The sequence below is a fragment of the Neoarius graeffei genome, chromosome 2, assembly GCF_027579695.1.
Source record: "Neoarius graeffei isolate fNeoGra1 chromosome 2, fNeoGra1.pri, whole genome shotgun sequence".
NCBI classification, from domain to species: domain Eukaryota; kingdom Metazoa; phylum Chordata; class Actinopteri; order Siluriformes; family Ariidae; genus Neoarius; species Neoarius graeffei.
Window position 1 is genome coordinate 100,515,865 of NC_083570.1, and position 288,358 is coordinate 100,804,222.

At 41.9% G+C, this 288,358-nt stretch overlaps 2 protein-coding genes across 2 annotated transcripts in view; both read right to left on the bottom strand.

Annotated features, from left to right (window-relative positions):
* Positions 1 to 45,963: 45,963 nt before the first annotated feature.
* Positions 45,964 to 211,083, bottom strand: gabrb2a (gamma-aminobutyric acid type A receptor subunit beta2a). The gene is made up of 10 exons (XM_060915286.1): positions 210,908 to 211,083; positions 210,688 to 210,776; positions 209,981 to 210,048; positions 151,825 to 152,045; positions 110,638 to 110,720; positions 88,677 to 88,814; positions 88,239 to 88,391; positions 56,933 to 57,177; positions 56,298 to 56,438; positions 45,964 to 46,424 (listed from the first exon to the last, which is right to left on the bottom strand). The coding sequence occupies exons 1-10, from the start codon at positions 211,063 to 211,065 to the stop codon at positions 46,092 to 46,094; spliced, it is 1,629 nt and encodes a 542-aa protein (XP_060771269.1). The 5' UTR covers positions 211,066 to 211,083; the 3' UTR covers positions 45,964 to 46,091.
* A 26,424-nt stretch (positions 211,084 to 237,507) lies between these two features.
* The window catches only part of gabra6a (gamma-aminobutyric acid type A receptor subunit alpha6a), a 59,517-nt gene continuing 8,666 nt past the window's right edge, over positions 237,508 to 288,358 (bottom strand). Inside the window, exons 7-10 of the mRNA XM_060903995.1 lie at positions 279,258 to 279,410; positions 264,623 to 264,870; positions 247,805 to 248,046; positions 237,508 to 237,583 (exon numbers count right to left, since the gene is read on the bottom strand). Of these exons, the coding sequence (XP_060759978.1) occupies positions 237,508 to 237,583; positions 247,805 to 248,046; positions 264,623 to 264,870; positions 279,258 to 279,410 (719 nt within the window). The remainder of the gene's footprint in view (positions 237,584 to 247,804; positions 248,047 to 264,622; positions 264,871 to 279,257; positions 279,411 to 288,358) is intronic.

Genomic DNA, 288,358 nt, shown 5'->3' on the forward strand with positions numbered 1-288,358 from the left:
TATGTCCGCTGATGATGTCACGAACACTACTGGAGTAATCATTTCAAACTAGGAAGTGGACTTGTGTGTAGTGATAGCCATGTCTGTTTATATATATATATATATATATATATATATATATATATATATATATATATATATATATATATACTCACCGTTCACTTTAATAGGAACTTGTTCTTGCTTCTAAGATCCCTGTTCTTGGCTGGCAGGAGTGGAACCCAATGTGCTCTTCTGCTGTTGCATGCTAAAGATGCTTTTCTGCTCAACACGATTGTAAAGAGTGATTATATGAGTTACAATATCCTTCATGGCAAAAAGCTCAAACCAATTTGGCCATTTTCCTCTGACCTCTCTTTTCTACAAGGCATATGTTTCCACCACCCACAGAACTGTCCGTCATTCACTCGATGTTTTTTTTGTTTTTCGCACCATTCTGTGTAAACTCTAGAGACTGTTGTGTGTGAAAACCCCAGGAGATCAGCAGGTTCTGAAATACTCAAACCAGTCCACCTGGCTCAAACCAACACCCACAGTGCCCCAGTGAAAGAAAGTCACACTTTGAGATCACAATTTTTCCCATTCTGGTGTTTGAACATTGTGAACATTAACTGAAGCTCTTGATTAACATAAATGTACATGCTGATAAAGGTGGGGTCAGTGGTCTCTGTGGTGGACTCCATAACCTTGTCTTCACTCTAGTAAGCAACAGGCGACTGTTAATTTTCTATGAACATGTGTGACACAGAGCTATCATTTCAGTGGCAAGTGACTTCAGAATTGAGACTGTCACAATTCTCTGATACAGTAACATGGTTGGGGAAGCTGTGGCCTAATGGTTAGAGAAGCAGCTTTGGGACCAAAAGGTCAGTGGTTTGATTCCCTGGACCATCAGGAATAGCAGAAGTGTCCTTGAGCAAGACACCTGCTCCTCAGGCTGCTTTGGGTATGTTGTACATCATTCTGAATAAGAGCAAAATTAATTGCATTAATGTAATGATAGATCCAAATGATTATCGTAGATCAACAGTATCAATTGCTACACAAGAGCCAAAGGGATACAAGTGGCTTGTCATTTGCTAGTGTGAATGTAGGATGAAAAAATTGAAGTGGTTCACCAACATCTAGCCAATCAGGACAAAGAGACTTATTACATGCATGTTGTAGAAATTTGGACGGGTGGGTGGAGCACAGAAGGACGGCAGGCCAGAACTGAGTTAAAAAAAAAACTTTTTATTGGCACTTTTCAGTGATTTTTACACTCTCCCAGCCACACATGCATGCACACACACAGGTCGTCTGGTTGGGGAGAGAGCTCTCTTCCTCTGCTCTCTCTCTCCTTATATAGGGCGCGGTCACTGGGGAAGACACACAAACACATGTTAACTGACATCAGGTGTAGTGATTCTGCCACTTACCTTCCCTGACCCCGCCCTCTGGTCACAGACCGACACTTGACCATGCTGGCATTGCTCCGTCCACTGGACCGGATCTGGTGCCCCCTTTTTAGTGAGATCAGTCAGCGGGCTGGTGACATCCAAATAATTAGGTATGAACCTACGATAGTAGCCAGCCAGCCCCAGGAACTGTCTCACCCCCTTTTTGATCTTGGGCCTCGGGCAGGCCGCAATCGCTGCTGTCTTGTTGATTTGGGGATGCACCTGCCCATTGCCCAAGTGGAAGCCCAGATACCGTACTTCCACCCGCCCAATCGCACACTTCTTTGGGTTGACCGTGAGACCCGCTCGCCTCAGTGACCCAAGGACGGCCCTCAGGTGTTGTAGATGCCGTGGCCAGTCATTACTATAGATTATAATATCGTCTAAGTATGCGGCCGCATAGGTGGCATAGGGGTGGAGGACCCTGTTCATAAGCCGCTGGAACGTAGCGGGCGCCCCAAACAGCCCAAAAGGAAGTGTGACAAATTGGTGTAAGCCAAACGGTGTGGAAAAGGCTGTTTTTTCCCAGGATAGTGGAGTCAAGGGGATCTGCCAATATCCCTTTGTTAAATCCAGTTTCAAATAAAAGTGAGCCGTGCCTAGTCGATTCAGCAACTCGTCAATATGAGGCATTGGGTACGCATCGAATTTAGACACCGCGTTGACTTTTCTATAGTCCACACAGAACTGGACAGACCCGTCGGCCTTGGGAACCAAGACCACCGGGCTGCTCCAGTCACTGTGGGACTCCTCGACGATGCCCATTTCGAGCATGGCCTCGAGTTCTTCCTGAACCACTTTTTTCTTGTGTTCGGGTAGCCTGTAAGGGCGGCTGCGCACTACCACCCCCGGGGGCGTCTCAATGTGGTGTTCTATGAGGCGGGTGCAGCCGGGCAGGGGCGATAACACGTCCAAAAATTCTGTCTGCAACTGGGCAACTTCTGTGAGTTGGGTCGGGAAGAGGTGGTCTCCACAGGGGACCAGAGAGGTAAGCGATGTCAATGTCCCTTTTTGAACCTCTGGCCCCAGCTCCGCCTTCTCCAGAACCAATGACACCAATGCCACGGGGACCTCCTCGTTGCAGAGTTTAAACAGATTGAGGTGGTAAATCTGTAGCGCCCCACCCCTGTCCGTTCGCCTCACCTCATAGTCAACGTCCCAACTCGCCGTGTGACCTCAAAGGGTCCTTGCCACTTGGTGACCAATTTGGAGCTCGATGTGGGCAACAGTACGAGTACTTTATCTCCCGGTGCAAACTCCTGAAGGCGCGTACCCCTGTCGTACAGGCGGGTTTGCCGTTCTTGGGCCTGCCGCAAATTCTCCTGGGTTAAGTGTGTGTGTGTGTGTGTGTGTGTGTGTGTGTGTAGTTTTGCGCGCAGGTCAATAACATATTGGATTTCATTTTTGCTCGGTGAAGGTCCTTCTCCCAATTTTCCTGCAGTACATCTAGGATGCCGCGTGGCTTACGCCCATATAATAATTAGAACGGGGAGAACCCCATGGAGGCTTGTGGGACCTCTCGCACTGCAAATAACAGCAGTTCGAGCCATTTATCCCAATTGTGTGCGTCCTCACAAACAAACTTTTTAATTATATTCTTGAGTGTGCGATTGAACCGTTTGACTAAACCGTCCATTTGTGGGTGATAAACGCTGGTGCGGATCGGCTTAATTCCCAATAACCCATACAGTTCGCTAAGTGTGCGTGACATAAACGAGGTGCCTTGATCAGTCAGAATCTCTTTGGGGATTCCGACTCGGGAGATGACGCGGAAGAGCACTTCCACAATACTGCGTGCTGAGATATTGCGAAGAGGCACTGCTTCCGGGTATCATGTTGCATAGTCCACCAGAACTAAAATAAAGCGATACCCTCATGTTGACTGATCTAATGGCCCGACGAGATCCATCCCAATTCTTTTGAACGGGGTCTCGATTAATGGTAGAGGGCGCAAAGGCGCTTTTGGAATGGCCGCTGGATTTACTAACTGGCATTCGTGGCACGCCGTACACCACCTATGGACATCGCCGCGAATCCCTGGCCAATAGAACCAGGCCATTATTCGGACTAGTGTCTTATCCTGCCCCAAGTGTCCAGCCATGGGATTAAAGTGAGCCGCCTGGAATACCAATTCCCGGCGGCTCTTTGGAATCAAAAGTTGTGTAATCGGCTCCTTAGTAATTGCGTCACTTGGTATAACCTATCCCTCATAATGGAGAAATGGGGAAGGACAGGGTGGCATTTGGCTGGAGCGTTTGACCATCGATTACTCTCACTTGGTCAAACGCATACCGCAGAGTCTCGTCCCGTGACTACTCTAATGGGAAATCCATGAGGGATTCCCCAAGAGAAGGAGGAGGAGCCTGCGGCTCCTCGCTCTGAGGCGGTGATGACGTAGACGGCTCTGTGACAGCTGCTCCCGCCAATGCCACACCAGGACCTCCCCCTGCTGAACTACGGCAGGACCCACTTTTCACTAAATGAATCATTAATTCCCAAAATCCCGGCCAATCAGTCCCCAAAATTAGCGAGTGGGTAAGGCAAGGATTAACCGATTCCTTTACACTAAATTTTTCCCCTCGAAAAAGAATGTGGCCTGACACTAAAGGGTAGTTGTGAACATCCCTGTGCACACACACACACAACACCTTCACCAATTGTGCTCCCCCCAATGCCTCGTCTTGCACCAGGCTTTGGTGGATTGAGGTCTGATTACAGCCAGAGTCCACCAGAGCCTGATACTTATCCCCTTGGACACTCACTGGTATGCGATACGCTCCGGCCCGATCAAGGGCGGTTCCTGGCGTGTCGGGGATCCGGACCACCGCGCCCACCTCCATTGCCGACCACTGCTGCTGGAGGTGGCCTGGCTCCCCGCAGCGCCAGCAAACCGGCCCAGGCTTTCTCTCTGCACTGGCACTCTGGGGCTCACTCACCTGGGTGGGAAGAGACAGACACGAAAGTGAGAAACAAGAGGGCACTGCGGGTGCTGTGGGCCGGCTGGGGTGGAGCCGGCCCCGCCTCCACGGTGGGGGAACGGGGCGAGGATGAGACACAGAAGGGGAGAGGGAGAGAGAGAGAGAGAGAGAGAGAGGAGGGGGAGAAGAGGAGATCTGCTGTCCTGCCGTCGGAACAGCCGCCAAATGGTCCTCTGCCAGCTCGATGGCCTGATCCAGCAATGCCAGGCGATGGCACTGGACCCACTCCGCGGTCCCTTCAGGTAGTTGGGTGATGAACTGTTCCAGTACCACCAGATCGACGATTCCCTCGGCGTCGCGGTTGTCAGCCCTCAGCCACCGCTGGCAGGCATCCCAGAGTTGCTGGCCAAACGTGAATGGCCGGCTGACCTCCTCCAGGCGCAGAGTGCGGAAGCGCTGTCGATGCTGTTCTGGGGTGCACCCCACTCACTGGAGGACGGCCTGGCAGAGGTCTGCGTAGACCAGCCGGCTGTCGGCGGGGAGCTGTAGTGTGGCAAGCTGCGCCTCACCCGTTAGCAGGGGGAGGAGGCGCACCGTGCGCTGTTCCACCGGCAAGCCTGAGGCCTCTGCCGCTTGTTCAAAGAGTGCAAGCAAGGTCTCGGGGTCGTCGTGCAGGCCGATCTTTGTTAGGGTGAGGTGGGGCGGGCCCGCGGCGGTGGAGTTGGTGGACCCCACCAACGCGAGGAGGTGCCGGAACGCCTGATGATCTTCCTGCTGCGCCAGCACCAGGGCCTCGAACCTTTGCTCCTGCTCCTTCCAGAGGGCGACTAGCGCCTGGTGCTGGCTTTGCTGGGCCGTGGCGAGGTCGTGGACCAGGTCCGCGAAGGGGGAGGACTCCATGGGGCTGTTCTTCTCCGTGCTCCGTCTCCCGGATTTCAGCACCACTGTAGAAATTCACACACACACAGGTCGTCTGGTTGGGGAGAGAGCTCTCTTCCTCTGCTCTCTCTCTCCTTATATAGGGCGAGGTCACTGGGGAAGACACACAAACACACGTTAACTGACATCAGGTGTAGTGATTCTGCCACTTACCTTCCCTGACTCCGCCCTCTGGTCACAGACCAACGCTTGACCACGCCCCCGCTACCACACATGTATTTTGTGGGTTTAGTTAAAATTAACACCAAAATCACTGATATTCCTTTCCAACTAACAGGAAATGCATTCCATTCTTGTTTGCAGACCAAATGTTTGGTTCGGAACCTGGACAGTTTCCAGCTGGAACCAAAATATCACAGGTTTTTCCAGTGGGAACTGTAATGACATCACTGGGCATGTCATTAGTTTGGAGAGGAAGCAGAATGCAGCAATGGAGAATGCAATGGAAAAGGATACATCTTCAGAAAGGGTGGCACGGTGATGTAGTGGTTAGTACTGTCGCCTCACAGCAAGAAGGTTCTAAGTTTGAGCCCAGTGGCTGATGGGTGGCCTTTCTCTGTGGAGTTTGCAGGTTCTCCCCCTGTCTGCATGGGTTGCCTTGGGTGCTCTGGTAAAGGTTAGGTTAATTGGTGGCTCTAAATTGACCGTAGGTGTGAATGTGAGTGTGAATGGTTGTTTGTTTCTGTGTGTCAGCCCTGCAATGATCTGGTGACTTGTCCAGGGTGTACCCTGCCTCTCACCCATAGTCAGCTGGGATAGGCTCCAGCTTGCCCGCAACCCTGTACAGGATAAGCGGTTACGGATAATGAATGGATGGATGGATGGATGGATGGATGGATGGATGGATGGATGGACGGACATCTTCAGAAAAAAATGGACCAAAACCAAATATCTGCAATAACAGAACAAAACTTGGAGGTAAGCAATGTGCATCGCCATCTTGCTACTGCTGTTTACAGCAATTGTGAATTGCGCAACAGCCTCAATTCATGGTGCATCCTTGATTACAATTGTTCTGTTCAAAACTAGTTGAAACGTGGACCGGTTTGCTACCTGGCACCAAGGTTCAAACAATCCTGAATGGAACCGGTTCAAGAACCCGCTCCCTGTTGGTCGAAAAGGGTTATGAGCATATCTTTAAATAAAGTGAGCTGGTCCCCAACTTCATAGCCACATAATACACAATCAAGTGAGTCTTTCATTTCTGCAGTGACATTAGTGAGCAGAAATCAGATTTTTACTCGGTCATGCTTCAAACACTGTACATCTGTGAATTGTAGTGTGATGGTGGATGACTTGATCTTCCTCATACATTTGATTTTGTGTGTGTGTGTGTGTGTGTGTGTGTGTGTGTGTGTGTGTGTGTGTGTGTGTGTGTGTGTGTGTGTGAAGTATCACACCCAGGGATGAGGGAAATGCTTTGAAGTGTTTGTGAGTCTCGTGATCTGCATGAGCTCCTTGTGGCTGTTGGTTAACGGTTTTAACTTTCTAAAACTTGAAACTTTCTTTTGAAATGGAAATCCTTTTGTAGGGTTCTCCATAAAATCTTTAGAGAAACAAACTGAAGAACCCTTCAGGTGCTTGATGGAGCTTTGTTGTTGCAGATGGACTGACATCCAATCCAGGATGGAGTCCAACATCATGCCCAGTGTTCCTGAGATAGATTCGTGATAAAGCAGTTACTGAAAGTAATCATTGTTTCCCAGATGTGCACCAATCCCATACTGTATATTGATATTGAAAGATTTGGATGGTATTGGGTTGCATTGGACATGTTTTTCAATATGAGCTACTAATCTATTTAATACCACAGTGCTGTTGAATATTCAATCCTGATAAGTCAGAAGGTGTTGGGTAATTTTCTTTAGTATAAATGCATGGGTGATTATCGGAAATTGTGTGCATTGATTGGTTGAGAAATCCAGACTATTTCTCGATAATCACCTTGAGCGAATCAGGAAAATGGCGATCAATTGCATTGTTACTGTAAGTGAGGAAGAATGACAAATTATGAAAGAAAATGCTGTTCCTAAAAGTCCTAAAAATGCTACGAAGTTTGGTCTAAAACTATTCAAAGGTATGGTGGAATTGTGATTTATTTTATCTAGTTCAAAACAATGGATTTTATATGACTCAGCGTAGATAAGTGACACAAGTCTGCATCGCACTGTTATTATATTCACATGCCACCTCAAAAGTTTGAAATAAATTATTTTACTTTTTTTAATCAATCACCTGTGTATTTATACTAAAACAATTATCCTCCTCAAGCTCAGTGAATATCAGTGATTATTATATATACAGGCCACTTTTTCCACAGAATAAAAACATGTATTCTATTCCCTTCTAGTGGGCTTATTGATGGCATGCAATATTGTTATCATGTCGCTTAACCTCCATGTATTACGCCACTCTCCCCAATGGAGAATGAGCATGCAATATTGTTATAATATTGCATGTTGTCAAGACAACACGACGTCACATGCAAAGATCCAATGACAAAACTTTTCTGTTGCGCATGCGCACAATCATTTCTTTGTCCATCAGGAAAGAGAGAAGATCCAGTGCTCGGTTTAAGCACTAAATAAATAAACTGAAACTAAAGACATGCTGAACACCCAAAAGGCTACCAAAATTTCATTATATATTCTTCACGCATATTTACAAGAGAAAAAACATACCAACGGACATAAAAAAAAATGGAAAAGAGACACGTCGGCAATGTAAAACTTCTGTGCAAGTGAGCGACTCGGACAAACATGACCACGAGGTTTGCTTCATTAAAAGCCAAAGATTTAAAGAGACAGATGCACTGAACATCCAAAAGGCTACCAAAACTTCACTGGATATTCTTCATGCATTTAATCTTCTGCATTATTTGCAAATCAAAGCTTGTTCGCTTGGATTTAAGCACAAAGTAGGGAAATAAAATGCATTAAATACTATTATTATACATACAGGACACTTTTTCGATGGAATAAAAACATTTATTTTTTTCGTGGTCCAAATCCTGTGCTCTGATTGGCTGGCGAGCGGGTCCGTATCCTATGGTATGGACCCCAGTTACGGACCCCGGTTACGGACCTCTGGCGACTCACTCGTTCACAACAACAAACATAGTAGCATTTTTTGTCAACATTTATCTTTTTTTATAAGATTATCAAAAATCTTATACATTTTTGCCAGCATTTCTCAGGAAAATAGCATTAATTTTACAGCATGGATAGCGATAACGACAGTGTTCACAGCGAAAGCGAGTTTTACTACCCTGAGGAAGAAGAAATAAAATAAAACATTTCAGGAGAAAGCTAGAAACCTGTAACTGTTGCTAACGCCGAGTAAAAACATGGCTGAATCCTGAATGACTCAGTTTTGTATAAATAGGGGACTACATAGGCGGCAAAATGTAGTTTTTTTCCTGCCATGGAAGTGCACTTGTATACCGAGGAGAAAGCAATTTGCATTACAGTCGTGAATGAGGATTCAAAATGGAAGCTTGGCTCGGTTTTCCCTTTTGGGCACTCTCGTTTTCTGTTAGAATTTGGTAAAGGAAAAAAAAAATATATTATTTACCAGCTTAAGGTCGGTCCATATGGTGAAATACCGTGACCTTGGCCTTGAATACTGACCTCGGCCCAGTATTTTCAAGACCTCAGTCACAGTATTTCATGATACGGACCTCCCAGCTGGTAAATAACTATTATGTATTCTATTCCCTTCTAGTGGGTTTCATTCATTTGGTTTGATACCATGCAATATTGTTAGCATATCGCTTATCCTATGTGTATTACGTCACTCTACCCAATGGAGAATGAGTGTTGAATATGGCTTACGATATTGCATGGTTGTCAAGACAACATGACATCACATGTCAGAGACCTAAACCTTCCATGTTAGCGAGTGACTGTGACAATTTGTAAACAAACATGGTCGCCAGGTTTGCTTCATTAAATACGGAAGATTTTGAGAGAATTTTGATAAAGACGTGTTGAACACCTGAAAGGAATGGGTATAATAATAATAATAATAATAATAATAATAATAATAATAATATTGTCTGGATTTTTTTCGTGGTATATCAGATATATTCCATTCAGCTAGCGTGATATTGAACGTGTCAAAGATGAGTAGCTGAATGGAATATATCTGATATACCATGAAAAAAACCAGCCAATATTATTTAATTATTTGTTTCAGCTCAAGTATGTAGCACAGGTATGTATTTGTGCGATATTATTTTGAACATAAGAGGATGAAGTAATTTGAAACATCATAATTTGAAATTTATAGGTGCTGTATAACTACACGTAAAATTTGACATTTACATTTTGTATTGTTATGGGAAAATTACAAAGTACTTCTTCATGGAAATGATGTCATGGTCCCAGTTGGTGTCAAAAAAATATTTTGAGTCTTTGTCGGCCTAGACAAGACCGAGTAAAATTTCACCTGAGTATATGAAAAGACAGAGTTCACTGATTGGTGATCTCAAGACTGATCTCAAGTACCACAACATTACCTGATAGAGTTGTCTCTGGTTCTTTGTGAAACAGGCTCATTTCTCAGCTTCAGGTGTGAGTCTTACACCTTCTGCTTCACTCAGCGTCCATCACACCAAGCTCACAGGGATGCCTGTCTTCCTCTCCATTTTCTTTTCAACAACACTTGATATTGTCATTTTTGAACCTTCAAGCTCTTAGATTATGGTGACTTTGGTTCTGTAAAGCAATGGGGTGGTGTGTTTGTGTGTGTTTGCGTGTGTGGGGGGAGCTGAATGCAATTTTCACTGCACATTATTGAAATGTTTTGGGTTTTTTTGCTCCAATTTAAATGCAGCTCTCCAAAGCCCTTTAAAAAAATCCAATTAACATTTTAACACCTATGTGCTTTCTCAGCCATCAGAGACAGAAAATGGCTCCTTAGACTTGCCGCACTTCACCTCAGTGAGATGCCACTGTTGATTTCACGTGCAGAAATTGCAAAACAGCTTTTCCAAAACAAAGCAGCAATGGTTGTACAATCCCGATTCCAAAAATGTTGGGACACTGTGTAAAACATAAATAAAAACAGAATGCAATGATTTGCAAATCATTTTCGATATATTCAATTGAATACAATACAAAGACAAGATATTTAATGCTCAAGCTGATAAACTTTATTGCTTTTTAGAAATGTACACTCATACTGAATTTGATGTCTGCAACACGTTCCAAAAAAAATTGTGACGGGGCATGTTTACCACCATGTTACATCATGTTTACTTTTAACAACACTCTTTTGGGAACTGTGGACACTAATTGTTGAAGTTTTGAATGTGAAAGTCTTTCCTATTTTTGCTTGATATACAACCTCAGTTGCTCAACAGTACGGGGTCTCAGTTGTCATATTTTGTGCTTCAAAACATCTCATATTTTCAATGGGAGGTTGGCAGTCCAGTTTAGCACCTGCACTCTTTTACACGCTACACTGTTTTAACTTGTGCGAAACGTGGCTTGGTGTGTCTTCTTTCTGGATTAAGAAAGAACATCCATGAATACGACATCATCTGGATGGCAGCATTTTTGCTCCAAAACCTGCATGTGTCTTTCAGTATTGAAGATGCCTTCACAGATGTGCAAGTTACCCATGCCATGGGCACTTACACACCCCCATACCATCACTGATACTGCCTTTTGAACTTTGTGCTGGGAACAATCTGGAATTGGTTTTCCTCTTTAGCCCAGAGGAAACAACGTCCAAGATTTCAAACAATTGAAAATGTAGAGTCTTTAGAAAACAGCACATTTTTCCAGTTTGCCCTGTCCAGGTTCAGACCCAGAGAATCTAGCAGAGTTTCTGTATGTTGGAGATATATGGCTTTGAATGGTAGATGCAGAGATGAAATGTGTTTACTGACAATGATTTTTCAAAGTGTTCCCGAGCCCGTGTAGTAATATCCTTTATACAATCATGTCGGTTTTTAATGCAGTGCCACCTGAGGGATCAAACATCATGGGTGTTCATTGTTGATTTTTGGCCTTGTCCTTTATGTGCTGAGATTTCTCTGGATTCTCTGAATGATTGTCAGTGGTGTAATATTGTAAGTGTCAATGGTGAAATCCCTAAATTTCTTGAAATTGTACATTGAGAAACATTGTTCTTAAATTGTTGGACTATTTTCCTATGCAGTTTTTCACTAAGTGGTGAACCTCGCCGCAGCCTTGCTTGCAAACAACTGTCTTTCCAATTACCAATTAACCTGTTTACCTGTAGAATGTTACAAACAGGTGGTTTTTGAGTATTCCATGACTTTCTCAGTCTTTTGTTGTCCCGTCCCAACTTTTTTGGAATGGGTTGCAGGCATCAAATTCAGAATACGCATTTATTTACTGATACAGCCCACAGTTGTGCCATTGTGGGCTGTATCAGTGGTGGACAGGAGGCCGAGTATAGGAGTGTGGTGGACAATTTTGCGGAGTGGTAAAGACTAAACCACCTGCAATGCAACAATGCAAAGACTAAGGAGTTGGTGGTGGACTTTAGGAAGCAAAGGACCAGTCTGAGCCCAGTCAACATTGAGGGAATGGAGGTGGACAGTGTGGGGGAATACAGGTACCTGGACGTCCACATAGACATTAGACTGAACTGGACAAAACACACAGATGCCTTATACAAGAAAGGTCAGAGCCACCTGTATTTCCTCAGGAGACTCAGGTCTTTCAATGTCTGCAGAACCATGCTGTAGATATTTTATCACTCTGTGGTGGCCAGTGTCATTTTCTATGCTGTGGGACAGCAGACTGAAGGCAGCTGATGCCAACAGACTCAACAAGCTCATCAGGAAAGCTGGGTCTGTCCTGGGAGTGGAACTGGAGTCATTGGTGGAGATGTCAGAGAGGAGGATGCTGAGGAAACTTCTCAGTATTATGGACAATAGCTCCCACCCTATGCATGTCACAGTGGAGTCACATCAGAGCACCTTCAGTGGGAGACTGAGGCCACCGAGGAGCAACGGAGAACACCACAGGAGATCTTTCCTACCAGTGGCCATCAAACTGTGTAACTTCTCCCCCTTCTGCAAGATGGACAGTTGAACATCCATCTATCCATTATCTGCAGCCACTTATCCTGTGCAGGGTCATGGGCAATCCATCCATCCATCCATCCATCCATCCATCCATCCATCCATCCATTATCTGTAACCGCTTATCCTGTGCAGGGTCCCAACTGACTATGGGCGAGAGGCTGGGTACACCCTGGACAAGTCGCCAGATCATCACAGGGCTGACACATAGAGACACACAACCATTCACACCTATGGTCAATTTAGAGCCACCAATTAACCTAACCTGCATGTCTTTGGACTGTGGGGGAAACTGGAGCACCCGGAGGAAACCCACGCAGACATGGGGAGAACCTGCAAACTCCACACAGAAAGACCCCCGTCGGCCACTGGGCTTGAACCCAGAACTTTCTTGCTGTGAGGAGACAGTGCTAACCACTACACCACCATGCTACTGACAGTTGAACAATCAAGACAATAATACCAAAATCATGTGCAAAATACTGAGTTATCATGTGCATTATTGTTTTTCCCAACATCATGTGCAATATTTACCCTCACCACATGGAATATTACTTTTCATTCCATTCCATTATCGTGTGCATTTTAATTTATTTATTTATTTTTAGGTTAATCTCTTACATAACTTACTTTATTTCTTCTGTTAGAATGCTAACCCTCTAGGCACTGGTTTTTGCATTTTCTATTTCCATCTTAGTTTTCAGTTTAGTCCCTTATGTAACCCTACAGTATTTCTATTGTTATTCTATTGTTGCTCTATTAGGTACTGTTTTTTTAGGTTTTATTTTTCTTGTACAGTTTTTATTTTATGTACAGTTCATTTTGTACTCTAACTTGTACTGTATTGTTATGGAGCAATTTCTGGCACAAGAATTTCCTTCAGGATTAATAAAGTTTTATCTTATCTTACAAACTAACAATTTGTCAGTTTGAACATTAAATATCTTGTCGTTGTATTGCATTCAATTGAATATGGGTCAAAAAGGATTTGCAAATCATTGTATTCTGTTTTGGCGGTATGGTGGTGTAGTGGTTAGCACTGTCACCTCACAGCAAGAAGGTCCTGGGTTTGAGCCCAGCGACTGATGAGGACCTTTCTGTGTGGAGTTTGCATGCTCTCCCTGTGTCTGCGTGGGTTTCCTCCAGGTGCTTTGGTTTCCCCCACAGTCCAAAGACATGCAGGTTAGGCTAATTGGTGGCTCTAAATTGACTGTAGGTGTGAATGTGAGTGTGAATGGTTGTGTGTCTCTATTTGTCAGCCCTGTGATGACCTGGTGACTTGTCCAGGGTGTACCCTGCCTCTCGCCCATAGTCAGCTGGGATAGGCTCCAGCTTGCTTGCAACCCTGTACAGGATAAGCGGCTACAGATGGATGTATTCTGTTTTTATTAACATTTTACCTAGCGTCCCATCCTTTTTGGAATCAGGGTTGGATAATTTTAGAAACAGGTTCTACATGGTACCAGGAAATCTACTGTATACTGCAGCAAAGAAAAAAACAGTGTGTGCGTTTTTTTGGAGGGGAGAGAGGAAGAAATTTATCTTTTTTCCACATGCCTTTCATGTTTTGACCCTTCTGGCCTACAGGGCCATTCTTTCAGTGTGGAGGAACATTCATGCCTTTCTGCCTTTATGTCCCCTGTGGCTGACTGGAGAACTCGCTTTTTTTTCCCCTCAACAGAAGCGGATGTGTTGCCTTTTCATCCATTCTATATTCCCTGGGTTTTTATCAGTATTCTCCAAAACTCAGCCAGCCATAAAACCAAGATAACAAAAAATCCTTTATAGGCAGCAGAATACACACTCTCTCTGACTCATACTCACCTCTGCTACATAATATTATAATTCCCTTTTCAAACCTGAAATGGACAACAAATATGCAGCACAAGATATTGCTTCAAAAATTTCCAAAAGGTTAATAAAGTGTCAGGAAAAAGTGCCATATTTTATATGATACTTGGATCACATTATGTGCATGTGAGATAATGACCTGTAGGCATTTACATTTTGTTATTTGGCAGACACTTACCAAAACCAGGGAGCGTAATAGCAATCATCAGCTCAGAATGGCCCCATCATGACCTCTTCAGTTTCTATCTGCAATATTGCTTTTCACCAAGTTTAATACATACCTAAATTGGACCACATATCCAATAACCAAGTCAATATTCTCACAGATAAAAATAAAACACCCAAAGGCCAAGTTCCCGTTTTCTTTCTGTCACAATGCTGATACACAAAGGTAAAAATACTGAAGTAATTTTACTTCAGTATAATTAAGTATAATTTCATGTGGTTTATTCATCATTATAGTATAATTTAAAAATTCTTCATTGAGTAATTATATTTCCAGTGAGTAACCAGTATGTACTTTTTGCTCCTTACATTTCATTTCGGTATGTTGTTACAAATCTTAAAGGTGATCTATTATGCTCCTTTTCTGCAAGTTGGCACAGTTCCCTGAGGTCTTAATGAGATGTCTGTGACATGTTTTGGTCTAAACACCACAAGGATAAAACACCACAGCTCCCTTCTCCCCCTGTCTAGTCAAGTCAAGTCAAGTCAAGTTTATTTTTATAGCACGCTTAACAATAGACACTGTCGCAAAGCAGCTTTACAGAATTTTAGTGACTTTAAACATGAGCTAATTTTATCCCTAGTCTATCCCTAGTCTATCCCCAATGAGCACCTGTGGCGACAGTGGCAATGAAAAACTCCCTCAGATGACATGAGGAAGAAACCTCGAGAGGAACTAGACTCAAAAGGGAACCCATCCTCATTTGGGTGATAACAAATAGTGTGATTATAACATTTTAACAGTCTAAACTGTTAAACTGACCCCTGTCTAAACAGCCCCGTTCAAAATAGCTGATTTGAGGAGCGGCCTGTTCCTTTAAATGATAATGAGACAATGTTCACCCCAACCCCTCTTCTGCCAGAGGTAGCTGTAGCAATTCCTGATGTGGGTGGAGCACAGAAGCACAGCAGGCGAGAGTTGATGTTAGCCAACCAACTTTATTTTGCTTTTCAGCTTTCTTTCTTTCTTTCTTTCTTTCTTTCTTTCTTTCTTTCTTACTCACTCACTCACTCACTCACTCACTCACTCACTCACACATGCTTTGTGGTCGGGGAGAGAGCTCCTTTTCTCTGCTCTCTCCTTTTATGTTCCATCCCTATAACAAACGCACACACACACACACACACACACACACACACACACACACACATATTATTGACAGCAGGTGGAATGACTTAGCCACTTACCTTCCCCGACCCCACCCTCCATTCACAGACTGCTGCTTGGCCATGCCCCCGCTGCCACATACCCCCACCGCCCGACTCAGGCTGGGGAGCCGTCCGTCCTGAAGCTGACTCCCCTCCAACGGGACAGGAAGTCCGCCACCACCATCTGTGCCCCCGGCCTGTGAATCGTCTCTAACTGAAATGGCTGGAGGGCAAGATACCAATGGGTGATCCGCGCATTGGCATCCTTCATGCGGTGGAACCATTGGCGGGGCACATGGTCCGAACAGAGAGTGAAAGGGTGCCCCAGCAGGTAGTATCGAAGGGTGAGGACCGCCCACTTGATGGCAAGACACTGCTTCTTGATTGTGCTGTACCTACTTTCACACACCGAGAGTTTCCGGCTGATGTACAGCACAGGGCGTTCCTTGCCCTCCACCTCCTGGGACAAAACAGCCCCCAGCCCTCTGTCCGATGCATCAGTCTGAAAAATAAAGGGGAGGGAGAAGTCAGGGGAGTGTAAAAGTGGCCCCCCACACAGTGCAGCTTTTACCTCAGAGAAGGCCTGTTGGCACTGCTCCGTCCACTGGACCGGATCTGGAGCCCCCTTTTTAGTGAGATCGGTTAGCGGGCTGGTGACTTCCGAATAATTAGGTATAAACCTATGATAATAACCAGCCAGCCCCAAGAACCGTCTCACCTCCTTTTTGGTCTTGGGCCTTGGGCAAGCCGCAATCGCTGCAGTCTTGTTAATTTGGGGACGTGCCTGCCCATGGCCCAAGGGGAACCCCAGATACCATACTTCCACCCACACAATCGCACACTTTTTTGGGTTAGCTGTGAGGCCCGCCTGCCTCAGTGACTTTAGAACGGCCCTCAGCTGTTCCAGGTGCCACGGCCAATTATAATTATAATGTCGTCTAGATAGACGGCCGCGTAGGCAGCGTGAGGGTGGAGGACCCTGTCCATAAGCCACTGGAACGTAGCGGGTGCCCCAAATAACCCAAAAGGGAGTGTGACAAATTGGTGTAATCCAAACAGTGTGGAAAAGGCCATTTTTTCTTGGGATAGAGGAGTCAAGGGGATCTGCCAATATCCCTTTGTTAGAACCAGTGTTGAATAAAAGCGAGCAGCGCCTAACCGATCAAGCAACTCATCAATGCGAGGTATTGGGGATGCGTCAAATTTAGACACTGCGTTGACCTTTCTATAGTCCACACAGAACCGAACCGAACCGACCCGTCGGTCTTGGGAACCAGGACCACAGGGCTGCTCCAGTCACTGTGGGACTCCTCGATTATGCCCATTTTGAGCATGGCCTTGAGTTTGTCCCGAACCACCTTTTTTTGTGTTTGGGTAAGCGGTAAGGGCGGCTACGGACTACCACCCCTGGGGCGTTTCGATGTGGTGTTCTATGAGGTGGGTACAACCAGGAAGGGGCGAGAACACTTCGGAAAATTCCTACTGCAACTTGGCTACCTCCGTGAGTTGGGCCGGTGAGAGGTGGTCTCCACAAGGGACCAGAGTGGTCCAAGATGTTATCTTTTTTACCTCTGGCCCCAGCTCCGCCTTCTCTGGGACTACCGATGCCAATGCCACAGGGACCCCCTCATTCCAGCATTTTAAAAGGTTGAGGTGGTAGATTTGCAGTGTCCCGTCCCATCTGTTCGCGTCACCTCATAGTCAACATCCCCGACTCGCCGTATGACCTCAAAGGGCCCTTGCCACTTGGCGACTAGTTTAGAACTCGATGTGGGCAATAATACGAGCACTTTATCTCCCAGCATGAACTCCCTAAGGCGCGTGCCCCTGTCATACAGCTGGCTTTGACGTTCTTGTGCCTGCCGCAAATTCTCCTGGGTTAGGTGCGTGAGGATGTGGAGTTTTACGTGCAGGTCAAGAACGTACTGAATTTCATTTTTACTTGGTGAAGGTCCCTCCTCCCAATTTTCCCGTAGCATGTCCAGAATGCCCTGCGGCTTATGCCCATATAATAATTCAAAGGGAGAAAACCGGGCGGCACGGTGGTGTAGTGGTTAGCGCTGTCGCCTCACAGCAAGAAGGTCCTGGGTTCGAGCCCTGGGGCCGGCAAGGGCCTTTCTGTGAGGAGTTTGCATGTTCTCCCCGTGTCCGCGTGGGTTTCCTCCGGGTGCTCCGGTTTCCCCCACAGTCCAAAAACATGCAGGTTAGGTTAACTGGTGACTCTAAATTGACCGTAGGTGTGAATGTGAGTGTGAATGGTTGTCTGTGTCTATGTGTCAGCCCTGTGATGACCTGGCGACTTGTCCAGGGTGTACCCCGCCTTTCGCCCGTAGTCAGCTGGGATAGGCTCCAGCTTGCCTGCGACCCTGTAGAAGGATAAAGCGGCTAGAGATAATGAGATGAGATGAGATGAGGGAGAAAACCCTGTGGAGGCTTGCGGGACCTCTTGTACTGCGAACAACAGGGGCTCGAGCCACTTATACCAATTATGCGCATCTTCAGTTACGAATTTGCGGATTATGGTTTTGAGTGTTTGGTTAAATCATTCTACTAAGCCATCTGTTTGTGGTTGATAGACACTGGTGCAGATAGACTTAATCCCCAGTAACCCATTGTAGGTACCATCCGTCTAAGAACTACAACAGCCCGTCTCTTTAAGAAACTACATTTCCCATCACCAGCTTCCGCGTTGACCTGCGTCACGCGGGGGCGGGATCACCAATGTCACATCCTCCATGAAGGCATAAGAAACCCGGAAATCCACCATACTTTCTCTTTCCGTCTGGAGCAGCCGCCTGGACACAAGGAGGAATCGCTTGCTCCGCCGAGCAAACCCAAGAACAGACATCTTTCTTGCAAGATCCCCGATTCAGCGTGATTTCTTTGTTTACCCCTGGCCACGGTAAAAATCCAAAATCGCGCGCTCTAACTCAGATGAGTTACAACCGGTTTTTATTTCTATAAAAACGTACAAACTGCAGCCCAAGCAGTTAATTTAAAATTAGAAGCGGCCAGATCCTTCTAATTTTAATTCTCTGTGCACATTGTCTGATCAGAGACTTTCTTCCCACGAGCTACGAAGCGTCGGACCAAGAATTCTCTGCTTTCCACAGACGTGCTCCACGAGCTCCTGTGAAACTCAGCCTCTCCAAGAATTCTCTGCTTTCTACAAAAAGGGCGAGATACTGAAGCAAGACTTGGCATTTGGGCACAAAAACCTAGTCTTAGGAATTAGCTTTGATTGAAGTAGTGTGAATTTAAACTCAGGAACGGTTTAATTGTTTACACTGTAGACACGCAGCGTGTTGAATTGATGATTGTATCATTTTGTTTTAATCTCTCAATTGTTTAATAGATAGGCTGTGCATGCTTCTCTTTATTCCTTACTAACATCTTCAATTTCCTTATTACACATCTTGACCCCATCAAAATTTCAGTGGATTTAGTACTATTATAAGCTAGTGAAATTAGCCTACGGCTAATTCTTTTGTCCCATTAGCATCCAAAGCTAAGTGTATTGTCTCAAGGGAACACGTGGCGGCCCTCCTCCACACTCACATACACACCTTTTGTCTTAACTCCATGAGGTAGGATCCTTGGGCCTTAGCTAGCCACATACGGCTAATTCTTTTGTCTAATTAGCAACCAAAGCTAGCTCACCAGGCCTCACACACACAAACACACCTTAGCTAGCATCCCTTTGTCTTAGCTAGCGACACAAGGCTAATCTATGTCTCCACACGTGGCCACAGGCCTCACAAACACATCTTAGCTAAACACACCGCTAATTCTTTTCTTTCATTAGCATCCAGGGCTAATTGTATTATCTCAAGGGACCACGAGGTCATCATCCTCCCCCCACAAACACACATGGAGTTAGCTACCAGAGCTAATTCTTTTGTGTAGGCCACACACACAAGGCCTCTCTCTCACACACACACACACACACACACACACACACACACACACACACAACACGCTCATCAAGTATATATCGTATTTGTATATATTTCAACTGCCATTATTCATTTTATCTTTGTTATAATAAATTCATTTATTATTGAAACTGTGTGTTTATTTGTGTTCCAATATCTTTGAAGTACCCAATCTCAAAGAATTCAAAGGTGCATATGAGTTATGTAATATGGTAAGTGATCATAATAATTTGGAATATACCATAATTTAGCTGTTTGATAATTTATTATTAAGCACCAAAATTAATGGTATTAATTAATGAGACTGATCCAATGAGACTGATTCCATGAGTGATTTATTGATAATATGAGACTGATTTAATGACAATAATTAATGAGACTGATTCAATTAGACTGATTCAATTTAATATTAACCTTCAGATTTAATGAGATTGATCACTCAATTACCAATTGCACCTACATGTTGAATTGGTGCCCCATGTGAGGAGATTGGTGTTGACTTCTTGAATATTGTTGCATCAACAGATAAACTATCAGTTTGATTAAGCAACTGCTAAGGTATATCCCCAGGTGTGTTAAACGGTTAACAGTAACGTGATAACCATATCACAAATACTAATAACCTATTCATAACTTAGGATAAGAGATAGAATTTTCAAGCAAAACAAACTTTATCAACTGATTAATTAATTACATAGTTAATATTAATTAATAAAAATTAATTAATAAATTAACTCATTGATTAATTGATCATCCAATATCCAACCTAAGCAAAATGGCATCCCCTCGTGTCTCAGAAACTGAAGACAACGTTCAAGACGTGTCTCTCTTTGACGTCATCGCAGACCTCATTCACTGCTCTGCCTCCGAAAGAGCAAACATTAGGGACATGAGTAAGCGTGAATGCCAAATTAACATAGATAACTCAATAAAACATATGAGAGATCCAAAGAGAACAACTATTAGTGTCCAAGAGGCACTAGGTAAGCTGTTCCTGTTACACTTCCGAGAAACTGATTTAGAAATCAGACACCTCCGCGGAGAGGTTAAAAGGCTGACCACCAGCAACGCCGAGCTGACAGCCGATGTTAATGATTTACATAGGGAGTGTGAGCTTCTGAAAGACTCCCTTGATGATTGCGCTGAAAGGCTAGATAAAGCCAAAAAGGTTGCTAAAAGGGCTGCCAAGGAGCAGACCCCCCAAGAAGGGCGCGAGGGGCGTGAAAGACCCCCAACAATGTGCTGAAGCTCAGAGCGGGAAGCGGCGTCCGAACCGGACACCGTGGATTACCTGGTCGAGAACCAGACATCCCGCCAAACTCCATCAACTCGCTACTCGACTCCTTCGTCGTTTAGCCAAGGTGGAGCCATCCGGCGCTCATCCGGAGCCCAGGCCCGTAGCACACCCAGGTCAGTGCGCTACAGTTTCCCTGATCCATCCTCAGATGAATCAGACCATGCATCTCGTGCAAAACGGGAGCGATACCAGAGTAGCTCAGATAGTGAGTACTCAGGAGAGCAAAGGAGGTCGCACAAGGACGTGCACAAAGCCCTCCGCATACGGCAAATTGACCTACTTGCCCAAGATGTCGAGCGATTCGATCCCAACAATAAAAGAACTAATGTAAATGATTATTTACAAGAAATTGACCGATGCCTGATGGACCTACCGAAAGCCACAATGCGAGAGAAACTTAAGCTAATCTGGAAGACCTCCAGTAGCAGTGTTCGTGCCTTTTTAGAGACTCTACCCCCAAACGTTCGTGATAGTTACTCGAAACTTCGCAATTACATGAGGGAAGAATATGCGCCATACATGGATGAAACCTCCGCGACATTGTGTGCCATACAAATCAAACAAAAACGGTCTGAGGCACCTCGTGAATATTATAGACGGCTACGTACTGCCTATTTCCAGGGTAGTAGCGCACCAGGCTTGGAAGAAGATAGAGGCTTTAAATCTCTCTTCTTACATAACCTCCACCCAAGTGTGCAGACTCGAGTCACACTGACGTGTCGATGAGGTTGCTACTCGATGAGGGAAATTAGGCAACTAGCCCAAATGACCTGGGAGACCATTGTCAAAACCGCAAACGGAAATGATGATGACCCCAGAGTCCTTAGTTTCCAGGGTGAGGACAAGCCCCCACTAACCTTAGAAGGAGGTGAAGCTCCAAAAGGGGGACCCACCTGGAGAAACTACAGTCCAAACCGCCCCTTGCAGAGCCATCACCAGGGTGAGTGGGAGAATCAGCAAGGTAAGGCCAGGAGAAACCGATGGCAAGGCCATAGTGACCATGGCAACCGTTCGTCAGATGAGAATGGTCAGAAGGAACAAAACAGTTGGCAGCAAGATCGTCATCCCCGCTCTGGCCGGAAATGGCAGGAGCGCTCTGACCGTAGCTCTCCACGTAGGGGTAGAGGTGACCGAGACAGTGACTCAGACCAACCTGGTGAGTTCCGCTCAGAGCTGGACTCTTTGAAAGCCCAGTTGGCTGAGATTAAAGAACTGTTACAACAGAGGTCAGACCCCTCAACAGATAAGATAAAAGAGCCCAAGAAAAATGACAAAAGCTACCCGCTGGCATGACTAGGCCAGGAACCGCGAGTAGATCTCGTGAAAGGGGGAGGAAACCCCTGTGAAACAGCAAGCGATGGTCAGGATGTAGGGCCCCCCCTGGTGGTGAAGGCAAACCCACAAAACGCACCTCTAATGCAGTTCTTTGGCGATCTAGTTAGAAGGGGCAATGCTAAGCGCATTTACACCCCCGTGGTGGTCGAGGGTACAATCACCCTCCACGCCCTTCTAGATACTGGATCAGAGATCACGCTCATGTGTGCTAAAGTCTTCGCCACCATCTCTCAGACACGGCTCTCACAGGGTGACCATATCCCAACCAAACCCTGCAACATAAACTTAGTCAGCTTCACACAAATCACGACCCCGCCATCGTTGAACCCCACAAAACATGCACAAACCCGTTGCGACGAGATTAACGCGAACACCGACCAACCAAGTGCCACGCGAGACCAAATTTCCAATGAACTTCAGTTCATGTCTTTGCACACAGAGTCTGGTGTCGAAACACCCGACATCGCAATTCCCCCTAGTGGCCATAATTCTTTGAAAAACCTCCTTCTATCCATCAACTCGTCTAAAGGCACCCATTTCCCTGCTGGTGTAATGGCTGCACTGTGGAACATGTTAGGCGTTGAGGCAAAACCCCATATCGTGCACCACCCTCAATCCTCTGGTCAGGTTGAACGAACCATTCAGATCATTGTGAGTATGCTGCGAAAGTATGTCACCCACCATGGTAAAGATTGGGATGTGAAACTTCCCCTGGTGCTAAGGGCCATTAGGTCCACCCCTCATCGCACCACTGGAGTCACACCCTCTGAGATGATGACTGGGCGAGAGATGGTTCTCCCCCTGCATCTCCTGTACAGACCAGAGGACATGAGCATCGTAATTGCATACACCGCACATCAATATGTCGCCGACCTACAACACCACCTACAGTCAACCTTTACATGTGTTCAAAAGAATCTCGATTCGAGCGTAAAAGGACAAAAGGCCTACTACGCCCGAATCTCAAAGTTCCTACCACCCTGGTCGAGACCTTTCGATCGTGGGAAAACTGTCCCCCGTCGCATATTGCAGTAGGACATCCAGGCCTAATCAAACTCCATGGCAATCAAATCAAGCCTTTTGAACAGTCCTCACTCGCAAAAGGGGGTGGACGATAGTTAGGCCCATCCTGTCCACCTAGCTTGTACACCTCACTCACCCATAAGCGTACACCAACATTCCCAGTCACATTTTCACATCAAATACATAACAACACTACACGCCAAGCTGGATAAGATGGTCTGCATCCCTGACAGCTTTAGCCACAGTAGCGCACGCTTTCTCGCCAGACCACCCGCTGCTATTACTTCTCCAGAAGATTAGGTTTACCAACCCAAACACTAATACTTCTTTCCTTCCTTCATTTCTTCTCTTTTCTTGTTTTTTTATGCGTAGGAAATGAAGTATATATGTTTCATGTTTAATGTTTAATTTTTTTTTTAGATGTGACTTTGACCTAGTTAGATAGTGATTATATGCCCAAAATGCCTATAACCTGATTATATGCCCAAAATGCCTCTGCCTCCAACTGTCTTACTGGGACTCATGAGTTTACACAGTTTTCACAGGACACCATGGACTGTGCAGAACAAGGCTACCTCAAGGACTATGGACACAAAGGACTGTACGGTACTGTGCTCTCAGTGCTACGACTCCATCATACCCCTGAGACCAAAAGGGGGATTGTAGGTACCGTCCGTCTAAGAACTACAACAGCCCGTCTCTTTAAGAAACTACATTTCCCATCACCAGCTTCCGCGTTGACCTGCGTCACGTGGGGGCGGGATCACCAACGTCACATCCTCCATGAAGGCATAAGAAACCCAGAAATCCGCCATACTTTCTCTTTCCGTCTGGAGCAGCCGCCTGGACACAAGGAGGAATCGCTCGCTCCGCTGAGCAAACCCAAGAACAGACGTCTTTCTTGCAAGATCCCCGATTCAGCACGATTTCTTTGTTTACCCCTGGCCACGATAAAAATCCAAAATCGCGCGATCTAACTCAGATGAGTTACAACCGGTTTTTATTTCTATTATCAAGTACGTACAAACTGCAGCCCAACCAGTTAATTTAAAATTAGAAGCGGCCGGATCCTTCTAATTTTAATTCTCTGTGAACATTGTCTGATCAGAGACTTTCTTCCCACGAGCTACAAAGCGTCGGACCAAGAATTCTCTGCTTTCCACAGACGTGCTCCACGAGCTCCTGTGAAACTCAGCCTCTCCAAGAATTCTCTGCTTTCTACAAAAAGGGCGAGATACTGAAGTAAGACTTGGCATTTGGGCACAAAAACCTAGTCTTAGGAATTAGCTTTGATTGAAGTAGTGTGAATTTAAACTCAGGAACGGTTTAATTGTTTACACTGTAGACACGCAGCGTGTTGAATTGATGATTGTATCATTTTGTTTTAATCTCTCAATTGTTTAATAGATAGGCTGTGCATGCTTCTCTTTATTCCTTACTAACATCTTCAATTTCCTTATTACACATCTTGACCCCATCAAAATTTCAGTGGATTTAGTACTATTATAAGCTAGTGAAATTAGCCTACGGCTAATTCTTTTGTGCCATTAGCATCCAAAGCTAAGTGTATTGTCTCAAGGGAACACATGGCGGCCCTCCTCCACACTCACATACACACCTTTTGTCTTAACTCCACAAGGTAGGATCCTTGGGCCTTAGCTAGCCACATACGGCTAATTCTTTTGTCTAATTAGCAACCAAAGCTAGCTCACCAGGCCTCACACACACAAACACACCTTAGCTAGCATCCCTTTGTCTTAGCTAGCGACACAAGGCTAATCTGTGTCTCCACACATGGCCACAGGCCTCACAAACACACCTTAGCTAAACACATGGCTAATTCTTTTGTTTCATTAGCATCCAGGGCTAATTGTATTATCTCAAGGGACCACGAGGTCGTCATCCTCCCCCCACAAACACACGTGGAGTTAGCTACCAGAGCTAATTCTTTTGTGTAGGCCACACACACAAGGCCTCTCTCTCTCTCTCACACACACACACACACACACACACACACACTCATCAAGTATATATCATATTTGTGTATATTTCAACTGCCGTTATTCATTTTATCTTTGTTATAATAAATTCATTTATTATTGAAACTGTGTGTTTATTGGTGTTCCAATATCTTTGAAGTACCCAACCTCAAAGAATTCAAAGGTGCATATGAGTTATGTAATATGGTAAGTGATTGTAACAGTTTGTATGGGTGGGTGGAGCCCAGAGGACGGCAGGACAGAGATCAGGTTCGGCAACAGGGTTTTATTGCCACACTTTTCAGTGAATAACTCTTAGACTAAACCGACACACACACACAACCGGCGTCTGGTTCGGGGATGAGCTCCTCTGCTTTCGCTCTCCCTCCTTAAGTAGGGTGCGGTCACGAGGAAGACACACACAAACACAGGTTAATTGACATCAGGTGTAGTGATTCTGCCACTTACCTTCCCTGACTCTGCCCTCCTGTCACAGACTGGCGCTTGACCACGCCCCCGCTGCCACATACCCCCACCGCCCGACTCAGGCCGGGCGGCCGTCCGGCCTGCAGCCAACTCCCCCCCCCTTGACAGGAGAGGAAGTCCGCCATGACGATCTGTGCTCCCGGCCTGTGGACCACCTTGAAATTAAAGGGTTGGAGCACCAGATACCAACGGGTGATCCGCGCATTGGCATCCTTCATGCGGTGGAGCCACTGGAGGGGCGCGTGGTCCGAACAGAGGGTGAAAGGGCGTCCTAGCAGGTAGTAACGGAGGGCGAGGACCGCCCACTTGATTGCCAGGCACTCTTTTTTGATAGTGCTGTAGCGCCCCTCCTGCACCGACAGCTTCCTACTGATGTATAGGACTGGGCGGTCCTCCCCCTCCACCTCCTGGGACAAAACAGCCCCCAGCCCTCTGTCCAATGCATCCGTCTGTAACATAAAGGGGAGAGAAAAGTCAGGGGAGTGTAAAAGTGGCCCCCCACACAGTGCGGCCTTTACCTCAGAAAAAGCCTGCTGGCATTGCTCCGTCCACTGGACCGGATCTGGTGCCCCCTTTTTAGTGAGATCAGTCAGCGGGCTGGTGATGTCCGAATAATTAGGTATAAACCTACGATAATAGCCAGCCAGCCCCAGGAACTGTCTCACCCCCTTTTTGGTCTTGGGCCTCGGGCAGGCTGCAATTGTTGCGGCCTTGTTAATTTGGGGACGCACCTGCCCGTTGCCCAAGTGGAAGCCCAGATACCGTACTTCCACCCGCCCAATCGCACACTTCTTCAGGTTGGCTGTGAGACCCGCTTGCCTCAGCAACCTAAGGACGGCCCTCAGATGTTTGAGATGCCTTGGCCAGTCATTACTATAGACGATAATGTCGTCGATGTAGGAGGCCGCATAGGTGGCGTGGGGGCAGAGGACCCTGTCCATCAGCCGCTGAAACGTAGCGGGCGCCCCAAACAGCCCAAACGGAAGTGTGATGAATTGGTGTAAACCAAACAGTGTGGAAAAGGCCGTTTTTCTCGGGATAGTGGAGTCAAGGGGATCTGCCAATATCCCTTCGTTAAGTCCAGTGTCGAATAAAAGCGAGCAGTGCCTAGTCGATCGAGCAACTCATCAATACAAGGCATTGGGTACGCGTCGAATTTAGACACCGCATTGAATTTTCTATAGTCCACACAGAACCAGACCGACCCGTCGGCCTTGGGTACCAAGACCACCGGGCTGCTCCAGTCACTGTGGGACTCCTCGACGATGCCCATTTCGAGCATGGCCTCAAGTTCCTCTCGAACCACCTTTTTTTTGTGTTCGGGTAGCCTGTAAGGGCGGCTACACACTACCACCCCCAGGGGCGTCTCAATGTGGTGCTCTATGAGGTTGGTGCAGCCGGGCAGGGGCGAGAACACGTCCGAAAACTCGGTCTGCAACTGGGCAACCTCTGCGAGTTGGGTCGGGGAGAGGTGGTCTCCACAGGGGACCGGAGAGATATGCGATGTCAATGTGCCTTTTTGAACCTCCGGCCCCAGCTCCGCCTTCTCCGGAACCACCGACACCAACGCTACGGGGACCTCCTCGTTCCAGAGTTTGAGTAGGTTTAGGTGGTAAATCTGTAGCGCCCCACCCCTGTCCATTCGCCTCACCTCATAGTCGACGTCCCCGACTCGCCATGTGACCTCAAAGGGTCCTTGCCACTTGGTGACTAATTTAGAGCTCGATGTGGGCAACAGTACGAGTATTTTATCTCCCGGTGCAAACTCTTTAAGGCGCGTACCCTTGTCGTACAGGCAGGCTTGCCGTTCTTGGGCCTGCCGCAAATTCTCCTGGGTTAGGTGCGTGAGGGTGTGGAGTTTTGCGCGCAAGTCAATAACGTATTGAATTTCGTTTTTACTGGGTGAAGGTCCCTCCTCCCAATTTTCTCAGAGCACATCTAGAATGCCGCGCGGCTTACGCCCATATAATAATTCAAATGGGGAGAACCCCATGGAGGCTTGGGGGACTTTCGCACTGCAAATAACAAGGGTTTGAGCCATTTATCCCAGTTACGTGCGTCCTCACTTACGAATTTTTTAATTATGTTCTTGAGGATGCGATTAAACGGTTCAACTAAAACATCCGTTTGTGGGTGATACACGCTGGTGCAGATCGGCTTAATACCTAATAACCCATACAGTTTGTTCAGTGTTCGTGACATAAATGAGGTGCCTTGATCAGTCAGAATCTCTTTCGGGATTCCAACTCGGGAGATGACGCGGAAGAGTGCCTCCGCAATACTGCATGCTGAGATATTCCGAAGAGGCACGGCTTCCGGGTATCGCGTTGCATAGTCCACCAGAACTAATATAAAGCAGTACCCTCGTGCTGACCGATCTAATGGCCCGACGAGATCCATCCCAATTCTTTCGAACGAGGTCTCGATTAACGGTAGAGGGCGCAAAGGCGCTTTTGGAATGGCCGCAGGATTTACTAACTGGCATTCGTGGCACGCCATACACCACCTACGGACATCGCCGCGAATCCCCGGCCAATAGAATCGGGCCATTATTCGGGCTAGTGTCTTATCCTGCCCTAGGTGTCCAGCCATGGGATTAAAGTGAGCCGCCTGGAATACCAATTCCCGGTGGCTCTTCGGAATTAAAAGCTGCATGACTCGCTCTTTAGTTTGAGTGTCCTGCGTCACTCGGTATAATCTATCCTTTAAAATCGCGAAGTAGGGGAAGGACGGGGTGGCGTTCAGCTGGAGCGTTTGACCATCGATTACTCTCACTTGGTCAAACGCATGCCGCAGAGTTTCGTCTCGCGACTGCTCTAATGGGAAATCCGCAAGGGATTCCCCAACAGAGAGAGGAGGGGCCGGCGGCTCCTCACTCTGACGCGGAGATGACGTAGACGGCTCTGCGACAGCTGATCCCGCCAAAGCAACACCGGGACCTCCCCCTATTGAATGGCAGGACCCACTCTTCACTAAGTGTGTCATTAAATCCCGAAATCCCGGCCAATCAGTCCCCAAAATTATAGAGTGGGTAAGGCGAGGATTAACCGCCACCTTCACTATAAATTTTTCCCCTCGGAAAAAAATGTGGACCAACACCAAAGGGTAGCTGTGAACGTCCCCGTGCACACACAACACCTTCACCCCCTGTGCTCCCCCCAATGCCTCATTTTGCACCAGGCTTTGGTGGATTGAGGTCTGATTACAACCAGAATCCACTAACGCCTGATATGTATCCCCTTGTATACTCACCGGTATGCGATACGCTCCGGCTCGATCGAGGGCGGCTCCTGGTGCATTGGGGATCCGAACCACCACGCCCACCTCCATTACCGTGCACTGTTGTTGGAGGTGGCCCAGCTCCCCACAGCGCCAGCAAACCGGCCCAGGCTTCCTCTCCGCACTGGTGTTCTGGGGCTCACTCACCTGAGGGGGGGGAGAGACAGACACAGAAGGGAGAAACGGGAGGGCACCGCGGGTGCGGCGGGCCGGCACCAGTGGCGCCGACCCCTGCCTCCGCGGTGGGGGAATGGGGCGAGGGCGAGACACAGGAGGAGAGGGAGAGAGAAGAGGAGAGGAGAGAAGAGGCTGTCTGCTGTCCTGCCGCTGGGACAGCCACCATATGGTCCTCCGCCAGCTCGATTGCCTGATCCAGCGATGCCGGGTGGTGGCACTGGACCCACTCCGCGGTTCCTGCTGGCAAGCGTGCAACGAATTGCTCCAGTACCACCTGGTCGATGATCCCCTCGGTGTCGTGGTTGTCGGCCCTCAACCACTGCCAGCAGGCATCCCGGAGTTGCTGGACAAACGCGAACGGCCGTCCGACTACCTCCAAGCGCAAAGCACGGAAGCACTAACGCTGCTGCTCAGGATTGCGCCCCACACGCTGGAGGACGGCCCGGCGGAGGTCCTTGTAGGCCAGCCGGCGGTCGGCGGGGAGCTGTAGTGCGGCCAGCTGCACCTCTCCCGTTAGCAGGGGGAGAAGGCGCGCTGCACGCTGCTCCATCGGCCACCCCGAGGTCTCCGCGACTTGCTCGAAGAGCATGATGAATCCCTCGGGGTCGTCCTGCGGGCCCATCTTGGTTAGGGTGAGGGGGGACGGGCCCGCAGTGGGAGCGCTGGTGGACCCCGCCAACGCGAGGAGGTGCCGGAATGCCTGACGATCTTCTTGCTGGGCCAGCACCAGGGCCTCGAACCGCTGTTCCTGCTCCTTTCGGAGGGTGACTAGCGCCTGGTGCTGGCTTTGCTGGGCCGTGGCGAGGCCATGGACCAGTTCGGCAAATGGGGAGGACTCCATGGGGCTGTTCGGCTGCTGCGCTCCAGATCCCTGGTTTCAGCACCACTGTAACAGTTTGTATGGGTGGGTGGAGCACAGAGGACGGCAGGACAGAGATCAGGTTCAGCAACAGGGTTTTTATTGCCACACTTTTCAGTGAATAACTCTTAGACTAAACCGACACACACACACACACAACCGGCGTCTGGTTCGGGGATGAGCTCCTCTGCTTTCGCTCTCCCTCCTTAAGTAGGGCGCGGTCACTGGGAAGACACACACAAACACAGGTTAATTGACATCAGGTGTAGTGATTCTGCCACTTACCTTCCCTGACTCCACCCTCCTGTCACAGACCGGCGCTTGACCACGCCCCCGCTGCCACAGTGATCATAATAATTTGGAATATACCATAATTTAGCTATTTGATAATTTATTATTAAGCATCAAAATTAATGGTATTAATTAATGAGACTGATCCAATGAGACTGATTCCATGAGTGATTTAATGATAATATGAGACTGATTTAATGACAATAATTAATGAGACTGATTCAATGAGACTGATTCAATTTAATTATTAACCTTCAGATTTAATGAGATTGATCACTCAATTACCAATTGCACCTACACCATACAGCTCGCACAGTGTGCGTGACATAAACGAAGTGCCTTGGCCTGTCAGGATTTCTTTCGGAATCCAGACCTGGGAGATAAAGCGGAAGAGCGCTTCTGCAATACTGCATGCTGAGATATTGCGGAGAGGCACTGCTTCTAGATATCGCATTGCATAGTCCACTAGAACTAAAATAAAGCGGTATCCCCATGCTGATCGATCTAATGGCCTGACGAGATCCATCCCAATTCGCTCAAACGGGGTCTCGATTAGAGGAAGAGGGCGCAATGTCACTTTTGAAGTGGCCGTGGGATTTACTAATTGGCAATCACGGCATGCTGCACACCACCGACAGACATCCCTACGAATCCCTGGCCAATAGAACCGGGCCATTATTCAGGCTAGTGTTTTGTCTTGCCCCAAGTGTCCAGCCATGGGATTAAAGTGAGCCGCATGTAATACGAGTTCCCTACGGCTCTTTGGGATTAACAACTGGGTTACTCGTTCCTTAGTTTGAGTGTCCTACGTCACTTGGTACAATCTATGTTTAATAATGGCAAAATAGGGGAAGGTTGGTGCCGCGCTTGGCTGAAGAGTTTGACCATCGATTACTCTCACTTGGTCAAACGCATGCTTCAGAGTCTTGTCTCGCGACTGCTCTAACAAGAAATCCCCAAGGGAATCCCTGAGAGAGGGAGGAGGAGTGGGCTGCTCCCCACTCTGACGCAGTGTTGACGTAGACGGCTCTGTGACAGCTTCTCCCGCCAATGCCACACCGGGATCTTCCCATGACCTACTAGGGCAGGACCCACTATGTGTTAAATATTCCATTAGTTTTTTAAATCCCGGCCAATCAGTACCCAAAATTAATGAGTGGGTAAGACGGGGACTAACCGCCGCATTTTTCTATGTATTTGGCCCCAGAATAGAATATGGACAGACACTAGAGGGTAATGGTGAACATCCCCATGCACACACAACACTTTCACCACTTGTGCTCTCCCCAATGCCTCACCTTGCACCAGGCATTGGTGAATTGAGGTCTGATTACAACCGGAATCCACCAAAGTGTGATATGTATCCCCTTGAATACTCACCGGTATGCGATGTGCTCCGGCCCAATCCGGGGCAGTTTCTGGCGCATCGGGGATCCAGATTACAGCACCCACCTCCCTTGCGGAGCTCTGACTTTGGAGATGCTCCGACTCCCCGCCGCGCCAGCACACCGGCCCAAGCTTTCCCTCTGCACTGGTGTTATGGGTGTCACTCACCTGAGGGGGAGACAACACAAACACAGAAGAGGGAGATGGGAGGACACCATGGGTGCGACGGACCGGCTGGGGAGGAGCCAGCCACCACCTCCTTGGCAGGGGAATGGGGTGGAGAGGGGGACAAGTGACAGGAGAGAGAGAAGAGAAGCGAGGGGAGACACCTCGTCTGCCTGCCATCGGAGCCGCCTCCAGATGGTCCTCCACCAGCTCGATGGCTCATTCCAGCGATGCCGGGCGGGGACACTGGACCCATTCTGCCGTTCCTTCCGGAAGTCAAGAGATAAACTGCTCCAGTGCCACCAGATCGATGATCTCATCGGCGTCATGGTCTCCCGCCCTCAGCCACTGCTGGCAGGCGTCCCGGAGTTGCTGGCCGAACGCAAACGGCCGGCCAACCTCCTCCAGTGCCAGCGTCCGGACAATGTTGCTCCGGGGAGCGGCCGAGACGCTGCAGAATGGCTTTCCTTAGGTCAGCATAGACCAGTCGGCTGTCAGCAGGGAGCTGCTGCGCTGCGAGCTGCGCTTTGGCAGTCAGGAGCGGGAGGAGGCACGCTGCGCGCTGCTCCTGCGGCCACCCCCACACCTCGTCTGCTTGCTCGAAGAGAGCGAGGAACGCTTCTGGATCATCCTGCGGTCCCATCTTCGTGAGGGTGGCGGCAGCGGTGGCCAACAGCCTCGGAACACCTGGCGATCTTCCTGCTGGGCCAGCATCAAGGCTTTGAAGCATTGCTGCTGCTCCTTCCGGAGGGTGAGCAGCGCATGATGCTGGTTCTGCTGGGCAGTAGCGAGGGCAAGGATGAGCTCTTCGAATGGGGAGGACTCTATGGGGTGGTTCCTTTCTGTGCTTCCGGGTTTCGGCACCACCGTAGCAATTCCTGATGTGGGTGGAGCACAGAAGCACGGCAGGCAAGAGTTGATGTTAGCCAACCCACTTTATTTAGCTTTTCAGATTTCACTCACTCACTCACTCACTCACTCACTCACTCACTCACGCATTGTGGTTGGGGAGAGAGCTCCTTTTCTCTGCTCTCTCTCTCCTTTTATGCTCCATCCCTGTAACAAACACACACACATTATTGACAGCAGGTGGAATGACTTAGCCACTTACCTTCCCTGACCCCGCCCTCCATTCACAGACTGCTGCTTGGCCACACTCCCACTGCCACAGTAACATGTTCCTCATGAATATTCTTCACAGTTCTCAAGCCATGAGTGGAGATACTCAGGTGAAGAGGTGGGATCATTCTAATGATCTCTCCTTGTGACATAGAAAGTGGAGTCGAATCTTAACAGCTTGTTGAAGCACATGTTTTCTGAAATAGGCAGAACAAAAGAAACTGACTGGGCGTATTATTTCAGAGTTTGTAGGTTGGTAAGTACTCCAGATACCCAAATGTATGTGCACAAGCACTGAAAAAGTAAGTTTTTCATAATATGTCCTCTTTAAATTTAATTGAAATTTAGTCAATTTCATGTCTGTGCATTTTATCTTCATTTATTAGCTATATTTAAAACATAAAATCAATATCCATACCAATAAAAATGGTATGGATAGATACCATGTCCAGACATCTTCAAAGACTGTCTATTAGTTTCAACACTACAAATCACACCACATGGAATCATTCCACTTTTTCTTTGAATTCGTTTTTAATATTGAGATATTTTGCCTGAGGGTTACCAGGTCTGTATGGTACCAGTTGGACCTTTGCACACATTAATAATCTGTTTTGTGAGACAGATACGCTGTACAAAGGTTTCTTAGAGTTCAAGTTATAGTCTATGTACTGTACATACAGTATGTACACATACATATGGTCCCCATCATAAATTAATGATGGGGGACCCTTTCAGCCTTCATATGGCACTCTGCAGCTCTGGTTCTCCACTTGGTCTCACACAGGTGGCTCTTAGAACATAGCTGGGATTGCCAGGCTGGGCGGTCTAGGGTAGTCTGGTGGTCCATGGTGGGTAAAGGTTTCCACTTCAAGGGGTTGCCAGCCCCAGGCAGTGGGCAAGCTGGCTGTTCTCTTCCGTGCTTGCATTCCTCAATGAGTAGATTATGGAGTGGAAACACAAAGTAACACATATCACCACATCTTGTTCAAGGAGGCTGATTGTTGAAGGGCCAGTGGGTTGACCCAAGCAGGGACTGGCCCTGATTTTTTTTTTCGGGGTTTACTCCCCTAGATTTGCCACGTTCTGCAAAACCAGGGGTGCCAATGTGGAGGCACAGTGGATGGTCTTCACCATGTGAGAGGCTAGATGATGGGCCATGATGTTGGGTTGGCCAATTTTGCACTTCACACAATGCTGGATATGGGGAGACCAGTCTGGGACACCTAGATAATAATGACCAACCAGAAAAGTACTCCTCCTCCAGTGATCCTTGTACTGTACATATGTGGGCTATGGATGTAATTAAAATGAGCTAGTATACATTTTACTTCAAATATGCTTCAACTAGTATGGGTGGCAGAGTGGTACAGTGGGTAGCATTACAGCCTCACAGCTCCAGCATCCCTGATTCAATCAGGAACTTGGGTGACTGTCTTTTTTTTTAATTAGCTTTGCCAGATGACTTATTATATAAGAAAACAATGTAAGGAAGGATAACCATAAGAGGCTTGGTAGGCCAATTACTGTAATATAACTAAGAAAAATTATAAAATCAGTAGCAGCAGGTTAAATGCAGTGTAAGGCTATGCAAAGTATTGCACTTGAGGCAAATAGTCTTAGAGGTTCTAGGGTTTTCAGGGTCATAAATAGCTTGCAATGATCTAAAATAGTAATGTAACATAACAGCTTTAAATGAGCTCAAGTTAACCCAAGTAAGGTTCAGTTCATCAGATGGAGTGTTCCGGATTCTAGTGGTTCTCACAGTAAATGAACGCTGGTAATTAGAGGACTTACTCTTAGGTGTTACATACTTAATGACATTTGAGTTACTGGTAGACCTGGTTTGTCTCGCAGGACAATAGATGCAAGGAGTGGAAGACTGATTTACCGTTACCAGGCCATTAACTAATTTAAAGGGGGAAAAAACATATCTAAAAACTTGTACCAGTAACAAATTGGTAATAAATTAAGGAACTGTAACCTAGAAGAGTAGCTGACATTGCACTGAAACAGCAGGTTAAGATGATATTTAGTTGTGCACCTTTGTGTTCTTTCTAGTTGAGTAATAAACTCTATGGTCTATGGAGACCAAATCTGACTTGCATATACTAAAATGAGAGCGCACCAAAGCAATGTAAATCACTTTCCTTACAATGATACTTTGAATGCATTGCCTATTGTGCCTAATGTAGTCTAGAAGCTTATTAGCATGAGCAGTATGATCTAATACTTGTTTTGTCCACGTAAGGTCTGAGGAAATCCAGACACCTAGGTCCCTCTCACATTTAGTTGGCTTTAGTTTGGTGGTGTTCAACTTATATGTGGCAATCATTGGCTTGGTCTTTCGCATGATGGACCGCAAGTGACACTTGTTTTCGTTGAAGAGGAGACCAGAAGCTGTAGACCACAACTCTAGATTGGACAAGTCCTCTTGGAGTAAGTCAGTGTCAGAATCTGATCTGGTTTCCTTGAATATCTTGGTGTCGTCTGCGAATATTAATTCTTTCTTGACTTTATGATATCCAGGAGGTCGTTCACATACAGTAGAAACAACGCAGGACCAAGGATTGAGCCTTGTGGTATGCCAGAGGTGACAGGTAATGTGTCAGAAGTAGCACTGAGAACAGTGACTCGTTGTTGTCAACCCATTAGGTATGCTCTAAACCACTGAAGAAATTGCCCTTCGATCCCATACTCCCATAACTTTTGCATGAGAACCTCATGGCTGACCTTATCAAACGCTTTGCTCATGTCTAGATAGAGGGTATCTACTTGGCCACCACCATCAAGAACAGAACCAATATAATCCAATATAATTGGGTTACTGTCTGTGTAGACTTTTGCCTGGTTTCAGAGTTTCCATGTGGGTTTTCACAGGTCAATTGCTGACTGTAAATTGCCCCAAGGTGTAAATATGTATGTTTACAAGTCCTCTTGGAGTAAGTCCGTGTCAGAATCTGATCTGGTTTCCTTGAATATCTTGGTGTCGTCTGCGAATATTAATTCTTTCTTGACTTTATGATATCCAGGAGGTCGTTCACATACAACAGAAACAACACAGAACCAAGGATCGAGCCCTGTGGCACGCCAGAGATGACAGGTAATGTGTCAGAGGTAGCACTGAGGACAGTGACTCATTGTTGTCAACCCATCAGGTATGTCTAGACCACTGAATAAGTCACCCTCCGATCCCGTACGCCCATAACTTTTGCATGAGAACCTATGCATATTACATAGTTCCCTGTAATACAAGTAATTTCCTTGTCACTTGACTAGGAACACCTGTACACCTGGACATTCATGCAATTATTCAATCAGCCAATCATGTGGTTGATGTGCAATGCGTAACATCATGCAGATGCAGGTCAAGCACTTCAGTTAATGTTCACATCAAACATCAGAATGAGAAAAAAAAATGTGACATTCACCGTGGCATAGTTGTTGATGCCAGATGAGCTGGTTTGAGTATTTCAGAAACTGCTGATCTTCAACATTTGTTGTGTACAACACTCTTTAGAGTTTACACAGAATGGTGTGAAAAACAAAACACATCCAGTGAGAGGTAGTTCTGTTAGCAGAAATGACTTGTTGGTAAGAGAAGTCAATGGCCAGGTTGGTTCAGAAGTGACAGGAAGGCTATGGTAACTCAAATAATGATTCTTTACAACTGCGGTGAGCAGAAAAGCATCTCAGAATGCAGAATACATCAAATATTAATGTGGATTCACTACAACAGCAAAAGATCACATTACAGTGGGCACAGGGTCACCATAACTGGACAGCGAGAGAATTAAACAAACAAAAACCCCTTGCCTTAACTGTTTAGTTTCACTGAGACTGTTGTGTGTGAAAACCCCAGGAGATCAGCAGTTTCTGAAATATTTAAACCAACCCGTCTGGCACCAACACCCATGCCACAGTGAAAGTCACTGAGATCACAGTTTTGCTCCATTTTGATGTTTGATCTGAACATAGCCTGACAGTCTTGAGTAGGATCTGCTTGAGTTTACACATTGTGCTACTGGTACATGTGTTCCTATTAAAGTGGCTGATGAGTGTACAATACCAGTCAAAAGTTTGTACACCCCTACTCATTCATAGGTTTTTCTGTATTTTGACTATTTTCAACATTGTAGAACAATACTGAAGACTAACATATATGGAATTATATGTTGCTGGCGGGGGCCTTTCTGTGTGGAATTTGGATGTTCTCCCCGTGTCAGTGTGGGTTTCCTCTGGGTACTCTGGTTTCCCCCACAGTTCAAAGACATGCAGTTAGGTTAATGTGGGGCGGCCTTGGGCTGAAGTGCCCTTGAGCAAGGTACTTAACCCCTGACTGCTCCCCAGGTGCTGTAGTGTGGCTGCCCACTACTCTGGGTGTGTGTTCACTGCTTCAGATGGGTTAAATGCAGAGGATGAATCTCACTGTGCTTGAAGTGTGCATGTGACAAATAAAGGTTTCTTCTTCTTCATATTTTAGATTCTTCAAAGTAGCCAGCGTTTACCTTGATGACACTTTGCACACTATCGGGATTATCTTAACCAGCTTCATGAGGGAGTCACCTGGAACTCTTTTCAATTAACAGGTGCCCCGTCAAAAGTTAATTAGTGGGCAAGTTTCTTGCCTTCTTAGTGCGTTTGAGATCAAACAGTTACAAACAGCAAATAATAAAAATACAGTAAATAGCCCTATTCAACACCACAACTGTAGTAATCCATATTTTTCTATCCACATTCACTGGATATGAGGAATCACATGCTCTGATTAGCTACTCTACTACTAGGCTATCAGCTCATATACCATGAGTAGAGAAAAACAAAATGGCGGACCGTGTTGCTGAACCAATTGAGGACGAAAGAAAAACTCTACTCGAAAACAAAACCCCGAAAAATACAAAAAAAGAGCAACAAAACATGGAATAAAAGTATTTGTTGGTAAGAACATATCTTTTTTTATTTTTCAAGAATTATTATCGCATTTTTCACAAATTGCTCCTGTCATTCCGCTGGTTTGTTTACATTCTAAGCAGAAATGAGTTTGTTGGACGTTTTGTATAAAGTCTTTATTTATCAAATTTGCAAAAAATAAAAATGAAAATGCTCTGTTTCTCAAAATCCAATGAATGTGGATAGAATAAAACTCGGTGCTACATGCCTCATCAGCTATCAGCTCATGTACGACTTGATTTCATGGAATAACTTAATTATGTGGTAAACAAAATAATGTTACGAAAACAAAAATATGTTTCATCTTTTAGATTCTTCAAAGTATCCAGTGTTTACCTTGATGATGCTTTGCACACTATTGGCATTATCTTAACCAGCTTCATGAGGTAGTCAGCTGGAATGCTTTTTAATTAAAAGCTATGCCTCGTCAAAAGTTAATTAGTGGACTAATTTCTTGCCTTCTTAATGTGTTTGAGATCAAACAGTAAATAGTAAATAATAAAAATACAGTAAATAGCTCTATTCAACACCACAACTGACTTAATCCATATTATGTCAAGAACTGCTCAAGTAAGTAAAGAGAAAGGACATCCATCATTACTTTAAGACATGAAGTGGCTTTTAATTAATAAAAATAAAGAAAAAACATTGAATTAGAAAACATCTGGTCCTGTGTATATATAATAATACAAGATTATTTTTTTGAAGATTATCCAGGGTTTTGAAGGATCAGATTTGGAGTTTGGAATTTTACTAGCTAGTTTGGTCATATAGACCTGGCAACTCTGGTCCAAACACTAATACTGTTGAAAGTCTACTATCACAGGAGTATCCAGGGATCTAACTTTGGCTAAGAATCACAGAAATTTTACACTTTACTGGACTGCATATTCAGAAATGTGTCATGTGGTCTATGAACCACTTCTCTTTGTATTCATGCACAATGTAAACAAACCACACAAAAACAATATGGCGGACATTCCCTCAATTCGAGCAACATTTTACAACCCTGATTCCAAAAAAGTTGGGACAAAGTACAAATTGTACATAAAAACGGAATGCAAAAATTTACAAATCTCAAAAAACTGATAGTGTATTCACAATAGAAAATAGACAACATATCAGATGTTGAAAGTGAGACCTTTTGAAATTTCATGCCAAATATTGGCTCATTTGAAATTTCATGACAGCAACACATCTCAAAAAAGTTGGGACAGGGGCAATAAGAGGCTGGAAAAGTTAAAGGTACAAAAAAGGAACAGCTGGAGGACCAAATTGCAACTCATTAGGTCAACTGGCAATAGGTCATTAACATGACTGGGTATAAAAAGAGCATCTTGGAGTGGCAGCAGCTCTCAGAAGTAAAGATGGGAAGAGGATCACCAATCCTCCTAATTCTGTGCCGACAAATAGTGGAGCAATATCAGAAAGGAGTTCGACAGTGTAAAACTGCAAAGAGTTTGAACATATCATCATCTACAGTGCATAATATCATCAAAAGATTCAGAGAATCTGGAAGAATCTCTGTGCATAAGGGTCAAGGCCGGAAAACCATACTGGGTGCCCGTGATCTTTGGGCACTTAGACGGCACTGCGTCACAATCAGGCATGCTTCTGTATTGGAAATCACAAATTGGGCACAGGAATATTTCCAGAAAACATTATCTGTGAACACAATTCACCGTGCCATCCGCCGTTGCCAGCTAAAACTCTATAGTTCAAAGAAGAAGCCGTATCTAAACATGATCCAGAAGCGCAGACGTCTTCTCTGGGCCAAGGCTCATTTAAAATGGACTGTGGCAAAGTGGAAAACTGTTCTGTGGTCAGACGAATCAAAATTTGAAGTTCTTTATGGAAATCAGGGACGCCGTGTCATTTGGACTAAAGAGGAGAAGGACGACCCAAGTTGTTATCAGCGCTCAGTTCAGAAGCCTGCATCTCTGATGGTATGGGGTTGCATTAGTGCATGTGGCATGGGCAGCTTACACATCTGGAAAGACACCATCAATGCTGAAAGGTATATCCAGGTTCTAGAGCAACATATGCTCCCATCCAGACAACGTCTCTTTCAGGGAAGTCCTTGCATTTTCCAACATGACAATACCAAACCACATACTGCATCAATTACAGCATCATGGCTGCGTAGAAGAAGGGTCCGGGTACTGAACTGGCCAGCCTGCAGTCCAGATCTTTCACCCATAGAAAACATTTGGCGCATCATAAAACGGAAGATACAACAAAAAAGACCTAAGACAGTTGAGCAACTAGAATCCTACATTAGACAAGAATGGGTTAACATTCCTATCCCTAAACTTGAGCAACTTGTCTCCTCAGTCCCCAGACATTTACAGACTGTTGTAAAGAGAAAAGGGGATGTCTCACAGTGGTAAACATGGCCTTGTCCCAACTTTTTTGAGATGTGTTGTTGTCATGAAATTTAAAATCACCTAATTTTTCTCTTTAAATGATACATTTTCTCAGTTTAAACATTTGATATGTCATCTATGTTCTATTCTGAATAAAATATGGAATTTTGAAACTTCCACATCATTGCATTCCGTTTTTATTTACAATTTGTACTTTGTCCCAACTTTTTTGGAATCGGGGTTGTACTTGATAAATCACAAGTTAATTAACTTAATGGTATACCCAATAATAGATAAGTTTTACAATCTGCACAATATCCAGATGAGAACCAGCAAACCAACTTCCTTTAAGGATGGACACTTTGTGATGACAGGAGTGACAGTGCCACACTAGCCTGTCCTTTGTGGTAACTTTTATCTTTGAATAAATGCAAACTTCCTGCACCCCACTTACCACAAACATCACCACAAAAGTCCCCCAGTAATCCTCTGTCCCTTAACTATCAGTGTAGTCCTTCCTGAGTAGGACAAATTTGGAAAATATCATCATAAATCAAGGGAGGCTCATGGCTGGCGTGGATTTAAGGGGGGGCACCAGGTGTGCCCACCCCCTTAAATCCACGCCAGCCATGAGCCTCCCTTGATATAAACAAAATAAATAATGTGGGATTGAGCTGAAGAGTTTATGGTATAAATTTATATTTTATCATAGGTCCTAGCTGAGGTTTTTTTGTTTGTGACACGAATGCAGTGAAAAGCAAGCTGGGTGAGTCCTGTTGGAATTTAACAGGGCGCAGGAACTTTGTGCATCGATATAATAACACTGTATTCCCGGACTGCACTGTAGACTACATGTAAAGGGTGTGCACCATCCTTTTATGTTTATGGTATCGTTAACATGCATGTTCACAAGCCAAAATGATAAGATGCGGCAGCAGGCTTACTGCACACACACACTCGTGTTGGCTGTCCGGCTACTGCTCATATTCATTAATAGGGTATCCCTGTACTCACTATACCTGGTGTATGTACATGGGACACGTGCCGTTTTGGGGGTGAGCTTCACTTTGATTTTTACAATAGGTCTGTGAGAGATGTTGATTTTTGCAACGGCTCTGAAGAAAACTTGCTTGAAATCCCCTGACTCTTAGGAACTAAGACTTATTATCGGACTTGTTCACATGCAATCATTGTATAGTTATCTCAGTCTATTAGACTCAGGAGTTCAGATTGCACTTACTGACTTTGTATTATAGACATGCAGCTCTTGTAGTCTCTGTTTATATTTATCTCCGTATTAAGCTCTGTCTTAAGTGGCCACTTACAGGTCCCCTGGGTATATTCACTGTCTTATATGTACATTGAATGTCCTGAGCAGGAGCTCAGATTGCAGTTGCTAAAACAGTAATAATTTATTGATGTAAAGTGTTTTGTGGTCAGTGTACGACACTGTAGTGTGTCATATGGTAGTGCATTATATGACAATGCAACTTTCATAAATATTATCATATACCAGTTGTAATTATGTTCTACGCATATACCTGCAACTCTGACAATATGATTTTCAGTCAAGAATAAAATGGTTTTGAAAGTTCCTACTTTTAAAACATATTTTTCAGACAGTAATTTTCTTTAAGAGATTTCATTTACAACATGCTCTGACAGCTCAAAATGCATCTCTAGGTATTTAAAAACTTCAAAGCTTCCTGGGGCATCTTAGGGCTGAGCCCCCCCCCCCCCCCCCCATTTTCCTGGATCCGCCCCTGCATGGGCTACCATTACAGAAATGACAGGTGCCCTACACACAGGGAATACGTGTACACATCCCATATGTCACAACATACGGGGTCATGTTTGGGTTAGCAAAAGTAGTTCGGTAAAATTAGGTCAATATTTCAATCATGATTTTCTTCAGTAATATCTATGTTATTGAAGTGATCGTTTCATTTTTGGTTATCACTTAGTAATAACCTACTTTTGGACGTTCTTTCAGATTTTGTACCTAACTTGTTTGAATAGTTTCTTCATCCTTCGCTATATATAGCACAGCTCCAGCATTACAGTAAAGTGTAAAATTTCCTGAATCACTCTTCTAGAAAGAAATGTGTCTTTTACCTCTGGAGAAAAAATGTAATCCATTTACCTGCCATTAAATCTATGGAAGCATTTTGAAGCAAGTGAACTGTACATTTAGCTGCTTGCTAACTACTAAATAGCTAATGACAGCTACAGTGGATATAAAAAGTGTACACACCCCATTAAAATGATAGGTTTTTCTGATGTAAAAAAATGAGACCACGATAAATAATTTCAAAACTTTTCCCCACCTTTAATGTGACCTATAACCTGTACAATTCAATTGAAAAAACAAACAAATCTGTTAGGGGGAAAAACAAAAAATAAAAAACGTACAATAAGCTGGTTGCATAAGCGTGCACACCCTTAAACTAATACTTTGTTGAAGCACCTTTTGATTTAATTATAGCATTCAGTCTTTTTGGGTTCACACCTGCCATCAATTAAAATGACTCTGATTCACCCCAAATAAAGTTCAGACATTTACTCAGTTGCATCCTCCAGCAAAAGCCAGGGTTCACAGAGAGCTTACAAAGCAGCAAAGGGAGCTCATTGTTGAAAGGTATCAGTCAGGAGAAGGGGACAAAAACATTTCCACAGCATTAGATATACCATGGAACACAGTGAAGACAGTCATCAAGAAGTGGAGAAAATATGGGACGACAGTGACATTACCGAGAACTGGACGTCCCTCCAAAATTGATAAAAAGACCAGACGAAAGCTGGTCAGGGAGGCTGCCGAGAGGCCACAGCAACACTGAAGGAGCTGCAGGAATTTCTGGCAAGTACTGGTTGTGTACTACATGTGACAACAATCTCCCGTATTCTCCATATGTCTGGACTATGAGGTAGGGTCAAAGAAAAACATCCAGGCCTGGATAAATTTTGCAAAAAAAAAAAAAACATCAACTCTCCCAAAAGCATGTGGAAAAATGTGTTATGGTCTGATGAAACCAAGGTTGGACTGTTTGGCCACAATTCCAAAAGGTATGTTTGGCGCAAAAACAACACTGCGCATCACCAAAAGAACACCATACCCACGGTGAAGCCTGGTGGTGGCAGCATCATGTTTTGGGGTTGTTTTTCTTCAGCTGGATCAGGGGCTTTAGTCAAGGTGGAGGGAATTATGAACAGTTCTAAATACCAGTCAATTTTGGCCCAGAACCTTCAGGTGTCTGCTAGAAAGCTGAAGATGAAGAGGAATTTCATCTTTCAGGACAACAATGACACCAAAAAAGTTTTGGAACGGCCCAGCCAGAGCCCAGACCTAAATCCAATTGAAAATCTGTGGGGTGACCTGACCGATTTGGAGCACTTTTGCAAGGAAGAGTGGGCAAATATTGCCAAGTCTAGATGTGGCAGGCTGATAGACTCCGACCCAAAAAGACTGAACGCTGTAATTAAATCAAAAGGTGCTTCAACAAAGTATTAGTTTAAGGGTGTGCACACTTATGCAACCAGTTTATTGTACGGTTTTGTTTTTTATGTTTTCCCCCTAACAGATTTGTTTGTTTTTCGATTGAATTGTACAAGTTATAGGTCACATTAAAGGTGGGGAAAGTTTTGAAATTATTTATCGTGGCCTCATTTTTTTTTACATCAGAAAAACCTATCATTTTATCGGGGTGTGTACACTTTTTTTTATATCCACTGTAAGTTCATATCTCAACTATTATCTAGTGAGATACATAACTCTCTTCCTGCTCATAACACACTAATGATAGCTAGCTAACGTGATTAGAAGAGAGCTAGCAGCGTATTTTATATCATATAGTTTTGTTTTTGCTAAATTTGTTAGCTATAGAGGGAAGCTCCTGAGGTAGCGCTAGCTAACTCTCTCTCTCACTCCCTTTAGACTGCATTGCTAAATTTACAGGAGGATAATTAGCTTGTATATACTGTACCATCGAGGCAGGAACAATTTCATTGTAATTGCAAATATAGTTGCTTTTAACAGTCACAGAAATTTAGTGTTAAAATGTTATTTAAAACCCTGGCTTTTTTTTTCCATTAACAAAAGTGTTCAGTGTTGTTATTCTTCTGTTTTTCGTTCTTTTTTTTCCACCTAATCTCTCACTTGCTCACCATGCAGTCAAGTTATTTGTTACTATATTTAATCCTTAAATCGATTTACGTATAGATACTTCAGAGTTTTCACTTAACTATATTTTTGACCACAGAGTTCCACTTTTAATCGCCTTACATGTTGACTGAACACCCATACTTTTATTTCAGGATATTTAATTCTTTTCCTGTTTTTTTTCCCCCTCCACTCTAGCCATTACATCCTGCTTTCTTCCACACAGCCCCATTCAAAAGAGAAGCCCAATTCAGCTTTAATAATTTAATTTAGATACATATTGTTATTCTTGACAGTCATTACACAATATATATTTACATATCATTATGAAATATTGTTATAATGTACAGGATTTGATACAAAATCACCTTACAGATGCCTTGAATGATCTTTCCAGATACGTTCTTGTTCTGAAAAGCGGACTTCAAAACAACTTCGATCTGTCCATACCGCCCTTTATACATGTGCAGGCCTTGAGAAAGATTCAGTCTTTTTCCTTCCTTTAGATTATTATTATTATTTTTTTAATAATCAGCGTCCCAATAGAGATCTTTTATAATAAGAAAGCTAATACACCAAAATATACCTGCTTAAATAATGATTTGTAACATTAACACCTAATATTATAACTATGAATTATAAAACTCTTTTTAACATGATTTAATATCATCTATGTTATTTTTTTTAAACTTAAATCTATTGGTAACGTTAATGGGTTATAATTATATCTTTTATGGAACTCACCTTCTTGTTCATTATATCACGTCGGAGAGATGTCAGTCTGCCATATTGTCCCACTCACATGTGAGTAGAGAGAAGGAGTGTGTGATGTTTTTGATGACTTGGATCTGGAACAAAGCCAGATGAAAGTTTTTCGAATAAGAGGATGATGAGAATCTTCATTAAGTCCAGGCACGGGGTTCAAAACAAACCACACGACTGATGTTTGCTCAAATCTCATTTGATCGCCTTCGAAAGTTCAGAGTCCCCACCATAGGAGGGGCGAAGAAAGTCTTTTGGGTTGATAGGAAAAAAACCCATCCACATCTGCCCCGATAACAATGCCAAAGTTATGATGAAGTTACCTGGTGTGTGTTTACCCTGTTTTCCTTTAAAATCAAAAACTTTTTTTTTGAAAGAACAGAAGGATCTTTAACTATTGGAAATGAAAATGCATTGTGCTTCATCTCACAGCAAGAGATGCAGACGGAAAACAAACCCAAGCATGCTTTTAAAAGATGTCTAACAGTTTAACTATTGAGAAAAAAACAAACAAACAAACAAACAAACAAAAAAAAAACCAGGGCTTTGAAGGATGAGCCCTTGAAAGAAAAAAAAATCTCTAAAACTCTCCTGGATACACATCGCATTGGCTACAAAGTAAATCGATATAATCAGCAATAAATAAATAAATAAATAAATAAAAATCTTTAAAATATATTCAAACACAAGCATAAATATTTGTCCACAGAGTAAGTTACGAATGACAATATATGTGATCTGTTAAAACTCTGTAATTTTCAGTCTGGTTGTGTTCATGTATTTGTCTTTGTCAGTCATTATGGTGTTCTCAGAACAAAAAAAGAGCCAATCCTGACTCCTTTACCTCCATAAAATCTATTTTTCCCGAAACAAAAAGGACTCAGTGTTTTAAATATTTTATCTTTTGAATGTTTTTGTACTTTATCCTCTCCTGGGCCCTTCCTAATGGACGTAGTAGAGCCAGTAGACCACGTTAAAGAAAGAGAAGACGGTTGGAAAGACCATCCTGGACCACTTGTCGATGGAGTTGACGTCAGACAGGTCAGGGATGTTGACTTTGAGCTGTGAAGCGCGTCGGCGTAGACGGCTCTTCTTCTTCTCCAGAGCACCGGTGCCGTAGTTATGACGTGCCAGTGCTGCCCGTCGATATTGCAGCGTGGAGCTGTCGTACGCCAGCATGGCACCTCGTGGGTCGCCCAGACCACGGGAGAGATCACCAGGACCCATCTCGTTCTTCATCTCCACTGTGGTCAGCCGGATATCATCCGGATTCATCTGTAGAAAAGTATGACTTCCTGATTATACCTGTCTAAGGGAATGTTTTCCTGACCTTTTTTTATTTTATTTTTTTTAAGAACCTAAAAAAATCTAAAAATTACATGAGGCTATACTACGTGTTATGGAAATGTCATGATTAGCATGGAAGCAAAGCTCTTCAGAGGCAAACTGCAGGAACTACGTTATCACTGAAACAAACAACAACAAAAAATTAAATGAATGATATTTATGCCATTAGGGTTTGAATCTGGCGGTGTAGTGGTTAGCGCTGCCGCCTTACAGCAAGAAGGTCCGGGTTCGAGCCCCGTGGCCGGCGGGGGCCTTTCTGTGCAGAGTTTGCATGTTCTCCCCGTGTCCGCGTGGGTTTCCTCCGGGTGCTCCGGTTTCCCCCACAGTCCAAAGACATGCAGGTTAGGTTAACTGGTGACTCTAAATTGAGCGTAGGTGTGAATGTGAGTGTGAATGGTTGTCTGTGTCTATGTGTCAGCCTTGTGATGACCTGGTGACTTGTCCAGGGTGTACCCAGCCTTTTGCCCTGTAGTCAGCTGGGATAGGCTCCAGCTTGCCTGCGACCCTGTAGAACAGGATAAAGCGGCTAGAGATAATGAATGATCATGAGGGTTTGAATCTAAATTTCTATGCTTTATATTGACAATGCAAAATGCACTTTATGTTACTTTTTAGGGGCGGCACGGTGGTGTAGTGGTTAGCGCTGTCGCCTCACAGCAAGAAGGTCCGGGTTCGAGCCCTGTGGCCGACAAGGGCCTTTCTGTGCAGAGTTTGCATGTTCTCCCCGTGTCCGCATGGGTTTCCTCCGGGTGCTCCGGTTTCCCCCACAGTCTAAAGACATGCGGATTAGGTTAACTGGTGACTCTAAATTGAGCGTAGGTGTGAATGTGAGTGTGAATGGTTGTCTGTGTCTATGTATCAGCCCTGTGATGACCTGGCGACTTGTCCAGGGTGTATCCCGCCTTTCGCCTGTAGTCAGCTGGGATAGGCTCCAGCTTGCCTGCACTTTAAGGTTAGCTTTTAATTTCGTTGTACTTAGTAGAATGACAATAAATTCTGATTAATAAAGATAAAATAAAAGACACTGTGTATCAAGTATTACGTTGAATATTACGTGTAAGATTCTATTTCAGTTGAAGTACTATTATTTTAAAGTTACATTCTTATCTAGTTGTGTATTTTATGTACATAGCTCATGTTTATCTATCTATCTATCTATCTATCTATCTATCTATCTATCTATCTATCGGTATAGATAGATAGATAGATAGATAGATAGATAGATAGATAGATAGATAGATAGATAGATAGATAGATAGATAGATATTGATATACACACACATTTTTATTGCACTGTTTTTGTGACTGTTTATACATCCAGCCATCCATTATCTGTAACTGCTTATCTTGTGCATGGTCGTGGGCAAGCTGATACCTGTGAGAGTTTGACTCCTTACTCACATCTGTATTGCAGCGTGCCTCTCCAGATGCTAGTCAAGCCAACTCAAAGTCCCTTCCATGCCAGGACCTGGTCTTCCCAGGCAGTCTCCTGTCCCAGTACTAACCAGCTCTTTGAGGCGCATGGGTGCTGCGCCAATCTCTGTTTCCATAGCCCTTGGCCTCTTGCCTATACAGCATGGGGCTGGTCCTCTGGTACCTGCCAGAATTTGACTCCTTACTCACATCTGTATTGCAGCGTGCCTCTCCAGATGCTAGTATATACCATTTTTAATGATGGTCTTTGGTATGACCTGACCACAAGTAGAACTTGCAGTCTCTTGGTGGAGAAGTGGACATGCTAACCACTAGGCCTACTATTAATCCATCCATCCATCCATCCATCCATCCATTATCTGTAAATGTTTATCCTGTGCAGGCTCACAGGCAAGCTGGGGCCGATCCCAGCTGACTATGGGTGAGAGGCAGGGTACACCCTGGACAAGTTGCCACATCATTGCAGGGCTGACACATAGAGACAAACAACCATTCACACTCACATTCACACCTACGGTCAATTTAGAGCCACCAATTAGCCTAACCTGCATGTCTTTGGACTGTGGGGGAAACCAGAGGAAACCCACACAGACATGGGAAGGAGAACATGCAAACTCCACACAGAAAGGTCCCCGTTGGCTACTGGGGTTGAACCCAGAACCTTCTTGCTGTGACAATGCTGTGACAGTGCTGTGACAGTGCTAACCACTACACCACTGTGCCACCCATTGCTGTTTATTGGTGGAACATGTAAATTTCCCCACTGAGCGATGAATAAAGTTTATCTTATCCATCCATCAATCTGTAGCCGCTTTATCCTGTCCTACAGGGTCACAGGCAAGCTGGATCCTATCCCAGCTGACTATGGGCGAGAGGCGGGGTACACCCTGGACAAGTCGCCAGGTCATCGCAGGGCTGACCCATAGACACAGACAACCATTCACACTCACATTCACACCTATGGTTAATTTAGAGTGACCAGTTAACCTAACCTGCATGTCTTTGGACTGTGGGGGAAACCGGAGCACCCGGAGGAAACCCACACGGACACGGGGAGAACATGCAAACTCCGCACAGAAAGGCCCTCGCCGGCCACGGGGCTCGAACCCGGACCTTCTTGCTGTGAGGCGACAGCACTAACCACTACACCACCATGCCGCCGCTAAAGTTTCAACAATGCAAAATTATGAAATACAATTTCAGTGAGAGATTTCTTAATAAAGCATAAAAATTCTGATATTTGGATATTAAAATGCAAATCTTGCTGGCATAAATACCATTCCAGAGGTTTTACACCACATTTAGGGAGAATTTTATTAATTCATATGTTTAAAATCTACAGTGGTGCTTGAAAGTTTGTGAACCCTTTAGAATTGTCTATATTTCTGCATAAATATGACCTAAAACATCATCAGATTTTCACACAAGTCCTAAAAGTAGATAAAGAGAACCCAGTTAAACAAATGAGACAAAAATATTATACTTGGCCATTTATTTACTGAGGAAAATGATCCAATATTACATACAGTATCTGTGAGTGGCAAAAGTATGTGAACGTCTAGGGTTAGCAGTTAATTTGAAGGTGAAATTAGAGTCAGGTGTTTTCAATCAATGGGATGACAATCAGGTGTGAGTGGGCACCCTGTTTTATTTAAAGAACAGGGATCTATCAAAGTCTGATCTTCACAACACATGTTTGTGGAAGTGTATCATGGTATGAACAAAGGAGATTTCTGAGGACCTCAGAAAAAGCATTGTTGGTGCTCATCAGGCTGGAAAAGGTTACAAAACCATCTCTAAAGAGTTTGGACTCCACCAATCCACAGTCAGACAGACTGTGTACAAATGGAGGAAATTCAGACCATTGTTACCCTCCCCAGGAGTGGTCGACCAACAAAGATCACTCCAAGAGCAAGGCATGTAATAGTCAGTGAGGTCACAAAGGACTCCAGGGTAACTTCTAAGCAACTGAAGGCCTCTCTCACATTGGCTAATGTTAATGTTCATGAGTCCACCATCAGGAGAACACTGAATGACAATGGCATGCATGGCAGGGCTGCAAGGAGAAAGCCACTACTCTCCCAAAAAAATTGCTGCTCATCTGCAGTTTGCTAAAGATCACGTGGACAAGCCAGAAGGCTACTGGAAAAACGTTTTGTGGACGGATGAGACCAAAATAGAACATTTTGGTTTAAATGAGAAGCATTATGTTTGGAGAAAGGAAAACACTGCATTCCAGCATAAGAACCTTATCCCATCTGTGAAACACGGTGGTGGTAGTATCATGGTTTGGGCCTGTTTTGCTGCATCTGGGCCAGGACGGCTTGCCGTCATTGATGGAACAATGAATTCTGAATTATCCCAGTGAATTCTAAAGGAAAATGTCAGGACATCTGTCCATGAACTGAATCTCAAGAGAAGATGGGTCATGCAGCAAGACAATGACCCTAAGCACACAAGTTGTTCTACCAAAGAATGGTTAAAGAAGAAGAAAGTTAATGTTTTGGAATGGCCAAGTCAAAGTCCTGACCTTAATCCAATCGAAATGTTGTGGAAGGACCTAAAGCGAGCAGTTCATGTGAGGAAACCCACCAACATCCCAGAGTTGAAGCTGTTCTGTACGGAGGAATGGGCTAAAATTACTCCAAGCCGGTGTGCAGGACTGATCAACAGTTACCACAAACATTTAGTTGCAGTTATTGCTGCACAAGGGGGTCACACCAGATACTGAAAGCAAAGGTTCACATACTTTTGCCACTCACAGATATGTAATATTGGATCATTTTCCTCAATAAATAAATGACCAAGTATAATATTTTTGTCTCATTTGTTTAACTGGGTTCTCTTTATCTACTTTTAGGACTTGTGTGAAAATCTGATGATGGTTTAGGTCATATTTATGCAGAAATATAGAAAATTCTAAAGAGTTCACAAACTTTCAAGCACCACTGTATATTTTTGTCGAGCTGCTTTGCGACAACGTCTGTTAAACATGTTATACAAATACATTGATTTGATTTAAACCACATTTAAACCAGAGGAGGTTGAAATATGGTCACTTTATTAAAAATACAATTAAATGCCCAAAACTTTTGACTCACTCATTCTTCAGTTTTTACCCAAACTGTAGTTCCTGCACTTTGCCTTTATTATTATCCATACCATCCTGATCCCAGTGCTTAGATTATTAAACTCCTAATTGACTTAGAATTATGACAATAAAAAACACAATTACTACTTCTTTAATCAACAGCAAAATGTCATGTATAGCCGTTTCCGAATTTCAACCACGTTATGGTTAAAATTCTGTCTGCAAATCGAAATAATCAGGCAAACAAATGCAAAGAAAAAGGAGAAACTCATGAAGACAAAGGTCCAGAAGAGCGGTGAGGGAAAAGGCTGCTGAAATGAAGAGAGGAAGAGGCTGGAAAAAAACGAGGAGAAGATGAGATGGAGCTCCTCTAGGTGCTCCTGCTATTCTTCTGTTTCAGTCCGCTACCGAGGAGAAAAGCAACCGCACTGCTCCTCTCCTTTCCTAACGTAGGTGTTAGTCTTGCCATGAAGCTTTTAGTCTTTGTTGTGCACTGACTGCTGATTTAACCACCAAAATGACTAACCCAAAAACGCATCATCCTTTTCTTTTTTTTTAAACTCATTTTGTCATGGTGTCTTTGTCATGCTGATTTAAATGGCTTTGAGCTGCTAAAACTGTCACTGATGACTAATTTTTGGAACAAATGCACAATTTGTATAATTGTTATAAGATTCAAACAGATTTTCAAGATGGCAAGCCATAATTAAAAAAAATGAATAAATAAAAAATAAACCAGTCTGTACATCAATACAGGTCAGTCCAAGAAAAACAGATACGCTGGAGTTAAAAGTCTCAAACTATCATCAAAAGTGGCTTCGAAATGCAGGACTGAGGTATAAAAACCATGTGTTTGAACTAGTACCCTACTCCATATTCCCTACAACGCGCAAAGTGCATTAAGGTTACATTATCTGGACAATAAGCCAAATGAACAATGAAATTTGTAATATTTATATTTAAATTTTCTAAAATCTTTTTTTTTCTTGATTTGGTTGCTTTTAAAAATGTACATCGTGTTTTGAAACCGAACTGGGGTAGGTTTCCCGATAAATTTGCCCTTATAATTTTATTATTTATAATTTCGTATAAATATATATTTATATATATAAATAATATAATATATTATTTATAATATATAATATAATATTTATAATATTTTAATATTTATCTCATCTCATCATCTCTAGCCGCTTTATCCTTCTACAGGGTCGCAGGCGAGCTGGAGCCTATCCCAGCTGACTATGGGCGAAAGGCGGGGTACACCCTGGACAAGTCGCCAGGTCATCACAGGGCTGACACATAGACACAGACAACCATTCACACTCACATTCACATTCACACCTACGGTCAATTTAGAGTCACCAGTTAACCTAACCTGCATGTCTTTGGACTGTGGGGGAAACCGGAGCACCCGGAGGAAACCCATGCGGACACGGGGAGAACATGCAAACTCCACACAGAAAGGCCCTCGCCGGCCCCGGGGCTCGAACCCAGGACCTTCTTGCTGTGAGGCGACAGCGCTAACCACTACACCACCGTGCCGCCCATTTTAATATTTATAATATAGTATAATATTTTTGTCTCATTTGTTTAACTGGGTTCTCTTTATCTACTTTTAGGACTTGTGTGAAAATCTGATGATGTTTTAGGTCATATTTATGCAGAAATCTAGAAAATTCTAAAGGGTTCACAAACTTTCAAGCACCACTGTGTATAATGTGTGTGTGTGTCAGTCCACCAGATTTTCATACCAGATGCTCAGACTATGGATTTTGAGTTCTACCTGCTGCGTTACACTACTAAGACGCCATATGCAGGAAATACAAACCAAAGTGAAATTGGACCTAGGGAAATTGGACTGTAAATCTGACAGGAAATCATGTGCACGCAACCCAAAATGGTCCATTTTCCAGGCAGAAAGCCTTCAAAATGTCCATGATGTTTAAGCTAGGTCCAAAATGTATTTCTGGACCAGAATGACACTACACACTTTTACTCTGGATTTGCAAAACAGCTATCGGTAATTTAATCTGATGGCTCATTGATTGGTTGGCACCATGCCAAATTAATTTTTAGCACTGTGCCAATGATGTCAGAATATTAGTCGCGGTTCTAACATGGGACCAACTTTAACCTGTACAAAATGTTACCAACAAAGCTAGAACTGTTGTTGATACAAGAGAGTCAGTCATAAAATGTGTTTTTATTCTTTCTAAGCTCTGAACATGCAGTGTCGAAAACATGGAGAGCAGGACTCCGAATCAGTCAGTACATGGACAATGAATGGACGCTGTCGAGTGTTGATTCGTTTCTGATTCTGGACAGTAACTACACGGTAGTCATTTAAAACGAGTCCTTGTCTCAAGCCCTCTAGAACCAGCCTCAGTCTAACACTGTCATGGATGACGTTAAAAGTGGTAAATGTATCCTGTAGGAGCGCTATTGAGGTGATTATTCGTTGATAGTTACTGGATCAGCCAGTGAAAACGGTGCAAAAACATGGCACACTTTTCAACGCCATTTCTACACATTCTGTAAACGGATCATCTGGTACAAAAATCCCATGGCGTGATACAGTATATATACAGTTGTGGTCAGAAGTTTACATACAGTGACATGAAATGTCATCTTGGATATGAATGTCATGGCAATATTTGGGCTTTCAGTAATTTCTTTGAACTGTTCTTTTTCTGTGGCAGAATGTACAGCATACATCTTTAATAAAAAAGTTTTAATTTTCTTTGGGTTTTCTGAAATCAACACAGGGTCAAAATTATACATACAGGGTCAAAAATTAACATACACTCACTTAGATTATTAATTCAGAGGTGCTGAAACTTCTAAAATGTCTCTCATCTTGCCAAGGCTGAGGTCTCTTAACTTCCTGTTAGTGATTATGACTGACTACAGCTGGTAGCTTCTCTGTGCCTTCATAAAAAGGGTTTGTTACAGCACTCATTGGATTGACCAACACACAGTAAAATGGGAAAGTCCAAGGAGCTCAGTGCAGATCTGAGAAAGAGGAGCACAGATGTACACAGCTCCGGAATGTCTCTTGGAGCCATTTCTAAACAACTGCAAATTCCAAGATCAGTTCAAACAATTGTATGCAAGTTATTGTGAGGTGTAGTCACTTTTCCAAGCCACTTTGCTTCAAGAAAACCCAAACTGTCACCCTCAGCTGAAAGGAAATTGGTTTGGATGGTCAGGAACAACCTGGGAACCACCATGGCACAGCCCTGCCATGAACTGGAAGCTGATGGATCACTGTCTACTGTTCAGATCACCATGGACTAAGAGGCTGCTATCCAAGAAATAACCCCCTGCTCCAAAATTGACACCCTCAAGTTTAACTAAAGTTTGAAGCTGACCACACGGACAAAGAAAAAGCCTTCTGGATGATAGCTGTATGGTCACATGAGAGAAAGATTCAGTTGTTTGGCCACAATGACCACCATGTACAGAGGGACACTGTACCAGCTGGTGATGGTGGGGGTAGGCTCATCATGCATCAGAGTTGGTTGTGGAGGATAAAGCAGGCAAACATTAAGCTTAAAACAAGTCCTGACTTCAATCCTATTGAAAATATATGGACCGTGCTTATAAGTCGACTCCATGCCAAGAAAAAATAAATAAATTTAATTGAACTCTACCAATTCTACCATGAAAAGTTGTGAAATATCCAACCAGAATTCTGCCAGAAGCTTGTTCATCATAAACAAAAATGTTTGGTCAAGGTGAATCTTATGAAGAGACATTTTACCCAAATATTAGGTGTGCTGTATGTATATTTTTGACCATGTATGTTTAATTTTGACCCTGTGTTGATTTCAGAAAACCCAAAGAAAATTGAAACTTGTGCACCAAATTCTAGTGGTTTTTTTTTATTAAAGCTGTATGCTGTACATTCTGCCACAGAAAAAGAACAGTTCAAAGAAATGACTGAAAGCTCAAATATTGCCATGACATTCATATCAAAGATGACATTCATATCACTGTATGTAAACTTCTGACCACAACTGTATATACACACACTCACACACAATATTACAGGTGCATAAATTTGTATCATTTATGACACTAAATTCAATAATCACTCACCTAATGAGTTAAATTTTATTAAAAAGTGTTGATATTGATCTGACTTTATGATATCCATACATAATCCCATAACATATTGAAACATATTCAAAATGTTTTGCGTATACTTATTTAATATTTAACTCAATATATTTGCACTGAACAAGAAAAATAATTTACACCAGCAGCAGATTCAATACCAGTCTCCACTCATTGATTGTAAGAGTCCCTTGGAGGCGCATGCACATTCTGTATATTTGGCTGTGAGGAGACGCTCTTTGTTGTGAAAGAGTGATCCAGGTCCATCATAAATGAAAAGTGAACTAAAGTACGACTTTAGCTACGACACTGTTCGGGAAAACCACATTAGCTTAATGAAAGATCTTAAGAGGTAGTTAAAGATGCTCTTAGCCTTAAGAGGCTTTAGGGAAACCCAGCCCAGATTTCATATTCCATATATTGTATAATTTGTATGCAAGGCGTTAAAACAGAATTTCAATTTAAAAATAATCACATCAAATAAAAAAATATATATCTAATTCATATTTTGGTACCACGATGTTTTTTGTTTTGTATACAGTATATTAACCTTTTGTGGATTAACTATAGTGCTGTTTGGTCAAATGCACTTCGAGTTTTGAGAACGTTCAAACTGTTTCAAAAAATAAACCCAAGCAATCGATGAAATTGAAATGAAACGTAATATAGCATGACCTAAATCCAAACCCTAATGGCGCAAAATATCTTTCAATAGTTGAGAGATTTCCTGGGCACACTCCATTTTCTCCACCAAGATCAGTTTCCCTGCACCTGGAGATCATAACAGTCCGGAAATCTAATTACTTCACTATTTATTACTTTTCCAAAGAGAAATCCAAGACTTAAGCATTCCTTTAAATCAAACAGCAACAACAAAACAAAAAAAGTTTGTAGTGGGCGAATGGTAAAACTCATGCGTACTGGGAAAGAGCTTCAGGTGCAAACAGCAAATCAAATGGAATAAAAGGGAAGTGGAAGTGGTGGAAATGATGATCATCACTATTCTAAGCCAACCAAAATCGATGAATTAGAAAAAAACAAGTCAGGTGGTTGGAATATTGGTGTCATTATTCATTCTAATTGCGTATATATCGATGCAGATCCAGGTTCTTTCCTTCTTTATTTATTTTACTTTTGAGTCGAGAGGGCAGTACCTTAAGTCTCTGCTCGCCTAGTCCTAATGCAGCATCGTCGGCAAAGATTGGATCCCACATCGAGTCATACACGTCAATTTCCCTCTGTTTCATTCTGGCATACAGAGCATCGTCTCTCTGAACTACATTTCCCACCATCCACTGTAAGTACACAAAATCAGCACTGTTACTTCAGAAAATGGAAGTTTGTGACACTCAGAGAGAGAGAGAGAGAGAGAGAGACAAAGAGAGAAGGATTTTGGCACATCAAGCTCATTCAGCCCAATAAGATTATGAAGCGAGCAACTTGACGCCCTGCCAGCCGTCAGCTGAGAGATGACTTTTACCCTGTGAAACGGCAAGGTCACCGCTTATTGCTACTAAAACCTGAGCTCTACTCTGCCAGAAGGGGGGAAAAAAAAACATCTCTTGGTGGTATCCATTAGACGAGGTTGATCAGTAAGCCTATGCCACTGGAGGGGGAAAAAAGATGAATTTCCAGAGTTGGACCAAAACCTAAAGCCCACTGATCCTGAAAGGGGCACAGCCACAAGTCACAACACATAACCTTCAAAATAACAAACCAGCCCCTTCAGAGGAACAACAAAACCTTAACAATCCGCTTTTTCCTCTACAGGCATCCAAAGGCACGCTACCTTGTTTGGATCGGGTCGGAGCTTTTCATTGTTGGCGGTGGCTGCTTTCTCAGCTGCCTTCTTCTGCCTCTGGGGGCCTTGACCGAAGAAGATGTAGTTGACGAAGGCATACTCGAGCAGGGCCAAGAACACGAAAACGAAGCAGCCCATCAGGTACATGTCTATAGCTTTCACATAGGGGATCTTGGGAAGAGTCTCTCGCAGGTGGGTGTTAATGGTGGTCATGGTCAGCACCGTGGTGATACCTGCAAGTGTAACAGAACATAGAAACATCAATATGTTGTGTAAAGCAATGAATGATACCAATGGTGAACTGTTACGATTAGAGCTGGGATTTGAGCTCAGCCAAAACTTAGCCAGACTCCAAAAAAGCAACAGGGCAAAGAATTTTGCAAGGGATTAGCGGCAGGCTGCCAGGTCGCTCTGTTGTGTGTCATTGTTGATGTTGATTTTAAAAGTAGCTACGTAAATTACACAAGGAAATGAATACTTAAGTCTGAGTGAAAAATACTGTAGTGAGCATGTAGCGTGGAAGAAGAGTCTGGAGACAGAAGTCTTAGGCTACATCCACACGACAACGGCAACGAGATGTTATTTAAAAATATATCGCGTCCAAATGGGCAACAATCAGTAAAATATCAGGTCCATATGGCAACGCAACGCTTGCTGAAAACGATGCAATACACATGCCACACCTCTAGGGGCGCTGTAAGACGGTCCCTTCGGAGACACCAGAACAATAGAAGAAGTAAGGACGCATGCGCATAATGCGCGAGACTTCATATTAGCCACAAAGTCAGGAAAATCTGTTTGTAAAGTTACATTATAATGACCAAATACAATGAAAAGTATTTTTCCAGTCTCACCTGTGAAAGGTAATCCCATGTGATCTCGTTTGGACAGCAAACCTGTTGGTACAGTTAAACGCAGCTAATCTTTATTCTCCGCTTTGACCTCTCCAATATGGCGGCGAGGATGACGTATGATTCTACGCGGAAGGCGGCGTCTTTAATGGTCCGGAATAAATTGAATACTACACGTTGATGGATTAATTTGTTTCTCACCTGTGAAAGGTAATCCCATGTGATCCCGTTTGGACGGTAAACCTGTTGGTACAGTTAAAGGCAGCACATGAATCTTTATTCTCCGCTTTGACCTATCCAATATGGCGGCGAGGATGACGTATGATTCTACGTGGAAGGCGGCGTCTTTAATGGTCCGGAATAAACTGGATTAATTTGCTCCTCTACGCCCTTTTTGAGGAATGTATTGTCGGACTTAAATCAACATCTGAAGAGGTGAGATCGCTCCTTTTTTTCCCTATTTTTGCTGGCGGGATTGCACCATTACACAATAAATATTCACAGTGAAAATATTTTGTAAGCGCGTTTCATGAACCAAGTTATAGGATTTGTTGACAACTCGCATCACAATGAGAAGATCATTGGCACTACTGGTGTTAAGAATCAGACCATTTCATAAAGGAATATTTTGCTGTAGAGCTGCAGTGTTTGTACAATTGCATGTTTTTGCTTCACTATTACTGTCACTATTCTGCTTCTTGCATTACTACTGTGAACTAACACTGAACATAATAATAATAATAATAATAATAATATCCAAGCTCGTGTTTCACTCTCACTAGTGCTCTGTAAGGCTTTTTCCTGGTGATATTCGTTACACTTCTACCCGGCGTGAAGCACTCACAGTCATGTGGTTGTGACGTCATCGTAAACAAATCCGTTCTACTCATCCAGACGACTTCACAACGGCAGCGTTGCCAGATCTTTCCACTCTGGAACCCGTTCTCAAAAAGATTGCGTTTTGGGCACCCAAAACACCGGTGCCGTGTGGACGCCAGGCCTAAACGATAAGCAATTGTATCGGAGTCACCTGAATCCGTTGCCGTGTGGACAGGGCCTTAGTTTCTCGGTCGTTAGCCTGCGCTACTTGCTCTTGATAAATAGCACTGGCTTGACTGCTTTATTAGCATTCGCTAACACTACTGATGAACACTACGCCGGCTGGAAGGTGACTTCACTGCTGCGCTGACGGCGCTGACTCATGGTTAAGCTCATGCTGGCCTTCGAGAAGGCCTACAGTGATAAACTTTGGTCCCTCCCACTATAAATCAAAATCTGATTGGTTCATCAGTCAACTGTCACTTCCTACATAAACATAAACTGCCATGGCCTTCTGTCCTGGCAATGAAGTCCTAACCAATGAGTGAGCAGCTCTAAACTCTTCTCAGTCTAGAGACAACAAACAAAACAATCTCACTGGATAACTAATGTTTTCAGGACGGTAACCCTTTCATTTCTGAAGCAAATTTGATAGAAAACGAGGCCGAATTAGAATTAGAAGAGAATAATTATCATGAAATTATGAAAGAAATGAAACATTTGAAATGCTGATTTGTTTGGGCCTTCTCTGAAGACCTAAAAGGCCCTGACGGTTCCCCTCTGAATGATACACTATTTCCCTTATAGTCCAAAAGACACATTTAATGTCTTTATTTTAGTTTAATCAAGGATAAACTTGGGGCTATAAGCTTTGTTTAATTGTTAGCTCCATTAGCCTCGTCACTCCAGTTGAAAAAATGAAGACACTAAACTAAACATGTCTTGGCTGATTAACTCCATTTAGGGCAAGAAAAAAATGTGTGTAAATCAAGGATGGCTGTATAGCACTTCACGAAGATTAATTGTACAGCACGAGGCATGTACTGATAATAAAGAAGCAGATTGTAATGTTTAGAGGTCATTGCTGCCTGGTGAGGAGAATCACACTCAACATACTGTACTGACAAATCTTCCTCATCAGCTCACTCCACTCCCGATGGTGCTGAGCAGCTCTGCTCTGTCTGGGGCGGAGCTAATTCCTGAGCCAGAAAAATCAATCAAGAAACCATCCATATCTAAAGATACTGTAAACTCACCGGCCACTTTAATAGGAACTTGTTCTTGATTCTAAGATCCCTGGTCTTGGCTGCAGGAGTGGAACTCAATGCGGTCTTCTGTTTTTCTCTTGTATGCTGAGATACTTTTCTGCTCACCACGGTTGTAAAGAGTTGCTATATCCTTCTTGATAGCGTGAACCAATCTGGCCATTTTCCTCTGACCTCTCTTATCAACAAGACGTTTGTTTCCACCCACAGAACTGTCACTCACTCACTCAATGTTTTTTGTTTTTCGCACCATTCTGTCTGTGTAAACTCTAAAGACCGCTGTTTGTGTGTGAAAACCCCAGGAGATCAGCAGTTTCTGAAATACTCAAACCAGTCCATCTGGCTCAAACCAACACCCATGCCACAGTGAAAGAAAGTCACACTTTGAGATCACAATTTTTCCCGTTCTGATGTTTGAAGAAATGAACATTAATTAACTGAAGTTCTTGATTTGTATCTGCATTGTGCCACTGCCAAGGGATTGGCTGATTAGAGAACTGCATAAAACAGAAGGTGGATGGGTGGATGTTCCGAATAAAAAGCGTATATTCAAAATTTTGGATTTCTGCATGCCAAGAGACACGTGAGCAAGATAAATTCCAGCTTTACATAGTAGTAATGTACAGTATAAACACCAATATGGTATCCACTCACTCACTTTCAGTAACCACTGAATTCTCGTTTCTCGGCTCGCACTGAATCCAGAGCCTATCCCAGGAATTCTGGGATCAAACCCAAAACCCTGGAGTTGTGAGATGGCCACGTTATCAGCTGTCAGCATGATATTATGTAGTACACAAAAAAACAACAGCAGGATACACACCAAGGACAGGACTATGGCACAGTATAATACAGCAGTTCATAAAATCAGCGTAATTCAGCACTGTGCCAATATACTACATTTTCATATCACGATAATTACAGTATTACAAATTACTACATCTTGTTTTTGTCTTGTTGGAAAGCTTGTTAACCTGGAAATGAACCTCAGTACGCAGGAAATTTAGGACTCTCTTCAGTGTTATCAAATATTATAACTTCTTGCATGCTGTGCAATAACACTTGTTTATTGGCAATCGCTGGCAAGCTTTTCAGCTTAGATAAAAACAAACTCCCTCGCACAATTCCTGACTGGAACACAGCAATAGTGAAAGGCACCGCTTAGAACTGATTACCGGCCCTATAGCAAGCACTACAATACACCACTTTACACCACTATGCTGTTTACTGCTCGATTCTGATTGGTCAATTGATGTTGATTCATTTTCTGTAACAACAGCACTGACAGTAGTTCCATTTGTGAGCTTTATATGAACCTGCCAGAGGTGGACAGTAACGAAGTACATTTACTTGAGTTCTGTACTTAAGTACACTTTTTGAGTATCGGTACTTTGAGTATTATATTTTTTGGGAACTTGTGACTTTAACTTCACTACATTTGAAAGACAAACATCATACTTTTCACTCCACTACATTTCTGTCAAGGTCCTCGCTACTCGTGACTATGAAGGAGCTTTAAAAGTGGATGTTTTTTCTTTTCTAAAACATGATGGTTTTTTCACAGGTGACACTGAGACAGCCTGCCAGTAATCACGAGGGTCACGTCACGTTCATAGACTGTAAAATCAAGTTCAATGATTTCTCAGAAGCATTATTTGAACACGATCAGTTGATGGCAGAATGGAAGAAGGCGGTTATTCTGGCGAATGAATGCACTCATGGCCATACCTACGGTAGAACCCATGTTTCAGTTTTCTGAAAGGATTAAAGATTCGTTTCGTTTTAAATGTTTGCTTTGTTTGCTGAAAACAAACCACATCACGGCCTACAAAAACTCACCATCCAACCTGCGGAAGCATAATGAGGTATATAAACGTTTTATTCCAAGAGAAAGCTTGCAATGAAGTTGTCTGTGCTTTTAGAGCTAGCAATATCATTGCAATAGCTATGCAGTCTGGTTAGTCAAATAACTTTCTATGGATTTGCCCGCCAAGTTGCCGTAGCCTTGTCCACGACTAACGTTAACACATAGCTAGTTAACTTGGGCACTGTTAGTTAGCATGTAAAAACGGAGTTACGCTAACATGAATAACGTTAACTTATCTGAAGTCCTTTCAGAAATATGTTTCAGCATAATCTTGCCAAATAAACAATGTGGAAATCTTTCTTTTCTAGTAATGTTAGCTACTCAATATTATTTTGAGTTTGAAAAGAGTTTGCTAGCTTGTCAGGTGAAGCTTCACTGACTAGGTAGCTTAATGTTAAACCACCATGATGCACAGCATGCGTTCATTTTCTGAATTCACATTTCTGTCTTTGGTAAGGGCATTTGGTTTTATAAGCGTTGTGGCAATAATACAACAATAAATTAACAGAAAATGTACTTTTAATACTGAAGTATTTTTAAAAGCAAGTACTTCAGTACTTTAACTTAAGTAAATATTTGACTGGACAACTTTCACTTGTATCAGAGTAATATTTAACCAGTGGGATCTGTTCTTTGACTTACAACCCCGATTCCAAAAAAGTTGGGACAAAGTACAAATTGTAAATAAAAACAGAATGCAATAATTTACAAATCTCAAAAACTGATATTGTATTCACAATAGAACATAGACAACATATCAAATGTTGAAAGTGAGACATTTTGAAATTTCATGCCAAATACTGGCTCATTTGAAATTTCATGACAGCAACACATCTCAAAAAAGTTGGGACAGGGGCAATAAGAGGCTGGAAAAGTTAAAGGTACAAAAAAGGAACAGCTGGAGGACCAAATTGCAACTCATTAGGTCAACTGGCAACAGGTCATTAACATGACTGGGTATAAAAAGAGCATCTTGGAGTGGCAGCGGCTCTCAGAAGTAAAGATGGGAAGAGGATCACCAATCCCCCTAATTCTGCACCGACAAATAGTGGAGCAATATCAGAAAGGAGTTCGACAGTGTAAAATTGCAAAGAGTTTGAACATATCATCATCTACAGTGCATAATATCATCAAAAGATTCAGAGAATATGGAAGAATCTCTGTGCGTAAGGGTCAAGGCTGGAAAACCATATTGGGTGCCCGTGATCTTCGGGCCCTTAGACGGCACTGCATCACATACAGGCATGCTTCTGTATTGGAAATCACAAAATGGGCTCAGGAATATTTCCAGAGAACATTATCTGTGAACACAATTCACCGTGCCATCCGCCGTTGCCAGCTAAAACTCTATAGTTCAAAGAAGAAGCCGTATCTCAACATGATCCAGAAGCGCAGACGTCTTCTCTGGGCCAAGGCTTGTTTAAAATGGACTGTGGCAAAGTGGAAAACTGTTCTGTGGTCAGACGAATCAAAATTTGAAGTTCTTTATGGAAATCAGGGACGCCGTGTCATTCGGACTAAAGAGGAGAAGGACGACCCAAGTTGTTATCAGCGCTCAGTTCAGAAGCCTGCATCTCTGATGGTATGGGGTTGCATTAGTGCGTGTGGCATGGGCAGCTTACACATCTGGAAAGACACCATCAATGCTGAAAGGTATATCCAGGTTCTAGAGCAACATATGCTCCCATCCAGACGACGTCTCTTTCAGGGAAGACCTTGCATTTTCCAACATGACAATGCCAAACCACATACTGCATCAATTACAGCATCATGGCTGCGTAGAAGAAGGGTCCGGGTACTGAACTGGCCAGCCTGCAGTCCAGATCTTTCACCCATAGAAAACATTTGGCGCATCATAAAACGGAAGATACGACAAAAAAAGACCTAAGACAGTTGAGCAACTAGAATCCTACATGAGACAAGAATGGGTTAACATTCCTATCCCTAAACTTGAGCAACTTGTCTCCTCAGTCCCCAGACGTTTACAGACTGTTGTAAAGAGAAAAGGGGATGTCTCACAGTGGTAAACATGGCCTTGTCCCAACTTTTTTGAGATGTGTTGTCATGAAATTTAAAATCACCTAATTTTCCTCTTTAAATGATACATTTTCTCAGTTTAAACATTTGATATGTCATCTATGTTCTATTCTGAATAAAATATGGAATTCTGAAACTTCCACATCATTGCATTCCGTTTTTATTTACAATTTGTACTTTGTCCCAACTTTTTTGGAATCGGGGTTGTAAGTTGGGTACTTTGTCCATCTCTGGAACCTGCTTGTTCCGATACGTTATTTTTTTTCTGTAGTAGTAGGGCCCACAGTAATCGGTGAAGCTGTTATGGGCACTAGCTTATATTTTAATAGGCGAAGTTAAATAATTTTTTTTTTAAAGTAGCTTATATTTAACAGTTATTCCATGAAATCGAGTAGTAAATGAGCTGATAGCTGACGAGGCACATAGCTATAAGCTACAGTATGTACAATGAGATTGAGTGGAATAACTGTTTTATTCGATCCATATTCACTGGATTTTGAGAAACAGAGCATTTTTATTTTTTTCAAATTCAGTACATAAAAACTTTATACAACATGTCCGACTAAATAATTTCTGCTTAGAATGTAAACAAACTGGTGAAATGACAGGAGCAATTTGTGAAAAATGCAATAATAATAATAATTCTTGAAAAATAAAAAAAAAGATATGTTCTTACCATCAAATACTTTCATTCCATGTTTTGTTGCTTTTTTGTAATTTTTGGGGTCTTCTTTTTCTTCTTCTTTAGGGTTTTTTTAGGGGTTAGCAAACCAACTTAAAGGTGCATTACTGCCACCGACTGGGCTGGAGTGTGGAACAGGAGATATTGGGGGGAGAACTACATTGAACTACATTGATTTCTGTTATTCAACTACATTGATTTCTGTTATTCAACTACATTGATTTCTGTTTCTTTTAAATACTTGTTCATAATTTTTGAGGGGCGGCACGGTGGTGTAGTGGTTTGCGCTGTCGCCTCACAGCAAGAAGGTCCGGGTTCGAGCCCTGTGGCCGGCGAGGGCCTTTCTGTGCGGAGTTTGCATGTTCTCCCCGTGTCCGCGTGGGTTTCCTCCGGGTGCTCCGGTTTCCCCCACAGTCCAAAGACATGCAGGTTAGGTTAACTGGTGACTCTAAATTGAGCGTAGGTGTGAATGTGAGTGTGAATGGTTGTCTGTGTCTATGTGTCAGCCCTGTGATGACCTGGCGACTTGTCCAGGGTGTACCCCGCCTTTCGCCCGTAGTCAGCTGGGATAGGCTCCAGCTTGCCTGCGACCCTGTAGAACAGGATAAAGCGGCTACAGATAATGAAATGAATGAGATAATTTTTGAGGTTTTGTTTTCGAGTAGAGTTTTTATTTCGTCTTCGGTTGGTTCAGCAACACGCTCCGCCATTTTGTTTTTCTCTACACATGGTATATGAGCTGATATCCTAGTAGTACAGTAGCCAATCAGAGCGCACGACTGCTCATATCCACTGAATGTGGATAGAACAATAACTGAGACAAAGTCAAGGTTATTATTCACCGATATTCACTGAGCCTAAGGCAGATAACTGTTTTAGTATAAATAAACAGGTGATTATTTTTAAAAAATCCTATTTAAAAAAACATAAAAAAAATTATTTCAAGCTTCAAAAGCAGCATGCAAATGTAATGTGTCACTTATCTACGCCAAGTCACATAAAATACTTTGTTCTGAAATGGATAAAATAAATCACAATTCCACCTGACCTTTGAATAGTTTTAGACCAAACTTCGTAGCATCTTTAGTGCTTTTAGGAGCAGCATTTTCTTTCATCATTTGTAATTCTTCCTCACGAAGCGATTGGCCGCTATTTTGCCGAGTCGCTCGAGGTGATTATTGAGAAATAGTCCGAATTTCTCAACCAATCAGCGCGTGCGGTTTTCTATAATCGCCTGTGTATTTATACTAAAGGGATTTATATGGCGGACTCTCCACATAAACAGGTTAAAGAATGTATGTAATTGTTGATATGGTGAAGGTTTATGTGAGATGTTTATTTAGCATATTCGGAAGTCCTTTGTTATTTGTAACAGTCAGACATATAAGGCGTTCCTTTAAAGGCAGGGAAGGTAATTTAATTTAGAAGCATTTTTTGTTATATTTCTTGAAATTATCTTTACATCCTGACAGGAACAAATAAAATCAAATGATCTGACAATAAAAAGAAAAAAATCCACAGGGCTGTAAAAAGCCTGTCTCGTCATTTCATTTCGCCTGTGCACTCATTCATTGCACATGATCGGATAAGGCTAGGTAGACATTTTGTAGACGTATCGCTAAAGCTAGCGAGCTAGTTGACAGCTGTGAGTACGAACATTAGCTATGTTCAGTGTTTACATTCATTTTGATAATGTTAGACATTTTCTGACATGTGAATGAAACATGAGGGAGTTGATGTGACAAAGATGCCTCCCCTTTGGAGGAGTGGCTTTAGAGAGTGCTGAATGGAGGGGGTGGGGTTTTTCTTTTCTTTAAAATGGAGCTTTTTTCAATACAGGATGGAAAACTGCACTTTCTCTGTCACATGACAAGCTGTATGTTTTTTATCTTATAAACTTCAATAAAGATGAAGGAAAAGGACGCTGCCCATGGAATGACTGTTTATAGCTGCTATAATCAGAGTGATAGCAGGAACTCTCTTGTTTTGCAGACATTTCACAATCTTAAAAGTAACTGTAAATGGATAAAAAAGTAAAACGTGTCATTCTTTAACAAACAAAATAACTGCTGGTGATAAATTGCTGTGGTACAAAATGGTGAGGCGGTAATGTCGTTGTCATAATGTCTTGTTGTTGATTATTTTCTTGTAACAGCACACCCCCAAACTGCTTTATTCCTAAAATAATAAACCGAATAAATTAAAATATAATAGAAAACCAAACTCAGATCAGATAACAATATAGAACAGTAGCAGAGACACTACACTCTGTTCCCTTTGGACAACTCTTAACGTCATGTGTAGAACCCTACAACAAAGTGTTTTCCTATCAGGAAGGCTTCCAAATAGAAATGTTTATGGAAACGGAGAACCCTTAATTAATAAATGAACAATTAAAGACCCCTTGAAGAAACTTTATTTTGGATTTTTTTTAACATGCCATAATAATTTGCCATAAGATATTTATATCTACATTAATTTTTCTTCTCGTGCAGTGGGAAAAAAATGCACTGCGATGTGTTCCATATGTAGAAGAACTATCAAGGAGACGACGGGAACAACCTCGAACTTCAATCGTCATTTGGCAAGACTCCACCCGGAGAAGGAAGTGACATGCTGTGTTCATTGCTCTGTTGATAGCGGGGCTTGCTGAGCGATGAACTAGCTAGTGTTAACCCTTTCTCATGTTATTTGCCCTGTTGATAGTGGGCGGGGCTTGCTGAGCAATGAACAAGATTTTTATCTGTAGTCTATTAACTAAAATGGGGCAGTCGAGCAGTAACGTTAGTCCAACACAGTAGCAGAGATGCTTTCACATAAAGGCAGCAACAGCCACCATCAAATGGTGCGGTTGGAGTCTTATTCTCGGACTCAACTCGGATCAAGAGTGGACTCAACTTGAAATTTTCTTTAATGACTTGGACTTGAACACTGGGGACTCGAGACGAGATTTGGACTCGAGGTTTAGTAACCCGACTACAACACTGTTAGTAACTAGGGGCAGCATGGTGATGTCGTGATTAGCGCTGTTGCCACGCAACAAGAAGGTTCTGTGTTCAAGCCCAGTGGCCGGCGAGGGTCTTTCTGTGTGGAGTTTGCATGTTCTCCCCGTGTCTGCGTGGGTTTCCTCCAGGTGCTCCGGTTTCCCCCACAGTCCAAAGACATGCAGGTTAGGTTAACTGGTGACTCTAAATTGACCGTAGGTGTGAATGTGAGTGTGAATGGTTGTTTGTCTCTATGTGTCAGCCTTGTGATGATCTGGCGACTTGTCCAGGGTGTACCCCGCCTCTCGCCCATAGTCAGCTGGGATAGGCTCCAGCTTGCCCGCAACCCTGTACAGGATAAGCGGCTACAGATAATGGGTGGATATTTAGTAATGGTATAAGTGTGTAGTACAAACTCCAAATCATCAGTAACTATGTTCTTCTTAATATCTAGAACCTGTCACGCATTTACAATGTAGTTAAACTGTCATGTTATTTCGAAAACTCTCAATGCTTAAATTGTTCATTAGATCTTAGCCTCCTAAAATAGATCTACTTGGGACCATTTCTGATAGAAAAACACTCAGTTTTCACATTCTACATCGAACCTTCTCAGGTTTCTCCCAGAAGACAAAGAAAGAACTCTGATGGTGCTTTTGTCTCAGTTAGTGCCCTGTCACACTACGACGTTCTCACCAGCGTTCGAGTAACGTGTTGCGAAACGCAGAGGAACGTCGAGAACGTTAGAAAAAAGTTACAAGAAAGTTAGACGAGCGTCGGCAAACGTTGGGGAATGTCGAGGGACGTCGGCGAACGCTGAGGGTGAAAAATAGTTTTGGGTGTGCACAAAAATTCAGGACGTTCTATCAAAACGCTACTTACACGTTAGAGGAACGTTACACGAAAGTTTGCGGGCGTTACTCGAACGTTACTCGAAAGTCAGGACGTTCCCTGGACGCTAGGCGGACGCCGGCCCATCAGGGTCGAGTGTCCAGCGCGTGCCTAGCGCTTGGGTAACGCTTGCCTAACGCCTGTGTAACGTCCATCGAACGTCTGTCCAGCGTGTCGCCAACGTTTTTCAGCGTTCGTCAGCGTTCGCCGAGCGTTCTTAACGCTCATGTAACGCTCTTTCAACATCTTTCTAACGTCTGTCAGCATTCTGAATTTTTCCAGCGTCTGTGTAACGTCCATGTAGCATCCTTGTAACGCGCCTGTAACCTACTGGTAGCGTTCAGGAGCATTTGGCAGGCACTTGCCAGAAATATATTTAAAAGGGGCTTGCAGAGGCCACCGACAGTCCTGTTGGAACTTTCACAGAGTGAAGACTTCCAAACAATGACAGACCAAGAGAAACACCAGTATGCTGTTGCTGCTCTCATGCATCACAACAACCTCCTGCAGTTGGCATTGCACCAGGTTAAGATGTCCAAGGCAGAGGCAAAGAAGAAAAGGAAGAGGAGAGGGAGAAAGAGCTGGGTGAGACCCTGGATAGGAAGGCGACCACAGTTTGGTGTTTATGACAAGCTGATGGCTGAACTCCGAGCTGAAGACCAAGCCTCCTTCCACAACTTCCTGCGCATGCCAGCAGTGATGTTTGATGAGCTGAGACAGAGAGTTGGTCCCAGGATCACCAAGAAGGACACTCGCTTTAGACCGGCCCTCGACCCTGGTATGAAGCTGGCCCTGACTTTGCGACACCTTGCCTCTGGTGACAGCTATGCTTCACAGAAGTTTGCCTGGAGAGTACCTCACAACACACAGTCACTGGTGGTCAGAGAGGTTTGCCATGCCATACTGGACGAGTACCTGGATGAGATGCTGACCTGCCCCAGTACGCCAGAAGAGTGGAAGGAAGTTGCTGACAGATTCTATCAGAGGTGGAACTTCCCCCATGTCCTGGGAGCACTAGATGGCAAGCATGTGGCCATTAGGTGTCCTGCAGAGAGTGGCTCCTTGTATTACAACTACAAGGGGTTCTATTCCATCGTGTTGCTGGCCCTTGTGGATTCTGACTACAAGTTCCTGTGGGCAGATCTTGGAGGCCTGGGATCAGCATCTGATGCCCAGATCTACAACTCCAGTGAGCTGAAACATGGAGCTGAAGAAGACCTGCTTGGGTTTCCACAGCCTATACCTCTCCCACAAGACACTACAGATGTTCCATACTTCTTCATTGGAGATGACGCCTTTGCCCTGAGAGCCTACATGATGAAGCCCTACAGTCTCCGTGGTCTATCACAGGAGGAGCGCATTTTCAACTACAGACTGTCGAGAGCCAGGAGGGTCATGGAGAACGCCTTTGGGATCCTTGCCAACAGGTTCCAGGTGATTCTTGGCACTATGCAGCACAAGCCAGAGACTGTGAAGCTGATAGTGAAGACCTGCTTGGTCCTTCACAACTTGATGAGGGTCAGATATCCAACACTGCAGAACCAACAGCTGGACCAGCCAGAAGGTCCAGAAGAAGACTTTGTGCCTGGTGCCTGGAGAGATGGCTTCAATATGGAAGACACACAGGTTGTTGCAGGCCCCAACACTGCGACCAAAGAAGCCAAGAAGCAGAGGAACCTCATCAAGCACTGGGTCAACTCCTCAGCTGGGGCACTGGACTGGCAGGACAGGATGGTGTAGACCTGGACCCTAGTGTTGCAATGCAGAATGGACTTAATATAGACTATACTTTTTGGTAGAAACTGAAATATTGTATGTGTAACTTAATTACAATGACTTATTTGTCGATAACAGTAATAATAAAAGTAATTGTGTGTGTCATTTCGAAGTAATTATTTTTACTGATCGCCCTACTTTTTTAGCCAATCTGTTCTAGGCATGATCTCTTTTTCAATTATTTATTTTACTGAGTTCCCGGTCGACCCCTTTTCACGTAACCAAACGTATAAAACAGTATTAATAAATGTCATAGTTTTATTTTGTATTGTTTTATTCTTTTTCATTTTTTTAACTTTATTTTTTTTGGGGGTATTTTGTATTTTTTTATTATATTTTTTATTTTATTTTAGATTTTACTTTTTTTTTTATTTTAAAATAAAAAGTAAACTCAAAAATAAAATAAAAAATAACATAAAATAAAATAAAACAGATAAAATAAACGAAAAATATAAAATAAAACAGATAAAATAAACGAAAAATATAAAATAAAACATATACAATAAACGAAAAATATAAAATAAAACATATACAATAAACGAAAAATATAAAATAAAACAGATAAAATAAACGAAAAATATAAAATAAAACAGATAAAATAAACGAAAAATATAAAATAAAACATATACAATAAACGAAAAATATAAAATAAAACAGATAAAATAAACGAAAAATATAAAATAAAACATATACAATAAACGAAAAATATAAAATAAAAAATATATTTTACTTTTTATTTTATTTTTTATTTTATCTTTTATTTTATTTTATACTTTTTTTTTACTTATTTTATTTTTTATTTTTTTTTCCATTATTTTTTTGGGGGGGAAAATATTAAAAACAAGAAATTGAAAGTTTCACGCAAGAACCAGGCAAAGTTCAAACTATGTACAACATTTATTTACAGATTCCTAAACAAAAAGTTCTACGAGTCAGTCTCTGGGTCCACTGGTGGCTGTGGAGTGTTGAGCGTGTCAGTCAGAGAGGTAGCCGTGGACGGGGTGGCAACTGGACCTGGACTGTCCAGGGTGCTGAATAAGTCGCTGACACTGGCTGCTGTAGACACTCCGGTGGGGAACACGGTAACGTCCGTGGCGGCACAAGTGACAACCAGGGCTGGAGAGCTGCTGCCTTGGTTGCTCTGGTCCATGGTGTGTCTGGCAGAGCTGATGGCCGTAGAGACGGAGGCATGGGTGGTGGCTGGTGCTGTCAGCGTGTGGAAGACGGGAGAGTTCCTACTCTGTGGCTGGAAGAACCTCTGTGGCTGGTAGTAGGAGTGAGGCTGCTGGAAGGACGAGTGAGGCTGCTGGAAGGACGAGTGAGGCTGCTGGAAGGACGAGTGAGGCTGCTGGAAGGACGAGTGAGGCTGCTGGAAGGACGAGTGAGGCTGCTGGAAGGACGAGTGAGGCTGCTGCTGGTGGTATCTGGCCATCCACTCCCTGGTCTGTGACTGCCAAGGAGTGCCAGTGGGCGGGTTGTCATGCCACTGGCTAGGGTCCGGCTGAAACATGTCGCTCTGGGCTTGCCTGGTGGTTGTGATGCCAGGAGGGGGGGCCGACCGACATGTAGCTGAGAAGGTCGGCAGGTCCTCCTCTTCCTCTTCACTGTCTTCATCCATCAGCCGCGTGAGGATCATGTTGATACTGGCCCTGGCCTTCTTGAACTTCCGGCTCGACATTGTGAGAAGGCTGTCCCTCACGTAGTTCGCAAAGGTTGACTCAGGGGTCACTGCTGGAGGCTGGAACAAACCCCTGAGTATAGCCTCTGACTCCTTGACCTTCTCCTGCAGGGTAGCCAACACGTCATCCTCAGTGGTGGTATCCTCATCCTGTCCAGATCGTCCGGGCCTCTTGGAACTGCTGCTGCTGGAGGCTGCTGTGGCAGGTGTGGAAGATCTGGAAGGTATGGCAGCACACTCCGTGAGAGAAGGTCCAGATACCGGTAAATCCTCCTGGACAGTTGCTGCAGCTGAGGCTCTGCTGGGTAGGATGGGCTTGGCTGGCTCCGGTCTGTGTCGCACTACCTCCTGCAGGAACCTGAAGTTGTTGAGCACCCACTCGTCCCTCTCTGTTCTTCTTGGGGCACCGTCACCGCTCTTGTGTTTCAGGAGTCTGGTGTTCTTATCCCGCAGTGACCGGAACCAGCCCTTCAAGTGCTTCACCGTCTTCTGCATCTTCTCTGCCTGGGCCTCCCACAACTTCTCCTTGTTGGTGATCTTGTGGTAAGCCTGGAGCTTAGAGTCCCACAATGTCCGGTTCTCTTGTAACCACTCGACCATGATGGCCTCATCAGATTCAGAGAGGCTGTAATTTATCCTGTCACTCTTCTTCCTCTTGCCTCTGTCCTGTGAGGAGGCTGCTGACAAGCTTCTGGAGGAGGAGGAGGAGCAGCTAGACCCTGGAGACCCTGGAGAGGCTGGAGATGGCGACTGGGACCTGGAGGGGGTGACTGTTGCCCTCTTGTTCTTCGGCTGCTTCTGCTGCTGGCTGCCTGCTGGCTGGCTGTCAGCCTCGCTTTCAACAGGAGGGGGATGGACCTCTGCAGTGATGGAAACAACCTCCTGGCTGGGAGAGGATGCTGCTCGTCGGCCCCTGCTGCTGCCCCGACCTCTGCTGCTGGCCCTCTTGCTCTTGGGAGGCATACTTCTTTTCTTTTTCTTTCGTTCGTTCTTCTTCGTTTTGCGATGTTGACTGCGCGGTGGTTGAAATGGAAGTGATGCACTCTGGCCAAAAGCCCCCCCTTTTATACTGCGCGTCCAGCCGCAGGTTGGCGAAACGTCACAGGAACGTCACACAAACGCTCCACGCGTTACTCGAACGCTACAGGAACGCTAGGCAGACGCTGTGGAAACGTCGAGAACGTCAGCTAGATGCTGGACAAACGTCGAGAACGTTACCTGGACGCAAGGCAGACGCTACCCAAACGCTATGATAACGCTATCAAAGCGCTGTGGACGCTATGAGAACGCTAGGTTTTGCTGCTATTTTGGACCACAAACGTCGCCTGACACTGAGGGAACGTTGGCTGAGCGTTACCCAAGCGTTACAAGAACGTTACAACATCGTTGACCTAGAAACTTAATTTGAAGAACGTCGACGTTCCCCGGCGTTTCGCAAATTTTTAAAAACGCAACCAAACGTCGAACAAAACGCTATAGTGTGACAGGGCCCTTACCAGTGCTTGTGTAATCCTCCGGGAGATGGCTACAAGGTGGTAGAAATATGGCTGCTTTTAAAAAGCATTGCCATTGGCATTTTTTGGGGTCACTGCAGAGCTGTCAAAAAGTTGAAAATTGTTTTCAATAAACCTTTTCAGAAAATTTATGTCAAGTGGCGTTTTTACCTTCCAGCTAATCAGGCTATATGTTGGGGGGCAAGCAAGAAAAAATGAAAAACCAGGGGTAAAAATCATCTTGTTAGTGAGAGAATATAATTAACAGTTATTCCACAAAATTGAGTTGTACATGAGCTGACACCTGACGAGGCGCGTAGCACCGAGTCGGCTATAAGCCATGTATGACGAGATTGAGTGGAATAACTGTTTTATTCTATCCATATTCACTGAATTTTGAGAAACTGAGCATTTTTTTTTTTGCAAATTTGACAAATCAAAACTTTGTCCAAAATGTCTGACAAAATCATTTCCGCTTAGAATGTAAACAAACTGGCGAAATGACAGGAGCAATTTGTGAAAAATGCTATAATAATAATTCTTGAAAAATAAAAAAAAGATACGTTCTTACGATCAAATACTTTTATTCCATATTTTGTTGCTTTTTTGTATTTTTGAGGTTTTGTTTTCAAGTAGAGTTTTTATTTCATCCTCGGTTGGTTCAGCAACATGCTCCGCCATTTTTTTCTCTACTCACCACGGGCGATTGCTCTAAGACAACGAGGGAGGCTCAGCCTCCTCTAAAAATGACGAACATCATGTAGGATGAATTGCGCTAGGCTTATGTTATAGCCGACCTTATAACATTGCTATTTCAGATCCAGAATCATAGAAATATATGTGCTCAACCCAACTACAGTGCGAAATCATTCTGTTATAACTTTCCCCAGTTCGCCTAATGTGCGCGTGAGTTTTTCCCCCTCGTGACAGCGCGATGCAGCCCAGCCTTAGTGGACTTCAATGGCATTTGGGAGCTATGCGCTTTCAATATCAAAATGCAAGACGGTTATTGGACAAATACTGCGAAAACGCCCGCCCACCGGACTCCCAGCCTCAGTGGACTTCAATGGCATTTGGGAGCTATGCGCTTTTCAATATCAAAATGCAAGACGGTTATTGGACAAATACTGCGAAAATGCCCGCCCACGGACTCCAAGCCTCACAGTGGGAGGGACATGGCAAAGCTTTCCGCGAGGAGACTGGTGATTGGTGAAAGCGGCCGGATATTTTCTTTGATTGACAGCTCATTTCAAATATAGACAGGCAGCGGTGAATTTCAGTTCAGTCCCATGCGGATTCGCAAGTGCTGTGGTGTATTGTAAGAGATCAGCTTACATTTTGATTTCATTCATTACATACGGTTTCTACCAGCTTTTTTAGTTTGTATATATTTTCATTGTAAATAAAGTGTAAATATAGTGTTGTCAAGTTTGCTATCTTAGTTCCAGAAATTTCGTTTATTTGAGTGACTGAACTTGAACTTGAGGGGGCTAGTCAGCTAGCAAGAAAGCTGCGCACGGATGCCAAGCATTGCTGATTTAATTTTAGCGAAGCCATTTGCCAGTCTTCCTTTCGAGGAAAAAATTAAAATTAAAGAGCAGGGTAGACCAACGCCTCAAACTGACTTGGTGAAAAAGGTAGGGAATAATACTCGTTCCTTTCAGCTCTCCTGGTACGAGAAAGTGAATTGGCTAACAGCAAGTGACCCACATCAACAACAGTAAATAGGCTACTTTAGTAATATGTCATGGATGGACCAAAAATATAGAATCTATTTAAAATGTTTATGCTGAGTATATTATATTGGAATATATATTTTTCTGGATATGAATTAAACACAGCTACAATTTGGAAAACATTTTTAAACAAAAACACAGCCGAGAACATTTCACACTACAGACCTGGATTAAAAGTGAAGGGTTATCAAAATTGTCAATAAAACATCTCAGTCAAAATAAGTAAAATATAGGGAAAGTGTCATTGAATGAAATGTGTGGCACCCAGCTCTATGTTTGGCTCCCCAAGGTCAGTGCTTGTGCCTATTCCAGAACACTCTGCTGTTACTGCTGAGGTTCCTGACAAAGAGCTGCTTTCAATAATGATTAAACAACATGCCACATGCCACAATTTTAAAATATAAAATGTTAAAATATACCCCCCCAACACCACCATCATGTATATTGGACAGTAGTCTAATGGGCCAAAATAACCTGTTATTTCACAGTTTGTGACCCTGCCAACAATCAGCCAGATCAGAGGCAAGAGTATGGGCAAAACTGATGTGTTTTTTGTTTTTTTCTTTTAAAATCTGGAAATATCGTAACCGACCAGCCTCCCCTGTTTGAAAGACTACCAGCCGCTACTGCTACTCACAGTATATGAGCTGATATCCTAGTAGCAGAGTAGCCAATCAGAATGTGCAATTGCTCATATCCAGTGAATGTGGATAGAATAAGGAGGTTTATGACAAGGTGACTTGAAAATATTTCATTGCTGATGTTCGAATGTTCTAGTGTTTGTGTATTTTTGGAACATTCAGTCATCCGTAATGTACCGTTTTAAATGTGGCTGCATACATTCAAGTTGTAGCTCAATTCCTCTTCATTTTCAGCTTCCAAAGTCACAGTGAAAGCAAACAACCTCCTCAAAGCAGTCTTTATTTCAACGTATTTTAGACCATCACAATATAGTGAAAAGTGTCACTTCCTTAAGTAAAGAAATTTACTAGAAAGCAGCATAATTTCTTCACTATAACTCAAAACTTTACTGCTTCATATTTGGTTTTATTTATTTTCCCATCGTAACATTTCCGTCTTCCTGGAAAACTTTTTTTTTTATTTAAGACACAGTTATGCCAAAGCCCAAATGGTGTAATCCCTCTGCAGGCACACGTCTCTATTGTACTGGATTCAATCCCATTCTACAGTTATGAGAAACTTTAGAGAACAGAGGAGCTTCTTATTACAAGATATTAAATAACCTCACTCCAGGCAAACTTAATACTAAAATAACGTCACCATTTATCATCCTCAAAGCACCATAAGATGAATCCATAAATCAACTATGTGACAACACGGCTGTCTAATGGAAGACATGGAAATGCTCCCATGTGCAGCATTTCTAACTCCAGAGATGGTAAATGTACTGAAAATCTCTATTCACATAAAAGCGCTCGGATAAAGGATGGTATACAGGTTCAAATTCTTCAGGCAAGTTGCAGGAGAAAAGGAGCTGGTAAAGAATGTAGGAAAACATGAGCTAAGGTGAACTAATGATTGTTTGCTAGGTGTCGATGCAAACTTGTCAAAAGTCATGAAACAAAGTGGACTTCGCAGCAGATTGATTACACTGATACATATTAATTCTCTTCCTAACTTTAACATCTGGTAAAATTTGGTTAGCAATTTATGCAGATGTCCCTCTCTTCTTTAGCCTGGAGGATGTGGTGTCCATGATTTCTCAAAAGAATTTCTACTTTTGATTCATCAGACCTCGGGACAATTTTCCACTTCACCTCAGTCCATCGTAAAAGAGCTCGGGCCCAAAGAAGGTGATGGTGTTTCTGGATATTGTTTATATCTGGTTTTAACTTGCATTTGTGGATGCAGTAATGAACTGTTTTCACAGACGATGGTTTTCTGAAGTGTTCCTGAGCCCGTACAGTGATTTCCACTACAGACACGTGTCTGCTTTTAATGCAGTGTCGCCTGAGGGCCTGAAGATCACAGGCATCCAATGTCAGTTTTCAGCCTTGTCTCTCGCATACAGAGATTTCTCCAGATTCTCTGACTCTTTTAATGATATTATGGACCATAGATGATGTGATCCCCAAATTCTCTGCAATTTTACATTGAGGAACGTTATTCTTATATTGTTGCACTGTTTGCCCACGCAGTCTTTCACAGAGCGATAAACCCCTCCTCACCTTTACTTCTGAGAGACTCCGCCTCTCTGGGATGCTCTTTTTATACCAAATCATGTTACTGACCTGTTGCCAATTAATCAAATTAGGTTTGTTTGTTTTTTTAGCATGACACAACTTTCTCAGTCTTTTGTTGCCCCCGTCCCAACTTTTTTGTAACATGTTGCTGACATCAAATTCAAAATGAGCATATACACTACCGTTCAAAAGTTTGGGGTTACCCAGACAATTTTGTGTTTTCCATGAAAAGTCACACTTTTATTTACCACCATATGTTGTAAAATGAATAGAAAATATAGTCAAGACATTTTTCTGGCCATTTTGAGCATTTAATCGACCCCACAAATGTGATGCTCCAGAAAGTCAATCTGCTCAAAGGAAGGTCAGTTTTATAGCTTCTCTAAAGAGCTAAACTGTTTTCAGCTGTGCTAACATGATTGTACAAGGGTTTTCTAATCATCCATTAGCCTTCTGAGGCAATGAGCAAACACATTGTACCATTAGAACACTGGAGTGATAGTTGCTGGAAATGGGCCTCTATACGCCTATGGAGATATTGCACCAAAAACCAGACATTTGCAGCTAGAATAGTCATTTACCACATTAGCAATGTATAGAGTGTATTTCTGATTAGTTTAAAGTGATCTTCATTGAAAAGAACAGTGCTTTTCTTTCAAAAATAAGGAAATTTCAAAGTGACCCCAAACTTTTGAACGGTAGTGTATTTTTCAAAAAACAACAAAAATTTCTCAGTTTCAACATTTGATATGTTGTCTTTGTACTATTTTCAATGAAATATAGGGTTTCCATGGTTTGCAAATCTTCACGTTCTGTTTTTGTTTATGTTTTACAGAGCGTCCCAACTTTTTTGGAATTGGCGTTGAATGAAGAAGAAGAACTACAGCATCTTCCTCCAATACAAGTACAAAACTCAGCTCACTGCTCACAGTATACAACAGCAAGCAACACTCCAGGAAACTACTAGCTACATAAGTGAGAAAAATGAATATAATAGCTCTTACCTAGTACAGTATGGTGTTCTTGATAAGCATCAGTTCTTGACAATGAGAGATTCTGATGCAATGATGGCAATGAAATACTTTATTTACCACTGAAGTGAAACAAAACTTGCTATCCACTCCAACCCTTTTCGATCCAACATAATCATGGAGCTAGTTAATCTTTTTCAGCTAGCTATTATTAGAAAAAATAAGTGCACAAACTTACAGGCGGACGTGTTTCATAGCCACTGTGTGAACTGGGGAAACCTAAACTAGAAGGGTATTCGATAGAGTGCATACCTCCTCCAAGCCCTATATTATCAACATCAAAATCAAATCACTTGAACCTGGGATAATACTAGTACTATGCCTTGACTGACACCCCTTCTGGGGTATAGGCCTTTGACAAGGGATCTCCAGAGAACCCAGTCTTGAGCTTTTCCTTCCAAATGGGTCCAGTTTTACCCAAGTCGCTTGATATCCATTTGTAGGTCCCTTCGCCAGGTGTTCTTTGGCAAGCCACTTCTTCTCTTTCCTTGGGATTTCCATGTCAGGGCTTGTTTGGTGGTGCTTGTCACTGATTTTCATAAAGTGTGCCCAATCCAATGCCATCTTCTTCTTCCAATTTCATCTTCCACTGGTATTTGCTGTGTTTTCAACCACAGATCGTTGTTGCTGATCTTGTCCGGCCAGTGTACCTTGAGGATCCTTCTTCGGCAGTTGCTGATGAAGGTCTGTACTTTATTGATTATGCTCTTTGTCATCTCCAAGTTTCAGAACCATAAAGGAGTACTGATTTTACATTTGAGTTGAAAATCCATACTTTAGTTTGTTGTTGTAATACTCTCAAGCTCCAGATGTTTTTGAGCTGCAAAAAGGCTATCCTCACCTTACTGATCCTTGCTTTGACATCTGCATCTGTACCACTTTACTTGTTGATGTTACTCCCCAAATACGGTAAGTGAGGGACTCCACTTCTTCAAACCTGTTGCCATCTAGTTTGGCTGGTTCATCAACCAAGGATAATACTAGAGCGGTACATCAAATTTCGACCATGAGCTGGCCTCGTGGTTAGCATGTCTGCCTCTTGATTGGGAGATTGTGAGTTCTACTTGCAGTCGAGTCATACCAAAGACCATCGTTAAAATGATATCTACTGTCATCTGGCAAGGCACGCTGCAATACAGATGCAAGTAGGGAATCAAACTCTCGCAGATACCAGAGGATCAGTCCCCTACTTTAACATTAGCTATGCAATAGGCAAAAGGTCGAGGGCTATAGAAATGGAGATTGGCACCGCCCATGTGCCTCAAAAGACTGGTTAGTACTGGAATGGGAGACTGCCTGGGAAGACCAGGTCTTGATGCAGGAAGGACTTTGACTTGACACCAAATTTCATCAAAATCTGTTCACTACTTTTTGAGTTATGTTGGGAACAGACAAACAAACAAACAAGCCAACAAACGGAGGCAAAAACATAACCTCTTCCAACAAAATTGGCAGAGGTAATAAAAGGTTTTGATTGATTAATGCCAACTAGATTACACAATTTGGTATAAGTATCAGCAAATACCAAAACGATACTTGTTCTCACTGAAAAAAAAGGTGTCGATGCATGAATACAGCGAATAGATTTCTTTCTAAATGTAGTAAGTAAAAGTCAAAACCAAGCTTAAGTACAGTAACTATGTAATTGTATTGTACTTTGTTACATTCAACCTCTGTTGTGGTGAAAGTGTAAAGCATGTGTACGCACAATTAACTCGTTGAAGCACACATGCAATTATGGAATAAACCTTACACACACTTTTAGAGAAAGTTAGACCAAGAATGGAAGACGATGCAAAAGAGGAAAAAGGGCACCGACTGAGTGAAACAGCAATTCTTTATTTGCAATCACGTGACTTTTTGCCTCCTGGTTCACTTCCGGTTTTCAAGTGACGGGCAACAATCAAATTCTAAGCCAAGTATGCATCCGTCGTCATCTTATGGAAAACATTTGGCATCTGACTATGTTAACGGACTAGAATCAAAAGCAAAATCGAGATATCTCATCTCATCTCATTATCTCTAGCTGCTTTATCCTGTTCTACAGGGTCGCAGGCAAGCTGGAGCCTATCCCAGCTGACTACGGGCGAAAGGCGGGGTACACCCTGGACAAGTCGCCAGGTCATCACAGGGCTAATCGAGATATCAAGAAAAAATATACTTATGCGATGGATTGGACCCCTACAGCTTAAAAAAGATGGACTTTTCAAGCGATTTCAACAACTTTCCAAATATACAGTTTCCGGACATTTCCAATGATCTGGTCGTCCAAACATTGTTTTACACGAAGAATCAAATGAAAGCTTTGAAAAGTCTTGAAGCCTTTAACTTTTTTGTTTGTGGCTGGGTTCATGACATTGGAGTAAAACTTCTAAAGGACAATAATCGCCTTATTTTTGCGAGGGTAAGTAATGTAAGCCAAAGTGTAGCACAACATCCAAAACGTAAGAAAATTCATTTAACATTAGAAGTTTTGATTTTAGATACATAAATATATTGATGTACGTACCTTTAACAAAATGACTGCTGTGAACACGAGCATGTGGACTCTCGATTCCTTTCGAATACAGTGAAAGGCTTGCGAGCCATTTTTCACTATGTCTTTTTGAGATATTTTTCATTGTTTCACCCTTGTGCACGACTTCTTTTGGTATCCTATAAGACCTTTTGTCTTTTTCTCAATTTGATCAGTTTGAAAATCCAAATACAGAGCAACAGTCTGGCATATTTGGAGGCGAAACACAAGAAACTACTGCAAAGCGACTGTAAACAAATACGATGCCTGCCTGTCAGCTGGAAATCTGAATATATAATGAGGCGGATCACTACCAGAAGTGACGTCAACTGCAAACAAAGAATAGTTGAGGAAATAGAGAAAGAGGTACGATAGACTTCTAATACAGCTATTGGGTTTTACTATAAACAGTATAATAGAATAGAATAGAATGCCTTTATTGTCACTATACACATGTACAATGAGATTAAAGCATCTCCAATAACAGTGCAAACAGCGTGTAGAGAGAGAGAGGGAGAGAGAGGAAGGGGGGAGAAAAAAAGGGGGGTGTAAGGGGAGTAAGGTGCACAGTCTGAGGTGTATGTGTTTTACACATTATGGAGTGAGGTATTGCACATATAAAGTATTGCACAGAGACAGTCACATTATGAATTATTGCACGAGAGAGTCACATTATAAGATAAAATATTACACATTATGAAGTATTGCAAGGTACTGTAAGGTAAGGTGCACAGACTTGAGGTGTATGTGTTGTGTATAAGGTGCACAGTCCTGAGGTGTATGTGCTGTGTGTAAGGTGCACAGTCCTGAGGTGTATGTGTTGTGTGTAAGGTGCACAGTCCTGAGGTGTATGTGTTGTGTGTAAGGTGCACAGTCCTGAGGTGAATGTGTTGTGTTTCATATTATGGAGTGAGGTATTGCACATTATAAAAGTATTGCATAGAGAGTCACCTTATAAAGTACTGCACATTATAAATTAGTAAAATAGTAAAATAAATAGACTTTAAGTCAGAGCATATCCGAGTTCAGGGCGGTTATGGCTTTTGGAAAGAAGCTGTTTTTTAATCGAGTTGTCTTTGTCCTGATGCACCTGTAGCGCCTCCCTGAGGGCAACAGGTCGAACAGATCAAAGCCAGGGTGGGAGCTGTCCTTGATAATATTCTTAGCTCTGCTAAGGCAGCGGGAGGTGTAAATGTCCATCAGGGAGGGGAGAGGGCAGCCAATGATCTTCTGTGCCTTAACTACCCTCTGGAGCCTCTCCCTGTCTACAGCAGTGCAGCTGCCGTACCATACAGTAAAACACGGAGGTTGAACACATCTGTCACATGTGCAGGCTCTGTGCATTCTGGAGAAATGGTAAATCACTTCTTATCTCCAGAACGACCATTCAGTAATAATTTTGTCAGCATAATCAAAGGCAGAAGATCAGATCAGCGATGGATGTGCTCGAGTTGGAAAGCTCCTTTATTGAAGTCAGGTAATTTTTACACCCACACAAACCCAGGCGTCGTCTAATTTAGTTTGGGAAAGCTCAAGGCCAGAAGGCTTGATCACAAAGCATCTAGGGTTTCTACTGGAGGTTACTTCGTGCATCCAGTGCACATTAGACATATTGTACTGGACTTTTGGAGGTCTACTGGAATCCCTCAGGCCTTATGATTAGAAAGCTTTTCTCTTGCTTGGGGCAGATGATATCATATAATTGATCCACAAGCCCGCAAGCATGCTGTACACATCAGGAAATGTGCAATGGAACCATCAATAAAGTCAAAATATCCCAGTCAGAAATAGCAATGTGGAACGTAGTCATTCTCCAGATGCATTTCAGCTTAAAAGATTCTGTACAGATGCACAAGACGGTGTAGACAGATGACGTAAAACAACCAGCACAGGAGAATGACACCTAACTTGGTGTTTTACATGATGGATGAAAATGATTGTTTGTTTTTTTAAAAAAGCACGTAAAAAATAAAGCAAGAGAAATCAAAAATCAACATCCATTAGGATGCATTAAGGATTGCTTTATAATCACATCTGAGTTGAAATCAAATTGCATCATATCCCTGTAGACAGCGGCTTAGTCCAGGTCCACTTTGCCCGAGTTAGCCATCAAGGACAAACCTGACTTCACAGAGAAAATGGTGGCATGCACAATGAACCGTAAGCCATCACATTTCACTTTAGAAAATGTTTCGTGTTATAAGGAATTACCAACATTGCATTACATTAATGGCATTTAGCGGACACTTTTTTTCCAGAGCAACATTCAACACACCTAGAGCCACCTGGGAAGCAGTTAGGGGTTCGGAACCTTGCTCAAGGGCACTAAGCCATTCCTGCTGGGCCAGGGAATCAAGCCAGCGACCTTTTGGTCCCAAAGCTGCTTCTCTAACCATTAGGCCATGGCTTTCCCCAACATGATTTTCATTTGTAATTTAATCTGTCAGGTTTAAGTTTATCAATAAAAGACAGATTTCTCTCTCTCTCTCTCCCCCCTCCCACTTGTTAATGACAAAAGCGTTAGTAATTCTCTGTATTTTGTCAGTGACTTGCTGTTTAATGTGGACTGTTTTATTTGAACAAGGGCAGAACATTTCCTGCAATGCATGCATGTTTTCCCAAGGTGAAGTGCTGCGACACAGCATTAGCTAACGCCCCAATCAATTCAGTCAATCAATCAGAAAACTGCAGCAAATTATACCAGCTGAATGCAAGTTTGACCGAATGTCAGAGGTAAAGTCGGTGCTAGACCATAAGTTAGTATTAGAGTAGCTCGTTTTAAATAAAAACATATAAATGTACTTTTCTACTCTAACACTGTCCATTTTGAACATAATCACCATACAATTTTTATAGCCGACAAGGCACGGAGCACCGAGTCGGCTATAAACCATGTACGACATGATTGAGTGGAATAACTGTTTTATTCTATCCACATTCACTGGATTTTGAGAAACAGAGCATTTTTATTTTTTGCAAATTCGATAAATAAAAACTTAATACAAAGCGTTCGATAAAATAATTTCCGCTTAGAATGTAAATAAACCGACGAAATGACAGGAGCAATTTGTGAAAAATGCAATGATAATAATAATAATTCTTGAAAAATAAAAAAAGATACACTCTTCTGATCAAATACTTTTATTCCATATTTTGTTGCCTTTTTTGTATTTTGGGGGGTTTTGTTTTCGAGTAGAGTTTTTTATTTCATCCTTGGTTGGTTCAACAACATGCTCTGCCATTTTTTTTTCTCTACTCACGGTATATGAGCTGATACCCTAGTAGCAGAGTAGCCAATCAGAGCACGCGATTGCTCATATCCAGTGAATGTGGATAGAATAATAAACATTGCTCGGGTGTAGGTATACGTTTAAGTTCTAGCTAAAAGGGGCCGGCTCACCCTTCCCAGAATGCAGTTCATTGTTTTTGTTTTGAAAGCAAATGATGGCTACTTTCGAGTTCTCTGTGCAGCAAAACCTCCACAAAATCACTGTTAGGAATCCCTTTGAAACCTGTCTCAAAAATTTTCTTCATATATGTGTCATACATGGAAACTTTGAAAAAAACATGCCTTATTTTTTCTTTTTCTTTCCTTCACGGCCATGCGCATGTTCGGATCCATTACAACGGAATAACGAAACAAAAACAGAATGGATCGGTCAAAAGAATTTAAAATACAGATACTTGGACAACTTCAATTTCACATTACAGTTCAGGATTTATGGCTTAGGATGTCACTGGATTGTTTTTGGAATATAGAAAATGGCAACTTGCGACTTAATGGAGAGGATTCTGAGAAGGGTGAGCCAGCCCCTTTAAGGCTAGGTTAAATCTATGCTACTTGGTGCAACAGATAATTTCTTAGTAGTCTGTAAACTTGAACATAGTACGCATTTACTTCTATAGTAGGCTACAGCATATGGTCTGTGTTCACCTGGTGAGGGTGCTGAGGGTTCAGACACATTGTGACTTTCTAAGTCAACTGAATAAGTGTGTAACATTCTTTCTGCTCTCAGACCAATTTTCTGCATTCAGACCAATTTTCAGAATAAAAATTTCTTAGACTAAAATTCACTCTGGTTGTCCTACCAATGATGCTATTGAAGTTTGTAGACGCTTTGTGATGGAGATGAAATAGGTGGCTACAAGTTTGTTCAGAATGCTTGGTCTTGCAAATTTTATTTAAAGGGGCCACAAAGCAAATATACATGCCAACTGGTATCTTTGTGCTGGTATCTTTTTCTTTTGGCTGCTTCCATTAGGGGTCGCCACAGTGGATCTGTTCCGCATATTTGATTTGGCATAGGTTTTACACTGGGTGCTCTTCCTGACGCAACCCTCCCCAATCTATCCAGGCTTGGGACCAGCACTAAGTATGCACTGGCTTGTGCAACCCCAGTGGCTGGGTATTTAATCTGAATGTCTTTAAACTGTGGGAGGAAACCAGAACACCCCGAGGAAACCCACACCTTCATTCAAAATTCTTGGTCTTGCAAATTTTTTTAAAGGGGTCACAAAGCAAACAGACATGTGAACCAGTATCTTTGTGCTAACTGATTAGTTTTAAAGTCCTTCCCATACCATAGCCTGGTCTTCCCAGGCAGTCTCCCATCCCAGTACTAACCAGGCCATTAAGGCGCACTGGGCAACACCGATCTCCGTTTCCACAGACCTCGGCTTCTCTAGGTTACAGTGGGGGGCTAGTCCTCTGGGAACCATGAGAGTTTGACTCCCCACTCACATCTGTATTGCAGCGTGCCTTGCCAGACGGCAGTAGGTACCATTTTTATGATGGTCTTTGGTATGACCCAACCGCGAGTAGAACTCACAAGCTCCTGATCAAGAGGCGGACATGCTAACCTCTAGGCCAGCTCACAGTTGCTGACTGATTAGTTAACCTCATGAAATCATTTAAATGTGAAAGTAAGAAATTGATCAGTGAAGGCAAATAATGAACGATCATGATTACATATTTGGTAAGAAACTAAATTAATGACACAAACTAATTAAAAACCATTTGTGTGGTGTGACTTTTGTGCTAATGCTAAGTTTTCTCATATGTCAGAGTTGACTGTTTACTGCAGATTTCTTAGCTAGCTCAGGAGAACTACCCAGGCTGGACGTCAAGAATGTAGAGCGGTTCCCACCCCAAACAAGCATTCACACCTATGGGCAATTTAGAGTAGCCAGTTAACCTAAATGCCAGTCTCTGAAACTGTGGGGGAAACCAGAGCACCCAGAGGAAACCTACCCAGACACCGGGAGAACATGCAAACTTCAAACAGAAAGGCCCCCCATCAGCCACTGGACCCAGAACCTTCTTGCTGCGAGGCAACAGCACTAACCACTGCAACACCTATGCTAAGTGCTAAGTCAAATTTCAACATGCAGTTTACAGAACAACACCAAAGATGCACTGCCAATGGTCATGCCGCTGCTCGCTACCAAAATACACTGGCTCACGTAGAAAATGAAAGAATTCCAGTCGCTTTGGCGCTCTCGCTGCTTTTGCTCCGAATGCACTATGACTCTTGAAATTTGCAGTAAAATTGGAGCCCCTCACATGTATCACACTGGATCATTTCATCATTCAATCAATCTGATAAACTCTGCACAAAGATATCACCTGGATTATCCTGATGCTGCTCCAGTTCTATGGAGTCAGAGGATACTGTGTAAAGTCCTGTACTATCTTCTATGTGTATCATCACTCTTTTACTAAAACAAACATTTGAAGAGTTTGGCTCCAAAATGCGATAAACACCAAATTTGAAAATTTTAACTCCCGCCACCAAACCATCAGCAATTACCATATATTACTTGTACCATATTCAGTTTTCTCCAAAACACGATATCTGCCATTGATTTACATACAGCATTACGGCCTTTCATTCCAAAACGCAACAAGCGCCATCACTGATTTTTCTCAAAACCAGACATATCCATTTGGCCAATCAGAGGCCGCCACTGGCGTGAATTCTTCTAAGATGGCTGCGCCCATGAAGTAGGAAATCGCTTCAGCACTTCTCGCATTTATTGGACAATTTCACGCTAAATTATGAATAATTCCGATAAAATAATCTAAAAAAAAAATCTATAAAATAAAATAATCTGTCATGAAAGAACACAGTGAAATGCACTTTAAATGGTTGTTGCTAAAACCCTTGAAATGGAACGGGACGTGACATATTAACTCTCGGGCAGTGACCTCCCCGCGATACAGGACGGGACGGGATGGGACAGACCCATGACATACGGGACGGGACATACGGGACGGGATGGAACCTTGAAATACGGGACGGTACAGGACACCTACCTTATTGTCCATGATGGGATATAATTTATTAATTAATAAATAATTTGTTGAAAAATTATTGCGTTGACTTGTCATTTCTTCTTCTCAAGTCATAAGAAATAAATATTAACACATACACACTAATTTGTTTGTTATTTCTTTCTTTTCTTTTGATTATCCTTGTCAGCCCTGTGCTGACCTGGCGACTTGTCCAGGGTGTACCCTGCCTTTCGCCCGTAGACAGCTGGGATAGGCTCCAGCTCGCCTGCGACCCTGTAGAACAGGATAAACTGGCTACAGATAATGAGATGAGATGAGATGATTATTCTTAACTAACTAGAGTATGTTATCCAAACTATATCATAACAATGAAAACTATAGTATGTTATCCAAACTATACCATGACACGTGACAGGACAGCTAAGGTAAGATCCCCCAGGACGGGACAGGACAGATACGGTAAGATCCCCAAGGACGGGACGTGACAAGAGTTCAATGTCCGTGAGCGATAATATGTCCCGTCCCATGTCACGGGTTTTAGTAATCGCCATTTTAAATAGAAAAGGATATGTAGCATTTTTGGGGAAAATGCCATGGCGTGGATATGTAACGACTTGACAAAAAAACAATTACTTGGTTCAGTTAAAAGCTGTTAATTAGTTCTGGATTTCATTTTTGAAGTTTATTATCATTAAGGAGTTAGTCAATATATTTTAAAACAGGATACAATGGTTTTCCTTTTATCACTTCCCGTAATCAGAAAAAGTGATTTTTCTCGAAACAATGGAATTGGATATATAGCGTTTTGGAACCAAGCTCTTCATTTCTTTCACGGCTCTTGTTGCACTGCGCACACTTTATGTTGTGTATATGCTGCAGCATGCACTTGAAGATACAATATTTTATCCCACTGTATATGCCCCATCAGCCAAAAGCACTGAAAACGGTTAATTAGAGCAGAAATCTCTCAGGGACATAATGATGAGCTCAGCAGCCAACAAAAACCAATACTCAGGAACAATGTGGCCTAAAAGTAAATTTACACAATGTTTGCCTTTTTCTCAAAAAGAATCTGTTAACCAAGATAGGTCTGGAGCTACAGGCTACCAGGTTAGCATTATTGTATTTTTGTGCTAACCATTCCCTGTAGCCCAGAGAATGAAGTCCTACCTAGGGCTACACGGGCGGCAGAGGCATCATAGTTGATCCAGAAGGAGACCCAAGACAGAATGGTGATCAGGATGGATGGCATGTAGGTCTGCAGGATGAAGTAGCCAATGTTCCTCTTCAGCTTGAAGCTCAGCGATAGACGTGGGTACGCACCTAGTCAAGAGCAGCCGAGAGAAAGAGATTTCAAGTTCCAAATATGGGAAGCAAGATACAGTTAATGGCCTTTCAATGAACCATTATTCTGAAGACATTATTAAATAAGCTGCAGCCAAACATACAGGACATTTTTTAGAAATGTTCAACTGTCATTTGAATTCATTACCTTACCATGTAATAACAATTTTGAATCTTGTTCTTGATTGTCAGGTCAGTTATCACTCACAAGTCACACTTATTTACTCATCAGTCACCCACACGAGGGCTGGGGAAAACACGTACCTGTGGAAAACACTACGTTCTTCGAGATGAGCTTGTAGTCCACGATGGAGAACTGGGGCAGCTCAATGCGCTCCACTCCAGACACAGCTCCATCTCCTCCTCTCCAGTAAAACTCAATATCATCTGTGGTGTATCCATCTGCATGGGCAGAATGAGAGATATGTCAATCAGAAAATCAAGTTAGAGTCAATCAAGATGACTGGAATGCTGGGTGTAATGTTACACCACCCATCTGAGAAGCTTCATTGTGTACTTTTGGCACAGCTAATGAGGATTTATAGGAAATAAAAAACCCACAAAATGGTCTGGGATGTGGGTTGAGATGCTTTTGACTTTAGGTATTTTTACACCCCTACTCCTGCTGGCCTAGTGGTTTGCGTGTCCACCTCTTGATTGGGAGACTGCAAGTTCTACTCGCGGTCAGGTCATACCAAAGACCATCATAAAAATGGTACCTACTGCTGTCTGGCAAGGCACACTGCAATACAGATGCGAGTGGGGAGTCAAACTATCGTGGTTACCAGAGGACTAGCCCCCCTCTGTAATCCTAGCTGTATAGGTGAGGGCTATGGAGATTGGTGTCGCCTTAACAGCCTGGTTATACTGGGATGGGAGACTGCCTGGGAAGACCATGGCATGGGAAGGACTTTAGAATCCTACTGTAGTCTTTGTTTTCTGATACGCATACAGTACCTTGCATAAGTACTGACCCTCTTTTAACCTTTCTACATTTTGTAGTGTTACAACCTGTAACTGAAATGGACCTAACTGTGATTATATGTCATGAATCTATTCAAACTCACCCATAATATAAAGTGGGACCAACACGGTTTAGAAAATTATTATTTTATAATAAAATTATGAAGCACGGTCGTGGTAGCATCACGTGGAGAGTTAACTTTGGCTGGTGGTAGCATCATGCTGAGAGTTAACTTTGCTTCTCTGACTAATCCACTCCTTACTTACTTCTTACTCAGTCAGTGTCTTTTAGTGGACGGCCTCCTCTCGGCAGTCTAGTGAGTCTCACTTGTGCCATATTCTTTCCATTTTCTAATAATGGATTTAATAGCCTTCCACAAAATATTCAAAGCTTTGGATTTTTTAATAACCAAAGCCTGCCTGATACTTTTTCAGAGCTGTATCTTTCCTATACTTTTTGATAGCTTTTTTTGTCTTCATTATGCTTTTTTTTAGTTATGTCCTTTAATCCTTGACTTGCAAGTGATGACAAAGCAAAATAGAAACCCGGATGTCAGCCATGTTGGTGGAGATACAAATGCGGGATCAAGCAACATTTTATACAAAACAGTCACGCGTGCACGACTCTCTTTGTTTTTCCACTGCTTTAAGTGTTCTTTTAGCTATGCCATATCTTTGTGCTGTATATGGTTGTGGTCACAACAGTACTCGTGACCGTGGCACATTCCGAATTTTTAGAATTCCGTGATTCAGAAAGAGGGCGAGGAAACTCTGAGGCTTAGTACGGAGAGGAGACGAGCACGGCTGAACAACATCAGCAGGGCTGATCTAACAGAGACTAAAACCAAAACAGCTCATGTTTGCAGTAATCATTTTATCTCAGGTGAGATTCAAAAGCTTTCTCGATAATCTCATGGAAGAATTTTATTTCGTGCTGCTAGAATTTTGCTATAAAATGAGCGTTCTCTTCTCGTGGTTCACTCGGTTGCTGTTATAATTTTAACACGTGTATTACCATTTCGCTCCTAAGAGAGACAGCAAAATTATATGATAGAAATAATCCAGACTGGGCACCCACTCAGAAAATCGGCTATGTTTCGTCCAAGGTCAGACTTGATTCTTCGGCAGCCAAACCAGATACCGTAGAACACGATATCTGGGTACTCGATGGTTGGTAGAAGCGTCTTGTCTTCAAAAAAGTCTGACTTTTTTAAATAATATGGGTCAAAACCACACATATCTATTGTCTCTTTGTATAGAATCTTTGCTCGACTGTTGGAATACTGAGAAAATTCAGCGTTGTTTACAGACACACTTTCAGCGGCTGCCATCCTAGTTGCTTTGTATATCCACCATCATGGCGGACACTCATGACGTAGAACATTTTGATCACGTGGTTGCAAGTCATCTACACAGTGTTTCTCAACCACTGGGCCATGGCCCGTTAGTGGGTTGTGAAGCACCATCTAATGGGTCGCAATTTTTTTTCCCGAAGTCGAAGCTAATTTTTACTGGTAGTAGGGTACAATTGCTGGGCTGTATCTGACATCACATCCGCCTCATTAAGTTACAGTCACACTCCAAATCACAATGCTTTGCGATGGGTTATCGATGAAAATGAGGCATTTTGGTGGCGATGTATGGTGATATACATGTGAGCTAAAAGTTGTGGTCACACAGCAGGTGAACACTTGACTATCACGCCTTCGCGCACTTGAGTCTGGCACAGTTCGAGCGGCTGTGCTCGCTCACAGAGCACATTATGCGTGCGCTTGGGACCCAGTTATTATGGGAAACACTTGATACTGATTTGCGCACAATCAGCACGCACAGATACAGACACTGTTTTCACAGAGGCTTTGCGAAGTATTATCATTATCACTGTCATGTTTATAACTCTGTTTAAAGACTCTGCTTTATGATTCTGCTTTGCTTCATTTGTGTTTTGTTTTTATAAATATCACGCCTGCTAATAAACACTCTTCCTGCACTTAGAGTCATCTACCACCGTCTATCTTGGAGTGTCCTGATCCCCAGATCACACCCAGCCACATATAAAAAGTTGTATGCATCCATGACCTTCCAGGTTTTCATCCGTTTGTCTGTGTAGAATGATGTCTGCAGCACTAGGTAGTTTGAGATGTCGGGAACTCAACGGATGGATAATTTTCCAACTAGTAGGAAAAATCCTTCTTTGTTAGCATGTCAGGATCTAATCCCATTGAGTGGTTTCTATATCCACTTCTTGGTTTTAATAACTTGCTTGTTTGCTGAACACAAATATGGCGATAAGTTCTTGTGTTAATGGACCAGACTCCACTTTTGGATCATTAATCCCTTTTGACTGAGAATGCCCTGCATGCATGGTTTGATGTCGGCTTCTGGGACATCCATACAGTTTTAAATGCAATACCTACAATTAAAAACAGTTTGTTTTTATTGCATTTATTTAATTCCTGGGCTCCCATCTGGAACAGGGAGTGATGTTGCATCCCATTAATACACTTTACAATACTGCAGATTATTAGATTCTAATAGAATAGATGAGCTAAAATAATTGGGGATCTTTTTTAATGGGCCCCGACTTGTTACAAGTATGAATAGGTGGACCTCGACGCAGAAAAGGTTGAGAACCCCTGCACTAATAAATTCTGAGGCCTTCCAGGAACAGATGTATTTATATTGTGCTCATGTGACTTTAATTGCACACATGTTGACCCAATTCAACTAATTACCTTTGCAAATTGCACCAGAACTAATTTAGGGGTGAATACTTATGCAATCACTGTTTTTATTTTCAGTTTTTATTTGTAAATAAGGGGCGGCACGGTGGTGTAGTGGTTAGCGCTGTCGCCTCACAGCAAGAAGGTCCGGGTTCGATCCCCGTGGCCGGCGAGGGCCTTTCTGTGTGGAGTTTGCATGTTCTCCCCGTGTCCGTGTGGGTTTCCTCCGGGTGCTCCGGTTTCCCCCACAGTCCAAAGACATGCAGGTTAGGTTAACTGGTGACTCTAAATTGACCGTAGGTGTGAATGTGAGTGTGAATGGTTGTCTGTGTCTATGTGTCAGCCCTGTGATGACCTGGCGACTTGTCCAGGGTGTACCCCGCCTTTCGCCCGTAGTCAGCTGGGATAGGCTCCAGCTTGCCTGCGACCCTGTAGAACAGGATAAAGCGGCTAGAGATAATGAGATGAGATGAGATTTGTAAATAATTTTGCAGAATAGTGCAGATTTTCCCCCACTTTGATATTATTTTCTTTCCATTTTCTAATAATGGATTTAATGGCGCTCCACAAGATATTCAAACTTTGGCTATTATTTTAATAACCAAAGCTTGACTGGTGCTTTTTTCAGAGCTGGATGTTTTTTCTTTCTTTTTTTTTCAGCACTATACTGTATCTTTGAACTAATTTAGGGGTGAATACTTATGCAATCACAGTTTTTTTTTCTTCAGTTTTTATTTGTAAGTATCCATCCATTACCGCTTATCCTGTTCTACAGGGTCGCAAGCAAGCTGGAGCCTATCCCAGCTGACTACGGGCGAAAGGCGGGGTACACCCTGGACAAGTCGCCAGGTCATCACAGGGCTGACACATAGACACAGACAACCATTCACACTCACATTCACACCTACGGTCAATTTAGAGCCACCAATTAGTTTAACCTGCATGCCTTTGGACTGTGGGGGAAACCGGAGGAAACCCACGCAGACACGGGGAGAACATGCAAACTCCACACAGAAAGGTCATCGTCGTCCGCTAGGCTTGAACCCAGGACCTTCTTGCTGTGAGGCGACAGCGCTAACCACTACACCATCGTGCCCATATTATTTGTACGTAATTTTGCAAAAATAGTTCAGATTTACCCCTACTTCAATATTATGGGATATTTTGTAAAGTTATGACATCCAATCCCAATTAAGTCCATTTCAGTTCCAGGTTATAGAAGTACAAAATGTGGAAAATGTCAAGGGTGTGAATACTGTAATTACACAAGGCTGCTTTGTGATCACACACTATGCTAAATTAAAGTAGTTAGAATAAAGTCTAACACTGGCTATACAACACATAAATAACGAGAGAAGCAACGTGAATAGCTGTTGTGTAAACTCCAGCAGTTCCGTCCTACATGACAATGTGAGTGTCCCAATGTGATAAATATTAATAATAACACCAACATTTCAAGACAGGCTGTAATTAAATAGTGCGGGGACAGATTTTGTTTACAAAACCACGCACGCACAGGGTAGAGGGAGCGTTCTTGCGGAGTGTTTCTCTCGCAGCTATGCAGAGGATCCAGCTTCATCTGCGCCAGTGTGTAGCTGCTGCGACTCATAATGAGAACCGCTGCCCTATTTAGCATTATAAATAATTAAAGCTGTGCTTCTGAGCCTTCGTATTTAAGGGCATCATGTGGGTCGCACTTAGCAGGCAGGTACTGGCTTTCCAAAACTTTACAAAGATGAGCTTTTCTTAAGGCTATGAAGGGTTTATTCATACTGCTTAATGGAGATAGGGCTGTAAAAATGATAAGCGCAAAAGCACTTTGGCTGCATGACAATTTGCAGAGTGTACACATTGTGTACTCATATCATCGTCCTGTCTATGAAGGAAAGAGAGACAGACTAGAGGAAAGCTCAAGGCTGGTCATTCAGATCCTATTAAATCCATTATCTCCGTGCCAGCAAGTCTGGCTCTGTCAATCGACTGACTGATTTCTGTCAACAGACCATGTCAGTCCTCTCTCTCCTCCTGAGTGAGGAGCAAGCCTGAATAAGAGATGAAGAGAAGTGATCCATCACTTCAGTGGACTCTGAATCGTTCCAATTAAAAATGTATCAAGCGTCAAGTTTATCCAGGAAAATATCCAGGCACAGACTCATGCCTCATTTGGCTGCATGTGATAGAGTTACACAATGCAGCTCGGGCTCGGGATGGTACAGTCCAGCGTTGTGCATACAGACAGGCCACAAATGAGCACGGAAAGCAAAAAACATTTTTTAAAAAGATTGGTTTTGCTATACAGCATATAAATGTGTGAGAGAATTGGAGAGAAAGTGCTGAAGGAGGTTTCTTAGAGATAGTAATGAGGAGGCTAGGGAAAGAGAAAACAAACAGCAACAGCAGAGTAGAAGATAGAGAGAGAGAGAGAGAGAGAGAGAGAGTTTGGAGTGGACTGAGAAAATATGATAGCCTTGAACTTCAAGTTGTGAAAAAAAAACATGCTGAAGATTTTTGACTTACGTAATATCTCATTACATGTCATTATTTAAATTCAATATCTTCCACTAAGACCTTGATGGATTTTCCATCAAGTCTTAGGAGAACCTGAACCTTAAATACCTGACCGTTTGTAAATGACCTCCAAATCATTAGAAGTACCGACATGTCAGCTGAAATCCACTAAAGCAACATCTACTTCCTATTTGGAAAACAGCATCCAGAAGAAGAATTCTAAGCTAATATTCAATAAATTAGTCTGACGAGTTGATTGTAAGGTATTAAATGTTAAGCTGCAATAATGGGATATTAAGTCAAATAACAAGTTAATTAAGAAAATTTTATTATGAATATGTTTCTGTTGCTAACAAATAATGAGGCATTAGCTGTGTTTCCATTGAACTGCTTAATGCACAATTTGAAGCAGCAAGTTAAACAAGAGTGCTCTGAGAGCACAATATCCACCACTGGCACCTAGGCCATAACTCTGGTAAAATGCGACTGAATTGAATGAAATCGGAATATGCGTATTACAGACATATAACAAAGAATCCTGTCAAGTTTTGTGAAATTCCTCCAAAAATTGTGATAGGAGTTGATTTCAGAAGGTGAGTACCCTTTCCTGGGACGGACAGACATCGCTACAACATAATCCCCCTTTGGGCCTTTCGGCCAGCGGGGGATAAAAATAGCCTCAAGGAGGGTGTAACTCATACAGGACAAGATGCTCATAAAATCATAAATATGAAAGGTGGCGCCACCATCTTGACAACTTTAATGCACACCCCACTGGAGAACATTGTATGTGAGTTTGATCGAAATCCAATCAATCCTGTAGGAGGAGTAGCGATTTTTTAAAATTGTGGACAGATAACGGACGGACGACAGATGACGCGTGATCACATAGGCTTATCCGGTCTGGCCTGCGGCCGGATGAGCTAAAAACGAGTAATGGAAACATGAATTTCAGAAAACACTCAAATATCACAAAAAAAAAAATGTTTCTACACTCATGTGAGGTGGATTTTCAAATAATTCAATAAAGCAATCCATCCATCCATCATCTGTAGCCACTTATCCTGTGCAGGGTCGCGGGCAAGCTGGAGCCTATCCCAGCTGACTATGAGCGAGAGGCGGGGTACACCCTGAACAAGTTGCCAGATCATCACAGGGCTGACGCATAGAGACAAACAACCATTCACACCTACAGTCAATTTAAAGCTACCAATTAACCTAATCTACATGTCTTTGGACTGTGGGGGAAACCACAGCACCCAGAGGAAACCCACGCAGACGCACAGGGAGAACATACAAACTCCACACAGAAAGGCCCCCGTCAGCCACTGGGCTTGAACCCAGAACCTTCTTGCTGTGAAGCAACAGCGCTAATCACAACACCACCATGCCGCCCCTAGTTACTAACAGTGTTGTAGTCGGGTTACTAAACCTCGAGTCCAAATCTTGTCTCGAGTCCACAGTGTTCAAGTCCAAGTCATTAAAGAAAAGTTCTAGTCGAGTCCACTATTGATCCGAGTTGAGTCCGAGAACAAGACTCCAATCGCACCATTTGACGGTGGCTGTTGCTGACTTTATGTGAACCCGTCTCTGCTACTGTGTTGGACTAACGTTACTGCTCGACTGCCCCATTTTAGTTAATAGGCTCCAGATAAAAAGCTTGTTCATCGCTCAGCAAGCCCCACCCACTATCAACAGGGCAAATAACACGAGAGAGGGTTAACACTAGCTAGTTCATCGCTCAGCAAGCCCCGCTATCAACAGAGCAATGAACACAGCATGTCACTTCCTTCTCTGGGTGGAGTCTTGCCAAATGACGATTGAAGTTCGAGGTTGTTCCCGTCGTCTCCTTGAAAGTTCTTCTACATATGGAACACATCGCAGTGCATTTTTTCCCACTGCATGAGAAGAAAAATTAATGTAGATATAAATATCTTATGGCAAATTATTATGGCATGTTAAAAAAAATCCAAAATAAAGTTTCTTCAAGGGGTCTTTAATTGTTCATTTATTAATTAAGGGTCCTCCATTCCCAAAAAAACATTTCTATTTGGAAGCCTTCCTGATAGGAAAACACTTTGCTGTAGGGTTCTACACATGACGTTAAGAGTTGTCCAAAGGGAACAGAGTGTAGTGTCTCTGCTACTGTTCTATATTGTTATCTGATCTGAGCTTGGTTTTCTATTATATTTTAATTTATTCGGTTTAATATTTTAGGAATAAAGCAGTTTGGGGGTGTGCTGTTACAAGAAAATAATCAACAACAAGACGTTATGACGACGATATTACCGCCTCACCATTTTGTACCACAGCGATTTGTTATCACCAGCAGTTATTTTGTTTGTTAAAGAATGACACGTTTTACTTTTTTTATCCATTTACAGTTACTTTTAAGATTGTGAAATGTCTGCAAAACAAGAGAGTTCCTGCTATCACTCTGATTATAGCAGCTATAAACAGTCATTCCATGGGCAGCGTCCTTTTCCTTCATCTTTATTGAAGTTTATAAGATAAAAAACATACAGCTTGTCATGTGACAGAGAAAGTGCAAAGTTTTCCATCCTGTATTGAAAAAAGCTCCATTTTAAAGAAAAGAAAAATCCCACCCCCTCCATTCAGCACTCTCTCTAAAGCCACTCCTCCAAAAGGGGGGGGGGCATCTTTGTCACATCAACTCCCTCATGTTTCATTCATATGTAAGGAAATGTCTAACATTAACACCTACAGTTAATTTAAAGCCACCAATTAACCTAATCTATATGTCTTTGGACTGTGGGGGAAACTAGGGCTACATCCACACGACAACGGCAACGAGATGTTATTTAAAAATATATCGCGTCCAAATGGGCAACAATCAGTAAAATATCAGGTCCATATGGCAACGCAACGCTTGCTGAAAACGATGCAATACACATGCCACACCTCTAGGGGCGCTGTAAGACGGTCCCTTCGGAGACACCAGAACAATAGAAGAAGTAAGGATGCATATTAGCCACAAAGTCAGGAAAATCTGTTTGTAAAATTACATTATAATGACCAAATACAATGAAAAGTATTTTTCCAGTCTTACCTGTGAAAGGTAATCCCATGTGATCTCGTTTGGATGGCAAACCTGTTGGTACAGTTAAACGCAGCTAATCTTTTTATTCTCCGCTTTGACCTATCCAATATGGCGGCGAGGATGACCTATGATTCTACGCGGAAGGCGGCGTCTTTAATGGTCCGGAATAAATTGAATGCTAATTAAATAATGATTAATTTGCTCCTCTACGCCCTTTTTGAGGAATGTATTGTAGGACTTAAACCCACATCTGAAGAGGTGAGATCGCTCTTTTTTTCTCTATTTTTGCTGGCGGGATTGACTCTCTCTCTCTCTCTCACTTTGCACCATTACACAATAAATATTCACAGTGAAAATATTTTGTAAGTGCGTTTCATGAACCAAGTTATAGGATTTGTTGACAACTCGCATCGCAATGAGAAGCTCATTGGCACTACTGGTGTTAAGAATCAGACCATTTCATAAATGAATATTTTGCTGTAGAGCTGCAGTGTTTGTACAATTGCATGTTTTTGCTTCACTATTACTGTCACTATTCTGCTTCTTGCATTACTACTGTGAACTAACACTGAACATAATAATAATAATAATAATAATAATAATAATAATATCTAAGCTCGTGTTTCACTCTCACTAGTGCTCTGTAAGGCTTTTTCCTGGTGATATTCGTTACACTTCTACCCGGCGTGAAGCACTCACAGTCATGTGGTTGTGACGTCATCGTAAACAAATCCGTTTTACTCATCCAGACGACTTCACAACGGCAACGTTGCCAGATCTTTCCACTCTGGAACCCGTTCTCAAAAAGATTGCGTTTTGGGCACCCAAAACGCCGGTGCCGTGTGGACGCCAGGCCTAAACGATAAGCAATTGTATCGGAGTCACCTGAATCCGTTGCCGTGTGGACAGGGCCTAGAGCACCCAGAGGAAACCCACACAGACGCACAGGGAGAACATAAAGAAAGGCCCCCGTTGGCCACTGGGCCAGAACCCAGGACCTTCTTGCTGTGAGGTGACAGTGCTAACCACTACACCACCATGCCATCCTTCAAGGAACCAATATTTTGCAAAATTGAAATGGAAACATTTTTTTTGCACTTGAGTCACATGCATGACATGAAGAACAAATGGAAATGCTACCTTTCTGATAAAAGAACGCTCTATAAGAACTATCAGGAGAGGGGGAAACCCAGCTTTAATCACATAACATCCCTTCATGGAAACACAGACAATTCGTAATTGTGTTTTGTCGAAATTTTTAAAATACTGCTTCTCCATTAGGGGTCGCCACTGCGGATCTTTGCTGCGCATTTGATTTGGCATCGGTTTTACACCGGATGTCCTTCCTGATGCAAACCTCCCCAGTCTATTCAGGCTTGGGACCAGCACTAAGTATGCACTGGCTTGTACAACCCCAGTGGCTGGGTATTTTACCTAACCTGCATGTCTTTGGACTGTGGGGGAAAACGGAGTACCCAGAGAAAACCCACTGAGACACGGGGAGAACATGCAAACTCCACAGAGAAAGACCTCCGTCGGCTGTGAGGTTTGAACCCAGAACCTTCTTGCTGTGAAGCAACAGTGCTAACCACTGCACCATCATGGCACCCCCTTTAAAAATATTGTTTCTTTTGAGCAAAAAATTGTAATGGAACCCCGGCAATTAAGTTAAGATAAACTTTTTTTTTAACTGAAAGAGAACAATATGAGAGAATGGGGGAAGCCATGGCCTAGAGGATAGAGAAGTAGCTTTGGGGGGAAAAAAAAGGTCACTGGTTCAATTCGCTGGATCAGCAGGAATGGATGAAGTGCCCCTGAGCAAGGCACTTAACCCCTAATTGCTCCCTGGATGGGGTATGTCTGCTAAATGTCTGTAATGAAATGATATCAGAATGTTAATTCCTCTCTTTGACGGCTTTATAAGAAAGTTAGTTAGGATTTAAGATTACTAAAATGACATCCATCCATTATCTATACTGCTTATCTGTCAGGGTCATGGGGGAAGCTGGAGCTGATCCCAGCGGACTTTGGGTGAGAGGCAGGGTTCACCCTGGGCAGGTCACCAATCTATCACAGGGCTACACAGAGACAAACAACCATTCACACATCTGAACTGTGTGAGGAAACTCACACAGGCACCAGGAGAACAAGGAAATTCCACACAGGAAGGCCCCAGTCAGCTATGAGATTCAAACCCAGATCCTATTTGGTGTGAGGTGACAGTGATTACCTCTGCACCACTGTATCATCCAGAAAAAGAACATTACTGTAACATTCTAAGACAGTGATATTAGTTTGCTTCAAATTTTTAAAAGGTTGTTTTCACAACATTCCCAGACAGACTGAAACTAACATGGAAACTTTGTGGAAGTGTGTAAATGGGAATGTGATTTCTTCAAGTAGGATGTCTTGAATCAAATTATTTTTATTGTTCCTGATTCAACATTGGGCAGCATGGTAGTGTTCCTGGGCTCGAGTCCAGCGGTCAACGAGGGCCTTTCTGTGCGGAGTTTGCATGTTCTCCCCGTGTCCGCGTGGGTTTCCTCCGGGTGCTCCGGTTTCCCCTACAGTCCAAAGACATGCAGGTTAGGTTAACTGGTGGCTCTAAATTGACCGTAGGTGTGAATGTGAGTGTGAATGGTTGTCTGTGTCTATGTGTCAGCCCTGTGATGACCTGACGACTTGTCCAGGTTGTACCCCGCCTTTCGCCCATAGTCAGCTGGGATAGGCTCCAGCTTGCCTGCGACCCTGTACAAGATAAGTGGCTACAGATAATGGATGGATGATTCAACATTCCTTCATATCATGGGCTCTCGATCATTTTACAGTCAGGGACCCTTTTAACTGAATGAATGAATGAATGAATGTTGTTGTTGTCGGCGGCTGTCCATTGCTAGTGATTATGACTGCTTCATTAGGATGCGCAGAAACATAGATGGCCACAAGACCTGTACAAGAGCGACAGAGTCGTCCGCAGCGGTGGCATGAATGGCCTGGTTCAGCTGTTAAGGAATGTCTGGTCTCGTGAGCCCTTGTATATTCCCTTTGACGCTTGTCTTCATTTGCAGACACCTGAGCTTTTAACTATGCTTCGCCATGTTACCCTATCTGAGGCATCCCTTTCCCATGTCTGATCGATAACTCCGGCATTCTTCATGTTCCTCTTCAAAATGTCTTTGTACCTCAATTTCTGTCCTCCTTGTCTCCTCTTTTCTCAGCTCAGGTCTCCGTAGAAAACGGCCTTGAGTAGTCGCGTGTCAGGGTCCAACCCATGGACCCTTTTAGTAGAGATTAATTTTACAAACTTGTTTTAAAAATTAAGTACATTATTGAAATGTGTACAATAATATTATTGTGTCTGTAATTTTGCCTGTAATTGTGTGTATAATGTTCCATGTAATTTGAAAATTACAGACACCTTGGTTATGAGCAATTCCAGCGTTATGGACGTGACACTTGAACTCAAAATGGCAACAAATGACCCAGTGCATGTTTTATTGTCTCCCAGTATTTAAACAGGTGTTGCATATTTTAAGGCTGTACCATACTGGAGAAGTGATAGAACAAGAACAATTCCCATAGTACATCTAGGGCATGCCAGAAAATGCCAATAAAAGATGCGTTATGGATGTGACAGAAAAAGTATCACTTTTCTTGGGTGACTGTACATTTTTATCAAACTCTGTGAAATTGTAAACCTAATGTCGAAATGGAGATATCCATTTGATAGAGGGGTCCAAGGTGAATATTAAAAAAATCTTTGTTTAAAATATTTTGTATTTCATGCAGAGTTTCGGAAGGAAAAGTCAGCGTTATGGATGTGACGAAATTCCGTTATGGATGTGACGCGTCTGAAATAGACATGGCATATGTTTAGAAAATCAGCAATTTAACCACCATAACCCTTTGAAAAACTCTCTAAATATCAGCTAAAACTATCAAAGTTCTTAAATAATATTTAGGATGGCTATTGTTTTGCTGTTTTGTGGATTTTAGCATACATTTCTGTGGCTTGTGGCAATAATATAGAATTGTACATGATCAAAGTTGATTTTAGCTTGGGTTTTACATTATAAGAAAGAAAGACTGACATATTAAGGCGAAGGGAACAATTCTTGTGACAAATTGGTTCAACTTATTCACATCTGTAAAATACAGGCCTAGGTGATATCTCTGGGAGTGGTTTTGATGTATTACATGTTGCTTTATTCTTGCATGGTGAGGTTGACATTTACATGGAATTGCCCTTATGTTTCATGGACTTCTTGTGCTTTAAACAAGCCAGTGACCAAATTTCCTCCAGATGTACATCTTCCAGACAAATAAAAGTTTCACTTCAGTTTAGAAATGTAAGTCAACTGTAGCTTTCCTGATTAAAAAAGCCATATTTTGTCCAAATCCAAATCCAAGTAAACACTCTTTATAGTTTATTTTAGAGTCAAACCTGGAATGCTGCAGAAGCCAACGAAAAGGTTCGTTTAGCTTTTATTCAGGTAGAAAGCACTCAGAAATGAAGCCTAAGTAACAAATAGAGATGATTGCTATGTACATAATAATCCCACCAAAAAAGAACAGACTTTGGCTCATAGTTCCACGTTATGTTAAAGCTCAACTAGCATTAAAGCTTGCGTATTCATGTTCAGTAACTGCTTTATCCTGATCAGAGTTGTGTTGGTTCTAGAGTCTATTCAAGGAACTCTGAGTAGAAGCTGGGAAAACACACACTCACTCATGCACAGTAGCACTTTAGTGTAATCCATTGATTTTAGGAAGTAGGAGGATCTGGAGAATCCCCACACAAACATGAAGAAGGTGTGAAACTCCAGATACCCTGCAGCTGTGGGGCAGCACCAATGCTATCTACTGTGCTACCCACCTCGATAAACTTGATTAGCACAAATTAATATTAACCTCTACGAGGCACTGAAATATGATCTTCTTCACCCATCCAGTGCGTTCTGGGCAGAGGTGGGTAGTAACGTGCTACATTTACTCCGTTACATTTACTTGAGTAACTTTTTGGATGAATTGTGGGCGGCACGATGGTGTAGTGGTTAGCGCTGTCGCCTCACAGCAAGAAGGTCCGGGTTCGAGCCCTGTGGTCGGCGAGGGCCTTTCTGTGTGGAGTTTGCATGTTCTCCCCGTGTCCGCGTGGGTTTCCTCTGGGTGCTCCGGTTTCCCCCACAGTCCAAAGACATGCAGGTTAGGTTAACTGGTGACTCTAAATTGACCGTAGATGTGAGTGTGAATGGTTGTCTGTGTCTATGTGTCAGCCCTGTGCAATCCCCACCACCACCCAGCCAAGCTGGGCACTGGCAGCTAGTTAGCAACCTTTTTGCTTGTTACTTCCACTTGCTAACTCCTCTGCGAGATGGATCCAGTAAACAACTTTTTGGGAGATGAAAGGATTAACATCGTTGATCACATCTTACAGGATTATTTCCAGTCTTTTTCGTACGATTAGATATTATGTGTGATGTTCAGCTGCTGTTAAAGCTGAACAGTCACTTCATGGAGTGAACATGCACGCGCACACAGTGTTATGGTTTATGTGCAGACTGCCTTGAGCTTCTTGTTGTTATTGTTAATACACAGAACTATGGTACACACACACAGTTTGTGTGAAATATATATGAAATCTCTGCCTGTTATGACATCCTGATCAATAAACAAACTTACTCAGCAGTTACTCAGTACTTGAGTAGTTTTTTCACTTAGTACTTTTTATTCTTACTCAAGTAATTAATTGGACGACCACTTTTTACTTTTACTTGAGTAATATTATTCTAAAGTAACAATACTCTTACTTGCGTACAACTTTTGGCTACTCTACTCACCTCTGGTTCTGGGTTGGATCCCTTTCCTAGGGTTTCTTGGCTAAGCAAGTACAGCTGGCTAGCCATTCCTCCGCTGCACTGTTTTTGGTCATGGACAATTTAGAATAGTCAGTTAACCTCCAGGGGAAACCCATGCAGACACAGAGAGAACATGCAAACTCCACACAGAAAGGCCCCCGTCAGCCACTGGGCTCAAACCCAGAACCTTCTTGAGGCAACAGTGCTAACCACTACACCACTGTACCGCCCTAAAATACGATACATAGTTGTGTTTAAGTTACTGCACTTGTTGGTTTTGCACGGTGGTGTAGTGGTTAGCGCTGTCGCCTCACAGCAAGAAGGTTCTGGGTTCAAGCCCCGTGGCCGACGAGGGCCTTTCTGTGTGGAGTTTGCATGTTCTCCCCATGTCTGCATGGGTTTCCTCTGGGTGCTCCGGTTTACCCCACAGTCCAAAGACATGCTGGTTAGGCTAATTGGTGGCTCTAAATTGACTGTAGGTGTGAATGTGAGTGTGAATAGTTGCTTGTCTCTATGTGTCAGCCCTGTGTTGATCTGGTGACTTGTCCAGGGTGTACCCCGCCTCTCGCCCATAGTCAGATGGGATAGGCTCCAGCTTGCCTGTGACCCTGCACAGGATAAGCAGTTACGGATAATGGATGGATGGATATAATTCCGTTACCAAAGAACTACCCTACTGTACAATTCTTTGCAAATTAGAGGCCTAAACTAACATTAGTTACATGGAGGGGGGGTTGGGGCAAAAGGTACAGATGACCCTGGCTCAAGGCCCAGGGGGTAAAAGTCTATAATTAGATGCTTAAATGGAATCAATTATGGAGTGGGTGTGGATTAGGGGCCCAATTTGGAAAATTTTGTCCCCCATCCACAATTCCTAATGGCTAGTCTGCATACATGTAGTACAAACTTGTCATAACCACCAACCCTCTATTGAACTACAACTCCCAGAACTCACCAGCAGTAACCACACCTACTTACATACTTCAGCAGATATTCTATTCTTTCTTTCTTATCATTTGCCCCCATTTTACTCCCCAGTTTGGCCAGTGTCAGTGGTATTGCCATGGGAAAGAGAGTGTGACATCCCACCTACCCAAAGAGTCTTTGATGGATTCTGAACTCTGCAAATTTTGTTCAGCTTTTGACAAAACGATAGTTATTTATCCCATCCACATTCACTGAATATGAGCAATTGTGCGTGCTGATTGGCTACTGTATTACTAGGAGATCAGCTCATATACCATGAGTAGAGAAAAACAAAATGGTGGAGTGTGCTGCTGAACCAACCGAGGATGAAATACAATTTCTACTTGAAAACAAAATCCCAAAAATTGTTATCAAGTATTTAAAAGAAACAGAAATAGCTATAAGAATATAGTCCCCCTCTAGTATCTACTGTTCCACACTCCAGCCCAGTCGGTGGCAGTAATGCACCTTTAAGTTGGTTTGCCAACTGCCAAAAAACCCTATAGAAGAAGATGAAAACCCCCAAAAATACAAAAAAAGCAACAAAATATGGAAAGTATTTAATGGTAAGAATGCATCTTTTTTATTTTTCAACAATTATTATTATAGCATTTTTCACAAATTGGGGCGGCACGGTGGTGTAGTGGTTAGCGCTGTCGCCTCACAGCAAGAAGGTCCGGGTTCAAGCCCCGTGGCCGGTGAGGGCCTTTCTGTGTGGAGTTTGCATGTTCTCCCCGTGTCCGCGTGGGTTTCCTCCGGGTGCTCCGGTTTCCCCCACAGTCCAAAGACATGCAGGTTAGGTTAACTGGTGACTCTAAATTGACCGTAGGTGTGAATGTGAGTGTGGATGGTTGTCTGTGTCTATGTGTCAGCCCTGTGATGACCTGGCGACTTGTCCAGGGTGTACCCCGCCTTTCGCCCGTAGTCAGCTGGGATAGGCTCCAGCTTGCCTGCGACCCTGTAGAACAGGATAAAGCGGCTAGAGATAATGAGATGAGATGAGATGAGATTTTTCACAAATTGCTCCTGTCATTTCACCGGTTTGTTTACATTCTAAGCGGAAATTATTTTGTTGGATGTTTTGTATAAAGTTTTTATTTATCGAATTTGCAAAAAATAAAAATAATGCTCCGTTTCTCAAAATCCAGTGAATGCACACAGCTTGTTGGCTATCAGCTCATGTACGACTCAGTTTCGTGGAATAACTATTAAACATGTGACTGTATTTTCAAATCCCACACACTCATGCACGTTTGCAATATTCTCATTCTCATTATCTCTAGCCGCTTTATCCTTCTGCAGGGTCGCAGGCAAGCTGGAGCCTATCCCAGCTGACTACGGGCGAAAGGCGGGGTACACCCTGGACAAGTCGCCAGGTCATCACAGGGCTGACACATAGACACAGACAACCATTCACACTCACATTCACACCTACGGTCAATTTAGAGTCACCAGTTAACCTAACCTGCATGTCTTTGGACTGTGGGGGAAACCGGAGCACCCGGAGGAAACCCACGCGGACACGGGGAGAACATGCAAACTCCACACAGAAAGGCCCTCGCCGGCCCCAGGGCTCGAACCCAGGACCTTCTTGCTGTGAGGCGACAGCGCTAACCACTACACCACCGTGCCGCCCCGTTTGCAATATAAACTTATTAAATGTTGCAATATTGTCAGCAAACTAACATTCACTTAATGCTATCAACTGAAACGGAGCTCTTTCTGTCTGGAGACTGACTGGTGTGTCTGGAGGATGTCACTACATGATCCATGCAGGGGGTGTGGACAGGGTAGTGTCAGTGTTTCCCAATCAGTACCACATTTTCTGTAAATGGATTTACAGTCTTGTTTGATCCATTGCAAACTTCTATATTAATGACAGCACGCAAAGAATATAATGGCAATATCATACTGTGCTTTCTTAGTAAAAAAGAATTTCCTCATTCCTTCGAACTGAAGTCCTTGTGGACTTTTGTACCCAGAACATTGCATGCAGTGTACTTTGAAAGGTTTATTCTAAAAACTAATTACAGTCTATTTTTGTGTTTTTAAAGGTAGACTATATCTCTATTTCCAGGTGAAGAAAAGACCAGAGTGTGTCACCAGCAACAAGGAAAAGTACAAATGTAAAACAAGCCTTTATATACTTTGAAAACTTGACCAGTTTTCGCAACAATAACTTTATAGAAATGTGAACAAATATTGCACTGTTTTGGCATATTATGAAATCACACCATGTGAATAAAATACACTGCCCAGCCAAAAAAAGTCACCATTTGGATTTAAATAAGCAAATACATAAGAGCCTTTGATTGGATAATTACTGCAGTGATTAATGGGTTTTAACTGGCAACAATTCTTTTAACCTCAACTGATGCAGTGAGTAGTTTCTCATTTCTGAAACAACCATGTCAGAAGACGTATCCCACATGGTCATGGAAAATATGTTACTATGTTTCAGAAGGTCAACTTATTGGCCAGCATCAAGCAAAGAAAACAACTAATGCCCAGGTCAGATGGCAGGCTGCAACTAGTTTTCAATTACTTGCGCCTACCTATGATAACAAAATCGCAGGTAGACGCAAGACTGGTCTTGCGGCGACGCACAACGACGCAGATAATGGCAGTGTTGCAGAGGGTCTTTAGTAGAGGCAGGTTGACGCAAGTGGATAATGATCTGTTCGCATTTCAGCTGTGATTCACTTCTAATCGGTGCAAATAGCAGGTTGATGCATGTAGAGGCAGGCGGTTGTGCAACGCTTGAGTGACCAATCACAGGTTGAAGCAGGTAGTGGCAGCTAGACACAGGCTGACACTGGAAGACATGTCTTTAGAGATGGCTGTGATGCATCGCAGGTAGACGCAGACTGCACCTGCAAATAGTTTACAACAACCTGCAAGCAGTCTTATGACCTTACATTTTTTAAAGGTTTTCTGTGCACTGCATCAATCTGAGTCTAGCTGCGTCTGCTTCCGACTGGTTGTGTCCTGTCATAACAGCTTAAAAATTCTGCATCTTGCAATATGTCTGACCACAATGAAGGATTTGATGCAAAATGTCTGCGTCCACCTACAATCTGTCGCCACCCGACCGATCGCAGGTTGCAGCGTGCGCCTTTCTGCCGTCTGACCTGGGCATAAAGAGATTGCTAAAATGACTGGAATTTAGTTAAGATCTGTCCAAGGCATTATTAAAACCTGGAAGGATAACAGTGAACAGTCAACTTCATGGAAAAAATGTGGTTGGAGAAAGATCCTGACTGACTATGATCAGAGATAAATGCTTGGTGAAGTCGAATCATAAAAAAAAAATGACAGTAGAACTCACGGCTGTGTTTAATAGTGAAATTAAAAGCATTTCCACACTCACAATATGATGAGAACTCACAGGCTTGGGACTAAACAGCTGTGTGTCCAAAAGAAAACCACTTCTTATTGAGATTAATCAGGAGAAAAAGGCTTCAATTGGCTAGGGAGCATAAAGATTGGACTCTGGACCAATGGATAAAGGTCATATGATTTGATAAGTTCAGACTGACCCTATTCCTGAGTGATGGGCGTGTCAGGGTAAGAAGGGAAACACATGAAGTGATGAACCCATAATGCATAGTGGCCTCTGTACAAGCCTCTGGAGGCAGAGTTATGATCTGGGGTTGCTTCAGTTGGTCAAGCTGAGGCTTGGCAACGTTATGGGGCAATAAAATGAAGTCAGCTGACGACCTGAATGTACTGAATGACCAGGTTATCATCACATCAGTGAATTTGTTCTTCCCTGATGGCACCGGTATAAAATTAGGGCTCAGATTGTGAAAGAGTGGTTCAGGAGGCATCAGGAATCATTTTCACACATGGATTAACCACCACAGAGCCCAGACCTTAACCCCATTGAGAATCTTTGGGATGTGCTGGAGAAGACTTTAGGCAGTGGTTCGACGCTCCCATCATCAACACAAGATCTCGATGAAAAATTAATACAACTCTGGACTGAAATAAATGTTATAACATTGCACAAGTTTACCGAAACAATGCCACGGCGAATGCATGCTGTAATCAAAGCTAAAGGCGGTCCAACCAAATATTAGAGTGTGTGACTCTCAGGATGGGAGGAGTTTTATACTTTCTCTGTTTTGTCAATCACAGTGGCACTAGCCAGTCGTGGACGCCTGTGAGCTCGTGTATGTGGAAGAGGGCAGATAGAGCGTTCCTTTCAGACTGTTGCACTGCCCTGGGAAGCAGCATGAACAGCAGTTTGAAAAGATGCAAAACACATGGTAGCCTTCTCCATCATGGGTTTGGAGCTAATGTATGATGGGGAAACTGGATGGTGGGTGGGAATTGGAGAAAATCCAAAAAACCAACACATTAAATATAATAATAAGCTGATAAAAAAGTACAATGTATCATTTTTAGCTCATCTGTCCGTAAGCCAGGCTGCATGATCTTATGCGATCATGCACCATCCATCCATCATCCTCGCATACAATGTTCCCCAGGTGGGTGTGCATAAAAATTGTCAAGATGGTGGCGCCACCTGTCATATTTACGATTTTATGGGCGTCTTAAATTTTTGGGTGACTCGTCACATTAAACACTACTCTTCGTAAACTGCTGGGATGTTTTCACTGAAACTCACCCAGAAGACTCTAAAGACAGAAGTGTTGTTCACCAGGTGGTGCCACCTACTATGGATGAGGCTACACTGGGGTCATGTGCAATTTCACGAAAATCGCTACTCCTCCTACAGGATTGATCAAATTTTGATCAAACTCATATGGAATGTTCCTCAGGGTGGGTGTGCATAAAAGTTGTCAAGACGGTAGCGCCACCTGTCATATTTACGATTTTATGGGGTTTGAAACTTTTGGGTGACTCGTCACACCAAACACTACTGTTTGTAAACTGCTAGGATGTTTTCATTGAAACTCGCCCAGAAGACTCTAAAGACATAAGCAAGAATTGTTCACCAGGTGATGCCACCTGCCATGGATATGGTTACACAGGGGTCATATTCAATTTCACAAAAATCGCTACTGCTCCTACAGGATTGATCGGATTTCTCACACACAACAGTGGCTGCTATGAGCTACAGCCTCATTGAGGCTTTTTTTTCTTTTAAATAGTAATTGTGATGTGTGGTTTCAGGAAAATATTCCCATCCTGTCATTGATTATTTTCCTATAACAGCACACCCTGCCATGGTTTATTCCTTAGCTTTCTTATGTATAAATTTGTATAAGAATCGATTTAACTTCATCTCATCTCATCTCATCTCATCTCATCTCATCTCATCTCATCTCATTATCTCTAGCCACTTTATCCTGTTCTACAGGGTCGCAGGCAAGCTGGAGCCTATCCCAGCTGACTACAGGCGAAAGGCGGGGTACACCCTGGACAAGTCGCCAGGTCATCGCAGGGCTCGATTTAACTTTTCCGATTCAATTAAATTTTTCAAAGCAAGACAGAACTGACTGTGTTTACAGTGGTGGTGAGTTGCTTTCACGAAACATAAAATACAGTAATGTTATAAACTAATCCTCTCAAATCAGGCAGCATTATGGACTGGGCAAATCAAGTAGGAGCACGGATCAGGTAGTGACGGGAATTTACAAATGGCTTGGGAGAGGGAGGAGTCTGATGACATCAGATGGCAGTGACTGGTTAAAAGATCTGACAAGAAGCAAGAAAAGAGTGCAGTGCAATAGGACATGGGTTCGAGGACGCTGGGGTTTGTTCTGATTAATACTTCCCGGCATGTGGCTGATCAAATGGGCCACGTCACAGAGCATGTCACAAATGGACATCTGTTACTCCAGAGGGGGTGATAAAACACACGAGAGCATTTTTTCTATCATCCTATCACTCATGCCTTTCGGTTTTTAGTAGAACAATTCCTGACAGTAATCGTCAAACTCGAAAGACCTTCATCTTAATAAGCACAAATGCGTTGGGTTTTTATTAGTGCTGTAATGCTCTAATTTACTGCTGCTGTAAGACAGACCACCAGAAACAGCTCCTCATCGATGATGGGATGATTGTGAGAGGGAAGGAGGAGGCGTCAGAGGTCTGTGCTGAAGCTTGTGTGTGTGTGTGGTGTGGAGAGAGAGAAGGACAGAGGCAAGGAGACAGAAAAAGTGCCTGGTTTTACTCACAGCTCTCAATCTCCAGTGTGCAGTTCTGCTCATCCAGCGGGTAGCGTCTCAGGTCCATCATACACGCTGCCGTGGTGGTGATCCTGAATGCAGAGCACACACACACACACACACACACACACACACACACACACACACACACTATTACTGACACCTCTCAAGGACACCAGGGACAAGAGCATATCTGAAGTACCCCTCTTCTCACCTCCTCTGGTTTTCTCCTCCCACACACACACACACACACACACACACCCTTCCCCATACTCCTCTATGACCTGGAGTCACTGCTGAATTCACTTAAGCACAGGAAGAGTAGATGGGGTCGGACACATAGACCTTCGCTAATGCGTCGAGTCGATCGCCCCCGGCGACGGCTAAATAACTACAGGCCGGGAATTTGTCCTTAAAAGTGAAACGCGGTGACGTTAAAGGAAAGCGATGAAGTGTGTTGCAGTTTTATTGCTCAATATCCTCGTGCTGTGGGAGGCCCGCTCATCCGAAGCTCCACCATGTGCAGCATGTCAGGATTTCGGAAAACAGAGAATGAAATAAAACCTTCCTTTAACAGGAGCTGAAGCAGAACGGCTGTTCTTTTCAGCCCAAAATGCATTCTTGAACTCAGGAGGGGGTGAAATTTAAAATAAATAAATAAATAAATAAATAAATAAAATCGCATCACATCATGACATTTCTATGGCACGCTATACTGTATGTATCATCAGATACAGGTTTGAAAATAAACGAACGCAAAACTGAATTCAGTGACACGTTTATCAAATGATGCAGCACTGACAGTTATACGGATAAAATCCATAAATTCAACGTGAAGCTTCGTGCACGAGGCTCAGATCATCCGATACATTCAAATGATCATGTTGAAAAAGTCTAGGCACGCCTTGTTCTGCAGGACTGCAGTCTACCATCAGGCATTCAACAAGTCTCTCATCACCGTAGCAACAAGAGCAAAACAGTGGAACTTGAGAAGCATCCAACAGCAGCTTGTTATCATAGATTTAGATTTTTGTTTTTTTAATCCTTAAATGAAATTAAGCTGAGATGCTATCACACCTGACTTATGCTACAGGCTGCTATATTTATATCTTTAATATAAGAAAATGATGTTTGCCAAGGGGTGGCACGGTGGTGTAGTGGTTAGCACTGTCGCCTCACAGCAAGAAGGTCCTGGGTTCGAGCCCTGCAGCCGACGAGGGCCTTTCTGTGTGGAGTTTGCATGTTCTCCCTGTGTCCACGTGGGTTTCCTCCGGGTGCTCTGGTTTCCTCCACAGTCCAAAGGCATGCAGGTTAGGTTAACTGGTGGCTCTAATTTGACCATAGGTGTGAATGGTTGTTTGTCTCTATGTGTCAGCCCTGTGATGACCTGGCGACTTGTCCGGGGTGTACCCTGCCTCTCGCCCATAGTCAACTGGGATAGGCTCCAGTAGGACAGGATAAGCGGCTACAGATAATGGATAGATGGATGTTTGCCAAACTAGCCAGGAGCCATTAGCGAGATCCATGGATCAAAATATCAAAACTGCTTGGAATATCAATTTGGCAAGCTTAAACAATCATGGAATGAGTTCGCTGAGTGAGTACAGAAGTGTACTACACTACCGTTCAAAAGTTTGGGGTCACCCAGACAATTTTGTGTTTTCCATGAAAAGTCACACTTTTATTTCCCACCATAAGTTGTAAAATGAATAGAAAATCTAGTCAAGACATTTTTCTGGCCATTTTGAGCATTTAATCAACCCCACAAATGTGATGCTCCAGAAACTCAATCTGCTCAAAGGAAGGTCAGTTTTATAGCTTCTCTAAAGAGCTCAACTGTTTTCAGCTGTGCTAACATGATTGTACAAGGGTTTTCTAATCATCCATTAGCCTTCTGAGGCAATGAGCAAACACATTGTACCATTAGAACACTGGAGTGAGAGTTGCTGGAAATGGGCCTCTATACACCTATGGAGATATTGCACCAAAAACCAGACATTTGCAGCTAGAATAGTCATTTACCACATTAGAGCAATTCCAGCGTTATGGACGTGACACTTGAACTCAAAATGGCAACAAATGACCCAGTGCATGTTTTATTGTCTCCCAGTATTTAAACAGGTGTTGCATATTTTAAGGCTGTACCATACTGGAGAAGTGATAGAACAAGAACAATTCCCATAGTACATCTGGGGCATGCCAGAAAATGCCAATAAAAGATGCGTTATGGATGTGACAGAAAAAGTATCACTTTTCTTGGGTGACTGTACATTTTTATCAAACTCTGTGAAATTGTAAACTTAATGTCGAAATGGAGATATCCATTTGATAGAGGGGTCCAAGGTGAATATTAAAAAATCTTTGTTTAAAATATTTTGTATTTCATGCAGAGTTTCGGAAGGAAAAGTCAGCGTTATGGATGTGACGAAATTCCGTTATGGATGTGATGCGTCTGAAATAGACATGGCATATGTTTAGAAAATCAGCAATTTAACCACCATAACCCTTTGAAAAACTCTCTAAATATCAGCTAAAACTATCAAAGTTCTTAAATAATATTTAGGATGGCTATTGTTTTGCTGTTTTGTGGATTTTAGCATACATTTCTGTGGCTTGTGGCAATAATATAGAATTGTACATGATCAAAGTTATTCGTGTCATTAGCTAAAGTAGTGAAGGCGAAGGGAACAATTCTTGTGACAAATTGGTTCAATTTATTCACATCTGTAAAATACAGGCCGAGGTGAGATCTCTGGGAGTGGTTTTGATGTATTACATGTTGCTTTATTTTTGCATGGTGGGGTTGACATTTACATGGAATTGCCCATTAGCAATGTATAGAGTGGATTTCTGATTAGTTTAAAGTGATCTTCATTGAAAAGAACAGTGCTTTTCTTTCAAAATAAGGACATTTCAAAGTGACCCCAAACTTTTGAACGGTAGTGTATCTGGTCTCCATGATGACAAGGATTCTTTAGGTACAGGTATACTGAAAGTAATAATATTGTGGAGAAGCCATGGCCTAATGGTTAGAGAAGCAATTTTGAGACCAAAAAGTTGCCAGTTTGATTCCCTAGACCAGCAGGAATGGTTGACATGCCCTTGAGCAAGGCATCTAACCTCTAACTGCTCCCCAGGCTGTACGTCACTCTGGACAAGAGCGTCTGCTAAATGCCTGTAATGTAATAAAGTAATAGGCAGTTGAGAGTCAACAACAAACAGCCATCCAGCACACAGACTAGCAGCTTGTTTCGAGCTGTTTTAGGTGTACCTTTGTTCCAATGGGTTTACGACAGCAGGAGTGTTTCCTCTGTGTGAGATGAACATAATAGAGCTGCTATCATGTACCCTTTATCATTTACCATTCCCTTCTCAAACTCCACATAAAAGATGTGACACTTGCTTTGCATTGGAAAAAGGATTCTTTTCTTTGTGCGGGAAACAAGGCCACCGTGGTGCGCACACATTTCTGACGTACAGACAGTATCCGCTCCATAAGTCCTCCTTTCCCTCACCCAATCTTTGCATCTTTTTATCTTTTAGAAAATGCAGAAATAATTCTGTACTGTTTGCACTTTATTGGATTTTTAAAAAGACTTTGGTGGTGTAACCAAGGTTTACAGAATAATATACTGTACGATACCCTTAAAATAACATGAATAATAATAATACACTTCAAACATTGTTTAGTTTTTGATTGATATTTTATTGAGAACAATTGATACACTAATAAAGAACAGAAAATATACAAAAGATTATTCACTTAACAACAGAGGTGGACAAAGTACCCAACTTCATGACTGAAGTCAAAGTACAGATCCCACTGGTCAAATGTTACTCTGATACAAGTGAAAGTTGTCCAGTCAAATTTTTACTTAAGTTAAAGTACTGAAGTAAAAATATTTAAGTACACTGACAGTCAATGAAAATATCCAGGTGACATTTATGAAAATAATTTTATTCATAAGCTATGAAATCATGTACTAGAAGCTTACAGATCAATATACTGACATTTAACTCGAGATGAATAAACAAAAAAATCACAATTGTTGTGAGCTTTGATAATGTACAGTCCGAACAAAATGGATACCCTGTAGTTGGAAAGTTGCAGCTTCAGTACCGAGTATTGTCCCCACCAACAGCGATACAAGCCGTCAGTCTGCGACGCATACTGCGTATCAAACGGCGAATCCTGTCTTGTGGAATGGCCTGCCACTCCTCTTGAAGAGCCTGGATCAGTTGACCTCTGTTCATGGGACGAGGAACACGGTTCTGGATCTGAACACCAAGGTGATCCCATAAATGCTCAATGGGATTGAGATCAGGTGAATACGCAGGCCATGGCAGGGTTTGGACATTCAATCGACGCCCAACTTCTGAAAAACTTAGGCCGGCTTGCACCATGCCGAGGGCCCGCCATCTGTCATCTGGATTTAACCGTGGCATCTTGGACATAAGGAATACAAAAGTCGGCTTTTTCATGGCCTTAATAAAGGCTATCCAACCCATCCTTTCAACCGTGTACAAATTTTTGTTTTTCTCCAAAACAGCACTTTGAGCTGATTCCTAAAGACCACTCCCTGAAGACTATTGAAAAATGTTTGGATTGAGGAGAACTCATTACTGACTTCTGTGCACGCTATTCAATAGAAACATCTCAAAACAAACATTTCCCCAACTCCGTATTGCATAATATGTTGAATTATTGACCTGGACTTTTTCATTGACTGCCAGTATATTAAAAGTACATTTTCTGTTACTGCATTGTTGTATTATTGCAGGCCCGGCGCCGTGGGGGGGCGAAAGGGGGCATCGCCCCCTCGTGGCTACAGCCCTGCCCCCTCAACGAAGACTCAGATCACTTAATTGTTTTCTTAATTGTTATTGTGGGTGTATGTGTGAAATGCTGACACAGCCGCGCACACACAGACCTGTGATAAGGACAAGGGGAGGGATCGTGCGGGCGGGCGGGGGTTTTACATGTAGTCTACACTTACAAGTGCACTGTCTCTGCAATATGCAGTCAGTTTACGGGAGTAGTCTTTCCCCCACCAAATTAAACGAATTCAATCACAATATTGTGAATCCATTTTCTTTCTTTGTAGGCTAAGTTTATCTCCGTTTATGTTGGTGTATGTGTTCATATATGGTCCGCTTTGTGCGCAAATAGCGTAAGAATATGTGTCGTTGACGTCACCCCCCATGCAGCGGGGGTGAAAATTCATCACTTCAGAGTGTTTTGTCCCCTACACGCCTAAACTGGGATCGCAGATTAAGTGGTTAGCGTTGACTCGGTGCGAGTCAGGATTACTGGTGCAGCCGCGGGGTCTGGTTTTTTTTTTAAAATTATGATTTTGGCCGCCGAGCCAAGTACCTTAGACTTGCATTGACGTTTTGTTTTCATGCCGCGGAGCTATTTGTATGTATTTTAAATTTAAAGGACTTGCCTGTAGGTTTGTGTGTGTTGTTTTATGTTTGGCATCTTTCCGGTTGTAACGCGTGTCTGTGAGAAAATTGGAGGGGAGGGGCAACAGGTGGGCACGGGTGCTGATAAAGCGCAACAGCCCTGGTAATATGTCACATGGTTTTCCCGGACTAAAGCAACCTTCGGGCCGCGGTTTTGTGGTTGGCGCAGTTAATTGTTTGAAACACGTTGTCAGACCGCCATCACTACTACACACTCATTCATCTCATCTCATTATCTCTAGCCGCTTTATCCTTCTACAGGGTCGCAGGCAAGCTGGAGCCTATCCCAGCTGACTATGGGCGAAAGGCGGGGTACACCCTGGACAAGTCGCCAGGTCATCACAGGGCTGACACATAGACACAGACAACCATTCACACTCACATTCACACCTACGGTCAATTTAGAGTCACCAGTTAACCTAACCTGCATGTCTTTGGACTGTGGGGGAAACCGGAGCACCCGGAGGAAACCCACGCGGACACGGGGAGAACATGCAAACTCCGCACAGAAAGGCCCTCGCCAGCCCCGGGGCTTGAACCCAGGACCTTCTTGCTGTGAGGCGACAGCGCTAACCACTACACCACCGTGCCGCCCTACTACACACTATATGAAAAATATTTGCCCCCTTGCGATTTCTAATTGCCCCCTTAGTAAACTGTTCCTGGCGCCGGGCCTGTATTATTGACACAACGCTTATAACACCTCATGCCTCTGAAGCAACCAACTGGATTATTTTGTGAATTCACAAAATGAATGCATGTCGTGCATCATGGTGGTTTAACGTTAAGCTAGCTAGTCAGTGAAGCTCTAGCAAACTCTTTTCAAACTCAAAATCATATTGGGTATCTAATGTTACTAGAAAAGAAAGAATTCTACATCGTTTATTTGGCAAGATTATGCTAAAACACATTTCTGAAAGGACTTCAGAGAAGTTAATGTTATTCATGTTAGCGTAACTCCGTTTTTACATGCTAACTAACAGTGTCCAAGTTAACTAGCTATTTGTTAACGTTAGCCGTGGGCAAGGCTACGGCAACTTGGTGGGCAAATCACAGAACGTCCTTTGACTAACCAGACTGCATAGGTATTGCAACGTTATCGCTCGCTCTAAAAGCACAGACAACTTCATTGCAAGCTTTCTCTTGGAATAAAACGTTTACAGACCTCAATATGCTTCCATAGGTTGGACAGCGAGTTTTTGTAGGCTGTGATGTGGTTCATTTTAGGTAAACAAAGCAAACATTTAAAATGAAATGAATGTGCAGCAAAGCAAGAGAGCAGTCACCCCACCCAGCCTTGAACCCAGGTCTACAGGGTACCAAACCTGCACCTTGACCACAACACCAAAGTGCCAGGCTCAGTGGTATGGCAGTCAGATGTAGTGATGGGTACTCCGTCACACTGCCCTCCCCTTCAGGAGGGGGGTGCACCCATGCATTTCATACACGCAGGCGTCCCTCATGCATCCACCAGCCATACTTCTCCCATACCAGGGTGCTCCATACACTCATGCTTCACCCATCTCTGGGGTCTCTCACACAGGCGTCACCTATCCTGGGGGGTCCTTCACACACAGGGCACACCTCCAATGGCCTCACGGCAAGCCATCCCACTTCTGACACCATCTGTAGCGAAGCGAGAGAGCCATCACCCCACCCAGCCTTGAACCCAGGTCTACGGAGTGCCAAACCTGCACCCTGACCACAACACCAAAGATCCAGGTTCATTGGTATGGCAGTCAGAGCACATACTCAACTGTAGTGACGGGCACTCCATCACAGAATCTTTAATCCTTTCAGAAAACTGAAACATGGGTTCTAGGTATGGCCATGAGTGCGTGCATTCCCCAGAAGAACCGCCTCCTTCCATTCTGCCATCAACTGATTGTGTTCAAATAAAGCTGCTGAGAAATCACTGAACTTGATTTTATACAGTCTGTGGATGTGACATGACCCTAGTGATTACTGATCGGCTCTCAGTGTCACCTGCGAAAAAACCATCACGTTTTAGAAAAGAAAAGAAGAAACATCCACTTTTCAAAGCTGCTTCATAGTAACGAGTAACGAGGACCTTGATAGAAATGTAGTGGAGTGAAGAGTACGATATTTGCCTTTCAACTGTAGTGAAGTTAAAGTAATAAGTTTAAAAAAAATACTTAAGTAAAGTACAGATACTCAAAAAGTGTACTTATGTACAGAACTCAAGTAAATGTACTTCGTTACTGTCCACCTCTGATTAACAACTGACAGAAGAAACTCAGCATAGCTTTAAAAGGTTAGGAATGAGTAAATTTAATGTTAAAGCTCCCTCTATGTAGCGGAAGTGTTAGGACTGGGACTGTTTTGGCCTCTAGAGGCCACTGTTATTTCCTTTTCTGGCCATGTTTGTTTTGGGCCTCTAGAGGTCACCACTGTGTTCTGTGTTTTGTTTTTGTCTTATTGCCTGTTTCCTGCCCCGCCCTGTCCTTAATTAGTTTGTGTATAAATACCCCTCTGTTTGTTCCCTTGTCATGGAGTCTTTTTCCTATGTTATGTTGTTAGTGCTAGTTCCCTCTGTCCCATGTACCTTGCCTGTGTCTTTGTATTCTTGGTTTTTGCTTCTTTCTTTTGGACTTTGTGGATTTTGTTTTTGACCTTTTTTGATCTTCTGAGCGTTTGAGTTTTTGCCTTTTTTCTTATTTGGATTTTGGACTTTGTTCCTTTGGATATTTTTATTTTTGGTTTATCTTCTGAGCTTTGGATTATTCTTTTTGTTTTTTCCCTTAGATTGTACATAGTGTAAATAAACTGTTTTTGATACTTTTCTACTTCTGCCTCACGCCTCTGCACTTGAGTCATCCCCCTGGTGGCCTAGTGGGGGTTTGCTGGATTATCACACCAGCGAACCAGGTTTGAATCCCAGCAAAACCCTAACAGGAAGAGAATGAGGAAGCGAAACCTAACTAAGAATTTGTCAAAGACGAGATAACAGAGATCCAAGAGAAAGGATGCATTGAGAAACAATAGAGAGAAAACTTTGTTTAAAACGGCATCTCTTGGTTTAAGTTAGATTATTTGACTTTTATTATATAAGTGCTACACTTTCAGTGAAGTTATATTCGAGTGAATAGAAAAGCTTTCTGTTGAAACTACGGACATTTTATGTTTTTTTATTTGAGTGTGCTAGCTGGAGAGTCTAGCCTGATGCGTGACTGACTAGCATCAAACCTGCTTTAGGTATTTTGCTGAACTTTGTTGAAAGACCGTTGAAGATGACCTTTCTCAGTTTGGTACATTCTACACAAACTTTATTTGCTTTGAACCGAATGCTTCGTTGGACATGGACAACACATGCAATGACAAAAACGAGATGGTGAGCCACCCAAGAAAACAGACGAGATTGGTTCTACACAGAGGATCAGCCCGACTGGATGCGTAACATTGAATTTTTCTTCTCCCAGTTTCTACGGATAAGTACGATTTTTCAGTTCCTCGGATAAGTAAGAAAAGACTGTGATAGAAAACCGAACCTAAAAAACTGACTATTTGAATGCTTTGTTTGAAAAGAGCATATTGTAAATGTGTGAACTGATTGCATTCTCTGTAAGTTAGAATCATCGTTTCTTTGAACTGTTAGCCTACACATTTCATGTGAGTTGAATGTGAATTTTGAGTTTTGATTTTGAACTAAGCTTGAACTAATTTGAAGTGTTTGAACTAATAATATTACTTTATTAGAGAACTAAGTACTTTATTAGTTTAAGTTTAAAGATTAAATTAGCTTCTAAAATAGAAAATTCAAAGACAAATACATTTATTTTCTTTAAAAAGGAACTAAACTAGAATGAAATAAGAATTAAACTAGAACTAAATAAGAATCAAATAGGAAATAAAGAATGTTTAAGTGAACTTAAGCTATAAAATTGAAATGAAACTTGAATATTTTGATTTATCAGTTCTTTATTTAACTTTTTTTTTTACATTTTCTGAGCTTTTGTACATTTCATCTCATTATCTCTAGCCGCTTTATCCTGTTCTACAGGGTCGCAGGCAAGCTGGAGCCTATCCCAGCTGACTACGGGCGAAAGGCGGGGTACACCCTGGACAAGTCGCCAGGTCATCACAGGGCTGACACATAGACACAGACAACCATTCACATTCACACCTACGGTCAATTTAGAGTCACCAGTTAACCTAACCTGCATGTCTTTGGACTGTGGGGGAAACTGGAGCACCCGGAGGAAACCCACGCGGACACGGGGAGAACATGCAAACTCCGCACAGAAAGGCCCTCGCCGGCCACGGGGCTCGAACCCGGACCTTCTTGCTGTGAGGCGACAGCGCTAACCACTACACCACCGTGCCACCCCCGCTTTTGTACATACATATATAATTATTCTTTCACTAAAAATCTACATTTACTTAAACCTGTGTACTTGTGTTTTACGGGCTCCTGAAAAAAACCCTAGATCTTCTGATGGCCCAGACTTAATCTAGTTGTGTGACACCCAGTTGCACATATTCTATCTAGATAAGTGTTACAGTGGCTTCTGAGTATTTTTAAACTACCTCAATATGGCAACCCCATTAACAGTCCTGTTCATCACTCCTTCCCCGAGCATGGGGAAGCATAATTCCTGCCCCAACAGGCCTCTAATAGAGGGTATGCATGTGATGCAGAAGTCACTGCTGTTACGGTACATCCACTGAGTGGCAAAAAGACTACCCTGTAGTGGAGGCAGCCACGGCTTAAAGGTTTGCATAACAGCCTGGGGCCCAAAGGGTCACCGGTTTGATTCCTAGGACCAGCAGGAAAAGTCCATGGCTGAAGTGCCCTTGAGCAAGGCACCTAACTACTTCCCAGGTGCTGGGTATGTGTGTGTGCTCATTGTATGTCACTCTGGATAACAGCGTCTGCTAAATGCCTGTAATGTAACTAATGACGGTCTTAGTGTTCAGCTCAAATACTGCAAAAACACACCTAAAATGGGAAAGAGCCACTGTACAATTGACGACAAATAGATTCAATAGGAAATCAGAGCTACCCTTTTTTATTCTATCCACATTCAGTGGATATGAGCAATCGCACGCTCTGATTGGCTACTCTACTACTAGGATATATACACAGTACTACTCATACTGTGAGTAGAGAAAAACAAAATGGCAGAGCGTGTAGCTGAACCAACCAAGGATGAAATAAAAACGCTACTTGAAAACAAAACCCCAAAAAGTATTTGATGGTAAGAACGTATCGTTTTTTTATTTTCCAAGAATTATTATTATAGCATTTTTCACAAATTGCTCCTGTCATTTCGCCGGTTTGTTTACATTCTAAGCGGAATGATTTTGTCAGACGTTTTTATTTATCGAATTTGCAAAAAATGAAAGTAAAATGCTCTGTTTCTCAAAATCCAGTGAATGTGGACAGAATAAAAGTTATTCTGCTCAAGCTCGTTGTACATGGCTTATAGCCAACTCGATGCTTGGTGCCTCGTTGGCTATCAGCTCATGTACGACTCGATTTTGTGGAAGAACTGTTAAATATTGCACATTCCAGATATTGCATATTCCCAATCAATATTGCACATCCTCACTGTATTTTTCTATATAAGTGGCAAAGTTTGTTTGCTTGTTTGTCTTGAGCTAACGTTGCCATTTCTCGATGGATTTTCACCAAATTTGGCAAGTAGGTCTGGGGATGACCTGGAGTTCTGCAGATATAAACAAAATTCATGTACAGGCCCCAGGGAGGTCCCTGGGGGGCACAACATCCACCCATCCCCTCCCTCAATGCCTTTGCATTTATCAACACAAACTCTCGAGAGATCTTCACTAAACTTGGCATGTAGGTACAGGAGATAGCCACAATTTGGCAGAACTCAGAAATTCCATATTTGGGCCCCAGGGGATCCCCAGTGGGCCCCTGGGTGGTGGATGTTTGGATTTTTGTTTGTCTTGGGTTAACATCACCATTTCTCGATGAATCAAATTTGACATGGAAGTCAGGGGGCAACCCAGAATTTTGCAAAACCCAGGCAATGCTGGGGAGCCTGCTAGTTACACATATACTGGTTAATGACAATGTCGTATAGTATTATCATTATTACAGGGTGTTCATGCTGTTTGAGTGTCCATGTTCAGTGCTGTTACAGGTCTGGCATAAAAACTGCGAAAAGATATACTTTATTGATCCAGTGAGGGGAAAATTATTTGGATAAACCTGTCCACATACAACTAGAATATCCATTGGTGTCATCACTTTAATCTCACTGACAAATCCCGCCTTGATGGATGACCAAGCATCAAGACTTGTGCATGCCTTTGTACTTTGTAAATGATGAAGATGAACGTTTGTTGAATGGCCCCATGGATGAGCTGTTGAAGCATCAGCAATATAATACTTTTTCTTGACAACTCTGGCAATTTTATTGGTCTCGAAATATTTCCCAATTGGTGGCTGGGTTTCAGTAATGACTATTACGCAATCCTCAGACAGACACTCCAAACAAACAGTACCTTAAGCTCAGGATTGAATCTGAGAGCCTGCAGCAGTGAAGCGCTGACACTCTCCTCTACACTAATGTACTGCTCTTATTTAAAACATCTTTTTAAAAATGTTCAGTACATTTAGACATGAGTAGCATAAAAATACATGTGATACAAAGAGTAATTAATTGATTAAAGTTCCCCCATGTCTTATTTACAACCCCAATTCCAAAAAAATTGGGACGCTGTTTAAATTGGAAACAAAAACAGAATGTGATGATTTGCAAACCACAGAAAGCCTATATTTCATTCAAAATAGTACAAAGACAACATATCAGTGTTGAAACTGAGAAATTTTACTGTTTTTTGAAAAATATATGCTCATGTTGAATTTGATGTCAGCAACACATTTTTAAAAAGTTGGGACGGGGCAACAAAAGACTGAAAAAGTTGTGTAATGCTTAAAAAATAATTTGGTTAATTGGCAACAGGTCAGTAACATGATTGGGTATAAAAAAAGCATCCCACAGGGGCGGAGTCTCTCAGAAGTAAAGTTGGGGAGCGGTTCACCGCTCTGTGAAAGACTGCGTGGGCAAACAGTGCAACAATTTAAGAATAACGAAACATTCTCAGTGTAAAACTGCAAAGAATCTGGGGATCACATCATCTATGGTACATAATATCATTAAAAGATTCAGAGAATCTGGAGAAATCTCTGTATGCGTGAGACGAGGCTGAAAACTGACATTGGATACCTGTGATCTTCAGGCCCTCAGGCGACACTGCATTAAAAGCAGACACATGTCTGTAGTGGAAATCACTGTATGGGCTCAGGAACACTTCAGAAAACCATCGTCTGTGAAAACAGTTCATCACTACATCTACAGTACAAATGCAAGTTAAAACCAGATATAAACAATATCCAGAAACACAGCTCTTTTACAATGGACGGAGGCGAAGTGGAAAATTGTCCCGAGGCCTGATGAATCAAAAGTAGAAATTCTTTTTAGAAATCATGGACACCACGTCCTCCAGGCTAAAGAGGAGAGGGACCATCCAGCTTGTTATCAGTGCACAGTTCAAAAGCCAGCACCTGTGATGGTATGAGGGTGCATTAATGCACATGACATGGGTAACTTGTACATCTGGGAAGGCATCATTAATGCTGAATGATATATACATGTTTCAGAGCAACATGCTGCCATCCAGACAAAATCTTTTTCAGGGAAGTCCTTCCTTCTTTCAGCAAGACAATGCCAAACCACTTTCTGCACATATTAAAACTGCATGGCTCTGTAGTAAAAGAGTCCGGGTGCTAAACTGGCCTGCCTGCAGTCCAGACCTGTCTCCCATTTAAAACATTTGGCGCATTATGAAGTGCAAAATATGACAAAGGAGACCCCGAACTGTTAAGCAACTGAAATTGTATATCAGGCAAGAATGGGACAACATTTCTCTTTCAAAACTACAGCAGTTGGTCTCCTCAGTTCCCAAACGTTTACAGAGTGTTGTTAAAAGTAGAGGTGGTGCAACATAATGGTAAACACGCCCCTGTCTCAACTATTCTGAAACATGTTGCTGACATCAAATTCAAAATGAGCATATATTTTTGAAAACACAATAAAATTTCTCAGTTTCAACATTTGATCTGTTGTCTTTGTACTATTTTCAATGTAATGTAGGGTTTCCATGATTTGCAAATTATCACATTCTGTTTTTATTTACAGTTTACACAGCATCCCAACTTTTTTGAAATTGGGGTTGTATAGTCACACTTCAATCAGGAGGATCCCAAAGCACATGATAGATTGGTGGCTCTATATCATGTGAAATGAAGAGTATTTTAAAAGACCAGAAGTTTACAGGTGTGTAAAAATGTACATTAATCAATTAATTAATTTTTTTTGTTTGTTTGTTTTTTATAAATTGATCAATAGCAGCCCTGTGATGACCTGGCGACTTGTCCAGGGTGTACCCCGCCTTTCGCCCGCAGTCAGCTGGGATAGGCTCCAGCTTGCCTGCGACCCTGTAGAACAGGATAAAGCGGCTAGAGATAATGAGCTGAGATGAGATGATCAATAGCACAGAACAAAACATGAGGAGTTCAATTTAGGTCAAGGTCATTTCTGAGACCAGTTTCATTTTCATGTAAAAATTAAAGATAAAATGTTATATCGAAAAGGGGTTCATCAATTCCTGTGCTTGTGGTTTCATTTCAAGCTGCTTATCTTTAATAATTAAGAACACTGGTTAATATGAAACCTCTCTGGGTAACAGACCCTGAATCTAATACCCAAATCACATTGGCAATTCAACTTATCAGAGGATTTGATTCGAAGGTTAATATTATAACAAAGTAGAAACAGTCATAACGTCTGGATCTGATAATAAGACCTGAAGGAATTGATAGAGCTATAAACAATGGACAGTTGCATTATTGGATAGTTAATGAAATGCAGAAGTCAACGTGGAGAGATTTCAATCTGTCTTTAAAATTTTGTAAGTGGATTCTTTTGATAAGTCAATATATTTGTTTTGTAGGCTGTGTCTTCTGTATTTTATTAAAAATAAGCATCATGGAGGTAGAAAGTGGAGGTATGTCGTTCGACAAAGCAAAATATTAAAGCAGTGGACCAAACCTAAATGAAATAAGATGGCCTTTTTTTTAAAGTACATGAGCAAATTAGATTGATATAAATATGGGTATTATATTATTATATCATATTAGTATAAATACGGAGTTGAGAAGAGGAAATCATGTGTGCTGATTGGTCAAGAAATTTGGACTATTTCTCGATAATCACCTCGAATGACTCGGCAAAATGGTGGCCAATCACTTCAGTACTGTAAGTGAGGAAGAATTACAAATTATGAAAGAAAATGCTGTTCCTAAAAGCACGAAAGATGCTACAAAGTTTGGTCTAAAACTATTCAAAGGTAAGGTGGAACTGTGATTCATTTTATCGATTTCAAAAAAAGTGCTTTATGTGACTCGCACAGATAAGTGACACAAGTCTGCGCTGCTCCTTTATTACATTTGCATGCCACTTTTGAAGTTTTAAATAAATGTTTTTTTAAATATGATTTTTAAATTTTTTTTAAATAATCACTTGTGTATTTATACTAAAACAATTATCCACCTCAGGTTCAGTGAATATCAGCAAATAATAACCTTGACTTCATCTTGGTTATTATTCACCAGTATTCACTTCGCCTTCAACGAATAATTGTTAACAAGAAGACAAAGTCATCTCTATCCCCCCCCCCCCCCCCCCCCATATACCAGCTACTGTATATACCAAGTTTCAAGATATTATTTCTCACATTTTTCAAGTTCTGCTGCAGGAAACCAACCCTACCTCTTTACACTGACCTCAGCAGCCCATGGCATAAACCCACCAGGTGAGCTAAAAATTAAAATTTCTCACATTTCTTAGTATCAAAAGGCACATATACATTACTTAATCAACACATGTACCAACTTTCAAGACCATACCACTCATAGTTTTCAAGTTCTGCTCCGGAAACAAAACCTACCCCTAAGACTAAACTGAGAGATTAAGTCTGAAATTGTTTCCATGGAAACATGAAAAATTTAAATTTCTCAAATTTCTTAGTATGAAAAGGCACATCTACATCACCTTGTTAACATGCATACCAAGTTTCAAATCAGTATCATGAATAGTTTTGGAATTATGCTCCGGAAACGAACATCGCTCTTAGAAACTAAGTCAAAATCGATTTTTATGTAAAAATTTGAAAAATACTTTTTTTTTTTCAAAAATCCAAAATAGCAAAAAGTACCAGTTCACATGTTTCTTGATGTGTATACAATGTTTCATTAAGATATATTCAGTAGTTTTAAATATATGGCCCGGAAACAAAAACGTGACCGGACAGATGGACAGCCAGACGGAACCCATTTCTATATCCCCTGCCAAACATTATTTGGACGGGGGATAAATATTCTATCCACTTTCACTGGATATGAGCAATCATGCGCTCTGATTGGCTACTCTACTACTAGGCAATCAGCTCATATACTGTGAGTAGAGAAAAACAAAATGGCGGAGCGTGTTGCTGAACCAACCGAGGACAAAATAAAACTCTACTCAAAAACAAAACCTCAAAAAAAAGCAACAAAATACAGAATGAAAGTTTTTGATGGTAAGAACGCATCTTTTTAAAATTTAAGAATTATTATGATAGCATTTTTTACAAATTGCTCCTGTCATTTCGCCGGTTTGTTAAGAGGAAATGATTTTGTCGGATGTTTTGTGTTAAGTTTTTATTTATCAAATTTGCAAAAAATAAAAATGCTTTGTTTCTCAAAATCCAGTGAATGTGGATAGAATAAAACAGTTATTCCACTCAATCTCGTTGTACATGGCTGATAGCCAACTCGGTGCTATGCGCCTTGTCGGTTATCAGCTCATGCACGACTCAATTTTGTGGAATAACTGTTTAAATATATATATGTCAACTGGACAGCTGTATTCGGTAAACAAATCCAGTACAATTTTCAACTTTTAAACTTCAAGATGGTCAGTTAGTAAATGTTTTTGGACATTTCTTCCATAAGACAAACATGAATGTAAAGGATTTGGATATATTGTTTCATGGATTTGCTTTTTGCCATCTGTTTGTTTGTTTTGCCATGTGCCTGCTTTGGTTGTCTCCGCCCCCCCCCCCCATTCCATTGGTCTGTTACTCATTGTGTTCACCTGTTTTGATTTAGCTCCTACTTAGTTTGTCTAGTTGTACCCTTATGTATCTGTGTTCCAAGCAAACCTTTATTATGCTTTATTTATCTTAATTAGTTCCCTTTGCGTCTACTTTTGAAGTTGCCTGCTGGACTTAATCCTGTCTACCAGTGTACTGGCCATTACTGTGGACCCATGCTATATTTATCTGATTCACCCCCTAAAAAATACACGTGCTATTACATACTAGCGTCCTGCCTCATCAACCCACAGGTTACAGATATGGAGCCCTTATCAAAAAGAAGTATCCTTCAAGTACATTTTATTAAGTATACTTAAGTATACTTTTGTGTACCAAGTATACTGATATCAATGTACTTAGAGTATACTTGTAAGTAAACTAATCTAATACTTCTTGGGACTAAATTGGCCAACTTTTAGTTTATAAAAAGTATACTTTAAGTCTAAGAGAAGTAAACTGAGTATACAACTAGTATTTTTTATTTTGTACTGCAAGTATACCACAAGTAAACTTGTATACTAATAGTTTACTAGTTCTATACTTGTAGTCCACTCTTTAGTTTACAAAAGCATACTTCATAGTATACTGGAAATATACTATGAGTTTACTTGTGTTATACTTCTAGTCCACTTTTTAGTTTACTAAAGTATGCTTTGTAGTATACTTGAAATATACTATTGGTTTACTCGTTACATACCTCTAGTCCATTTTTTAGTTTATAAAAGTATACTTTATAGCATATTGGAAATATACTATTAATTACTGGTTATATACATCTAGTCCACTTTTTAGTTTATAAAAGTATACTTTATAGCATATTGGAAATATACTATTAATTACTGGTTATATACATCTAGTCCACTTTTTAGTTTTGAACTATACTGCAATTACCCTTCTAGGTATACTATTAGTTTTCTAGCCCTAACCCTTACCTTATGCACACTACCAGTGTTTTGTACCTTAAGTTACAATGAAGTTATAAAGGTAAGAATTCACAAAATAACAGATACTCAGGATTAAGATCATTTTCTTTAAAAATCAAAATTTAAAGCAACATTGTATTAAATGCCAAAGTATAAAAACATGGCAATGACAACTGAAATTGACATCCAAGCTGTAAAGAAAAATAAATTAATTAAAAAAAAACTTTTAATTATCCAACTCAGGAGAAATTTGAAAAAAAAAAAATTATATGGAACCACAGACAGACCTAAGAGTCAACAATGCTGAAGCACAACTGCAGGGCAAGTACACTTAAACATAAGGCACAAATATTTTAATACTTTATTACACTTTTGTTAAGTATATCTTGATCAAAAGTTTAAGTATAAGCTTAATATACTTTGACTTTCTATATACTTTTCAGTATAAGCCAAGTATACTTGTGTATAACTTTATTAAGTATAGCTCATCTCATTATCTCTAGCTGCTTTATCCTGTTCTACAGGGTCGCAGGCAAGCTGGAGCCTATCCCAGCTGACTATGGGCGAAAGGCGGGGTACACCCTGGACAAGTCACCAGGTCATCACAGGACCGACACATAGACACAGACAACCATTCACATTCACGGTCAATTTAGAGTCACCAGTTAACCTAACCCGGACCTTCTTGCTGTGAGGCGACAGCGCTAACCACTACATCACCGTGTCGCCCTTAAGTATATCTCTGATAAGTAAATAAAAAGTAAACTGAAAGCATACTCTCTTATTTTTAGTTTAAAAAAAGTATACTAGAAGCACACTTGAATAAACTTCTTTTTTGTAAGGGGTGACTCTTACTGTATGTATGTATCAACTAAGGCCTCTTCCTCGTTCAAACTCTTGTTCAAGAATGGACCCGTGAAACTGATCCAGAGCGCAGCTGCATGACTTCCTAAATTCTCCCACACTACACTCCATTGCTTTTCCTTCACTGGCTTCCTGTAGATGTCCACAGATCTAAAGCACTGATGCTTTATACCAGCCTCCGTTTACCTGAAGGCTCTCATCAAACTCTGCTTTGCATCCCATTCCCTTTGAACCTCTTGCACAGCTTGACTGGACCCTCCATCCCTCAAGGAACAAAGGAGTCATGCATCAAGTCTTTTTGATGGAGACTACAAAGCATTTCCCTAAGTCACTGTGGATAAGTGAGTGTGTTAAATGCTATCAGTGTGACATATAAATAAAAAAAATATATATATATATATATATATATATATATATAAAATTATTTCGTGGGTGGCACGGTGGTGTAGTGGTTAGCGCTGTCGCCTCACAGCAAGAAGGTCTAGGTTCGAGCCCCGTGGCCGGCGAGGGCCTTTCTGTGCGGAGTTTGCATGTTCTCCCCGTGTCTGCGTGGGTTTCCTCCAGGTGCTCCGGTTTCCCCCACAGTCCAAAGACATGCAGGTTAGGTTAACTGGTGACTCTAAATTGACCGTAGGTGTGAGTGTGAATGGTTGTCTATGTGTCAGCCCTGTGATGACCTGGCGACTTGTCCAGGGTGTACCCCGCCTTTCGCCCGTAGTCAGCTGGGATAGGCTCCAGCTTGCCTGCGACCCTGTAGGACAGGATAAAGTGGCTAGAGATAATGAGATGAGATATAATTATTTCAAGCTAACCATTTGAATGTAAATTCTATTTTACTTATATATATGCAGGGCTTTACATTAGCTTTTTTGCTCACCAGCCACTGTGGCTAGTGGTTTTCCCAAGTCACTAGCCATTCAGCCTTTTCACTAGCTACAATTTTGTTGCCAAGAAATCGCAGTTTTTTCTTCACCATGATACATTAAAGTTCGGAAGATCTAGATTTAATTATGAACGGCAGCGTATAATGTATCTCTACAGTAGCACTCAAGTATTCAGTGCTGTTAAGGTGACTCCCTATATGAAAACATGCAACCAGTTCAGACAAAAATATAAACAGAGTATTCTGTTTATTGAACTCAAATTCAAGCCCCTTACAATATGAAATATTGTATAATATGAAAAATAACATTCAGTACAACTGAACTGATTCTAATATTAAAAGTCCAATTCAAAACATTTATCACTGAAAAACATCTGATGTTTTGATATGCAAGTATTGTGTATTATCAAGTATTATTATGTATATTATGTATTATCTATTAAGTGTGTGAACATGTGTAGAGAGAGACATTAAATGTCCTCATTACATTCAGGGGAATTAGCTCAAGTAGTAGAGTGCTTGCTTAGCATGTAAGAGGTAGTGGGATTGATGCCCACATTCTCCAAAACAGCAACTGCCCCCTTGCTTGCATTTTCTTAATTTCCTGAGGGAACCCGCCCAAAGGGATCAATAAAGTTTTATCTAATCTAATCATCAGATGAGTCTGAATGGTCCATGAAAAATGGTTTTCGTGACCTGAGGCTTCCAGCAGGCCATAAGTTGATAGCTGGGGCAAGATCAACTTCTTTACAATCGCATGAACATTTCTAAACAACTCCATCCTCTCCAGCTCAGCCGACTTCATGACAGCCAGGGACTGAAAGCAATGCTGTCCTGTAGTGAACCAGCCGTCTTCACCGGTTTTGATGTTATAGTACCGATGTGTGCATTTGACTTTTCATGGTCCTTTTATAGTTTCAAGTTTAAAATTACTGGTGCCTGTCTTTGCCAGACTTTCTACAGTCTTTGCAGTACATGGTATTTTCGGTTTTGCTATGAACTAACCAATCTCACCTGAACTTCCATTTGTCATTGAACTGTCTTATCTTCCTATTAGCGTCTTGTTCATCTCCATGGCCGCAGCCAGCTCTGAGGCCCCTGCGGTCCGGACCTCGGTCATTTTTAAGAGCTGAAAATACATTTGTATGCTAAATATTCAACTGGATAAAAAAAAAAGAACATTAAAACATCTCTGTAAAAAGTACATTATTAATTATGTTAAACATTGATTCTGTCTTCTGTGTCTGTTTCATGCGTGCGACTCTGAGACCAAGAACACAAAAACGAATGAGTGCACGACTCGGGGGAGGAACGCAGTGCAGGAGACGCGGGGTTTCCACGGTAACCATCAGCGCACTTTCATGAAGCTGTTAAATTTACAATTTCGAAGCAGCGCAGTTGTAGCCTGCCTTGTTTGAGATTTTAAAAATAAATCATTCAATAAGCCAAAGCAATAGAGTGGAAAGTTTAAACTTATGTTTGCCTTGGATAACTTTGCCTAAAACATGGTGGTGTACACTGATTTTTTTTTTTTTTTTTCCCCAGAATGTTTTTTTTTTTTGTGTGTGTGTAGGTGTAACGGATGCCAGATTGTTAATGTATCTTAGTTCCATAGGCTACATGGTTAGGGTATCTTTTGTCCTCATTGCTTGGGCCAGATCAAAGCATTAAACAAGCTTAAATTATTCTTACTCTTGCCACATACATGATTTTTTTCAAAACTGATGATATTCAGTTCAAACACCATTAAAAGTAATTTCAGGAATAGATCTCTTGTGTGATGTGTAATTTACCCCTCTCATTTAAATATGGCAAACATTTTTCGGCGCGCGCTTTGCGCATCACGGACCTCGGTGATTTTAAAATGCTGCTCAAGCCCTGCGCATCTCTGCCCCTTTTTTCCTGAGCAGCAGGGTTTGAAACTCCAGCTATATGCCGCCACATAGTGCGCTTGTCAGTCGTCATCAACTTTGTTGCCAGGTTACCATATCACTGATTTTATCTGAGCCGTTAACGAACGTTCTAAACAATTCTAACATGTTGTCAGAATGTTTATGCAGGTGCTCATGGGAGTTGTAGGCGCGTAATATTACATTGCAATGCATTTATTATATCGGATGCCTTCAGAGAAAACTACAATTAAAATATACTGTCATACCACAAAATAAACCACCCGCCAAAGTGGCTAGTGGGACTAAAGTCATTACCTGCCAAAGCTGAATTTTACCCGCATTTGGCAGGCGGGTGGGTGCTAAAGTAAAGCCCTGTATATGTTTGGCAGTGCCACTGTTTAGGAACTGTTTTTTTTTTTTTTACAGTTTTATTTTACATACAGTTTATTTTCAGCTTGTATTGTTGTTGTTTTTTTAACATAATGTATTGTTATTCATCGATTTCTGGCACAAGAATTTCCTTTGGGATTAATAAAGTTTTATCTTTTCTTATCAACCTGAATAGAATAATAATATTATAGCACCATGAATGAACCATCGAATTGTGTCATGTCGTGTATTTGATGTCAATAAATTGCTGCATTGTCTTGTGACATTATTGTGATACCAATAATGAGATATGCATTGCAGTTACGATACGTATTTATTCCTTTCTTTGTCACTGCATGCCATGTGCCAGAAACAACACCACAACCTTTATTATGGTGTGACTCTGCTGGGTGCCTGGTGGACAGCAGTGAACCAGCACTTTCACTTTACATCATTACTGTAGAGTCACCATCCAATATCAAACTTGATGTGTCAAACAGTTGTCTTGTTCCATCTGTCAAGTACACATGCACTGGTGTGCGCGCAGGACCATTAGGACTAATTACCATGCACCTGTTCCTTATTAGAGTGCAATCACAGTGCATACATATAAAGACTCTCAGTAACACACAGATTTTGCAAAGTATACACTCTGTACCCTGCATCTAACATTACCAAGCCTTGTATCCTGTATCGCTTTTCTGGTTTTGACCCTGTTTGTGTTTTTGGACTGTGAGTATTCTATTCCCTCTAATATCCTGTCTGTGCTTCACTCAACCACTGCCTGTTTTTTGACTCTGCCTTTATCTACGTTTTGGATCTGTTTGCTAGCGTGCTTTCAATAAAACTCTTCCTGAACTTACAGTGGCATGCAAAAGTTTGGGCACCCTTACTGAAAATCTCTGTTACTGTGAATAGTTAAGTGAGCAGAAGATGAACTGATCACCAAAAGGTATAAAGGTAAAGACGACACATTTCTTTTCAGCATTTTCTGCAAGATTTGTGTATTATTTTTGTTTTGTACAATTGGAGAGTGAAAAAAGAAAAGGAACACCATGCAAAAGTTTGGGCACCCCAATACATTTGGGTTCTCAGGTAACTTTTACCAAGGTTCCAGACCTTAATTAGCTTATTGAGCTGTGGCTTGTTCAATTTCTTCATTAGGAAAGGTCAGATGATGCAGATTTCAAAGCTGTATAAATTCTTTGACTCCTCAAACTTGTCCCTAAAATCAACAGCCATGGGCTCCTCTAAGCAACTCCCTCGCATTCTGAATAATAAAATAATTGATCCTCACAAAGCAGGAGAAGGCTACAAGAACATAGCAAAGTATTTTCAGGTAGCTGTTTCTTCAGATTGCAATGTTATTAAGAAATGGCAGTTAACAGAAACAGTGGAGATCAAGGTGAGGTCTGGAAGATGAAGAAAACTTTCTGAAAGAATTGCTCATTGGATTGCTAGAAAGGCAAATAAAAAACCCTGTTTGACTGCAAAAGACCTTCAGAAAGATTTAGCAGAGCCTGGAGTGGTGGTGCACTGTTCTACTATGCAGCGACACCTGAACAAATATGACTTTTATGGGAGTGTCATCAGAAGAAAACCGTTCCTGCTTCCTAGCCACAAAATTCAGCGTCTGAAGTTTGCAAATGAACATTTTAATAAGCCTGATGCATTTTGGAAACAAGTCCTGTGGACTGATGAAATCAAAATAGAACTTTTTGGCCACAATGTGCAAAGGTATGTTTGGAGAAAAAAGGGTGCCAAATTCCAGGAAAAGAACACCTCTCCAACTCTGAAGCATGGGTGTGGATCAATCATGCTTTGGGGTTGTGTTGCAGCCAGTGGCACAGGACACATTTCATTGGTCGAGGGAAGCATGGATTCGAATAAATACCAGCAAATTCTGGAAGCAAACATCACACCATCTGTAAAAAAGTTGAAGTTAAAAAGAGGATGGGTCCTACAATAAGACGATGATCCAAAACACACCTCAAAATCTACAATGGAATACCTCAAGAGGCACAAGCTGAAGGTTTTGCCCTGGCCCTCACAGTCCCCTGACCTAAACATCATTGAAAATCTGTGGATAGATCTCAAAAGAGCAGTGCATGCAAGACAGCCCAAGAACCTTGTAGAACTGGAAGCCTTTTGCAAGGACAAGTGTGTGAAAATCCCCCAGGTAAGAACTGAAAGATTATTAGCTGGCTACAAAAAGTGTTTACAAGCTGTGATACTTGCCAAAGGGGGTGTTACTAGGTACTAACCATGCAGGGTGCCCAAACTTTTGCTTCGGGCCCTTTTCCTTTTTTGTCATTTTGAAAATGTAAAAGATGAAAATAAAAAATTGCTTTTGCTTAAAATATAAAAGGATTGAGTCATCTTTAACTTTATGCCTTTTGGAGATCATTTCATCTTCAACTTGCTTAACTGTTCACAGTAACAGTAATTTTGACCAGGGTGCCCAAACTTTTGCAAACCACTGTACTGTATATCCATCTATCGCCCTCACATGACAGAAACTGTTAGTTTTCCAACAAGCTAGTGGACTAATAAAACTGTTTTAACTTGTTTTATATGAAACTGTTTTGAATAGTTTTTGTAAAATGTGTTAGTAAATAATCCCACATTGTTTTTTTTTTAAAGCTAATTAAAAATAAGTGCTGTACTAAAAACCCATCTATCTTATGAAAATAAAGATACAAATTTCGTTGTCGGGTGGTTAAGTGTTGATGAGATACATTGCCTTGCACTTACAGTTGGGTTCCCTGTGGTGGTACATGTACGTTGTTCGTATGGACATCGTATGGATGCAAAAGCCATCAAAAATCAAGTCGATGCACTATCATATTTGCTTAAAGCGATTACCCAGGAAATTTTGAAATTACGGTGTTATGAATTGCCATCATTATACATTAATACAAGATGTCTCATCTCTCATCTCATTATCTCTAGCCGCTTTATCCTGTTCTACAGGGTCGCAGGCAAGCTGGATCCTATCCCAGCTGACTACGGGCGAAAGGCGGGGTACACCCTGGACAAGTTGCCAGGTCATCACAGGGCTGACACATAGACACAGACAACCATTCACACTCACATTCACACCTACGCTCAATTTAGAGTCACCAGTTAACCTAACCTGCATGTCTTTGGACTGTGGGGGAAACCGGAGCACCTGGAGGAAACCCACGCGGACACGGGGAGAACATGCAAACTCCACACAGAAAGGCCCTCGCCAGCCACGGGGCTCGAACCCGGACCTTCTTGCTGTGAGGCGACAGCGCTAATCATTACACCACCGTGCCGCCCTAATACAAGATGTTCTAGATGAAAAAAATTAAGCAGACTTTAGCTGAAAAAAAAAACAAAACATGTTAAAGTTGTAACATCAGTCCGTTGGACCATTTCCCTGGGCATGGCCATACTGGATTAGCCAGATACATTGGATGGATGGATGGATGGATGGATTAGGAGATGAAAACGAGGGCAGCGCTGTGTGACATAGGATTCCACACGTCTTCTTCATTCCATCCTGAGTGGCTTCATTAAGTAAAGCGAGAAAACTTTACTCCTGGAAAAAGCAGCAAATTGTGCACTGAGCATTTTACAGAAGATTGTGGATTTGTGGAAGACTTGTATAAAAAAATTACTGGGAAGAAGCGAGATACAAGGCAGAAACGACAACCGAAGCCAGACACGATCTTGACTTTGTTTCACCACAAAACACCGACACCACAACAGCATACCGTGTCACACATCAAACAGATGGAAGATACGCGGGTAAATATTTTTTGTTTTCAATAAACAGGCAATAAACTAGCCACTACTTTATTGTGATTCCTTTTCTAATCCTGCATTGCCATCATTTTCCTGTAGAAATGCGAACAAATTGACCGAAAAGTCAGGCTAGACCATAATATTATACTATAGTCTAGTATAGCATGTACTTGTCCACCTCCACTGTGCTCGCGGAAAATGACATCACGCATGATGGGGTTATGACGGCCTCCCTGACAAAAAATAGTCCCGTCTATTTTCATCACTAGTGGTTATATCGTTAAGAACAAATTCAACATGCAGCTTTTTTATTTTATTTTTATAAAGGACAGATATAAAGACCGACTTTGAGCTCAATTTGTTTATTTGTGAAATATTTCATTTAAAGTTAGATGGCCTTTCCATTTCATAAAATCAGTGAAATTTGGTCACTGTGATGTATATTTATTTCCGTAATATGTCACAAAATATCAGGCCATTCTGTGGCTTGGAAGTGATTTAATTTGAGGGGATTAAAGAAAATAATGTGCATGAAATCACTCACTTTGCGCAGTCAAGCAGACAGAGGAAGTCCGTGTGCACTTGCGCAGGTTTACTTTCTTCTTCTTTTGGGTTTTACAGCAGCTGGCATCCACAGTGTTGCATTACTGCCATCTACAGGTTTACCTTTGAGCGTGCACTGACAGTTCCATCATTCTGTCACTAAACGAACAGCTGATCACACCGAGGTGCTCGCTGACCGCTGATATTTATTAGTTCGGTCCTGCATTTCCTTTCCTTCGTATATAACATAACGTCTTTTCTTCTCGCTTTCTTTCCGTTACTGTAGTCGGTCTTTCATGTTTCATTCGCACACTCACGTCCTCCATTTTTCTCTCCTGGTTCAAATTTGTATCCCACAATGCCTTACGTGAACGGGGAAAGCCCACCACGTCATGCGTGATGTAGTATCTTGAATTGGGTCACGGTGAAGCAGGAAAAAATAGCGGCGAATTTAGGGCCACATGGCCTTAAATTCATTAATTGTTCTATTAAAAGAAACTAATACAATTGGAAGTCTGTGATTCGAATTCAGTAGCTTTCGGTCCACTAAACAAAAATAATTCGGTGTCGGGGAAAATTCTTTTTATGACCTACACTCGAAAAATCTGAAAGGCAGTCTACCTTTAACTTTTTAATCAGTCGGTATTCCAAGAAATTTGGCTATTAACCCCTGAGCTATGGTATTGTCACATCCACCTCCTGCTGTTCAACTCTCACTCACTTGAACTCTAACACACCTGTTTCCTGTTTATATCCAATAAACTCAGTGGACCTAAAGAGCTCGTTCCGGGTGGTTTTGCCTTCCTTTTCCTACTGCAATTCTGCCCACTATTTCCTGATGAGCTTCCTGGCTTTCTTCATGTTTGCATCCATTTTGCTTTGTTTGCTCAATCATTTGACTTCTGCTTATTTAGACCACGATTCTCTCTGTAGATTTAAGCTCCAGTTTACGCATCCATCTTATTAATATTGCATTCCCCTTTGAGGTAAAACAAATAATTTTGACACATTTAGTGATTGTTTATACAGTTTGAACAATGCTGGGAACTTTTCTAGGACTGTATTTGCATCTTTGACTCATGAAATACAATTTGTTTGGTAAAATCAGCACTCAAAAAAAAAAGGGCACATTTTGGTGTTGATCCTGAAACCATTCTGCTTCTTTTTTTTTCCCCACCACAAAAGAACTGTGGTTCTGAGATAAAATGCTGTACGTGGGTCTGAAAGCAAAAAAAAAAAAATCCAAGTGATGCCAAAAGCTTGGAGGACTCATCCTTATGTTTCCATGACAACAACTTGAACAAAAAAAAGTTATTTATTGACATTATAATAAGACATGAAGCGTGCAAGGGGTTTGCTTTTTTCCTTTAAAGCACCACCGTTGAAAAAGAGACTGCAGTGTACTTTCATTTCAGTGGCGTTTCAGAAGCGCAGTATATGAATACGATGAATACAAATACGAATATGATTTGCGTCCCCTGTAGTCGTGTGTGACCTGAAAGCAGCAGGCTGAAACCCCGCATCCCTCCTGTGCCTTCTAATCCACCTCCCGATAATCACACGTCCACAGGAAGCACCGGGGAAATGAGGAAATTAGGCCAAGATGGCAGAGGTAAAAATAACGGCCTATTTATAGCAGTAGCTACATCGTCATCATTGTCATCATCCATGAACATCTCCATGCTTGTGTATGTGAGGAGAAAGTGGTTACCATGGCAGGGAATCGTGGTGTTGAATGATGAACCGCTCTTTAAAAAAAAAAAAAAATGTGTTCTGACACTCACCTGGATGGTGTTGCAGTGTCTCCTCTCTCTCTCTTTCTTTCTCTATCTCTCTCGCCCTCACTCGCTGTCTGTCACTACTACATCCTGACTTCTTTCTACCTTCGCCTTTCGTTCTTACCATCTCTTTATCTTGCATTCTACTAATCCCAGTACTACTCTCCTTCTCAATGTTCTGTCTCTTCCTGTTTCTACAGTAATCACTCGTTTTCCATTTCCTTCTTTCTCTAACCGTCTCTCTCACTTCTACCCCAACTTTTTTTTACTCTGTCTGTCTCTCTGAGTTACATGTCGATCCTGAGACACCAGTGATCCTGACCTCTTCTGCTTCTCGGACCTGCCTGATCCATCCTGATGCCCTGTGTCTGGCTGGAGTCTCATCGCATCGCTCCTGTAGAGGACGGCCCCATATGGACAGTCGAAAGTCACGCTTGGAAGACGCTCTGGACTCTTACAGGACTACAGTTGACTTGCTAACTTTAGGACTGCAGTTGTCATGAGCAGTTTTGCACTCAAGTTTCCATCAATGAAGAGTTATAACATCAACGAAACTGACTTCATGTTAAAACTGTTAAAAATGTTATAATCACACTGTCTATTATCACCCAAATGAGGATGGGTTCCCTTTTGAGTCTGGTTCCTCTCAAGGTTTCTTCCTCATGTCGTCTGAGGGAGTTTTTCCTTACCACCGTCGCCACAGGCTTATCATTGGGGATAGATTAGGGATAAAATTAGTTCATGTTTAAAGTCATTAAAATTCCGTAAAGGTGCTCTGCGACAATGTCTATTGTTAAAAGCGCTATACAAATAAACTTGACTTTACATTTTTCATCTATTTAACTCCCTCTTTCCATTTCTGTTTCTTTTTTCTCTTATTTACTCTCTAACTACACTTCATACTCACATTTATTCCTATTTTCTTTCTTTAATCATCTCTTTTCTGCTGCCATTTTTGTCTCTTGTATCCCATTACATCCTTTCTTGAATCTACACTGTATTAAAAAAAATTGACCTTCTAATTGGAAACTATCTTCCTGGCAGCTGAGTTGGCAGGTAATTACTTTATGAATGCTGTGAATATTAATCACTGTGTTGTTTATTTACAGTAAACTTTCAATAGGATTCAAGTCAGGAGATTGACGAAGCCATACACGGCCTTCTTGAGTCATTTTGGCTGTTGGTTTGGAGTTGTTGAGCTTCACGTTCTTGGCCCATTAAGAGAGATTAAATTTCTCCCTTAAAGGAAATATCTCACAAATAAACAAAGTGAGCGCAAAGTCGGTCTTTATGTCTGTCCTTTATTTAAAAAAAAAGCCGCATGTTGAATTTGTTCTCAACGATATAATCACTAAAGTGATGAAAATAGACAGGACTATTTTTTGTCAGGGAGGCCGCCATGACTCCATCGTGTGTGATGTGATTTTCCGCGAGCACAGTGGAGGTGGACAAGTGCATGCTATACTAGACTATAGTATTATAATATGGTTTAGCGTGAGTTCTCGGTCAATTTGTTTGCATTGCTCCACAAAATTATGGCAATGCAATATTAGAAAAGGAATCAAAATAAAGTAATGGCTACTTTATTGTCTGTTTATTTAGAAAAAAATTACCTGCGTATCTTCCATCCGTTTGATGCGTGACACGGTATGCTGTTGTGCTGTCGGTGTTTTGTGGTGAAACAAAGTCGGAATCGTGTCTGGGTTCAGTTGTCATTTCCGCCTCATATCTCGCTTCTTCCCAGTAATTTTTTCATACAAGTCCTCCACAAAACAATCTTCTGTAAAATGATCAGTGCACAACTTGCTGCTTTTTCCAGGAGTAAAACTTGTATCGCTTTACTTGATGAAGCCACTCGGCCAAACGTCTTGGATCCAGGATGGAATGAAGAAGATGTGAGGAATCTTACATTACACAGCGCTACCCTCGTTTTTGTCTCCTAATACATCCATCCAATGTATCTGACTAATCCAGTATGGCCACGCCTGGGGAAATGGTCCAATGGACTGATGTTACAACGTTAACGTTTTTTTCAGTTAAAGTCCACATAATTTTTTTAATCTAGAACATCTTGTATTAATATATAATGATGGCATTTTAGAACACCGTAATTTCAAAATTTCCTGGTTAGTCGCTTTAATATGTCCCAGTACACTGCTCCATTCATATTTCCTTCAATAACATAAATGTCCCAGTATATTTTACAGAGAAACAGCAGCCATATTGTTATGCTTCCACTCCCATGCTTCACTATGGGTATGGTGTTCTCTGGATCAACATACATAGAATGGATGTTCTATGGTGTGGACACAGCCCTTCTTTCTCTAAAATGATGACTAAATTATTGCCAGAGAGTCCTATTTTTGGTTTGTCTGACCAGATTATATTGTTCCAAAAGTCTAAATCTTTTTCAAGGGATATCTGTGCTTTGCTTTTAGCAGAGGAGTTTTACATGAGGTGTAGGAACAGGGGTTATTCTTCTCTGTGTAACTGGTGTTCCTGCTGCTTTCAGGTCATCCTGCAACTCTTTTCAAGTGATTTCTGGCTTTTTTTCTTATTAGTCTGAGGGCACAATGTGAAATCTTGTGTGAGGCACTTGTACAGGGGACAACTGATTGTGGCTCCATGAAATTTCCACCTGCATATCACTGTATTAGGGCTAGGACCTGAGCACAGGAGGTGCATGGCCTCCAGTGTCCACTAGAGGGCACTGCACCAAGGTGCAAGGCGCTGTTGTTTTCCTAAGGATTCTTCTTCTTATGATTATTATTTTTCTTCAAGACTTGGTCATTTTTGAGGTGGTTCCCATGGGCGAAAACTCATGAAATTTGGTAACCACATCAGTCCTGGCCACCGCTACTCAGGAATAGAGGCTTGGCCACAGGTGTGTCTGGGGGACTCCATAGCACCCCCATATGTCATTGAGACTTTTGCCCAGTTGTGTCACAAGTTTACGTACAGTGACATGAATGTCATCTTGGATATGGATATCATGGCAATATTGGGCTTTCGATGATTTCTCTAAACTGTTTGTTTTCTGTGGCAAAATGATTGTACAACATATTTCTGTAATAGAAAAAAAAACATGAATTTGGTGTAGAAGTTTTAATTTATTTTAGGTTTTCTGAAATCAACACGTGGTCAAAATTATACACACAGCGTCAAAAATTTACATACATTTACTTAGATTATTATTTCAGAGGTGCTGAAACTTCCAAAATGTCTCTTATCTTGCCAAGGCCAAGGTCTCCTAACTTCCTGTTAGTGATTATGATTGACTACAGCTAGTAGCTTCTCTGTGCCTTTATAAAAAGGGTTTGTTACAGCACTCATTGGATTGACCAACACACAGTAAAATGGGAAAGTCCAAGGAGCTCAGTGCAGATCTGAGAAAGAGGATCGCAGATGTACACAACTCAGGAATAGCCATTTCTAAACAAATGCAGATCCCAATATCAGTTCAAACAATTGTATGTAAGTTACTGGGAGGTGTAGTCACTTTGCTAAGCCACTTTGCTTCAAGAAAACCCAAACTGTCACCCTCAGCTGAAAGGAAATTGGTTCGTATAGTCAGGAACAACCTGGGAACCACCATGGCCCGGCCCTGCCATGAACTGGAAGCTGATGGATCACTGTCTACAGTTCAGTGAGTTTTATATCACCATGGACTAAGGGGCTGCTATCCAAGAAATAACCCCCTGCTCCAAAATTGACACCTTCAAGCTTAAAGTTTGAAGCTGACCACATGGACAAAGAAAAAAGCCTTCTGGAGGAAAGCTGTATGGTCTAAGTAAACTTCTGACCACAACTGTAGTTTCACCTATCCATGTCAAATTTGGTAGTTGTGTGGGGTGCCCCAAGAGGAACAAAATTGTATTAGCCATACTCAACAGGAAGTGGGTTATTTTTGGTTTTGTGCATTTTGACACGTGTTACATTTTGACGTTGTCCTCTAAAGCAGTTTGTTGGATTCATGCCAGATTTTGTATACCAGAGGTGCTTGGGTCCTTCATCACCGCTTGCGGCTATAATTGAACCAATTGTATTGACAGGAATGTTGAAGGTCTTTGCTATGGCTTTACCTCCAGTTTTAACTTTTGCACTTCTTCTTCTTTATTCCAGTTGGGGGTCACCACAGCGGATAATGTCCCTCCATCTCCTCCTGTCCTCTGTATCTTCCTCTGTTGCACCAACTGTCCTCATGTCCTCCTTCACCACGTCCATAAATCTCATCTTTGCTCTTCCCTCTTTTCCTTCTACCTGGCAACTCCATCTCCAGCACTCTTTTCCCAATATACCCTGGATCTCTCCTCTGTACATGTCCAAACCATCTCAATCTCACCTCTCTCACTTTGTCTCCAAGCCGTCCTTCATGTCCTGTCCCTCTAATATACTCATTTCCAATCCTGTCCAAGTTTGTCACTCCCAATGAAAATCTCAGCATCTTCATCTTCAGCTCTGCTCCCTCCAGTTCAGCCTCCTGTCTTTTTGTCAGTGCCGCTGTCTCCAAACCGTACACCATCGCTGCTCTTACTACTGTCTTCTACACTTTCCCTTTCACTCTTGCTGGCAACCTTCTGTCACAAATCACTCCTGACATCCTCCTCTCCTCCATCCATTCCAACCTGCCTGCACTCTTCTTCACTTCTCTTCCGCACTTACCATTACTTTGTACAGTTGACCCCAGATTTAAACCCCAGTTTTAACTTTTGCACTACTTTGCCTGAATATCTGAAGCTGTGCTTTTTAAATCAAACTAAATAATGGAAAAAAGAACGATATGAGGTGCTTTTACTGCTTGTTTTAAATGCATTTGGTGGCTCGTTTTACAGTGACGTTAATGCTACTGTGTTATAATACCAGAACATCAAGGACTCATCTGGCCTGCCATCAAAACAACCATGACGACCAAAACAAACAGAAATGAAATGTGACAATGTGAGAGAGGACCAACCTCCATGACAAATTGTTTACAACAAGAAAATCAACAAAGGACTAAATTTTGTTCCCCGAGGGAAGATCGACCCAAAACATCGACCAGAACTGAATTTGCCTGATAAATGAGAGAGGAGATACAATTCTAGTCAGAAGAAAATGTATTAATTTAACCTAATTACCAATTTGTTAGCAAAAAATTGACAATACAATGACCAAGTTTTGTGCAGAAGGGCTAGTTTTTTTTTTTTTCAAATAAAACAATCAGAACTGAAATCCACTGAGAACTGAGGGAGGAGACATAATTTAATTGAAAATAAACAAAGTTGTCAACAAATTGTTTACAATAGGAAAATCAACAAACAAATGACCAAGTTTCGTTCCTCCTGCGAAGATCTACCCAAAACATCGATCAGAACCGGAATCGGGTGAGAACTGCGAGAAGAGATTCAATTCTAATAAGAAGTCCCAGAACTTGTTAAGTTGACCTAATTAGCAGTTCATTAGCAAAAAATTGACAATACAATGACCAAGTGTTGTGCAGAAGGACGAGTTCTTTCAAACGAACTAATCAGAACTGAAATCCATTGAGAACTGAGGGAGGAGATACGATTTAACTGAAAATAAACAAAGTTGTAAACAAATAGTTTACAACAGGAAAATCAACAAACAATTGACCAGGTTTTGTTCCCCGAGCAAAGATCTACCCAAAACATCAATCAGAACTGAAATTGGATGAGAAATCAGAGAGGAGATACAATTCTCGTGAGAGGCCTGGAAAATTTGTTTAGCCTAATTAGTAGCTCGTTAGCAAAAAATTTGACAAAACAACGACCGAGTTTTGTGCGGAGTGATGAGTTCTTTCAAACAAAACAATCTGAACGGAAATCCGTGGAGACCTGACGGAGGAGATACGATTTAACTGAATTATGGACGACGGATGGATGGACAGACGGACGATGGACGCCACGCCATGGCAACAGCTCATTGGTCTTATGGTCAGACGAGCTAATCTGTATCAGTTCAGATCAATATAATCTGCCAATAATGTAAATATTCCCAGAATAACACATCTGTATTAACCGTAAACCACATTTAAATTATTCTACTTGTTTATTGTAGAACTTACACAAATTCTTCAGTGCACCTCCCCTTTCGCTAAATCCTACAATTGCCTCTCTCTCTCATATTGTTTTAGTACTTATTTGGCTTCTGCTCTCCACCTCTCTCTGTATCACTTTCCACATTTCCTTCTCTCTTTGACTACCTTTAATACTCACTTCCCCATCTCCATTTTCTCCTCATCTCTGCCTGGTCCATATCAATTCCATTCTCTTTCTCTTTTGCACCCCACTATCATGTTTTTCTCCATCTCTCCTTTCAATCCCCCAATTTCCCTTGCTCTCAGTCCATCTTCCCTTTCCTCTCTCATTACATTCCACACTTGCTCCTCTGAATCTTAATCTTCTCTCTCTGGCTCCTGGTTGTTATCTCTAATTCTCCATCTCCTTCTCTCTCTCTCTCTCTTTTTGGTCATTTCTCTCATTTCTGTCCTACTCTCCCTTATTTCTCACCTCTATCTGTATTTTCTGTTCCTGGTCCTTATCTTTTAATTCTTAATCTGTCCTGTTTGCTTTAATTCCTCTCCTCTTCCAGCTCATTTCCATCTGCATATGGAAGTGAAGGTCAGGTGAAGTTATTTTTTACTCGACAGTTTTCTCTTCCTTTACTGAGTTCTAACTCGTACTCTGTACAATATGCTGACCCTTACTGTACTATGTCATGTCAACATCGAGCCAGTGTTGTCAATATTGTATCAATGTTGTGTCAATCTTGTGTGAACATCATGTCAGTGTTGTGTCAATGACGCGTCAACATCATTCCAGTGTCGTGTCAATGGTGTGCCAATGTTTTCTCAATGACGTGTCAACATCATTCCAGTGTCGTGTCATTGGTGTGCAATGTCGTGTCAATGTTGTTTCAACATTACATCAACAGCATTCCAGTGCTGTGCCAATGCTGACAAACACCTCTGACAGTATTGGCAAAGGAGCCCTTTTCATGGCAAACATACCAATGTTGACCCAATGCTGGCAAAGTAGCATATTTCATAACAACCCTGTCAATAATGGGCCAACAGAAGTTGGACCAACTTTGGGAAGGTGCTTTAAAAGGCCCAATGTTAGCCCAGTGGATGAAAATCCACTGGGTCAACGTTGGCACCCAAATATTTGTACCTAATTTTCAGCTCTATGCTAGACCTTGAACCTTGTATATTGAAGCTTTATCAAAGATGTCCAGAAGCGCCAGGGACCGGCGGTTTTCTCCAGCTGCACAGATGGTCTGCACCAGCTATTCGATCCCAGATAGAAAGAAAAACTTGCCTTTCAATCTTCAAGCAATTTATATCATCTCCCCTGCCCATAATTTGCTGCAAATCCAATTATTTCACTATGAAATTGTCTTTGATTCGGGTCATGACTGGAAGCAATGCTATATTTGTTGATCGATTCTCGCGCTCTGATTGGCTGACCCGGACCACGTGACCATGCCAAAGTATATGTCGTTATGTTACAGAGCAAGGCAGTGTACTACAGAGGGTAACTGAGAAAGCCAAGCACACACACACACACACATCTGGAGGGAAATGGTTAGTAATTTATTAGCTAAGAATGCACCAGAAGGCATGTAAATTTCAAAATTTTCTGGGGGAGCATGCCCCCAGACCCTGTTAGCATTAGCACATTAGCATTAGCTGCCTACTTCTTGTTTTAGCCGGCTACTTCGGATTTTCTGGAGAACCCTGTTTATGCTAGCGCCAGAAATTGTGTATATATGCGCACCAAACATATTTTAACACTATCAGCTTCTTTAAAGAACTACGGTATAGATATCGGCTCTCAGTTGCACCTTGTAAGTATTATGTTACATTACAGGCGTTTAGCAGACGCTCTTATACAGAGTGATGTGCAACAAGCTCAACAACTTTTACCTCATCTGCATATCTTTGATGTGTGAGGAAATCCACGCGGAAAACATGCAAACGCCATACAGAAATGCTCCCATCGGTTTTGAGGTCCAAACCAGGACCGGAACCTTCTGGCTGTAAGGCAACAGTGGTATATCCAATACCAATACATATCGGATAATTATGCCCTTATAGTTAACGGGACACTACGGGGGTGTGTTTTCTTTTGGCAATCATGATTTTTTTTGCTGCTTGTTTTACGTAGAGAGAAAGGAAAAGTACTGCATTTCTCTTTGGTTTGGAATAGGGAAGGTATTTTTGAAATAATCTCCGTCACTGATCTTGTTTTGTTGATTATTTTGGCAGCACTTACCCTAAAGCCAGCTCTCCAGGAGTAAGTGTCTTTTTCTATATGTACATTTTAAATACATTTGCATCAAAATGATAAGTCTCGTATCTGTCTGTCTGAGTTATTTTATAAACCTCACTTCACACTGACACAACGAGTTTTATGTTAACTGAACCAAAAGGGTTGTGACAATATTTCGGGAGATACGTTGATTTTTTTTCCCCCCCCATAGAAAATTCATTTCACAGTGCAAAGAGGGAACACCAGTGTCGTGCCGAAGTGAACTTGCTTTAAAATGACATAATCTCTGGTCTTTAATATGTACACAGTATCTACAGAGTCGAGCTCGTTCGAGCGACTGTGTTTCTTTTCTGCATGTCCTTCTGCAGTGCTGCGCTGTTCAGGGTTCACACAAGGTTTGCTGTACACCCCAAGGCATGCTGTGCACCTTTATTTCAAATGACCTTGTTTACTAAAGCTTGCGCACAAAAGGGCTCCGGACTAGCATTTTATTATGACCGTGCAATTGAGGTGTAGACACATCCAATGGCGTGTCGTGACAAAGAATGCCACATACAGAGCTTGAATCACCAAAGTCAATAAGCATTATGAATTATCATGCAACTATTAGCTCACTATAATGAGGGCCAGCTTGGAGAGACAGAATAGAGAGAGAGAGAACAGCTCCAGGCCTCTAAGTCTTCAGTTAAGTGACACCACTTTAGCATCGTTTATTTTGACATGTCAGTGTGGACGCTGGCACATGATGCATGACATGGCTGATTTGCCATTTTGGATGGCTCACTGTGCTTTCGTCAAGCACTGCCAGATTCTAGCTGAGAGGAGCAGTCTTAGCCAATGATGACATTCAACGTCGGCAAAAATAAACCAAAATATACAAATATGATTTCTGTCAAAATATCACAATATCACCAAGTCCAACATGTCTGTTATATAAACATCAAGAAACTCAAATTTGGTCGGATTCATAAATAGCATGTGGGACGCCAATAACTGAAGTTCTCTCATTGGTGGAGGGAAGGGAAGTGTTTTGGGGGTTTTTTAAATTGTTTTTTGAGTTGAAAATTTGGATCATCATGTGTGATGCTGAGTTATCAAGCTGGAAAGGAACAAACTTATCCATAAATTGATTGCAGCAGTGTGTGTGTGTGTGTGTGTGTGAGTGACTCAATCGTTTCATTTTAATGGTATGAAAGAAAGCAAACCAAAATAAATCCATAAATTAAGACCAAGACTAGTCATTCAATGAGGACAAAAGTAATGGTGGCACGGTGGTTAGCACTGTCACCTCACAGCAAGAAGGTTCTGGGTTCAAGCCCAGTAGCCAACGGGGGCCTTTCTGTGTGGAGTTTGCATGTTCTCCCTGTGTCTGCATGGGCTTCTTCTGGGTGCTCCGGTTTCCCCCACAGTTCCAAGACATGCAGTTAGGTTAACATGGGGTGGCCTTGGGCTGAGGTACAAGGTACCTAACCCCTAACTGCTCCCTGGGCATTGTAGTATGGGTGTTCACTGCTTCAGATGGGTTAAATGCAGAGGATGAATCTCACTGTGCTTGAAGTGTGCATGTGACAAATAAAGGTTTCTTCTATAAACGAAGGAAAAGTTTGTGTGGGTCTCTGGTAGCTGACGTGCTGCAGTGTCTGAGCTGCATTACTGCAACTTTTAATGCGTGTCATGCTTAGGAGGTACTCTCAAGCCGCTCCACTGTTTAATCATCATTTTGACATTTTCAGTTTCAGTTAAAAATCTCTGTGAGATTTTTGCCCTTTATGGAGCTTTGGGGGAAGCTATGGCCTAATGGTTGGAGAAGTGGCTTTGAGACCAAAAGGTCGCTGGTTCAATTCCCTGGACCAGCAGGAATGGCTGAAGTGCCCTTAAGCAAGGTGCCTAACCCCTAACTGCTCCCTAGGCTGCTCTGGGTATGTTGTACGGTACATCGCTCTGGATAAGAGCGTCTGCTAAATGCCTGTCATGTTTTGTGGGTGTTACTAAAAGTAAATCAGCCATGTCATGGACTTGTGTTTGATTGGCAGTGATCAACATATTCATTCAAGTATGAAGAAATTCAGATCAGTGTTCCTGAAATCTTATAGGAATTTCAGTTTGAGTCATCCTATGAAAAGGTTTACCACAGCTTTATATATTTAAAAAAAAATACACATTTTAGTAATCATTCTCTTAAAGGGTGCCAATAATTCTAGAGTTTCCTGTACATTTTAGAGACCTAGACTAGCTTTAGGACTTTGGCCACTGATGATATTCATTCGTCCATCCAACATCAAAAACAACCCTCAAATATCCAAATTTTATTTCTGTCAAAATATTACAAAGTCAAACATGTCTGTTTCAACAACACTGAAAAACTCAATATTGGTCTGAATCCTAATCTCACACTCTGTGCCTGTCGTGCTAAACCACTATTGACTGAACTGATGCTCGATGGGGGAAAAAAACAGACAGAAGTACTAATCTCCCTGCTCTCGACTCAGCAAGCTCAGTCCCTCTCGGCAGTGACTGTCATCTTCCTTGAGTCCGTCCACAACAAAACAAGGCGGCCTGTTCAATAGCACTGAAATAGGAGATTACACAAAGGGGACATGTGGCCGCTATAAATAGCGGTATGTTTGCGCAAGGGCCGGCCAAGCTTTGCGCACCCCAAAAAGCAATTCAAACACACTCCATCCAGCCCACTCACACCTCCATGTGTCATCTTCGCACTTTTTCCAAACAAATAATGTGTCATTTCGGTATGCAGCGTTATTCCTGAGCCTTTTACAAAAAAAGAACAATGAAGCACACACGGTGATGAATGTGGTGCATTAAAAATTTATGCAACAAGGAAAATCAGATAAAAGAGAAAGACGTGAGTTTCATCGGCGAGAGTGGAGTGCTTGTGTTCTGCAGTCAGTGAGAGTTATCGGTGTAAAAATTCATCAGTTGGTCTCAATAGGGACACATAATGACCATGGCAGAAAAATTGCTTGTTTTTGTTGCTCTACTCCACTTATATAATCACTACATTGTGAGGTTTAGATGCCTTAATTTTATATCATTAAATTGTATATACAGTAGATAATAAAACTATCCTTGCAAATATTTATGGTATATTTTTCTTTTTCTGTTCCACTGCAGTTTCATTAAAGAGTAAGAATCCTACAATTCTTTTCCTGGGTTTCCTGAGATTTAGAAATGTCAATTTTTGTGAGAAAAAAAAATTGATCCATATTCAGACCTGAATGAGGCATGGCTTGTTCAACCATTGTCCCCCCTGAAGGAGGCATGGCCTGTGTGGCCATCGGGCCCCCTGAAGGAGGTGTGGCCTTTGTGACACTGTCGGTCACCCTGAAGGAAGTGAGGCCTGTGTGGCCAACAGACCCCCTGAAAGAGGCATGGCCTTTATGACACTGTTGGTCCCCCTGAAGGAGGCATGGCCTATGTGACCATCAGCCCTCCTGAATGAGGCGTGGCCTGTGTGACTGTCGGTCCCCCTGAAGGAGCCGAGGCCTGTGCAACCATCGGACCCACTGAAGGAGCTGAGGTTTATACAACCGTCGGACCCAACAAAGGTCCGACGGTTTGTACAAGCCGAGGTTTGTACAACCGTCGGACCCAACAACCGTCAGACCCACTGAATGAGCCAAGGCCGGTGTCACCATCGGTCCCCCTGAAGGAGCTGAGGCCTGTGTGACTGTCGCCCCCCCGAAGGAGCCGAGGCCTGTGTGACTGTTGGCCCCCCTGAAGGAGGCAAGGCCTGTGCGACCCCCCCCCCCCCCCCCCCCCCCAAAGGAGGCGAGGCCTGTGCGTCCATTGGCCCCCCTGAAGGAAGCAAAGCTTGTAGGGTGCACTGAAGGAAGCATGGCCTTTGTGACACTGTTGATCCCTCTGAAGTTGGCGAGGCCTGTGAGACTGTCAGCCCCCCTGAAGGAGGCAAGGCCTGTGTGAACTTCAGTCCCCCTGAAGGAAGCGAGGCTTGTGTGACCATAGGGTGCACTGAAGGAGGCATGGCCTTTGTGACACTGTCGGCCCTCCAACGCTGGCAAAGCCTGTGTGACTGTTGGTCTCTCCGAAGTTGGCGAGGCCTGTGCGACTGTCAGCCCCCCCAAAGGAGGTGTGGCCTTTGACCTTTCAGAGCTGCCAATTTTTCAAAATTATAATTGAGTTGTCTGTGCAATAATGAATTCCACTGTATGTCACTGAAAACAGTTCTAAGCTATACTGAATCATTGTCTGCTTTAAATATTTATTTCATACATCTGACTGAGATGTGCTTCCTAATCTCATAAGGAGAGATACACACCCCTAGTGAGAGCACACTGGCTGTGTTTTGACTTGCTGCATGTCAGGGCCTGTTAGCTTTTACCTGAACAGGATATTAGCTGAGATCGTATAGCAGCAGGATAATCACATCTGCCTTCTGCTGTCTGATAGGCAAACTGAGAATCTCCTGGTAATTAAATGCTTAGGAAGCAGTGTGTCTGTGGAGTAACAGGCAATCATTCCCTTTAAAACACACACACACACACACACACACACACTCATACACAAGCATATACCCACTGCTGCTTCAAACAGTGCCCCATTTCAAGCAACTTGATCAGGGCTTTCACTAAACCCCCAACATCAGGAAGGAAAAACTCCGTTAGTGCCCCTGATTACACCATACTGTAGACGAAACCCTGGCTTGTTGCATGAACATTTTCTCATTGCCAGACAAGCTTCAGAAGTATATGGTGCTAACACTGAAGCTCACACACTCTCTACACTGTTAAATATTGTTCACTTTTCTCCCCATGGTCTTATCATGAGCCGCTTCCCTGCCGCCTGTTGTGCGCCCCTACTGGATCATGTCCTATCCCTGCGCCATCATTATATAAATTACACATTAGCTTACATAAACCCTTTCATAGTGGAGAGTCATGAATTACCTTTATTGATCTGTGCACCACAGCAGCTTTGAATGATGTGCTGCAGTGCAGATGTTTAAATGTTTGAAGAAACAAAAAAAAACTGCTGACCGACCAGTGAACAAACACAGCAGTTCAGCTGATAATCTGTCCCGATTAAATACAGATGCTGACATGGGCCCATTAAAATGAATGAGGAAAGAAACAGAATATACACACGTCAGAACAGATGGTCTCAAAGGTGCTTCCAAACAGAATGTATTGCTGAATTACGTGACTACTGATTCGAGATGTGTGCTGGTTAGATAGGGATGATAAAGAGACAGAAAAACTCTACCTCAATCCATACAGCACGGTGCCATCGGGATGCAGGCGAATCATGCGGTTCTTGACCGTGACACCGTGCACGAAGGACTTCTTGTCATTGAGGAAGTATGTGTCAGGCACCCATAGCTGATCGGCTACACGGTTGTCCAGCGTCAGGTTCAGAGGGATCTCCGAGTACGAGAGACGCTTGTCCCGCCATGCCTGCTGGAAATACATGGTCAGGGTGTAGTCCTGTAAATGACATAGAAAACCAAACAGGTCAAAGTAATAATCCACCAACTAAATCCACCAGCTAGCACTAAATTAGCTAAAAAGTGATGCAACGGCACTTTAGTCCTCTAGTCTGACTCAACTCAAACAATTAGCTTCCAAAGCTTCAACTTTCATGCTAATACCGCCGTCAGCTCCATCTTGGAGGTTGCTACCTAGCCGAGTTGAACCTTAGCCAAACCATAACTGCATTATACACTCACCGGCCGCTTTATGAGGAACATCCATACACCTGCTGTTTTATGTGGTTATCTAATCAGCCAATCCCTTGATGCATAAAATCATGCAGATACAAATCAAAAGCTTCAGTTCATTTCAAACATCAGAATGGGAAAAACTGTGATCTCAAAGTGTGACTTTCTTTCACTGTGGCATGGATGTTGGTTTAAGCCAGATGGACTGCTTTGAGTATTTCAGAAACTGCTGATCTCCTGGGGTTTTCACACACAACAGTCCTAGAGTTTACACAGAATGGTGCGAAAAACAAAAAACACCCACAGAACATGCATGGACAGATTGGTTCAAGCTTTTTGGCCAGGAATGATATAGTAACTCATAGCAACTCTTTACAACCATGGTGAGCAGAAAAGCATCTCAGCACGCAACAGCAGAAGACCACATTGGGTTCCACTCCTGCAGCTAAGAACAGGGATCTTAGAACAAGAACAAGTTCCTAGTAAAGTGGCCAGTGAGCGTATACCTGATCATTAACTCAGTTATTAGGACAATAAACAATATCTATGGAAAAGCACAAATTAGGGATTTTAGATAGTTTTCTGCCTGAGCGTGTGGTGTTGAAGCACAGAGAATATGAGGACATAAACAGGTGTTATTGCCCCTCGTGTAAAGCAAGGCAACATTAAAAGGAGCTATGTTTTAAAAATATTGAGCTATATTCATCCATTATCTGTAGCCGCTTATCCTGTGCAGGGTCACGGGCAAGCTGGAGCCTATCTCAGCTGACTATGGGTGAGAGGCGGGGTACACCCTGGACAAGTCAGCAGATCATCGCAGGGCTGACATAGAGACAAGCAACTATTCACACCTACGGTCAATTTAGAGTCACCAATTAACCTAACCTGCATGTCTTTGGACTGTGGGGGAAACCAGAGCACCCAGAGGAAACCCACGCAGACATGTGGAGAACATGCAAACTCCACACAGAAAGGCCCCCGTCGGCCACTGGGCTCGAACCCAGGACCTTCTTGCTGTGAGGCGACAGTGCTAACCACTACACCACCATGCCGCCCCTTGAGCTATATTATTTATGGTTATTTCTGTCCCAGAGAAATAGGTGTTGTCTCCAAGTTCACTCTGTGCTCAATCATATGGAGGTCATTATACTCCTCAGTGAAGTAGTACTGGATAAACAGGACTACACACTACAGTTTCGTGACATTATGGAAAAATGAGGATATTATTTTTTGACAGAGTTTATGAGAGACAGGCTCCATGCTAGGGTTCACGCTGCTAATTAGCCTCTGTCTGTCAGAATGGGAAAAAAAAGATATATTTCTGGAGATATTTTGGAAAGTTAAAAGAATAAGCAATACGAAGTGAAAAGTTGAGTAAACTGACATGAAGATTGTTTAGCATAATGTCTTAACACAAGCGGTTTATATGCTGCGTTTCAGTTCTAACATTAATATCTGTCTGGGAATGATGGATATTCAAAAATCAAATCAAATCTCATCTCATTATCTGTAGCCGCTTTATCCTGTTCTACAGGGTCGCAGGCAAGCTGGAGCCTATCCCAGCTGACTACGGGCGAAAGGCGGGGTACACCCTGGACAAGTCGCCAGGTCATCACAGGGCTGACACATAGACACAGACAATCATTCACACTCACATTCACACCTACGGTCAATTTAGAGTCACCAGTTAACCTAACCTGCATGTCTTTGGACTGTGGGGGAAACTGGAGCACCCGGAGGAAACCCACACGGACAGAACATGCAAACTCCGCACAGAAAGGCCCTCGCCAGCCACGGGGCTCAAACCCGGACCTTCTTGCTGTGAGGCGACAGCACTAACCACTACACCACCGTGCTGCCTCAAATCAAATCATGAAAATGATTAGACTACAGTTCAGGAATGTATTTAGGATTGTCATGGGGTCAGATGTTTTAGGATTCAGGCACAAATGGGGCGTGTCCCCACTAAATGAAAAGTTGTTTTTATTCGATTTTCAAAATCTACAAATAATTATCTTTAAAAAAAAAAGGGGGTTATTTGTTAAATTTGGAGCAGCTAATCCAGAGGAATTAGTATAAATGTTTAAGGCATCATCATCTCATCTCATTATCTCTAGCCGCTTTATCCTTCTACAGGGTTGCAGGCAAGCTGGAGCCTATCCCAGCTGACTATGGGCGAAAGGCGGGGTACACCCTGGACAAGTCGCCAGGTCATCACAGGGCTGACACATAGACACAGACAACCATTCACACTCACACCTACGGTCAATTTAGAGTCACCAGTTAACCTAACCTGCATGTCTTTGGACTGTGGGGGAAACCGGAGCACCCGGAGGAAACCCACGCAGACATGGGGAGAACATGCAAACTCCGCACAGAAAGGCCCTCGCCGGCCCCGGGGCTCGAACCCAGGACCTTCTTGCTGTGAGGCGACAGCGCTAACCACTACACCACCATGCCGCCGGCATCATCATCTGAACACAAAATGAAGTTTGGAGAAAATCTGCTGTAAACTTTGTGATGTGTAAATTAATGTGTAGCACGTATTTATTTGGCCTACAAAGTCATATTTATAGGTTGTTTTAGACTATAATATTTTGGTGACTGATACAGTATAGGTTAAGGAATGTATTTATGGCAAAATAAGAAAAACAATACGGTATGTGGTACTTTTTGTTTGTTTGTTTTGACGTACTCTCGTTTCAAATCATGACACTGGACTCCTTTTGTGGTGACCCCCAATAAATAAAGACGTAAATCAATAACTGGATAAGAAAAATCCCTCATCTGCAGAAATAAACTTTAGTCCACAGTGGACAATTATGTTATCTAAATTCTTAAATTAATTAATAAACAAACAAACAATACATTTTATACAATAAAATATTTTTAAATTAAATAGTGTAAAAAAATATGCTGCATATTTAGTCCACATTTGGAAAAATAAATAAATAACAATTATATTTATGTTATGTTATATGTTAATTAATTAATTAACAAACACAAACGAAAAAAGAAATGTTTACAAATAAATATTTTAATTACAATCTGTTACACTGTATTTAAGGCTGCATTAAATAATCACACTGTCTTTAATGTTTTGTCATCACAATACATTACAGGAATTCAGCAGACGCTCTTATCCAGAGTGACATATAACATACCCAGAGCAGCCTGGGGAGTAATTAGGGGTTAGGTGCCTTACTCAAGGGCACTTCAGTCATTCCTGCTGGTCCAGGGAATCAAACCAGCAACCTTTCAGTCCCACAGCTCCTTCTCTAACCATTAGGCCATGGCTTCCCCATATATTGTTTGTCTATGATATAATTTACATCATTTTTATTCTTGATAAACCATTCAGTGAGCCCTTGTGCCCTGTGGATAGGTGGAGTCATTCTGGAATAGACCACACCCACCAGGATAGAAATGATTAAGGAACATAACAGTATATTGAATTCTGTTCACTGAAAAATGCAGATATTTGAACAGCAAATACTGTTCAAACACTCACCCCTAGCAAGAAGCTCTCCTGATAGACGTGTGTGTACAGGTGGGAGTGTAAATAATAGACGGACGGAATGGAAAAGTCATTAGCATCATCTTTTTGTTTCAGATGTAAAAACATCAGCCATTTGAACATGTTTTTGGGGATTATATTGATCAGAATAGAAGGTAGAGGTTAAGGACCACTTTCTTAGTCTGAGTAGTATTAAATGGGGCTCTGTGTGTGTGTGTGTGTGTGTGTGTTATGGGGGCATTTCAGAACCTTCGATTCCTCTTTACTCCTTTGGCAATGACCTGAAAGGGAGGTTTTAAACCCAGCTATCATCTGCTCAAAATACCACGCTGATGAACGTCCTGTAGGGGAAGACAAAGCTGCGCTGCTCTTCTGAAGGACCCCAGCTGGACAACACATATACACATGGCATCCACTTCAGGATGAACGGGCAATGAAACAAATGAAATTAACGTGTGCATAATATATTATGCACACATTTTCATTTGTTTCACACACACACACACACACACATATATATATATATATATATATATATATATATATATATATATATATATATATATATATATATATATATATATTTGTGGTCAGAAGTTTACATACAGTTACATGAATGTCATGGCAATATTTGGGCTTTCAGTAATTTCTTTGAACTGTTCTTTTTCTGTGGCAGAATGTACAGCATACAGTACATCTTTAAATTAAAAAAAACAATAGAATTTGGTGCACAAGTTTTAATTTTCTTTGGGTTTTCTGAAATCAACACAGGGTCAAAATTATACATACAGGGTCAAAAATTTACATACGCTCACTTAGATTATTAATTCAGAGGTGCTGAAACTTCCAAAATGTCTCTTATCTTGCCAAGGCCCAGGTCTCCTAAACTCCTGTTCGTGATCATGATTGACTACAGCTGGTAGCTTCTCTATGCCTTCATAAAAAGGGCTTGTTTACAGCACTCATTGGATTGACCAACACACAGTAAAATGGGAAAGTCCAAGGAGCTCGGTGCAGATCTGAGAAAGAGGACCACAGATGTACACAACTCCGGAATGTCTCTTGGAGCCATTTCTAAACAACTGCAAATTCCAAGATCAGTTCAAACAATTGTATCCAAGTTATTGTGAGGTGTAGTCACTTTGCCAAGCCACTTTGCTTCAAGAAAACCAAACTGTCACCCTCAGCTGAAAGGAAATTGGTTTGGATGGTCAGGAACAACCTGGGAACCACCATGGCACAGCCTTGCCATGAACTGGAAGCTGATGGATCACTGTCTACTGTTCAGTGAGTTTTATATCAACATGGACTAAGAGGCTGCTATCCAAGAAATAACCCTCTGCTCCAAAATTGACACCTTCAAGCTTAACTAAAGTTTGAAGCTGACCACACGGACAAAGAAAAAGCCTTCTGGAGGATAGCTGTATGGTCAGATGAGACAAAGATTGAGTTGTTTGGCCACAATGACCACCATGTACGGTACAGAGGGACACTGTACCAGCTGGTGGTGGTGGTACGATCATGCTCTGGGGCTGTTTTGCTGCCAGTGGAACTGGTTCATTGCGTAAAGTGGATGGAATAATGAAGAAGGAGGACTACCTCAGAATTCTTCAGCATAAACCATCAGAAACTTGAACATGACTTGGGACTTGGGAGTTACAACAGGACAGTGAACCCAAACACACATCAGAGCTGGTTGTGGAGGAGAAAGCAGGCTAACATTAAGCTTAAAACAAGTCCTGACTTCAACGCTATTGAAAATATATGGACCATGCTTATAAGTCGAGTCCATGCCAAGAAAAAGAAAATTAATCGAACTCTACCAATTCTACCATGAAGAGTCATGAAATATCCAACCAGAATTCTGCCAGAAGCTTGTTCATGGTAAATAAAAATGTTTGGTCAAGGTGAATCTTGTGAAGAGACATTTTACTCACATATTAGGTGTGCTGTATTAATAATTAATAACCTCTGAATTAAGTGAGCGTATGTTAATTTTTGACCCTGTATGTATAATTTTGACCCCGTGTTGATTTCAGAAAACCCAAAGAAAATTAAAACTTGTGCGCCAAATTCTAGTTAGTTTTTTTTTTATTAAAGATGTACGCTGTAGAATCATTTTGCAACAGAAAACGAACAGTTCAAAGAAATTACTGAAAGCCCAAATATTGCCATGATGTTCATGTCACTGTATGTAAACTTCTGACCACAACTATATATATATATATATATATATATATATATATATATATATATATATACACACACACACAGTGGTGCTTGAAAGTTTGTGAAACCTTTAGAATTTTCTATATTGCTGCATAAATATGACCTAAAACATCCTCATATTTTCACCCAAGTCCTAAAAGTAGACAAAGAGAACCCAGTTAAACAAATGAGACAAAAATATTATACTTGGTCATTTATTTATTGAGGAAAATGATCCAATGTTACATATTTGTGAGTGGCAAAAGTATGTGAACCTCTAAGATTAGCAGTTAATTTGAAGGTGAAGTTAGAGTCAGGTGTTTTCAATCAATGGGATGACAATCAGGTGTGAGTGGGCACCCTGTTTTATTTAAAGAACAGGGATCTATCAAAGTCTGATCTTCACAACACATGTTTGTGGAAGTGTATCATGGCACAAACAAAGGAGATTTCTGAGGACCTCAGAAAAAGCGTTGTTGATGCTCATCAGGCTGGAAAAGGTTACAAAACCATCTCTAAAGAGTTTGGACTCCACCAATCCACAGTCAGACAGATTGTATACAAATGGAGGAAATTCAAGACCATTGTTACCCTCCCCAGGAGTGGTCGACCAACAAAGATCACTCCAAGAGCAAGGCGTGTAATAGTCGGCGAGGTCACAAAGGACCCCAGGGTAACTTCTAAGCAACTGAAGGCCTCTCTTACATTGGCTAATGTTAATGTTCATGAGTCCACCATCAGGAGAACACTGAACAACAATGGTGTGCATGGCAGGGTTGCAAGGAGAAAGCTAAAGCTCTCCAAAAAGAACATTGCTGCTCATCTGCAGTTTGCTAAAGATGACATGGACAAGCCAGAAGGCTATTGGAAAAATGTGTTGTGGACGGATAAGACCAAAATATAACTTTTTGGCTTAAATGAGAAGCGTTATGTTTGGAGAAAGGAAAACACTGCATTCCAGCATAAGAACCTTATCCCATCTGTGAAACATGGTGGTGGTAGTTTCATGGTTTGGGCCTGTTTTGCTGCATCTGGGCCAGGACGGCTTACCATCATTGATGGAACAATGAATTCTGAATTATAGCAGCGAATTCTAAAGGAAAATGTCAGGACATCTGTCCATGAACTGAATCTCAAGAGAAGGTGGGTCATGCAGCAAGACAACGATCCTAAGCACACAAGTCGTTCTACCAAAGAATGGTCAAAGAAGAATAAAGTTAATGTTTTGGAATGGCCAAGTCAAAGTCCTGACCTTAATCCAATTGAAATGTTGTGGAAGGATCTGAAGCGAGTAGTTCATGTGAGGAAACCCACCAACATCCCAGAGTTGAAGCTGTTCTGTACGGAGGAATGGGCTAAAATTCCTCCAAGCCGGTGTGCAGGACTGATCAACAGTTACCGGAAATGTTTAGTTGTAGTTATTGCTGCACAAGGGGGTCACACCAGATACTGAAAGCAAAGGTTCACATACTTTTGCCACTCACAGATATGTAATATTGGATCATTTTCCTCAATAAATAAATGACCAAGTATAATATTTTTGTCTCATTTGTTTAACTGGATTATCTTTATCTACTTTTAGGACTTGTGTGAAAATCTGATGTTGTTTTAGGTTATATTTATGCAGAAATATAGAAATTTCTAAAGGGTTCACAAACTTTCAAGCACCATTGTATATATGTATATATATGTGTGTGTGTGTGTGTGCACCCTATCTGTGTGTGTGTGCACCCTATCTTCACCCTCAGAGACCAAAAAGAAACATTTTGGTTCTACTCATAAAACTTGCAGTTGTTGTAATAATAATAATAATAATAATAATTCCTTATCAGAACCTGCCAAATATCCCCCCAAGGTCAAAACTGTTCAATACTCCAACTCAGGTGGGGACATTTGATCAAAATGTCCCTAGAAGTACAGGAAACCATGTCCACAAACACAACAAACACACTGTGTGCTGATAATCATGCTCACAACTGAATCACCGTTCTACCACAACACTCCTACAACATTAATTCGTGAATTTAAACCACTGCTTTTTTTAAAACAACGTCAATCTATAACGAAGCGCCCACACACTCCAGGACACACTTCCCTTCCTCTGAGCTCTCTCTCTCTCTTCTAGAGAGCAACTTCACCTTGAGTGATGGGAGATCTTCCTCCGCATGCAGCGGCCACATGAGGCTACATCTGTGCATGGGTCTATCCCACCTTTAACAGTACACCACACCACTTCCATACACCCACACAATACCAGTACACACTACAACACAGACTACATCATATACGACCCTACACACTACAGTACACACTACAACAAATGCTAAAAAAATCACTACGGCACACAATACGATACATGCTTGAGTATAGCTATAAAAAGCTTTCCATTATTACACATTACAGCACACACTATAGCCATGGGCGGCACTAGGGAGGGGTTTAGGGGTGCTGTAGCTACCCCAAGGATAGCCATAGCACCGCCTTAACACCCCCAAGAAACTTCTGTGGTTTATTTAGAATTTTTAATGTATGAATAATATAATGTATCATTTGAAAAAACAAATAAATACATCAACAACAACAAAAATGATTATTTTTCGACAAAAAACAGAAAGCTACCACAGGTTATCTGATTCAGCCAATGGGCGTGGCACGTATTGAACTTTTGATCTTACTTTCATGCTGTGTCAGCCAGAGCACAATTTTTTGTTGTTGTTGTTTTTTGGAAATTAGCATTTGTGAAATATTAGCAATGTCATAACGGATTGTGATTTTCTTTACTTCATAAACATCTACTGTACGTGTAGAGATTCAATAAACAGATGTATTGTTTTGTTATGAAGCTATCAAATGTTAAGTGTATTATTTCTTCCTATGTTGCCAGTTATAAATTTAATACATTTGGCGGTTGAGACACAAATTCTGACTCCTTATAGTTATCTCTATGCAATGCTCTTTCATATGGCATCAGATCTATGGAACGGAATACTGTTGATTCATTAGTCGAGGTCTTGGTAACTGGCAGCATGAGTTTGTGATCTCAGGATCTGAGGCTGCACAAACCTCTGCGTCTGTTGCTTGCTGCTTGTGTGGCATTAGTTGTGTGAAATTTTATAGGCCTGTTCAGAGGTGTGTTTCCAAAGGCTGTCTCAAGAACCTTACATCTACTAGTATATCCCGTGAGCTGAATATCTTGGCTTGTGTTTAACACAGAATGACGTTGTAACTGTCACAGAGCGGGTACTGTGTATGTGTGTGTAAGTGTGTCGTGGGTGTTTCAATAAGGGCACTCGGAGAGCACAGACCTCTATCAAGGCCAAATGTTGCAACATTAGAGAAAGTGAAACTAAATTTGTTCAAGCCATGCTGTGAGTCGGATCTGATCCAAAATGTACTGGGTTCTTCCTTGGCCTATGCTACACCTTTCCACCAAGTTTTATAAAAACTGGGCTTGTAGTTTTTTGTATAATCCTGCTTACAGGCAAACAAACAAATGAAAATTCATGCAGATCACAATATTTGCGAAAATCACAAAGAAACAGAAGTTATGGCCGATTAGGTGTTTTTACAAGATTTGACCTTGGTAACCTTGACCTTTGACCTTGACCCACCAAAAACTAATGATGTCTTTGCGTGACTCTAGTGAGTTGTCCTGTGCATTTTGGTAATGATTGGTCAAGAAGATTGGCTGACGATGCTAGAGCACCAACAAACAAACAGACAAATGGACAGATCAACATTAGGGATGTCCCGATCAGGTTTTTTTGCCCTCCGATCCGATACCGATCATTTGATTTTGAGTATCTGCCGATACCGAGTCCCGATCCGATACTTCTTATAATCCATAAAAAATAAAGACGAGGAAAGAAACGGATCCAGGATGTTCCTCATTTTTTATTTAACACCTTATTTTAACATCCAACAACTCCGTTAGCAAACAGAGCACTTACGTGAGGCAGTTTGAACAATAAATAACAAATTTAAAAAAATAACCTTAAAATACCTGGCAGGAATGTAAACAAATAAAAAAAAATAAAGTGCCACAGTGCCAGTAATTTGCTTTTAAGAACGCATCTCACAGTGGTGTACAGTAATTTCAATTAAGGAAATGAACGTTTTTCTTGATGAAAACAAGCATTTCTACCCTTTCAGGTTTGAGCCCGTTTCTTTTGTCATCCAACGAAAAAAAAAAAAGATCTCATTCTTTGCTTTCCGCTTCGAACTGCTTCCGTGTTCAACTTTGCCGGCAACAGGCAGCCAATAACCAATAGCGTCTCCGCTACAAAGTGATGTCATGCCGCACGCGTTGATGTTGCTGTGTTGAGACAAGAGGTCTGGTCTCACTCTGTGCCAACGCATAGCTATTGATGTGTTAAAAATGAGAATATATTACATAGATATATATCCGATCTCTGATCGGGAGGCAATGCCCGATTCCGATCGAGTCTGAAACCATGTGATCGGGCCCGATTTCCGATCACGTGATCGGATCGGGACATCCCTAATCAACCTACTTGAAAAAATCCTCAATTTTCGCAAGTAGTAAACCGAAAGCATAACATACTTGGTGGAGGTAATTAAACTGTGGCGGCACATTAATAGGTAACCCTACATTTCAGAGCACCCTCAGTGACTAGTCAAGCAACCCCATCGCACCAGTACAGTACGCAGTACAACACAAACTACAGTACACTCTACAATACAAAACACAAACAACAGCACATTCACTACTACTTACTTTAAATACTACTACTACTATTAGTACAATCAAATCAAAGTCCTGCCCATGCCACAAGGCACATCATGCGGTGCTAATCTCCATTTCAGTAGCCCTCTGCCTTTCACCTATTACATAGCTAGGGTTACAGTGGGGGGACTGGTCCTCTGGTACCCACGATAGTTTGACTCCTTACTCACATTTGTATTGTGGCATGCCTCTCCAGATGCTAGTCAAGTCAAAGTCCCTTCCACGCCAGGACCTGGTCTTCCCAGGCAGTCTCCTGTCCCAGTACTAACCATCTCTTTGAGGCACATGGGTGCGGCGCCAATCTCCGTTTCCATAGCCCTTGGCCTCTTGCCTATACAGTGGGGGGCTGGTCCTCTGGTACCCGCAAGAGTTTGACTCCTTACTCACATCTGTATTGTGGCATGCCTCTCCAGATGCTAGTCAAGTCAAAGTCCCTTCCATGCCAGGACCTGGTCTTCCCAGGCAGTCTCCTGTCCCAGTACTAACCAGCTCTTTGAGGCGCATGAGTGTGGCGCCAATCTCCGTTTCCATAGCCCTTGGCCTCTTGCCTGCACAGCTAGGGTTACAGTGGGGGGCTGGTCCTCTGGTACCTGCCAGAGTTTGACTCCTTACTCACATCTGTATTGTGGCTTGCCTCTCCAGATGCTACTATTTTTTAATGATGGCCTTTGGTATGACCTGACCACAAGTAGAACTTGCAATCTCTGCGGGGAGGTAGGCATGCTCACCACTAGGCCTACTATTAATACATCCATCCATTATCCATAACCGCTTATCCTGTGCAGGGTCATGGGCAAGCTGGAGCCTATCCCAGCTGACTATGGGCGAGAGGTGGAGTACACCCTGGACAAGTTGCCAAATCATTGCAAGGCTGACACATAGAGACAAAACAACCATTCACACTCACAGTCAATTTAGAGCCACCAATTAACTAACCTGCATGTCTTAGGACTGTGGGGGAAACCGGAGCACCCAGAGGAGACCCACACAGACACGGGGAGAACATGCAAACTCCATATAGAAAGGCCCCCGTCAGCCACTGGGCTCGAACCTAGAACCTTCTTGCTGTGAGGCAACAGTTCTAACCACTACACCAGTGTGCCACCACCATTAATAAATCTATCATTATTACTACCAGCATTTCTACTACTACTATTAATGGTACTACTTTTACTGCTTCTACTACTCTTACTCCTATTAATACAATTAATACTACTGTTAAAACTACTACTAATATTGCTATCACTACTCCTACTACTCTTACTACAATACCAGTCAAAAGTTTGTACAACCCCGATTCCAAAAAAGGTGGGACAAAGTACAAATTGTAAATAAAAACGGAATGCAATAATTTACAAATCTCAAAAACTGATATTCTACTCACAATAGAACATAGACAACATATCAAATGTCGAAAGTGAGACATTTTGAAATTTCATGCCAAATATTGGCTCATTTGAAATTTCATGACAGCAACACATCTCAAAAAAGTTGGGACAGGGGCAATAAGAGGCTGGAAAAGTTAAAGGTACAAAAAAGGAACAGCTGGAGGACCAAATTGCAACTCATTAGGCCAACTGGCAATAGGTCATTAACATGACTGGATATAAAAAGAGCATCTTGGAGTGGCAGTGGCTCTCAGAAGTAAAGATGGGAAGAGGATCACCAATCCCCCTAATTCTGCGCCGACAAAGAGTGGAGCAATATCAGAAAGGAGTTCAACAGTGGCGGCACGGTGGTGTAGTGGTTAGCGCTGTCGCCTCACAGCAAGAAGGTCCGGGTTCGAGCCCCGTGGCTGGCGAGGGCCTTTCTGTGTGGAGTTTGCATGTTCTCCCCGTGGCCGCATGGGTTTCCTCCAGGTGCTCCGGTTTCCCCCACAGTCCAAAGACATGCAGATTAGGTTAACTGGTGACTCTAAATTGACCGTAGGTGTGAATGTGAGTGTGAATGGTTGTCTGTGTCTATGTGTCAGCCCTGTGATGACCTGGCGACATGTCCAGGGTGTACCCTGCCTTTCGCCCGTACTCAGCTGGGATAGGTTCCTGCGACCCTGTAGAACAGGATAAAGCGGCTAGAGATAATGAGATGAGATGAGATGAGTTCGACAGTGTAAAATTGCAAAGAGTTTGAACATATCATCATCTACAGTGCATAATATCATCAAAAGATTCAGAGAATCTGGAAGAATCTCTGTGCGTAAGGGTCAAGGCCCGAAAACCATACTGGGTGCCCGTGATCTTCGGGTCCTTAGACGGCACTGCATCACATACAGGCATGCTTCTGTATTGGAAATCACAAAATGGGCTCAGGAATATTTCCAGAGAACATTATCTGTGAACACAATTCACCGTGCCATCCGCCGTTGCCAGCTAAAACTTAAACTTCTTCAAAGAAGAAGCCGTATCTAAACATGATCCAGAAGCGCAGACATCTTCTCTGGGCCAAGGCTCATTTAAAATGGACTGTGGCAAAGTGGAAAACTGTTCTGTGGTCAGACGAATCAAAATTTGAAGTTCTTTATGGAAATCAGGGACGCCGTGTCATTCGGACTAAAGAGGAGAAGGACGACCCAAGTTGTTATCAGCGCTCAGTTCAGAAGCCTGCATCTCTGATGGTATGGGGTTGCATTAGTGCGTGTGGCATTGGCAGCTTACACATCTGGAAAGACACCGTCAATGCTGAAAGGTATATCCAGGTTCTAGAGCAACATATGCTCCCATCCAGACGACGTCTCTTTCAGGGAAGACCTTGCATTTTCCAACATGACAATGCCAAGCCACATACTGCATCAATTATAGCATCATGGCTGCGTAGAAGAAGGGTCCGGGTACTGAACTGGCCAGCCTGCAGTCCAGATCTTTCACCCATATAAAACATTTGGCGCATCATAAAACGGAAGATACGACAAAAAAGACCTAAGACAGTTGAGCAACTAGAATCCTACATTAGACAAGAATGGGTTAACATTCCTATCCCTAAACTTGAGCAACTTGTCTCCTCAGTCCCCAGACGTTTACAGACTGTTGTAAAGAGAAAAGGGGATGTCTCACAGTGGTAAACATGGCCCTGTCCCAACTTTTTTGAGATGTGTTGTTGTCATGAAATTTAAAATCACCTAATTTTTCTCTTTAAATGATACATTTTCTCAGTTTAAACATTTGATATGCCATCTATGTTCTATTCTGAATAAAATATGGAATTTTAAAACTTCCACATCATTGCATTCTGTTTTTATTTACAATTTGTACTTTGTCCCAATTTTTTTGGAATCGGGGTTGTACACCCCATTCTACTCATTCATAGTTTTTTCTGTATTTTGACTATTTTCTACGCTGTAGAACAATACTGAAGACATCAAAACTATGAAATAACATACGGAACATATATGGAATTATGTGGTTAAAAAACGTGTTAAAATAAAAAATACGTTTGATATTTTAGATTCTTCAAAGTATCCAGTGTTTACCTTGATGACACTTTCCACACTACTGGTATTATCTTAACCAGCTTCATGAGGTAGTCACCTGGAACACGCTTTTCAATTAACAGGTGTGTCTCTCAAAAGGTAATTAGTGGATGAGTATCTTGTCTTCTTAATGCATTTGAGATCAAACAGTAAATAGTAAATAGCCCTATTCAACACCACAACTGTAGTAATCCATATTATGTCAAGAACCGCTCAAGTAAGTGAAGAGAAACGACATCCATCATTACTCTAAGACATGAAGTGACTTTTAATTAATAAAAATAAAGAAAAAACGGTGTGTCCAAACTTTTGACTGGTACTGTACTTCTACTAGAGCAGCGGCTACAATTATCAACACCTTAACCATCTTTTGACCTTTGCAAAAGTAGAAAAGACTTTCAATACATAAATTGTGCATGACCGGTTACTCAAACTTCCACTGGAAAAAAAAAATGAGTTGATTCCTGGTTACTTAGCATATCAGACCACATGACACCGTTCCACAATTATCAACACCTTTGTCCACAGTTATCGACATCCAGGTGATTATTTATAAAAAAAATCGGTTTGTGGTATTAAGTTAACAAAACATAGTTTTTATTTAAAATTTGTTTTACATAGACTTATATCTCATCTCATTATCTCTAGCCACTTTATCCTTCTACAGGGTTGCAGGCAAGCTGGAGCCTATCCCAGCTGACTACGGGCGAAAGGCAGGGTACACCCTGGACAAGTTGCCAGGTCATCACAGGGCTGACACATAGACACAGGCAACCATTCACACTCACGGTCAATTTAGACTATTGCATGTCTTTGGACTATGGGGGAAACCGGAGCACCCGGAGGAAACCCACGCGGACACGGGGAGAACATGCAAACTCCGCACAGAAAGGCCCTCGCCGGCCACGGGGCTCGAACCCAGGACCTTCTTGCTGTGAGGCGACAGCGCTAACCACTACACCACCGTGCCACCGCCATAGACTTATATTTAGTACAAAATATCTTTTATATAAATATATGGATGTCGGTGTTTATGTAAACGAGGAAGTAATTCTAATGTTTGTAAACAAATGAACTGATAATGTTTAACCTGTCAGAAAATCTTTGTTCCACTTTCTACCCACTTTCTAAGTATTTTTGTAGATCACATTTTGTTAATCATTTGTTGTTGTTTGTATTAATGTCTAATTTTGTAGTTTACCAATAAATGTCAACAGGCAATTGACATCGTAACCGCATGAAAATCCAGGTCAAAGGTCGATTTTTTTTTAAATTGAGATTTTAAATTTACATGTAAAAATATAAAATGTTTCCTGATCTTGTAATATGTGGTAGATATTTACAACAAACTGCAAAAAAAAATTTAAAAAATTCTGAATAGAATAGAAAAATCTGAATATTTCAAGCATGTAATTTTTTATATGCTAGGATTTTAATTCTGGTCTAATTCTATTTATTGCAATAGGATTCCAAATCCTCTATAAACATTCCATTCTGTTATGAATCAGGAAAAAAAAATATTATAAATCACAGCACTTTTATTTATTTTTTTTTACACAAAGCTCGATCCCTAACAGATGTAAATGCCACTTAATTCCACAGCGTGTCGATAATGGTGGACACCGGTGAAAGTGATCACTATTATCGACACCTCACGTGACTTCTCAAACGCGTGTTTAGATACAAAATGACGACTGTCAAATGAAAGAGTATGAAACGCAGTAGGTTTCGACGAGGAGATCATGAAATATCGGTGAATTTGATCAGTAAAAACATGTCCATGATCTTTCCACCATGCTTACCTGTGATGATAACGTCCTCAAATTTTTCCTCAAATTGATGATCGTGCTGAAAAAATTCCATCTGAGGTAACGAGCTGTGTCATCAGACGACAAGATCAAAGGGTGAGGCGGGTCTTCCAGGTGATTAATTAACCAATAATAACTGTTGTAACTGAAACTCACCTTTGTAAAATTGTTTTTATTGGTAAATCTGAAAAGGTGTTGACAATTATCGACTGTCGATAATTGTAGTTCTACTATTACTATTAATACAACTTCTGCTACGGCAACTATTACCGTTAGTACTACCACTGTTCATACAACTACTATGAATATAATAATAATAATAATAATAATAATAATAATATATGCATATACAGTACATTCCCCCTTTTTCTTCATTTGATCTACCTGTACTAAAACCAAAATGCTTTTTCAATAAATGTGAGATATAATTGTATTTGTGCAAAAATGTGTCAGACATTATAAATTAGGAGGAAAAAAATTCTCTGGCTGAAATTTTTACATTTTTACAGCAGAACAGGTTAAACTTGATCCTGATGGTAATTATGCAATACATAGATAAACCTGAATTAAATTAAATTTAAAAAAAAAAACTGCTTCAGGATTAGAACGAAACCAAAGCCCAATGAGGAGCCCCATTCCAGCGTTTGGTAACATGAAGGCTGCTGTTTGGGGCGTTTGGTTTCCTTGGGGCAGATGCTGAGCTCACGAACACCTGGGTCTGGCTTTCGCCTCATGGCTTCGGTGCAGAATGAGTGAATAATTGCTCTGGTCACAGATGGTAGCAGATGCCTCTTTGGGCTCTGTTTACTCTCCTACAACATCAGTGAATCCCAAGTGCGCACACACTCAGCTACTACAAGCTCACACGGACAAATCAGTGGACGTATCCTGCGTTTTCTTCTTCACTCCCTCTCTTCCTCAGCCAGTTGTGTAAAGAGTTGAACATGATCCATCTGCTACCATCAATCACATGCCATTCATTTAGGACTGTTGAGCAACTTCTCGTATGCCTTTTAAACTGTAGGATAAAATGATTTTCATATTCAAATTCATATCCATATCCATGCATATTCATCAGTTCTTTAATTCTTAATGAGGATAATGGTGTAAACATGTCACTGGGCCATTTGTACTTTTTACTTTGATTTAAAAACATATTGAACAGTGAATAATACTCAACGTACATTATTTTTACTAGTTTAGAATGAAGGATAAAGCATGGCCATAAACTGAAAGGAAATATAAATACATTATAACCTGTAACATATTGTTAAATCAGTTTTACATGGATTTGCATAAGTATTCACCCCCTCCCCCTTGAACTTTTCTACATTTTGTAGTGTTACAACCTCATGGACGTAAATGGGATTATATGTCATAAATCTACACAAATATAGTCACTAATACTGATGTGGGCAAGAAATCAATATAAAGGATTCAAATATGACAGACATTGTATAAGTATTCACACCCCATTCCTCCTCTCCAAATGGAGTGAACCCCATAAATTAGTGACCATCAGAAGTGATATAATTAGTTGAAAGAAGTGAGTATGTGTGCAATTAAAGTGTAATGTGTTCTCAATATAATTAACAGTTATTCCACGAAATCGAGTCGTACGTGAGCTGACAGCCGATGACGCACGTAGCACCGAGTTAACCCATGTACGACAAGATTGAGCGGAATAACTGTTTTATTCTCTCCACATTCACTGGATTTTGAGAAACAGAGCATTTTTATTTTTATTTTTTGCAAATTCGATAAATAAAAACTTTATACAAAATGTCCAACAAAATCATTTCTGCTTAGAATGTAAACAAACTGGCGAAATGACAGGAGGAATTTGTGAAAAATGTTATAATAATAATAATAATTCTTGAAAAATATAAAAAGATATGTTCTTACCATCAAATACTTTTATTCCATATTTTGTTGCTTTTTTGTATTTTTTGGGAGTTTTGTTTACAAGTAGAGTTTTTATTTCACCTTCGGTTGTTTCAGTAACACGCTCCGCCATTTTGTTTTTCTCTATTCATAGTATATGAGCTGATATCCTAATAGTAGAGTAGCCAATCAGAGCATGCAATTGCTCATATCCAGTAAATGTGGATAAAATCATAATCAAATATACGATGCACTACGAGGCTCTGGTTGAAATTATGGATTCTCTGAGGTGACTGCACTCCTCAGAAAATAGTACTACGCCAGTCACCAAAGAAAATCCATAATTTCAACCGGAGCCTCTCAATGTATGGTATATTAGATTTATATCCCTCAAGAAAAAATTCCAAACTAAAAGTGCTAAGATTGAACCTCAGCATAAACTCACTGGAGGCAGCCATGTTTGTTGTTTATGTCGGCGCGACTTTCAACCTTTGCACGTGCAATGTAGAGTGGGGTAATACGCCCCCGTGGGGTAATACGCCCCCGGCCTGTTTTACCCAAAATAACCACCAGATGGCGCAAAGTTACATTTCTATTGTTGCTATGGACTGGCTTGACAACGGGGATATACAAATATCCACTGTGGATCGCATATCAGCAACGCAGCAGAGAGAAATCAAATTTCATGGTAAGTGATATAATTTTCAGTAAAACTGTATTTAGATAGCTGCTATTTCGTCAGATATCACAGCTGTGTATGTGGTATGAGTAGACAAGTCAGTACGTTAAAAAAAATACATTAGGTATAAAAAGTTGAATCACATTTTGAAAGTAAGACCCTTTTTTGTAAAAGTGTAGTCTGTGGGGTAAAACGCCCCCTTAATGGTGGGGTAAATGGCCCCCAGGGGGCATCGTTTCCTTTTATCATAATTACTGTATTTCATACATTTCTGAATAGCAGATAGCTAATGAATTCATTGATTCAATTAGCATTATTTATTGATGCACTTGTTCTTTGTTAATTCATGTTCAATCCACACAAAATTATATTGAAATTAAAATGCGAAATATAATAAAATAATGCATCTATTCATTAATTCAGGGATATTTTCTTGTTTCTTTCACATTATAGGCTTAAGTAAACACTTTTGCTATCCAAACAGCTTTTTTTTAGTGAGGGGGCCTATTGCCCCACCTCAGGGGGCCTTTTACCCCACTGGGGGGGGTAAAAGGCCCCCTTGGCACAATGTTTGTTTTTGTTAAAAAAAAAAAAAAATTAAGTATTAACTTTAGGCAAACTTTAGGTGGCATTATTGTTCATGTCACTGTTGTCAAAAACTATGATTAAAACTAAACACATGGTTCATTTCAACTTGGAGAAAAATTGGATTTTCCTTAAGGGGGGCTTTTCCCCCACTCTACTCTACCATGCTATTGCCTGCCTCGGTAGGTATGATCATGATACGTAGATCTACACACACACAACTGCTCGTGGAGGCACAGCTGTGACTCGAGTCGGCCGTACAGCTTGAAATTGTGACCTCAGTTCATGGTATGTCCAGGATATACCATGACTGACTCACACCATATCCATTTTTTTTTTTTTGATATCATGAGATACATTGCTTAATCAATGGCGGAACTATTTTGTCACGTGAGCCATCCTTGGCCAACCTGTGCACAGGAATTTTTTGATGAGGGATATAAATGCAGCTGTTCCTTGAGGAACAAACTTAAAGAAAAAGCCTCTGATTGATACAAAGTGCTGACGCACCTTCTTACAGACCAGAGCGTCAGTGACGCAGTAACTCATATAGCCGTACCATGAGAAACCAGACTCGTGTATAATTAGCTAAGTTGCTCTTCATGAGAACAATTAGAACAATCTGATCTTCAAAACAAAACAACTTGAATCAAAATCCATTGAAAACTCAGGGAGGGGTAGCGATTTTCCGGAACGCTCATTAACCGGCCTAATTAGCAACTCGTTAATGAGAAATCACAAAACCAGGGAGTAACTTTTGTGCAGACTGATTAGATCTTCCAAACAAAACAATCAGCATCATCAAAATCCATTGAAAACTCAGGGAAGAGTAGTGATTTTTGTGAATTGTGGATTGATGGACAGATGGACGGACGGACGGACGCCGTGTGATGGCAATAGCTCATCGGCTATGGCCGGTGAGCTAAAAACTTCAGCATATTAACAATGATACATTTTTCCAAACACATTTTTGTAAAAAATATATTTATTAATCAACACCTTGTGACCAATTATATTCAAGAATTTAACAGTGCAGAAATACGAAATAAGTTCAACGCTTATCAGTTCACATTCGATTCTTTTTTCCTGGTATTTGGATGGAAAGATGTGCAACGTTTCTACAACAACTGGCTCCATTATCAACCAGTATCTCTGTATAAAAATCTGTCAGAAGAGTACATGGAAATTAAATGAAAAGAGGTTAAAACTAAAGCACTTTCTCTTCCAAAAACAAGTGTAGAAAGTAGCATTATAATACTCCAACTCGATACAATGAAAAATGAAATGCATTCGTGCAATACTTTGACTGCATTATTATCCTCCTGCATATTAAACAGTAACATTTAAAAACCACTAAACCTTGCCAGATTTATTTTTAAACACCTATGACACATCTCTGCTGCATTGCCTGCATGTATTTTGAAAATGCCAGGGCACGAGGTGGCATTAAAGCGGTCCGAAACTGCATTACGCTGCTCCCTGTGCCAACTGCTCTGCGGATAAATAGCTCATGCTGGGACGGTGACAGAGTGACAGGGTAATTTGTCAGGGCAGTCCTACTGAAGGCAGACACTGTGAATACGGCGGACATCTCCATTTAATGTGGCAGAACCCAAATGTAAGAGCTATCAGATCCGCTGCACAGTCGGCACTTTTTGCGCAGAACACCACGTCATTACCCGGTCATCACGTTTACATCTTTTACATGCTGCAATACATTATTATTTATTATCATCCCTGAATGGCTCTTCCTAATTAACTGAATTAAATAAATAAATCAGGACTCGGTGAGGCATCATAGTGTATAGACCTCATCTCTTTCTCTCTCTCTCTCTCTCTCTGTCCTAGTTGATCTACACTCCAAGCAACTCAACATCCTTCAAGTAAAAATGAAGCGCCTTCTTATGTAACTGCATATAATTTTAATTAAAGTTATAATTATAAATCAGTTTTACTTCAACCTCAGTGCATGATGTTAAAAAAATCAGGATGGAGTCCGAGTGGGTGGAAAGGATCATGATAAAAACGCACATCTCTCTGAATGTGAATTTTGGGAAGAAAAAAACATTAGTATAAGTTTTCATTTTTGGCATCCACATCAGATTGAAACTGAATAATGGAAGAATAACATAGTACAGCATACAGGATTTTAGTTATGCGAATAAAGCGCAACTTTTGGGCGGCACGGTAGTGTAGTGGTTAGCACTGTTGCTTCATAGCAAGAAGGTTCTGGGTTTGAGCCCAATGGCCAACAAGGGCATTTCTGTTTGGAGTTTGCATGTTCTCCCCATGTTTGCTCTGGTTTCCCCCAAAGACATGCAGTTAGCTTAACTGGCTATTCTGAATTGTCCATAGGTATGGATGGTTGTTTCCCAAGCCTGGAAATGGGAGAGTTGCAGCAGGAAGGGCCTCCAGCGTAAAACAATGCTTAATATGACATACAGGGTTCTCCAGAAACTCTGAAGTAGCTGGCTAAAAAAAAAAAAGTAGTAGGCAGCTCTGGAATCCAAAGGTGTGCTAATGCTAGGGGGGTCTAGGGGCATGCCCTCCCAGAGAATTTTGAAATTTACAAGCCTTCTGGTGCATTCTCAGCTAATAAATTACTAACCATTTCCCTGTAAAATACTTGCAAAATATGTATAAAATTTCCCTCCAGATGTTTGCGTGCTTGGCTTTCTCGGTTCCCCTCTGTAGTACGCTACCCGGCTCTGTAACATAACTACATGGTGAGCTTATTTGGTACATGTGTAATGTACTTGATGTGCTTCTGGTGTGGTATTGTGTATTGTATAGTTTTAATTTCAGCATAAATATTTGCACACCATTAGTTACTTGCACCTGCACTTTATAAGTATGAAGACGTCTCTATGGGAACTTCGGCACTCAAGGTAGCTTCCGGATATGAAAATAACAATTCTTAGATATGATTTATATGTTCAAACCTGGGCAACATGGTGGTGTAGTGGTTAGCGCTGTCGCCTCACAGCAAGAAGGTCCGGGTTCGAGCCCCGTGGCCAGCGAGGGCCTTTCTGTGCGGAGTTTGCATGTTCTCCCCGTGTCCGCATGGGTTTCCTCCGGGTGCTCCGGTTTCCCCCACAGTCCAAAGACATGCAGGTTAGGTTAACTGGTGACTCTAAATTGACCGTAGGTGTGAATGTGAGTGCGAATGGTTGTCTGTGTCTATGTGTCAGCCCTGTGATGACCTGGCGACTTGTCCAGGGTGTACCCCGCCTTTCGCCCGTAGTCAGCTGGGATAGGCTCCAGCTTGCCTGCGACCCTGTAGAACAGGATAAAGCGGCTACAGATAATGAGATGAGATGTTCAAACCTGCAGAAAACACACACTTTATTTGGCCCATGGAAGGTTTTAGTTTCTTCTTCGGAGGCATTTTGTGAAAACGGAGTTAAATCATCTGTAACCACCAACTGCATCTTTACCGTCTGCTATGGCATGGTCATGTGGACCGGCTCAGCCAATCAGAGCGTGAGAATCAATCAACAAATATGGCTTCGCTTCTGGTCATGCTAGACCCGAATCGAAGACAATTTTGTGGTGAAATATTGGATTTGCAGCAAATTATGGGCAGTGGAAACGATATAAATTATTTGAACATTGAAAGGCAAGGTTTTTTTTTTCCTCTGGGATTGAGTAGCCAGCGCAGACCATCTGTGTAGGCAGAGAAAACCGCCGGTCGCCGACGCTTGTGGACATCTCTGGACATGTGGATCAATAGGGTCCACATGGCAGCGACCCCACACACATAATTAGGACAAAGTGAACAAAGCACATTTTTTTAACTATAAATATCCCAAAATTAAACATAAAACGATATAAGTGCTTGTTTAAACTGGTTTGTCTCCAAGCTGGTTTCTGCCACATGGTTATATTTGCTGTAATCAGCCCACCTCTGTTTCTTTTTCTCCTGCAGTGGGACTGGCAGATCTCATTAATTTGTCATACACAGAAACCGCCCAAGTCACTATTCAAACATGAGCTGAAATATCGCAAGCTGTAAAGGGAGAAGCTGAACAAACTTGGAAGCACTAATGGTTATGTTATGTCCTGCCCCTCCCCCATCTCAATGCCTTGTGGGAGATTGTGCTTTACAGCTGTTTAAGCAGATTTTTTATAAAACGACCTAATTTTCCTTAATGGAAGTGACACATTAACAGATTTGAAAACAGACTGCCATTTCATTCTCGTGGGTAGCTTTAAGGTGAAATCATAACAGTTTGCAAACACTGGGAACAAAGTCTGAAGACAAATTTCTGATTTAGAGATTGGATAACTTTGTTAACTTTGTTAGACCAAACACATTTCACGGCGCAGGAAACCATTTTGAACAAGGAGTTCTGGGTTATGGTCTGTGAAATGTGTAATTAAGTGTTATTTTATTAATGCTCAACTACATAATTATTGGCATACATCTATATAATTATCACAAATTGTTGTAAAACAGATATAGTCCATATTCAAAGTTTCTCTCTGAGCATTCATTCATTGTAAGTAACTGCTTTATCCTGGTCAAGAGTCCAAATGAGTCAGGAGTCTATCTCAGGAACACTGGCTATGAAGCAGGAATGATTCAGAACACTATACACATACACTGATCAACCATAACATCATGACCACTGACAAGTGAAGTGAAGAACATCGATTATCTCATTACAGTGGCACCTGTCAAGGGATGGGATATACAGTGTCTTGTGAAAGTATTCATCCCCCTTGGTGTTTGTCCTGTTTTGTCGCATTACAAGCTGGAATTAAATGGATTGGAGGGTAAGCACCATTTGATTTACACAACATGCCTACATGCCTAAAGGTAAAAATTGTTTTTGGTTTTGTTTTTATTATTGTGACACAAACAATAATTAAGATGAAAAAACAGAAATCTGGAGTGTGCATAAGTATTCGCCCCCTTTCATATGAAACCCCTAAATAAGAGCTGGTCCAACCAATTCACTTCATAAGTCACATAATTAGTTGATTAAGATCCACTTGTGTGCAATCAAAGTGTCACATGATCTGTCACATGATGTCTGTATAAATCAACCTGTTCTGGAAGGACCGTGACTTTGCTACACTACTAAGCAAGCAACATGAAAACCAAGGAGCCTTCAAACAGGTCAGAGACAAAGTTGTGGAGAAGTATAGATCAGGGTTGGGTTATAAAAAATATCCCAAACTTTGAATATCCCACAGAGCTCCATTAAATCCATTACAGCAAAATGGAAAGAATATGGCACCACTACAAACCTGACAAGAGAAGGCCACCCACCAAAACTCACAGGCTGGGCAAGGAGGGCATTAATCAGAGATGCAAAAAGAAACCAAAGATAACACTGAAGGAGCTGCAAAGATCTACAGCGGAGATGGGAGTATCTGTCCATAGGACCACTTTAAGCTGTACACTCCACAGAGCGAGGCTTTATGGAAGAGTGGCCAGAAAAAGTCATTGCTTAAGAAAACACGTTTGGAGTTTGCCCAACAGCATGTGGCAGACTCCCCAAACACATGGAAGAAGATTCTCTGGTCAAATGAGACTAAAATTTATCTTTTTGGCCATCATGGGAAATGCTATGTGTGGCGCAAACCCAACACCCTGAGAACACCATTCCTACAGTGAAGCATGGTGGTGGCAGCATTATGCTGTGGGGATATTTTTCTTCTGCAGGGATAGGAAAGCTGGTCAGGACTGAAGGAAAAATGGATGGTACTAAATACAGAGCAATTCTGGAGGAAAACCTGTTTGAATCGGCCAGAGGTTTGAGACTGGGACGAAGGTTAACGTTTCAGCAGGATAATGACCCTAAACAAGCTGCACTGGAGTGGTTTAAAGGGAAACATTTAAATGTCTTGGTCTGGTCTAGCCAAAGCCCAGACCTCAATCCAACTGAGAATCTGTGGCATAACTTGAAGGTTGCTGTACACCAACGTAACCCATCTAACTTGGAGTTGGAGCAGTTTTGCCTTGAGGAATGGACAAAAATCCCAGTGGCTAAATGTGCTAAGCTAATCGAGGCATATCCCAAGAGACTTGCAGATGTAATTGCAGCAAAAGGTGGCTCTACAAAGTATTGACTTTTTTTTTTTTGGGGGGGGGGGGGGTACTTATGTACACTCCAGATTTCTGGGTTGTTGGGGTTTTTTTTCATCTTAATTATTGTTTGTGTCACAATAAAACAACGATTTGCACCTTTAATGTGGTAGGCATGCTGTGTAAATCAAATGTTGCTAACCCCCAAAAAATCCATTTTAATTCCAGCTTGTAATGCCACAAAACAGGACAAACACCAAGGTGGTGAATACTTTTGAAAGACACTGTATTAGGCAGCAAGAGAACAGTCAACTCTTGAAGTTGATGTGTTGGAAGCAGGAAAAATGGGCAAGCGTAAATGAGCGACTTTGACAAGGGCCAAATTGTGAGGGCTAGATGACTGGGTCCATTTGAGCATCTCCAAAATGGCACATCTTGTGGAGTGTTCTCGGTATTCAGTGGTTAGTACCTACCAAAAGTGGTCCAAAGAAGGACAACCGGTCAACCGGGGACAGGGTCATGGGTGTCAAAGGCTCATTGATTCACATGGGGCACGAAGGCTAGCCCATATGGTTCAATCCCACAGAAGAGCTACTGTAGCACAAACTGCTGAAAAAGTTAATGCTGGCTAAAACAGAAAGATGTCAGCGTAATGGTATGGCTGATCAGTGTACATAGCCAACATAGATTTATGGACCCTTTTCCATAGCGATTTACATTTATCTCATTCATACAACTGAACAGTTCAAGGCTAAGGGCTTTGTTCAACAACTCAGCAGTAGCAGGTTAGCAGTGTTGGGATTTGAACTCATGACTTTCTGATCAGTAGTCCAATGCCTTGCAGCTTATCCACCTACTAGCATGTTTTTGGAAGTAGGAGGAAACCCAGAGGAAACCCACACAGCTGCGAGAAGAACACATAAAACAATCGCCCAAAAAAAATCCTGCTGCCTGAGCGCTTCATTGCTACCCACTGTACCACAATGTCACTCTAAACAACATACATTTCAATCTAATGCAAATAAATTGCCATTCTTGGTATGGTAAAAAAGAAAAAAAATTGTTCTTTGTCTCCAGAAACTTTGCAACAGCACACAAATAAAATCCATCAGCATGGGGAAAACCAAACAGAGAGATGATTACTGTTGGCCTGCACAAATAAGGCGAGAGATGTAAAAATACTAATCAGCACTAAACAAAATACCCTTAAGCACAACCAGAGCCTTCATATAAAGAAAAAAAATCAACAGGTGGAACAGCTGGACATTTGCCAGGAATTGGACGCATGAGGATCTTGTCCGCCCTCTGCACAGTGAGGAGGATGGTAAAGGATGGAAATAACTCTGTGTTCACACTAGCAAGCAACAAGTTGCTCTTGTCGCTTGTAGTTTGTCTCTTGTGGGCATGTAACAAGTGCTACTTGACAGCATATACCATCCATCCAGCATTTTTAGTTCCAATGAGAAAGAACTGTATCCAAAAATGTGTAGCTTACAGCAAAGAACTTATTACAGTATACGATTTACTTACGTGCCAGGCTTCACATTACTGTTGGTACCGTACCATATTTGCAGTGCAAGCTATCTATACTAGCTATGTAGCCCCAAACATAGTTAACACCATATGCCTGTATATCTGGGCAGCATGGTGGTGTGGTGGTTAGCATTGTTGCCTCACAGCAAGAAGGTTCTGGGTTTGAGCCCAGGGGCTAACGGGGGCCTTTCTGTGTGGAGTTTGTATGTTCTCCCTGTGTCTGTGTGGGTTCCCTCTAGGTGCTCTGGTTTCCCCCACAGTCCAAAGACATGCAGTCTGGTTAACTGGCTACTTTAAATTGCCATAGGTGTGAATGTGTGTGTGAGTGTGCAAAAAGAAAGTGGCCACCCTACTGCTGCAATTCTGGCCAAGTCAACCAAACATGGTTTGCCTCAAGTCTAGATTGGGTTTTGCAGTGATGACGATGCTTCTTCTAGTTAAAAACAAATAATGTACTAGTGAGTGTGAAAAGCACACTGTACCAGAATCTGTACAATCAACTGTATGCAAATCTTGGGACAACACAAACACAAAATCATTCAGGAAGGAGGCATAAATGGACTCCCAGAGATGAACAAACTTCAGTCTCAAAGGTTTAACTGAACCCCAAAGGAACTGGTGAAAGAGTTGCATTACATTACAGGCATTTAGCAGACACTCTTATCCAGAGCAACGTACAACATATCCAGAGCAGCCTGGGGATCAATTGGGGTTTAGGTGCCTTGCTCAAGGGCACTTCAGCCATTCCTGCTGGTCCTGGGAATCAGGCCAGCAATCTTTTGGTCCCAAAGCTGCTTCTCTAACCTTTACACCATGGCTTCCTTGGAGGAATCAGGTACCACATATATGCATCCACCATAAAGAGAGTCCAACATCACCATGGCCTTAAAGACTCTCAAACAAAGAAGAAGCCCCTATTCCAGGGCTTTCCCCAAAATGCAGATATTCTGGCGTTCCGCCGCACTGTGCGACATCAGCACTGTGCTGTCACTTGCACACCAAAAAAAAAAAAACAATACCATAAATTGAACAATGCAGAGTACTTTCCCCACCTAAATATCTCCTATTCCCCTCTGAAAATGAGTGATAGCTATAGAAATAGGAAGATATTGTAAAATATAGGTCTAGACTATCCTGGTACTGAACCCAGAAGTGAAAATAAAGGGTTTCACTGCATGCACTTACTGCCATTTGCAACCATTTATTTATTTATAGTGGCTAATCATCCTTTCTTGCAGCTGAATAGCAAAGGACGCAGTTCAACATGGCCGAGTCAAAGGCATACAAAGGCAGCTGCCATACTACTAATGTCTGACCATGGAACACAGCCCAGATATTAACACCTATGGGCAATTTAGAATATCCAATTAACTGAACCGCATGTCTTTTGAAAGTGGGGGAAACCAGAGCACCTGGAGGAAATCCACACAGACACGAGGAGAATATGCAAACTCCACACAGAAAGGCCTTTGTCAGGGGTGTCGTGGCTCAGGTGGATAAGGCGCCATACCATAAATCCGGGGACCCGGGTTTGATTCCGGCCTGAGGTCATTTCCCGATCCCTCCCCGTCTCTCTCTCTCTCCTGCTCATTTCCTGTCTCTACACTGTCCTATCCAATAAAGGTGAAAAAAGCCAAAAAAAAAAAGAAAGGCCTTTGTCAGCCACTGGGCTCAAACCCAGGACTTTCTTGCTGTGAAGCGACAGCACTAACCACTATGCCACCGTGCTGCCAGACATACATAAAACCACATTCTAGGTGCTGTAGCGTGATTTGACCTTGATTCTGTTCCTGGCATCCTGGAATTGGAAAACGAAGAAGCGTGCTATGAAGTGTTTTAATTTCAAATCTAATTTTGCCTTTAAATTTTGCCCCTTGCATATTTGACAAGGTAAAAAACAGCAAATATAATAATGTTGAATTGTGCATAAGTCAGCCTTAGATGCCACCAGAATGTACCATTTGAAGTCTCTAATTTCAAAATTTTCCAGAGGAGCATGCCCCCATACCCTCCTAGCAGCCTTCAGGGCCCTCCAGGCAAGGCCAGCCCTTATTGGGCTGGGCTCCGCATCAGTAGCACCACTCTGATATTTTTTTCTGGGAAAAGCCCTGCTATTCTAAGACTAGGATTAAAAAAAAGCCAGCATGAACTTTGAAGGTTAGCACCAGGACGAAGACGCAGACTTTTGAAGGACAAAAATCAAACTATTTGGCCATAATCAGTGCTAGTATGGGCGGCACAGTGGTGTAGTGGTTAGCGCTGTCACCTCACAGCAAGAAGGTCCGGGTTCGAGCCCCATGGCCGGCAAGGGCCTTTCTGTGCCGAGTTTGCATGTTCTCCCCGTGTCTGCGTGGGTTTCCTCCGGGTGCTCCGGTTTCCCCCACAGTCCAAAGACATGCAGGTTAGGTTAACTAGTGGTGACTCTAAATTGACCGTAGGTGTGAATGTGAATGGTTGTATGTGTCTATGTGTCAGCCCTGTGATGACCTGGCAACTTGTCCAGGGTGTACCCCGCCTTTCGCCCGTAGTCAGCTGGGATAGGCTCCAGCTTGCCTGTGACCCTGTAGAACAGGATAAAGTGGCTAGAGATAACGAGATGAGATGAGTGCTAGTATGTATGGAGGGAAAAGGGTGAAGCTTTAAATCAGAAGAACACCATCCCAACTGTGAAGCATGAGGGTGGCAGCATTATGTTGTGGGGTGCATTGCTGGAAAGGCAACTGGTACACTATAAAGAAAGCATTGTGAGAAAGGAGGATTATCTAGAAATAATGAAGCAATACCTGCCAGAATGTTAAAACTTGGTCAAAACTGGGTCTTTGAGCAGGACAATGATCCAAAGCATACCTCCAAAGTTGTAATAAAATGGTTTAAAGACAACAAAGTAATAATATTAGAGCGGCCATCACAAAGCCCTGACCTGAATCCCAATAGATAACTTGTGAACTGAAATGAAAAGGCATGACAAAGTGAGGAGGCTCATAAACCTGACTCAGTTCCACTAGTTCTGTCAGGAGCAATGAGCAGAAATTCCAGCAAAGTACTGTGAGAAGCTTGAGAAAGGTTACACCAAGCACAAAAAGCAATGCCACCAAATAAGTGTATGTAAACCTTTGATCCACTGAATATCAGAAGGAGTAAATAAATTCTGAAATAAATCAGTCTCTTAGCTATTGTTTTGAAACGACCTCTTATGGAAATAGATCCCCAAACTGACTTGTGGTAACTTGAAGTGTGGTGTTGTGAAAATGTCATCAGCCAAGGAATTTTTGGCCTCAGCTGCATGTAGGAACTAACTGCAGGTAGGAAGGTGTGAGTGGGGAAATAATAAAATGTTATACCACATATGCCACATGACTGTTCCGAGAAATCATTTGATTGAGCCAGTCATTGGGGTCATATTATGTTTTATTGCATCATACCTTAATTTCCATAAAGTTGAGAAAATCTCAACTCACATGTCACGTTTCAGACTGTTGCTTGCTGCTGTGATTAAAATCACAGCTCTTTGTTGAGCATGTGTAGTGAAAATGAAGGGTTGCCTGTCCCTTCCTAATGTAAATGCTGTATGAACTACAATCCATCCGTTATCTGTAGCCACTTATCCTGTACAGGGTCACAGGCAAGCTGGAGCCTATCCCAGCTGACTATGAGCAAGAGGCAGGGTACACCCTGGACAAATTGAGAGGTCATCGCAGGACTAACACTAGAGACAAACAACCATTCACCCTGATATTCAATTTAGAGCCACCAATTAGCCTAATCTGCATGTCTTTGGGGGAAACCAGAGCATCCATACACAGACAACACACAAGCTCCACACAGAAAGACCCTCATCAGCCACTGGGCTCGAACCCAGGACCATCTTGCTGTGAGGCCACTACACCACCGTACCACCTGATCTATGATCATAAAGTTTATAGATTCAGAATTACACACTTTATATCAATTTTCTGCTGTGTCCTGGAAAAGTCTGATCTTTAACTCTCTTCTCATTGATGACTTCGATCTCTTATTCATCTGATGGCACGCCTGCCAGGCCTTGGCTTTCCGGACTTCAAAGTCACGTTCACATCCTGTTAATCCAGGATCCAAGGTAAACAAATTCCTGGACTCTCTCCAGCTCTTGACCACTCCGTGCTCTTAGAGTTTGTAGATCATTTGGGTGAGTGTTGACTCCTATGTACTTGGTCTTTGACTCGTTGAGGTGCAGCCCAATGGAGTTTGCTGCCTCTTCTGGACTAAACAACAGAGCTTCTGCCTCTTGCATTGTGATCAGGATTTTTGGAAAAGATCAGACTTTTCCAGGCCACAGTAGAATCCATTCTCCTGTATGGGTCAGAAACATGGACCATACATAAAGCACTCGTGAAGCACATTGACGGCTGTTATACAAACATGCTACGAATGGCACTCAACATCAGCTGGTTTGACAAGATCAACAACAAAATACAACCCCGATCCCAAAAAAGTTGGGACAAAGTACAAATTGTAAATAAAAACGGAATGCAATAATTTACAAATCTCAAAAACTGATATTGTATTCACAATAGAACATAGACAACATATCAAATGTCAAAAGTGAGACATTTTGAAATTTCATGCCAAATATTGGCTCATTTGAAATTTCATGACAGCAACACATCTCAAAAAAGTTGGGACAGGGGCAATAAGAGGCTGGAAAAGTTAAAGGTACAAAAAAGGAACAGCTGGAGGACCAAATTGCAACTCATTAGGTCAATTGGCAATAGGTCATTAACATGACTGGGCATAAAAAGAGCATCTTGGAGTGGCAGCGGCTCTCAGAAGTAAAGATGGGAAGAGGATCACCAATCCCCCTAATTCTGCACCGACAAATAGTGGAGCAATATCAGAAAGGAGTTTGACAGTGTAAAATTGCAAAGAGTTTGAACATATCATCATCTACAGTGCATAATATCATCAAAAGATTCAGAGAATATGGAAGAATCTCTGTGCGTAAGGGTCAAGGCCCGAAAACCATACTGGGTGCCCGTGATCTTCGGGCCCTTAGACGGCACTGCATCACATACAGGCATGCTTCTGTATTGGAAATCACAAACTGGGCTCAGGAATATTTCCAGAGAACATTATCTGTGAACACAATTCACCGTGCCATCCGCCGTTGCCAGCTAAAACTCTATAGTTCAAAGAAGAAGCCATATCTAAACATGATCCAGAAGCGCAGACGTCTTCTCTGGGCCAAGGCTCATTTAAAATGGACTGTGGCAAAGTGGAAAACTGTTCTGTGGTCAGACGAATCAAAATTTTAAGTTCTTTATGGAAATCAGGGACACCGTGTCATTCGGACTAAAGAGGAGAAGGACGACCCAAGTTGTTATCAGCACTCAGTTCAGAAGCCTGCATCTCTGATGGTATGGGGTTGCATTAGTGCGTGTGGCATGGGCAGCTTACACATCTGGAAAGACACCATCAATGCCGAAAGGTATATCCAGGTTCTAGAGCAACATATGCTCCAATCCAGACAACGTCTCTTTCAGGGAAGACCTTGCATTTTCCAACATGATAATGCCAAACCACATACTGCATCAATTACAGCATCATGGCTGCGTAGAAGAAGGGTCCAGGTACTGAACTGGCCAGCCTGCAGTCCAGAGCTTTCACCCATAGAAAACATTTGGCGCATCATAAAACGGAAGATACGACAAAAAAGACCTAAGACAGTTGAGCAACTAGAATCCTACATTAGACAAGAATGGGTTAACATTCCTATCCCTAAACTTGAGCAACTTGTCTCCTCAGTCCCCAGACGTTTACAGACTGTTGTAAAGAGAAAAGGGGATGTCTCACAGTGGTAAACATGGCCTTGTCCCAACTTTTTTGAGATGTGTTGTTGTCATGAAATTTAAAATCACCTAATTTTTCTCTTTAAACGATATATTTTCTCAGTTTAAACATTTGATATGTCATCTATGTTCTACTCTGAATAAAATATGGAATTTTGAAACTTCCACATTATTGCATTCCATTTTTATTTACAATTTGTACTTTGTCCCAACTTTTTTTGGAATCGGGGTTGTAGTCTATGGAAACCTACCCAGAGCTACCACCAAAATCCAAGTGAAGAGGATGAAGCCTGCAGGCCACATAAGACGACATGGTGACCTACTGGCGCACAAGCTGTTGTTCTGGGACTCGAAGCATGGAGAGCAAGGATGCAGATGTCTCCACCTAACATTTCTTGACATGTTTTACAGGGACACCGAACTTGACAATGTTGCTGAGATAAAGAGCCTGATGCTAGACAGACATGTGACAGTGTACTATAGCATCTCGGACCATGAAGCCATGCTAAGTAAGTTAGTAAGTAGCATATCAATTTATAGCAATAGGGGTGTAACAATACATCATTCCATGATGCAAAAATCTGTGTAACCCCTAGAGTTAGAATATAAAGATCACCCTGCTCACATAATCTCGTTCTTCATGGAGAGCCACAACCCATATGCATTATTGGTTCTGCCTTTGGCTGAAGCCCATAGAGGCACCTGTCTGTATGTGTATGTTTAACCGAGTTTGAGCGTGGTTAAGAATGTAATTGGCATGCCAGCCTCAGGTAGCGATTCCATAGTCACAGTGTGGCACCACTGCATACTGACTATGTATGTACCACATTACATAACCTTAGCTCATGATGTGATCCTCCATGGCCAAGAGCGTTGTCCAAGGAAGGAACAGATTTTGCAATGTTGGTTTGATTCCTAGCATCAACGTATTTCTAAGGGGGGGTATTTTTTTCTATTTATATACCGTAGCTTCTATCTCCCAATCAGACAAAGGCTGAGCTCAGACCTGCACAGGTCTCTAGTATGTTATACAGTTACATGATCACGTTATAACAGTAAACAGTTAAAAAGTATGTATTCGGTGGCTTTAAATTAACACCAAAGGCCTTGGAAAACGGCCATTTTAGCCGATTTTGGAGCTCTATTTCTGCTACAGAGCTGGTTATTTTTCAGTTGATCATTTTCAAAGTCAGACACTTTGTTTATTCAGTCAAATTTTGGGAGAATTTAAAAATGTATTTATATATTTTTAAGATCTATATTTTAAGAACTTGTAGAATATTTTGTTTACAATATGGTCATAATAGGTGGTATGATGGTGTAGTGGTTAGCACTGTTACCTCACAGCAAGAAGGTTCTGGGTTCAAGCCCAGTGGCTGATGGGGGCCTTTCTGTGTGGAATTTGCGTGTTCTCCCCATGTCTGCATGGGTTTCCCCCACAGTCCAAAGACATGCAGGTTAGGCTAATTGGTGGCTCTAAATTGACCATAGGTGTGAATGTGAGTGTGAATGGCTGTTTGTCTCTGTGTCAACCCTGTGATAACCTGGCAACTTGTTCAGGGTGTACCCCGCCTCTCGCCCAGAGTGCGTGGATTTCCTCCGGGTGCTCCGGTTTCCCCCAAAGACCTACAGGTTAGGCTAATTGGTGATTCTAAATTTACTGTAGGTGTGAGTTGTTGTTTGTCTCTATGTATCAGCCCTGTGATGATCTGACGACTTGTCCAGGGTGTACCCTGCCTCTCGCCCATAGTCAGCTGGGATAGGCTCCAGCTTGCCCACAACCCTGCACAGGATTAATGGATGGATGTTCATAGTAATTTTCATCACCACTGTTTTGCATTCTTTATGATTCAGAAATAAAAAAAGTTCAGTTATAATTTTTCTTCATTCAGATTTTGTTCAAAATACGTTGAGAATCAAATCAAAATCATGAAGCCAGTATCGTGAATCGAATCAAATCATGACCGGAGTGTATCGTTATACCCGTAGTCAGCACGTTTGGCAGAAAAATGGGGGTGTTTAGAAGGAAAAGCCCTCCAACTAGGTGTAAAATATGGAGGTGGTTCGTTGATGCTTTGGGGCTGTTTTGTAGCTGTTGTTCAATGGCGCTTGAGAAGACTAATGGCATTGTAAATTTTATTGAATCCCAAGATATTTCAGCCCCAAACCTGATTGCCTTGGAAACACAAAATCAATGTTTTGTAATGGCTGTGACAAAAAATGTCTTAATTGAACTGTTATAGCTACACTTTGTAATTGTGAAGTAGGAATAAAAGGCACTTTATTTGCTGTAAACCTGGAGCAATAATATAAAACCAAAACTCTTGTACTGACCTAAAGTTCAAATTGTGTACATGTGTAGGAGAAATTCCTCTTCTGTAATGGCTCACCACTGTGTACAGTGTATTCTGTATCTAACCTCATCTCATCTCATTATCTCTAGCCGCTTTATCCTTCTACAGGGTCACAGGCAAGCTGGAGCCTATCCCAGCTGACTACGGGCGAAAGGCGGGGTACACCCTGGACAAGTCGCCAGGTCATCACAGGGCTGACACATAGACACAGACAACCATTCACACTCACATTCACACCTACGGTCAATTTAGAGTCACCAGTTAACCTAACCTGCATGTCTTTGGACTGTGGGGGAAACCGGAGCACCCGGAGGAAACCCACGCGGACACGGGGAGAATATGCAAACTCCACACAGAAAGGCCCTCGCCGGCCCCGGGGCTCGAACCCAGGACCTTCTTGCTGTGAGGCGACAGCGCTAACCACTACACCACCGTGCCGCCCCGTATCTAACCTTTAATAGAAAAATTTTCTTAAACTCATCATTCATTCTTCTCATGTTGCAAGTTAATATGTGTGACTTTTCATTATCATTCCAGGCATTTAGCAGACGCTCTTATCCAGAGCGATGTACAACATAGCCAGAGCAGCCTGGGGTAAGGTGCCTTGCTGAAGGGCACTTCAGCCATTCCTGCTGGTTCAAGGAATCAAACCAGTGACCTTTTGGTCCCAAACCTGCTTATCTAACCATTAGACCATGGTTTCTTGTAATGAATAGCTTTCTTTGCCAATAAAACTGTAAACTACAAAATGGATGCTATTCCAATCAGTGCTGACATAAACATGATGTAATATGTAATAATACGTAATACAGGATGTAAATCCAACACAAAACGGTCTTGCTACAAGAGAAACAAAGGAGAAAAGCCCAAAACCCAAAACCATCTGAGCAAGAATCGATAATCAAACGCTCACAAAGACAGGCTATCTACCAGGGATGAGCAAACTTAAACCACACATTTTCTCAGTAGAGAGGCGTTGTCATAGCAACCGTAAGTAAAAATAACATGAGACTTCTTCTTTTTTTTTTTCCCATCCGGATTTGAACGGGATCGGATAAAAAGGCACACAGTGAGAAATACTGATCAACAATTACTGACATTTTGCCCAGAATATATATGCACAAATCCCAGCAATTTGTCTCTCTCAGCTCACAGTCAGGGATCCGGTGGCCTAACATACAGCCACACCTCTTATTCACATAAGGAATTAATGCTCGTCAAGATAATGATCATTATAAAGGCAACGTTTCCTCCCTGGTAATTATTTACCCTAGAAGCTAGGACAAGTCTATTTGGACCATTCTTCCTTTAAAAGGGATTAATTAGGATTTCAGAGGATACTGTTTTCAGCACATCCCTTTATCGTGGCACCAAACAGTGGGGATCCCTCCTGAATAAGAGCATCCATCATGAAAGGAGAACGTACCAGAGTTTCACGAGAGCCCTAGATCATCAGAATGCCAGAACCATGTTGAGGAGCACCAGGAGATCAATTATGATATTACAACATCCCATTTGTGTTCCCAAAAACTCATGTGACTCAGCAGAAGGTTACAGGGGAAAAAAGCATGTTTTAAAAAAAAAACACTGTCCAAAAATAGCCACCACGAAACAGAGGATGGCCCAAGGATTAACAGTGCCCGACAACACGGTTGACCTTTGGTCATGGAGGACTACCTTTGCCAAAAATGAAACAATTTTTCATAAGGCAGAGAGACAGAGAGAAATAAAGAGAGTGCTGCAGTGGTCTGAAACATCGCACCGAGAACTGAATTGCTCTCCCAACACTTACAGCATTTGTTCTGCTCTTAATTGGGAGGCCATCCAGCTGTCTGGAGCTAAAGCATCACACAAGACTAATGAGTTCCTCACATGATCCACTGGGAAAGGGAGAGAGAGAGAGAGAAAGAGAGAGAGAGAGAGAGAGTGTCAAGGAGGTAGAGACTAAAAGTACGGCACTTTGAAAAGAGAACACGAAGTAAAAAGTACATCTAAAGGTTTTGACCCAGGTTGCGGGCAAGCTGGAGCCTATCCCAGCTGACTATGGGCTCAGAAGCGGGGTACACTTTGGACAAGTCGCCAGATCATCGCGGTGCTGACGGATAGAGACAAACAACCATTCACACCTACGGTCAGTTTAGAGTCACCACGTATCTCCCATAACCCGGTACGGGATGGAACAGTACCGTCACGTATTTTAATGTGGTGTCACATATTTTCTTATATCTGCCTTCCGGGTTTTATATGCTGTTCCGTCCCATGTATAACAAGTGTTTCATCCCGCATTACCATTTTTGTGACATTTACTTACATAATGTATAATCCTGCCTTTTTTGTTCCAGTTTCACAGAGACATCCGCCACGTCCACCATTTTATTAACTGACATTAGTCATCCCGCCTTTATAGATGAACGTCACATACAGTATGATAAATAAAGTTAGAAGAAAAAACAAAATATATTGTTTAGTTGTTTTATTGTAAAAAACATATAGCTTAACTACTATTTATTCATTTATTTTACAATTTCTTGCCTCTTCCCCTACCTCTACCTTTTCGTTTCTTCAGCTGACATTGTATGCATTTCAAGTTCTTATCTTTTTTGATCAGTGCTTCTGTTTTATGACCCACGTTTTCACAATCAGTATGAAACCACATTTTACTCGAGATGGCGCTCATTCCATCACACAGGATTTCTTTGTGACGTCACGCCGAGGTATATTTCGTAATTGGAGTTCTGGGCTTTTAGATCAATTTCGATTGAAAATATTGTGAATATAGCGTTAATACAAGGTGACGGGATATAATAATACTGGATAATCAAAGAATATATGACAGTGATACGTGTGAGTACAAGATGTTAAGTATGAAAACCCTGAATATTTAGAAAACGTAATGTTATTGTAATGTACCATCCCGTTACGGTTCATAGTTTCCGTACCGGGTTATGGGAGAGACCAGTCACCAATTAGCTTAACTTGCATGTCTTTGGGGGAAACCGGAGCACCCAGAGGAAGCCCACGCAGACACGGGGAGAACATGCAAACTTCACACAGAAAGGCCCCCGTCGGCCACTGAGCTCAAACCCAGAACCTTCTTGCTGTGAGGTGACAGTGCTAACCACTACACCACCGTGCTGACCTAATAATAATAATAATGTCATAAAATGGAAGCAATTTCTCAGAATGAAACGCTCTTATCATGTTTCCAGATTTCAGGTCTCTCCCAGAAATTCGAAGCACTGTTATTGAAGCATCTTCATGAAGGTTGCATGATGTCAGACCCCAGTCAATGTCACCCTCTGTTCAGCTACCCACGTCATAGAAACAAATCCCATTCCTTCTGGTTCAAAACCAGATCAAACAAGACCTGTATAGTCACTTATACATCAGGTGCTGTTCTACTTGTCCACCACGTCTGAGTCATTCCACCACATATGAAGTTCTATCCTTAACATTAAATGACCCACTTCATTAAGGGCATAATAAATAACTGATAAATTGGATTAGGTGTCCTAGTGAAGAATCTACGTAACTACGTAACAGCACAAGGTCATAAGAACTCGGTTATTAAGAATTAAGTTAATCCAACTATTCAAGCAGCCCTGACTTATAAAATAAGTCATGTATCCTTAAAACTAATCAGATGCATCATTCTGACATCAACAGTGCCTCCTGGCTGCAAAAACAAAATCATCATGTTGTGCTTTTAGGCGTCAGAATCGTAAAGTTGTTCGTAAACACATTGATTTTTACTGTGTGCTATCAAATCGGAAACCTTTCTAAGCTAACATAAGATGGTTGCAGTTACAGCTAATTCAGAGCTAATTAAGAATTTAACAGGCTTAACTTGCTAGTTAGATAACAGACCGAATTTAGATTGCTTTAACTAGGCATATCAGGCCGTACTGTGAAAATGAGTGCCTGCATGCACAATTTAAGTTTCCAAATCTGTCATTGCTTAACTCTTGAATATCTTCTATCGTTAATACTATCATTAAAAAGCTTATAATCTCTGCTTTTCAAAGAAATTGATCTTATTAAGATCTGTTCTATATTTTGGGAGTAACAGCAGGTTGAAGTTGGTACAACAGAGTACACTCTCTGCTCGCGACGTCGGGAAACTGCCAGTGCTTTTCTTTTTGAGTCACAGGAAAGCGCTCAGGCTCTCTCTCTCTCTCTTCTGATCGGTTTCTGACTGGATTACTCGTGAATATCAATCAGATAACTTTTAAAGCGATGTTCTCTCGCTCTCACTGTTTCTGATGAAGTATTCAGCAAAATTTTCCGTCTGCTAGTTTTGATGTTATGATTCACAGGGGACTTTGAAGTGAGTTTTCATAGCTTTACCTACTTATTTTTTTTCAAATTAAACTGATTCATGTCAATAAATAACTATTGTAGAATATAACTGGAGTCGTTTTGATGAAAAATATTGAGATCTTAGTGGTCGGAATGAGATTAAAAAAAACAGAAGTCAGAAACGCGAGTGTCAATTTCAATTCAATTAATGTGAATTGTTTATTGGATGTGGATCATGCAGTTTTTTCAAGGTTCGCCTTGAAAGCTGTGAATATTAATCAAAATAATAATTTATATTCTTTCATATAAATATTAGTAGCCCCTACTTTTGAGAAATACAAAGCCCTACAGAGGACAAAGAGGGTATTAGAAATATTCTTTCATTACTTTTTCATTTTGATAGAGAATGGTAGCTGTGAATGACATTCAATGCTTATTTATGCATATTTTATAATTGTATTTATAATTTGTAATTGTAATTAACATTGATTTTTCCTTCTTTGTGATGTATAAATGAAAGTTAAGATCAGCTTTATCTTATGGCTGTCCGTTGATATTTGACAATGACGAGGTCCTCCTCTCCATTGTCTCCTTTGCCATCCCAGGTCTTGCTGCTGTTGCTGTTGGAGTTGTCGCTGTCTGTTGCCATCTCTCATGCACCTGCTCATGAGATAGAAGCCCGATCCTGGACTGGCAGATCCTGGGACAACAACAACAGGCGAAGGGACCAGGCACAGGAGCAAAGGGAAGGAATTGCCGAAGGTGTCTCTGGGCCCGTTTCTCCTCCCTCAGCCTGGTCCATTCTTCCTCAAAGTGACAGACTCCATGGGACACAATCTGCTTCCAGTTCACGCAGTCCATGGCGAGGATCTCAAGGTCGGCAGGAGGGATGTTGCATGACTGCAGGGATCACTTCAAGAAGTCCTTCCAATGCTTCTTGGGTCTTCTACGGGAGCATCTTCTGTGAACTTCTGTGAGTTCTCCGTAAAGGACCATCCAGGGCATTTGGTTAGGGGCCATTCGGATGACATGTCCGGTCCATCGGCGGACACGATGGAGGATCATGGACTCCATGCTTGTGGAGTTAGCTTTGCTGACGATCTGCATGTGGAGGATCCTGTCCTCCCAAGTCACTCCAAGGATAAGTTGGAGGCAACGCATATGGAAGGCTTCGAGGGACTTGATTTGCTTCCTGTACAACATCCAGGCTTCACATCTGTAGAGAAGGGTCGAGCTGCAGACTGCATGATAGATCATGACCTTCATGCAGATGCAGAGATTGCGGTTCGTGAAGACGTGCTTACGGAGGTGGCCAAATGCTGAAGAAGCATGCCTGATACAGGAGGTGATTTCTTCATTCAATGAGACGTCGTCAGAGAGAATGCTACCGAGGTACATGAAGATGAAGGGGGAGGACATAGCCTGAGCAAAGGATTTATTGTTGATGGTGGTGATGAGGGTGCACAGTCCTCGTCTGCACCACTTCACTCCTTGCCGGGGATCCAGGTGGCAAGCAAGGGAGCAGGATGACCAGGGCCAACGGGGGGGGCTGCACCTCCAATGATGGTTCCCAGGAGGATGGGGGTACGTCTCTGTGTTGGCCACAAGAATTGCCAGAGCATTTGGACCATCTGGCTTTCAGCCAGTGTTCACCCTTCCACCAGTAATTACAGGAATCACCCCCTTGCAGGCATTGAGGTCACAGGACTCAGAATTCAGAAGGGGATCACCTTTATACTGCACAAGATCAGCTTTATACTGAAGAAGAGAGTGTATCAATTTAACATTTTGACCTAATTAGCATAATTAATACTAATTAAATACTAATTTGAATAATGTGTTTTACCAATTTTTCAAGCTTTGTATTCAGTATACAACCATCTATGTGCCTGCCAATTTCCATCTAAATATCTTGAAAAATAGAAAAGTTATTCAGAAAAAACACTTGATCTCATTGGTTAATGAAGCCCATTTTGGACCATGTTATCCTAATACATAATATTAAGGCAGTTTTCTAAAAATTAAGCTGTTTTTTCAATCTTTGATTTGTAATATCTCAAGAACAGATAAACATCTTTTAATTCTGTAAAAAAAAGTATGTTGTTCTACATTCAATTCTGAATTCAATGATAGCAGTTTCAAGCAATTTGGATTGAATTCGAATTTTCACCTGATATGCCCAGTTTAACAATCACCTAATAGCAGATGACCTCAAAATTACATCAAGAGTCCAGTTATGGCCCTTTTCCACTACCCTTTTTCAGCTCACTTCAGCTCGCTTCAGCTCACTTCAGCCCGACACGGCTCGCGTTTCGACTACCAAAGAACAGCACGACTCGGCTCGCTTCAGCCCTGCTTAGCCCCTAAAACTTGCACCGTTTTGGAGTGGGGCTGAAGCGAGCCAAAGCGAGCCGAGTGAGGCTGGGGGCGTGAGCAGACACTCCCCTGTGCACTGATTGGTGAGGAGGAGTGTCCTCACATGCCCACACACGCCCCGCGAGCACGCTGGGATCTGTAAACACCGTAAACCCGGAAGAAGAATAATTACGAATTACGAGAATTTCTGAAGCCTTATGCGCCTCGCCTCATCTATACGCTCTTGCCAGTATCTGTTGGCGCTGTCGGTGACAACAAGCCACAGCACCAAGACCAGCAACACTAACGACTCCATGTTTATTGTTTACTATTCGGGTCGTGAGACTACCGCTTAAAAGCTCACTGATGTCACTGTTTGCGCTGCTTAACGACATCACGTGACGTCCACCCACTTTCGCTAACTCCACCCAATGTGTCCACCCACTTCCAGCCAGCACGGTTCAGCGCGGTTGTAGTCGAAATGCAACTCCAACAGCCCCGCTCAGCTCGACTCAGCCCAACTCAGCACGGCACGGCTCAGCCCGACTCAGCCGCGTTTGTAGTGGAAAAGCGGCATTAGCTAATGCGAGATAGCTACCGTAGATCACATTCTTGCTCAGGAGTTGCCTATAATGGACACATGTAACTAACTTACTTTATTTAGCTAATAAATTAGTTTATTGCATCTAGCTTTGCAGCACCTTGGCTTTCAGTACCATGATAACATCCTCTTGAATGTGCCCACAAACAACAAAGTTGTACATTATGTCCAGTCATTGTTGGATGGGCCACTGCTGAGGATCATTTAGCCACTTAACAGTACTCTAAGTCAGAAGAATCTTCTAGAGTTACACCATTTGAAAGTGTTAGTTCAGCTAAATTGCATTTCCTGTATTTTAGCGCATAACGTTTTATGTGATGCCAATCCGATGCCTAAAATCTTCAAATGGGGGTTTACTTTTCAGAAAAGGTTCATGTTCCAACCTCATTAGAAAGCCAGAACTGTTAACCTTACAAATAACCTTTATTTCTAAAGAGTGCACTATCCAAGTGGTTACATTTGTATAATTATCATTTCTTTATTGCAACTATAAGCTCAATTGACTGCTTAGTTTTAATAAAACTAGGAAAAGTGCTTTTATATGATTATTTTGACTCTTACATTTTATCAGAGTGTACTTGGTTTGGATTTTGTGGGTTAAAGGTTGAGATATAAACAGCTCTAATGGGTGCAATAAATGTATACAACGGCATAAACTGTATTTGCTTAATGTGCCTAATATTGGAATGGTTGGATTATGTTCATAAAATAAAGCTGTGCTGCAATCGTTAAGGGATTTGTGGAACTCAATTTTATACCAGAAAGGGTTTGAAGGCTTCTGCTTCTAATCCAATGATTCTCAACTTCCCAATGCATGGCACGTTTAAGTGTTTTCTTCACCAATACACTGAATTTAATTTAATTTTATCAGCCAATTATCAACCTTTCAAGAGCTGGAAAAACACTATAATAAATTCTACAATGCATGGGATGGTTGGAATGAATCCAAGAGCCGCAAGTAGACCGCATCCATCACACACTCTATTAAGGATTTTTAATTGAAATACAAAGTTGGTTATGAAACAGTGACTGGTTTTAAAAAGCATTTCCACAGCTATGTATCCAAGATTGTTTTTTATGCTTTACTAGACTCCTTACAGTTCAACACCTTTGGGTTTGGACATTTGGGTTTGGACATGAATATAAGACGATGGATAAGAATTTCAGCTTTCATTTCTTGATAGTTTGATCCAGATGTGTTAAACAACTTTGAACATGGCACCTTTGGTGGCAGACCACCCAATTTTTAGATGACCAAAGGTATAGTCTTAAAGTAATTTAAAGTTGAAACATCAGCCTCCCTAGTTGGGCTTTACTGTAATGAGGTCAAGACAGAGTACATCGCTACATCCTCAGATCCCTCATCACTATCTGCCATATCTGGAAGAACATCAAGTGAGTTGATGACTTCAAGTATCTGGTCTCTTTTATAATGGACTCCTTTAAGGACTTCAAGATTCGTAAGGCTCTGGCTTGGAAAGCCTGTAATGCCCTCAACAAAATATGGCACTCTAACATGGCCAAACACCTGAAGGTAAAACTGTTCAGATCATAACCCATCCTCCTATATGGTACCGAGACATGGACCATAACGCTCAAACAACAGCAGAGACTAGATGGAACTTATACCAACCTCCTACGCCAGGTTCAAAACATCCATTGGTCTACCCATGCCACCTTGAAGAAGATATATGGGAACTTGCTGCCAGTCACAATGAGACTCAAATCAAAAAGAGTCTTCTTTGCGGAGCACTGTTTTAGAGCTGAGGGGGAGATGATATCTCGCCTTCTTCTCTGGAGCCCAGAGCACCGCCTGGTGAGGTCAAGAACGTTAACCTACACCTACCTAATATCAAGGGACATTGGAATTGGGGTAAAGGACTTGAAATTTGCAGTGGCTGACAGGAATGTGTGGAAGAACATTGGTCGATTTATCTCAGCTGAGGCCGAAGGATGATGAATTTAAAGTTAATAACACTCAATATTTGGTTGCATATCCCTTGTTTGCAATAACTGCATCAAGCAGATGAACCACTGTCATCATCAAACTTTTGCATTCTTCTTTTGTGATGCGTTTTCAGGCTTGTACTGCATCTTCTTTCAGTTGTTGTTTGTTTTTGGGGGGTTCCACCCTTCAGTTCATTATTCAGTTCAGTTCATTGTTCAAGTGAGTTGAAGTCTGGTGATTGACTTGGCTAGTATAAAACCTTCCACTTTTTTCTGTCCTTTGTTGTGTTGGCAGTGTGTTTTGGGTCGCTGTCTTGGTGCATGATTAAGTTGCTTCCAATATGATTGAAGGTCAAAGGCAAAGTCCCTTCCATGCCAGGACCTGGTCTTCCCAGGCAGTCTCCCATACCAGTACTAACCAGTCTTTTGGAGTACACTGGGTGGTGTTGATTGCCATTTCTATAGCCCTCAGCCTTTTGTCTGTTACATAGCTAGGATTACAGTGGGGGTATGGTCCTCTAGTAACCATGAGAGTTTGACTCACTACTCATAGTATCTGTATTGCAGCGTGCCTTGCCAGATGGCAGTAGGTACCATTTTTATGATGGTCTTTGGTATGACCAGACCACAAGTAGAACTCCCAGTCTCCTGGTCAAGAGGAAGGCTAGCTCACAGTCATGACTGTAAAAATTTCTATGTAAATTGTCAAACAGAATGTTTCTCTAGACTTCTGAATTCTACTGCTACATCATGAGTTACATCATCAATAAAGATTAGTGAACCCATTCCAGAAGCAGCCATGCAAGCCCAAGCCATGACATTGCCTCCATCATGCTTGACCAATGAGTTCATACAATTTGGATCATGATCTGATCCTTTCTTTTTCCACACTTTGGCCTTTCCATCACTTTCGTAAAGGTTCCAAATCTTTTGTGGCTCATCCCTGTAGTTCTTTATGAATTCCAATCTGGGCTTCTGATTCTTACTGCTGGTGAGTGGTTTGCATCTTGTCATATGGCTTCTATACAGAGGTGGACAGTAATGAAGTACATTTATTGAGTACTGTACTTAAGTACACTTTTTGAGTATCTGTGCTTTACTTGAGTATTAATTTTTTTGGCAACTTTAACTTCACTACATTTGAAAGACAAATATCATACTTTTTACTCCACTACATTTCTATCAATGTCCTCGTTACTCGCTACTATGAAGTGGCTTTGAACGTGGATGTTTATTCTTTTCTTTTCTAAAACGTGATTTTTTTTTTTTTGCAGGTGACACTGAGACAGCCGATCAGTCTTGGCTAATCGTGTTAAATAATACTGCAGAGAAATCCTTGATCTTGATTTTATCCAGTCTAGGGTCAGGTCACATCCATAGACTGGATAAAATCAAGATCGATGATTTCTCCGCATCATTATTTAACACGATCAGTTGATGGCAGAATGGAAGGAGGTGGTTCTTCTGGGGAATGCACGCACTCATGGCTATAGCTAGAACCCATGTTTCAGTTTTCTGAAAGGATTAAAGAGTCGTTTCGTTGTAAATGTTTGCTTTGTTCGCCTAAAACAGAGCACATCACAGCCTACAAAAACTTGCCGTCTGACCTGCAGAAGCATATTGAGGTATATAAATGTTTTATTCCAAGAGAAAGCTTGCAATGAAGTTGTCTGTGCTTTTAGAGCTAGCGATAACATTGCAATACCTATGCAGTCTGGTTAGTCAAATGACTTTCTATGGATTTGCCCGCCAAGTTGCCATAGTCTTGTTCTCAGCTAACGTTAACATATAGCTTTGTTAGTTTTATATATGTTAGTTATATATATGTTAGTTAACATGGACACTGTTAGTTAGCATGTAAAAACGGAGTTACGCTAACATGAATAATGTTAACTTATCTGAAGTGCTTTCAGAAATGTTTTAGCATAATCTTGCCAAATAAACAGAATGTAGAAATCTTTCTTTTCTAGTAACGTTAGCGACCCAATATGACTTTGAGTTTGAAAAGATTTTGCTAGCATGTCAGGTGGAGCTTCACTGACTAGCTAGCTTATTGTTAAAACCCCATGATTCCACAGGCAGATTCATATGTAGATGAATACATGCACGTAAGACCTGTGAGATGGACAGTATTGTACTAGTCAGTCACAACAAATTGCTGGAATTTTTTGTTTTGATGTCAGGTCTTGTACTTTTTTTGTCTTGCTTAAAGCAGTGTTGCTGTTGGGCAGTTATTAAGCTTGAGGTGTAGACCTGGGTTTTAAGCAGGTTGGATTGTCCTTTTTGTTTTCTGAGCAAGCTGCATTTACAGCTATTCCACTGTCTTAATCATTAACATACACATGCATGTGTGCACACACTGCCAGAGCTGGGTCAGAACACTACCATGCTGCTTTGTGGGGGTGGTATGAGTGTTACAATTAAAAAAAAATGGCAGTGGCTTTTTTTTTTCAATTCAGTTGTATTTCATTTTGTAACATTCTACCAGGTGTTTATTCTACAGGTTCTACAAGCTAGTCAGTAAATCCAGTCGGTTGCTTCAGAGCCATTAGGTTTTGTAGCGCTGTGGCAATAATAAAACAATGTGTTGACAGAAAATGTACTTTTAATACTTAAGTATTTTTAAAAGCAAGTACTTCAGTACTTTAACTTAAGTAAAAAAAATTGACTGTACAACTTTCACTTGTATTGGAGTAACATTTAACCAGTGGGATCTGTACTTTGACTTAAGTAATGAAGTTGGGGACTTTGTTCACCTCTGCTTCTATATTTCTGCTCTGGAAGTGTTCTTTGAACAATAGATTGCAATAACTTCATCCCTACCCTGTGGATGTTGTTGGTGATGTCACTGACTGTTGTTTTTGATGTTTTCTTCACAGCTCTTACAATGTTTCTGTCATCACCTGCTGTTGTTTTCCTTTGCTGACCTGTTTGTTAGTACACCTATGGTTTTCTTGGACATTCTAATCTAAACTGTTGAATTGGCTGTGTCCAATGCTTGTGCAATAGGCCTGATTAATTTTTTCCCCTCTTTTCTTAACTTCAAAATGGCTTGCTTTTCTCTCATATGGCCCTTTTATACTGCATGGTACCAGCTCAACTCAACTCGCCTTCTTTGGTTTTCCATCAGGCCAAAGTTGTGGATAGCACCACCTACCCAGTATATACACTACCGTTCAAAAGTTTGGGGTCACTTTGAAATGTCCTTATTTTTGAAAGAAAAGCACTGTTCTTTTCAATGAAGATCACTTTAAACTAATCAGAAATCCACTCTATACATTGCTAATGTGGTAAATGACTATTCTAGCTGCAAATGTCTGGTTTTTGGTGCAATATCTCCATAGGTGTATAGAGGCCCATTTCCAGCAACTCTCACTCCAGTGTTCTAATGGTACAATGTGTTTGCTCATTGCCTCAGAAGGCTAATGGATGATTAGAAAACCCTTGTACAATCATGTTAGCACAGCTGAAAACAGTTGAGCTCTTTAGAGAAGCTATAAAACTGACCTTCCTTTGAGCAGATTGAGTTTCTGGAGCATCACATTTGTGGGGTCGATTAAATGCTCAAAATGGCCAGAAAAATGTCTTGACTATATTTTCTATTCATTTTACAACTTATGGTGGTAAATAAAAGTGTGACTTGTCATGGAAAACACAAAATTGTCTGGGTGACCCCAAACTTTTGAACGGTAGTGTCTATCTATCTATCTATCTATCTATCTATCTATCTATCTATCTATCTATCTATCTATCTATCTATCTATCTATCTATCTATCTATCTATCACCTGCATCAAGGTGCCAAGTGATCTCAAGCAATACCAAAAGGTGATGTGAAAAACACTGATTGGCCAGAAAGGATCAGATCACTGTGTCATCACTGTACGAGATGGGACGTCCTAAACAAACCCACAATTTGTCATGTTTCTAACATGCTTTGTTAAACAAACAAACCAAAAAAATGGTGTAAAAAAACATTGCATCCAAACTGTCAGGATGTAATGGTAATGGCATAAAAAATGCCATCAGTTTACAAGTAGCAAAAAAAAGCCTCACAACATATGTTAAAATTGGGGAACATGGGCTTGTGGACCTGTTTGGCATATTTTATTTGGGGGAAAGTTTTGCTGCAGGTAACTCATTTAAACTTAATCAGCCTGATATTTTGCCTAAACCTCTGTTGGTAAAACCGATGAGTATATGTGCAGTCTGCCTTTGATCTCTGTAGTCAGTAAGCATATTAATGCAAGCCTCAGACTGAAGGCTCCTGCCTTCAGAAGAAACCATTTGAGACCCTAACTTTTAGTAAGATTGATGGAATCCTGCTTCAGTCCGAGTAATGCCATGCCATGCCACGATGTTTGATTTATGACAAAACCTCGGTCAACCCATAACAGTACTCATAACTTTTTAACCAACAGAGGGTTAGGCAAACTGTCAGTACAGGGTGGCTAATTTTAAATGAGTTACCTGCAGTAAAACGTATCCCAAATAAAACATGATTGAAAGCCTTGTGCCTTCACCACTACACCATTTCACTCACCATGTAAACTGATGGCACTTTTTATGCCATGACTGATACGTCCTGACAGTTTGGATATTGCATTTTTACACTGTTTTTTTGGTTAGTAATATTTTTTTGAATAGTAGTATTAATCATAATAAAGATGTTCCTGTGTGTGTGTGTGTGTGTGTGTGTGTGTGTGTGTGTGTGTGTGTGTGTGTGTGTGTGTGTCGCATTGAAAATGATGTCACAGCAGTTTCATGTGGCATCACTATGACGACCAGCTGTAGTGGATACCGAAAGCAAGTAGAGTTGAGTCAAGTCGAGCTGAGACGGTACCATGCAGTGGAAAAGGGCCTATAGATAGCTCTCCTGTCTTTATGTTGGTTTATATCTTTTTAAAGGACAAATGCAGTCTTCACAGGTGAAACCCAAGGCTCAAACCAAAAGTAGACATTCAAAGTTATTAGTTGGTTAAACAATCACTCTAACAGGGCACACTTGGGTAACAAGAAACACCTGTCAGGCACATGTCCCAATATTTTTGATCTGTTGAAAAAATGGGTTGGTTCAAACAAAAGGTGCCATGTACTGATTTGTTTAAGACATCTAGATATAAATATCAGAAAATAAAATCTGAAATTCTGATATATGACGTCTTATGTTTTGATTTCAATCCGAAATGTCTTCAGCGTATGGCAAAAACAAAAGAATTGACCTTGATGTTCCAATATTTTTGGAGGGGAGTGTATGAGTGGACAACATGGAGCCATCCACTCCCTTTGTGTGTTTCTGAAGCCTTTTTGGAGTCTAAATTGGAGTCGCCATTGCTCTTATATCCTCTGCTCGTTTTTCCAGTACAGTTGGTTTAAAAAGGAGCGGCTAGCTAACCTTACCAAGTTAATTCGAGTGTTTGCTAAGGTCATACAATCAATAGTAAATTATCATGAAATGTACGCCTTTGTTTATTCCATCACTTCACTTGCTCACTTTGTTTTGCTAGTTATAAGTACAGTGAGCTAGCTTAGATGTCAAAATGAGCAACATAACAGAAAAACTGTAAGATCTGCTGAGGGTCTGTTAGAACGGTTTACAGCAAACCAAGACATGCCTTTGTTACCAAACTGTCCAGAGATTCAGGTCCACGGGAATGGGCAGGGTTAAAAAAATCGTACTGCAGCCAGCCACGAGAGGGAGTCAGAGACATTTTGGCTTCACCTTTGCCTTCCTGTTACGACGTCCATTCGTATACAGTATTCAGTCATGGATTCAATCAAATCAAGCAAGCCGCCACCAAAAAACATCTGATTTCTAGACAAGTTTAAAAAAAAAATTAAATTAAAATTTAAAAAATGGACCTATGGAAAGAATTATATCTTAGGGTTGTGCTAAATGGGGTAGCTGACTTAATCAAAAGGATGCTAAACAGCTAAACAAGCTCAGCATATACTGAAAAATAGCACCAATTACCAGAAGCATTACCAGAATAATAATGATAAATGGGATTTCACTCTAGACCAGCTTGCAGAATTTCGAGACTCTGAGTGTAGGCCCGAAAGCCTTTTAACACTTCTGACCATAATTACCACATCTATTAAGTAAGCTTGGTAATTTCATAATGTATTGTTCCCTGCGTGGAAAGCTAGTACAATGTCAGAAATAAGGGTACAGTAGGAGTCCATTTGTGTCCCTCAAGGTACAATCTACACTAATGTACCTCCTAGGGCTGATTATTGAACCTCAAAGTAACTATGTGTACCTTTGTAGGGCCAAAATGGTACATGTATATTCCCAAGCAGTATATAAACAGGACAAATAGGTACCTTAGAGGGTACTGCCAGAGTGACAAGTCGTTGTACCCCTAAAGGTACAATAATGTAGTTTATTTTCTGAGAGTGTAATATACAATAAGGGTCACATCTCGTGGAATTTAAATGCTTTTCTTTTATATAAGCACTTAAAAATTTTCAATAAGACATCCTTATATTATCTCATCTCATTATCTCCAGCCGCTTTATCCTGTTCTACAGGGTCGCAGGCAAGCTGGAGCCTATCCCAGCTGACTACGGGCAAAAGGCAGGGTACACCCTGGACAAGTCGCCAGGTCATCACAGGGCTGACACATAGACACAGACAACCATTCACACTCACGGTCAATTTAGAGTCACCAGTTAACCTAAGCTGCATGTCTTTGGACTGTGGGGGAAACCAGAACACCCGGAGGAAACCCACGTGGACAACATGTAAACTCCGCACAGAAAGGCCCTCGCTGGCCACGGGGCTCGAACCCGGACCTTCTTGCTGTGAGGCGACAGCACTAACCACTACACCACCGTGCCACCCTCCTTATATTATCTTATCTCATCTCATCTCATCTCATCTCATTATCTCCAGCCGCTTTATCCTGTTCTACAGGGTGGCAGGCGAGCTGGAGCCTATCCCAGCTGACTATGGGTGAAAGGCGGGATACACCCTGGACAAGTCGCCAGGTCATCACAGGGCTGACACATAGACACAGACAACCATTCACACTCACATTCACACCTACGGTCAATTTAGAGTCACCAGTTAACCTAACCTGCATGTCTTTGGACTGTGGGGGAAACCGGAGCACCCAGAGGAAACCCACGCAGACACGGGGAGAACATGCAAACTCCGCACAGAAAGGCCCTCACCGGCCACAGGGCTCGAACCCGGACCTTCTTGCTGTGAGGCAACAGCGCTAACCACTACACCACCGTGCCGCCCTCATTATATTATATTATATTATATTATATTATATTATATTATATTATATTATATTATATTATATTATTACTGTATGTACTTTTAATGAACAGTACTTTAAGCTTGTTACATTATGTGTGTTAATGCTCCTTTTCAGTATTGGTATTTGCCTTCTTATATCCGAATTTGCTATAAAAAGGCCATGTTTCATTTCACAGCTCATCTTGGCTTACTTGGCTATAAAAATACTGAAGATGACAACAGCAGAAAACACTGACTCCTGTCCTATTTTCCCCAAAAAACTAAATTATCATTAAAGTTACACAACATGAATGTGTTTTAACTGAAATTGGACTTTCACATTTCAGAAAACACCAATATACGTATGTATTTTATTAGGATCAGACAGCCATACAAAATGTCATCTAAATCAATATGCATATGCTGTTTATATTCATAGCTTGCTGCATGCTGTGAAAAGGTGGTTGGAGTTATAGACCAGAAGAAAGTTGGAGTTATAGAACTATAACAAATTGTAGAAATATTGGTCTGTCTTAATGTTGTGACAGGTTGTGTAACAGGTAATTGAATTTAGAGACGCATTAAACTTTCAGGGGGTACGAAACACGTCAATTATTCATTTTACCTTCTAGCTTGTGAACTAGCAAACTCTTATCACAACAGCTAAGCCCCACAGCTATGGAATCAATTTTGTGCCAAAATGTTCATACAATACTTTTGAAATATCAAACAAAAACGACGAATCCAAATACAAAAAAACAAAAAAAAGTCTTTTTTTTTTAGACTGGCAAACAAATTATTCGTGTAATCGTGCAAAATATCAGTCTATTACTCTTCAGAAACCTTTTATTTTTGTTCTGCGTCTTTCTCAGTTTTGTTTGACGTAATTTATTTTGGTTGCGATTCCAGCTTTCTCGTTTGCGCTCCCTGACTTTTTGCTTGCAGTTTTGGCACAAACTTCACGTGTGGGTGGGCTGTCCAGGAACGCATTCCCATTGGCTAACTTGTGTTTGATTGACAGCTACGCTCAGCCATTCCCTACTCGGATTCTGGCGGACTGTTTGACGAGTGACCGATCCATTGACGGTAAACAAGGATCGAGTGGACTTCAGTGGCGACTATGATATTGAATTTACAGTTTGTTGAATTAATTCAATATCATAGTCGCCACTGAAGTCCACTCGATCCTTGTTTACCGTCACTGGATCGGTCACTCGTCAAACAGTCCGCCAGAATCCGAGTAGGAAATGGCCGCAACAGCCTCCGGGGGAATCGCTGAGCGCAGCTGTCAGTCAAACACAAGTTAGCCAATGGGAATGCATTCCTGGACAGCCCACCCACACGTGAAGTTTGTGCCAAAACTGCAAGCAAAAAGTCAGGGAGCGCAAACGAGAAAGCTGGAATCGCAACCAAAATAAATTACGTCAAACAAAACTGAGAAAGACGCGGAACAAAAACAAAAGGTTTCTGAAGAGTAATAGACTGATATTTTGCATGATTACACGAATAATTTGTTTGCCAGTCTAAAAAAATTGACTTTTTTTGTTTTTTTGTATTTGGATTTGTCATTTTTGTTTGATATTTCAAAAGTATTGCATGAACATTTTGGCACAAAATTGATTCCATACACAGCCTGTAGGCTACATTTAGCCTAGCTAGCACACTCAACAATTAGCGGTAAGCGTCGTGATTTAATGCGAATGGAAAATGCCATTAACGACAGCAGAGGTTAGCTTCCTTCAGAAAAATGTCTCGTTCCTGTTTGAAATTATCTAGCAGTAGCACAGAGGAAATAGGAAATACATTTGGATAATCTTGTTTTTACTTCCTTGAAATATATTTTTAAATAGTTGCTTGCGTGCACTTCCTGACCATGAAATCCATAACAAACATTGGAGAAACCAGTGCCAAAACTTAACCGAAATGTAAACCCATCTAATAGAGAATATTAGTACAATATCCAGCAAATATTCCACAAGCTCTCAAGGTGGCATTTGGCATTTCATAGACAATTCCTGTAATAAGTGTGATAAAGCTTTCACAAAACCTTCACAGCGTTACCAAAAATGAGCATTGTGGAAATGTTAATGTCCTTACAGCTACAATGTTGCTGGTAACTGTACACGCATTTTAATAATCTTCGCAAAACAGCTAATTAAATGTTCTTTGAGATAAAATCTCCTAAAACTAATATTCAGAAAAAGTTTTAGTTTGCCTAATATTGTTAGCTGGGAACTAATCATTAGCTAATCTACTTATAAACTGTTCAGTTAACAACAGTAATTGAGGGGTGAGTGTGTCAGTGGTATATATATTTAGGCACTACATAAAAGCGGAGCTCCCAATGAGCATAAGCACTGGATAAAAATCGGCGGCACGATGGTGTAGTGGTTAGCGCTGTCGCCTCACAGCAAGAAGGTCCTGGGTTCAAGCCCAGCGGCCAGCGAGGGCCTTTCTGTGTGGAGTTTGCATGTTCTCCCTGTGTCTGTGTGGGTTGCCTCTGGGTGCTCCGGTTTCCCCCACAGTCCAAAGACATGTAGGTTAGGCTAACTGGTGGCTCTAAATTGACCGTAGGTGTGAATGTGAACGGTTGTTTGTCTCTATGTGTCAGCCCTGCGATAACTTGTCCAGGGTGTACCCCGCCTCTCGCCCATAGTCAGCTGGGATAGGCTCCAGCTTGCCCGTGACCCTGTAGAACAGCATAAAACGGCTACAGATAATGGATGGATGGATAAAAATCCATCTTATGTAACTAAAGGTAGAAATTTCATTGTCTGGTGGTCAAGTGTTTATGAGATACGTTGCCTTGCACCCACGATCGGGTTCCCTGTGGTGGTACACATACGTCGTTCATACAGAACGTATGGCAAAAGCCATCAAAAATCAAGTCGATGCATTACCATATTCTCTTAAGTATGGATCGTCACTCGTGTGCAGGGAGCTCCGCTAATATGAAAAGTTAAAATCACTTGAACAAATTGCTTCATAAACAGTCCTTATGCAACAATGTAGGCAAATATGCCTGATGTATTGTTTAACAGCAAAAGTGATGCTGATTTTCATATGTAATTGAGCACAGATTCAGATGTTTTGGACACTGGACTATTTTTTTCTTCCTGACCATCATTATTTACAGATTAAACTAACCAGCAACTTACAATCAGTAGTAAAAATGTTGGATTAGATGTAGACGTAACCTCTATGTAACTATAGTTAGCTTAAAATAGACATGACAACACTTTAGCTTTCACTGCCATGGCAAGATATAGCTGAACATTTACCACTGGGGGTTTTAGGGGTTCAGTAATTTTAATATTTTACATTCTCATATATTTTAATGTTCTGTGCCACTGCCACTGTTACAAACTTGGCAACTTTTTAGACGCAGCTAACAAATATAGTGATTTTTGGGGCAGATTCCACTGACTGTCCTGCAGCTTACAGAACAGCTGCTGGTTAGATGAGTTCAGGGAGCAGGTTCAGTCAACTCACCACCAGTGTTCCCACTGACCAATCACTGATCACTAGTGGTTCCATCGACCAATCGCTAATTGCCATTGTTTCCGTCAACCAGTCACTGATCACTAGTTTTTCCATCGACCGATCACTGATCGCCAGCATTCTCATTGAGCAATCACTACTTGCCATTGTTCCCTTCAACCAGTCACTGATCACCTCTGTTCCCAATGACTATCCACTGATCACCAGTGTTACAAAAGACTGATCACTGATTACTAGTGTTCCCAAACAATAATCACTGATTGCAAATGTGCCTGATGACTAATCATCACTCATCAGTGTCCCCAACAATGAATCACCAATCACCAGTGTTCCAAAGAACTAAACACTGATAGCTGTTGTTCCCAATGAATAATTACTGATCACTAGTATTCCCACCAACTGATCGCTGATCAAAAGTGTACCCAGTGACTCATCACAGATCACCAGTGTTCCTAATGAGTGATTACTGAGCATCATTGTTGCCTGTCACTAATCACCGATCACCTGTGTTCCCAAAGACTGATCACAAGTGTTCCCATCAAGTGATCACTGATCACCATTATTACCCAAAGACTGATCACTGATCACTAGTGTTCACAAAGAATGATCACTAATCACCAATATTCCCAAAGACTGATCACTGATCACAAGTGTTCCCAATGACTGATCACTGATCACAAGTATTCCAATCAAATGATCACTGATCACCAGCGTTCCCAATGAATGATCACCACTCACTAGTGTTCCCAACAACTGATCACTGATCACAAGTGTTCGCACTTGAGCATATGAGTGCTCCCCATGACTTATCCCTGATCACCACTGTTCCCAATGATTGATCACCAATCACTGTTCCCAATGACTGATCACTGATCACAAGTGTTCCCATCAAATGATCCCTGATCACCATTGTTCCCAACGACTGATCACCAATCACTAGTGTTCTCAACAACTAATCACTGATCACCAGTGTTCCCAATGACTGTTTACTGATTAACAGTGTTCCCAATGACTGTTTACTGATCACAAGTGTTCCAGATGACTGATCACTGATCATAAGTGTTCCCAATGACTGTTTATTGATCACAAGTGTTCCCAATGACTGATCACTGATCATAATTGTTCCCAATGACTGATCACTCATCACTAGTGTTCCCAATGACATTACTGATCACCAGTGTTCCCGATGACTGATCACTCATCACTAGTGTCCCCATCAAACGATCACTGATCACTATTGTTCCCAATGACTGACCATCAATCACCAGTGTTCCCAATGACTGATCACTGATCACCAGTGTTCCCAATGGCCAATCACTGAGCACCAGTGATCCCAATGACCAATCACTGATCACAAGCGGTCCCATCAAACAATCCCTGATCACCACTGTTCATAATGACTGATCCCCAATTGCAAGTGTTCTCAATGACTAATCACTGATCACCAGTGTTCCCAATGACTGATCACTGATCACCATTGTTTATCCAGCTGCTCACTTATTTGTTTCAAGCACTTTTCCTGGTAATATTTACGAGTAATAAAAGCGTGTGATTTCATCAGTAACCGTTTCCTTCATGCCTACTTCCTGAATACTACCACTGCTTCTTTTTGTCTGCATCCTTGATAGAAATGATATTCATTCATTCATCTTCAGTTATCTCTTTATCTTAGCCAGGGTTAGGCACCATCTTTCACTCAACACGCACGCGCACACACACACACACGTGCACCAAATCACCAATTCACTTACCAGCATGTTTTTGGGAGAAGGAAGTAAACCTGAGAAAACCCATGTGAACATGATGAGAACATGCAAAACTCTGTACAGACAGTAACTCAAGCTCGAACCAGCGACCCTGGAACAGTGAGGCATCAACACTACCTGCTGCACCATCTTACCCTGTTCATACTCATTTAACAGCTTTTGATATCCAAATGATCATTACTGACGCTACAACCTGGCTCATGTCATCTGGTGACTTGTACTGACTTTCTGAGCACACATAAGCTACTTTTTCCTGAACAGAGATGACCACACTGGCCCCATGCCATACCATACCATGCTATAGCCTTGCAGCGATGCTTTTGAATGACCAGCGACTCAGACAAACGGATGCTCCTTACAGAAGCATTAATAAAACATATTTAATTAGGCACTCCCCTACTGTGTTTACCCATCACTGCTGTCATGAAAAATAAATCACTGACTTCGGCTCATTTATTAGTAAATAAAAGGCAGACGTGTCGGTCATGAATGGCCTTGGGGATTCATTGCTGCATCATAAAAAGCGCTGAAATGATGATTAAGCTCAAAACAGAGGCACATCAATCTTTCATTTCACGGCATGCATTTTTCCTTTTAATCACAGCATCGGCTTGAGGTGTGGTCAACAGGGGGTGCTGTTTGACGGGTCAACTTTATCTGGCTTATCCTGTTTTCATGAGATGCTTGAGTGGTTTGAGATGTTCAAGAGACCGCATCATCAGAATGACAACATCAAACATTATCGGCTGTTTGCGACATAGCAACAACAACAACACGCACATCCTGTTTTTGTGAGCTGTGATCATTTCGAGAAGGGAAGCAGAGTTTCAACAACAACCATGTGAACCAGTGGTTCTCCTTGAGAACGGAGCAGGATCACCTTGAACTACATTTGCACGAGGAGAAAGGGGGAAAAAAACTCATCATCATCCAGTCTTTTAATCCCAGCGTTCAGAAGGTTGTACTAGTGCTGCTTCATATTACTGACTGGGGCGGTGTGTGTGTGTGTGTGTGTGGTGGTGGTGAGGTGAGGTGAGGGCGGCCGTTGACAATCGGACACGCAGCACGGGTGCGTGTGAGTGTGTGTGATGCGGGAGCGCGTGCGTGCGCGCGCGCGCGCGTGTGCGTATGTGTGGATGTGTGCGCGCGCGCACGCGCGTGTGTTTGGAATCCAAATTGAGCGCAGAGCAGTAGACTCCAGCATGCCAATGAACTTGTACACTTGTGCAAAATCATCATGACGGTGCCTGCTATAGGGGATGGTGCAAGACATCCCATAAGCATTTTTTTTTAAATCAGCCGCCTGGTTTAAATAAATAAATAAATATCTGTTACATACCATGTTTACTTCGGACACCATGTCTATGCTGGCGATGTCTATATTCATGCCAACAGCCACTGGAGCCCCTGCAATAATAATAATAATAATAATAATAATAATAATAATAATAATAATGAGACTGCCTATAGATTATTATTATTATTATATTAGAAATGCAGATCATTCTTCAACTGATCTATGATCCAGCAAAAACACCAGCAATATGTCATTTTTTTTAAATAAATAATGTGGCTTCAGAACAAATGCACAGGCTGACATGGAGATCCTCAGCATCATCAGTGGAAACTGTTAACCAGACTGTAACCAGAACAGGTGGATGGATGAATGTGTATCATGGTGCTAGAATGACATATATATATATATATATATATATATATATATATATATATATATATATATATATATATATATATATATGTAAAGTTCAAATGAAGAATGATTTGATATATGATATCTGATGATATCTGATTTTAAATAATAATAATAATATAATAATAATAATAATACGGGTTAAATAAATGCATTAACGCATGCCAAGACTGCGTAGCCTTCATGTTTGCTTCATGCATGCAGAGGATGAATTGACAGACAAGGTTGCCTGCATGCCACAAGTCACTGCACATCATGCACATCCTGCACATCATCATCATCATCATCATCACATGCATATTAAAATGATTCAAATGCACATTTTGTTTCCTCACCTCCAAAATCCGGCCTCAGTCGGATATCGTATCCCTTCATCAGTCTGTCCACTGTGTCTTTCACTACAGGCATATTGCTCGGGTCTCTGCTGCAGAAATTAAAAAAAAAAAAAAGCAATGTTTACTGCACATGTTGCAAATGCTCCAGCAAACACAGACTAATATACTGAGTGATGAAAAATCCAAAAATCCCTAATCATGTCCTTTTTTTTCCCTTTACCTTTGCGCACACACAGCAGTCATGATGAACGGACATAACAAGAAGATGCACTGCGATTTCCTCATCCTCTCCATTGCAATAATTTGGATTATTATTGTTTTTGTTCTTCCTCTTCTTCTTGTGGACCAAGCTGAAGGAAGAGAGCGCGCGCCGCGCATCCAACTTCAGTCCCAGCCAGTGCAGTAAAGCGGAGCGCGACTTACGCGCATGCGCACACCGAGCCTCAAGATCAAAGAGTAGCTTTGCTACTGAGGAGAGTGGACACGTTACGTTGGTGCTGTCGTGCGAAAACCACGCCCCCGTTTGAATCTTCTCTGCTCGGATTGGTCGGAGCGAGGCACTGGAGAGCGATATGGTCATCACGCTTTAATCTCTGAACTGAAAGTTTACATTATGGATGGACTGCTGGAGCCGGTTACAGTCACTGGTAAGCGTTGATACTTATCATTGTGGTCAGGACTGGAGTGACAAGGGCAAAAGATTTAAAAAGGCAGGAGTGCCTGCCCTACAGGGCATTTTATCTCGTTTTCTTGTACTGTGTAGGGGAGCCTATAGGGCATTGCGTCTCATTTGCTGCATTGGAAGTGTACCCATTATGACACTTCATCATGTTTCTTCCCACATACAATAGATGCACCCTATAGGGCATACACCCAATAGGTACACCCTATAGGGCACTGCATCGTGTACTTTCAACAGGAAGTGTACCCATTATGACACTTCATCAAAATAAAACCAGTTATAGTCACTGGCAAGCAGTCATATTTACTACTGTGGTCAGGGGTGGACACAGGCTGAGGGGCAGAGGCAAAAATAAAAGGGACAGGAGCGCCTATAGGGCACTGCATCTCATTTGCTACATTGGAAGGGCACTCATTATGATGCTTCATCATGTTTCCTCACACATACAATAGATACACCTTATAGGGCATACATCCTATAGGGCACTACATCATGTACTTTCAACAGGAAGTGTACCCATTATGACACTTCATCAAAATAAAACCAGTTATAGTCACTGGCAAGCGTTCATATTTACTACTGTGGTCAGGGGTGGACACAGGCTGAGGGGCAGAGGCAAAAATAAAAGGGACAGGAGCACCTACAGGGTATTTCATCTCATTTTCTTGTATGTAGGGGAGCCTATAGGGCACTGCATCTCATTTGCTACATTGGAAGGGCACTCATTATGATGCTTCATCATGTTTCCTCACACATACAATAGATACACCCTATAGGGCATACATCCTATAGGGCACTACATCATGTACTTTCATCAGGAAGTGTACCTATTATGACACTTCATCAAAATAAAACCAGTTATAGTCACTGGCAAGCGTTCATATTTACTACTGTGGTCGGGGTGGACACAGGCTGAGGGGCAGAGGCAAAAATAAAAGGGACAGGAGCACCTACAGGGTATTTCATCTCATTTTCTTGTATGTAGGGGAGCCTATAGGGCACTGCATCTCATTTGCTACATTGGAAGGGCACTCATTATGATGCTTCATCATGTTTCCTCACACATACAATAGATACACCCTATAGGGCATACATCCTATAGGGCACTACATCATGTACTTTCAACAGGAAGTGTACCTATTATGACACTTCATCAAAATAAAACCAGTTATAGTCACTGGCAAGCGTTCATATTTACTACTGTGGTCAGGGGTGGACACAGACTGAGGGGCAGAGGCAAAAATAAAAGGGACAGGAGTGCCTACAGGGCATTTCATCTCATTTTCTTGTATGTAGGGGAGCCTATAGGGCACTGCACCTCATTTGCTGCATTGGAAGGGTACCCATTATGACACTTCATCACGTTTCCTCACACATACAATAGATACACCTTATAGGGCATACACTCTATAAATACACACTATTGGGCATACACCCAATAGATACACCCTATAAGGCACTGCATCATGTACACTCAACAGGAAGTGTACCCATTATGATACGTCATCAAAATAAAACCAGTTATAGTCACTGGTAAGCATTCATATTCACCATTGGGGTCGGGGTGGAAACAGGCTGAGGGGCAGGGCCAAAAATAAAAAAGGCAGGAGCACCTACAGGGCATTTCATGTCACTTTATTGTATGTAGGGGGCCTATGGGGCACTGCATCTCATTTGCTCTCTTGGAAGTGTACCCATTACGACACTTCATCATGTTTCCTCACACATACAATAGACACATCCTATAGGGCACTGCATCATGTACTCTCCACAGGAAGTGTACCCATTATGACACTTCAAAATAAAACCAGTCATAGTCACTGGCAAGCATTCTTATTTACCATTGTGGTCAGGACTGGACACAGGTTAAGGAGTTTTAATAAATTAAAAGGGCAGAAGCACCTCATTTTCTTGTATATAGGGGAGTCTATAGGGCACTGCATCTCATTTGCTCCTTTGGAAGGGCACCCAATATGACACTTCATCATGTTTCCTTACACATACAATAGATACACCCTATAGGCCTCTGCATCATGTTCTCTCCAGAGAAAGGGTACCCATTATGACACTTCATCAAAATAAAATTAGTTATAGTCACTGGCAAGAATTCATATTTATCATTGTAGTCGGGGTGGACACAGGCTGAGGAGCAGGGGCAAAAATAAAAAGGGCAGGAGTACCTACAGGGCATTTAGTCTCATTTTCTTGTATGTAGGGGAGCCTATCGGGTACAGCATTTCATTTGCTCCATTGGAAGGTCACCCTTTATTAAACTTCATCATGTTTCCTCATGCATAGGTACACCCTATAAGGCAATGCATCAGGTATTTTCTACTAGAAGGGCACCCATTACAACACTTCATCTTTCCTTAAGTGTAGGTACACCCAATGGGGCACTGCATCATATATTCTACACTGGAAGGACAGCCATTAGAACAATGCATCTTTCCTCACATGTAGGCATACCCTATAGGGTACTGCATCATGTGTTCTCCACCAGAAAGGCACACAATATGACATTTCATGATGTTTCCTCATATTGAGGAAAACTCTGTCGGGCACTGAAAAACATACTATCCACTGGAAGATCACTGAGTGAGCACTTCAGCACATTTTCTTGCATGCAGGTAAACCCTATAGGGCAATGCATCATGCACTCTCCATTGGAAGGGCACCCATTATGACATTTCATCATGTTTCCTCATTTTTAGGGAAACTCTATAGGGCACTGCATCATGTAATCTTCACCAGAAGGGCACCCATTTTGACATTTCATATTTTCTCACACATAGGTACACCCTATAGGACACTGCACCACATATTCTCCACTGGAAGGGCACCAATTTTGACATGTCATCATTCCTTACACATAGGTAAAACCCTATAGGGCACTGCATCATGCATTCTTCTTTGGAATGGCACCCATTACAACACTTTATCATTCTTCACATGTAGGTACAGCCTATAAGGCACTGTTTCTAGTTTTTTTTTTCACTGGAAAGGCAGCCATTATGACACTTTAACATGTTTCCTCATACATAGGGAAACCCATAGGGAGCTGCATCATGGATTGTCCACTGAAAAACACCTAGAGGGCATGTCATCATTTTTTTTCCATTTGAAGGGCAACCAAAAGGTCACATTTTCATGTTTTCACCACTGTAAGAGCAACATAGAAGACACTTTATCACATTTTTGTCAACTGTAAGGGCTCCAAGTGGGCACTTTCACTGTCACCGAATCTAGCAACAAAGTCTACCTCTAAAGTCACAGCCTACCTCTGCCATTTTGTTTTTGCTAACAAGACAGATTAACCACTGTTATTACCCTACAGGAACAAGAGCTACAGTAGTGCTTGAAAGCTTGTGAACCCTTTAAAATTTTCTATATTTCTGCATAAATATGACCTAAAGCAACATCAGATTTTCACACAAGTCCTAAAAGTAGATAAAGAGAACCCCGTTAAACAAATGAGACAAAAACATTATACTTGGTCATTTATTTATTAAGGAAAATGATCCAATATTACATATCTGTGAGTGGCAAAAGTATGTGAACCTTTGCTTTCAGTATCTGGTGTGACCCCCTTGTCACTGCAACTAGACGTTTCCGGTAACTGTTGATCAGTCCTGCACACCGGCTTGGAGGAATTTTAGCCCATTCCTCCATACAGAACAGCTTCAACTCTGGGATGTTGGTAGGTTTCCTCACATGAACTGCTCGCTTCAGGTCCTTCCACAACATTTCGATTGGATTAAGGTCAGGACTTTGACTTGGCCATTCCAAAACATTAACTTTATTCTTCTTTAACCATTCTTTGGTAGAATGACTTGTGTGCTTAGGGTCGTTGTCTTGCTGCATGACCCACCTTCTCTTGAGATTCAGTTCATGGACAGATGTCCTGACATTTTCCTTTAGAATTCACTGGTATAATTCAGAATTCATTGTTCCATCAATGATGGCAAGCCGTCCTGGCCCAGATGCGGCAAAACAGGCCCAAGCCATGATACTACCACCACCATGTTTCACAGGTGGGATAAGGTTCTTATGCTGGAATGCAGTGTTTTCCTTTCTCTAAACATAACTCTTTTCATTTCAACCAAAAAGTTATATTTTGGTCTCATCCATCCACAAAACATTTTTCCAGTAGATAGTTTTCACATGACGTCACAGAGTCGGGGATTCCCTAATGGCGGCCATCTTGCGGGTCAAGCTTACTGTACGGGTGACAGCACACATTGTAACGTGTGAGTACAAAGTCTTCAAAAGAACCCAAGCAGGCTATTTAAAGCTAGCAATGGTGCACACCTGTTGTATTCACGGCTGTAGTAATAGGTCAGATGATGAAGTCAAGCGGAGCTTTTATGGAATTCCCACTGTACGGGAGCATGAAGGCGAGCAAACAAACTCAGCATACAAAGGAGAAATCTATGGCTTGCAAGAATCAACTGCAAGGATTATCAGCCTTCCAAACACAACAAAGTCTGCTCCGATCATTTTATAAGTGGTAAGTTGTTTAAATGAACAATCAATTGTGTTTGTTTGTTTTTGGAAACCAAAACATCATGTGAACAATCTCTGGAGAATGCCTAACTGGAACCGCTGAGTGTGCGTTTACATTGTAATGTACACTTAATATCACTCGTTTGTCACGTTTCTATTTGACACTTGTCACTTCACTCACGCAAGGGTCATTTTTGAAAAACATTTTAGGTCTATTCTGTATGATTTGATTTGTGTTTGGGATGCAAACAGCGCGCCTTTTGGCGGATGCCGCCTGAATCGCGCAGATCCAATTTTTTTTTTTTTTGGGGGGGGGGGGGGGGCGTTGGAGTGTCTGATTATAATTTCAAAGTAAATTCTGTATTAAAATTACTAAATAAGCAAATCCGTTACAGTCCATGAAACAGGAAGTATAAGGATGAGAAAAAAACAGTTTAAATCGGGAAGCTGCGCACATTTGCGCAGCCCGAGCGGTGTGCAGGACTGCGCAAATGTGCGCAGCTTTGCGATTTAAACTGTTTTTTTTTCTCATCCTTATACTTCCTGTTTCATGGACTGTAACGGATTTGCTTATTTAGTAATTTTAATACAGAATTTACTTTGAAATTATAATCAAACACTCCAACGCCCCCCCTAAAAAAAAAAAAATCGGATCTGCGCGATTCAGCCGTGAAAAAGGCCAAAAGGCACCAAAAGGCGCGCTGTGAATATATAAAGTTGTATATATCAGACAGCCTTTAAAGTTTGATGAAGTCAGTTTCAGGCTTTGGAGCAGGCTTTGGCAGTTTCAGGCTTTGGCAGCCCTGCATAGTCACTTGAAAATGCATCTTTGTCCACTTCGTAGGGGTCAATTCCCCCAATCAAGGCCAGTTTGGCTGCATACCGTTGTCGTGAGATGTCGTCTAATGTATCTATATACTTCTGTTTGCTTGATTTTGCCGACATTGATCTTTATTTTAGAAAACTGACTATATAACTTCATAAATTTGTCCAAGATAACGTAGCCGGTAGTGGCGATGGTCCGTTTTGTTTGCCCCCCAAGATGGTGGCTGGGGGGCGTTCCCCGGAATGCTATGACATCAGTGAAAACTACCTATAGCCTTCTGGCTTGTCCACGTGATCTTTAGCAAACTGCAGATGAGCAGTAATGTTCTTTTTGAAGAGCAGTGGCTTTCTTCTTGCAACCCTGCCATGCACACCATTGTTGTTCAGTGTTCTCCTGATGGTGGACTCATGAACATTAACATTAGCCAATGTGAGAGAGGCTTTCAGTTGCTTAGAAGTTACCCTGGGGTCCTTTGTGACCTCGCTGACTATTACACGCCTTGCTCTTGGAGTGATCTTTGTTGGTCGACCACTCCTGGGGAGGGTAACAATGGTCTTGAATTTCCTCCATTTGTACACAATCTGTCTGACTGTGGATTGGTGGAGTCCAAACTCTTTAGAGATGGTTTTGTAACCTTTTCCAGCCTGATGAGCATCAACAATGCTTTTTCTGAGCTCCTCAGAAATCTCCTTTGTTCGTGCCATGATACACTTCCACAAACATGTGTTGTGAAGATCAGACTTTGATAGATCCCTGTTCTTTAAATAAAACAGGGTGCCCACTCACACCTGATTGTCATCCCATTGATTGAAAATACCTGACTCTAATTTCACCTTCAAATTAACTGCTAATCCTAGAGGTTCACATATTTTTGCCACTAACAGATATGTAATATTGGATCATTTTCCTCAATAAATTTTTTGTCTCATTTGTTTAACTGGGTTCTCTTTATCTACTTTTAGGACTTGTGTGAAAATCTGATGATGTTTTAGATCATATTTATGCAGAAATATATAGAAAATTCTAAAGGGTTCACAAATGCCGCTTTTCCACTACAAACGCGGCTGAGTCGGGCTGAGCCGTGCCGTGCTGAGTCGGGCTGAGCGGGGCTGTTGGAGTTGCATTTCGACTACAACCGCGCTGAACCGTGCTGGCTGGAAGTGGGTGGACACATTGGGTGGAGTTAGCGAAAGTGGGTGGACGTCAGGTGATGTCGTTAAGCAGCGCAAACAGTGACATCAGTGAGCTTTTAAGCGGTAGTCTCACGACCCGGATAGTAAACAATAAACATGGACATGGAGTCGTTAGTGTTGCTGGTCTTGGTGCTGTGGCTTGTTGTCACCGACAACGCCAACAGATACTGGCAAGAGCGTATAGATGAGGCGAGGCGCATAAGGCTTCAGAAATTCTCGCAATTCGTAATTCTTCTCCTTCCGGGTTTGCGGTGTTTACAGATCCCAGCGCGCTCGCGGGGCGTGTGTGGGCATGTGAGGACACTCCTCCTCACCAATCAGTGCACAGGGGAGTGTCTGCTCACGCCCCCAGCCTCACTCGGCTCGCTTTGGCTCGCTTCAGCCCCACTCCAAAACCGTGCGAGTTTTAGGGGCTAAGCAGGGCTGAAGCGAGCTGAGTCGTGCTGGTTTTTGGTAGTCGAAACGCGAGCCGTGTCGGGCTGAAGTGAGCTGAAGCGAGCTGAAGTGAGCTGAAAAAGGGTAGTGGAAAAGGGCCAAAACTTTCAAGCACCACTGTAGATGCTGACCAATCACAATATGTCAGAATCAGGGGCATAGTTTTGGGTAAATGTGGGTATATTAAATTTAACATGAACTAGACCACCGGTTTTGCAGAGGGTAAAAACAATTAAAAAGAAAATTAGGTAAAGGTGCTATGAAAGTTCAAGTGGAACACTGCACAGCAATTAAAATCATGCACAATGATAAGAATATGTCATAGCTACAGAAGAGGCCGAATTAGCTGTTAGTAACTGATTAAAAAAGGATAAATGTCACAAGTTAATATTGAAATGGAAAAGTAAAACATGATGATAAATTAGTTTATGATAAAAGTAATGGTGGGCGGCACGGTGGTGTAGTGGTTAGCACGGTCACCTCACAGCAAGAAGGTCCTGGGCTCGAGTCCAGCGGCCAGCGAGGGCCTTTCTGTGTGGAGTTTGCGTGTTCTCCCCGTGTCTGCGTGGGTTTCCTCCGGGTGCTCCGGTTTCCCCCACAGTCCAAAGACATGCAGGTTAGGCTAACTGGTGGCTCTAAATTGACTATAGGTGTGAATGTGAGTGTGAATGGTTGTGTCAATCTATGCCCTGTGATGATCTGGTGACTTGTCCAGGGTGTACCCCGCCTCTCGCCCATAGTCAGCTGGGATAGGCTCCAGCTTTCCCTCCCTACACAGGATAAGCAGTTACAGATGATGGATGGATGGATGGATGGATGGATGGATGGATGGATAATAGTAATGCTGACAGTGACATACTGTAAAGTGACCACAATAATCACCAACACTGTTGATTTATTAATGAGGTGTCATGCCTGTGTTATTAACGACACACACAAATCAGGATTTCAGCCCTTTGTTTATTACAACACACAAAGACGTTTCATTTACAATCAATTTTCAAAAGATTTTTTTTTTAATCTGACAGACAAAAAAAAAAACTTATCCTGCAAGCAAATTGATTGTAAATCCATAAATAATTAGAATACATTTCATATTACGCAGGACTGTAGAATGTGTTCTGACCTTTATCTGGTGTCTATCAGGAGTTCATATAGTACACAGTGTACATACAAATACTGTAAATAATGCATTTTGTCGATTGTATTATACTGTACAGTGTGTCAGTTCATTCCAATTTTAAGTAGGTCTTGGTCTCACTTGAGTTTTCCATCCACCATCAGAAGAAAAGGTTCTGTACAGTATTTTTTGCTCCCTGAGGTACAAATAATGTAAATGTGACCTCAAGTGTTCTATAAAATAAGTTTTAAAGCTACACTCCATTTAATTTAATGGATGAACATGAGAGAGAGTCCATTTTTATAAATAATTTACTGTACCAGTCAAAAGTTTGGGCACACCTTCGAATACAGTGGTTTCTTTATTTTTATTATATTAATTAAAAGTCACTTCATGTCTTAAAGTAATGAACAGTCTCATCTCATTATCCGTAGCCGCTTTATCCTGTTCTATAGGGTCGCAGGCAAGCTGGAGCCTATCCCAGCTAACTACGGGCGAAAGGCGGGGTACACCCTGGACAAGTCGCCAGGTCATCACAGGGCTGACACATAGACACAGACAACCATTCACACTCACATTCACACCTACGGTCAATTTAGAGTCACCAGTTAACCTAACCTGCATGTCTTTGGACTGTGGGGGAAACCGGAGCACCCGGAGGAAACCCACGCGGACACGGGGAGAACATGCAAACTCCACACAGAAAGGCCCTCGCCGGCCACGGGGCTCGAACCCGGACCTTCTTGCTGTGAGGCGACAGTGCTAACCACTACACCACCATGCCGCCCGTAATGAACAGTTATTCCATAAAATTGAGTCATACATGAGTTGATAGCTGAGTTGGCTATAAGCCATGTACGACGAAATTGAGTGGAATAACTGTTTTATTCTATCCACATTGACTGGATTTTGAGAAACAGAGCATTTTTATTTATTTTATTTTCATTTTTTGCAAATTTGATAAATAAAAACTTTATACAAAACGTCCAACAAAATCATTTCCGCTTAGAATGTAAACCAACCGGTGAAATGACAGGAGCAATTTGTGAAAAATGCAATAATAATAATAATTCTTGAAAAATAAAATAAAGATACGTTCTTACCATCAAATACGTTTATTCCATATTTTGTTGCTTTTTTTGTATTTTGGGGGGTTTTGTTTTCAAGTAGAGTTTTTATTTCGGGGGCGTCGTGGCTCAGGTGGTTAAGGCGCCATACCATGAATGCGGGCGACCCGGGTTCGATTCCGGCCCGAGGTCATTTCCCGATCCCTTCCCATCTCTCTCTCTCTCTCTCTCCCGCTCGTTTCCTGTCTCTACACTGTCCTATCCAATAAAGGTGCAAAAAAATATCTTTAAAAAAAAAAGAGTTTTTATTTCATCCTTGGTTGGTTCAGCAACACGCTCCGCCATTTTGTTTTTCTCTACTCATGGTATATGAGCTGATAGCCTAGTAGTAACGATTACTCATATCCAGTGAATGTGGATAGAATAATGATGGATGTTTCTTTTTACTTAATTGAGCGGTTCTTGATATAATATGGATGACTACAGTTGTGGTGTTGAATTTATTGTATTTTTATAATTTACTATTTACGGTTTGATCTCAAACGCATTATGAAGGCAGAAAACTCGTCCACTAATTAACTTTTGACAAGACACACTTGTTAATTGAAAAGCATTCCAAGTGACTAAATCATGAAGCTGGTTAAGATAATGCCAATAGTGTGCAAAGCATCATCAAGGTAAACATGGCTACTTTGAAGAATCTAAAATCTGAAAGATTTTGTTTTTTAACACTTTTTTTCTTTACCACATAATTCCATATATGCTCCCTATGACATTTCATAGTTTTGATGTCATCAGTGTTGTTCTACAATGTCGAAAATACAAAATACGGAAATACAAACCTATGAACGAGTAGGTATCTCCAAACTTTTGACTGGTACTGTATTTTAAAGGAGCAGTGTGTGATTTTAGAGCCCTCTTCTGCCTGTAATGTGAACATGATTTCAAATCAAAACAGAAGAAGTCTTTCTTCTTAACCCCAACCTACCTTACACGCTCATGAAACTACACCGACCTTATGAGTTACCTTTTAGGAAAACATACGCAGAGTTGAACTGGTCTGTTTAGGCTGGAGCTAATTTCAGGGCCAGAAAAAAATATAAAAAGATGTCTGAAATGAAGAGACAAGCTACCTGCATTGCATGTTGACATTCTGAATAATAGATTTTTTTATGATCTCCCGAATGATTTGATTATTACAGGTCTAGAAGCACTTTTAAAAACTCAACCAACTGCACCTTTAATAAATCCACAAGGATTCCACAAGAACATAAATGTCCATCCTCAAACCCAGAACCTTTAGTGCTACTTTAGTGAGAAACGTGTTGTGGAATTAGGACATGCGAGAATCACAATTCATTCTCTCGCTTGTTCTCTTTCTTTCTTTGTCGGTCTTTGCGATTTTGGTTTTTCTGTACAGGACAGAGAAACCTTTGAAGCTTCTGAAGAATATGAACCCCTGTCGTTTTTCTTTATCCAGTGCTCTGAGGTCTGGCTCTCTAGAGAGGGATCTGAAAGCACTGGTTCATTGTTGCATCACCAATTAGGGCTGAGGATTAGATCGTCAATGTTCTTCTTATTCACTCAGCTACAGAAGCAGGGCACATTTTTTTCATGCACAGGGTTAAAGTAGAGCAGAGATGAGCATGGGGCATAGGTGTGATCACAGACCCATATGGGTGACAGAATACACGCGCTTGTCAAGCTGTCACACGGGCCTGTGCTCCATCAGACCTCATCAGACCTCAGGAATCACAGACGGGAGAGGAGAGTGGAAAAGAGAGACAGAAACAGTCCAAGAACAAAGGGAGAGCGAGGGAAAGGAGAACATCAGATATTCTTTCTTTTGCACACTGGAGAAACTCAGTCCATCTCCCTGTAGAGATAAAACACACAAAGACACAAACACGAGATGAGCAAAGATTACGTCTCGCAGAGTGAGCGCGGCTCATCGCCTGCACCATGACGTCAGTAATTAATGTTTGATGTAAATCATTTGTTCTCAGTGTGAAATCATGCCCGAAGGTGTACTGGGAGAGAGAAAAGGGTTGTGCAGTGCCTATCAGAATAATGGCAGTAATTTTATCGAAGCTGCAACAAACCTGAAACCAAACTGCATACAAGGATATTGATTAAAAACACAAGTCTTTAATAAGCGATTCACACTCTCAGAAAATAAAGAGTATTAAATAGTGCATTTGTCACTCAGGTAGTATTCTCAAGCATACATCTTTACCTGTAGAAACTTTTAACGAGAAAAGTGTATATCGTACACATTTAAAGTACAACCCCGATTCCAAAAAAGTTGGGACAAAGTACAAATTGTAAATAAAAACGGAATGCAATGATGTGGAAGTTTCAAAATTCCATATTTTATTCAGAATAGAACATAGATGACATATTAAATGTTTAAACTGAGAAAATGTATCATTTAAAGAGAAAAATTAGGTGATTTTAAATTTCATGACAACAACACATCTCAAAAAAGTTGGGACAAGGTCATGTTTACCACTGTGAGACATCCCCTTTTCTCTTTACAACAGTCTGTAAACGCCTGGGGACTGAGGAGACAAGTTGCTCAAGTTTAGGGATAGGAACGTTAACCCATTTTGTCTAATGTAGGATTCTAGTTGCTCAACTGTCTTAGGTCTTTTTTGTCGTATCTTCCGTTTTATGATGCGCCAAATGTTTTCTATGGGTGAAAGATCTGGACTGCAGGCTGGCCAGTTCAGTACCCGGACCCTTCTTCTACGCAGCCATGATGCTGTAATTGATGCAGTATGTGGTTTGGCATTGTCATGTTGGAAAATGCAAGGTCTTCCCTGAAAGAGACGTCGTCTGGATGGGAGCATATGTTGCTCTAGAACCTGGATATACCTTTCAGCATTGATGGTGTCTTTCCAGATGTGTAAGCTGCCCATGCCACACACACTAATGCAACCCCATACCATCAGAGATGCAGGCTTCTGAACTGAGCGCTGATAACAACTTGGGTCGTCCTTATCCTCTTTAGTTCGAATGACACGGCGTCCCTGATTTCCATAAAGAACTTCAAATTTTGATTCGTCTGACCACAGAACAGTTTTCCACTTTGCCACAGTCCATTTGAAATGAGCCCAGAGAAAACGTCTGCGCTTCTGGATCGTGTTTAGATACGGCTTCTTCTTTGAACTATAGAGTTTTAGCTGGCAACGGTGGATGGCACGGTGAATTGTGTTCACAGATAATGTTCTCTGGAAATATTCCTGAGCCCATTTTGTGATTTCCAATACAGAAGCATGCCTGTATGTGATGCAGTGCCGTCTAAGGGCCCGAAGATCACGGGCACCCAGTATGGTTTTCCGGCCTTGACCCTTACGCACAGAGATTCTTCCAGATTCTCCGAATCTTTTGATGATATTATGCACTGTAGATGATGATATGTTCAAACTCTTTGCAATTTTACACTGTTGAACTCCTTTCTGATATTGCTCCACTATTTGTCGGCGCAGAATTAGGGGGATTGGTGATCCTCTTCCCATCTTTACTTCTGAGAACCGCTGCCACTCCAAGATGCTCTTTTTATACCCAGTCATGTTAATGACCTATTGACCTTATGAGTTGCAATTTGGTCCTCCAGCTGTTCCTTTTTTGTACCTTTAACTTTTCCAGCCTCTTATTGCCCCTGTCCCAACTTTTTAGAGATGTGTTGCTGTCATGAAATTTCAAATGAGCCAATATTTGGCATGAAATTTCAAAATGTCTCACTTTTGACATTTGATATGTTGCCTATGTTCTATTGTGAATACAATATCAGTTTTTGAGATTTGTAAATTATTGCATTCCGTTTTTATTTACAATTTGTACTTTGTCCCAACTTTTTTGGAATCGGGTTGTATACTCTATATGCGAATTAGCTCATCTGTCCATGACGCCGATGAGCTGTTGCCATGGCATAGCGTCCGTCGTCCACAACTCAGTTAAATTGTATCTCCTCCATCAGTTCTTCACAGATTTCCGTTCCAAATGTTTTGGTTGAAAGTACTCATCACTCCTCACAAAACGTGGTCATTGTTTTGTCAATTATTATTATTTTTTTTTTGCTAACGACTTAGCCAAATTAACAAATTTTCCAGGCCTCTCACTAGAATTTTATCTCCTGTCTGATTTCTTGCCTGATTTCAGTTCTGATCGATGTTTTGGGTAGATCTTCTCTTGAGGAACAAAACTTAGTCATTTGTTGGTTGATTTTCCTTTGTATATTTTCAGTTAAATTGTTTCTCCTCCCTCTATTCTCAGTGGATTTTAGTTCTGATTGTTTCGTTTGAAAGAACTAGACCTTCTACACAACGCTTGGTCACTGTATTGCTGGTTTTCACGTGACGTCACATCTGCTTCATTAGTCATTCAAAACTTTAGCTGGTGCTCTACCAAAGCTCAGTTGACAAAGCGTTTGTATGGAGAAGATGCATTGCTCGCATGAAAAATGCATTGTTTTAGGTTGTTTGAATCGATCAAACCATGAAACTGATAAAATTTTCTTCAGGGTTCCCCGTGAACTAATAAAAAAGGGTGAACGAACACAGGACAAACAAAAAGACGTGGAGAAAGGTGGCTTTTGAACCTCTGACTGAAATCGAAGGGAGCCGAGTCGAAGCATGCTCGAGTTTGCAGTGATCACTTGGTGAAAGGTTTGTATTTCCCTCTCAGCTCTGTCCTTAGTGTTTTCCAAGTACTTTTCTTGCTATGTGTCATTACTTTACGGTACTTTTTTTTTTTTAGTCACGAAGTGCTAAAGTCCCCAGCTGTTTCTTTGTTTACTCCTCACAAAGTCCATATGCATGAAGGTCGTGACAAAATTCTTCCCCAGCCGTACAGTTACAATGCGCCGTGATCACTTCTCCGTCTTGTTTAACTAAGATCCAGGTCTTTAAAGGGGTTTCTGATTATCTTTGTGAATGATTTAGCTGAGAGATAAGAGCCAACACAAGTGAAAATCAAGCCAACTGTTGTTTGTTTACACTTCAACTTGTAGCGCTTTGTTGTAAAGATGTGAACGAAAAGCTTAAAAAACATAGTTACACGGGCAAAAACAATACAGGATTCATTCAGCAGCGACTTGATAGCGAGGTCCTTTACCCAGCCACATACAAAAAAAGTTGTAAGCCTCCATACTCTTCCACGCTTTCATCTGTTTTGCGGTGTAGAAGGACGTCTGCAACACCAGATAGTTCGAGATGTCGGGGAACTCGACTGAAGGGTAGTTTTCGAGATCGTACAGTGCTCAGCGTAAATGAGTACACCCCCTTTGAAAAGTAACATTTTAAACAATATCCCAATGAACACAAACAATTTCCAAAATGTTGACAAGACAAAGTTTAATATAACATCTGTTTAACTTATAACGTGAAAGTAAGGTTAATAATATAACTTAGATTACACATTTTTTTCAGTTTTACTCAAATTAGGGTGGTGCAAAAATGAGTACACCCCACAACAAAAACTACTACATCTCGTACTTTGTATGGCCTCCATGATTTTTAATGACGGCACCAAGTCTTCTAGGCATGGAATGAACAAGTTGGCGACATTTTGCAACATCAATCTTTTTCCATTCTTCAACAATGACCTCTTTTAGTGACTGGATGCTGGATGGAGAGTGATGCTCAACTTGTCTCTTCAGAATTCCCCATAGGTGTTCGATTGGGTCCAGATCAGGAGACATACTTGGCCACTGAATCACTTTCACCCTGTTCTTCTTCAGAAATCCAACAGTGGCCTTAGATGTGTGTTTAGTCATGTTGGAAAAGTGCACGACGACCAAGGGCACAGAGTGATGATAGCATCTTCTCTTTCAGTATAGAGCAATACGTCTGTGAATTCATGATGCCATCAATGAAATGCAGCTCCCCGACACCAGCAGCACTCATGCAGCCCCACATAAGGACACCGCCACCACCATGTTTCACTGTAGGCACCATGCATTTTTCTTTGTATTCCTCACCTTTGTGACGCCATACAGTTTTGAAGCCATCAGTTCCAAAAACATTTATCTTGGTCTCATCACTCCAGAGTATAGAGTCCCAGTAGTCTTCATCTTTGTCAGCATGGGCCCTGGCAAACTCTAGGTGGGCTTTTTTGTGCCTGGGCTTTAGGAGAGGCTTCTTTCGTGGACGGCATCCATGCATGCCATTCCTCTGCAGTGTACATCGTATTGTGTCACGGGAAATAGTCACCCCAGTTTGGCTTTCTACTTCTTTAGATGACTGCAGTGAACTTGCATGCCGATTTTCTTCAACCCTTCTCATCAGAAGACGCTCCTGTCAAGGTGTTAACTTCCATGGACGACCTGGACGTCTCTGTGAGCTGGTTGCAGTTCCAGCTTTCTTAAATTTTTGTACCACTTTTGCTACAGTATTCTGACTGATAAGTAAAGCTTTGCTGATCTTCTTGTAGCCTTCACCTTTGTGGTGTAAAGAAATTATTTTCTTTGGGGAATTCTGAAGAGACAAGTTGAGCATCACTCTCCATCCAGCATCCGGTCACTAAAAGAGGTCATTGTTGAAGAACGGAAAAAGACTGATGTTGCAAAATGTCGCCAACTTGTTCATTCCATGCCTAGAAGACTTGGTGCTGTCATTAAAAATCATGGAGGCCATACAAAGTACGAGATGTAGTAGTTTTTGTTGTGGGGTGTACTCATTTTTGCACCACCCTAATTTGAGTAAAACTGAAAAAAATGTGTAATCTAAGTTATATTATTAACCTTACTTTCACGTTATAAGTTAAACAGATGTTATATTAAACTTTGTCTTGTCAACATTTTGGAAATTGTTTGTGTTCATTGGGATATTGTTTAAAATGTTACTTTTCAAAGGGGGTGTACTCATTTACGCTGAGCACTGTACGATCTCGAAAACTACCCTTCAGTCGAGTTCCCTGACATCTCGAACTATCTGGTGTTGCAGACGTCCTTCTACACCGCAAAACAGATGAAAGTGTGGAAGAGTATGGAGGCTTACAACTTTTTTTGTATGTGGCTGGGTAAAGGACCTCGCTATCAAGTCGCTGCTGAATGAATCCTGTATTGTTTTTGCCCGTGTAACTATGTTTTTTAAGCTTTTCGTTCACATCTTTACAACAAAGCGCTACAAGTTGAAGTGTAAACAAACAACAGTTGGCTTGATTTTCACTTGTGTTGGCTCTTATCTCTCAGCTAAATCATTCACAAATCATGGAGGCCATACAAAGTACGAAATGTAGTAGTTTTTGTTGTGGGTTGTACTCATTTTTGCACCACCCTCATTTGAGTAAAACTGGAAAATTGTGTAATCTAAGTTATATTAGAAGAAGAAACCTTTATTCGTCACATGCACACTTCAAGCACACTGAAATTCATCCTCTGCATTGAACCCATCTGAAGCAGTGAACACACACACACACACACACACACACACACACACACACACACACACACACACACACACACACACAGGGCAGTGGGCAGCCACACCAGAGCACCCGGGGAGCAGTTAGGGGTCAGGTACCTTGCTCAAGGGCACCTCAGTCCAAGGCCACCCCACGTCAACCTAACTGCATGTCTTTGGATTGTGGGGGAAACCGGAGCACCTGGAGGAAACCCACGCAGACACGGGGAGAACATGCAAACTCCACACAGAAAGGCCCTCGCCGGCCACTGGGTTCAAACCTGGAACCTTCTTGCTGTGAGGCAACCGTGCCACCCTATCAACCTTATTTTTACATTATAAGTTAAATAGATGTTATATTGTTTGTGTTCATTGAGTAATTGTTGAAAATGTTACTTTTCAAAGGGGGTGTACTCATTTACGCTGAGCACTGTATGACAAATCCTTCTTTCCCAGACTGTAGGGGTCGATTCCATTGCACATAGCAATCTTCTGAATATCTAAAGCCAGCAGTGGCTTCTAGATTACGAGCGTACAGTACTCTCATAAGTTATCACTAGTTGTTTGCACAATGGCCGCCATTTAGAGCACCAGCTATTTCACTTCTGGTAAAACCACTAAGAAAAATTACGTGACTGAAACCCAGCAATTGTCAAATTTCTGCTAACGAGCTGCTAATTAGGTCAACTTAACAAATTTTCAGACTTTTTACTAGAATTGTATTTCCTCTCGCAGTTCTCACCCGATTTCAGTTCTGATCGATGTTTTGGGTAGAGCTTCTTGAGGAACAAAACCTGGTCATTTGTTTGTGGATTTTCTTGTTGTAAACAATTTGTTTACAGCTTTGTTTATTTTCAGTTAAATCGTGTCTCCTCCCTCCCTCAGTTCTCAATAGATTTCAGTTCCGATTGTTTTATTTGAAAGAACTAGTCCTTCTGTACAAAACTTGGTCGTTGTATTGTCAATTTTTTTTTGCTAACAACTGAGTAATTAGGTCAACTTAACAAATTTTCTTCTGACTAGAATTGTATCTCCTCTCGCATTTATCATGCGAATTCAGTGCTGATCGATGTTTTGGGTCGATCTTCCCTTGGGGAAGAAAATGTAGTCCTTTGTTGATTTTCCTGTTGTAAACAATTTGTTGTGGAGGTTGGTCCTCTCTCACATTGTCACATTTCAGTTCTGTTTGATGTTTTGGTTGTCATGGTGGTTTTGATGGCCAGCCAGATGAGCCACTACATCCTTGATGTTCTGGTTCTAGGTACAGTGGTGGACCTTGAGGTCCAATTATTTACCTTAAATTATTTGAAATATACTCCCATGCAAAAGGTACACACTAGGGATACAAAAGCTCTGTCTGCTTCACAACCCTGTGGAACCCTGAAGAAAGGTGCTCTGAGAACGTACCTCATATTCTCATAAAGAAAGGTACTCTATATGGTTGTTCTTGAAGGTTACACCATACAATCCATATGTTCAACACACAATAATCTCTACTGTACAATAGTATTTTGATGAAAAACCCTGCTAATAGTCCTCAGTAGCAATATAGGCATGTAGAGTTTGGGTTTACTGGAGTGGTTTATCATCTTTTTTTTTTTTTTTTTACTATTTTCTCACAAAAATGGTGAAAACATGTTAGGATTTGTGGTGTGTTGCCAATGATCCTGGCAGAGGAACAGCTTTGTGTTGCTGCCTCACCAAGAAAGAGAACATCCAGTTTGCCATCTTTTGTTTACCGCAATAATGTAATCCAGAATTAAAGGTACACACAGCAATTTTGGTAAAGGTGGTTAGAAGCAAACCATCTTGAAATTCAGACTTTAAATAAGCCACCTAGACAAAAAATACGTAAATATTAGAGTAAGAGGCGGAGCTTGCTGAATTGACAGGGAATATAATTGGTAGGGGTGTGCGATATTATCAATATATCCATATATCACAATACGTTAATAGTGTTGGATATCATATTGCATGAAGAACTAGTATCGATACATCAAACATTTTATATGTCAGCTTTATATTCGCATAAAAAAGGTTTAAAATGTATTGTTTCCATGCGCGGGTCCTGAGAAAAATATATATATCTAACTTGATACAAGTTTGACCCAATAATCTTAATATAGAACTATGTTTAACTGACTGAACTAAACAAAAACAACTGCCATAGTGAAAATGGCTGTATAGCCGATGATGCTTCTTCTTCTTCTTCTTCTTCTTCTTCAGTTTTTTTGGCGATTGGCAAACAGCAAATTGGTGCATTACCACCACCAACTGGTAGGGAGTGTGGATCAACTCAGTTGAAACTCTATTTTAAGAACTAAAGTCGCGATTATTTTTACGACTGTTACCATTTACACTTTATGGCTTGCCACAAAACATTATCCAAAACGGTATGTTTACATGTGTAATCAAAAGATACAGAAAATGGGATTTTAAGAAAATCTGTATCAAAAGATACAGCAACATGTTTAAAATATTAAAATATATTACTTTCTTAACCTAATGGTGTGCGCCTACTAAATCTAAAGGCGGGAGCTACAACACAATATAAAAGATTATGAAGATATGGCAGCTAACAAGAGCGAGAATAAAATGTCAGATCTAGGCCTAATAAAACCACCAGTTTTGTTGAAAAGCAAGGGGTGGAATGAGTTCATGTTTTCAGCGGACAAACAGAAAACAGTATGTAAACACTGCCATGTTCAAATGCCTTTTCATGGTAATACAACAAATATGAAAAAGCATTTAGAACGTCACCATCTGAAACTGGCACGAGTTAACTAAATATTATGAATTATTATACATACAGGACACTTTTTCCATGGAATAAAAACATGTTCTATTCCCTTCTAGCAGGTTTCATTCATTTGGTTTGATTGTGTGCAATATTGTTAGCATATCGCTTATCCTACATGTATTATGTCACTCTAGCCAATGGAGAATGAGCGTTGAATATGGTTTACAATATTGCATGGTTGTCAAGACAACATGACATCACACATCAGTGCCCATGCAAATATCCAATGACAACACTTTTCTGCTGCGCATGCCGAGAATCATTTCTTTGCTCGCCAGGAAAGAGAAAGATGAAGCTAATCCAGTGCTACTGTTAGGATTAGCTATGCTATAATTAAGCACTAAATAAATAAACTGAAAACTGAAGCTAAAGATGCATTAAACACCTGAAAGCTCCCAAAACTTCATTAGATATTCTTCATGCATATTTATAAGAGAAAAACATACCAACGGACATCAAAAAACTGGAAAAGAGAGACATCAGAGATGTAAAACTTCAGCACTAGTGAGCGACTGTGACAATTTGAAAACAAACATGGCCGTGAGGTCCGCTTTGTTAAAAGCAGAAGATTTTGAGGGAATTTTGGCGGCCAGGTCATTCCGTTGTGTGAAGTTGTCGATGTTGATTTTAAAAGTAACTAAGTAAATTACACAGGGAACTTAATACTTAAGTCAGAGTGAAAAGTACTGTAGTGAGCGTGCAGTGTGGAAGAAGAGTCTGGAGACAGAAATCCTACTTTCTCGGTCGTTAGCCTGTGTTACTTGCTCTTGATAGCACTGGATTGACTGCACTAGCATTGGCCTTCGCTAACACTACTGATGAATGCTACACCGGCTGGAAGGTGAGTATGCTGAAATGAAGAGAGTGTATAATAATAATAATAATAATAATAATAATAATTTTAAAAATAATAATAATGGCTGGTTTTTTTCGTGGTCTATCAGATATACTCCATTCAGCTACTTGTCTTTGACTCGTTCAATATCATGCGAGCTGAATGGAATATATCTGATATATCACTCAATGCTAGCCAATATTATTTAAATATAGTTATGCTTTCATTTTAGTTTTATTACAGTTATTAGTTTTAGTTTTTTACTATATTAAAATTAAAACTCAGATTATTGTTTTTGATGATTTCTTGAATGTGTGCCAAGTGTCAAACTGGCAAATATTTTTAGGAAGAAATCTTACAGTGGTGCTTGAAAGTTTGCGAACCCTTTAGAATTTTCTAGATTTCTGCATAAATATGGTCTAAACCATCATCAGATTTTCACACAAGTCCTAAAAGTAGATAAAGAGAACCCAGTTAAACAAATGAGACAAAAATATTATACTTGGTCATTTATTTATTCAGGAAAATGATCCAATATTACATATCTGTGAGTGGCAAAAGTATGTGAACCTTTGCTTTCAGTATCTGGTGTGACCCCCTTGTGCAGCAATAAATGCAACTAAACGTTTCCGGTAACTGTTGATCAGTCCTGCACACCGGCTTGGAGGAATTTTAGCCCATTCCTCCATACAGAACAGCTTCAACTCTGGGATGTTGGTGGGTTTCCTCACATGAACTGCTCGCTTCAGGCCCTTCCACAACATTTCGATTGGATTAAGGTCAGGACTTTGACTTGGCCATTCCAAAACATTAACTTTATTCTTCTTTAACTATTCTTTGGTAGAGCAACTTGTGTGCTTAGGGTCGTTGTCTTGCCGCATGACCCACCTTCTCTTGAGATTCGGTTCATGGACAGATGTCCTGACATTTTCCTTTAGAATTCGCTGGTATAATTCAGAATTCATTGTTCCATCAATGATGGCAAGCCGTCCTGGCCCAGATGCAGCAAAACTGACCCAAACCATGATACTACCAGCACCATGTTTCACAGCTGGAATAAGGTTCTTATGCTGGAATGCAGTGTTTTTCTTTCTCCAAACATAACGCTTCTCATTTCAACCAAAAAGTTCTATTTTGGTCTCATCCATCCACAAAACATTTTTCCAAAAGCCTTCTGGCTTGTCCACGTGATCTTTAGCAAACTGCAGACGAGCAGCAATGTTCTTTTTGGAAAACAGTGGCTTTCTCCTTGCCATGCACACCATTGTTGTTCAGTGTTCTCCTGATGGTGGACTCATGAACATTAACCTTAGCCAATGTGAGAGAGGCCTTCAGTTGCTTAGAAGTTACCCTGGGGTCCTTTGTGACCTCGCCGACTATTACACGCCTTGCTCTTGGAGTGATCTTTGTTGGTCGACCACTCCTGGGGAGGGTAACAACAGTCTTGAATTTCCTCCATTTGTACACAATCTGTCTGACTGTGGATTGGTGGAGTCCAAACTCTTTAGAGATGGTTTTGTAACCTTTTCCAGCCTGATGAGCATCAACAACATTTTTTCTGAGGTCCTCAGAAATCTCCTTTGTTCGTGCCATGATACACTTCCACAAACATGTGTTGTGAAGATCAGACTTTGATAGATCCCTGTTCTTTAAATAAAACAGGGTGCCCACTCACACCTGATTGTCATCCCATTGATTGAAAACACCTGACTCTAATTTTACCTTCAAATTAACTGCTAATCCTAGAGGTTCACATACTTTTGCCACTCACAGATATGTAATATTGGATCATTTTCCTCAATAAATAAATGACCAAGTATAATATTTTGTCTCATTTGTTTAACTGGGTTCTCTTTATCTATTTTTAGGACTTGTGTGAAAATCTGATGATGTTTTAGGTCATATTTATGCAGAAATATAGAAAATTCTAAAGGGTTCACAAACTTTCAAGCACCACTGTAGCTATGGACAAACCAAACTATTTTATATTTTGTATTTATATTATAATTTATAAATAACGTTCAGTATTAAAATATTCCCAGTATTATTCTGTTCAGTATGAAATATGGATTGTATGCCATAGTTCCATGATGTATTGTTTTTCTAAATAAATAATGTGTCTGCCATTACATTTGAGTTAACAGAGTCAACTGATCATTTCTGATAGTATTGTATCGTATCGTGAACCATGTATCACTATACGTATCATATCAGAGCTTCATTACTGACACTCATCCCTAATAAGCAGGAAGTGGATACAAACTTCTGTTTTCACCGATTGGTTGGATATTATTGGTCTGCATTTTGGTTTTTAATCCTTTTCACAGAGTCAAGGGCTTCATACAGGCAGACTTTCTCCTTTGAGCTGATATTTTATCAAAATCTGGCAGAATGTGAGGAGAACTTCAGCAAAAATTGTTCTTCCAAAAATTCCATATCCCACCTTTAAAGCTAGACGGCCTTTCGATTTCATAAATTCGGTGAAATTTAGTTCCCTCTGAAATTTGGTCATTGTGATATATGTTTATTTCTGTAATATCTAAAAAAAAAGGCCAAATCTGTGGCTGGGAAGTTATTTAATTTGATGGGATTAAAGCAAATAATGTGCATGAAATCGCTTGCTTGGCACAGTCAAGCAGACAGAGGAAGTCTGTGTGTGCGCATGCGCAGGTTTACCTTTGACCGTGCACTGACAGTTCCATCATTCTGTCGCTAAATGAACAGCTGATCGCACCGAGGTGCTCGCTGACTGCTGATATTTATTAGTTTGGTCCTGCGTTTCCTTTCCTTCGTCTTTTCTTCTCGCTTTCCGTTACTGTAGTCAGTCTTTCACGTTTCATTCGCACGCTCACGTCCTCCATTTTTCTCTCCAGTTTCAAATTTGTATCCCACAATGCTTTGCATGAACGGGGAAAGCCCACCATGTCATGTATGATGTAGTATCTTGAATTGGGTCATGGTGAAGCAGGAAAAAATAGCGGAGAATTTAGGGCCATATGGCTCTAAATTCATTAATTGTTCTATTAAAAAAACTAATTAAATTGGAAATCTGTGAATTGAATTCAGTTGCTTTCGGTCCACTAAACAAAAATAATTGGGTCTCGTCTCGTCTTCTTCCGCTTTATCCAGGACCGGGTCGCAGAGGCAGCAGTCTAAGCAGGGAAGCCCAAACTTCCCTTTCCCCAGACACCTCGGCCAGCTCCTCGGGAAGAACACCGAGGCATTCCCAGGCCAGCCGAGAGACATAGTCCCTCCAGCATGTCCTGGGTCTTCCCCGGGGCCTCCTCCCGGGGGGACATGCCTGGAACACCTCCCCAGGGAGGCGTCCAGGAGGCATCCGAAAAAGATGCCCGAGCCACCTCAGCTGATTCCTCTCGATGTGGAGGAGCAGCGGCTCTACTCCGAGGTCCTCCCGAGTGACTGTGTTTCTCACCCTATCTCTAAGGGAGCGCCCAGCCACCCTGAGAAGGAAACTCATTTCGGCCGCTTGTATCCGCGATCTTGTTCTTTCGGTCATTACCCAAAGCTCATGACCATAGGTGAGAGTCGGAACGTAGATCGACCGGTAAATTGAGAGCTTCGCCTTTTGGCTCAGCTCCTTCTTCACCACGACGGACCGGTAAAGCGACCGCATCACTGCAGAGGCTGCACCGATCCGCCTGTCGATCTCGCGCTCCATCCTTCCCTCACTCGTGAACAAGATCCCGAGATATTTAAACTCCTCCACTTGAGGCAGGACTTCTCCACCAACCTATACACCAACAAATAATTGGGTGTCGGGGGAAATTCTTTTTATGATCTACACTTAAAATCTAAAAGGTAGTCTACCTTTAATTCTCTCTTCACATGCACTTCACGTTGTCTATTATTATTCATATTATTCACTTCAAAATATTAAATCACTTTAGATAAAAGCGTCTGCCAAATTAATAAATGTAAATGTATTATTTGGGGATGGTGCTGAAAACCACTGATATGTTTTGCCTTACAGCTACACGTCCTTGCTGGAACAAGAGTAGAGTTCTAAGCTCATCCACTGAAAGAGCAGAGTCAGTCCCTTCAGTTCTTCTGGATTTGCTGAGTCAGTCCCGAGGCAGTCATTAATTATTCATGTAATTACACAGACACTAGTTCGAGATGATGGGACATGCTTCTATTGTTTGAAGAAAACTTGATCTCATGGATTAGTTTCACAGATGAAATAAAGTATTTCCCTGCATTGGAGGGGAAGGCATCAAAGAAAACCAGAGTCACGTCAGCTCCCGATCCGGGGCTTTGATCTGAGGCAGGGTTCACTGACTCAGTGGTGAAGCTTGTCAGACGAGTTGAGGTTTAAAGCAGCATTATGTGAGAATTGGTATTTTGTGCTCCTGGGCTCCCCCTACAACCGCGGAGTGTAATTTACTTTTACGCCACTGTCGTAAATACAATACAAATCGCGCTTGGACAGCTGTGCACATGCCTTTGTTGACAAGCTGAAGGATATGGAACTGGCAGAAACCAAAGAACCATGTCAACTGACAAGGTAGAGTAATATTGAAGGATTTTACACATATACAGTACTGTGCAAAAGTCTTAGGCACCCTATTTTTTTCACACAAACTTTGTTATAGATTTCTATTTTATGACTTCTACGTTATCGAGTCAGTACAAAAACATTTTAGAGTCCAAACATTCGCTCATTTTCCAGCACAAAATTAAGGGCCCGTTTACACGAGGACGCTGTCGGGTAAAAACGACTAAATATTTTATCGGAAGTGCCTTTCGTCTACACGGGGACGGCGTTTCCGAGGCTGAAAAACGGAAAAAATTGAAAACGCCTTCCAGAGTGGATAAGTTAAAAACAGCCCCCGTTGCATATCCGTCTAAACTACCCAATACGCGAAACTCTGCTCGGATCTGCTCACGTCGGGTACGCGTTTACGTCATACACATGTCATATACTGTACATGCCAGCCCGGGAAGTAAGAAAGTAAGTAAAAAAGTAAGAGCATGTCTGATTACATCGATCCAACGGACCTTCAAGCTGCTCTGGCAGCTTTAATAAACGTCCAGGAGTCCTTCGAACATCTATACCGAATCTGCACATATACCGTTAATGAACAGAGGCGGGTATAGTATGCTCTTACTTTTTTACTTACTTTCTTACTTAACATAGCCAGAGTAGTCAAAGTTTTCGCGGCGCAGATGTGCAGATCAGACAAGACGGAAGACGTTGCGCATGTGTGCAGACATAGCGGAGGTCTTTCACAGCACCACCTAGCTGCCTGGCATGCACATCCAATTGAATTCCACACATTTATGCGTCACCGTATAGACGCAGATTTCCTCCTTGAAAACGGTCGTGTAGACGCGGAAAAAAGTGAGAACGAAAACGGACTTTTGCGTTTTTGTTTCAGACCGTCCCCGTGTAAAGTGGGCCTAAATGTTACAGTTGGTTTTTTTTTTGCATCTGAGCAGCATATTCCATAAGAGAGCACTTTTCAGATTAAAAAAAGAAAACATAATGAAGGCTGCTGGGTTTTGGTGCAAAATGAAGAAGCGAGTGTGACAGTCAAAGTGTCCAGAAGAACTGTGGCTGATTCTGTAAGATGGTCAGTAAAACCTACAGCTCAGTTCCTTAGAAAACTGCACTCGTTGGACCTGAGACTAAAGCAAAGGGTCGTCTCACACCCAGCATCAACTTTGTTTCATTTAGTATGGCTTACTTATTACAGTTTATAGTATTTTTTAAATGTTGAAACATTTAATTTCATTATTTCGGTATGACTGCATAGATTTATTTATTGAGATGAAGACCAACATAACGTGGAGTGGAGTGGAGTATGTGTGTAATCCAATAAAATGTTGTTGGCAATATGCTACATAAAATTTTGTCCATAATATACATTGGGTAGTGTAATTTACTGCAAACTAGCTGAGATAGGTTTGCAAAGTTGCAAGCTTTCAAGGCTTATTTGGTGTGGAGTTCAACTCCTGTCTTCGAAGAAGTGGAATGTGAGGCAACAGTGGGCACAGGCTCACCCAGGCTGCTCACAGACAGTGGAAAAACATCTGCTGAATATCAATGTCTGCTGCGAAATGCAGGGGGTATGGAGAGAAGCTGGTGTCATCTGCATGAATCCATGGTTTCAACCTGTTTTGTGTCCTCAGTGCAGGCTGCTAGTGGCGGTGTCGGGGTGTGGGGAATGTTTTCTTGCCACACTGGACAGTCGAAAATTGGAAAAAGACCAGGAGATGTTTCTATTCAAACTCAAACCGGCACCAAGAGTCATACCTTAGTCAAAGTTCCTAAGATCACATTTCATCTCTTATTCTGCTGTCTGATATGAACCTTAAGCCACACTCACAACCCACCGTAAGTGTTTTGGACACACATGGGTCGCAGGGTTTGGTAGCTCGCAGCTGTGCCACAGGGTCGCGGTGAGCCCGGGGAAAAGTTTGGGGGAGGAGTACGGGCAAAGTACTCGTCAAGTATAGGTTGCACGCCTGACTTCCTCGAGGTGTGGGAAAAATTGTGCCGTTAGCCCATGGAAAGCGTACAGTATGTCTGATGCACGTGATCAGTGTGTGTTCAGTGAGTGTGGAGTGTGTGAGACTTGCATTTTACCAGTTTCCTGTGGTATAAGTACCGGCTGCACTTGTGAAGCGTGTGTGACGCATGCGATTAGCAATCACTCATAACTTGCGTGTGACGCAAGCCAGGAGCGGGTATAAAACCAGTGTGTCTGCAGCATTCTGCATCTGTCTTTTGACTGAAGAACATTGGATATTTTGTGGGAAAAATGAAAAAATTTCCAGTTTAAAGTTTAGAAAATGGGACCCAAGAAGAAGTGAGCAAAAGTGAAGTAACCCAGCCTGAAACAACAGAGGGGGAGGAGGAGGAAGAATTTGATGATGATGGTAGCAGCACCGGCAAGCCCTGCACGGACAGGGAGAAGTATGCCTTCAAGCCGGCAGAAGGCACAGCACCCCGCCAGAGGGATTTTCACAGGTGAATACACATGCTTTAAACATTCATTTCAGTATCTGTATGCTTATGTAATTAGTATTATATATGCTCATTTTCATGTATGTTTCAGCTAACGACGTCCAGAAGTGAGGACATTGCAATCCCATCATCGCTGTCAGGCCATTGTGCCATGCTCAGTGATAAGGACAAGGACATCCCGACACCCCGTCCCACCATTCAGCAAGAGTAGGAACAGGACAGCAGCTCGGAGTCAAAGTCTGTTTCAGTGCTCAAACTGTTGGGCTATTTAGTTGGCATTTCTTACAATGTAATAAAATGCCTTATACTCATGTTTTATTATTTGACGTTTGCATGGTAAATTAACATACACTCAAATAAAAACAGCATACGGTATGAGGTGGTCTTCTTCCTTTCTACAATGCTACACACTACATGATCAGTTCCTTGGTTCCTCCCCAATATATATACCCAGAGTCTTGCCCCTCGTGTCGCGTGCGCTGCGTGCAGGTCGCGTGCGCTGTGTGCATGCCACACATAGGGGTAGAAAGCGAGATGTACTTCTGTCTTGCGGGCCACACAAATAGCAAGTGTGGAATACTTGTGTAGTACTTCTGAAGCACATCACTCGTACTATGACCGTGTGTCGCTCGTGCGTCTTACTGTCATCGCAAAAAGCCCTTACTAGCCATGCTGCTGACTTGGTTCAGGCATACAAAAGGAGAGGAGTACAGGTCTCCTACGTAGTGTATGCATTCTTGATTTGTCACAAGACCCATAGAATTTGCACGTGCAGGACCAAAAGTCTCCACAGGCAGTCTGCGACCTTCTACGGCGCTGAACACATGCAAGTGTCACGCAAGTCTCAAGCATGGTTTTGCCAAATTTTTTACCATAGACCGCCCGTAGCAGCATGTACAGCGGGTTGTGAGTGAGGCTTTAATTTAGCTTGGTGGCACTATGGTGTAGTGGTTAGCACTGTCGTCTCACAACAAGAAGGTTCTGGGTTCAAGCCCAGTGGCCGACGAGGGCCTTTCTGTGTGGAGTTTGCATGTTCTCCCTGTATCTACGTGGGTTTGCTCCGGTTTCCCCCACAGTCCAAAGACATGCAGGTTAGGTTAACTGGTGACTCTAAATTGTCCATAGGTGTGAATGTGAGTGGTTGTTTGCCTCTATGTGTCCACCCTGTGATGATCTGGTGACTTGTCCAGGGTGTACCCCGCCTCTCGCCCATAGTCAGCTGGGATAGGCTCCAGCTTGCCCGCGACCCTGCACAAGAAAAGCTGCTATGGATAATGGATGGATGGATTTAGCTCTTGTCCTGTATCATGGTGTTCCTAGTAACGTGACCGGTGAATGTGGTTGACACTAAAATATCCCATATTCACTTGGGGACAAACAAGGACACACAAATGATGTGAAGGAGAATCTTTACAGGGCATCTTGGTGCTTTTTTTTTGGCCTGTGCTAATCTTCATAACCTACCTTGGTGGTTGAAGTGAATCATTTATACATACTGTATCTGTATATTAATCAAAGCATGTCCTTATTCCCTTTAAACACTATAATTCAAGATAAAACCCTTTCAATTAAAAAAGTTGTGAAATATTTATGTTTAAAAATTATCCATATCTTTCTACACTCTCAGAAAATATTTTATTGTACCTTTAGGGGTACAGTGGCTTGTCACTGGGGCAGTACCCTCTAAGGTACTTACAGTGGTGCTTGAAAGTTTGTGAACCCTTTAGAATTTTCTATATTTCTGCATAAATATGACCTAAAACATCATCAGATTTTCACACAACTCCTAAAAGTAGATAAAGAGAACCCAGTTAAACAAATGAAACAAAAATATTATTCTTGGTCATTTATTTATTGAGGAAAATGATTCAATATTACATATCTGTGAGTGGCAAAAGTATGTGAACCTTTGCTTTCAGTATCTGGTATAACTCCCTTGTGCAGCAATAACTGCAAATAAATGTTTCCGGTAACTGTTGATCAGTCCTGCACACCAGCTTGGAGGAATTTTAGCCCATTCTTCCATACAGAACAGCTTCAACTCTGGGATGTTGGTGGGTTTCCTCACACAAACTGCTCGCTTCAGGTCCTTCCACAACATTTCGATTGGATTAAGGTCAGGACTTTAACTTGGCCATTCCAAAACATTAACTTTATTCTTCTTTAACCATTCTTTGGGAGAATGACTTGTGTGCTTAGGGTCGTTGTCTTGCTGCATGACCCACCTTCTCTTGAGATTCAGTTCATGGACAGATGTCCTGACATTTTCCTTTAGAATTCGTTAGTGTAATTCAGAATTCATTGTTCCATTAATGATGGCGATCCATCCTGGACCAGATGCAGCAAAACAGGCCCAAACCATGACACTACCACCACCATGTTTCACAGATGGGATAAGGTTCTCATGTTGGAATGCAGTGTTTTCCTTTCTCCAAACATAACACTTCTCATTTAAACCAAAAAGGTCTATTTTGGTCTCATCCGTCCACAAAACATTTTTCCAATAGCCTTCTGGCTTGTCCACGTGATCTTTAGCAAACTGCAGATGAGTGGCAATGTTCTTTTTAGACAGCAGTGGCTTTCTCCTTGCAACCCTGCCATGCACACCATTGTTGTTCAGTGTTCTCCTGATGGTGGACTCATGAACATTAACATTAGCCAATGTGAAAGAGGCCTTCAGTTGCTTAGAAGTTACCCTGGGGTCCTTTGTGACCTCGCCGACTATTACACACCTTGCTCTTGGAGTGATCTTTGTTGGTTGACCATTCCTGGGGAGGGTAACAATGTTCTTGAATTTCCTCCATTTGTACACAATCTGTCTTACTGTGGATTGGTGGAGTCCAAACTCTTTAGAGATAGTTCTGTAACCTTTTCCAGCCTGATGAGCATCAACAATGCTTTTTCTGAGGTCCTCAGAAATCTCCTTTGTTCGTGCCATGATCCACTTCCACAAACGTGTTGTGAAGATCAGACTTTGATAGATCACTGTGCTTTAAATAAAACAGGGTGCCTACTCACACCTGATTGTCATCACATTGATTGAAAACACCTGACTCTAATTTCACCTTCAAATTAACTGCTAATCCTAGAGGTTCACATACTTTTGCCACTCACAGATATGTAATATTGGATCATTTTCCTCAATAAATAAATGACCAATATACTATTTTTGTCTCATTTGTTTAACTGGGTTCTCTTTATCTACTTTTAGGACTTGTGTGAAAATCTGATGATGTTTTAGGTCATATTTATGCAGAAATATAGAAAATTCTAAAGGGTTCACAAACTTTCAAGCACCACTGTATTTGTACACTTTATATACCGTTTAGGAACATATATGTACCTTTTTGGCCCTAAGGTTACCTTGAGGTCTAATAATGAGCCCTAGGGGGTACATTAATGTAGATTGTACACTGGGGGACAGAAATGGACTCCTACTGTACCCCTGTTTCTGACAGTGAGTATGTGCCATCCTTGACCGCAATGCAATGGAGTAGTAAGGCGTCTCCTTCCCTCCCCTAGCCTGGGCTGGTGCCTTGAGCAAGCACTAGCAATCCCTTGCTCCCCCTGGTCAGGGTTATGACTGAAGACTGGACTTGGCAGACTGTCTCAGTGATTCAGTGAGCAGGATGGCGGACCCAGCAAAGCATTTGTGGAGTGAGATCAGGGCACAGTGCAATACGTAGAACACTATTGGCCATCCACTGCATCCCAACCTAGCTCCAGCCATCTTGATTCTGTCTTGCCCCTGGACCCAGTTAGGTCGGGACGAGAGAGTGAGGATGATGGCTGTGCAATGCTCCCTCACTCTAATCCAAGTCAGGCACAAGTCATGATTTCAAATTCAAGTCCTGTGGCAATGGGTAAGTGGCAAAGCAGCAGGTGTGGAAACACTGGAAGCTGTAGTCATGAATCTGTACACAGGTGGCCCAGGGCATAGGGTCGCTCTCTGCTGGAACAAAGCAGCAGAGGAGTTCGGCAGCCCCTTGGGTGTCCTATGTAGGATTCATTCTGCTCACCTCTATGGAGGAAGGGGCTAGAAAAGGTGCCCCAAACATTGCCTGCTTCACCTCACCTTGGCCAGCACACCACGGCTGGTGGGGATCCCACTCAATGGTTGAAATATAACAAAAAGATAGTGAAGGTACTCAACATTGACACATGGAAAGTTGACATGTGGGCATACCTTCAATGCCTGGATTGGCTTCATCAGTCACCTCCAGACCAACAACCACCACCCAACAAATTGAAATCATGGTCAGCTTCGATCCCGAAGGATGAACATCATTATCATTTCTGACAGTGTCCAATGACATTATCCTACGTCCTTGGATATGTCATTATCCTAGCTCAGTTTGGTTTGGTTAATTAGTGAAATAAATCAGTGATGTCACTCAGATCACAAAAACGTGTATTGCATTCGTGTGAGATGACAACTTCACTTGCTTTAGAAATTAAAAGAAATAAAAAGAAACCACAACTTTATTCATCACACACTTGTGAAATTCCTCTCTGCATTTAACCCATCTGAAGCAGTGAACACACACATGCACACACATGTGAGCAATGAGCACACACACATACATACCCAGAGCAGTGGGCAGCCATGCTAACAACACCCGGGGAGCAGTTGGGAGTTAGGTGCCTCGCTCAAGGGCACCTCAGCCCAAGGCCGTCCCATATTAACCTACTTGGTATTTTTTAAAACCGTACTATCACCTCCTGAATAAAAGAGATAATCTCCAATCCTCGACTGAATGGTAAACTGTAGACTACAATAAGATTGTTAAAACAGTGTCTTTATTGGGGGGGAAAGATCTGTACAAAATCAAAAGGGGTGAACATTGCTGTTTTCGTCATTTAATCACAGCCCTATTTTTTCCCTATTATACTGTAATATGTAGCAACTGTTCTACTCTGCCTAACCCAACCTGCATAGGAATGATTTTCTCATCTGGCCCACTTGTTAGTCAAGCTCATTAGCTGTGCTCTACATTACAGTTTGTGGAAATTAAATTCAGCATGCTTGAAGAAAAAGAATATCCAGAACAAGCCAACAGTCCTACCCTGCAGGTAGACACATAAATATTGGGGATGTAATGGAATAGGAATACATTATCTGGAATAAACAGATAATATATTCTAAAGAAAAATACAAATGTACAGATGTTTTTGGTCTATCATCAGTGGCTTGCTCCATTAGAATGACCAACACTATACATTGCTTTACCTGCTGTGGTATACAATGATGTACCTGATATAACTTCCAGTCTAGAGCACCAGATTGAATCCAAATATACTGTATATAAATAAATATACATACACTCACCAGCCACTTTAATGTAGTGTGACCAGACGTCCCCAGTTTCAGGGGACAGTCCCAATTTTTGGTAGCATATCCCCGGCTGGAGCTGCCCCCGGAAATGTCCCTGGGCTCAGACCAATAGCAGAGATGTTCTAGAACAGTGTTTCTCAACCGCTGGGCCGCGGCCCATTAGCGGGCCATTAAAATTCTATTTTTTGTGACGTAACCACTACAACTCAATTCCCCATAATGTTAGAAATGTTTGTCTGTGATGGCTGTGATATCTGGCATCAACTCCTCAAATGTTCATGAAGTTCTTACCCGAAAGCTGTGTAATTTATTAAATGTATCCCTTGCCTATTCCAAAAAAATCACTGTGCCTGAAAAATTAATATTCTAATCAGTGTTTTGAGATAAATTTGAATAAACAAAATTCAGGCAAGCAATAGGAATAAGTATTTTATCTAATAGTGTACTATTTATTGTTAAAGATTGGACAGGGAGGAGAACAGAGTGAGAAATTATGGGAGTAAAAAAAGTGAAGGGACAAAAGAGAAAGAAGACAAGTGGCATATATGGTAATTACCTCACCCGCAATGGAGTAAGCGGGGAGAGGTATTGTAATCAGTACGGTTTGTTTTGTTTGTCTGTTTGTTTGTGTCTGTCTGTCTGTCTGTTAACAATCTAGCGTCTAGACGATTTCACCAATTGACTTCAAATTTTCAGGGTAGGTGGGCAATGGTCCGTAGATTAGCTCATTAAATTTTGGGGGTAATCGGGTCAAGGTGAAAGTCAAGGTCACCAGAAAGGTCAACCTTTCGGTCAAAATAACATATTTTCCATTATAACTCAAAAACGGTTGCCAATAGACAGATGTTTACTAGTATGAGCATATAAGAACTCCCACATGGCCTTCCATTTGGCACCATGATCTTTGACCTTGAGTGACCCTGAAAGGTCAAACTCAAGGTCACGGATTTTCAGAGGGCTGTAACTTGAAAATGGTTGATGGTAGACAGATATTTACCATTATCAACTTATAGGAAGTGCTATATGGGCTTTCATTTGGTACCATGATATTTGACCTTGAGTGACCCTGAAAGTTCAAACTGAAGGTCATGGGTTTTCAAAGGGCTATAACTTTAAAATGGTTTAGGATAGCCAGATGTTTACCATTATCAACATATAAGAAGTCAGATATGGGCTTTCAGTTGCCGCCATGACCTTTGACCTTGAATGACTCTGAAATGTCAAACTCAAGGTCATGGATTTTCATAGGACTGTAACCTGACAGCTGATGATTGAGAAATACAGTGGTGCTTGAAAGTTTGTGAACCCTTTAGAATTTTCTATATTTCTGCATAAATATGACCTAAAACATCATCAGATTTTCACACAAGTCCTAAAAGTAGATAAAGAGAACCCAGTTAAACAAATGAGACAAAAATATTATACTTGGTCATTTATTTATTAAAGAAAATGATCCAATATTACATATCTGTGAGTGGCAAAAGTATGTGAACCGCTAGGATTAGTAGTTAATTTGAAGGTGAAATTAGAGTCAGGTGATTTCAATCAATGGGATGACAATCAGGTGTGAGTGGGCACCCTGTTTTATTTAAAGAACAGGGATCTATCAAAGTCTGATCTTCACAACACATATTTGTGGAAGTGTATCATGACATGAACAAAGGAGATTTCTGAGGACCTCAGAAAAAGTGTTGTTGATGCTCATCAGGCTGGAAAAGGTTACAAAACCATCTCTAAAGAGTTTGGACTCCACCAATCCACAGTCAGACAGATTGTGTACAAATGGAGGAAATTCAAGACCATTGTTACCCTCCCCAGGAGTGGTCGACCAACAAAGATCACTCCAAGAGCAAGGTGTGTAATAGTCAGGGAGGTCACAAAGGACCCCAGGGTAACTTCTAAGCAACTGAAGGCCTCTGTCACATTGGCTAATGTTCATGAGTCCACCATCAGAAGAACATTGAACAACAATGGTGTGCATGGCAGGGTTGCAAGGAGAAAGCCACTGCTCTCCAAAAAGAGCATTGCTGCTCATCTGCACTTTGCTAAAGATCATGTGGACAAGCCAGAAGGCTATTGGAAAAATGTTTTGTGGATGGATGAGACCAAAATAGAAATTTTTGGTTTAAATGAGAAGCGTTATGTTTGGAGAAAGGAAAACACTGCATTCCAGCATAAGAACCTTATCCCATCTGTGAAACTTGCTGGTGGTATTATCATGGTTTGGGCCTGTTTTGCTGCATCTGGGCCAGGACGGCTTGCCATCATTGATGGAACAATGAATTCTGAATTATACCAGCGAATTCTAGAGGAAAATGTCAGAACATCTGTCCATGAACTGAATCTCAAGAGAAGGTGGGTCATGCAGCAAGACAACGACCCTAAGCACACAAGTCGGTCTACCAAAGAATGGTTGAAGAAGAATAAAGTTAATGTTTTGGAATGGCCAAGTCAAAGTCCTGACCTTAATCCAATCGAAATGTTGTGGAAGGACCTGAAGCGAGTAGTTCATGTGAGGAAACCCACCAACATCCCAGAGTTGAAGCTGTTCTGTACGGAGGAATGGGCTAAAATTCCTCCAAGCCAGTGTGCAGGACTGATCAACAGTTACGGGAAACGTTTAGTTGCAGTTATTGCTGCACAAGGGGGTCACACCAGATACTGAAAGCAAAGGTTCACATACTTTTGCCACTCACAGATATGTAATATTGGATCATTTTCCTCAATCAATAAATGACCAAGTATAATATTCTTGTCTCATTTGTTTAACTGGGTTCTCTTTATCTACTTTTAGGACTTGTGTGAAAATCTGATGATGTTTTAGGTCATATTTATGCAGAAATATAGAAAATTCTAAAGGGTTCACAAACTTTCAAGCACCATTGTATGACCATTATCAACATATCGGTATAAAATAAGTGCTGCCAGGCGAGGTTTGTTTTGCCTGGCAACACTTGTTAATTTCATACATTCATGGGACTTTTATGGGTCTAAAACGTCTCTTTCAGCTCACCTACCATTTAAGAGTCTATAAATCTAAACTATGTACCCATACCAGAGATTTTCACATTGTCTTTAATTAATGTTAACTTAAAGCAGTTGGAGAGTCAGCCTACAGTGTACTCAGTGAGGAAAATCCCACTTTTGATACAATGCATGATCAAAATACACAAAAACCAGAAATGCCCCCCCCCCCTTTTTTTTTATTATAAAGATGAAAACATTAGACATTTTAATGATATTTTCACTGCCAAACCGAAAATGTACCTGGTTTTGTTCTCAGAAATCTGGTCACCTTACTTTAATAAGAACTTGTTCTTGATACTAAGATTCCTGTTCTTTGCAGGAGTGGAACACAATGTGTTCTTCTGCTCTTGCATGTTGAGATGCTTTTCTGCTCACCACGGCTGTAAAGAGTATATGAGTTGCTATGTCCTTCCTGGCAGCTTGAACCAATCTGGCCATTTTCCTCTGACCTCTCTTATCAACAAAGCGTTTGTTTTCATCCACAGAACTGTCGCTCTCTCACTGATGTTTTTTGGTTTTCACACCATTCTGTGTAAACTGTAGAGACTGTTGTGTGTGAAAACCCCAGGAGATCAGCAGTTTCTGAAATACTCAAACCAGTCCATCTGGCTCAAACCAACACCCATGCTACAGTGAAAGAAAGTCTCACTTTGAGATCACAATTTTTCCCATTCTGATGTTTGAACAAGTGAACATTAACTGAAGCTCTTGATTTGTATCTGCATGATTTGATGCATTATGCTGCTGTCAAGGGACTGGCTGATTAGAGAACTGCATCAAACAGCAGGTGGACATGGGGGTGTTCCTAATAAAGTGGCCAGTGAGGGTACATTTGGAGCACTAAAGAGATACAGACGTAGATATTGGTATTATGGTACACCCAGACTGAATACACACCTTGATTTCTCCACGGTATCCTTGCTGAGGTAGATGTACCAGTAGATGATGTTAAAGATGGCGAATGCGAGTGGGAAGAGCACGCGAGAATACTGGTCAATGATACTGGGGCCAGCCAGTATAATGTTCGGAGGGATGGCTGAACCCTGCTGCAGGAAGATGGGCAGGCGCATTTTTGGGGCGTCTGAAACGGAGTTCATCCTCCTCCTTTGTCGTTCTCCAGTGCTTGTGTCAGATATCGTCTAGGACCAGAGGAATAAAGATTGAGAGATTAGAAGTGTGGATGTGAATAAGTTTCTGATGTCTGGTGATAACTGTCATGACACTTGTTCAGTTCCTGTTTACTTACTGGTTTGCACATACATGTCCACTCATTGTTGCGAAGTCTTTCCTTTCTGTCAAGTTGTGTCAGTTCTGTGCCATGTTTTTTCCATAAAGTATTGAGTCTTTTAATACTCCTTGGATTGCCTTTGCATCTGATGTTATGTGTCATTACTGTGTTTGACCATTGCCTGCTTAACGACTTTGGACTTTGAATTGTATTTCATGGATCCTTCCTCTTCTTAACTGTATGTTACAATAACTTCATTAGCATAAATTTTGTACATGCACTAAATTTTCTTCTTCTGGCTGCTCCCATACATTCAGGGTCACCACAGCAGATCTGTTCTGCATATTTAATTTTGCATGCGTTTGACACCAGATGCCTTTCCTGACACAACCCTCCCCAGTCTATCCAGACTTGGGACTAGCACTAAGTACACACTGTCTTGTACAAACCCAATGGCTAAGTATTTTTACCTAATCTGCATGCCTTTGGGGGAAAACCGGAACACTCAGAGGAAACCCACGTGGGGTTCAAACCCAGAACCTTCTTGTCGTGAGCTGATAGTGCTAACCGCTATACCACCATGCTACCCAAATGCACGACAAACATGTATACCAAATTTCCACTAAGACCATTTGTCTTATGCTTTACCCATTAGCTAGTTTAACACAGAGGCATATTTGTCATATACATCAATGGAAAAGATTAAGAGGCCATTTGGAATTGTGACCATCATTAAAGGTGGTCTATTAATTTTTTTTCCATAGCTTTAATTATACTGAGGAAGATTCTAGATGGAAGAGGGTTACTGGGAATCGAAGCAATCTTCTCAAAACATGTCAACAATCACTATTTATTGCTACTATGGGGGTGGGGTCGGGGTGGGGGGTGTAGTTATGATTGTAGGTTGGAAAAACTTTTTGAGCCAATATATTCTGTTTTTAGTCCACTCAGAAATTTTAATCCTAATGTATTAAGCTGAAACTGAATTTGTGTTATTTTTGTGGCTACTGCCTCATAGAGGCGAAGCAAGGCAGTAGCCACTATGTCATCGTGTTATAAGAATGTAAGAATGAGTGAAACAATAGTGCACTGTGCATACACATATGCATTACAATCACCAGAACGGCAAATCGTGATCTCGCGATACAAACAGTTGATTTTGCGTTATCAAAGGTACACAAGAACGAGTGGCGAAGCCACTATGTCATTGTGTTGTAAGAATGTAAGAATGAGTGTAACAATAGCAAAATTTCGTAACCAATCAGCACTTATCCTGATCAAGTTCAATTACCTGTTCTACTTCTTGATAAACTTCGGAACCAATCAGAACCAGAAACAAAATAAGAGAAACCTCGTTATAACTTTGTAGTATCAGAAGATAATCGGCAGATACAAAGATAAACGAAATTCCCCTTGTGGTTCGCCAAGGCTACTGGTTCGATATCAAGTAAGTGGTGTTTATTTTAAGAAAATTGACCTTTTGATTATCACAGCTTTTCTTTGGTCCTTCTGAAAGGTCAAATGAAAGGTTTTGTAAGTTTTTTTGAGCTTTTTGGCAGATATTTACGCCAAGAATTCCAGCCATTCAACAAAAACTCGAGAAGGCAGTGAAGACAACGTTGGAATCTTTTGAACAATCTGCTTGGTTCGCAAATACAAAAGTCCCACATGGGAATAAATCAGCTCCTTTGTGAAAATTAAGAGTAAAAGTTCAAAGTATCATTGGTCAAACTTCTGCTATTCACTTTAATTTTTTATTTTATTTTAGATTCTTTACACTACACTTGTGAAACAAAATGTGCTCATTAGTACTAAATAATGCTTCCAAGACAATTCATGAACAAGTGCTCATCTCATCTCATTATTTCTAGCCGCTTTATCCTTCTACAGGGTCGCAGGCAAGCTGGAGCCTATCCCAGCTGACTACGGGCGAAAGGCGGGGTACACCCTGGACAAGTCGCCAGGTCATCACAGGGCTGACACATAGACACAGACAACCATTCACACTCATATTCACACCTACGGTCAATTTAGAGTCACCAGTTAACCTAACCTGCATGTCTTTGGACTGTGGGGGAAACCGGAGCACCCGGAGAAAACCCACGCGGACACGGGGAGAACATGCAAACTCCGCACAGAAAGGCCCTCGCCGGCCACGGGGCTTGAACCCGGACCTTCTTGCTGTGAGGCGACAGCGCTAACCACTAAACCACCATGCCGCCTGAACAAGTGCTTTCATACTATTTTGAAAATCGATATAGTTCACAGCACTGTATTGTGAACAAAACACAGTAAACAAAATTGGTAACCAAAATACTCCAAGCCCTGATGCTGCTCACAGCTTGGTGATACTTGCAAGAGACAAGGCGAGTATCGTTGATAACGTATATATGCGATATTTACTGTATGGGTGCGGGATCAGAAAACAATTGTATTTATAAGCAGTAGCCACATGTACCCATAGGGTACCTATTTTTACAAATTGTGTCTATTGTCACTGTTAGTTTTTCAGATTACGTAATTAACTTCATTTTTAAATCTTGCTGTTGTCAAAGTTACTTTGTTTCTATTGCTGGTAGCATTAATAAGCTTGTTAACAATAGGCTAGTCAGAAGTAATGTGGCTATGCAGGTAGCAAGTAGCAACTTTTCATAGCAGCACAGGATACTATCAAGCGATATTAAACATTATTATACATACAGGACACTTTTTCAATGGAAAAACAACATGTATTCTATTCCCTTCTAGCGGGTTTCATTAATTTGTTTGATAGCATGCAATATTGTTAGCATATTGCTTATCCTACGTGTATTACGTCACTCTATCCAATGGAGAATGAGCGTTGAATATGGTTCACAATATTGCATGGTTGTCAAGACAACGACATCACACATTGGAGATGTAAAATTTCTGCACTAGTGAGTGACTGTGACAATTTGTAAACAAACATGGCCGCCAGGTTTGCTTCGTTAAATATGGATGATTTTGAGAGAATTTTGAAAGTGAAAGACACGTTGAACACCTGAAAGGAATGTATAATAATAATAATAATAATAATAATAATAATAATATTGGCTGGCTTTTTTGTTGTATACAGATATATTCCATTCAGCTACTTGTCTCTGACTCATTCAATAATAATTCAATACAAATGTATTTATATAGCACTTTCAGCAATTGATCATTTTGTATGTTAGGATTTGTTGGTGCTACATGATACACTTGTGCACTGACTAGTGGGTACAGATTGCAGTGAGATGTGAGATCTGATTCGCAAAACTAGTCAGAGTAACAGTTGTTGGCTGCTTAGGCTGCACAAAACTGAGCATCTTAACCTTTACGTTCTGTTCTGGAAATCTTCGTATTTATTACTAAATATGGAATGATCATGAACATGTTTTCATTCCTGAATGTGAGCCAACTTTAATGAACTTGGCTAAATTGCTGAATTAACTTTTTTGAATTACATTTGTATTATAAATATCATCTTTAGGCTTATTTGACCTGGGAGTAGCAAATTGAAATAGAAATCAATGGTGTTTATAAATCTGCGGGGATTTGTATGGTTGGTTCATTTCCTTGGCTGTTTGCTGAGTGTTGGTACTTCAACAGAATATTACACTGTTATTCTGTCACTTGTTCAGTTGGCACTAGAACTTTTTTGTCTAGAAGTTCAGCACTTCATGTACCTGACTTTTGCACTCGTTGTATGTCGCTCTGGATAAGAGCATCTGCTAAATGCCATGTAATGTAATGTAAAAATGGTGATTTTAGTGGCTGTCTCCATCTCTTATTCATACTACCTGCCAAAAGTACAGTACCAGTCAAAAGTTTGGATACACCTTCTATCCCTGAGTAGCGGTGCCCAGGACTGATGTGTGTACCAAATTTCATGAGTTTTCACCCATGGGAACCACCTCAAAAATGGCCAAGACTTGAAGAAAAAGAATAATAATAATAATAAGACACAATATAATAAGAATCTTTAGGAAAACAATAGGGCCTTGCACCTTGGTGCAGAGCCTTCTGGTGGACTTTTTAAATTACATTTGTATTATAAATATCATCTTTAGGCTTATTTGACCTGGGAGTAGCAAATTGAAATAGAAATCACTGGTGTTTATAAATCTGGGGGGATTTGTATGGTTGGTTCATTTCCTTGGCTGTTTGCTGAGTGTTGGTATTTCAACAGAATATTACACTAAGTGTTATTCTGTCACTTGTTCAGTAGGCACTAGAACATTTTTGTCTAGAAGTTCAGAAATTCATGTATGTGGTATTGGACCAGGTGGGTGGAGCACAGAAGCACGGCAGGCCAGAACTGACTTCTCAATGAACTATTTATTTTTAACACTATGTGTGGCTTTTCAGCTCCTTCACTCAATTCCCAGCCGCGCACACACACACACAAGTGTTCTGGTTGGGGAGAGCTGTCTTTCTCTGCTCTCCTCTCCTTTTAAAGGGCGCGGTCACTGGGGAAGACACACAAACACAGGTTAATCCCCATCAGGTGCAATGATTCCACCACTTACCTTCCCTGACTCCACCCTCCATTCACAGACCGATGCTTGGCCATGCCCCCGCTGCCACATACCCCCACTGCCCGACTCAGGCCAGGGAGCCGTCCAGCCTGTAGCTGACTCCCCCCCCCCGACGGGAGAGGAAATCCGCCACGACCATCTGCACCCCCGGCCTGTGGACCACCTTGAACTTAAATGGCTGGAGTGCCAGATACCAACAGGTGATCCGCGCGTTGGCATCCTTCATGCGGTGGAGCCACTGCAGGGGCGCATGGTCCGAACAGAGGGTGAAAGGGCGCCTCAGCAGGTAGTAGCGGAGGGCGAGGACCACCTATTTGATGGCGAGGCACTCCTTTTCGATCATGCTGTACCTGCCCTCACGGACCGACAGCTTCCGGCTGATGTACAGCACTGGGTGGTCCTCCCCCCCACCTCCTAGGACAGAACAGCCCCCAGCCCTCTGTCCGATGCGTCCGTCTGCAAAATAAAGGGGAGAGAAAAGTCAGGAGAGTGTAACAGTGGCCCCCCACACAGTGCAGCCTTTACCTTAGAGAATGCCCGCTGGCATTGCTCCGTCCACTGGACCGGATCTGGTGCCCCCTTTTTAGTGAGATCAGTCAGCGGGCTGGTGACTTCTGAATAATTAGGTATAAACCTACGATAGTAGCCAGCCAGCCCCAGGAACTGCCTCACCCCCTTTTTGGTCTTGAGCCTCGGGCAGGCTGCAATCGCTGCTCATCTCATCTCATTATCTCTAGCTGCTTTATCCTTCTACAGGGTCGCAGGCAAACTGGAGCCTATCCCAGCTGACTACGGGCGAAAGGCGGGGTACACCCTGGACAAGTCGCCAGGTCATCACAGGGCTGACACATAGACACAGACAACCATTCACACTCACATTCACACCTACGGTCAATTTAGAGTCACCAGTTAACCTAACCTGCATGTCTTTGGACTGTGGGGGAAACCGGAGCACCCGGAGGAAACCCACGCGGACACGGGGAGAACATGCAAACTCCACACAGAAAGGCCCTCGCCGGCCACGGGGCTCGAACCCAGGACCTTCTTGCTGTGAGGCGACAGCGCTAACCACTACACCACCGTGCCGCCCGCAATCGCTGCTGTCTTATTAATTTGTTTGTCGTTTCCGTTTCCGGTTGAGAGTACGTCGTGCACGTTCTGGCTGCCGCTTCTCGCTTTTGTTTCTTTTTCTATTTTCATTTTTTGAAATTTATTTTTTTCTGTGTGTTTGTGTAATTTGATGTTTGTTTGAGTGTTTTTGTCCGCCGGTTGTGGTGTAGCTCCAGACCCAGTTTTGGGCGTCGGTTTCCTCCAGGCCTTGGTTTGCCGTGGGTGATGCCTGTGCTCCCAGCTGTGGACTGCAGTGAGCCTGTTGCTCATTTTACATCGTGGTTGTCCAGCGCTCTGTGCTTTAGTGCTTGGCGTGATGTTCCGAGCGATGTTGCTCGGTGGCGTCGCAGTGGCTGTGCAGGCGGTTTGGGACACACCAGCGCTCTGCGTGGCAGAGCTTCTCTGCTCGCTTTGTGGATCCATGGCGTGGTGTTCGAGCGATGTTGCTGACGGCGTCACGGCGGCAGTGCTGGAGATGTGGGACTTGTTTTTGTGCGCCTTTTGGTGGGACTGTGGCTGCTACACTATGGGAATTACATCCTGACCCCTACTTGGTGGACTTTTTACTTTTTATTTTTTATGATTATTATTTTTTTATTTATTTTTTTCCTTGTCTATAATTGTAAAGCGTCCTTGGGTTTCTTGAAAGGCGCTATATAAATTTAACTTATTATTATTATTATTATTATTATTATTAATGGTGTGAATGTGAGTGTGAATGGTTGTCTGTGTCTATGTGTCAGCCCTGTGATGACCTGGCGACTTGTCCAGGGTGTACCCCGCCTTTCGCCCGTAGTCAGCTGGGATAGGCTCCAGCTTGCCTGCGACCCTGTAGAAGGATAAAGCGGCTAGAGATAATGAGATGAGATTATTATTAATTTGGGGACGCACCTGCCCATTGCCCAAGTGGAAGCCCTGATACTGTACTTCCACCTGCCCAATCGCACACTTCTTCGGGTTGGCTGTGAGACCCACTCGCCTCAGCGACCTAAGGACAGCCCTTAGGTGTTCCACGTGCCGCGGCCAATCATTACTATAAATAATAATGTTGTCCAAGTAGGCGGCCGCATACGTAGGTGGTATGGGGGCGGAGGACCCTATCCATAAGTCACTGGAACGTAGCGGGCGCCCCAAACAGCCCAAAAGGAAGTGTGGCAAACTGGTGTAAGCCAAACGGTGTGGAAAAGGCCGTTTTCTCTCAGGATAGCGGAGTCAAGGGGATCTGCCAATATCCCTTTGTCAAATCCAGTGTTGAATAAAAATGAGCCATGCCTAGTCGATCGAGCAACTCATCAATACGAGGCATTGGGTACGCATCAAACTTGGACACCGCGTTGACTTTCCTATAGTCCACGCAGAACCTGACCGACCTGTCGGCCTTGGGAACCAAGACCACTGGGTTGCTCCAGTCACTGTGGGACTCCTCAACGATGCCCATTTTGAGCATGGCCTCAAGCTCTTTCCGAACCACCTTTTTTTTGTGTTCGGGCAGTCTGTAAGGGTGGCTACGCACTACTACCCCTGGGGGCATCTCAATGTGATGTTCTATGAGGTGGGCGTGGCTGGGCAGTGGTGAGAACACATCAGAAAATTCAGTTTGCAACTGGGTGACCTCCGTGAGCTGGGTCGGGGAGTGGTGGTCTCCACAGGGGACCGGAGCGGTGGGCGATGTCAATCGGGGACAAGCGGGGACCTCCTCATTCCAAAGCTTTAGTAGGTTGAGGTGGTATATCTGTAACACCCCACCCCTGTCCATTCGCCTCACCTCATAGTCGACGTCCCCGACTCGCCGTGTAACCTCAAAGGGTCCTTGCCACCTGGTGATTAATTTAGAGCTCAACGTGGGCAACAACACGAGTACTTTATCTCCTGGTGTGAATTCCCTAAGGTACGTGCCCCTGTCGTACAGATGGACTTGACGTTCTTGGGCCTGCCACAAATTCTCCAGGGTTAGGTGCGTGAGTGTGTGGAGTTTGGTGCGCAGGTCAATAACGTATTGAATTTTGTTTTTACTGGTTGAAGGTCCCTCCTCCCAATTTTCCCATAGCACATCCAGAATGCCACGCGGCTTACGCCCGTATAGTAATTCGAATGGGGAGAACCCCATGGAGGCTTGTGGGACCTCTCGCACTGCAAATAACAGGGGCTTGAGCCATTTATCCCAGTTGCGTGCATCCTCACTTACGAATTTTCTAATTATGTTTTTGAGGGTGCGATTAAACCGTTCAACTAAACCATCCGTTTGTGGGTGATACACACTGGTGCGGATAGGCTTAATTCCCAGTAATCCATACAGTTCGGCCAGTGTACGTGACATAAACGTAGTGCCTTGATCAGTCAGAATCTCTTTGGGGATTCCAACCCGGGAGATGACGCAGAAGAGTGCTTCTGCAATACTCCGTGCTGAGATATTGCGAAGAGGCACTGCTTCTGGATATCGCGTTCCATAGTCCACCATAGGGCTGAACGATTTTAAGAAAAAATTGAATTGCGATTTTTCTGGCAGATATTGCGATTTCGATTTCAACCACGATTTTTTTTCTTTAAATCAAGTTTCAGTGCAAATGAATTAATACAATGAATTCCATAAAGCTAATGCAAGAATGAAAACTGAGGTCAACAGATTTCAAATGTAGGCCTGTTTATTGACATTGAGTGCCTGAGGAACAAGTTATAATAACTTAAAATAATAAAAAGAGAGCCATCTTTCTTAAGTAAACTTTTGCTTCTTTTACTTTTCCCATCTACAACATATCAGACATAAAAAAAAGGTTGATCAATGGCTCAGCAGCATCAAAATATTGCACTTTTGTAAAAGAATGTACATAAGCATTATAAATTATAACTAGAGCCAACAATTCCCCTGTGGGAAATAAGAGTGATGCAGTGGCTGTAGCAGTCGCTATAGAGATCTTGCAGTCACGTGACCGGAAAGTACACAACCGCCATCTTGTCGGTCAAAAACACAGCTGAATACTGCTGCACTCGTGTACAGAATGGATCAATTTCAACCGACGGACTACACGGCTCGTTTTTCTAATGAACAGATAACTAGATATATGTCTAAAATAAACGATCTACAGATTAGTGACCCTTATGGCTTTCCGGATGGAGTTTTCATGACCGGATTTTGAACTGCCAGCGGAATACCCGGATGTGTATGATTACCTCATTAACTTTCCCTCGCTGGTCAGTGGTGAAGCACTGCGTGCTTATAAATCTCTGCACAGTTATCTTTACAGAAATTCAGGATTTGTCAGCGACTCAGATGTGGCATCTTGTAAACAAGAAAATGATCCTCACTGGATGGGTAAGTCACTTAAGTATTGAGTATAGCACTGACCAGCCGATTATAGAATAGAATAAGGTAATTCCAAATCGTCCGTCTTGTTTACCTGGCGTTGGAGAGGTAGAGGCTTGGCAGTGGAGATTTGAGTGGCTGTTTTCTGAGCTTAGTCAACAGGCCGGCTCTGCCTGCAGCCTCGCTTTTGCTCCCGGCGCCGCCTCCTTCGCTTTGCTTCCGATAACAATCCACGGAGACCCCGCTGGTCTCGCAATCTCGTCCGGAATGTTTTTTTTTTTTCTCGTCCGGAATGTTGTGCATGCGATGGAAAACGCTACAAACCGTCATTTTCTGCTGGAAACCAATGTCCAGTAAGTCCATACGGTTGTAGTGGATATTGAAGTCCAGTACAGACGAACAACACGCAAAAATACACACAAAAAACATAAAAAACGTGCACAGGTAGGGAGAGCTTGTAGCCGCAGCCGTTGTAGTAGAATTGTATATAGTAGGGTTTTCCAGAAGAAAAGGTAGAAGTAAAAGCAGAAGTAGAACCAGAAGTAGAAGTAGAAGGCGGAATATGACGTTTGACCGACACGATGACGTCTGTCACAATCTGGATCGGCTGTGACGTCACATGCAAGTGCTCCATTGCAGGGCCCCTCCCTCCTGTGTGTGTGAGAGAGAGAGAGCAGCCCCTCCCCCACCCACGCACTCAGACACAGAGACAGAGAAAGCGCACTTTTTCCTCACAGTGCTCCCTCCAAACAATGGGGATTTACACGAAAACAGAAGGAGATATTCACAAAATTCTTTCACACTGAGTGCCACAAGGCTTTCCTGAACGTAATTTTTTTGTCTGTAGTGTAAAAAATGAGGACAATTTATTGACGAAACGAAACATGGGTCAGTTTAGGAGCACTGAGAAAAACCGCGGCTTTGACGATCCTAAAATCGTGTTGTCTGAGATCGCGATTTTCAGTCGAAAACGATAGATCGTTCAGCCCTAGTCCACCAGAACTAAAATAAAGCAATATCCTCATGTTGACTGATCTAATGGCCCGACGAGATCCATCCCAATTCTTTCGAACGGGGTCTCAATTAATGGCAGGGGGTGCAAAGGCGCTTTTGGGATGGCTGCGGGACATTCTAACTGGCATTCGCGGCACGCTGTACACCACCTACGAACATCGCCGCGAATCCCTGGCCAATAGAACCAGGCCATTATTCGGGCTAGTGTCTTGTCCTGCCCTAAGTGTCCAGCCGTGGGATTAAAGTGAGCCACCTGGAATATAAATTCCTGGTGGCTCTTTGGGATTAAAAGTTGGGTTATTTGTTCCTTAGTCTGAGTGTCCTGAGTCACTTGGTATAATCTATCCTTAATAATGGAAAAATAGGGGAAGGACAGGGTGGCATTCGGCTGCAGTGTTTGACCATCGATTACTCTCACTTGGTCAAACGCATGCCGCAGAGTCTCATCTCGCGACTATTCTAATGGGAATTCCACGAGAGAATCCCCGAGAGAGGGAGGAGGAGCCTGCTGCTCCTCACTGTGACGCGGTGATGACATAGACGGCTCTGTGACAGCTGCTCCCGCCAATGCCACTCCGGGACCTCCCCCCGCTGAACTATGGCAGGCCCCACTCTTCACTAAGTGCATCATTAATTCCCGAAATCCCAGCCAATCAGTCCCCAAAATTATTAAGTGGGTAAGGCGAGGATTAACCACTGCCTGTACTCTAAATTTCTCCCCTCGAAACAGAATGTGGACCGACACTAAAGGGTAGTTGTGAACACCCCCGTGCACACACAACACCTTCACCAACTGTGCTCTCCCCAATGCCTCGTCTTGCACCAGGCTTTGGTGGATTGAGGTCTGATTACAGCCGGAGTCCACTAAAGCCTGATACGTAGCCCCTTGGATACTCACCGGTATGCGATACGCTCTGGCCTGATCGAGGGCGGTCCCTGGCACGTCGGGGATCCGGACCACCGCGCCCACCTCCATCGCCAAGCACTGATGCTGGAGGTGCCCCGGCTCCCTGCAGCGCAAGCATACCGGCTCACGCTCTCTCTCTGCACCAGTGTTCCGGAGATCACTCACCTGGGGGGGGGGGGGGGGGGGGGGGGGGAGGCACAGACACGGAAGTAGGAAATGGTAGGACACCGTGGGTGTGGCGGGCCGGCTGGGGTGGAGCCGGCCCCTGCCTCCGCGGTGGGGGAATGGGGCGAGGAACAGAAGGGGGGACAGAGAGAGAGAGAGAGGAGAGGGGAGAAGGGGAGACATGCTGTCCTGCCATTGGAACGGCCGCCATATGGTCCTCCGCCAGCTCGATGGCCTGATCCAGTGACGCTGGGCGATGGCACTGGATCCACTCCGCGGTTCCTTCCAGAAGTCGGGTGACGAATTGCTCCAGCGCCACCAGATCGATGATTCCCTCGGCATCACGTTTGTTGGCCCTCAGCCACTGCCGGCAGGCGTCCCGGAGTTGCTGGCCAAACTCGAATGGCCGGCCGACCTCCAGGCGCAGCTCACGGAAGCGCTGCCACTGCTGCTCCAAGGTGCGACCCACGCACTGGAGGACGGCCCTGCGGAGGTCCACGTAGACCAGCTGGCTGTCGGCGGGGAGCTGTAGCGCGGCCAGCTGTGCCTCACCCATTAGCAGGGGGAGGAGGCGCGCCGTGCACTGTTCCACCGGCCAACCCCACGCCTCGGCTGCCTGCTCAAAAAGAGTGAGGAAGGCTTCGGGGTTGTCCTGCGGACCCATCTTCATTAGGATGAGGTGGAGATGGTCCGTGGCGGTGGTGATCGAGGCCCCCGCCGATGCGAGCAGGTGCCGGAATGCCTGGTGAGCTTCCTGTTGTGCCAGCACCAGGGCTTCGAAGCGTTGTTCTTGCTCCTTCCGGAGGGCGATCAAGACTTGGTGCTGGCTCTGTTGGGCCGTGGCGAGGGCATGGACCAGGTCCTGGAAGGGGGAGGACTCCATGTGGCTGTTCCCTTCTGCACTTTCCTGGGTTTCAGCACCACTGTGGTATTGGACCAGATGGGTGGAGCACAGAAGCACGGCAGGCCAGAATTGAGTTCTCAATGAACTATTTATTTTTAACACTATGTGTGGCTTTTCAGCTCATTCACTCATTTCCCAGCCACGCACACACAAGTGTTCTGGTTGGGGAGAGCTCCCTTTCTCTGCTCTCCTCTCCTTTTAAAGGGCACGGTCACTGGGGAAGACACAGGTTAATCCCCATCAGGTGCAATGATTCCACCACTTGCCTTCCCTGACTCCGCCCTCCATTCACAGACTGACGCTTGGCCACGCCCCCGCTGCCACAATGTACCTGACTTTTGCACTCATTGTATATCACTCTGGATAAGAGCATCTGCTAAATGCCATGTAATGTAATGTAAAAATGGTGGTTTTAGTGGCTGTCTCCATCTCTTATTCATACTACCTGCCAAAAGTACAGTACCAGTCAAAAGTTTGGATACTCCTTCTATCCCTGAGTAGCGGTGCCCAGGACTGATGTGTGTACCAAATTTCATGAGTTTTCGTCCATGGGAACCACCTCAAAAATGGCCAAGTCTTGAAAAAAAAGAATAATAATAATAAGAAGAAAAACAATATAATAAGAATCCTTAGGAAAACAATAGGGCCTTGCACCTTGGTCCAGAGCCCTCTGGTAGACTTTTTTAAAATTACATTTGTATTATAAATATCATTAGGCTTATTTGACCTGGGAGTAGCAAATTGAAACAGAAATCAGTGGTGTTTATGAATCTGGGGGGAGAGGGGGATTGTTTCATTATGCTTATTCATTAAAAGACACTTCTTCATGTCTTAAAGTAATGATGGATGTCGTTTCTCTTTACTTACTTGAGCGGTTCTTGACATAATATGGATTACTACAGTTGTGGTGTTGAATAGCGTTATTTACTGTATTTTTATTATTTACTATTTACTGTTTGATCTCAAATGCATTAAGAAGGTAAGAAACTCGTCCGCTAATTAACTTTTGACGAGGCACACCTGTTAATTTAAAAGCATTCCAGGTGATGACCTCATGAAGTTAAGATAATGCCAATAGTGTACAAAGTGTCATCAAGGTAAACGTTGGATACTTTGAAGAATCTAAAATATGAAACGTTTTGGGGGTTTTTTAAACACTTTTTTCTTTACTGCATAATTCCATATATGTTCCATATGTTATTTATTAGTTTTTGTTCTGCAATGTAGAAAATACAAAATACAGAAAAACCTATGAATGAGTAGGGGTGTACAAACTTTTGACTGGTACTGTATGTATGCATCTGGTCACTGAAGAGGTTACTCATTTTATATTTATTTTGCTATTTTAGAGTAATAATGAAAACATTAACATTGTCCAAGTCTGGACATTACAACGTTCACACTCACCCGACTTCTAGCACACTCGCTTTCTATTGCTTTTGCAAGCATGCATTTGGTTTATTTGAACTGCTCATTCACACACACACACACACACACACACACACACACACACACACACACACACACACACTTTGCAAAGGTTTTTGTGTGAGCATTATTTCCTTGTTATTTCCCTGTTATTACCTTACAATTTTGTTCCTCTTAAGGCACCACACACACCTACCAAATTTGACACGGATAGCTGAAACTATATACCGGGCAAACATCTCAATGACATGTGGGGGTGCTATGGAGTCCTCTGGACACACCCAGGGCCAAGCCTCTATCCCTGAGTAGCAGTGGCAAGGACTGATGTGGTGTGTACCAAATTTCATGAGTTTTCGCCCATGGGAACCACCTCAAAAATGACCAAGTCTTGAAGAAATAGAATAATAATAAGAAGAAGAATATGATAAGAATCTGGTTCTGGGTGCTCCGGTTTCTGGGTTCTGGGTGCTCCAGTTTCCCCCACAGTCCAAAGACATGCAGTTAGGTTAACATGGGGCAGCCATGGCCTGAAGGTCAGGCTGAAGTGCACTTGAGCAAGGCACCTAACCCCCAACTGCTCCCTGGGGGTTAGGTTAGGCTAATTGGTGGCTCTAAATTGACCGTAGGTGTAAATGTGAGTGTGAATGGTTGTTTGTCTCTATGTGTCAGCCCTGCGATGATCTGGCGACTTGTCCAGGGTGTACCCCGCCTCTCGCCCATGGTTAGCTGGGATAAGCTCCAGCTTGCCCGTGACCCTGCACAGGATAAGTGGCTATGGATAATGGATGGATAGAATTGATAAAAATCTTTTGGAAAACAATAGGGCCTTGCACCTCGGTGCAGTGCCCTCTGGTGGACACCGGAGGCCACTTACCACTGGTGCTTGGGACCTAATTGAATGAAAGAGAGTGCATCTAAACTTGTGATTAGTTGAGTACACTTCTACATACTTTTATTAAGATCTTTAAGGGGTTTGTTATAATGAATGTTGGTGTGTATGCTGGTGTTAAAATAAGTGCTGCAATTATATCTCTACCAACTTTACAACAATGACCTGAGCACTGGGAAATCTAGAACAGGACAGTCATAACAAATACAGGATGTGAGTCTGCATTACAGACACACACCCCTTTTCCCTCTTCCTCAATATGCATCAGAGAGATGGAACAGGGGAGTCGTAGCATCTCAGGTAGGAGCGATAACAGAATACTCATGCAGCGTGGTTCTAATATGGTCGCTATTTTTAAAACGCCACGTATGAGCCGGTCACATGGGAGACATTCTCTGGAGACAGCACGTGCTTGTGCTATTAGCATATCCAGCTCAGGATTGCAGATAGGAATCACACATGTGCTCAGCCTGTTACAATGCATACAGGAGTGTCTACAAAATTAATTTCTCCTGTTCATTTTCCTACACAGCACACTTGACATGGCTCTGGGCCTACCATGTGGCACAGTTCACAAACAAACAAATGGTGTGGGCCAGAAGGCGGCCACCTCCTTGCGAGCGTTGGCTCATCTTCGTGCTCCTTCCTCATGCCTGCGCCAGAATGCTGTTGCCCTGCCACAGTAACCCTTGATTCACTCACTAGGGGTTCAAGCCCAGATGTCTATGAAGCTGTTCTCTGGCAATATGAGCTGCGAGCTTTATAAATAAATTGAATTATTGAAATACTGCTTCCACATCTGTCTCTGTCAGTGTGTGTTAGAAGCTTTTAAAATCATCCAGGGAGGCGGAGCAAGTCAAAGTTACAGGATTTGTGTTCATCTTCCGAGAAGTGAAACGTAGACAGGATAACATGACTATCACTGCCACATTTGCGTATCGTTTTAATTATTATATTTCTATGCAGAAGATAAGTATGAGTATAAAATAATCCAAAGGCAATGGTAGGCTTAAATGACGGACAGAGTTGAGAAGTAGAGATATGTTTAAAAATCTACTTTTCTTGAGCTCAGGAAGGAGTTCGGCTAGTTAGCATGGCTAGCAACATTATTTCCAAAAGAAAGAAAGAAACAAACAAACAAACAAAAATGTCTTTAAGTTGCTCAAGAGGTGTCCTAAAACCAAATTCCAAACCAATTTTTATGCTGGCAGAGAAAAACAACAACAACAATAAAACCTGCGTTAACCAGCTAGTTTAACTAGCAAGAAGTTTAACTAATGGAATAGCTGCAAAAATCTACACAATTTAAGGCTGTGGTTCACCAGCCACTTTAATAGGAACTTGTTCTTGATTCTAAGAATCCTGTTCTTGGCTGCAGGAGCGGAACCCAATGTGGTCTTCTGCTGTTGCATGCTGAGATGCTTTTCTGCTCACCACGGTTGTAAAGAGTGATTATATGAGTCACTATATCCTTCTTGGCAGCTCGAACTGCTCCATCTGTCCATTTTCTGACCTCTCATCTGACCTGTCTTTTCAACAAGGCATTTGTTTCCACCCACAGAACTGTCACCCACTCAACTCAGTGTTTTTTTGTTTTTCCGCACCATTCTGTGTAAACTCTAGACTGTTGTGTGTGAAAACCCCAGGAGATCAGCAGTTTCTGAAATGCTCAAACCAGTCCATCTGACTCAAACCAACACCCACAGTGCCACAGTGAAAAAAAGTCACACTTTGAGATCACAATTTTTCCCATTCTGATATTTGAACATTGTGAACATTAATTAACTGAGGCTCTTGATTTGTATCTGTATGATTTGATGCATTGTGCTACTGTCAAGGGACTGGCTGATTAGATACCTGCATAAAACTGTAGGTGGATGGGTAACAATATCGTATTAGAATAAGTACGTTAATATAAACCCGTGATTTGACTTACAGCCAGCACTATTCTCTGAGGAGCTACCATACAAGAGAAACCTTCTGACCAAAAAATGGGAAATAAATCACTCTGATGAAACAGTGCCTAATATTTGAACAGTTGGATTATATTATTCAGTATTAAGATGAACCGTGAATGTTTTTTCTATGTCAAAAAGGATTTCTCAATGCTCAGAGTACTCGTATTAGCACTTGTACGGTACATACATCTGGCCAGGTTTCTCTGAATAGAAGCACTATTTATAATTTCTAGGTATGATACAATGTGAGTATAGGACTGCAGTGTTTACCGACTCATCTTCATCATCACTCCCCTCAGCGATGGACCCCAGGGCAGAAGCTCTGGAGAGTTGATGTCTCATCCTGTTGGCCTCCAGCGTAGCAAAGTAATTGACGGCAGCAAACTCGACCAGGGCCGAGGCCACGAAGGCAAAACAGACAGCAATGAACCAGTCCATGGCAGTGGCGTAGGCCACTTTGGGTAGAGAAGAGCGTGCGCTGATGCTCATTGTGGTCATGGTGAGGACGGTGGTGACTCCTGCAGATCAGAGTGGATTACAGAGCGTTAAAGTGATGAGGAAGTAAACAAGTTATGTAGATATGTTTAGAGACATGGAATCTAGCTAGCATACTAACATTACCTGACAAGTTTTCTTGGTAATAATCTGCATTTTCTGGAAATTCAAGGTGATTATAGTAACGATGGAAAAAGTCAGACGAAGGAATATATATTTTGCCATTTTACCATGTTTATTTAAAACATTTAAGTGTTTAATTCAGGTCTTAGCCTCTCCTTTGATTTCACAGGAGTCCAACTGTAACATGTATTTAAACAAGAGGTGGACAAATAAGAATCAGAATCATGTTTATTGGCCAAGTATGTTGACACACACAAGGAATTTGGTTCCGGCAGTTGGTGTCTCTCTAGCGATACAGAAGGGAAAATAAAGTGTGAATATATGTATATGTAAATTATGTATATGCAATATAAGAAAAATGTATATATAATATACAGTATGGACAATATAGAAGACCAAGAACAACTTTATTCATCACACATACACTTGTGAAATTCCTCCTCTGCATTTAACCCATCTGAAGCAGTGAACACACACACACCCAGAGCAGTGGGCAGCCATGCTAACAGCACCCGGGGAGCATTTGGGGGTAGATGCCTCGCTCAAGGGTACCTCAGGCTCAGGCCGCCCCATGTTACCTAACCACATGTCTTTGGATTGTAGAGGAAACCCACGCAGACACGGGGAGAACATGCAAACTCCACACAGAAAGGCGCCCATCTGCCGCTGGGTTCAAACCTAGAACCTTCTTGCTGTGAGGCAACAGTGCTAACCACTACACCACTGTGCCGCACTTAGACGTTATAATAAATATGCAATCTACAATAGCCAGTATAACTATTATATACAGAGGTGGACAAAGTACCCAACTTCATTACTTAAGTCAAAGTACAGATCCCACTGGTTAAATGTTACTCCGATACAAGTGAAAGTTGTCCAGTCAAATTTTTACTTTCCTTCCTTCCTTATCTCTAGCCGCTTTATCCTTCTACAGGGTCGCAGGCAAGCTGGAGCCTATCCCAGCTGACTACGGGCGAAAGGCGGGGTACACCCTGGACAAGTCGCCAGGTCATCACAGGGCTGACACATAGACATAGACAACCATTCACACTCACATTCACACCTACGGTCAATTTAGAGTCACCAGTTAACCTAACCTGCATGTCTTTGGACTGTGGGGGAAACCGGAGCACCCGGAGGAAACCCACGCGGACACGGGGAGAACATGCAAACTCCGCACAGAAAGGCCCTCGCCGGCCACGGGGCTCGAACCCGGACCTTCTTGCTGTGAGGCGACAGCGCTAACCACTACACCACCGTGCCGCCCCCAAATTTTTACTTAAGTACTGAAATAGTTGCTTTTAAAAATACTTAAGTATTAAAAGTACATTTTCTGTCAACACATTGTTGTATTATTGACACAACGTTTACAAAACCTGATGCCATTACCAAAGACAGAAATGTGAATTCACAAAATGAACGCATGCTGTGCATCATGGTGGTTTAACGTTAAGCTAGCTAGTCAGTGACGCTCCACCTGACATGCTAGCAAATTCTTTTCAAACTCGAAATCATATTGGATAGCGAATACTACTAGAAAATAAAGATTTCTACATTCTGTTTATTTGGCAAGATTATGCTAAAACAAATTTCTGAAAAGACTTCAGATAAGTTAACATTATTCATGTTAGCATAACTCCATTTTTACATGCTATCTAACAGTGTCCAAGTTAACTAGCTATGTGTTAACATTACCCGTGGACAAGGCTGTGGCAACTTGGTGGGCAAATCCATAGAAAGTCATTTGACTAACCAGACTGCATAGCTATTGCAACGTTATCGCTAGCTCTAAAAGCACAGACAACTTCATTGCAAGCTTTCTCTTGGAATAAAACATTTATATACCTCAATATGCTCCCGCAGGTTGGATGGTGAGTTTTTGTAGGCCGTGAAGTGGTTCGTTTTTGGCAAACAAAGCAAACATTTAAAATGAAATGAATCTTTAATCCCTTCGGAAGACTGAAACATGGGTTCTAGGTATGGCCATGAGTGCGTACGTTCTCCAGAAGAACCGCCTCCTTCTGTTCTGCCATCAACTGATCGAGTTCAAATAATGTTGCAGAGAAATCATTGAACTTGATTTTATACAGTCTATGGACGTGACGTGACCCTAGTGATTACTGATCGGCTGTCTCAGTGTCACCTGTGAAAAAACCATCACGTTTTAGAAAAGAAAAGAAAAAACATCCACTTTTAAAGCCGCTTCGTAGTAACGAGGACCTTGATAGAAATGTAGTGGAGTGAAAAGTACGATATTTGCCTTTCAAATGTAGTGAAGTTGAAGTCATAAGTTTAAAAAAAAACACTCAAGTAAAGTACAGATACTCAAAGAGTGTACTTAAGTACAGTACTCAAGTAAATGTACTTCGTTACTGTCCACCTCTGATTATATACAATATACATCATATACAATACCTATATTATGCACAATATGTCTAAAATATCTATCTATAATCTAAATATGTGTCAGTCCACCAGATTTTCCAACCAGATGCTCAAATTATGGATTTTGAGTTGCGTTACACTACCAAGCCTTTGTATGCAGGAAATACAAACCAAAGTGAAATTGGACCTAGGGAAATTGGACTGTAAATCTGACAGGAAATCATGTGCATGCAACCCAAAATGGTCCATTTTCCAGGTAGAAAGCCTTAAAAATGTCCATGATGTCATGGACAACGGCTATCGGTAGTTTAATCTGATGCCTCATTGATTGGTTGGCACCATGCCAAATTAATTTTTAGCACTGTGCCAATGATGTCAGAATATTAGTTGCCGATACTCTGTTTCTAACATGGGACCAACTTTAACCTGTACAAAATGTTAACAACAAAGCTAGGACTGTTGTTGATACAAGACAGTGAGTCATAAAATGTGTTTTTATCCTTTCTAAACTCTGAACATGCAGCATTGAAAACATGGAGAGCAGGACTCCGAATCAGTCAGTACATGGACAATGAATGGACGCTGTTGAGTGTTGACTTGTTTCCAGTTCTGGACAGTAACTACACGGTAGTTGTTTAAAACAAGTCCCTGTCTCAAGTCCTCTAGAACCAGCCTCAGTCCAACACCGTTGTGGATGATATTAAAAGTGGTAAATGTATCCTGTAGGGGCGCTATTGAGGTGATTATTCGTTGATAGTTATGCTTGTGCAACACTGTCTCGTATCTTGCCACGTAAGCGGCGTGTTGGTCAAATGGCAAGAAATGTGGCATATTTTGTCCAAAATTAAAGTCCTGTGACGTACATGGCTTACATGTGGGGTTCCTGTGGCATATCTGGGGTTTGTATGGAGTTCAAGGGACATAAACTTATGGCATACTGAGGTGTATGCGTGGTGTATGATGCGTTGCCGTGGCATAACTGTTTCGTTCTTACATGTGACGTTGCTGCTGCATACCACCGGTGTTCACAGGTGGGTATAAAAGAGGGCCCTACGCTGCGTTCATTGTCATTCGTCACAGTCAAGAAATCATCATGCCAGCGAAGAAGTCAGGACTCAAAAAGGGCAAGGGAAGAGGGACGACATCAGCCACATCCACCCAGCCAGCCCCAGAGCCACCTTCATCAGACACATGTCAACTAAAACGTTTGCACGGCCTAATAGGTGTTCGAGCAACATTCCCACTGCATCACTGCTGCATAGCTTTCATTTTTACGCCATACATGTGACGTATGTATGATGTACCAAAGCTGCTACAGATTTAAAAATACGCCACACCCTGGTGGACAAGGAGATCGTGTTACACAACCTAGAGTATCAGCTACGTAAACTGGCGATGCTATGACGTTCCTTTCTTACTGCCACGTATCCTGATACGCCGTACATACACAAGGCTGAAATGCCAATATGTGACACAAGCATTACTGGCTCAGAGAGCGAAAACTGTGCAAAATATCACGTGCTTTTCAAAGCTCTTTCTATGCATTCTGTAAACAGAGCATCTGGTACAAAAATCCCATGGCATGACACATATCTATAATAAACACTATTTAATATACAATAGCTATAGTATGTATAAAAACTGTAACTACAGAGAAACTACCTACATTTAAATATTCCCAAGTATTCAAGAGTAAAATATAATTGTTCTGTATTATATATTAACTGGGGTTTTTTGGTGGTGTAGTGGTTAGCGCTGTCGCCTCACAGCAAGAAGGTCTGGGTTCGAGCCCCGTGGCCGACGAGGGCCTTTCTGTGCGGAGTTTGCATGTTCTCCCCGTGTCCGTGTGGGTTTCCTCCGGGTGCTCCGGTTTCCCCCACAGTCCAAAGACATGCAGGTTAGGTTAACTGGTGACTCTAAATTGACCGTAGGTGTGAATGTGAGTGTGAATGGTTGTCTGTGTCTATGTGTCAGCCCTGTGATGACCTGGCGACTTGTCCAGGGTGTACCCCGCCTTTCGCCCGTAGTCAGCTGGGATAGGCTCCAGCTTGCCTGCGACCCTGTAGAACAGGATAAAGCGGTTAGAGATAATGAGATGAGATGAGATATTAACTGCTGGTCAGTGCTTTTGATCAGTTAAAATGATCACTAAAATGTTCATTATGCTCGATCCTGTATGACTAAATGGAAGTTTTCGCTTAGCAGTCAGTCATAACTTAAGGAATATATCTTGCTAGTTCAGACGGTTTACGGTCTTTTAGCACAAAAGTCCTTTTGCGCCAGTTATAAGAACGTTTAATCTTTATTATAAATACAAAGATGCTTGATGGATTTTGGATTTTTGTCGGCTTCTTTTCGCTGTCGAGCCTAACCTGTAGACTCGTCAGCACAGCTTCACTTTGTGGCTTTATTCGTCAAATACATACAAAATCAGTTCTTTGTGATACCAAATGGACTTTTAATAATTTTCAGTAAGTTTTTAGGATTCAATTTCATTCTCAGTTGGCAGAACACACATTTTCAAGCGGGGCAAGAGACATAATCCCTGAATGAATTATTTTGGGAAATGCTCAGTGGAGTTGTGATATCCCTTATCAAAAAGAAGTATACTTCAAGTTCATTTTATTAAGTATACTTAAGTAAAGTTAAAGTATTAGTATATAAGTTTACTTGTGGTAGACTTGCAGTGCAAGATAAAAAATATTAGTTGTATACGCCAAGTTTACTTCTCTTAGGCTTAAAGTATACTTTTTAAAAGCTAAAAGTGGGCCAATTTAGTCCCAAGAAGTATTAGATTACTTTACTTACAAGTACAGTGGTGCTTGAAAGTCTGTGAACCCTTTAGAGTTTTCTATATTTCTGCATAAATATGACCTAAAACATCATCAGATTTTCACACAAGTCCTAAAAGTAGATAAAGAGAACCCAGTTAAACAAACAAGACAAAAATATTATACTCGGTCATTTATTTATTGAGGAAAATAATCCAATATTACATATCTGTGAGTGGCAAAAGTATGTGAACCTCTAGGATTAGCAGTTAATTTGAAGGTGAAATTAGAGTCAGGTGTTTTCAATCAATGGAATGACAATCAGGTGTGAGTGGGCACCCTGTTTTATTTAAAGAACAGGGATCTATCAAAGTCTGATCTTCACAACACATGTTTGTGGAAGTGTATCATGGCACGAACAAAGATTTCTGAAGACCTCAAAAAAAGCGGTGTTGATGCTCATCAGGCTGGAAAAGGTTACAAAACCATCTCTAAAGAGTTTGGACTCCACCAATCCACAGTCAGACAGATTGTGTACAAATGGAGGAAATTCAAGACCGTTGTTCCCCTCCCCAGGAGTGGTCGACCAACAAAGATCACTCCAAGAGCAAGGTGTGTAATAGTCGGCGAGGTCACAAAGGACCCCAGGGTAACTTCTAAGCAACTGAAGGCCTCTGTCACATTGGCTAATGTTCATGAGTCCACCATCAGGAGAACACTGAACAACAACGGTGTGCATGGCAGGGTTGCAAGGAGAAAGCCACTGCTCTCCAAAAAGAAGGCTATTGGAAAAATGTTTTGTGAATGGATGAGACCAAAATAGAACTTTCTGGTTTAAATGAGAAGCATTATGTTTGGAGAAAAGAAAAGCACTGCATTCCAGCATAAGAACCTTATCCCATCTGTGAAACATGGTGGTGGTAGCATCATGGTTTGGGCATGTTTTGCTGCATCTGGGCCAGGACATCTTGCCATCATTGATGGAACAATGAATTCTGAATTACACCAGCGAATTCTAAAGGAAAATGTCAGGACATCTGTCCATGAATTGAATCTCAAAAGAAGGTGGGTCATGCAGCAAGACAACGACCCTAAGCACACAAATCATTCTACAACCCCGATTCCAAAAAAGTTGGGACAAAGTACAAATTGTAAATAAAAACGGAATGCAATGATGTGGAAGTTTCAAAATTCCATATTTTATTCAGAATAGAACATAGATGACATATCAAATGTTTAAACTGAGAAAATGTATCATTTAAAGAGAAAAATTAGGTGATTTTAAATTTCATGACAACAACACATCTCAAAAAAGTTGGGACAAGGCCATGTTTACCACTGTGAGACATCCCCTTTTCTCTTTACAACAGTCTGTAAACATCTGGGGACTGAGGAGACAAGTTGCTCAAGTTTAGGGATAGGAATGTTAACCCATTCTTGTCTAATGTAGGATTCTAGTTGCTCAACTGTCTTAGGTCTTTTTTGTCATGTCTTCCATTTTATGATGCGCCAAATGTTTTCTATGGGTGAAAGATCTGGACTGCAGGCTGGCCAGTTCAGTACCCGGACCCTTCTTCTACGCAGCCATGATGCTGTAATTGATGCAGTATGTGGTTTGGCATTGTCATGTTGGAAAATGCAAGGTCTTCCCTGAAAGAGACGTTGTCTGGATGGGAGCACATGTTGCTCTAGAACCTGGATATACCTTTCAGCATTGATGGTGTCTTTCCAGATGTGTAAGCTGCCCATGCCACACGCACTAATGCAACCTCATACCATCAGAGATGCAGGCTTCTGAACTGAGTGCTGATAACAACTTGGGTCGTCCTTCTCCTCTTTAGTCCGAATGACACGGCGTCCCTGATTTCCATAAAGAACTTCAAATTTTGATTTGTCTGACCACAGAACAGTTTTCCACTTTGCCAAAGTCCATTTTAAATGAGCCTTGGCCCAGAGAAGACGTCTGCACTTCTGGATCATGTTTAGATACGGCTTCATCTTTGAACTATAGAGTTTTAGCTGGCAACAATGGATGGCACGGTGAATTGTGTTCACAGATAATGTTCTCTGGAAATATTCCTGAGCCCATTTTGTGATTTCCAATACAGAAGCATGCCTGTATGTGATGCAGCGCCGTCTAAGGGCCCGAAGATCACGGGCACCCAGTATGGTTTTCCGGCCTTGACCCTTATGCACAGAGATTCTTCCAGATTCTCTGAATCTTTTGATGATATTATGCACTGTAGATGATGATATGTTCAAACTCTTTGCAATTTTACACTGTCAAACTCCTTTCTGATATTGCTCCACTATTTGTCAGTGCAGAATTAGGGGGATTGGTGATCCTCTTCCCATCTTTATTTCTGAGAGCCGCTGCCACTCCAAGATGCTCTTTTTATACCCAGTCATGTTAATCACCTATTGCCAATTGACCTAACGAGTTGCAACTTGGTCCTCCAGCTGTTCCTTTTTTGTACCTTTAACTTTTCCAGCCTCTTATTGCCCCTGTCCCAACTTTTTTGAGATGTGTTGCTGTCATGAAATTTCAAATGAGCCAATATTTGGCATGAAATTTCAAAATGTCTCACTTTTGACATTTGATATGTTGTCTATGTTCTATTGTGAATACAATATCAGTTTTTGAGATTTGTAAATTATTGCATTCCGATTTTATTTACAGTTTGTACTTTGTCCCAACTTTTTTGGAATCGGAGATGTACCAAGGAATGGCTAAAGAAGAATAAAGTTAATGTTTTGGAATGGCCAAGTCAAAGTCCTGGCCTTAATCCAATGGAAATGTTGTGGAAGGACCTGAAGCGAGCAGTTCATGTGAGGAAACCCACCAACATCCCAGAGTTGAAGTTGTTCTGTACGGAGGAATAGGCTAAAATTCCTCCAAGCCGGTGTGCAGGACTGATCAACAGTTACCGGAAACGTTTAGTTACAGTTATTGCTGCACAAGTGGGTCACACCAGATACTGAAAGCAAAGGTTCACATACTTTTGCCACTCACAGATATGTAATATTGGATCATTTTCCTCAATAAATAAATGGCCAAGTATAATATTTTTGTCTCATTTGTTTAACTGGGTTCTCTTTATTTACTTTTAGGACTTGTGTGAAAATCTGATAATGTTTTAGGTCATATTTATGCAGAAATATAGAAAATTCTAAAGGGTTCACAAACTTTCAAGCACCACTGTAAACATAAGGCACAAATATTTTAATACTTTATTACACTTTTGTTAAGTATATTGTGATCAAAAGTTTAAGTATCAGCTTAATATACTTCGACTTTTCTATATACTTTTCAGTATAAGCCAGGTATACTTATGTATAACTTTATTAAGTATATCTCTGATAAGTAAATAAAAAGTAAACTGAAAGCATACGCTCTTATTTTTAGTTTAAAAGAAGTATACTAGAAGCACAATTGAATAAACTTCTTTTTTGTAAGGGTGGATCAGAAGTGACAGTGAAGTTATCTATGAAGATGCCCCCAATTCAAGGTTTTTTTTTTTTATTGAGGACAGCCATGGCTTAAAGGTTAGAAAAGCAGCCTTGGGCCCAAAGGGTCGCTGGTTTGATTCCCAGGACCGACAGGAAAAATGTGACAGGAGTTGAGTGAATTAACAGCACTTTCCCCTCCCTCAGTATCATGGCTAAAGTTTCACCCTTGATTTTACTTTACAGACTTTTTATTACTTGTTATTTTCATAGCTATATAAACACTGTTTTGGAAACAGACGCACATCTACGCACATCTTTGGATCTCCTCCAGGTGGCAGGTGAGATTATAAATTAGACTTGGATTAAATGTACAACTAATTTTCTTTTTTGGCTCAGATTTGTCATTCTTCACACTTTTAATGCAGCTTGTTACTCTCAGGGCCAAATTCATCTGAGCAGTATCTCTCATTACTTTATATTATATTACAAGCATTTAGCAGACGCTCTTATGCACAGCGATGTACAACATACCCCAAGCAGCCTGGAGAGCAGTTGGGGGTTAGGTCCCTTGCTCCAGGGCACTTCAGCCATTCCTACTGGTCCAGGGAATCAAACCAGCAACCTTTTGGTCCCAAATCTGCTTCTCTAATCATTAGGCCATGGCTTCTGCGCTACTAAAAGTAGTTTTGAAGATCCATAAAGAAACAAAGCCAAGTACACGAAGTATAAAATTAATTAAACAGAATCTCACTGCACCAAAAACCCGAAACATTTTTAGGGAAAGGGCTTTGAAGGTTTCAAATGCTAAAACCATGAATGATCCAAAGAACCATTAAGGAACCCTTTTTTTTTTTCTAAGAATGTAGGATCATTTGTAAATATTGAAATAACCAGCACTGTAATCTGACAGCTGGTTTATTAATAATAATAATAATAATAATAATAATAATAATAACAACTTTATTAAACGCAAGATCCACTCAGCTGATGCTGGTTTCCATTGATGATGTGTATAAACTTATGCTAATAATCTATATCCACATTATTAAATTCAGAAAATATATAATTAATATAAAATAGGTAATATATAGTTAATATATAAATACAATATAGTTCAACAGACATATTATTGTGATGAATAATGAATCAAATTTATATTCCATTTATAAAAATGTATCTAAATAGCAGAAAAGCGTTTCCAATAGTTAGTTCTAAATTTCGGGCGGCATGGTGGTGTAGTGGTTAGCGCTGTCGCCTCACAGCAAGAAGGTCCGGGTTCGAGCCCCATGGCCGGCGAGGGCCTTTCTGTGTGGAGTTTGCATGTTCTCCCCGTGTCCGCGTGGGTTTCCTCCGGGTGCTCCGGTTTCCCCCACAGTCCAAAGACATGCAGGTTAGGTTAACTGGTGACTCTAAATTGACCGTAGGTGTGAGTGTGAATGGTTGTCTGTGTCTATGTGTCAGCCCTGTGATGACCTGGCGACTTGTCCAGGGTGTACCCCGCCTTTCGCCCGTAGTCAGCTGGGATAGGCTCCAGCTTGCCTGCGACCCTGTAGAACAGGATAAAGCGGCTAGAGATAATGAGATGAGTTCTAAGTTTCAGAGTTTTTAAAGTTGCATGTTAAATTGTAACCCGTTTAAAATGTGATGCATCTCGTAATTATCATCACAGTCTTTAGCTCAGTGCAGAGATACAGTCTATATTTTTAGTTAATATGCTCTCGGATTGCTAGAAGGTGTATGCTGACTCTAAATTGCCCTTCGGTGTGAGTGAGTGAGTGTGTGAATGTGTGTCTGTGCCACAGACTGGTGTCCTGTCCACCCAGTGTTCCTGGGATAAGCTCCAAATCCACTGCCACCCTGACCAGGAGAAAGCAAGCACTTACTGAAGATGAACAAATGAAAGTGTCTATTTATTATTATTCTATCCACATTCACTGGATATGAGCAATCACTCGCTCTGATTGGCTACTCTACTACTAGGATATCAGCTCATATACGATGAGTAGAGAAAAACAAAATGGCGGCGCGTGTTGCCGAACCAACCAAGGATGAAATAAAAACTCTACTCGAAAACAAAACCCCAAAAAATACAAAAAGGCAACAAAATATGGAATAAAAGTATTCGATGGTAAGAACGTGTCTCTTTTTATTTTTCAAGAATTATTATTATCACATTTTTCACAAATTGCTCCTGTCATTTAACCGGTTTGTTTACATTGTAAGCAGAAATGGTTTTGTCAGACATTTTATATCAAGTTTTAATTTATTGAAGTTGCAAAAATTAAAAATAAAAATGCTCTGTTTCTCAAAATCCAGTGAACGTGGAGAGAATAAATCAATTATTCACTCAATCTTGTCGTGCCTGGCTTATAGCCGACTGGGGGCTGCGCCCCTCGTCAGCTATCAGCTCATGTACGACTCGATTTTGTGGAATAACTGTTAATTATTTGCTCTGCATAGAAACACTTTCTATAATTGTATTTATATTTTCTCAGGTAATATAGTTGCTGCTGTTTTGTTCTGCACTACACTGAGCCAAAGCAATGAAATCTCGTTCTGATGTGTATTGTTGATGCAAATCTGAATGACAATAAAGAAAGTCTAAGTTTAAGTCTAATTTTATTTAATATGTCTCAGATTTTATTATTACCTCACCCAGGACAGAGTCCACCAGGGAGCGAGGTATTCTTTTCGGTCGGGTTTCTTTGTTTTTTTGGAAACGATATTACAGGAAAACGGCTGGATCAATCTTCATGAAACTTTCAGAATAGATGGGGATTGGTCTCAAATAGAATCTCCAACATTTTCAGAGTCATTCGGTCAAGGTCACCAAAAAGGCCAAAATTGTTTTTGTTCTGTCTACTGCCTCGTATAGAGGCACTAGGCACTACATCATCATGCTGTAAGAATGTAAGTGTAACAATCGCACATTGCGCATGCACATACACGTGTTCCGATTAAAATGGCCGGTGAGTGTATACAATTCGGTTCACCATTCGAAATAAATGGACTAGACTAAAGAAATCGCTTTCAGACATGTTTATGCTTATTACAGAGGGAAAGTGAGGTCCACTGAGCTCTAGCGCCGGGCCATTTCCAGGAAATAAGAGTTTCGGTCATGGCGACAGCGTGTGTGTCAGCCTCGGTTCGGAGGTTTCAGTTTCGAAAACTGTAAGAGGTACACTACCGTTTTTTGAAACGTGTTGCTGACATCAAATTCAAAATGAGCATATATTTTTCAAAACATAATAAAATTTCTCAGTTTTAACATTTGATACACTACCGTTCAAAAGTTTGGGGTCCCTTTGAAATGTCCTTATTTTTGAAAGAAAAGCACTGTTCTTTTCAATGAAGATCACTTTAAACTAATCAGAAATCCACTCTATACATTGCTAATGTGGTCTCATCTCATCTCATTATCTCTAGCCGCTTTATCCTTCTACAGGGTCGCAGGCAAGCTGGAGCCTATCCCAGCTGACTACGGGCGAAAGGCGGGGTACACCCTGGACAAGTCGCCAGGTCATCACAGGGCTGACACATAGACACAGACAACCATTCACACTCACATTCACACCTACGCTCAATTTAGAGTCACCAGTTAACCTAACCTGCATGTCTTTGTACTGTGGGGGAAACCGGAGCACCCGGAGGAAACCCACGCGGACACGGGGAGAACATGCAAACTCCACACAGAAAGGCCCTCGCCGGCCCCAGGGCTCGAACCCAGGACCTTCTTGCTGTGAGGCGACAGCGCTAACCACTACACCACCGTGCCGCCTGCTAATGTGGTAAATGACTATTCTAGCTGCAAATGTCTGGTTTTTGGTGCAATATCTCCATAGGTGTATAGAGGCCCATTTCCAGCAACTATCATTCCAGTGTTCTAATGGTACAATGTGTTTGCTCATTGCCTCAGAAGGCTAATGGATGATTAGAAAACCCTTGTACAATCATGTTAGCACAGCTGAAAACAGTTGAGCTCTTTAGAGAAGCTATAAAACTGACCTTCCTTTGAGCAGATTGAGTTTCTGGAGTATCACATTTGTGGGGTCGATTAAATGCTCAAAATGGCCAGAAAAATGTCTTGACTATATTTTCTATTCATTTTACAGCTTATGGTGGTAAATAAAAGTGTGACTTTTCATGGAAAACACAAAGTTGTCTGGGTGACCCCAAACTTTTGAACGGTAGTGTAAGAGTAGAATAATATAAAGTACAGACACTTGGTATATTAGGGTGGCACGGTGGTGTAGTGGTTAGTGCTGTCGCCTCACAGCAAGAAGGTCCGGGTTCGAGCCCCGTGGCCGGCGAGGGCCTTTCTGTGTGGAGTTTGCATGTTCTCCCCGTGTCCGCGTGGGTTTCCTCCGGGTGCTCCGGTTTCCCCCACAGTCCAAAGACATGCAGGTTAGGTTAACTGGTGACTCTAAATTGACCGTAGGTGTGAATGTGAGTGTGAATGGTTGTCTGTGTCTATGTGTCGGCCCTGTGATGACCTGGCGACTTGTCCAGGGTGTACCCCGCCTTTCGCCCGTAGTCAGCTGGGATAGGCTCCAGCTTGCCTGCGACCCTGTAGAAGGATAAAGCAGCTAGAGATAATGAGATGAGATGAGATGAGATGAGACTTGGTATATTTTACTAATGTAATTTTTAAACTGTTGATTTTTGGATTATGCTTCATTTTTGTGGCTACTGCCTCAGAGTAAATATACATATATGCTATATTTACTGTATGGACATGGGATCAGAAAATTATTTTATTCATAAGCAGTAGCCACATGGACCCATAGGGTACCTATTTTTTTTTTTTCGTGATATCTTCCTTTATATTCATCATAAGTGCTACCGGGCGAGGTTTGTTTTGCCTGGTGGCACTTGCTATTATTGTTACAGCAGACATGGCCTAAAGGTTAGAGAAGCTGGGATGAAAAGGTCGCTGGTTCGATTCCCTGGTCAGCAGAAAAATGTGTGGGTGGGGGGAGTGAATGAACAGCACTTGGATGGATGGATGTAATGTACATCTGACAAATAAAGGCTTCTTCAAAAGCCCTGTTCTTATTCTTCTATATCCTTTGATCCGAAGCACTGATTACATGACCTAAAAGAAATGGATGGAGCAGAGAAACCACAAAATTCTTTCACTTTCCAACTCAAGATTTGAAAACCACTCCTTTCACTTGTCATTGGATTGTGTGCAGAATATTAAACGCCTTCTAATGTGTGAACAGCATCCTCTGCAGGTCCGGAGGAGGAATTGACACAAAAACGTCATCCTGAACAGTACATACTGGATTATAATATAATATGATTTTTCTTCCACAAAATAATTTCAGTAATTCCCCAATATACATGTGCACTTCCGATGAGGAAGTTCTCTGGTTGTTTAATACATGCTTGGGTATTGCTGTGATGGAACTGTAATGGATATTAATGCAAGAACAATTTACAAAATGAAATTCTGACAAGACTCAGTACTGTGCTATATAATTATAACGTCAAATAACATGAAACTATACTTTAATGTTGTCTTTTTCCTTTGAAATGACTCTCAAATCTGGGATACTCTGGGTTAAGTCATTGGTAAAGAGTTTAAAAAGATAATTAGCTGCACTTTGATAATACCAGTAAAAATGATCAGTAATTAAATCAAAATCACCCATGAGCAGTGAATATTTTTCTTTTACCAGAGACGGTGCGAGCAGGCACGGACTCCTTGTTGATCCAGAACGACACTTGGGACAGGACGACCACCATAATGAGGGGGATATACGTTTGGATCAGATAATATCCGAGCTTCCTCTGGAGGACGAAATGGACTACCTTGACGGAATATTGGCCTGAAAGAGAGCAAGATTGATCCAGAAGCACACTATGAGGAGAAAAAAATCCAGAATAAGGCTGAACTTTTTATACTGACAGAACAAGATGGAAGTGGAGAATTTTGGCAATTTAGCGAATATTCTTGGAATGTCCTAGAAATTAATTGTAAATTTGTTTATTATGATCTACTTGGGGTGGCACGGTGGTGTAGTGGTTAGTGCTGTCGCCTCACAGCAAGAAGGTCCTGGGTTCGAGCCCCGGGGCCGGCGAGGGCCTTTCTGTGTGGAGGTTGCATGTTCTCCCCGTGTCCGCGTGGGTTTCCTCCGGGTGCTCCGGTTTCTCCCACAGTCCAAAAACATGCAGGTTAGGTTAACTGGTGACTCTAAATTGAGCGTAGGTGTGAATGTGAGTGTGAATGGTTGTCTGTGTCTATGTGTCAGCCCTGTGATGACCTGGTGACTTGTCCAGGGTGTACCCCGCCTTTCGCCCGTAGTCAGCTGGGATAGGCTCCAGCTTGCCTGCGACCCTGTAGAAGGATAAAGCGGCTAGAGATAATGAGATGAGATGAGATGATCTACTTGAGCGATGGCTACAGTATAGACAGTCCATAATTATCAACACCTTTTCAGATTTACCAATATAAAACAATCTTACAAAGGTGAGTTTCAGTTCCAACAGTTATTATTGGTTAATTGATCAACCAGAAGACCCCCCTCACCCTTTGATCTTGTCGTCTGATGACACAGCTCGTTACCTGAGATGGAATTTTTTTTAGCACGGTCAGCAATTTGAGGAAAATTTTGAGGTCGTTATCATCACAGGTAAGCATGGTGGAAAGATCATGGGCATGTTTTTACTGATCAAATTCACCTATATTTCATGATATCCTCATCGAAACCTACTTTGTTTCTCGCCATTTTGTATCTAAACGTGCATTTGAGAGTCATGTGCGATGTCGATAATAGTGATCACTTTCACCGGTGTCCACCATTATCGACACCCTGTGGAATTAAGTGACATTTACAACTGCTATGTATCGATCTTTGGGTAACATTGTTGAAATAGATCTCATCTCATCTCATCTCATCTCGTTATCTCTAGCCGCTTTATCCTGTTCTACAGGGTCGCAGGCAAGCTGGAGCCTATCCCAGCTGACTACGGGCGAAAGGCGGGGTACACCCTGGACAAGTCGCCAGGTCATCACAGGGCTGACACATAGACACAGACAACCATTCACACTCACATTCACACCTACGCTCAATTTAGAGTCACCAGTTAACCTAACCTGCATGTCTTTGGACTGTGGGGGAAACCGGAGCACCCGGAGGAAACCCACACGGACACGGGGAGAACATGCAAACTCCACACAGAAAGGCCCTCGCCGGCCACGGGGCTCGAACCCGGACCTTCTTGCTGTGAGGCGACAGCACTAACCACTACACCACCATGCCGCCCGTGCTGTGATTTATAATAATATTTTTCTGATTCACAACAGAATGGAACGTTTATAGAGTATTTGGAATTCGATTGCAGTAAATAGAATTAGACCAGAATTAAATTCCTAGCATATAAAAAATTACATGCTTGAAATATTCAGATTTTTCTATTCCATTCAGAAAATATTCTTTTTTTTTTTTGCAGTTTGTTGTAAATATCTACCACATATTACAATATCAGTAGACATTTTATATTTTGGCTCAAGGAATGACATGCAACCTTTGACCTGGATTTTCAGCGGTTACGACGTCAATTGCCTGTTGGCATTTATTGGTAAACTACAAAACTAGAAATTAATTCAAACAACAACGAATGATTAACAAAATGTGATCTGGAAAAATACTTAGAAAGTGGGTAGAAAGTGGAACAAAAAGATTTTCTGACAGGTTAAACATTATCAGTTCATTTGTTTACAAACATTAGAATTACTTCCTCGTTTACGTAAACACCGACATCCATATATTTATATAAAAGATATTTTGGACTAAATATAAGTCTAGGTAAAACAAATTTTAAATAAAAAGTATGTTTTGTTAACTTAATGCCATATACCGATTATTATTTTTATAAATAATCATCTGGATGTCGATAATTGTGGAACGGTGTCGATAACTGTGAACAAAGGTGTCGATAATTGTGGAACGGTGTCACATGATCTGATACGCTAAGTAATCGGGAATCAACTTATATTTATTTTCCAGTGGAAGTTTGAGTAATTATTCATGCACAATTTATGTATTAAAAGTCTTTTCTACTTTTGTAATGGCCAAAAGATCATTAAGGTGTCGATAATTGTAGCCGTCGCTCGAATATATAGAGAGATTTAAAATATTAAAAAGCACATGATCTCCATTTGGTTGGTTGTACAAACCATTATATTGATTATAATTAGAAGCAGGGCTTTGAACCGGTTCAAGGAACGAAAACGAAAACCGGGAACTTTTTCTATTTCACATGGAACAGAAACAAAACCAGAAACTTTATTATTTTTTATGTTCCGGAACAGAAACACTTATTAAAAATAATGGTAACCGGTTAATACCGATTTTTATTTCGTTCCTCAAAGTTTCCGTAGCCTACAAATAAAAAAGTCATTCTTCTCCTGCGCAAGTTTCTATGACCCGCTGGGGTTCACTTCCTGTGTGACGTTCGCTGACTGAATGGAAAGAGTGGGAGGGTGGACTACTATCACGTCTCCACATCTTAAATAAGAGGTAAATATTGCAGTCTATCGTTATTCAAACACGATATCAATATATTTGTCCATGTTAATGAGAGGCTCGCGAACATTAAATGACGTTAACCTCTGTTAGCCTATCAATGCATAGGGCCTGACTAGCCTTTGGTAACACACTAAACGAATTATCTTTCATTTTTGGCACTTTTTCTGTTTGTGTAGATGGGAAGACATACTGAGAATCCAAATCGCCAACATTTGAAATAATAATTGTTTTGAATTATTTCTTGTCTTATTTAATGAAGGTTGTAATAGAATTAGCCTACATTTGGCTTAAGCTGGATGAGACAGAGACATAATTTTATAGCCATTTGTTAAACAGCTGACAGGGAACGTAATTAACCGTTCCGGGAACGAAATTTTTTTGTTCTAACCGGTTCGGGAACGTCTATTTAATGGTGGAACCCAAAACCGGAAACGTTAAAATTCCGTTTCTGTTCGGAACGAACCAATAGGAAAAAAATTCTGGTTCAAAGCCCTGATTAGAAGACATTAAAGGACATTTTTAAGATTCTAGACAAGATCTGGCCACGTTTTTACCATGTAGTTTGTTTGCACATGCATGAAAAGCAAACCCTATTTAAAATTTTTATGCCATGGAACAAATTGAGAAAGTGAATTTATTTGAATCAGTTTCAGGAACCTATGAAGACAGGAAAGAAACGATGCACTAGGGAGACGAAAAGAACAGTGGAGCTCTGTATGCCCTTTCTGATTTGTTAACTAGGCCACAGTCCTGCCTTTCAGGCCCATACCCGATCCTCTCTCTGTGCCACAGTGATGTTGATGGCTTCTCAGCAGGGGGATGCTGCTTTTTGCCTACCTATAAATCTCCCCTTCCTAGGCACTCTATGGCCTCAGAGCCTGAAATAGGCTTTATCCTTCAGTGTTCTTTTAAAGACAGATGACAGCACAAATTAGCCTTGACCAGTTAAGTACCTTAGACTGACACTCAGGGAGCCAGCTGACCATCAGTATGGCAAATACATTTGCATTAACTCATTTAGAGATGCTTTTATCCAAAGTGGGGCAAGATACAGTCCAAGTACTGATCTGTTTTAGTCAGTGATTACAGAGGCTAGCATTGTTCTTTTATTTTCAGTAACCATTTTATCCTGATCAGGGTGAGGGCCTGTTCCTGGAACACGAGGCACAAGGTAAGAACTACTGGGTTTCATGTGATGTCAAATCTGCCTCATTAGTTATTCAAAACTTTAGCTGGTGGTCTACCAAAGCTCAGCTGACAAAGCGTTTGTACGGAGAAGCTGCATTGCTCGCATGAAAAATGCCTTATGCTTGCGTTGTTTTAGGTTGTTCGAAACCGTGAAACTGATAAAAGTTTCTTCAGGGTTCGCCGTGAACTAATAAAAAAGGGTGAACGAACACAGGATTTCACAAAAAGATGTGGAGAAAGGTGGCTTTCGAACCTCTCGCTGAAATCGAAGGGAGCCGAGTCGAAGCGTGCTGGAGTTTGCAGTGATCACTTGGTGAAAGGTTTGTATTTCCCTCTCAGCTACGGCCTTAGTGTTTTCCAAATACTTTTCTTGCTATGTGTTGTTATTTTACTGTACTTTTTTTTTAGTCACGAAGCGCTAAAGTCCCCAGCTGTTTCTTTGTTTACTCCTCACAAAGTCCATATGCATGAAGGTCGCGACACAATTCTTCCCCAGCCGTACAGTTACAATGCGCCATGATCACTTCTCCGTCTTGTTTAACTAAGATCCAGGTCTTTAAAGGGGTTTCTGATGATCTTTGTGAATGATTTAGCTGAGAGATAAGAGCCAACACAAGTGAGAATCAAGCCAACTGTTGTTTGTTTACACTTCAACTTGAAGCACTTCATTGTAAAAACGTGAACGAAAAGCTTAAAAAAATGCTTACACGGGCAAAAACAATACAGGATTCATTGGGCAGCGACTTGATAGCGAGGTCCTTTACCCAGCCACATACAAAAAAGTTGTAAGCCTCCATACTCTTCCACGCTTTCATCTGTTTTGCGGTGTAGAGGGACGTCTGCAACACCAGATAGTTCGAGATGTCGGGGAACTCGACTGAAGGGTAGTTTTCAAGATCGTATGACAAATCCTTCTTTCCCAGACTGTAGGGGTCGATTCCATTGCACACAGCAATCTTCTGAATAGATCTAAAGCCAGCAGTGGCTTCTAGATTACGAGCGTACTCTGATAACTTCTCGCTAGTTGTTTGCACTACGGCAGCCGTTTAGACCACCAGCTATTCACTTCTGGTAAAACCGCTAAGAAAAGTCACGAGACTGAAACCCAGCAATACACCCTGAATGGAATGATTGTCTGTTGCAGAGTAACACACACACACACACACTTATTCAATTTAGAACAGCCAATCCACCTACCAGCATGTTTTTGTGAGGAATCCTGAAAACTCAGACGTAACTCCGACAGACACATGGAGAACATGAGAAACTCCACAGGATTCAACCAGGAAGATGTGAAGCAGCAACACTACCTGCTGTTCCACAATGTCACCCACCATCAAGGCTATGGCCAAGAGCTATCTCCTGTTCATAACATTCCACAATGTGTAGAATTGCCTATTCTTGGGATAACGTTTCAAGAGCATTGTAAATACACTAAGCATGTACAGGCTAAATTAAGTTAACTAAGGCAAATACATGTTGTTTGTATGTAATTAGGTCACTCAGAAAGGAAGGTTTTTCTAAAGTAGAGATAGATCGACTTTTTAACCTTCATCCTACCAAGTGGGGTCCATCTGGACCCCGCACCTATATGTTTGTTTGCCATTTTAAAAATATGTGACAGACTGCCTCACCGTTTTATGAATTTGTCGGAATTTATGTCTTAATTAAAACACTAAAGCACCGGAAGATCAGCTTTTTGCATTGTGAAGGTATAATTAATTTGTTACTGGGGTCCAACCAGACCCCAGAGTAAAGTTTATCTGTCTTTCATTTTATAATTGAATAGCACACTGAAAGTTAACTTCTTTTATTTCTTTTATGTTCCATAATGAAACTACCAAGGCATTCCTTCTTGGGGTCCGTGTGGACCCCACTGCTGCAATAAGCACAGGCTGCAAAACAACAGCCCTAAATTATTTTACAATTACTTTTTTGTTTTAAATTCTGTAAGAAAATACCTAAGTTGTAATCCAGAATGTTTTACAGCTGCATGAGCTGCAAAAATCATGTATATAATGCCATTTTTTTTTTGTGGCGCTATAATTTGCTATATGTATGTTAGTTATTGCAATATTATTGCAATGTTATTGCATTTATAATACATCATTGTTATTCAGCCATAGTGGATTTTGTTCTTCAATAAAGTTATGCCTGTTTGCTGCATTGAATTGGTTCTTACTGCATTGATTTCAAGGTATTCCCTCCTGGGGTCCATACGGACCCTGCCTGGTAGTTTGTGTATGTAAAATTGGCTGGTAGGATGAAGGTTAAGTGTGTTCTTTATGCCTTTATGCCTTTATGCCCTTTAGTGTATTGCTGTTATTAATACAAGATGTTCTGAACAAAACTTATCTGGTGATTTTGTCTTTATAAGCTTTAATTTTAAAGAAAAGTATTGGGGTCCAAACGGACCCCACATGGTAAGATTAAAGTGTAAAATAGCATGGTAGGATGAGGGTTAATACTTTAGTTTTACCTAATGTTTTTTGTATGGACTTTATTTATGGTGCTTCCGATTCAGATCGGACACAAATTCAGAAACTTTTAGACAGATCTTCTAAAAGGAAATATAGCTCAAATAAAGTAAATATTCGGAATATCTTCGAGAAAGCAGATGTTAATATTTTTTAAGAAATGTAATTTAGACCCGTCCCAGCTGTTATATGCTATTTTACCGAAAAGGAAAGAAACATCATAGAACCTCAGGAAAAGCAGTAGCCATCACCCTTGAATAAATTCCAATAGATTTAAGAATTCTTATATAAATAGACTCATTTTAAGTATAAATTATGAACAGGATATTTTGAGCATCTCTGTAGTTTTTTTGTCTATATTTTAATGTTTTTAGTTGTTTAAGGTTTGTAACTTAAGATATGTATTTTTATCTTAAGAAATAAAGATTACAAGATTGGTATCATCTCAACACTGAAGCATGGTGGTGGTAGCATTTAAATCTTGCTGATTTAAACCTGGATTCTTGGTTGCTTCCTAACTAAAGCCATCATTCCCCAGTCAGTCTTTTGGTGTATTTATATTGCGACCATGTCACACTTTATTTTCACACAAGTCTCCTCTTCAACTAATGACTTCTCATGACTTCTAATGGCAAATGGTGGACCCAAAACTAAATTAGGTGCTTATTTAGGGGTGTAAATATTTATACAATCACAGACTTTAGATATTATTTTAATTTTTAACAGTTATTCTACAAAATCGAGTCGTAGATGAGCTGATAGCTGACCAGGCGCGGGGCACTGAGTCGGCTATAAGCCATATATGACGAGATTGAGTGGAATAACTGTTTTATTCTATCCACATTCACTGGATTTTGAGAAACAGCATTTTTATTTTTATTTTTTGCAAATTCGATAAATAAAAACTTTATACAAAATGTCTGACAAAATCATTTCTGCTTAGAATGTAAACAAACCGGTGAAATGACAGGAGCAATTTGTGAAAAATGCTATAATAATAATTCTTGAAAAATAAAAACGATATGTTCTTTCCATCAAATACTTTTATTTCATATTTTGTTGCTCTTTTTTTGTATTTTTGGGTGTTTTCTTCTTCTTCTTTAAGGTTTTTTGGCAGTTGACAAACCAACTTAAACCTCACCTTGAACTCCGTTTCTGTTTCCGGTTGAGAGAACGTTGTGCGAGTTTTGGCTGCTGCTTCTCACCGGAGCTTTTCATTTTTCTTTTTTTTTGTTTTTGTTTTTCTTTTTTGTGCTTGGGTAGTTTGATGTTTGTTTTTTTGTTTGAGTGTTTTGTCCACCGGTTGTGGCGTAACTCTGGACCCAGTTTTGGTGTCCGTTTCCTTCAGGCCTTGGTTTGCCGTGGGTGATGCCTGTGCTCCTCGCTATGGACTGCAGTGAGCTCGTTGCTCTTTTTAACACTGGGGTTGGCCAGTGCTCTGTGCAGCAGTGCTTTTGTGCTTCGTGCAGTGTTCTGAGCAATGTTGAGTGGTGATGGCTGTGCAGGTGGTTTGGGACATACCAGCGCTCTGTGTGGTGGTGCTTCTGTGCTCGCTTTGTGGATCCATGGTGCAGTGTTCTGAGCGATGTTGCCCGGTGGGGTCGCGGTGGCTGTGCAGGTGGCATCTTCATGCGCCTTGGTGGGACTGTAGTAGCTACACCATAAGAATTAGATCCTGACTCTCTTTTGGTGGGCTCTCTTTTTTTTCCTAATTGTAAAGCGACCTTGGGTGTGAGAAGGGCACTATATAAATTGAACTGATTATCCATCCATCCATTATCTGTAGCCACTTATCCTGTCCTACAGGGTCGCCGGCAAGCTGGAGCCTATCCCAGCTGACTACAGGCGAAAGGCGGGGTACACCCTGGACAAGTTGCCAGGTCATCGCAGGACTGACACATAGACACAGACAATCATTCACACTCACATTCACACCTACGGTCAATTTAAAGCCACCAATTAGCCTAACCTGCATGCCTTTGGACTGTGGGGGAAACCAGAGCACCCGGAGGAAACCCACACAGACATGGGGAGAACATGCAAACTCCATGCAGAAAGGCCGCTGGGCTTGAACCCGGACCTTCTTGCTGTGAGGCGACAATGCTAATCACTACACCACCGTGCCGCCTTGAACTTATTATTATTATTATTATTATTATTATTATTATTATTATTATTAAAGGTGCATTACTGCCACCGACTGGGCTGGAGTGTGGAACAGGAGATATTGGGGGGGGACTATATTCTTTTAACTATTTCTGTTTCATTTAAATACTTGATAATTTTTGGGGTTTTGTTTTCAAGTAGTTTTTATTTCGTCCTTGGTTGGTTCAGCAACATGCTCCACCATTTTGTTTTTCTCTACTCATGGTATATGAGCTGATATCCTAGTAGTGGAGTAGCCAATCAGAGTGCACGACTGGTCATATCCAGTGAATGTGAATCGAATAATATGGGGTATTTAGAGTACATTCTTGAAATTAAGTCCATTTCAGTTCCAAGTTTTACACAATAACGTGGAAAAGTTCAAAGGGGGTGAATACTTATGCAAGCCACTGTATTGTACTATAGCCATGCTCA

Bases quoted from the DNA above. Each gene is read 5' to 3' on its own strand.
- gabrb2a (XM_060915286.1), bottom strand. From the start codon at position 211,065: ATGCGCGGCGCGCGCTCTCTTCCTTCAGCTTGGTCCACAAGAAGAAGA. The intron at 210,777-210,907 runs GTAAAGGGAAAA...TAATTTCTGCAG, and splicing joins ACTGCTGTGTGTGCGCAAAG to CAGAGACCCGAGCAATATGC. The intron at 56,439-56,932 runs GTAGCGTGCCTT...GTGTACTTACAG, and splicing joins TCCGACCCGATCCAAACAAG to TGGATGGTGGGAAATGTAGT.